Genomic DNA, 288,358 nt, shown 5'->3' with positions numbered 1-288,358 from the left:
TCAGCATTGGAAATTTGAGCAAATAATTCCTCACAGAGTTAAAGTAGATAAGCAATGTTATGCAGAGTATGAATTCTGATATTCAAATTCCATTTTGTTTGTAAAATGTCTTCATAGACATTATGACAGTATTATCTTTACTTTGCAATTTAATAATTTCCAATGCATAAGGTACAACTTGCAAGGATAAATACTCTATAGGTATTCATATTACCTGTATACTTATTCAGGTAAAAGGTCACTCTTTAATTCCAAAATTACACATTAGTTACTTGAATTTATTTTTGAAAGATTAACCCAGAACACAAAACATCACCTGTTGGGTTGGTTAGACTTGTAAACCAGCGATTTCCTAACTTTCGGCATCTGTTAGCTGTGCTGCATCCCTAACTACAGTACGCATGCAAACAAGAACAACAGGTGGATATTTGTTTCAAGGATCTCTTTGCAGGCATAATCAGTCTTCCTTTATGGTCCTCCAAAGAAATTCAGAATACAACAGAGTCAAAATCTAACATTGACTTATTGAGATTTTTGAAAGATGAGTTTCCATGGTTCTAATGTTGCTCTTTCTGGTAAAATTAACTAGTGTTTTAAGTATTTTTAAAATCCAGAACTGACAAAAATGAGCATAGGAACACTTTGGAGTAAACGCCATATTTTTATTATCATTTGTTTTTACTTTAGCAGAGAGTTAAATGGATTAATGGGTCATCTCGAGAAAAAAACGGCTTTACAGGTTGAACTCTGTAGTATCGGAAGGTGAATATTTTAATCACAGGAAAAGAATAATGGTGAAGTCATCAGAAAAATAGGCTGACTGATGTGGAAGATGAAATTAGTAAGCCAGCCACTTTCCTTCCTCGCTGGCTTCCATGCAAGATTTTAACCAGACAAATGGCTTCAAAGGAGCTGCTGTGACAGAAAAAAAATCTGTGTCACTTCGGCCTCATTAATTTGCTCTGATTTACAAGCAGAAAAGCTGAAGCCTGCAGTTTCTTTGATGTGTTTTGAGAAATTACCAGTGTGTGTGATTGTTTATGGGTCATTTTTAACTTTCAGGCCACCTTCTCAGTGTTGTCAGAGAACAAACATAAAGCCTGATGAAAGCACGGATTCATTATAACTGTTCATGGATTCGGAATATTTGATTTATGTTAAATAAGTAAGGAGACGTACTTTACATGACTTGAAAATGTCCCTAACTGTACGCTAATGAAATGCTAATTTTTAACAGAATATATTCAGTTTTGTTATCATGATCCAAAACCCCAAGATCTCCCTGAACATTTCTTACACTGTTGACAAAACCTGAAGAAAATGAATTTTGTGAAAATTGTTTAGATCAAAATAGAGTAAGCTGCCATGATGAAACAATCTCCTTTTTATACCGAGTGATGAAATGACTCTTTTGGGCTGAAGTTTTAGTAATATTTTTATAGGATCACTCAGTTCAAGGTGAGTGAATCTTTATCATTACAGACAAAGTGTCTGCATAATGGAGCAGTTAAAGAAAACATTCCAAACTTTAAACATATTTTCTTCTGATATTTTTATTCAACTTCTTACTAATTAACTTTGTACATGTAACTAAAATCACATGCTGATGTTGTCCAGAGAATGAAGACAGTTAATATTTGAACTGTGATGCTTGTGTGACTTCAGCTGAAATTCCTTGCATGTTAACTATACACCTTGGAAAAATCCTTTCATCTCCTGCATTGATGATGAATGCCTGAACGTCATCTGTTTTTGACTACATGGCTTAAAAAAGGCCCAGTGGGGTTTCTAAACTATTCTTTGGAAGTTTGGTCCCTTGTCCTTTTGCCTCTAAAAATAGTTGTTCATTACTTTGGCTGACGGTTTGGAATATTTGTCATTCTTCAGAAATGATTGGGGACCACTTAACCCAAACATGTGGTTTACATTTATCTGTCTATATGTTTCCAAGACCTCAAATTCTTTCAGTAATAGTATAAAATAAAAAAAAGAAGCAGATGGAGAAGTCTCTACATTCTTGTTCTATGAAACGCACAGACAGAGGAAAGTGAAACATATGTCTGTCTTTGCTGGGAAATAGTAGCTTAAAAACATGTAATATTTATGTGTGATGACATAAACTTTTAGGGAAGAAATTTCAGGATGAAATCACCATAACGTAAGAGTTTCAGACAGAAAACTAGATTCCCAAAGTGTAACAAATTAAAGGAAGGACTGTCGAGACTAGTTCCTTCAGCCTTTTGCTTTGATGACATGCTTCAGTTGGTGTCTAAAGGGATATCAAGCGCTGGCTGTCATGGTAAATTCCCTCTAATTGAAGTGCCAGTTAGATTTTGGGGTTTCTGCAGAGGCCACAGGCTGTTGTAATCCCTAAAAATAGCCCTCAGGGTCAAAGTGTATGCACGCATTGTGCCAGTGTTCTGTTTGAAGTGTCTGATAAAAGCCCTCTCTTTTTTGTAAGAGGTCAAAAACTTTCAAAAATGTTTTTTCCGTTTCCAACGGAAGCCTCCTCCTTGTCAAGAGTGATTTAGTAAGACTCCTTCAGGAAGATGTATAAACTTTGGGTGGTATAAAATTAAAAAAAAGAAAAAAACCTGAATCTGTCAGTGACTTGAATAATGCCTCCCCCGTTTTCCCATTCACAGCTGAATTCCTCACATTCCTCCATTCAGCAGAGGTCAAAAAGAGACAAGACAAAAAGAGCAGGAACTCCAAAGTGAGAGAGATATCCGGAACGTGGGTGGTTGGGGAAATGATGAAACAAGTGAGTCTGACAGTTAAAACCCTTTATTCAGGACCAGCCCCCGTCAGCACTCCGGACACACACACACACACACACACACACACACACACGCCCAGACGCACACTCTCCATTACCCCATATGGCATCATCTGATGACAATATACAGAAGGTCTGCTGCGTTATTACTTGTTTCCAGGCATACTTTTTCTGGGCTAAAGTGAATCTTCCCAGAACTGATAGAAAAACACAATCTAAAGTCCAAAAGGATTAATATATTATTAGCTCATTTTACTGTATCCTGGTGGGGGGGAACTGAACTATCGTCAGGAGCAGGAAACTCCATCTGAAAAAAGCTGGTGGCTTCTTGGAAACTTTGCAGAGGCACTTTGATCCACCCTGACAATTCAGTTTAAAATGAAGCCAAGCCATCTACTGAATAAAGTGAGATAATGATGCTCCAATTAGATGGAATTTACTGTTTTTTAGCTGACGCTTTGGTGTGGAGTGACTTAATCCAAGTGAGTAAGTTGTGACTTGAGCAGAAACTTCAGCAGCTTTAATAGTGTCATCTGCTGACATTCCTAGTAGGAATGTGCAGAGTTTGACAGTTTTTATGAACCAAGCTTAAAGCAGTCACATCTAATTGGTGCCCATAACATCGCAACAATTGCCAACTGAACATCTGGAGAACATGAAATGTGTGATTCTTCTACAACCTGAGTCACCATAGCTGTTGTTGAATTTGGAGTCAGAACTTAATGAGTAAAACAAGGAAAGCAGGCAAATTTAACTAATAGAAAACGTATAGATTTTTTGTTTGCACTTTCACTTGTTAGTCCTTGCATGTGTAACATCTATGGGCAGTTTTCTTTTTCTTTCTTTTTTTTTTTTTGCCAAAGGCTTTTTTAACCCCAAAGATTTTAGATCTAAGGAGATCCGTTGTAGACCTGGAAAGTTTCTGCAAGTGCATTGACATTTATAACCATTTCAGATAAGATGGCAGAAGTCAATAAGAGTCCTGACTCAAACTTTAAGAACCCACGGTGTTTTTAATCTTTTTCCATCGGTGATGCTGCTTACATCCTGCCAACGTCAATCTCTTAATACTCAAACACATTACTGATCAACTGGTTTATGAGACACCTCAACAAACTTAAATTAGTCCAAGTCAAAGATGGTGGTATTTGATATAAACATTTTCAGAATTATTGGCTTGGTGATTATAAACATGAATCAAGATTAAAAGCATGAGTCAAATTCAACCATCCAGTATGGTAGCTAAATGTGTTAGGCCTCCAAAAAACTTCTCCAGGCTCTAAATGTAGACTTTTAGCTTGTTAAGTGTAATAAAAGCACAAATGAACACTTGCCTCAAGGCAATAACCCCCTATATAGTTATTTTTGGTGTGTATGGAAAAAAATAAAGGAAAACAAAATCCTTTTTTAGAATTTTAGGAGCTTTTTTGGTTAGATTTCTGAGTCTTTTTTGGAAGATGATCTGCAGTTTACAACTGAAGAAAAAGAAGTCCTTTCTTTAATCTCACAGAAAACTATTTTAATTTATTTAGAAGATGCTGCGGAAAAAACTAAGAGGTTTCCTGACAGGAAAGTAACTCATCTTCACAATATGTACATAGCACTGAAAGTGGTTATTTCTTTTCAAGTACTGCAAAATGGTTCTTTCTAACTTGGAACCACAATAAAGTAGCGGGGAAAATATTATCTTTAACTGGTGGTGACCAGTTATTATGAAAAATAAACAAAAAACTGGACTTTAGACTGTCCACAAAGAATGTATTCACCTTACAGATGGTGAGCATGACATTTTAAAATATAAGGGTTATTTATTATACTGAGTAAACTAAAATGGTCAGAATGTAAGATCAAGCAAGTAAATAAAGTAGATTTTATATATATTTATATATATATAAAACACCTTTCTCATATACCAGTCACGTAGTGCCTGGGTTAGGTAAATAAATGAGCAAAATCAGACTTAGCACTGACCTGTGCAACTGAAAGGCAACAAAATTAACTCTGTTGTAAGAGTTTTCTTTGGAGTAACATAGCAAGCATCTTAGCAAAACAACAATCTTTGGTCATGAAACATCTTCATGATTCAGTGGACCCTCACCTCTTCATAGTTTACCTACAAGTGGATTTTTCTGTGGAACCTAACGCCAAAGTACAGTTCTTGGTTTTCTTTGTAGAGCATATCTAAAATATTCTAAACAAATTTCAGCTTGGGAAGGTGAAATACATAGCAGCAATGCTGCTTGACAATCTTTTTGCTGGTGTTTGCAAAGCAGCCAATCCAGGAGCTCCTGTCAGGTTTAGCAGTGGTGAGTGGTGGAGGCAGACGCTGAGACCCAGGTAGGATGAATGATGGTGAATTTAATAAAGAAACAATAATCCAGGAAATCCAAAACACAAAGTCCAGACAGCACACAGGAGCAGATGCAGGAGCTCACAAACAGTGACAATTGGTAGTGGACAAACACGACGAGGACCCGACGAGGAAAAAAGAACACAGGTGGGGTTAAATACACAGAGGGTAATCAAGGAGACAAGAAACACCTGGGAACAATCAAGGGGAGACAGTACAACACAGAGACTAAGAGACACAGAAACTCAAAATAAACACAGATAAGGAACAGATCCTGACAAAACAGTGATATGTTCAGATTCAAGCTCTGCATTATTAAGTTTAAAGAACACTCAATCAGATAGTAGGATGGACATTTTATTAGAAATATTACATACATTATTTAGGATACAAAATATGGGTTTAATAGTTATATTTGTGTGGGTTCCAGCACATATTGGGGTTGAAGGAAACGAGAGAGCAGATAAAATGGCAAAGAGGGCAATTCAGAATAATATTAGTTTTACAGTTAAAACAAGTAAATCTGAGGGAAAGAGTATAGTTAAAGGAAAACTGATGGAAAAATGGCAAAAAAGGTGGGATGAAGAAAAAACAGGAAGATGGTTTTATAAAATTCAGAAAATGGTAGGAGAGAGAAGAAATGGAAGAAGAAATAGAAAGGAGGAAAGGGTGATAACAAGATTAAGATTTGGGCATACAGGACTTCATTATACACTTTTTAAAATAAAAAAGCATGATAATGGCAAATGTGATTACTGTGGAAAATATGAAACAATAGAGCATATTATATTAGAATGTCATAAGTATGAAAGAGAAAGAAGATACATGAGAAGAGAGTTTGAATGTATTAAGGAAAAGATTAATTTATTCGATATTTTGAGGAAGAATTTGGGGAGTAAACACATACAAATAATTATTAAATATTTAAAGAAAACTAAATTGTTTCACAGAATTTGATTATAGTAGGTGTGTTTGTGAATATGTGCATGATCTAGAGGGGTATAGTATAAAGTTAAGTATAAAAATGGATGAATGTGTGTGTATATATATATATATATGTATGATTTATTTATTTAGTTTATTCATTATTGTTATTTGTAGGAGTATATATATATTTATATAAATAGATAGTCCATCTCGAACCACACTCCATACCAGTAAGTGGCGGTAATGCTACTTAAAGTTTGTTGCCAACCGCCAATAAAATCAAGAAGAAGAAGAAGAAGAAGAACAGATCCTGACAGCTCCATTCATTTTCTTGGAGATGATTGGCTGTACCTCCAAGAGTGGAAATTAGAAAAATGTTAGCTTCTGTGGTAGCGCTAGCATTGCTTCCACTGTGTTTCAATGTGTATTGAGGTATGTTGGTTTTATGGTTGTGGAGCTACTGCAGTCATGTAATGTTTAGTTCAAACTATTCATTGAGTCTTTTAGGATGAGAATCAAAGAATTTGTACATTTTTTAAAAATATTGTTAACTGTTTTCTGTTTGAAAATTTGAATGATTTGGTGACAGATAATGGTGAAGTTGCAAATCTTAGCGTGTCTCAACCTGCTTCTGGTTCCTAAAAACAAATTCAGAACAGTACAAAAGATATTTGTTATTATTGTTTTTTGTGGAGTTTGTTGTGTTTGTTTTTGATTAATGTCTTTATATTATGCGAAGAAGAGCATTTGACCCAAACTCACCCCAATTTTGATGAATAAGTTTCAAAATTTTAAGTGAGATCTATTATGTTTTCATTTTCTCTGGTAATGTCAAAGTAGCAAACAAATGGGTTAAAATGCAAAAAAAAAAAGACTTTATGATAAGATTTAGGGTTTGTTAACATGTTGACAGGCTGCACAGTGGCGCAGTTGGTAGCACTGTTGCCTTGCAGCAAGAAGGTCCTGGGTTTGATTCCTGGCCAGGGTCTTTCTGCATGGAGTTTGCATGTTCTCCCTGTCCATGCGTGGATTCTCTCCGGCTTCCTCCCACAGTCCAAAAACATGACTGTCAGGTTAATTGGTCTATCTAGGTGTGAGTGTGTGTGTGCATGGTTGTTTGTCCTGTATGTCTCTGTGTTGCCCTGCGACGGACTGGCGACCTGTCCAGGGTGACCCCGCCTCTCGCCTGGAACGTAGCTGGAGATAGGCACCAGCAACCCTCCCAACCCCATTAGGGACAAAGGGTGAACAGAAAATGGATGGATAACATGTTGACCTTTTCTCTTGTATGTTGCTACAGATTTCACTGTATGACTAATCTAAAAAAATTTACATGACTGGATCAGATTTTTTCCATCCAAAGTGTTGAATTTCAGAGATGCGAACTGACACGAGCCTGTCTTTTGAAAAGTAAACTGTTGAGTTTCACAATCTTAACCTTTCACTTCTTGGCAAAGCTGGATAAGTTGTAGAGCTATTTTTGTCTTCCTTCAACCAGGAAGTTACTATTAAATAATTCAGAAGTAAACAGTGTTGTTCCAGATTTTCCTCAAAAACTAATTTTGAAAAGATAAATAGCAGAAGTAAAATTTCTTGGTAGTTTCAGCTTCTTTTATTTTATTAAATTTTGTTGCTTCCCACCATGGGAGAAAGCCACTCTGCTTCTGTTTGCTCAGTTGGATCACATTTTTTAAGATTGTTGATCATTAATCTGCATTGTTGTCACTTTTTCTTGTGTCCATATACACAAGATACACTTGAAGATGGTTGGAGAAAAATAAAGACAAACTTCCATTATTTTATTAATAAACAATATTTTCTTCCTCCTGCTGTTTTTTGACACTATTTCCTTTCCTATATCTTTCAAAGTGTTTGCTGTGTGGTGAGATGGAGAGGAATTTTATGTTTTCTCGGACTTCAGCTTGTTCAATATAAGATTGATTTCATTCAGAATTACCTCAGCAAATAAAGAAATATGGAGCTTGCTCAGATAAAGAGGGGTGAGGAGGGGAGGCTGGACGGCGTGGGCGTCGAAGCTCAGGCGGCAGCTACGGCTGATGACTCAGGTGATGTGTCATACTCCAAGCTATAAAAGGGAACTTTTACATTTTGTCCACACAAACACAACCACACACACGTACAGTACTCACACTGGACTCAGAGGGACTTTTGTTTACTACAGCAGGAGCCTAAAGATGAAATGTAAGTTTGTTCATCATACTTTTAGAGGAAAACATCATGTGTGTGTTTGTTTGTGGGGGTGTGTAGGCGTGTGTGTGTGTAAGAGGGAGTGTGTTTGTGTAGAGGAGGTGGTGGTAGTGATGGGGGTGTGGGATGGGGGGCATTCACTGCACGTGGTCTTAACTTTTACTTTTTGCCTGTGAATGTTTTAGAGTGAGAGTCAATGAAAGAATGAATGAATGATATGTTGATTTAGTTCATGACTGAAGCATGAGAAATGTTTTTTTTATTTAATGTGGAATCTGAATGACCCACTGTTTGGCTTCAGCTTGGCTGTGATTGGATAATCCTTTGTGTACGAGATGCTGTGTGTGTGTGTGGAGGCGTGTGTGTGTGTGGGGGGGGGGGGGCGGGGGTGTGTGTGTATATGTGTGTGGGGTAGGGATTTCCCCAAATGCTTCCAACAAGAACTAAATTGCTGTATTTTTCTTTCCTCAAAACATCTGTGGTGAAATATTCTTCTTACTAAGCAATAAATTTTCACTGAAATCACTTTTTAAATTTATGGTATCTGTAAAATCCATTTTAATCTTCTAGCTGTTTGTTAGGGTACTCGTTTAAACAACTTTATGTAAACTGGACTAAGTCAGCTACTCCTAACAACAAACCAGAACCACATGAAAAGTTAGGCTTTTTACCAACAAACACCAATCAACTTTCACTGATGTGTTAAAAAGTTCAAAACTTGGTTTGTTTAGAGTGAAACTGAATAACTGACATGATTATTATCAGTTTGTAGTGATTCAATAAGTATCATTTAAATCAGGGAACTTGAAAGTATCATCCTGCCAGGTGGAGCGCGCTGTGTTTGGTCTTCTGTATAAGTTGTTGCGTCATTAAGCGGACACAGTGTTGGTGTTAACTGGGGGAAGGACTCCTCACACCACATGTTGGTCGCTGAAAGCAGCAGCACTGACTGGCTTTGTGTTTGTGCTGCACAGCTTTGGTAAGAAAGTGAGGCTGGTGATGTTATGATGCCTCCTCTGTTTTCTTTTCTAGCAAACTGAAGAAAAAAATGTGGTTTTGGGGGAATTTACAGGTCCAAACTTGTATGTGATGGTGAAGTTTTGCATTTTGTAATGGCATAAAAGCAGGATTCTTCTTGCTTTTATGCAAGAAGAGAGTTTGGTTGAATTAATCTTTATACAAGTGCTGTTTTGATGTATTTTCCTATAAGTTTTGATAGATTTTAAGTAGCTATGGTAAGTCTCTTGCTTATCCATCTGGCTATAATGCCTATTATAAAGTTAATGTTGTAAAAATCATGGTGACAGTTGAATAAATCAGAAGAAAAAGACTCATGAAGAAAGGCGAGTCACTTTTGCAGACATCGATGTCGTCATTGCACATCACCAGCACACTTACAGTAATATATCCTATAGCCACATCGATCCTGACTCCTGTGATGAGTCAGCACTTAGCAGATTGCCCCTAGTGATCAAATGTGGTACTACAATTGAAAATATACAGCAGTCAAGAAGCTTGTTTTTTGCTTTGTTTTTTCACCTCTTTGTTTCCATAACTGCTGACGCTGTGAATACACCATGACTCATGCAAAAGCTGGTGGCTCAGCTTCTTTTATATGTGGTATCATCCAGATGGGGGTCAGAGAAATGAAGACAAAGCAATGATTAGAAGGTTACATTTGGACTTGTGTCGGGTATAGAGTTATACTAAGTAGTAACGTTACACTGCATGTGTCAAACGTGGTTATAGATCAGGAAACAGAACGCTGCTACTTGAAACTGTGGCTGCTCACATCTATCCAGTTACTCAGACATGACTTAATATGATCAATATCCTCTTTTTACAGGCCAAGGCAGGTGGCTTTGGATTAGTTTCACCTTTTTTATGGAACCAGAGATCTCAGCTTCCTTGACTTGCATGAAAATCAACAGACTGCAGAGAGATGAAGGTCATTAGATTTACACACTTCAATGATGAGAGTCAATAATGTCAGACACAGCTGAATAAACTTTCACTTACTTAATCATCACATAAGCCTCTGAAACTAAGAAAAACGTCATCACAGGATAGTGAACCAACGAGGGACTGCATGACACAGCATGATGCATTTCTCTGTAATTGTAATGTGAAACCAGAGTCATACTGAAAACATGTAAACGCTGACAATGGAATAATAGAAGTCCTTATAATATATGGATTTAAACCTTTATTTATTCAAAATTGTAAATTTATTACCTGTCCAGTTGATGTAGACTGATAGCAAGCAACAAATTTACTGATTTGATATCCATTGTCTATTTGCATAACGTAACACTGAGCTCCATTTCTCTAAGCTACTTTTCAAAATGGGAAAGACAAGAGAGTATATCATTCAAGTGAGGTAAATGTGTGTTGAAGTATTCTGCTTCCATAAACTTGTCCATATATAGAGTCAGAGCAATAGTTATAACATTAAAAACAACTCATAATGTGACTAACTTGGCTCTTGCCACCACTCATGAGCTCACTCATAGTAAGAACGTAAGGGAGGTAATAAAAATCTGTTAGATAATTACACCAACGTGTGGTGTGTTGGGGTCACTTAAATCCAACCTTCTAGGTTCTAAGCTTGATTTTGCATCTGTATATTTGAGCAAATCACCAGTTTGCATGATATAAGCTGTGATGGTAAGCAAAAGATTGCTTGTTTCATAGAAAGAGTTGTGGTTTTGTCCACCTGAATAATCTGATGATAACTCTGTGATACTACAGGAAGTGTGTGTTTTAAAATCCACCAGCCAGTTTGTGTCTGTTTTCTGTTTGGTGCAGAGCAGAGAGGGGATTTTCACTGAGTTTATGTCTGGAAGCAGCTGCCTGTTGCTGATTAAACCCAGACCTTGAATTTACAAACTGTCACACAGAAGCAGCAAGTCAAGGAAGTTAAACTGCTGAAAAATGGGGAAAAAGCAGTCCCTAGTTACTAATTTACTACTAATACAGTTTCATGCCACATTAATGTTGCATATTTTACATTTAACAAGACCCAGTTCACAGCAGGAGCATGGAACTAAAAACTGTAAACATTAGAAAAGCATTAATTTATGAAAGTCAAAGCTGAGACTTCTTTGAAGCGAACAGAGCACCTGTTCATGAGTCGATTCGCTGTCCTTGAGAGCAAAAGCAAAGAGAGCAGAGGAAATAAGGCGTCCACTGAGCACACACAGGAAACTCCAGTGTTTGTTTGTCTGACCCAGCAAAAAAAAAAGGGGGCACGAACTCAAACGGAAACTGCGGAAGCGGGCGATTATGTGAGACACTGCACGCACTTGTTTGTGTTTCATGTTTGAGTGAATGTGTTCTGACGAAACGGCCTGCTCCACACATCAAAGACGGCCCATTCACTCTGCTTCTGAAGCAACTTTACTGTGAGCCGTAATGCTGTCACAGCTGTTTACTCAGCCAGATACATGACTGTACACTGCTCTGCCTCTGGATGTTTTTCTTCAGGTTTTTTTTCTCCCCGTCTCTTTAGGTTTTTGCTGATTTCTTCCTCAGTAATTTTCCAACTGTTGACTGAAGGTATTCCAGTTTTCCAGTGTGTGTCCTTTGGTAACTGAAAACTCCTTCATTACAGCTTGAAACCAAGATAGCAGATGATAACAGATAGATTTATTTTGAATCATTTTGAATGCCTGGCTGGATGTTAATCTGAAAGAGGACATCTGTTTGTGATTTAATCCTTTATTTAGTTTAGCTCTCTCAATTTGGATGCAGTGTTGAACGTTTGTGGTGCAATCCAACCACAAATTTATTCAGTGTAAATAGCAAGAATTTTAATTTCCAGATGTCTTCTCACCACAAGTGCATGCCTCTGAAATTTCTTTCAGACTGAATAGATTTTTTCAAAACTGGAGGTTAATGTGACTCATGTTGAAAAATATTTGCTGAAACATTTTACGATTCCCCTGATAAGGGACTTTATCTTGTGTTCTACATTTTGCAATCCCTCTCCCACATAATCTGAGTAGCTGGAGCAAACAGAGAAGGAAAACAAGATTCAGGTGGGGATATGAATAAAACAGAAAAATCTCAAAGTTTGTGATGTCATTCTAGTGGACAATCAGGTCAAAGACAAAACATACACAACACTGAATCATATTTGTAGCTAAGCTATTCTAGCATTAGATTACAAAATGAAGAGGTCAACCTTCCCAGCAAACAGAAGATTTATAGATGTAGCATCCTGTGCACCAGTTACACATGAATAAATCAGATGCATTCAATAGAATATATTTAAAATTCAATACCTTATCATTAGAAATCATCTCTAGACTTGAAAATTGAATATTGAAGATGTTCAAAATCTGTGGATTTGAGCTACAAATCCAGGTTTTTTTATTATCTAAATTTCATTGTAGTCTTTACACTAATGTTCATGACAACCGAGTAAAAAAGCATAGTTTGAAACTTAATTTAGTGCTGCAACATAATTCACCAAGTGAAGCAGAAGTTTAAAATTCTTCAAATTCAAAAAGTCTCAAACTTTAATAATAATAAAAAAGTTGCTTTTGTTGTTTCAGACCTTTGACCTTTTCTAGAACTTAGATTTGGACCATTGAGCATGAAGTTTGAGAAAAGGTTATCTACAAATACAACTTTGTGATGTTATTCACATCTAATTTACCATTAATATGAAAAATGGATGAAGCAGTCAACAATAAGCCTCATACTTTACATGAACTTCTTGTTTTTCATTTACTGCATTGATTTTCATGTAGAATCAGTGGCACGGTTCTTGAACCTCCTACTAACTCTTACAAATAAATGTAAGATTTTTAGCAGATGGAGAACAAATGAACATGTAGAAATTGAAAGAGTTATGTTGAAAATAAAAGGGTAACCACTGTGGCAACCTCCTGCCTTTAAGTGAACTCATAAATTAGACTCACTTTAGTGTCTGGGAAGCAGTAAAAGTGTCTGAACTGGCCCAACACCCTTGACAAAGGAGATGTTTTCTCTCCAAAGAGCACAGCCCAAGGCGTCAGTCTGCTGATGTCATCACATACAGACTAATCTGAGTCAGAACGGTGGGCTTGCTCGTCTCTCTTACAGTGTGAAAGCACGCTCTAAAAAAACCCTGCATAGCTCACATTCCATAAGCATGACCTAACACATCTAACGGACAAGACTTCTCTTTGTTGATTTGAGGTTTGGGGTTTTTAAGTTTGCATAAATCAGTGAATGGGTTTACAGACAAGGAGCTAATCTTGATGTGAAAGGTATTTCTTCGAAGACAAGTGATTAATGATTAAAAAAAGTTTAAAAGTACAGGATTCAAACCATTAATTTTCAGATTATTTTTTTCTCTATTTGGATTCATCAAACACAGAACACTTTTAAAAAACAACAAAAGTTGTTTTTTTAAAGTGTTTTTGGAATATTCAAATGTAAGCACAATAATGTCACTAAACAATTTACAAACTGACAAGAAACAGTGACAAATTCACATTTTATTAACCCCAAATCTACAGAAGAATTAAACATTTCTTTATGATCTACCATTTATATAAACCTCACAACATTTTTGAAAAGCCAAAGCATTGTTTATCCTTATCTTGATGGTCCATCTGCTGTAACCCACCCATTCCAGCATGATGCATGAAGTATTTGCAGATGACACTGCAGACTGTCTGCACAGCAAATGCTCTGACCCCCCCCCCTCAATACCCAACAGTTGTTGATTGAGTGGAAGCATGTCCAAGCCTGCAATAAAAGGAAGTCAAGTCACATTTCTGATGCTTTACATCATAAAAACATCATACAGTCACCAATTATAGTGCAAGTAATAAATATTACATGTTGTCAAATACCATTATCGAAATCATCAAGCAAATGAACATCAAATATGTTGGTCAGTGTTCCACAGATGCCAAAGTAGAAAGATGCTGCATATTTTGTATCAGTTTTAGATACAAAGATACTTCTTATAGTTAGGCAGCAGAAACAGAGGAAATAACTGTAACAAAAGAGTATTCATCGAAATGAAGGTGAGAACGGCCCTCAAGCACTAAAGACAGAGCAACAGTGCACCTCCTATTAAACTCTTGGGCTTATTTCGCCTGTGGCATTTTCTTCTTTTTTATATATATATATTGTTGGATGTAATTTAAACAGCACTCAAATATTTGAAAATTATGAAGTCACAATGCATCTTTTTGGGACCAATATGGTCCCAAAAAGACCTTCTTTTTTTTTGGTGTCCAGTGACCAGTGTGTAGACCTCTACCTATCAATGCTCTGTAATTTGCTTGAATAAAAGATTTACTTTTGGGGGAAAATATGGCACCATAACTGGCTCCAGGCCAGGGGATCTTGTTCTTCCAAATTCAGCCCTAATTACACCTGCTTTATACTTGCAGAGTCACCCAGCAGTCAATGGGCCAGAGAGAGGTTGCCGGTTTATTCACAGGGTCACATAGATGTACATGTGTAGTGAGACTTAATGGCAAATTTAGAGAAGCCAATTAACCAATTATATAGGTTTTTTTACACTGTGGGAGGAAGCCAGACTACAGAGAATGTCTAAACTCCATGAAAAAACGGCCCCCAGAGGGTTAGTGAACCTGTATTTCAACCACATTTCATTATACGTGAGTTGAGCTCTTTATATGGTGTTTAGTCTTCCCAGAAACACGAGCCACGATTGGGCAGAATCTGTTTGTGTTTGATGTTTCTGCTCTCTAAACATCCGTCCAAGTCACAGCGCCTTTCATCCTGTCACAGAGATCAAACTTCTCACAGCTTTTATCTGATTTTTCAAATGACTGTAAATGTCTAGACGACAGGGTACTTTAAAGTTATCTGATAAAACTGTTAATGCAATAAACAAGTGCATTGTAACTGCAAAACAAATGTGAATTGCAGCTGGAGTTTTTAAAGTGTTTGACCCAGTTCAAGTGTTGTACAGTGTTACTGCTGCTTTGGCAGCAACTAGCATTAATTATGTCAGCCAAACGGCCTCCTTACTGTCAAACTACAAACTGACTGCAGCTGCCTCAGAGCTAATCTTGTGCATCATGAGGTGTAGAAATGAAAACAAGCGTCGATCCAGTCTTGTGGTTTTTTACTTTGAATCACAACCACATCACTTCTGGGTAAAAGAGAAGAGAGGAAATCTAAGATGTGCTGCTGGCTGATGCAGCGTTGCACACACCTGTCTGTGCAGCTGTGTGTACGACCACAGCTGGATGACAGTCAGTCAGTTGGACTGGATTTGGTGGATTCTTTTGAAGGAGAACCATTTCTTTGTTGTCACAAACGAGGCTTCAATGAAACCAGAACAGTTTTCCGTGGCTCATTGTGTGCGCCTCTCTCCTGTCTCTGCAGTTCTTCCTGAGACTTCCTCGTTCCTGTTCCACCTGCTGCTTCTGACTGAGCTGTTAGTCCGATCTTCATCTCTTCCCCTCCGCAGCTCCTCCCACTGTGGATTTTTTGGATCGATGATCCATCAGGTGGAAAGTTTGATGAACTTATCGAGAAAAATCCATCAGCTGGTAAGGCTTGTTTTGAACTTCCTTGATCTCTAGCATGACAGTTATTCAGTTATTATCTTTTTTTTTTTTTTTACCTCTGAATCATAGCTTATATATCTTTGTTAACTTACTAGAATTTCACTGACGTAGTAACAGTTTGGCAAGAAAGGAAATACAATTTTCCTACCAGGAATCAGAAAATGTTCTGGGATTTGTCACCTTTACTGGTATATAGACCAAATGAATGATGGTTTTTTTTTTACTTTTATTTCTTATTGTGTTTTGAACAGAGAACAGAAGACCTTGAACACTTTGAAGATGCCAAATTCAGTCTGGATAGCCTTCCTGACTTGTATCACACTGCTGGCCATCTTAAGTCATTGAAGGTATAAAACTATAAAGATAAAAGATTAAAACAACTGATCTCTTCTCTTCATTCCTAAATAAAATATGTGTTTTATGTGCCTGCAGGTTAATGAATCCTTCACTCAGATGTATGGATACACTCAGTCCTTCAAACTGCATATCGACTGGTTGAAGGTTGCTAAAGAAAATGTCAGTTTGCCTTTCCAGACAGAAGAGGGCGCCAGCTCTCATCTTCTGCAGTTGTCCAATCTCATTGAAAAATGTTTTCATCCGGTAGGTCCTCCTGCATTTATACCATTACATTATGTGAAAGTTTTCTGCGAAAATAAAAGTACAGAAATTATAGATATTGCAGCACAGAAGTTGTCAAGGTATTGTTAATTAAATTATGCCAAAGGATGGTGAAAAAATAGAAATGTAAAATATGTGCAAAAAAAACCAAACACATTTATCTGAAGTTAAAAGAAAGGCAACAAGCCAACAATTAAAGATAAATAAAGTAAATGAGTGTAAAAACTAAAAATTTGTAAAAATATCAAAAATAACTGTTAATTTAGCACTTTTTATAAGTGGCTACAAGGCATGTCAGAAGTTTTTTGGTTTTTTTTAGATCTTAAGTTCCGATTATGATTATATAATCATATTATATTATATGATTATAAAAATATGATTATATTATTGTATTCATATTTACTTATGCCAGTAAAGACAGATAGCCCTTCATTTTTTCCTGTTACCATAGTTTCATAAATATGCATATTTATTTGAGTCAATCTGATTTCACCGTTCCTTTTTTCTTTTTGTTTTTAGCAAAACAATGAGGCTGTTCCGTCAACGGCACCCAACCTTCCTGTTGTCTCCAACGCCTTTGATGCCCTTGTGTACTCTGTAGAAATTTCTGACAGGTTAAAAGTTTTCTGTGTGTGGTCAAAAAGAGTCTTACGGTACTTCCAGAAGCATTCTTAAAAAAGGTCTTGCAGCCTTTTCGGAGGCAGTCCTGCTATTCTAGACAGTGTAAGCCTTAAAGGGCATTAAAACATCTTCCACAAAAAAACCACTGCTAACTCCAGAATGTTTTTAAGCAATATTATGTCATGTTAGTGGACTACCTCAAGATGGCAGCATTAGGTAATCTGCTGTGGTGGTGCTGACCCAAACATCTCAGCTACAACCCACTGGATTACTATGAAAGCTTAAATAAGGATAAAAATACTTTTTATTAACTTTATTATCCACTTTTTTCTAAGCCCAGCTGTAGTTTAGAAATGTGATTTTCCAAAAGATTCCCCATATTGACAAGACTGTTAAAAACTCATCAAAACAAGTTCTCAAGAAAACTTAATGTTTTATGCATTTTTTCTTCAAAAATGTCAGTTTGCTAGGTTTTATCAACAGAAGTGAAATGGTGAGAATAAGGAACCAGTCTGGCAGCTTCATTCACTCTAGACATGATTTTGGTTTGCATTTAATTAAAGTATTTAAATGATATTTTCTAAATAATTTAAGAATAATTTTACCATGCTTAATGAAAAGCTACTCTCACTGCATTATGACTATTTTAGTTCATACATAATTGGCATATTAGGCATCAATCATCACAGAGGACTGAAAAAAGGTTTTTTTTTTTTTTTTTTTTGCATTTTTGCCTTTTATCCATATGTGAAAATTATTTTTAGATAAAAAGTTTTAGAAATAGATAAACTGAGAAGATACAGAAATTATAGTCTATTTTTCTTAGACCATTTTGCATATATCTAAATATCACCCACTGGAAACAAACAAATATGCCATATTTCTTATTATTTTTCCTGCGCTTCTGCCATCATTATGCATCAGCTGTGCTGTGATTAATAATCAATAACAAAAGGTTTAAAAAGGTTACTTTCAGTTATTTTACCAGAATTTCCAGCATTGCTCAGACTGTTCTTTGCTTGAATGTATTTCTTTTGCTGGTATCAACATCACTAACCATGAGTGAGGCATGACTGTTTCACCATCTGATTGAATGTTTGCCAAATGGAAAGAAATGTCTGTTTAAGAAATGTATGATGAATAGTGTTGATGCATAAATCTATGCAAAGGGCTTCTTAATGCTAGTAGTATCAGAACCATCTCCATTTGATGTGACTGAGATCAGTGGTGCGTTGTTTACAAAGTATTTTTTTGAACAGGTTGTCATATGAATTTCTTTTAAAGGAAAGCAGAATGTAGGTTTATCTTGTAGGCTTGAGGAAATGTATATTTTTCTTTTACATGTAGCCATTTGAACTGTACTCATGCACTGTGCCGAGGTAGTGTCACCTTCGACCTTTACTCCCACTGAGACTGTTTACACTCACAGTGCCTGCCAGGTGTTGATCAGAATGATGAACCGAGTGATACGAAATATGGATTCTGTAAGAACTCTTCTGTTATATTTTTTTAACCTATTTAGAATGCTATTTATCAGTTTTTATATTTTGTATTTCAGCTTTGAGATGCAGGCATCTCATTTTTTTTAATAAATATTGTTTTATGTCATATATAATATTAATATTAATGTATTATTGTTATTGTAACTTATACTATTTATATGGTTATAATGTATTGCTTTTGTATGTTTAATGTAATTAATAAAATAAATGAAACATAAAGATTGTTTCAGTGTGGTGAGTAAATTGTGATACAATAAACAAATCAGCCAAAAGGCCACTGATGATTTGAAGTCAAATATATTAACATTTTTGCTCCAAAATGATCAAATATAGACATTTATTTTACATCAGTCTGTGTAAAACTTTAATTATCAGGGAGTCCCATATATAATTTTACAGTGCCACTCAAAATCCTATTCATTATGCGGATAAATATTGTGTGGAGGTTAACACATATTTATTAATTTTAAAATATGGTAAATATGCAACAAAATCAACCAAATTATGGTAGAATTCAAACACATTTAATATAATTGAAGATTTGTTTTTGGTAGAACGGTAGAAAGAGTAATCAATTCAGGAACACTTTATGTCAGGAAATAGCTCTGATTGTAGCTTTAGCTATTAATAAACTTTGTCAAAAGTCTAAAGTACATTATAAATGTGAAAGTAGTCAAAATTAGGAGGTTTAGGAATTTTTTTTATCAAAAGACGATGGAGATTATAACCTTAATCTGCTAGTAGAGCTGCCAAACCTAAATTCATTGGAGTTGAAGGTCCACTGTATAGAAATGTGATTCCTAGTGGTGAAAACTTGAGTTACAACTAATGTAGTATGTCCAATCTCTTGTATTGGGAAATGGGAAAATGTCTGTGCAACAGTTACAAAGTGACGGGCAATAACAGCAAATCAACTTACACAAAGATAGAATATAAAAATTTATAAAGCCAGAATAAAGACTAAAAATACTGTGCAATAAGGGCAACATTTCAACATAAGTGTTGCATAGTTATAAAAATACTCCAGAGGAATACGCAACTGAGCTGGTTAATTAAAAAACGTACAATATGTGCATGTTTTTTGAGCTTTAAAAGACAGGCCATTTAAAAGATGACTATAAGACTGTATGAGTGAGCAGGGGAACAGAGACTTACATAACACCAGCGTGTTGATGTAGGACCTCAGACAGATGATCTCACACACAGACAGACTTTCATTGTAACAGAGTAAGCTGCGTAGAGTACATGTAGGCTGAGGCCACAAGCGACAGCTGACACTGGGATTTACAAATCACATGGGGTCTGAGTGTTAGAGGAAAATCCTTCCCCTGAACACGGAGTGTGAGGGAACATGTTTCTGTGTGCAGAGAGTGGTGAGGATGTGGGAGAATTTACTGGCTGACAGAAGCTAAATACAGACGACTCAAGAGGAGTCTTCACATTTTACCGTATTTGCAATTTGGAGGGAACACTAAAACCCCAATGCACTAAATACAGTAATCCTTAAGGTTTAAAGATCGGCCTTCAACTAATAACTGATACTCAATACATGTTTGGCTGCTTTTAGATGTTCTCTGCAAGCTGTAATTCTACCGTATGCCACACTTCGCTTTGGTTTGCAACCAGCACAGATAGAGTGTGTTTCACTAACAGATATGGTGAAGCAGATAAAGGTGATGGAATTTTAAAGAGCTGCTAATCGACTGTCACGATCTGAAATTTCAGGGAGGCACAAATGAAGTTAAACATCTCTTAATCATTCTAAATATGAGTCAGCATATAATATTTTAAAAGATTTCAGACTATTTATTATCCAATAAGAGGCCAGGAGACCATGAAAGTCATTTTTATTCTATACTGTTTGCATGCAGAAACTTTTTCTTTCATCAAAATGTGAAACAATACGTTTCGCTTTTTGCATCCTTACCATGTTTTTAAAATTGATTTCACTGCATGCCATCTGAAAACACAGGTCTTTCTTTTTATCAAATAAATCAAACTCATCTGAACTTTCCAATGCTATTTTTTATTTTTGTCAGTATGAACATCTTAAAATAAGTTCTGAAATGGACAATGCAGAAACTTCGAACTCATTATGATTTCTGGTTCTCATTGAAGTTATGGTAGCTGTGTTAGCTGTTATAGAGCTACATCTCTTTTAGAAACTACAGAAAGCAGATTATAAGAACATGAACTAAAGTCTCTACTTTGGAGATAAATGTTCACACTGCCAAAGTTCTTATGATGATAGCATCCTTCCTGTTTACATTATTAATGATGTTTCTGAAACTTAGATTTGCAAATATGATATTAAGTTTTTGACCTGATTCGAAAGATGTATTTCCACTGTTTAAATTTGGGTTTAGTGTTTTTCTGTGCAATGTAATCTTTAATGTCCAGTTAAAAAGTGATTCAGCTAGTCTGGGTTCATTAGGAGACTTAGCATTAGCTATGTGTTACCAGGTAGTAAAATCAATGCTGTTCCACCCAACAGCAGCATATAGAGAATAAAACCTAAAATTGAGTCTTGTGTTACACCGTAGTTTTGCTTCTTCACTACCATTCTTAGAAATTGAAGGGAAACTGTTAATCTGAAAGATGAACGATCCAAATGAGATAAAACAAAGAAGAATCACGCATTAAATGGAAAAGTCCCACACACACGCACACACACCCTCTCTTGCACAGCCCCATGCAGAAACAGTCATGACACCCTTCATGGTCTGTCCAGCAGTGCAGCAGCAGCAGATTAAAGGCGGGAGAAGGAGAGGACATGAGGACAGAACAGCAGCTGCCGAAGACATGAAAACGTGTATTTAATCGAGTCCAAAATCTGGTGAATAAGTGAAAACATTGAGACCAGAACTGGATATTTAGAGCTCAATGTTTTTTAATTAGAATTATAGCACAGAAAACCAGGGAGAGAAATATTCTGACTGCTGCACCTGCTGCATGAAGTCCTCAGCAGTGATCTGTGTTGGTCAGATTTAAGGGACAACATCAAACCAGGACTCCAAGATGACAGTAAGTTGAAAGCAGATATCGTCAATGATGAATGTTGCAAATGAAGTATAATGTGTGCTTTCAGAAGATAACAAGATTGTCCACTTCTAGACAAAAGTGATTTTTAGTATCTCTAGTGCTTGGATTCTGTTTTTACAACCAATGTGAATAAAACTGAAACACTTTTAAAGAACATTTTCAGAAACAGTAAAAACAGACTGTTTTTACTGTCTGTTTTTACAGACTGTTTGCCTGTGTAAAACAGGCAAACAGTTTGCCTGTTTCACACAGTTAGCCTGCATTCTCTATAACATTTATAGAGAATGTTAATTCTCTATAAATTAAGAATTAACATTCACTGCAATAACCTTTCACAACTTAAAAATAGAAATAACTTGTATCTTCACATCGAGGGTTGAAAACTTCCAACATAGCTTTTCAAAATTTTACCAGTAAAGTTGCTAAGCAGAAAACAAATACTGGAAATTAAAATCAAAATGGTTCATGGCAGGTTAAAATGAAGCTTTAAAATTTTTTAAATTCTGACAGTTTTATTGCCGCAATAATAAACTATTAGCAGTTGCAGATAAAAAAATAAAAGAAAAAATTCTTGAGACTGCAAGGATTGTTTAATATTTTTGACTGTTTTTTGAATGCATCATGTACAAACTTTAGAAGATTATGGAGTAAAAGTATGGTAAGCATTACTATATATAAACAGTTTCTTTATATTAAATACATGCTTGCAACCAAGGTCATCTTGTATCAAACTTACATCAAAATATAATGCATAGTTGTGCCCAATATTGTTCATACCTCTGGCAGATTTTAGATTTAATTTAATTTTCCATTAACAAGGACACGTGTTTCTCATAGGAACCGAGACAAAAATATCTTAATAGGTAATTCAGATTTAAGTTTTTACTTAAATTTTAAAAAAAAATAACTTGGAGATAATCTACACCCTTCTCAATAATGAAAGGAAATCTGTGATGACTTTACAGTAATTACACTTTTATAATTGCTCACTATCCTCCTGCAAAGTTCTCTCATGTTATTCTTAAGATTTATGTTTTGTAATGAGATCCAAGTCTTTGAAGTTGGAAGGCCTCCTTGCCATCACCCTAATGTTTAACTCCCTCCAGTTTGGACTCCGGTTGGGCCTCACAGAAACAGAATATTACTCCAAAGCAGAATAAACATATTGGTAAAAACTGAACCTACATCTGCCAGGAGTATGTTTACTTTTGTGCCAAACTGTTCTACTGTGATTGTTTCTATTGTTACAAAAGGTTTTGTTTTTTCTGCTCTCCTAACATAAATTCAACAATGAATGAGGTTTGAAGAAGAAACATTCCTCCTTCCTCCTACTTTCAGAAGCTGTTTGTGTGACCTAAGCTGAGGAATTCAGTGTCAGCATGCAGAACATTTGCAGCTCGGATTTGGACTCTAATGAGAAGTAATGAGCTGCCCTCTGTTTGGATCTGGATGTTGACACCTAATCTTGGCCTGAGAGGTGCCAGTTGCAGTGGAAACATCAACAGACAAAACCAAGACCAGTGTGTGCCACAGGGTTTTATGTGGCTATTAACAGACATGTTTATGTCCACGGATGAAGGTTATCAACATCACCATGGCGACAATCAGTGCTGAAGCGGTCACGTTGCATTCCCAAACGCTGTCAGGAATTCAGTTCATAAGAGAAAACTAGTCAGCGAGAATGATATCTACATTTTCAAATTTAAAAACCCACTTTAAAAACTTCAAATACACTTTTCAGTTTTAATGTTAAACCATTTAGATGTTTGACCATCTGTTTTGCTGAGTCTCATTTTAACTCTTTATCTGTTTCTCAAGGCTGCCACAAAGCTTCTGGATGAGATGTGCCATCTGACGGCTCAATCTCTGACAGCGATGGACACATCAGAGCACTTCCAGGTCCTAAAGCTGCTGGGCGAAGGCTCATATGGAAAAGTAATGCTGGCTGTGCACAGAAAAAGAGGTGAGAAAGTTAACCAAAACCAAACAGTTCCAAGAAACCAAACTTGAAAGTAAAGAAATGATGTTCCTTCTGTTTCCCTCAGGAACTCCAATGGCTTTGAAGCTCTTCCCACGGGAATCCACCTCACTTTTCTCCTTCCTGAGGGAGTACAATCTCTCTTTGTCATTCTGCACCCATCCGTCTCTGACCAGAGCTCTGGGAATCGCGTACTCCACCCCGTCACATTACATCTTCGCTCAGCAAGCCAGCCTCTTTGGTGATCTCTTTGATGTAATCACACCAGAGGTATGCAACTAGGGTTTTAATTTGTCATATAAACTAAGAAAGAGTCTGATAAGAACAATGTTTCAAAGGAATAAGCAGTTTGAATGAATGACTGTAAGCTCACAGTAAGAAATAAGAGAATATGGACAGAAAGACTGATAAAATCTTGGTCCACCTGTTCCACAGGTGGGGATGGAGGACGACTGCTGTCAGCGGGTGGTGTCCCAGCTGTGTGGGGCTCTGTCCCACCTCCACTCCCTTGGTTTTGTCCACAGAGATGTCAAACCTGAGAATGTCTTTCTGTGTGACTCTGCATGTCGATGGGTCAAACTTGGAGACTTTGGCATGGTCAGTCCAGGACTATCAGCATAATATGTCATTATAAAAACAGTCTTGCCAATAAAAACACAGCAACCAACCGTAGATTTTTTTACCCCCAGGTGAAGGCCAGGGGAACCAGAATCCCAGAGGTCTGGTATAGTTCTCCTTACTGCACCCCGGAGGCTGAGATTGCTCGAGGAAACGAGGACAGCTGGAGCAGCACAAACGACGAAAACGGTAACTTTCAGGAGGATGAGGACAAGAAGAAAACAAAGAAGCAGAGAGTTTGGGCGTCTGTGGAGCCCAGCACAGACAGCTGGGCGCTGGGCATTCTCACATACGCCATGCTCACCGGCAGTCACCCCTGGGCTGAGACAGCCAGCGACTGCTGCTCATACGTAAAGTATCGAGATTGGTTTGAGAGTGCAGAAGGTCCTGATGATGAACTGGATGTGTGGGTAGAACCTGACACAGAGAGCACACAGGGAGCCACTGATCTGAATAGAAACAGACAGAAGGACGGTTCACCTGTCGCCCCTCAGTTTGCCTGTTTCACACAGTTAGCCTGCTCCTTCTTCCAATCGCTTCTCGACCCCAGGCCGCAACTTCGAGGAAGTCCTGAGGACGCTCTGAGTTACCTTGGAGACCACTGGATGATGGAGAAAGAGAGGATGAGACAGGAGAAGGAGAGGAAGAAGAGTAGTGGGAAGACTGCAATTAAATCGGTGAAAGAGATGGAGGGGAGAGGAGAGCGGTGAGCAAAGATGGCTAAAGAAGACTTAAGACTGTGTGATCAAGATGAAAATGCAGTCATGCTTGTTACTTAGCATTGCACTGTTTTAAAATGTATCAACCTGAAATCCTGTTTATATTCCTGAATATGAATATTGCAATCTCTATTTTTGTAATTTAAGCAATTTTTTTAATTTTATTTTATTTTTGGGGGGGATCTGGAATGTGTAAAAAAGTTAGTCACTGTAGATGCCATAGAAACCAAGCTATGCAGTCAGGAAAAGTATGTTACTTTAATTTTTCATAATAAACTCTCCAAAGTTATGATAGACTTTGTCAGTGTGTAATTTTGTTGTGGCCAGTTCCTCAAGAAATTTGTCACAAAAGACTAAACACATTCCAGTCCTAGAGCGCCAATGTCCTGCAACCTTTGAATGCATCCCTGCTCCAACACACCTACAGATATAGCAAAAGGTAAAGTGATAAAATAAGGGCTACAAAATGTACAAAGTTTATAGACCTAAATAAAGATTTTAGAGGATTTTAGAAAACCTCAATAAAATTGCCATGGTTCGTGGAAAAGTGTGGGAGCATCAAACAATTTCCCTCACTTTAGAGAATTTTAAACATCTGCTAATTTGCTAAACAATTTAATAGCAACAATTTTGAGAATTATTTGTCTTAATGGCAGGATTTTAGGTTCCAGTGGACCCAAACAAAGAAAATATTCTGGCAAAAACAAGGAACTTACAAAACTCACATGAGGAGGAAACTACATGGACCTAATGAGTGCAGCAAAGGAATTCTGCTCTGAATGATGGGAACCAAGAAGCCCAAACACTGATCAAAATGTGGAGAGTGAAATCAGGTGAGCTTAACCAGAGAAATCCAAAACAGCTGTGGAAGAGTGTGAATCAGAGAGACAGTGGAAATAAACACAGAAAACACACCAGGACCTAAACTAAAACACAGATCTACAAAACAAAAAGAGGTAAAGTCTTCAAACACCTGTGGATCATGACTGTTTAGTGGAGATGTAATACTACCATGTCCTTGTAAGACACTGTCTGTGGAGCTCTGTGATATATTTGGATCTAGACTTTGGAGAATACGTCATACTGGGTCATGAATGGTATGTAGACTGAAACTATAAACCCGTCTAGAGTTCAGTTTCCTTACAATCACAGTCAGATCTCTTAATCTTTTACAAAAACAAACTACCTTAAAGAACTTTATCAAGTCTTCAGTGAATCAAAGCCATTAAGATTTAACAGCATAATCATTTTATTATTCCTCTGTAATGTGTTTGTAAGATTATACACCAATGTGAATATACCACACACTAATGTAACGCCCATCAGGAAAGCCTCCCCAGGTGTTTTCATAAATAGACATTCAGTAATCAGTTTGACATTAAAACCTTTCAGCACCACAGACGTGCCAGAATCTTTAGCCTCATCGTCCGGCCAAGTCACACTCTCAATGATCATGCAAGCGCAATCCGCTGGATCATTTTTAGATCTCAGAACTGGCATGAAACACTGAGACTTGACAAGCATCATTAAAGGAATCACTTTTGTTTTTCATTTATATTTTGTAAAGGTCACAGCTGCACTGAGAAAATGACACAACCAGGAAATAAAGTAGATGGCGCAGTTTTAGCCTAGTCCTGGTTTCTCTGCCAATAAATATCAATCTAGTATCCTGACTGTGTTTCTCACAATGAGAATGTGGGAGAAAGGCTACCATGTAATGTGTTTGCCAGAAAATATCTGATCTTTAGCACATGTGTTGAAAAGAGAAGGACAGTAGAAGTGGGAGTAAGGTCAGAGAAAGGTCATCTGCAGCAGCTGAATATTAAACTGGTGCCAAGTTCCAATAAAAAGACTTTTCTTCTTCAAAAAACTATGTAAGCTAGGAATAAGCTTAGAAATAAAATATCTGCTTTAACACCTTCTTGAATGTTATTTTCAGAAGGTCCTTTAATCTGAAAGTATGTTCTAATTTAAATAACATGACTTTATGTCATAATTCCATGTCTGAATGAGACATGGAAGTTACAAAAAAGGATGAAATCTTGTAACTGTTATCTCTTCATTGCTCCAAGTTCTCTTCCTTCATCACTTCCACAGAGAAAAAACACCATTGCAAATAGACTGGGTAAGGTTGCACTGTAAAGTTTGACATGTTTGGTATTTTCATTGCTATCTCACCAAGGCAATAAATATAAAAAGACACAGACGAGGAATTAATGCATTTGCTAACAAACAGTCCCAGAAGTTGACCCAATAGACATCCAAATCAACTTGTAGAGTGTGTTTAAGCCACCTTCAGGATAAAGTGTAATAATTCTAGACTTTAAGATTTAACCTTTTAGCTCTGACCCCATGTCTGTTACAGCTTCACCCAGCAGCTCCTAAATCTTTTATACAACCAATCATGAAGTTCAGCAGCTCCTGGTTTGACCCAACAACGACTTTCTGACCTGACCCCACAAGCTGGGGGCCTTTGAAGTAGCCTGATCCAAACTCCACCACAGGAATTTCTCCTTACGAAGTTCCCTGCATAAGTATTCATACAACATCAGCTAAGTTTAATGGATTTTAGGGGAATTGACCAAAACAACGCAGAGTTTCATTGGATAAATAAGTTTGAAAATGTGGCATCCATTTTTATTCGTTCCCCAAGGTGACACTTTACAGAACCTCCTCTCACTGCAGTTACAGCTGCAGAACTTTTGGGGGGATTTCTCTTCCAGGTTTGTACCCTTACATGGATTTTATGCTAATTTTTCTTTACAAAGCTCAGTTAAAGCTCTGACTTGATGAAGCGCATACACAATGAATCGTTTTTAAGTCTTGATACAGATTTTCAGATCGATTAAAATCTAATCTTTAACCATAAAAAAAAACAAAAATTTGTTTTTGCTCTGAACTATTCAATTTCAGCTCTAGCTTTATGTTTAGCATTGTTTTCCCTCTACAGGTTGAACTTCCACTCCAGTTTCAAGTGTTCTGAGACGTTTTAAGATGTTTTGTCTACAAACGCCCTCCGTTCAGCTCATTTTTGGGTTGTAATCATCTCTGACCAGGTTTTCAATCCCTGCTAAAGGAAAGCACATCCACAGCCTGATGATGTCACCACCTTGCTTCATCATGGTGATCATATGTTAATGGTGATTAACAGCATTAGTTTTCACTCAAACCTCCTTGTAACTTTTCTGCAAAACCCAAATTCGGTCTCATTAAATAATAAATATGCACTGCTTCACTTGGTCTATCACATTAAAAATCTCAATAGTCATAACTAACCTTAAGACAAACCAGTTAATTAAGCTTCATTTCGGCAGATAACTTCATGGAAAATTAGGAGGCTGAGTAAAAGTCAAATGTTTGATAGAATGAGCAGAGTCGAAGCAGAAATGACAGAAAGGTAAACATTTGGATACACTTCTCTGGCATTGTTATAAATTACCTTTAGTTGGTATTAAAAACTAATAAATTTTGCATTGTATTTGCTAGTTTTAGTCACTTGATAAAGAAATGGCTAAGACTGCAATTAGAACAAAAACCCTGTGTTAAAATTACTTCATCTTCCTCTTGTAGTTTCACTTTTTGATAATAAAATGAGGGATTTTTGTTTCCACTAATCCACTATTCTGTTAATTTACAGCAACCAGGCAGAGTACAGGTGGGATCAGACATAGTGGTAATTATTCCTACCTGCTTTTTGATGAAAAAAAAACTTCCTCTTTATAAATTTACAAATCTATGCCAAAGAATAGTTTCTCAAACTATTTGCATGGCTGTAAACATAACAGAAGATCTACACCTATATGATAGTAACACTTGAGACCAAATGCTGAAACCTCATTTGGATCAGGAGGAGGGAAGCAGATCTCTTGAGCACATCTCATTTTCTGAACCAAACACTTTCTCTGGGCAGCTGCTCAGAATGTTGTCATCAGAACCCCAGCCAAACTGAATATTTACTGGTCTAATGAGAATTTATGTCATGCTAAAGTATCTATCTTTTAAAGGTAATGCTAATATTGGTGTAAGTGACCTAATCCACATGTTAGCTGTCATGTCTGTTCTGACCAGATCAGATTGGAGAGAAAGTTGAGAAGAAGAAACTATCCTGGAATCTGAAAAATGCCAGATTTTGAGGTAAAAACGGTAAAGACATTGGTACATGCAAAAAATGATATATGATTTGTGATTCTCAGAATATATAATGGATTTATCTTTTGATTTTATTTTTTATCAGATAAAGTGGATTCCTATGAAGTGGCTTAAAATATTTTCCCAACATTTGATTACCTTTGGTATATGATACAAAAAGTTACAATATTAAAATATTTACTGAAAACATCACATTCAAAACCATTAATCCTGATTTTTTCCATCTGATCCTGAACTTATCTTTACATTTTAGTGTACAAACCTTTTAAAATAAAAAAAGCACCTCGTGTAATAAATTTTTATACTTGAATAACAACCTGTGCCTTGAAATATAAGAAACTGCTGCTAATAAGAGCTCTCTGGAAGAGGAGCCAGAGAGCTGCAGTGGTGCTGCAAGTAAGAAAAGTCTGTCTGTAATTCAAACTAGACTTTTAATAATTAATCAAAATGACAAATGAGGCGGCTTGGAGCAATGTGTTGGATGTGTGACAGCGTGGACCGAGTCCGATCAGAGCAGCACTGAGATCCAGACATACAGTTCCTGTCAGACATCCACATCCACTCATCCAGTCATAACTGATATGGGAAATTTATTTGAATTAGTATTTTTCAATGCTGAAATAGACAAAATAAAAAACAGCTTTAATGATTTGCTGTACGTTTTAATTTATTCTGGATTTTCTCTGATTTATGCAAACTTAAATACAGTCATATTCAATGGTTTGGGTATTATTGAGAAGTTCTTTTTTTGGCTAAATTATCTAAATGAAAAATATGATGCACTCTTATATAGATGAAATACTTTACATAGTGATGTTTTCAAGGCTTCATTTCTGTTAATTATGATGATTTCCTGCTTACAGATAATCAAACATTTATTATTAGAGCATTACATCAGACCAATAAAGAATATTTTAATGCAAAATTATGTGCTTCATAAAAAGTATGTTTAATGTCTACTTTAAGGTTAAATTTATAAGGTACTTTTAATCTGACAAAATAACCTTGATATTCAACAATCTGATTTATTGAATATGGCTGTATATATGTAGCATATTTGTGAAGATAATTTACTATATTTTCAATAAATGTAAATGAATTGTGACCAATAAGATCAATGGGCTAGTTTTCACAGAAGGTAAGTGCAACTCATGAAGGAGCAGACAGACCAGAAGTTTGCAGTTGCGAGTGCCTTGTATTTATAGTGTGAAACAATTATATATATATTTACAACAGTGGAAACATCCAAATGGCCATATAAAAATGCGCAAAAAAAACAAAACAATAAACAAAAACCAAAATCAATCCCACAGTTCCAACATAAATGGACCCACACCCTTCAGTTCATCTACTGTACCTCCAAGCTGGGGTTGATTAGAGGTCCCAAGCAGATTACAGTTAAAGTGCTTGGTACAGTGCAGGTCATCAGCTGACTAAAGTCAGATCAGAGTGGGGACAAAATTGTTCATTAGCTGTAAGGAGCCTCCTACCAGCCTGGCAGGAGAAGCAGAAGTCTTCCAGCACCAAAAGTGCAATCTTTTCTTGGGCTCTAGCTCGCCATCGCACCTGGCCTGAATAATAAACAAGACCATTTTCTCAGTATGTACATATAAATAATCAAAACATTCTAGTGTGCACACAAATTCATTAAATGGCACTCTTTGCACTATAAATAATTCTAAAACAGTCAATTTCAGTTAATATGCGTTTTCAATCATTATAAAATTCAATATAAATTACATCCATGAAAAATCCAATAAATATGCACCATATAAATTAGTCAACATGAAATGTAAAAAAAACAAATCTAAACAAGTGCTCAATAAATATTTAAGGCACCTTATTGTCCATCAAATGGGTTAACAGTCATTTAGCAGCTACACCAACAAACAGTGACAATGGAACACACGGAAACACTCACCAATTCCGCAGTTTTATCTCACACAAATAGAGATTTAAGGTGAATGATGAATGACACAACGCTCAACTAACCTGCAGCTCGGCTCCTCCCAACGCGTCCTAATGTTTCATACCTCCCGGCTCCTGCTAATACACCTAGCACATAGGCTACGATGGTACACGTGACACTGATTCCCAACAGCGATTGGCTGTGTGGAAACCTCGCGAGAATCGCTGACATTATATTAAAGATATCGCGAGATTTGAAATAAAAGGGGTCAGGGAGTGGGGAAACCAGATAATGGGGGAATGGAAGTTAAAATTTATACCCGGGTTACATATACATACATTGCCAGTAATATTTGGTTAAATGTTCTTTGGCAACTTGGACCTCAAGCAAACTGTTTAATATCCATCAACAAGTTTCTTGTGACCAGATTTCTGAATATACTTCCTTTAAGAATTGGTCCAGTTGATTAATTTTCCTTTCACACATCAGATCTGAAGCAAATTCCTCAAATGTCCATGTTGATTGGAGGCAACTCTCCAGTAATAAGATGCCACTATCATAGCACATCCACCATGATACACTCTTAAATAATGCTAATGTGAAAACATTTTCACTGAACCTTTCTCACACTGACCTTTCCCATCATGTGAATACCAGGCTGATGCACCTTGACACAATGATATTGCATATTTTGTAAACTAATACCAGGTTAGATGCAAACTGATATTTGAGTGTGTGATCTGAGTTGATCACACACACTGAACCAGAGGAATCGAATTCCTGATGAATCTTTACGGAGCCACTCGCCGCCTGTCCAGCTGTCTGATGCTCTCTGTTTCTGTCTGTCAGCAGAGCTAAAAGCTGCAGCTCCTTGAAGTCATGTCCGAATGTCTCACAACATTTCTCACTTCTACTATGACTGTCTCTGTTTCCTCATTAACAAGCTTCTTAGAGTACATAGTGTTTATTGCCAGCTTGAGGCAGCCAGGACAGATAGGGATGAATAATCTGAAGAGTTTAAATATAGGTATATGAAACACTGGGATTTTTCATTCATAAAACCTTTCTGCTTTAGGTTCATGGCCATGGGCATCCTTACAGTAAAACATTCAATGTATTTAGAAGTTAGAGAAAATTAAAATGTCAAGTATTTTTCACTTTTAAGGCAGAAAACAAAAACGAAAACCCACAACAATCTAAAAAAACAGAAATGTTAAAAAAAAGTACAGACCTGATGCATAGATATAATAGTTAATACTTTACCTGTTACTAATTCATTAGTTAGGCCTTGTAAAGATCTAGGATCAGGAAAAGGGAAGCTATCATCTCTGCAGACCCTACACATCCTGGACACAAACTGTTAAGGTTTTAACCATCAACTCATCACAGAGACAGTTTCTTCTCCCACATCGCTTTGCTTATCAGTCAAAGTTAATTTAATACATACTGGCAGTAATTCAGCCTTGTCTTCCTCTTTTTATATTTTACATTTGAAAAGTCTTCATCGAGAGCAAAGCGGAATCAGAGTCAAACTCCTCATTTGGATGCACAAACAAAAACTCAATTTTGCTGTATTGCTGTGGTCTCCATAGTCACCAGATCTCCATCTAACAGCATAGATGGAGAGCCGATGGAGAGGAACGATGGCGCCCTGTGATGTCACTCTTGCCCTGTAGAATTATTGCTGCAGACAGGAAGGTATGAAGGCAAAAGGGGTTCAACCCAATAGCAGCAAGGTGTTCCTAAAGTGGCAGATCTGTGCATCCCTATCACATATCAAAGTAAAAGAGACAGTGTCACGAATTGCGGTGGTGTGAGGTGGTGAGGTAGACGCCAGGAGATCCACGTAAGTGAAATAAAGAATATTTAATGACAGAACTGATCCAGAAATGTAGTCCAACAACCAAGGCAGCACTGCAGAGCGGAAACCAGGGCTCTTCACAGGTAGCGACAAGGAGAAACGAATGGACCGACACAACATCAGACAAGACGCCAAACGAGACAAGGACCTGACAAAGACACAGACACACAGGTGACACTAAATACACAGGAGGTAATCTGGGAACGAGAAACACCTGGGAACTAATCAAGGGGAGACAGGACAACACGGAGACAGAAAACTCGAAATAAACACAGAAAAACACAGATCCTGACAGACAGGGTACAAAAAGGTTAAAGAAAAGTACAAACTTCATCCATCCTTTGAAAGGTTTTATTGCCTCTCTGTCATTAAACTAGTCATAAATCAAGAGCTAGTCCAGTGAATTTACATCCAGAATGGAAGAAGCAATAAATGAAGGACATGATATTTGATCTGGCAACATGAGTAACGTAAACATAACACATGACAACATAAACGAGTCAGTCCTATATCTCAATGCCAGTCAATTACAGAATATGTGATCTGATCACAGCACATCTTCAATATCTATGCAGATAATTTTAAATCACAGTCAATAATACAATTCAAATAAATTAATGTAAACTTTGTCTAAATTAATAAGACTTTTAGAGCAAAAAGATCAACATTTCATCTGCTGCCATTAACACATTCAGAATGAAGCAACACAATCATTTTGTTTTTCCTCCAGTGCTCAGGCTGCTCCTCTCACATCTCCTGCAGCAAACAGCTCAGTTCATTCTAGGACATGTTGACACATCTGGTGAGTTTTTAGAATCCTGCCTGGAAAATGTTTATTTTTCCAGGCCACACCAGCTCATTCCAGTTTTTATGCACGTCCAAGCTCATAGGAAACAACTTCACCTAAAATAAAATCGTCTTCTGCAACTAATTCACATATTTGCAGTCCAGCCTTCAAGGTATTTCACTTTTAAAATCTTTTTTATGATAACTTTCCACATATCAGAGGGCATTAAAACTGTTTACACGTCCAATTGTGGAGCAATTATTTGTTTTATTGTGCAGCACAACATCAGTCCGCCAAGACAAAAAGCCCCGTTTGTATCTGAACCAAACGTTTTACTTCCAGTCCACTTTTTCTTTAAACTTACATTAATCAAATCAGAAGGGATGTTTAAAAGGTGTAGCAGCACTGCTTCCTTTAAATTTCACGATTTAGTGACAGTGATGATGCCAAAAGCATTAAATGCCAAAAGCAGAGCAATTACTTGACAATAGCCACCACAGAAGAGCCTCTCTATGATATCCTGAAGGAGAAATATTTTTTCTCTGATCCAATATCTTCACCAGATTACATGAGATTATGTAATTTAGATATATATATACAGTATATATATCATGGAAAGAAGGATTTCCAACCACTTTTGTTTTTGCTGTAGACAGAACATGCTGTAAGACATTGGCATATAATCTTACACTATATAACCATAAAAATGTGGACCTAATAATCCCATATAAGCACAGATGTATCTGTATGTCTATGAGGAAACCTCCTCAATAATATCACCATCACCTTTAAGTGACATCTATAAATTCTGCATGCTAAACCATAATTTTAATTCCTCTGTAAAACTAAAACACCAGCAACTTTTTAAAGCCAGTGATTTAAAAATACATATTTTGATTTTCACACAGGTTTTCAAATACACATTTTTTAATGGTCATGTGATCGCATTTACATTTATATTAAAGTGGTTTAGAACCAGTGAAATAATTTCAGCTGAAAGGGCAAAGCTACACACAGTTATGTGTAGCTTTTCTTTTCTCAATTGCTTTTTGCTGTTATAAAATGAAAAAAAAGTCTTACATTTTGTTTTTCAAAAAATAAATAAGAGCTAGTCCTAACTGAATATATACATATTCATACAATTTATCTTAAATTAGTATTTTTCTGTAGCTCCATTTTGCTTTTTGCATATTTTCAGCACTTTTAAAAGGGCGATAAGAAACTGTATTTGTTGACATTTAGTACTCTTTGGTGCCAGCAGAGGGCGCTGTCACACAGACAAAATGTAAATCCATCTCGGTCCAAAAAAGAAAGCTCTGCTCAGAGGGACCCCTACAGGCGAACTGATGTAAACACATGAAGGAGTAACACCTGCCACATAGCCCTTATATACTGTTGCAGATGGCTCATATAATTTCATGGCTTTAAGTCATTAATGCTTCATTTGCTGTCAGCAGGATTTGAGAGGGAATACACGCTTTGACAGAACAATGGGGTGTGTAATCTCTGCTCTGAGGAGGGTGATGGTGTGGGAAATACTCTCAGTGAGGTTCACAGGAAGCCATGGACACGAATGCAGCAAGATGAAACATCACATCTGATGTGAGAAGCGACGGCTCAAAACTGGATCCAGTTTGTGGAGCTTTGAGTCGTTGATGGAGGAGAAACAGAACTGGAAGTCCAAAACACACAAACCGATTACAAACTGATTAGGTTTTTTGGGGGGTTTTTTTACACATCAATAAAAGCAAACAGTTTTCGTTTTGAAGATTAAAAATACATAATCATAATTTCTGAAATTGTGAAAAGAATAGAATATAAAATGAAATAACTAAATCATTAAATGTATTATTTGTATTGCTATTATTAACGTATTCACACCTAGACAAAAAAAACACTGAAAAATAATTAACAAAAAAAAACTTTTAGTCACATTTGTTCTGACAAAATGTGGCTAGATATATGACCACATCTGTACAGATGGCCAATAAATAAATACATAAATAAATAGATAATAAGAATAAATCTCCAACACCAGTGAAGTCATGGTCTACCTTGCTGGAGCTGAAAAGTCTCCCCAGAGTAGATCTGAGCTCTGATTGGACTGAACCACTGTGTTGGAATTACTGCTGTCCAACTCCAAGAGGCAGCCTGAAAGAGACAAAGAAATATGAAAATCCCTTCATGCAGCTCACAGATGGCACACTTTTTAAAATTCATTTCATGCAGCCAGAAGAGAGATATTCTCTAATTAACATTCTGACTGAGAAAATGGGTTACTCATGTAGGTTAAAGCTGCACAAGGTGGGATTTTTCCATCATTCCGAGGTCTGATGCACAGAGATTATTCATTTTTCCTCCAATTAGTTTTCATATGAGCTTATTTATACAATATAGTCGTGGTGCAGCTGTAGCACAGTGCTACTAACCTGTTGCGGTGCCAGCTGTCTGGGGAACGGTGTTGTGGTTAGATGAGCCAGACGAAGGAGGAGGCGCTATCTTCCCTCCAGGTGGTGGTGGCAGGAGTCCAACCCCCGCTGAGCCCTGTGGACGGGGCTTATCCCTCTTTTTACCCTGCTGTTTATGGAACAAAGAGAAAGCCAAGTTAAAGGCTGAAGAGAGAAAGAAAAATGAGCATGTTTATGGTCAGAAGTTAAATATTTATTACTTTGCAAACTTTGCAAAAAAATACAAACAAAACAAAGTTGTTTAAACTGAGTTTAATAATCAGCAATGATATTAAATATCATTGCTGATTTCACTGGTGTTTGTTTTCAAAACATTTGAACAATTAATAGTTTTGACAAGGATGATATTTATTGTGTATTTTAGATACATTTCTGTTAGTTTTATACCGAATTTATCAATTGAACTGTATTAGTTTGTATTTTTAGTAACTCCTATGTTAAGGAGTTGCATAGGGTTTCCAGAAATAAGGCCAATAGCTTAATTTTTTATAAAAATCAGGGAATTAAGGGAAATCCAGATATTTCCTTACTCCTATATTCAGTGTGATTGTCTGTCCCTCCTTAAAACCCAAATCCAGTTTTGGTCCTGAATCCCCGAGCAGGTTGCTTTTACTGATTTCACTCTCCTGTTTCACCCACCTACAAAGATCCAAAAACACAAAGCATTTTCACTTAGAATTTTCCAATAAAACAAGCTGTGAAAACTTACATTATCAGATCATAAGGAAGTTTAGACAAAAATTTTATTCTTTAACATTTTTTTGAAGCTGAACATACATTTGCACACTGAACCTTCTTGCTTACTTGAAATGATCCTGCAGAGCGACGTTGAAATCAAAAGCGTCTCCTCGGTCCACAAAGCCAACTCCTATGAAAGCACTGCGGCCTGCATGCAACACATGGTGTAAGAAAACGTGGATTTGTTTACAGGTTTCTAGTAGAAATGTGGGATAAAAATACCAACAATGCATTGCAAAAAGAATGTGTAATCCCTAAACCTTTTCACATATATGAAATTACAGCAAACTTCCCTGTATTTTATTTAACAAAGCAACTAAAGGCAGAACCTAATTGTTAAGACAAATTATATGCTTTTTATTTTACAAACAAAAAAATCAAGTGTATTTACTTAACTCCTCATTACTTCAAAATAAAATCCAATGCAATCAGGTCCCTTCAGAAGTCACCTAATTAATTAGACTCAAAATATCCAAAAGCTATAAAAATCTATTTATGAAACATATGGAAGTCCTGTGTTTGCATGAATCTTGTAAGGGAAACAACAAATGTACTTTGATTCGGTGAGACAAAAATGTGACTTTCTTTCCATTTTCAAATGCTGTTATTGGCAGAAATCCTGGAGTAAAAACCTTTTGAAGAACAAAAAAAAAACTTCAAATTGGAACAACAACCCTAAACATGCAGCCAGAGAGATGATAGAATGACTTAGTTCATTCAAGGTCTCACCCTAAATCCAGTAACATGGTGCAAAACTGTTAAACATTTATGATCACAGAGAATCTCCATTAAATCTAACTGAGGCTGAACTATTTCGAGACATAACTGTCGCTATCAGAGACAAGCAGCTGGAAGGGCAGCTTGTGGTGGTTCTAAAACTAATTCCTCAGAAATCAATACAAGTTCATTTCAAATATTTTAGCTTTCGAAAACCATCCATCCTTGTCCTTCCGTGTCACAAAGTTTCTCTACTTTGAATTGATAATACAAAAAAAAAAGAATTAAAATACCCAGAAGTTTGTGGTTGTAACATGACAAACTGGAAAAACCTTTAAGGAGTGTAAATACTTTTACAGCACAGTCAGCATCCTCACCGCTGTCATCCTGTATCCTCAGAACAAAATATCGGCTGGAATCACTGACGGTTTCCACAGCGACGCCGGGGTACTCCTTCACAGGTGCCTGTGCAAACAGTTCCCCTGCAGTACCACAGGACACATGTGTTAAAAACTGTAGAGGAATAATGACTCCAGTTCATCTGCACTGCTTATTTGTGTCAAACTGCATAAGTGTCAAAAGTACATGCTTTCAATGACAGCAATGTAATGTGCATGGAGTTTGTGTGACCTTAACACAGTTGTGTTTTCATTCTCAGTGGAAATGTCAGCAGGAGTTCCACTACCCGAGGAGTCTGACTCAGAGCAATGGAAAACATCAAGTCAACAAGTTTCATATCCAACCTGAGACTTTGTCTTCTAGTTTGATGTATGCTACTGTTCCTCTGGCCGTTATTCTCATTCGACCGGACCAGTCCGGAGCGTCTAGCTTCCAGTCAGCAGCCCTGCAGACAAACGGTTGTGATGAACAGTCACAGAGCTGCAGGTCTGCTGGGATTATACAATCTAACAGTATGATTATTCAGCTTTCCCTGGAAGTGCAGTGATGAAATGACTTAACTCAAGGCATCACTTTACTCTGATGTGATCGACGTGATGACATTTTTAATCTGAAAATAAATACTAAACAATAAGCTCCAAGTAGAACTGAGTTTCATGAACATTTTACTTTTCTGAAACTGCAAAAAACAAACAGAACCTAATTTAGCAAGGATTAGGTATCCTTGCTAAACTTTAAGGATCTGTCAAAAATTGACTGATTCTTCACATATATAATGAGATTATTTATCAAAAAAAATAATTAAGAAAAATCATCTTGATTGGCAATCTTGTTGGGCATTTGCGCAACAAAAATTAAATATTGAAATTAGCACAGGTTCTGATAACACAAAAATCAAAATCCATCCTTTTCAGATTAAAACTGTTCATTACTCCTCAGAACAGCCTGGGGCCCAACTTTCCATTCCTGCCCTCGGGATCCTCACATGGGTCTTCCGCCCATGCAGTGACCAGCCTGATGGACACGCAGCAATCCGTATGTGATGATGAAAGGAAAACAGACTTTCGATTTAGTTTTCAATGTGTTTCCCGGGTCAGCATTTCCAACAATCAGTTCCAACCTACGGAGAGTGTCGGGAACTGTCCTGGCAAACTGCCCGTACTGATCCAGGCAGCATGATGACAAATAACACGGACCCTTTACCGCACACCGCGTCACGCAAGTAGCCAAACACGGAGCTCTCCAACAACTGGGACGTGTTTTAAACAGAAAAAACAGAATTACTACAGTTTCACTTGCATTAGTGGAACTCTGTGGCTTGGTGTCCATGTGGATGTAGGATCCGATCGTCACCGACCACTAGTAAACCCCTTCAAGTGGTTCTGCTTTAACCTCGCAGGTGTTGGCTTACCTGTACGCGCGGTTCGAAGCACGAGGCGGGATGCGGTAAACGTTGACATCTGGTTTAACGCACAGGATCGACTCGTACTCTCCCTCAGCCGCCATCTTATCCCGAGTGCTGATGTGGGAGGATCGTGGTCGTGAGTCATTTATTGAGCTCATTTCTAACGGGTTCGTGAGTATGGCAAGACATGTTGTCATGTAATAATGAGACCGGATCTTAAATTGCCATAATTCAGTTCTTCATTGGCCAAGTAAGCAGTTCAGCAATCTATTTGTGTTTTAGTTCATATCATAAATGATTAAGAAGACTTAAGAAGACTAAATCTGTCAGTCATCTCAGCTTTATTGCCATTCCTAAATACATAAACCATGTAGAAGAACAAGATTTGTTTTGTGTTGACTTTAACATGTTCAAACTAACGTACCATAACACAGCACATTGGAAATCAAATGACATATTATCCATAACAGGGAACCTTGAAAATAAAAGTAAACAATAAGACAAACAAACAAGCAAGCAAACAAAAATCAGCGTGCAAATAGATGCAAGTGAAAACCAGTAGACACTGGGCATATATATGCATATACAGTATATATGTATTTATTTTTTTCCCCGGGTTTAATTATAAGTTACAATAGCCTGCCATAAAGAAGACCTCTTTACTTCACCTCGGCGTTAAACAAGCTGGTATCAATACTTTATTCTTACATTGTAGTCATGCAGTGAAAAAAGTAGGTTATCCAAAGAATGAATAAATAAATGAATAAATAAATAAATAAATAAATAAATAGTAGGTAGCAGTATTGGATGTGGGTGGGTGAGCAGGTTGGGGGCGTGGTCATCTGCGGAAGCGGAAACCGTAGCTTCGTGTCGTCTGCTCGAAGATATCTGAATATCTCTGGTCAGTTTTTTTCTCGAATACGTTTTATTTTATTTACAAAATATCCATACCATTTAGCACCACTTTAAACTATTAACAGTGCCTGTTTTGAGACATAAAATAAGTCATTTGATTAGCATTTTATTTTATATGTAACTAATTCCTGCAAACTTGACACCCAGGGTAGCCCGTTAGCCATGTTGACGGTAGCGCTCCGTCTTGAGTCGCTCTCCGAGGTGCTGAAATATGATTCTTCAATTTTATTCCTGTAAGCGCATCTGCGGGTAGCTGCTTTAGCTTACATTTAACATCCTGCTTTATTATAATATGCCAGGGTTTTCCTTGTTTTTTTCTTACACCCATGCTAACTAGCTTATAGCTTAGCAAAACAGTTGGCAAACCTACAGTAGGTGAGGATCTGTGTTTGTCGCAGAAGGGAGCAAGCTAAGATCTCCACCGGAGCCAGTTTACCGTCACTGTCATAATTATCTGGTCTATCCAAACGTTGGCGCAGCATCTTTTAATGTTGACTGGTTGCATCTCTGCAGCTGCTGGGATCTGGTTTCTGACTCCCTGATACAAAAACCAGTCCAGTCAGGAGGCAGAGAGAACAACAAGATGAAAGGTCATTGATCTACAACCTGCACGCAAGCAATTTAAGCTAACACTTCAGCAAAAGAGGCAGCATTTACTTAAGGTATCTGTCATTATCCATTTATATGTGCGATTAAATATGCCTGGTATTGGATCTGTCCAGCACTGCTTGATGTGTTTTCTCTTGAACAGACTGGTGGTCGCATTCCCCACCTCCGTTGGTCAACATGACGTCTTCAATGCTTCGAAGGCAGCTGAAGAACCTGGTCCAGAATTACTCTGAGGCTGAGGTCAAGGTAAAAGAAACACGTTTTTGGGTTGTTTTTATGTGAGTCTGCAGGAAGCATCAGCCAGTTTTTAAATGTTTAGTGATGATGTTGGTCCTGACATGAAGGCGTGTACTGCATGCCATAGAGCCAGCACACAACACAACTGTGCACAAATGTTATCCTTAAATGATTTTATGTGCTGGGGAGTTGACTGAAGTCAAATATGTAAAATTTTATATTTGATGTTTATTTTGTTCATTTTCTATGTGAATCAAATTATCCTGCAGTTTATAGTATTATGATGTGTAACATGTACGTTTTGTGTGTGTCTTTTCTTTCTTTGAAAAGCAACCTCTGCTTTTTTACTTGTCTTGATTTGTTATTGTCCATCAGTTTAACATATAATATTCTGTATTAATAGAAGCACTTAATAGTACATCTGCATGCAGAAATTTATCTATTCACAGTATTATAAATTTGTGTTCACTTCAGTTTCTTTATTATAATCTGTCACTTGGATTGATGTAAATCAAGATTCATATTCAAGCAATTTATAGACTTTTGATTGTTTAAATGGTTAACTAGCTAACATGCTATTAAAAAACTAATTGAAAAACAAAGCAGAGCACCAAACACCACTCTTCCAATTAGAGTGGAAATCTTGAAGATGAAGGAAATGGAAAAAAACACACTCAGTTCAGAATTTCTACAGTAAAGGTCAGACTTTATAATGCTACACCTAGAGGGGTTTTAAAGTTGCAATGTAAAATGATACACTGCAGTCAAATCTCTCACAGTGCTGAAGTCATTGTTTCTTTACTTCTTTTCAGCTGCTGCAACTGGATTCCTCGTTTTGCTTTGCAGCACCCTTACACTTTTCCTTTTGCTTTTTCTGCAGGTTAGAGAAGCGACGTCCAATGATCCATGGGGCCCTTCCAGCACTCAGATGGCTGACATCTCTGATCTCACCTACAATGCGGTGGCTTGCAGCGAGATCATGACAATGCTCTGGAAACGCCTGAAAGATGACAAGAATTGGAGACATATCCACAAGGTGAAGAAGATGAGAAACAGAAAATTAAAACAAAACACTATGTGTTTTTGACAGTCTAGAGCATTTTCTGTTCTTGGAGAAGTAATTGTTTAGCATTGAGATCTGTTTTTTTACAGGACAGCTTCAATCTTTTAATGCCTGAAATGTGGAATCCAACACATTATTGATTAATTTTTCTTTTACTTTTCAAAATTGGTAAAGCAGCTCTTCCTCCAGAAGCATTTTGTAAATTAATACCAATAAATGACGACGTAACATTTAAAATGTTTGCAAACACTACTCCTCAGTTGGATCACTTAGTATCAGACCTTGCTCTCACTGGAAAGAGTTGCTGTGACAACAGGTTTTTAATTGTTTTGTTCGAAACAACAACATTCTACTGGACTTTTTATTTTATTCATCTGAATAATTCCAGAAATCTTAGTAGTGTATTAAATGACTATTATGTGCTTTGAAGTCCTAATCAAGACCATAGATATTTAATTACGCTTTGCCTGTATTCATAATTGTGACACCTGTTTGGCTAAAATGTCATCACTGCTCCAGCTAATCTGCAACTTTACTTGGTAAAGTAATAAATTAATTGAGTTGTATTTTTCTTCCCAGTCTCTGACTCTGTTGGAGTACCTCCTGAAGACAGGTGATGATCGTGTGATGCTGAAAATGAAAGAAAACATCTACATTGTCAAAGCTCTCACAGAATATCGTTTTGTGGAAAAGGATGGGAAAGATCAGGTGAAGCTTGTTTTTATCTCAGGCATTTAGCATTCTGCCCGGCCAGTTGGGGGTTTATTGAACTGCATTAAGAGTATCCATTATTGGTACTAAAATATTCATTGCCTTTTACCTTCATAACCTTTTAGCCCGGTGTTAAGCAATATTGGATTGACTCAGTAAAAGCCTTTAGAAGAAACATTCACTGTTTTGTAATGCTTTGGCAAATTTTAAATAAAGATAGTTAAAGATAAACATTATTTTGGAAAATGTTTATATGTTTTCCTATACATTTTCTAACATATTTGCAGTACTAAACCTGGGCTGGTATGAGAGTATCATGGTATATTAACCTCTGGTGAAATTATTCATGGTGTCATGGTATGGACACAAGATAATCAAGGTTCAAAGTTATTGTAATTGGTGCTATCATAAGATAGCACATTATTATTCCATTTATAATGATATTATAATGTGTACATCCTGCTTGCCAACTATAAACCATGTCACCCTAAATTTATAGGTGGAACCCCTCTAGTTTCAACAACAATAATCATCTGTTTTTAGGCCAAAGTTTAGTGTTGTGTTACTTCATCACCCTGGAACTTTCACCTGCATGAACCACAGGAGAAGCAGGAAATGAAATACTTGCCGTTTTGACTGCTAACCTGTTTAAAACATTGCTATACCTTGATACCTCTAACTGGCCCATGCTTAGTCTGTAACTCGTCAAACCAACTAAGGAATAATATAATTAAATTTGTCATAGGGAGTGAATGTAAGAGAGAAGGCCAAGGTAGTTCTTGTTCTTATGGAGGATGATGAAAAACTGAAAGAAGAAAGAGAGTTTGCTGTGAAGACCAGAGAAAAGACATCCAAAGGTTCTGCTGGTAAGATATTTGGACTTGGAGTATGACTGCTGAACACTTTCTGGTTCCCTTGTTACCTTTACTTGTGTCTTATACATATTTTGATCATTTCTTTTCTATCTCTTCCTACTAGCATCATCCACAGACAATGTGAAGGATTCTAACTACAAGCCAGTTTATGTTCCTGGATCTTCGGGACTTCCATGCTTGGACAACATTCCATCTGTGGCCGACTTGACTGCTTCTTTTGCTGCCCGCAAAGAGGAGCGACTTCGACAAGAAGCAGAGAAGAAGGAGGCTGAGAGACGAGTGAGTGAGACAAAACAAGATTATGAACTGAGATGTAGCCAGGGAAATTTTGTACTTTTTAAATACGATTTAAAGCTCAAGAGGATTACTTAAGCTTAAGAAATTAAGCAAGTTGATTCCTCAACAAAACAAAATGGTAGAGAACTTTCTGATCAACAGCCTGACTTTGTTTTGATGGGTACTCCGTCTTTCTATTCTAGGCCAAGATGAGCGAAGATGAGCTTAAATGGGAGGATGCAGGAACAGCTGAAAATGCAGCAAGTGAGGCATGGGGTGGCGAGAAAGAGGAGGAGAAGAAGAAGGAAGTGAAATCAGACCCATGGGGAGCTCCCAAAGAACCTAGTACTGATCCTTGGGGTGCTACAGCCAAAACTGAAGATCCATTTGTGGCAGACAAATCTGATGAGGATCCATTCACAGCACCTAAAGACAAACCAGATCCCTTCAGTTCTTCCAATGGGGATCCATTCAATGCTCCAAAAGACGATCCATTCAATGCTCCAAAGGACGATCCATTTAATGCTCCAAAGGAAGATCCATTCAGTGCTCCAAAGGACGATCCATTTAATGCTCCAAAGGAAGATCCATTCAGTGCTCCAAAGGATGATCCATTCAGTGCTCCAAAGGAAGATCCATTCAATGCTCCAAAGGACGATCCATTTAATGCTCCAAAGGAAGATCCATTCAGTGCTCCAAAGGAAGATCCATTCAGTACTCCAAAGGACGATCCATTTAATGCTCCAAAAGATGATCAGTTTAAAGCCCCCAATGGTGACCCATTTGGTACTCCAGAAAATGATCCATTTAATGCTCCAAAAGATGATCAATTTAGCGCTTTGAAAGAAACCCCGAAAGATGATCCATTTAATGCTCCTAAAGATGATCCGTTTGAAGCTTCAAAAGACGACCCATTTACAACACCAAAAGATGATCCTTTTGGTGTCCCAGCAAATGATCCTTTCACTGCTCCAGTATCACCACCCCCTAAAGAGGAGCCGTTAGTAGAAGCAACAATATCTAAGGCTGATTCGTTCACTGGTCCCACAACGCCACCTAAAGCATCATTTTCATCACCAACCAAACCTGTTCAAAATGATCCTTTTGGTGAACCAACAACGCCGGGTAAGGAGGATCCGTTTTCTATAACATCAAGAGATGACCCCTTTACTGCGTCATCAGCACCATCAAAAGAGGACCCATTTACAGTGCCATGTAGTCCACCAGTGGAGGCTGCTTCGGATCCCTTCAGTGCCCCTGCAGCAGGTTCGCCCCAAGAAACTGCAGATACATGGGGAGCTCAAACCAGTTCTCCGCCTGCCAAAGGCTCTGATGCTTGGGGAGCACCGAGTGTTCCAAAGGAAACCAAGAGTGCCGATCCCTGGGGGGACGACCCAAGTGTCTCTTCGCCACTTGCTGACTCTGACCCATTTGGAGATGCAACCAAGCCAGACGATGACCCATGGGGAGCCCCTGGTAAGAAACATTTAAATCTGTTCTTGGAACCTGATTTGGATGTTTACATTTCCAGTTTGATCAGCAGCTGGATACGTCTTATTAAGGGCCTTGACATAGACTTCTTGAACATTCCAGCATTTAATTGTACTATTTCTAGCTTTGTTGGACGTGAGCGTTCCTTTTAGAGATATAAAAGGCTTATGGAAGAATAATGCTGTGGTGTGAACATTGTCTACAAAGAATATAACTTAAATTTTTATGTTGCTGTTGATGCAAACAATTGAAAGGCCCACAGATATCTGGGCCATAAGTAGATTCTTGGGCGGGGTTCCATCTCTTCTCCCACACTCCTGAATGAAATGAGCAGCTTGTTTTCCAGCACTGACCTGAACCACTAAATGCTGACGAGACAGTTGATGAGAGTATTTGATTGAAGTGTGTTTAAGAGTGGATACATCAAAAAGTTGCAGGACAGTAGATCTCGAGGACTGGAATTAGGAGCCCCTGTTCCAGTGGGATGATTCCCAACAGGTTTTGCTGTTGAGTGGATAGTAGTGCAAACTGGGAGAATTGAATTATGAATCTGTCATCAGGTGACAGAAAGGCAGTGCTTTCACACTTTCAGTCTTTGGGAACCACAGCGGACTTCACAATATTTCTGTTGATGCATTGGTTTTCTCTGGGTACCTCTGCCTCCTCCCACCTTCTGACACATTCATACCCCTCTCTGCTTTGTGTTCCCAACAAGAGAACAGGTGGTGTGTTCTTCACAGATACTGCAGGAAGTGGCGGATGCAAACTCATCAGACTGAACAAAACATGCAACTATTTGAATTAGAGAGGAATATGAAGCATTCATCAGCCTACACTGTTTTTTGAATTAGTCTGTTAGTCTCTTATTCCTGCTTCTTTTTTCAAGGTTTTACTCATCATAGTTTCAGTAGTTTATTATCAAGAAGATGTGTGTGTCTCAGGCTGTGTGTGTATTTTAGCTCAGTTTTTGCTTTCACAATCAATGGATATATTTATAAAACTACTGTCTGGGGTAATTGACCACTTGGGGTGCAACCCACATTTGTGCTTTGTGTTATGAAGTTCCTCTAGCTTTCAGATGAAGCCTTTCACACATGACTCCATTGTGAAAGGCTGCAGTCATCTGTACAGCCTACAGATAACAGACTGGAGTGTTATCTGTCACTACAGCTGGTTATCCTTAAGTGCAACTAATACACACACAGTTACAAGATACTGTAAGTTTATGGTATGCCATTGAGGGATTTTAGGCTTTTTCCTGTCAGAAGGTTCAGATAGCAGCCTGTCTGTGTTGGATCTTTGTCTGATTCATTGCCTTGAGACTCTAATGTTCACTTATTGTTGAGGGTTTTTCTTTACCTTTTGTTGAACAACCTTAGCATCAAACAGCAAATGTTTGTCTTACAAACTTTATTTATTCTCCATCATGTCATTTGGAGGTAATGTAGTCTTAATATAAATGGGTTTTTTTTCTCTGCTACTTTCAAATCAAACTCTTGTATAAATGTGTGTCACTGCAAAGTTCCTACAAGTGGTTTTTGTTCTCAGACTTATTTTCTTTCAGTTACATATTTACAGTAAAATAGCACAAATACTGTAACAAATTTGACAAATCACAATGAAAGGTTTCTTTGTAAGAGAATAGGTTTTTCAGTAGACAACCTTGACTCGATGAAGGTCAAAATCAGTATTATGTACTGATCTGTACAAAATACTGAACAATCTTTATAGAAAGGAGTAATTTTATCTTTACATCCGATATCTTGGGAAACTGGTGTACCATTATCACTTATTTTGTGTTAATATATCTTTAATGAATATTTTGTACTATAAGGTTGGACTCGGCTTGGATTTTGCTGTTGCTGTTTTTTAAACATGCACGTCTGTTTTGTTTTTCCATTCAGCTTCAGCTCCAGTCACATCTGATGTTGCATGGGGAACCCCAGCTCCTCCCGCAGACTTGTCCCCCTCCGTCGACCCATTTGGAGACGGAGCAACTAAAAGCAATGATCCCTGGGGGGCACCAAGTAATGCTAGTGGTGATGGTGCAGGTAAAACATGGCTGTTTTTTATGTATATTTCTGTCATCCATCCATCATTTAATGAAGCATACTGTGATTGTGTCTAATGTGCTTTGCTCTGATTATGTCACTGTACCTCTGAGTAATCTAATGAAATGCTTAACTTTTGTTCTGCTGCCTAGTGCAACGTGGCAAATTGTGATTCTATAATCTAAGATTTGTGGCTGTTTGTGTATAAAACCATTTTTTCTGCCACTGTGTGATTTTCATCTCTAAAGTAAAGCTTCTGCATGTGAAACCTTTTACCTTCAACACATTTTCCTCACATTATCTGTTCTTTAGCCATCATTCAGCTAACAATCTTAACCAATTAACCTTCTCTTCCGCTTTGCTCTCTCTTCCTCTTTGACCTGGCCCCTAAAGAAAACACCTTTTAGAGTAGCATTGGACCTTTATTTGATTTCAGGAAGACGAACATCAAAAGAAGAGGAGATCCGTAGAAAGACTGCTTCATTTTTGGGCTCTACGGGGGGGTCACTGGTTGACGTGGACGATCTGTTTGCCCCGAACCCCAAAACCAAACAACAGCCCCTCATCAACACGCTCGCTGCCCGGACACATGCCATCGGTAAGGTCAGAAAAAAAGCATCACTCTGGGTCACAAATACCCTTAAGGACACAACCTGTGTGGGGTATTACTTGCAGATCACTTGAATATTAAGGAGACATGATTCATTTTCCTGGGAACCAAAACATTGCTGTTTCCATGGTGATTTTCAGAAGCACCTCAGAAGGAAGTGTTAATAGAAAGAAGCTAAGATTGACCAACAGTTATTAATGGGTTTATATGGAAATGCTTATTGTGATCATTTTGCACCAACCCGTCCCTCCTTTGTGGTCTTGCTGTCACATATAGACGTGTGTAACACCTGTTAGCGTTAATGACCTGCTGTAAAGTTGCCCTCTGTAGATAGTGGTGTGTAGTAACCTGCCGACATCTTCTCATTCCTCTCTTTGCTCTACTTTGGTGTCTCTTTTCTGGAATGCTTCAAACTGCATACCCCACCCTCCCTCCTTCCCCTGCCTCCTCTTACCGCTCACACTCATTTCCCAGGTACATCCAAAGGCATGACATCTGGTCCTTTGGCCAGATCAGAGGCATTCACTGAAACTTTAGCCCCAAACTATAACCCCTTTGATCCCAGCCTAGCACCCACTCCTGGTGTAACTCATTCTGCTTTTGGAGCTGCCGGTCCCTCTGGTGAAACTCTCCAGTTTAGGGAACTGTTACACGCTGTGGGAATGCCTCATTCTTCTGTGCATGTTCTTCAAGCAGCTCAGGACGCTCCAAAATATGGAATGCCACCACCTGCAACACAAATGGGGTTGGGAATGTTGGAGTCAGAATATAATGTGGGGAATATTTTGGGAACAGGGGACGCTCCAATTAGCTTTTTTGGAGCAAACTCAGCAGGTGTAAATCCATTTCTATGTGTTTCTCCACAGACAGGAAGTGAGATTAACACAGGCAGTGAACCAAATGAGATGATCATAATCGATACCAATACATTTTTGCTTTAACAAATTATTTCATTGAGTCAAACGAAATTGTTATTAAATATCAATAAACAACAATAACCATTATGGAGCTTTTCATTTTTATGACCATGATGTTGTTATTTAAGGCATGTTTCCACTTCTATGTCTGTTGACACAATGAACAATGGTCAGGATCTGCTTATGAAATAGTAAATTATTCTTAAAACCTTCCCTTTTGTATTTCGTCCATTCCTTCAACTGTTCAAATAAAAAAAACATGTCAGCTGGATAAACCATTAAATTTATCTGGGAAAGGAAACATTCAAGTGTCTTTGGGGAAACACTAGAGTAACTGTGTATCTGTGTGGTTCTTTTGTTACATATGTTTGTTTTCTTCAAGTGTGCATGTGTTCAAAGGAGATTTGTGTGTGTGAAGTGTGTGCACACTGTGCAGGTGTGCAGTATATAGTTATATATATATTGTGCTGATGTAAATAGTGGAAGTAATTACTGCTAAACCTTGAATTATACTGTATATCAAAGTGTTACAGTCAAGATTAACTATTTATGGATATATTTATTAATTTATTTATTGCTTCATACATTATTGATGCAACCGCGGCCTCCAACAAAAGAAGATCAGGTGAACTTATATTAAAATTCAGCTCAGTAACTGTTGGTGTGTCCATTTTATCCTTTCTGATTAGGATTCATCGTGTAGTGGAACATGTCTGCGTTGTATGTCCCAACAAATTGCTTTCTGTTACATGCATGCACTCTGAGCACATCCTGTTATCGTATATATGTGGGTGTGTGTGTGCGTGTGTAAGAGTGAGTTCGACCTTTACAGTTTTGGTGTGTGAGTGAAACAAAATTCTGTATTTTAGAAAACACCTTCTGTAAGAGTAAATAAAGGGATTCAGTTGATGTCGTTCTGATTCCAGCAACATTGAGCTGAACAGTAGCAGCTGAAAGGACTGAGTTTCAACCTATACTGAGCCATGCAACTTCTCACATTTAAACTGTTTGCATTCTTTTAATCAACTCGGGGGCTACCTGTTCATGTTCTACTTTATGTGGATGAAATAAAAAATTTTGATTGAATGAAATCTGAATTTATGCTCACTTGGATTCTAAGTGTTTCAGGTTTTGCTCATCCTAAATGATTAAACAGAAGGTTGTCATTTAAAGCCTCACACAGCAGATGAAACGTCTGTGTAAACATAAAAAGAAGGTCAGCCTCTGTCCGTTCAGACTAAGAGGATTTTGGCAGGTAGACCGTGTGACTTTCAGATTTTATTTTGTATGAGATACATTTATTTTGCTGTGTATTTACCTTTAAAACTGTGTTGTAGACTGTGACAGTGTATAGTACATTTGAGGAATAAAATGGATTATGTTGCCTCTATAGTGTGTTATGTCAAAATTTGTGTTTCAAAACAATGTACCGGTAATGTCATTTTTCATCTCTGGTAATCAAATTGAGAAAGTTACAAACAACCAAATTTTGTTTTGTTTTACTGTTTAAACAAAATAGAGCCAAAATATCTAGTTAAGGAAAAGGTCGGGACACCCGGCCCTCTATTAGTAACCCTTTGGCTTAAATAGCTGCATGAAGATGCTTTCTGTGACCTTCTACCAGAGAGATGAAGCTTATTCTAAGAGACAAAATCAAATAAAAAAAAGTGGAAACATGTTAAAAAAATGCTCAGCATTAACAGGGACCATTTGATTTATGTCGACCCAATAAAGCACTTTAGCACTGATCAATATAAAGGCTTATTGTTTTACCCCTTGTTTTATAGCACATTATTTTATTTTAGGACTTAGACTTAGACTGACTTTATTGTCATTTTGCATGCACAGGGTGTATACAGAACGAAATTTCGTTGCATACGGCTCAGGACAGTGTTTTGAGCTTCCAATGTTGTGAGGTTACTCCAGAATAAAATAAAATACAGTATAAAATATGAATATAAATCTAAATATAAAATATAAAGTGCAGGACTGACAGTAAAATAGAGGTGAATTTTCATATCCTATCATAAAAATGTTGTTATTTAAGGCATGTTTCCACTTCTATGTCTGTTGACACAATGAACAATGGTCAGGATCTGCTTATGAAATAGTAAATTATTCTTAAAACCTTCCCTTTTGTATTTCGTCCATTCCTTCAACTGTTCAAATAAAAAAAACATGTCAGCTGGATAAACCATTAAATTTATCTGGGAAAGGAAACATTCAAGTGTCTTTGGGGAAACACTAGAGTAACTGTGTATCTGTGTGGTTCTTTTGTTACATATGTTTGTTTTCTTCAAGTGTGCATGTGTTCAAAGGAGATTTGTGTGTGTGAAGTGTGTGCACACTGTGCAGGTGTGCAGTATATAGTTATATATATATTGTGCTGATGTAAATAGTGGAAGTAATTACTGCTAAACCTTGAATTATACTGTATATCAAAGTGTTACAGTCAAGATTAACTATTTATGGATATATTTATTAATTTATTTATTGCTTCATACATTATTGATGCAACCGCGGCCTCCAACAAAAGAAGATCAGGTGAACTTATATTAAAATTCAGCTCAGTAACTGTTGGTGTGTCCATTTTATCCTTTCTGATTAGGATTCATCGTGTAGTGGAACATGTCTGCGTTGTATGTCCCAACAAATTGCTTTCTGTTACATGCATGCACTCTGAGCACATCCTGTTATCGTATATATGTGGGTGTGTGTGTGCGTGTGTAAGAGTGAGTTCGACCTTTACAGTTTTGGTGTGTGAGTGAAACAAAATTCTGTATTTTAGAAAACACCTTCTGTAAGAGTAAATAAAGGGATTCAGTTGATGTCGTTCTGATTCCAGCAACATTGAGCTGAACAGTAGCAGCTGAAAGGACTGAGTTTCAACCTATACTGAGCCATGCAACTTCTCACATTTAAACTGTTTGCATTCTTTTAATCAACTCGGGGGCTACCTGTTCATGTTCTACTTTATGTGGATGAAATAAAAAATTTTGATTGAATGAAATCTGAATTTATGCTCACTTGGATTCTAAGTGTTTCAGGTTTTGCTCATCCTAAATGATTAAACAGAAGGTTGTCATTTAAAGCCTCACACAGCAGATGAAACGTCTGTGTAAACATAAAAAGAAGGTCAGCCTCTGTCCGTTCAGACTAAGAGGATTTTGGCAGGTAGACCGTGTGACTTTCAGATTTTATTTTGTATGAGATACATTTATTTTGCTGTGTATTTACCTTTAAAACTGTGTTGTAGACTGTGACAGTGTATAGTACATTTGAGGAATAAAATGGATTATGTTGCCTCTATATAGTGTGTTATGTCAAAATTTGTGTTTCAAAACAATGTACCGGTAATGTCATTTTTCATCTCTGGTAATCAAATTGAGAAAGTTACAAACAACCAAATTTTGTTTTGTTTTACTGTTTAAACAAAATAGAGCCAAAATATCTAGTTAAGGAAAAGGTCGGGACACCCGGCCCTCTATTAGTAACCCTTTGGCTTAAATAGCTGCATGAAGATGCTTTCTGTGACCTTCTACCAGAGAGATGAAGCTTATTCTAAGAGACAAAATCAAATAAAAAAAAGTGGAAACATGTTAAAAAAATGCTCAGCATTAACAGGGACCATTTGATTTATGTCGACCCAATAAAGCACTTTAGCACTGATCAATATAAAGGCTTATTGTTTTACCCCTTGTTTTATAGCACATTATTTTATTTTAGGACTTAGACTTAGACTGACTTTATTGTCATTTTGCATGCACAGGGTGTATACAGAACGAAATTTCGTTGCATACGGCTCAGGACAGTGTTTTGAGCTTCCAATGTTGTGAGGTTACTCCAGAATAAAATAAAATACAGTATAAAATATGAATATAAATCTAAATATAAAATATAAAGTGCAGGACTGACAGTAAAATAGAGGTGAATTTTCATATCCTATCATAAAAAGAAAACATTTCCATTCAATGAAAATAATTATAGATCTAAATCTGCCACAGTATGAATAATTTTGAGCTCAATTTTATATTTACGTTGACTTCTGATATCGTCAGTATCAAAAGTCACCGCAAGAGGGCGATAATGAGTCACTACGACACCACCACGTTTTCATGTTTTCAGCACATGATTGGTCTGTATATTCACATTTTGAAGTAAGATCAATTTTGTGTATAATATCTAAAATTGTATTTTTAAATAAGTGATTTATTTATTTATTTTTATTGTGATTTAAGGTCCCTGTTCAAAACTGCCGTTGTGGTGTATGTTACCGTTTACCGTTTATGTTTTGATCTTTAAGGTCAATCAATAAAAACGATAAATTTCTTACTGTATCTAAATGCAAGATTTGAATAAAAATCATTGTTTATAGAGACTTTTCCATTCACATGCATGTCCTGAATTGTCCAGAGGTGTAAGACAATAAAGAGGCCATTACAGAATTGTTTTTTGAGTAATTCAGGATATCCAGCTGAGCCGGATCTCAGTTGTTACATTCATGGAGAAAGAAGCTTAGAGTCTAAAAGCAGAGAGATGTTTCACATCAGGACAAAATGGGTTGGTCAAGTCGATGTGTTACCTATTTTCGCTCAAGCAACTTAAATAACATAATCCACAGGAAAAGCTCCTTTTTTTCAGTAACCCAGATCCATAATAATTATAATTATGGAAACATAATGAGTATTTTCCATGATGATGACAAACCATTGAATTAATTAAGCCTCTGTAAAATTAAACTGAAAATCTGTTATAAGGTGTTAACAGTCATGTTTTGAAATCAAATCTGTGTGATAAACTTTCATTGCTGTCAATTTTGACGTTTAAAGTTTATCATCTAGGGATGGCCTATCACAACTTGAATCTATTGGCTTAGATGGACTCTTTGGGAAGTAATTAGTCAAAATTGATTGTCTTCCTGATGCGGGGAATATGCTTGTGTAACTTTAGGTATCAATTAAGGTAAACTGTTAATTTACTTTAAAGTGTTGCATTGTTGTATAAGATTAATAAATAATACACGTCTCTAATGTTGATATAAAGATAAAGCAATGTCATAGTGAAGGCCACAGCAGTGTCTAGTATAGATGAAATGTTACCAACCTGTGGAGTTTAAGCTGTGCTACATCAAAATGTTTCTTTTCACTAGATTTCATGGTTAAATTCTTGGTGTGACTGGTTTTCTGTAGTGGCTCTGTAATCTGTTTGTGGGTCAGAATTATTCCAATTTTCATGCATGTCCGCTATAACAAAAACACCATCTTTAGGTTTATGTGTATGAAATTTTGAATTTCTTGATTCTGTCATAAGAACTCAAAAACAGCTTCAATTTAATGTGCATTTTGAAAATGCTTTCATCTGTAAATTAAGAAAGGTCGTCACCGTCTGAGTTGGATAAATGACATAAAGTTGTGTAATGTTTCACACCTGAAACATGAGAATGTTTGGACAGTTTGTGGATTAGCAGTAGCATGGCTGCCCTGTACATTGAGGCTATTAGTCCTTGAGGTAGCTGTTCATGGATCCTCTACCTATTTCCTGTCTGAATACTGTAAATATCAAAAACTTTTTAACATAAGACAATACTGAATGTGTTTTATTTTCCCCCACTAGCCTGCCAAATGGAACATTGTGGAATTTTGGTTCTTCAACTTTCAAATTATTTTTTGATACCTTCTCAAATTTTGACTAAAAGCTTCATTTTGTTGACAGAGAAAACTTTGTCTTGTGGTTTTAACTTTTTTTTTGTTTGAATTCATAATCTTCCCTTATTCTGCTAATGAATTGCCCAAAGACTCGCGTCTTTCTTCATTGAAACAAATGCGCAAAGTGTATTATAACCTAACTACGTGAAAAAAAGTCCAATAATACCGTGACAATCAGATCCCTGACTAGTGTGTGTAAACATCTGGCCACAACTGTGCAGCTGCACTGGATTGTGTTGAAGGGTCAAAGCTTAAGAAGCAACACGGACCATCAGAGTTTATCACTAGTGCACTCATCCAGCTCCCAGCTGTTCGATACCACGCCGTTAAATGAGTCATATTGGGTCAGGTTGGATGAGAGAGACAAGAAATGAAGTCAACAAGAGAAAGGAAAAAGCTGCGATGATGGAAGGATACAAAGAGCGAAGGGGTGGGAAAGTAACAGATGGACTTGGGCGGATTAGAGCGAATCTGGGTGGGTTTCTACTGGAAACCAGGAGCGATGCCGGAATCAGGAGAAAAATTCAGGAAACCTGAATCTATTATTCAAGAAGGTTGAGACAAACACAAAGTGAACGTTATCCAGCCTACAGGTATTGGTAAGTGACACTTCATTCCTAATTCGTTGCTATGATTTCTTGCTGTGTGAGATTTTTTGTTGATCAAAAAGTTGAGCTCTTCCAGCTGCGGCTGGATTTTCTAATCCCACCCCTAAGGGAAAAGATTTCAGCTCATTCTGATGAGACGCTTACAGAAGAGATCAACTAACACATTACTGCATGTTATTTCATCTGAACATCGGTGTTATTGATTCAAAAATGCAATGCAAAGTCAGATCAAATGTGTGAAGAAGCCCGAAAGAAAACCTGAATGATGAGCAAGCAAACTGTTGGGGTTCTGGAGAAACATGTTTTAGAACCACTTGCTCATATCAACTTGGAACAATTGATCGTTTAATTTAAAACAAATGAAATTACCAGGTATCTTGTTGCACATGTAGATTTTCAGTAGCCAAGATTGTTAATTAAAAATAATTAGCAGAACCTCCTTAAGCAAAAGTATAAATTAGATTCGTTTGAACAAGAGAGTGTTTTCTGCTAGGCAGACATTAAATAAAATCATAGCATGTTCACTTCTGAAAAGTTATTGTAACTGAGTCTGAACTCCACTTATTTCCTAAATTAAACAATTTAATTGTTTAATTGATAACTGTTTGCATGTCGTCTACAAAGTTTATTGTTTTGTCACCCGCTTCGGATGTTATCATCCCATAGAATGGCGATTATCAGTGGTTATCAGCCCCATTGAATGGCCTCAGTTGGTCCCTGCTCTACCTGCTAGCAGGCTGTTATCAACCGTTATATATCTCAAAAACATACTTGTTCAAATTACAGTTTCTGTGCAACAGAAATGAATGCCTCTGCACTAACTTCTGAAAAGTTATGTTGGTTTAATTGGAAACAATCTTACGGTTGATAGAAGCTACACAATAATTAACATAAATAGGTTGAGGAATGAATCTTATTGGTTTACTATTCTAATTCATTGTAAAAACAGAAAAAATAAATTATGTTAGCATCCAAAATTTGTTATCTTTTTATTTTGGATTTAGACACCTTGGTTTAAAATTATTCCTCTTGATAATTGTTTGCATGTCCTCTACAAAGTTTAATGTTATTATTTTTGTTGACTGATTCCTGGGGATTTAGGCTCATTTAGGATTATTAACAGAGTTGTGCATAAATGTCTTTGTAATTTGTTTAAAGGAGCAATGTTGTCTTAAAGAAGTCTTGACTAATAAATCATGGTTTCTGATGTTTATATTAACTTTTTAAAAACTTTTTCTGCTCTTTCAATCAACTCCTGTCCATATGTATGCCTTACTTTAGCAACGTGAAATGTGTGGTCCACTTCAGATAAGCAGAGTTAGGAATTGGGGAATAAAAACCGAAGTGCGAGACCTAACAGAACCTTAGCACATACAAAAACCCCCACAGTGTCCTGAGGTCTCTCAGGACCTGAGAGATTCATCATCCAGTGATCAGAGTTGTCACAAGTTTTATTAATTATCTTTAACCGTTGACCAACAGATCACATTTTGTTTTCTTTTTACTGTTTCTCTTCTTTAAAAACAGTTCACTACTTTACTTCATGGTAACAACGCAAATCTTCTTTGAAATATTTTATTGTGAGGTAAGAGAACCAGATAAAGGTTAGGGAACTAGGATTTGATGCATGAAGAGGTAAAATCGTGGGATTTTCGGTTGGATTCAAAGTTCAAATAAAATCTGAAATGAAGAAAATCCAATCAGTGCATCTCTAAAGTTTAGACATTTTTATAGATAGAGCAAGAGAAATTATAACAATTTTTGGTAAGCTGCTTTGTTGAGATAAAACTGCTTCATCTTTTGAATTGAGGAGCTTTTATTGAATTTCACAAGTCATACGATTGTTCAAACTAATCTAAATCTGGTCTTCTCTTTTAGGTGGTCAGCTGAAAATAGGCTTAAAAGTGATCAAAGTCCAAAGAAAAACTTTTAAATGCCTTTGGAAATATTGAACAGCTATTGATTTAGAAAAGAAAATGATGAATTATCACTTTTCATTTGCAAGGACTGGAACAATGAGTTGTTTGCCGATGAGTCACCATGTGAAGGCTGAAGATGCTACAATAAGGAGCAAAGTTTTGTTTTATTTGACTAAAATCTGTTTTCACAAAACTACATTTTCAATCCAGTCGTTCCACCGTAGACAGATGGATAAATAGGTCAACAGCATAACAGCTCTTAAGGTACAGATGAGCCAACATGAACTTCGCTTCACTTAGAGCTTTGCAGATAAGAGGTGAAATGTCTTCAAGAACCAAAGATTAATCCAAGTTGACTTCGGGTCAATCTGCCATGGCTACAATGACGTTATAGACGTATAATCTTTCAGGATATGCTTCAAGTTTTCTTGATGATTTTGGCCAGATGTCAACCTTCTTCTTCTCTTGTTCTCATGATAGGTGCAGCATGAGAGTCACCGGCCATTAATCTCCTCCACCTTACCCAAGATTAAAACAGATTTACTGGGACCCAGAGGCAGGCCTGAGATCCTGGACTAATCACTCCTTCTTTAACCCAATCCATCTCGGAGAGGTGAGGGAACAGGTTGAGAAGAGGGATGTACCATGAGGCTGGACCTGATTAGGTGTAAAATCCGGATTCTGAGATTTAAATCTGCCTTGGAGCGGAAAGAAGAACTCATCAGGAAGACGGATATCGGAGGAGCCTCAAGTCAACATGAAACACAGCTAGACAGGCGGCTGATGCTGTAATACTCTCAAGAAACAAAGATCTTAAATTTAAATCTGATAACCTGCTTTGTTCGCCTGGTAAATCCCAAGTTTCTGTAACAGACACTACAGCTGGGATCCTCCAGCTTCGATAAGGACGCAACAGCTGGAGCTCCTCATGCAACTTCCAGTCAGCACATCTGCCGCAACTTGATTAAAACCCAGCACTTTCTTTCCCTCTCTGTCCTCTGACCTCTCATCAGATATCTTTCCTCAGACCCCGCCCTCCTTCCAACTCTTCACCACTGCTCATCTTCCTCACTGACCTTTGTTTCTCTTCTGAAACATCCTTAATCTCCTTATTTTCTCCTCTTCTGCTCCTCCATGAGTCACTCTCAAACTTCCAATCAGCCTTCCTGCTTCTTACTTTTCACAAAGTTGTCCTAATCTTGTTCTTGAGGATGTTTCAGCCTGCTGACCTTCATCCCAATAGGTCACCAAAGCCGGTTGCCATTTTAGGGACATCAAGGTAAAACCGTCCCACCGCCTGCCACATTTCTCCACTGGCTTCATTCCAGTTGAGCAGTAACAATGCTGGAGAAAATGTCCAGACGTAACCGGACCCTGCTGTCCCTGGGTCTCACCTCTCTGGCCCTGACGATGTCCGTGTCAGCCTTCTGCAGTTCCTACTGGTGTGTAGGGACACACAAAGTGGTGAAGCCAGTCTGCCTGTCACCGGTCAAGATGAAGAACTGTGGAAAGAACAACAGCCAGCCGTACACAACAGGTGAGGCTGTGAGGGCTGGGGATGATCAAAATACCAGCTACAAGTAAAAAGATTTTCTTTGACATTAAAAGATGTTTTATTTCTCATTTTGAGTTGAGGGTCAATTTTCAGAGGCAGCTTTCTAACTCTGACCTTTGAGTCTTTCCATCATAAAAAAAATCCTCATTTCAAACACCTATCCAAACTTTGGTTGGGTGTTTGAAATTAGACACAACAGCTTGTCTGAGGTGTCACTCTTTTACTGTCATGACACCAAAGTTCTCATGAACCCAATGACTGTCGGCATTTTGAGAATCATAGTCAAGGGGTTAAAACTGGTTCATTGAAACTTTGTTACAAGCAACCAAAATAGAAAAAACAATCAATGGAAAAACAGAAAATTACAGAAGCATTCAACTTTCATATCTGGGAAATAAAGATATGGACAGCCTCTCATTAAAACAGAGAAGGGTCAACATTTTAAGGTTAAGTATCATTAAAGAACTCCAAAACCTCTTAACACTGAATAGATTTGATCAAAGTTTTATTATTAGTGATATTTAATTAATCTATCTTGGATATTCTGTGCATAATTAAGAACCATCTCTTAACATGTCAGCGTATGTAATCATGTAGCATTCTGTGACAAATATCACAGAGACTCTGTGGCATCTTTTAGCTGTGCACAACACATTATATGCAGCAGCATAATGTGAAACTGCAGGGTGTTCTCTGTGGAAAAATAATCCCCCAGCCAGTCATTTAATAAACAGGTTAAATTGGTAACCTAAGAGCTCAGTGGCAAAGCTTTGAATGTAGACATTGTCATACATAATTCACATAATCCCATGTATGCTCTAATCTCAGTAAAGTAATAAAAAAACACCACAGCTGACTTTAAGAACAGTGTTTGAGAGCTTTACATGCTGTCATACAGATGAATTATCACTTCATACAATTTTCTCATACTCCTGTAGTTACTGCATAGGAATACTTAAAACAACCAAAAGCCACATTTCTAGATTGTTTTAGGTTATATAATCTCAGTTTATTGTACTTTATAAAATATGTTAAACTCTTTTATCAAATCGATCATCTGTATTTTTTCCTTCTCAAACAGAGGCTCCCACCCAGGACCCCAAGAACCCGGTGTCCAATGTGACGCTGTCTCCACAGCAGAAGGAGGAACTGGCCCAGATAAGGAAAAATCAGTTGGCCAATGCCGTGCAGTATCTCTGGGAAACGGGCGAGGACAAGTACATGCTGAGATATTTCCACACGGGTTTCTGGCTTTCCTGTGAAAAACACAACGAAGGTTGGTGAGGCAGAGAGCCAAGAGGCTGAAAACGGATTCAGATGTTTATTTAATGTCTAAACTCATTTGTATTTAAAGTGAAAAAGAAAATCAGTAGTAATCATCTCCCAGAGCATTTTCGTCGTAATTTAAATAAATTCCCAAAATCTTGAGGGAATTTGTTTTAAGAATCTGGATTCTGAAAACAGTTTCTAAGAACCAACTGAATAATTTCTTTTCACTGCAGCATTTTATTTTATTTATGGGAGATCAAAGCACATAACTGATCATAAGAAATCTGTTTTCGAAAGATGCATATTAAATGACAGCTTTAGATTTAAAAAAAGTAAAGTTTGTTTATCATAAACATGAAAATAAAGTGGATAACAAAATTGGAACCTTTGTACTTTTTTGTCTTTCTTTAAGGTTAATTTACATAAACCTAAATGTATGTAAATGAAGACAAAGGTGTCTGATGTGCAGAAACAACTGTGTGGTTAGTGCAACTAATACCTACACCATAAAGCATGTACAGATCTGCAGAATCCAAATAGCAATCACTCGACTTAGATCAGAATAAAAGATTATAGGTTTCCAGAATTTAGGTGTTAAGCTGACAGAAGGTGGAAGCCATTGCACTGCATGTGCTCTCTTTTAATACTGTTTACATTATCTGAATCTGTTCATAAATCATTCAGAAATTAAATTAATTCAGGGAACCAGGTGACTTAAGATTGTATGTGGAACATCTTGTTTTTAGGAGATGATCAGGAAGAAAAGTGCCGCAGCTTCATTGAACTCACCCCAGGAGAGACACAAGGTTGGTGCAAAAACACTTGTTGGCTACATCAAATAATATAGAAAATAAACAATAATAAAAACACATTATTTCTTTTTTACACTTGCAGGTGTGCTGTGGCTGTCTGTTATCAGTGAGTTCATGTACATCGGCCTTCTGGCGATGGGTTTCCTCCTGATGTGTGTCGAAGCGATGTGCCTCTGTGCCAAGAAGGAGATGAGCTCCCTGAAGATCAACGCCTTCGCTGCAATGTGCACCGTCCTTTCAGGTCAGTGGTGAAAAATGTTGTAAACATTTTTTTATTTTTCTGGTTCAGTATACGCACTGGAGTAAAAACCAAAAGATTTAAATAAGTTCAAAAGTTTATCTCTGTTTTTATACACTTTGTTAGGTCGTTTTTTTTTTCCTCACCTCTTTTTTTTAAAGCGATTCCTTTTCCATGTTTACCAGGTATGATGGGGATGGTAGCCCATATGATGTACACCACGGTGTTTCAGATGACAGTGAGCATCGGACCAAAAGACTGGAGGCCGCAGTCTTGGGACTATGGATGGTCTTTTGCGTGAGTTAGTTTTTGTGATCTCCTTGTTTTGAATATTGTCCAAGGCTTATAGAACTACTTTGATTCTCACTGGTTTATTAGATCCATTAAAAAACCTCCTGTGTCCCTATCTGTAAAATGAAGGCAGTAACCAATCTCATCAGAATTACATTATATATATTTGTTTTTTTCTGTGTCTTATCTCGTAAGAACATTTCAACCAACTTTGAATAAATTCCCAAGGAGACCCTTAAAGTCCAGGTCTATCTCCAGGCATTGTTGTTTTTATAACACCGTATCACGTTATATTGGGAAATTAAATAAAAACAATGCTCAGTGTTGTTTTCTTTACTCTTTTCATGTCTCAGGTTAGCATGGCTTTCCTTTAGCTGTTGTATGGCAGCTGCTGTGGCAACACTCAACTCGTACACTAAGACCATCATTGAGATGAAGCACAGAGCCAGGTTGAGGCTGGAGGAGGCCCGAGCTGCTACCATCGCCCCTTCCTATGAGGAGGTTGTTCAAGCCGGAGGCGGAGGGCTTTACTCAGTCAGTCAACTGATTCATCTCGGCCAGCAGGGGGCCCTCATGGATCCACTGTGGCCAAGAGGAGTGGGACCGGCAGTTGGACCTTTGGCATGCAGTGCTGGTGGGGCCCTGCTGGTTGGAGGTGGAGTCGGGGGCATCGGGATGGGAATGGGAGGAGTTGTAGCTGGAGGAAGCACAGCTATTGGAGGAGCAGGTGGGATCGGTGTTGGAGGAAATGGAGTTGGGATGGGAATGGGAAGCACTGGTGGGACAATGGGGGCAATGGGAGGAGGTGGAATGGGAACAGGAAGAATGGTGGACTCTCACGGAGTCGTAGTTGTGGAGGGATGCGCCACAGAAGGATGTGAGGAGTGTGAGCGAGAGCTGGATGAGATAGATTACACTCTGCAGGAGGAAAGAGAGGACTCCATCTGCTAAAACTTACAGGACTAAGGACTGGTAAACAACACAACACATGAACAACACAACACAAGACTTGAAGAATCACCTGTATTAGGTTTTTTTGTACATAAACTGTCTTCGAGTTTTTAGATGTTAGGTGTGTCAGTTTCACTATCTCTAGACTAAGATTTCCAAACTTGAATGGCATGACTAAACTTTTTTTTTTTTATCATGTTTGGTCATGCCTCAGAAGTTTGCAATTACAGTTTGGATTTATTCATATTGCAGTCACATAATAAATATCCCTCAAGTCTTCTTCCTGAAGAGCTGGTGAGTATTGTCACAGTAAACCGATAACATAGATATCTTCAAAGTGGTATAAAAAAAGACGCAAAGAAAATGTCACTTGGGGTAAACTATCGGTGACATCAACACAAGCCTTGACATGTAGCACAGCTCTGAAGGGAAACTCATCTATTACTTAGAGTCATGGTGAAATGGCTGTTGAAATTTATGGTTTCAGTGAATAAATGATCTGGCTTTATACCATAATTTATTTAACTGTTGTCTCAAGTATACAAAACCAAACACCAAAGACTTCATATATTTTAAGAGAACAATTCCCTATCTGTAATGCTTTAGATTTAGCCTAACCTTACTCATACTCATATAAGGACATTTGCTGGTAATTAATCTAAGACTGAAAAATTCAAGAGATTTTGTGAATACATGATACAAGATGGTCACATTCCACAGCAGCTTCTTTAAGTTTACTCATCGTTATCAGGACAAGTAATAGAAAACTGAACCAGTTTACTTGTGTAAAACTAGCCTTACACTGACTTTTTATGTGAATGAATGTGTTTTATCAGTGATTTAGATAATCACAATTCAAAATTACAACTTCTCAGGGCAATTGATTTTAGTTATGTACTTTTTAGCCACAACTTTTCAGAAATACTTATGGACATGACAAAAGTTGCACATATGCACATGTAGTGACAGAGTGACAAGAGACATTTTGAATTTAGTGCGGCATGGATGCCCTGCTTCCTCCTGTTGTACAACTGCAGATATGAAAAATAAAAAACAAAACTGATGAAAGGTAGAAACACCAATTTTTCTGATTAAATTTTTATTAGTGTTCTGCAAAAAAAATGTGGATAAAACAGTATTATTTCTTTTATTTGGAGGGGTGAGGGTTGGGTTGGGTTGTGTTGGGTGTTGGAGACTTGGAGTAGAGTGACTCAGTTGAGGCGCTTTGGACATCTGGTCAGGCTGACCCCTGCTTGCCTCCCTCTGAGGGTATTTTAGGGCAGACCCAGAGTCAGCTAGAGAGACTTTATAAAAGCTTGGGAAAAGCTTTATGTTCCACAGAATAAGACAAAATGTTTCATTGGGGGAATAATATCCTGTTTTTTCTCCTAGACCTGAGACCCTCATGATCCAATCTCAAATAAGCTGATAACACAGGATGCTTGTTTTGGTCAAATATTCTCAATCAACATAGATTTTTCTGCTCCCATAACAAAAGACACAAACTGCCAAGCAGTGTCAAAAACTTTCTGGGAATAGAGTGTGATTGCTACTATATGGTTCGGTTTCTGCTTCTGAGAACGTGAAAAAGTCTATCTAGGAATACTGAAAAAAGTGAGATGACTGTAGCAGAGAGGTCTGGATTTTGAGACAGATGTTTTTAGATGTTGGACAGAAGATTACGTCAGTAATCTCTACCAGTGATGGAAATAAGACAGAAACAGAGAGAGGGATTGACTTAATTCAGGCAGTGAGGCGGAGATAAATTCAACTCTAAGGTTATCGAATGGCACTGTATGAGGACAGTAATTAAAAATGTAATTTAAGAGGTTAGATAATGCAGCAGTTATGCAACCTCAACCATATGGGCAGTAACCGGCTCCTGTATCATTAATTAGCAGCAGAATAATGTTGACCACAGCATTTTGCTTTTGTAATAAATATTTATGATTTTTCATAAACTGAAACATAAGTGAATTCGTCTGAATGAATCACAATTTAAGTCAGGAGATTTTGGAAGAATATTCCAACAATGACAATAAACAGAAAACTTGTGAACCTTTTTTCAAATATGTCTTTGCATTTTATTTGACATTAAAGCAAACAAATTCTAAAACCTCATTTGATCAGAATTTTATTGTTTCCATTTATTGAATATATTACAAAGGAACATGCAGGACAAACGCTAATTTTCATAGTCATCACATAAACAACAAACATGTAAAATTGTGCCCCGGGGTTAAAATAAAAATGGTAAAATACTAATTAAGCTAAAGTAATGAAGCGATATTGTATGTCGGTCAGGGTTCATAAACAATAACAATAATTATTATAATTAACTACTGAATTGAATACATCTTCAAAGCAAAATAAACCTTCATTGTATCCCTTTTTATTTGCACTAAATACTGGCTGCATCAGAAATTCATGATATATAAATGCATGTGTTTAAGTGTCAAATGGGTCCAGAAAGGTTTCTGTCCATTAAGCAGCAAAATGGACAGCAGTTTATAAATACCTGTTTACAGATACTTGTAAAGCATGTTGCATACTGATTTTTACAGTCAAAGTAATCTGTTTGCACTACTTCACTTTTTCCCAGTTTTTATTGTATCCTTCATATTTCAAACTACAAACAACGTGGACAGCACATGTAGACAGGCAACAAAACCAAGTAGGAAGTTACGCTTCAATACTTTTCAAGGGGCATTATGTGCAGTTATGTGTTCACATTGTGTGAGGATACCATCAGGTGCCACTGCATTTACAGAAAGACCGGAACCAGAGGGAAATGGATCAGTCAGACAAAAACGTTATTTTGAAGGTTCATACTGAATCAAACGGAGGGCGTCTTCATTTTCCAACAGTCCTTTGATGAACTCTCCTTCTGCAACTCGGTCTAGAGAAAACAAAATAAATACCAAAACATACAGTTACCCCATGATTAATGCATACTTATCCATTTTTGTACACACATTTAATAATAGAGTATAAATGTATTTCCGAAGAAATAAAAGATTTAAAATGATAGTGAGTAAGATTGTTCTGGTCAAACTGGAACAGAGATTTACAAATATTGAAAACAATTAGAAATGTCTGCAGTTTTTTAAAATCCTTTTGCATTTATGAACTTAATTAAAAACAAAGAAATTTCTGGCTCCAGTTGTAGACAATTGAAGAAGAACCAGATTTTTTTTTTAAAGATTTAAAACAAAAACTCATCTACCACTTTTGCTCTTGAGACATTTCACTACATTGTTTATTTGCTACCATCAATACTACTTCATCATACCGTTGTCACCCTTATCGAAGACTTTCCAGAGTTTGTTTGCCCTCTTTTCAGGCGTGTTTTCATCCTCAGGTAGATCACCCACCTCATCTGTCGGTATCAGCTTGAAAATTGACTGTAAAACAGGAAGGAGAGTAAATAAATTGCTCAAGTCAAAATAATGAGTTCTTCTGTGGATTTTCATCCAGCACTTTCTTCAGTTTCATCTCATTTCTCTGTTTCGTATATCTACATTTATTTACAACAAAAGTAACATCCTTCCATAAAGCCATTTATTTGGAGAGCATCTCTGGTTTTATCTAATTATATTTTCTCTTATCTTTTTCATTTATATTTGGCAACGAAACATGCTTACATGGAAAGTGGACAACTTTATATAGTTACAGCGGTGCTGTGTAATTGCTTAATTACTACAACACAAATGCTGCAAGGACATATAAAGAGTGTCAATTGAATGCTTTTATAACTGTAGATTGAGTGACATTTGCTTGAACTTTACTATGTTTTTTTTTTTGGTTGAGAGGACTTTGTGTAAAGTATATTCATATGAAACTACTTTCATAGATTTCAAGAAAATATAGTAGTATTTGTTTTAATGCAATTGTTTTATCCTCACAAGGACATATTACATGCACTTTTATTACGATTCTTGCATATCTTGCTTTAGTCACCATTTTGGATAAATTAAATAGGACATAACTTCCCTTCTAAGGTGTTTGAATGTTCAGAAAGATTTGAGACACAAAATCTCAAGAGCTGCTTTATAACATCCAGTCATTCGCACATTGATAATGGTAAGCTACAACACTGCAGCCACAGCTACCATGGGGCAGTCTGACAGAAGTGAGGCTGCCATGCACAGGTGCTACCGGGCCCCCTGGCCACCACCAGGCCCCTGCACCACAAATAGCAGACAAGGTGAGTGAAGTACTTTGTCCAAGGACACAACGACTAAGACAGACAGAGCATGGGTTTGAATCAAAAACCCATTACAGGACGAACTCTTCCCACCATCGCCCTGTTTTTTACATTATCTAATTGCAGTATCACTTTATCAAATTTTTTAAAAAGAGAAAAATTTAGCCTTCTCAGCAATTACTTTCAATATTTTGGCTTTTTAGATATTAGCTGCTTTATTGCTGTTGTAAATTTACCCTGAAAAGTGCATCCATGCAGTCAGTGTTACTAAGCTGTCTTCTGACTCCAGCATAAGCTTAAACTGTTTATCAGCGTGAATGAAAGTCTAATCCTGAAAATATGTTACCTAACCAGTGGAAGGGCCTGACCTTTTGGCTAAAAATAAATTAGGGAACTGACTTCAGACCAGACATGGACAAGAAACAAGTTCATAATGTGGTCACAAAACAACCATTATTGTAACAAAAGCAGGTTGGGAAATTTAACAAAATATTAATTTTTGACAAGGAACATTGCAGATTAATGTCCAAAAATGTTGGTACATTCAATTATTACAATTTGCCATTAAGAATCAAATCACTGAACTTAGAAAGTCAAAATCATTGGAAACCTGTACTTGTTTGTGTGTATAAATCTACATCAACACAGTGGCTCTACATCTCTTCTAAGAAAAGAAAGATGGTGAGAAACCTGGGGAGAATTGTAGGCTTTGTGAACTAACTCCGTCAATACAGATGTGCTACTTCCTTCACAGATCACAGTCTGTGTACTCTTTGCCATGGAATACCAATAAAGATCTGCAACTTTCCAATCATGCTAAAAACTGACATGTAAAATGTAAGGCAGATGTTTCTGATAGTCATTATCCTGTTATCAATTGATCTACTCCAGTTGTTTATGCTATGCTATGCTCTGAAAATATTGGAAATAATAAATAATAGTAAAAATATTTACAGTTTCACAGCCTGAAAATTGAAAAAACTATTGTCAAGCTCTATGTCGATGACACAGTTTTCTCCAGCTATGTATCCAAAACTCACTGTGCAGATTTCTGTGACCTCTGACTTGGTGATGTATCCGTTCTTGTCCACATCAAACAGCGAAAACGCCCATTCAAGTTTGCTCGTGGTCTTCCCCGTTCCAGTCATGTGGAGGGCAACGATGTACTCCTTGAAGTCCAGCGTGCCGTCATCATTGGTGTCGAAGGAGCGGAAGACGTGCTGGGCGTAAGTGTTTGCATCGCTATCCGGGAAGAACTTGCGGTAGATATTCTGAAACTCGTCTTTCGAGATGCGGCCCGATGGACACTGCTTTTTGAAGTTCTCATACCACTGGACAATCTCAGTCTCTGAGAACTTGGTGTTGAGTTTAAGGTCCTCAAGGATCTCCTTGGACACAGCTCCACTCTTGCTGTTACCCATTACTGCTGGTGTTGGAAATCTGTTTAGAGGTTTAACTTGTCGGCCCTTGGTTTTTCAATGGCACTTGTAGCACAACTTCAGCCTCTGAAGTTTCCTACTCTATTTTGTGAATTAGTAAAAGAAAGACTATTTATGAGACACAGCTAAAATGTTCTTGATGCTGGTGTTGGCCTGGTGTACAACTCGTAGACACAAATGCTGTGAAAAGAGCAGAAGGCACTTGGTAAGCTCATTAGGCCTACGATTAGATCCGGTAAGAGGTGTCAAGGACATGTTTTATCTTAGGTCAAATCTCAAATGCTTGTTTTTCGTTCAGTATGAAGTGGGTTCTCTGACATGTTGTAGAATCAAATCAGGTTAAAAAGTATTGAAATGCTGTGAGGTGAGATAGGAGTGGGTGTGAATGCTGAACATGTTTCACGTTATCGCAATATCATCCCATGTGTACTGCTATTAAATGCATCTCATAGATTTTAATATCTATACAACATAAATATACAAGAAAAATGAACAGCTGAAATGCTTATTTAGTAATTTTCATCTTTTGTACACACATTTACTCACTTAGTCCTAATTAGCCCAAATGATTGTAAAATATAATTTCTTTCCTGGTGACATATTTCTGTAATTATAGAGTTGTGTTAAACTATATTTGCAAACTACTATTATTCTAAAGTGTGTGGGGGTTTTAGAAATCGCTCTTCTAAATTATCATTCAATGGGCTAAGGGAGAAATTTAATAAAACAAATCAAAAAAACAACCAGAAAGAGACTTGAAATCTCTAGACACTGGTAATCCTCTATTGCTGCCCTAATCCAGAGTGACAAACGACTTGGAGTGACCTCAAATACAACCTCTAAAGCTGTAAGAGACACAGCAAAGGTAAGGGAGGCTGAAACTATAAGCTCTGCAGGCAAAAATACCAGGGCGGTGATAATAAATGGGAGAAAACTGATTTCTATGGTATTTTGGTGTTAGAGGTGACCCAGCTAAACATATGCTAGTTTGAGAGCAAATCCCCAAACTTGATTCCAGCTTTGTTTTTTTAGTTCTTCAAAGAGTTGCATCATTATGTTTTGCAGTAGTCAAGAATGTAATATGTAGTAGTTATATTTGCATAGGATTCTCAGTCACAGTAAATTAAGTGGCCAGGTAACATCTGATGTGTCCAGGGTGTACCCTGCCTCTCACCCAATGACTGCTGGAGAAAGGCAAGGATGGAAACATCTGACATTTTAACATTTCCAAATGTTAAAATTTTTGTTTTTGTGATCTGGAAGGTCATGACATTTTTCTACTAGTCAATGGAGAGCTCCAAATTTCCACCAGGTTTAGAAAAATATTACAAATTTTATTTTGAACATTGTAAAGTTGTCAAATGGTTCCAGCTATTAGTGGTTTGATAAAAGAACTTCCACTAACACCTCATATTTTTAAAAATTTAACATTGCATTTAAGTGGCATTTTGGACTGACTGATTATAGATATAATATGCCTCCTCAACAATGTTTTTTGTTGGGGGTTTTCAGTTATGTATTGACTTGAATTAGTAGAACAAAATTAATTCACATTGACAAGACACATTTTTAAGCAAAACTTGAAACTGGTTGTTTCTGAATTGTGACACAGTCTATAATAACATTAATATAAATATTTGTTTGAACAAATAGGAGTATACTAAATCGTTTTTTTCAGAATTTGAGAATTCTTCAAAATCTCAAACATCTATAGTTCTATACCTGAAAACAATGTCATAGTGTCATAAAGTAGAGTTTACCTCCAACTCAAAAATCACACTGAACATTTTAGAAGTTCCTCAGTCAAACTGAAGTGATTAATGTCTCATTATTCTGTGTCATCAAAGGAAACAATACCATTCCAAGATCTTCTCTCAATCATTTTTTAAAATAAATTCTATATTAAGTAAATGTCAATATTTCTTCAAATTAATCTTCTCAATCAGAACATTTCAAACCCAGTTATCATCCTTGAATCTTACAGCACATGCTAAATGATTTACTTCTACACCAGCTCAGTTTCAGGTATCTCAGATAAACACACAGAACCTCCAGACCACAATGGATAAAGGACAAGTCACTTATTCAACAGCAGCATAAAGCAACAACAGTGTGAACAAACAGCTTCCAGTTCGGTTTGTGTCCTACCTGTGTGAGCAGTGGAGCGGTTTGGTGCTAACAGTGATGCTCTGACTGTGAACAGCAGAGGAAATCAGGTTCCACCTGCTGAGATAAGTCAATTGGACCGGCTTCCCCCTCAGAGGCGGAGCCACATTAACATCCAGAAGAACTCTGACAGCTTCAGGAAAATGAATTTCCCTTTCTTTTTTGTAAAAGTTGACAAAGTCTACCTCACAAGTAGCTGCTTTGGATTTCTAGACCACCAATTGGTTAATGTCTTTTTTCTTTTTAAAATGACACTTTTTCCCCAAAACGTATAAAAATACATTCATTTTTAGTTAGGAATATTTTTAATAAACCTGTGATAAAACACATAAAGTTGAAATGCTGTGTAGTCAAAACTAAAGACATGGATGCAAATCAAGTACAATAAGAAACTTACTTGATTTATTTTTATTTAACTTTTGGTGGGCTCAGGAGAAATGCCTCACTCAGGGTGTCGTTGGTGGCAGAACTGCAACTGCTGAAGTTAACAGCAGGATCTTTGCCATGTTGGTGGAAATTGTAGGGCAGAAAGCAATAATCAGCCACAAAAACTTGATTTTTGAATAAAAAACATTGTTTTACATGCTCAACTACAAACAAAACAAGGAATATTTTATTGAAGGAGAGAGCTGTATGAAGTCATCCCTAGCCACACCAACAGCCCCTGGGCTGCACTTTGGACACCCCTGTCACAAAGGGCTCAAACTTTGAACAACAACTAAAGTTTACCACTAATCATTAAATATGGAAAAAATTACTATGACCTAAATATAAGCTTTAAGAAATACAGTACTGAGACATAGCATATGTACAACCTCAGGATTTTTTTAGGTCAGCTTTTGACAATGTCAGCCATGTTGAATAAATAAAATAATGTACAGAATTCTGAGCCAAATAACCTTATTAGGGTTTGTAGCAGCAGTGTTATAGAAAATCACTGATTTGTGTATTTGTGTGTGAAATAGTGTCACTTTACTCAGCTATATTACTTTAAAGGTAACGTTGGTTCTAAATCTCCAGTCTACCTGGTAGATTTCCAAGACACCTTGCCAGCTAATGGTGCTAATGTGGTGCCAGAGTTCCAGAGTTGATGAGTTGTGTTGTTGTTTTCTATAGAAAAGAGATTATTATTGATTTTTTTTAAAAACCAAGAAAGATAACCATAGTGCTCAAACTAAACAAATAGGGTATCATCAGGTCTGATCAGTTGGATGTTGCATGACTTGCCTAAAATTTCTGAATAAACATGACAGAATTCATTTTATCTTCATAGAGTGTAGGAAATATTTTTCATAATGTATCAGTTAGGTGTCATAATAATATGCACCTATAAAACCTTATTTAAGCAAATATGTGTTTTTGACAATCAAATTGAAACTACACAAAAAATGTTCCGAAACGGATTGGAAATGAGTTGTGATCTCCGAGCCGCCTTCGCACCTGCTCAGAGCGAGGTGTGGGTTTCCTTATGTACAGATTTGCAGTTACAGCAAAGCAGATGGAGGATTCAGCAGTCAACACTTAGTTAATTAAGAGCATTTAAATCCCGTACCGACTGCAGCAGAGCCACCCTCCACCCACCGGATTTAAACCGTTAAGTCCTGACCTGATCAAAGGTTCACAGTAGTTTTGGAAACAACTATGCTTTATTTTTACCACTACTAAATCCTACAGAGTAATTGTGGTTCAGTCAACTGGCTTATTTTAAGCTGAAGTTCAATGCAAGTCAAAGTGCTGCAGGATATTTACTACCTGCTTGTCTGCACACATCTTCCCTCCGTAAAAGCCTCAAACACAATGTCTATCCGCCGGACAGACATTGTGTTATCAACGATGCTATTTTACAGCTATGGTTAAAAGTAGAAAAGATATTTCATCTAAGCTCAACTGGACCAGTGCTGGTCAAAAAATGTGTAAAAATAATTGGCCATTGTCAAAGGAAGATCAATTAAAGACAATCAGAAAGCCCAAAGAGAGATTGATCAAAACTAGTTGAAGATATTACACACATGTAAACCTTTAGAAAGGAAAACATGTAGAAAAAAAAATATGAATCAAGACTTTTGTGCTGTTTGTACATTCCATGTGTGTTAATTGTTTTATACAGATAATTATCAAAATTATTACCATTCTTCAGCTTTATTTGTAAAAAAAAAAAAAATCCTTTTGAGGGAGGGTGGAGTTAAGGAAGGCTCCAAGCAATTTCATTTTTCAAAAGTTGAAACCAAGTTTTTAAATACACTGGATAAAATACAATTCTTTCTCACGGTCTGATATTATGTTTAACAAAATGCCAAAATAAAGAGAAAATATTAAAATTTTAATTTGTAGGAAATTTTTTTAATATATATATATACAAATCTTTATACTCTCAAATACTTTGACCTGGTCAAATCTTTTTTCTTTGTCTTTCCCACTTCACTTGTAAGCCATATTTTTGTACAACTTTTTGTGATCTGGGTCATGTTTGAACTTTGCTTTAAGCTCTATGTTTAATCCATTCCACAATTTCACTGCACACACAGAAATGCAAAAGTGTTGCTATGACAAAATGTTTTACATTTTACATTCATCTCAACAAGAAAATCATATTTGAATCCAGCCAGGGAATAATTTGTTTATTATTTTGTATGTTATTTGTTCTGGCAAAAAGTGGAAGAGAGCAGATAAGTATTTAATGTTTTTGACATCAATGAGGTTGCATAACTATCTCCCCAGGGCTATGTCAAATAATTCAAGAGCCACTGCACAATTTAATATCTAAAGTAACTTTGTGGTCATTTAAAACAGTTGGATCTTGCAGAATGACTTTGTAAATGTTTTATAGGAGGTTTTCCATCTTATTTTGTTACTTTCTTTCACCCTGTCGGTGCTCAGTCCATTTACATGCAGTTAAACTTAAATAACAGCTTTATATTTAACAAAATAACAAGACTTTTTTTATTATGATGCTTTTCATGCCAATTTGTTGACATTGACATAAAGTTACTCTTAATTTTGCTCTTTTCTGAGGTAATTGTTTCAAGCAAGGCCTTTATTTTTTTTCATCAGTGCATATCAAAGATATTGTGCATCAAAAGAATAATTAATTTTTGCATTTTTTTAACCTTTTTTGTATTTCAAAAGGAAAATAAATTATCTGGGACTAATACAAGGTCTTGAAGAACACCATCATTATCTTTTAATTACCAATAGACAATTCATTAGGAAAGGAAAATATGAAATATATTTCTAAGGTAAACTGGCCTTAATGCAATCAAAATAATTTAATATTTTTGATGTAAAATGGTGGTAGGAGAGGAAATATGCTCAAATATTAGCAGGAATGTTTTTGTAGAAATTAGGAAAAACTACAAATAATGAGTTTGAGTTTGTTGAGGTTATAAAATCTAAGAGCTGCTTGGAGGGAGGATCTGTGACAACACTCCTTTGTGAACCTGTCACTGAATGAGTTCTCCAGTTCAGCAACAGCTTGATGCATGGTGAGAAAAACACTGTCTGGATATTATTTTAACCAGAGTTCTTCTGCCACCCACCACCTCCAACGGGGCATCCGACCTAGACGGAGCTGGCCTTCCCTTCCTAATGAGCTTATCCAAATGCTGCCTTTCAGCAGTAGATAAGCTGCTGCTCCGACACAAAACACCATAAAAGATGTCTGATGTCAATGCAGAGAAAAACAAAATGGTTCAGAAGCGCCTCATGCACTTCAACAGATCTCCTCAGGTAGAATCTGCTATGACTTTTCTTGTAATGAGCATCAGCGTAGTGACTCCAGTTCGGGTTATTGTTCAGGTGAAGACCAAAGCCCATTATTTCTATGTAAGTTTCCTGGATATTTTATGGTTAGAAGCTATGATGGAGACTAAGAAAAAATAAGAATTAAAGTATAAAATTACCAGAATAAAGTGGAAATAGTATGAGAATAAAGTCATAATGATGCGACAATAAAGTCACAATATTTTGAGAATGAAGTCACAGTATTACTATGAAGTCATTTCATTATGAGAATGAGTTTTACTAGAATAAAGTCAAAATAATAGGAGATAAAGTTGCGATAGTGTGAAAATAACGTAAGAATAAAGAATAAAGCTGTATTATGAACCTAAATGGCCAATACGTCTTGGTATTGTTTTACTTTTACTTATTAATACTCCATTTTCTCTGGTGTACCTCTGACTCGCTCCCTTTCTGTTGCTTCTCATTCGGTATCCATCATCCTTCCTCTTACAGTCAGGATCCCCCTACCGGCCTCACACTGTAAAGAATCTGTATTTATTGGATAAGCAGGATTTTTGTTGTGTGGCTTTGTGGACCAGCCTTAACCTCACACAATCCACAGTCTGACCTTTGACCCTTAACTTGGCTTGGATTAAGTTCCAAGAAAGGGAATCCTTTAACTCAGAGAAGCCACGAATTAAAGTTGAAGCAGAAAGAGTCAAACAGCAAAGGTGGTGACGCAGTGCACTGTAAGGAGGATTTGGCACCAAGCAGACAGTGAGCCTTAGAAACCTGGTGACTGTAATAAAGTTGAGCTGACAGTTTTCTAAAAGCTCTTTGGCCAGAAGTCAAGGTGTCTATTTTCAGAAAAAGAAAGTTTAATCTAGAAACACTTAGAGTCACATGACCCAAAGTGAGGTCAGCTCCAGGACACAGTGGAGAAAATAAGGGATGGCTGCAGGTCTGTTTTTATTTATAGCAAAGTCTGGTTCCTGTAGGAAGCCATTTAAATTCAAAGCTCCTGTCACAATTGCTGTAAAGGATCAAATTATCCAATATATCAAATTGCTGGTCTAGATATGGCCAATATTTTTTATGAACAATGTATAACTTAAGTTAGAGACGTTGTCACAATTGTCTCAAAGATGTTTGGGGTGTATGATTTACTTACTACGTTTTGGTAAGAGTCTATTTTTTGTTAAAAACTCCCATCTACGGTAATCAGCTTGCACTTGGAGTGCGCAAGAAGCTTAAGTGTTTAACCTGCACCACATTTTATGTAAAACAGGTCAAAGGTCTGTCAGTCTGTGGTGGAAGCAGAGGTGAAGGATTAAGGAGGAGTTAGGATCCAAGCAGGAAGAAGAAAAGAAGCATAAATCATAAATGTAACAGCTAAAATCTAGTTACTAATCATGTTTATTCAATGAGAACAAAATGTCAAGAAATAGAATAACCTTTCACAGGGTTAAAAGATAAAGAGACAGGGGTCTTCTTTGCACAATCTCTCTTTCATTCATCTCACATCCTATCAATATTACACCAGAGAAATAAGACTTTATATCTGGACTATGTTTCATGTCTGAGATGGCTAAGGAACAAAGAGGATGTTGTGTCTTATTTTTGTGTTGATGCAGGTCATTTGTTTTGGATCATAGTCCTGTTGAAGAACGCAACAATGAAACATTTTCAGTTTTCTGGATAAACAGAAAATTAGACTTTATTGTCCATCCACGTGAAAATTTATCTTTGATTTTTGCCCAACACCACCACACAAAGAAATGTCTTGTTCTTCCATTTGTCATGCTGTGTTTTCCAACATGTTTTAAGGACAGTTTGTAATTCTTTGAATATTTTTGATTGGAAAAAAAATTACAGAAAAGGGTAAAAATGTTTCCTCCAACGTTTTATACACAAATTCTGAAATACATTTGGTTACTGAAAAATAAATGAATCAAGCTTAAGACACTCATTAAAGATATAAGTTTGACTGCTATTGAAAATATGTTTTGTTTTAGTGACCATAATTTCTTAAGAACCAGAAGAACAACACAGAGCTGACGTTCCAGAGCCATGTCTTCATAGTTCCCTAAATTTTCACAACAGAAGTGAGTTATTGATCAGGGATCACAGAGTGACTCACCTCGCATCAAAGAGCTTCTGGCTTAAATCCTCCTCTGACCACTGATCAAATGCTGCTTTTTGTAGAGTATGTTTCCCTCTAGAGGACAAACCAGGAAGATGTAATGAAATTACCCCTGCCTAGGCTGCAATTTGTAAAAAATAAAAAATAACACTAAAATACCACTTTATTGAATGATAGCTAGAAAATGCAAACACTGGTTAATAGTAAACATTTGAGTAAATACTTTGCAGGTGAAGGTGTACATATGCTGAAATGATGAATGTACATATCTAACACTTGTTTTGATTCAGTAACATTTTCTGAAAATACTGTCAGACACGATTTGACTGTGAATAATATTTGTTTCTCCGATGGGAGAAGATCTTGCGGCTGACTCGGCGGGCGAGCCGGTCGACAGCGGAGTTGAGATGTCCGTGCTCCTTCTTGGGGGGCAAACCCTCGATGTTCCCACTGTACCACAGAACCCATCCAGCCAGAGACGCAACTAAGAAAAGGATTCCTGAACAAATGTTATACAGAACCATATGTTAGGTTTTTAAAATTCTTAACAGCACAAGTCAATTGGCAAAATGAGTTTTTGATCAGATTTTAGCACAACTTTCAAACTAAAAAAGGAACAAGAAAAAAAAGGAAGGAAAATACAGAGGAAAATACTTCCAAAGTTTTGTACCAAATATATTCGATCCTAAACATTCAGACTACACACATTTAGAGCACAGTTCTCATACAGTCTCTCTGCATGGGAACTGCACCAAATACGTTTTTTACAATTTGTACAAAAGAAATGAAAATGTCAATTCTTGGGTTTTGCAAATCCAGAAATAATCAAACTTAAAGCCTAAAAAAATACTGTTAAAAAGCATAAACACAGCAAGTACGTGGAAAATTTTGGTTCAACATTGATATGACCATAGGGGGCAGCAGCAGCCAAATACTGCTTAGCAATTGCATCTGATTAATTGATCTGACCTCCGATAAAAAAGCAAGAGTTTTCTCAGGCTGTTGCTCTGGATTATAAAACAATTGTATTAACCAGAGAAATAACCAGCACTGGCCTTAGAAAAGCCATTGTTCAGCCCATCGAACTAGGAAGGGTTATAAGGCTATTTTCAAGCTATTTCAAGTCTTTCATCCTGCAGAGTGAGAAGATTTATTACAACTGTCAAACAATTTAGACTGCTGCTCATCTCCCCAAATATAAATTTAGCTTAAGGCCAGACTGTACTTTAAGCTAAGGTTCAGTCTGACACAAAATTTTCCTCATCAGGCAAAATTGGTTTGTATATGAATCGTTTACAAGCAATGACAATGAAACTGCTCTCTGTATTTAATAAGGTTTTCTTTTCTCCAAGAATTTCTTGATAGTTTCTTGCTAATTTAATGACATTAAATTGCCATAAAATAGTATGGCAACATCAGCTACAGCAAAAACATGTGAGCATTAAAATAAAAAACAAATTTAGATAAATACCGCTATAAACCAAGACGTCTCCACATTCTTCTCCATTTAACTTCAAAGAGGCAAAGACTCCCACCAGCAGAGAGGCGCCTCCCAGTAGATCCATCAGCACAGCAATCACCAACGCCACCTTGCAGTGAGACAGGTCATCACACAGACCCATGGCGAGACTGCAAAAGCGGGAAAGGATGTAACATTTTTATTAGAAAGAAATATTAACATTAACAAAACTAATTAGAGCTTCAAAGACACATAAAATCCACCATACTTACATTTCTTTTTGACTGGAAATATCCCACTATAGTGGTAATCATGTGTATGATGGAGAGATGTATAGATGAAATTACTTTTTTCTGTTAAGACAATTTTATCTTGTAAATTCTGATGTAATTGTTATTTTCTCCCTTAATAAATCAGCTGTATTCACAGTGTTGATATCCTCTTTAACTGTTACATACATAATCTGAATCTCACAGGATCTTAAAGAAATAAAAAAATTAAAATTATTTATTTTAAAACAAGAAAAATATCTGCAAGTGAAATGCTAAATGAGAGTGAAACAGATATTGAGAACAATTTTAGTGTTTAGAGCAGGAAACTTTAAAGTAAGACTTGATGGGTTTTTGGTGTTTTAAACTTTTTTTTTTTTTAGATAATTTTTATTCTGCTCACTTTTATAAGCTCCTTAATATTATAGTTTTATCATTTGAGGTCATGCAAATATTTATCCAAGGCTCGCTGAGAACAAGCTGATGCATCTCGACTGGTAAATACATGTGCATATGTGTAATATAAAAACTTTGTTAAATGCAGTAATAGAAGATAATACCCACTGGATAGGTGATTAAATGGCTAACTGTAGCATGAGTAGATAATGTACCTTAGCAATATATTTGAAATAACATATTAGACTTTCAGTCTTTCAGACTGTACCTTGAGATAAGAATTTAACTTTTCTCACGCTGACATCCTAAAAATCACAGAAAGCAGAGATTTTAAAGTTCAAGTAAGTGAACTCGCTCTGGATGAATTTAAACACAAATCTTTAAACTGCCTTACTTGTTCTTTCGACTCGTGCCGATGAAAACGGCTCGCTGAGAGTTTAGTTTGAACTTTTCTCTTCAGTTTCTGTACTTCCGTGTTTACTGGCTTCAATTTTCTCTGCCACCTGGGCCCCTCCCTTTAGGTGAGACGGTTTGCCGCGTTCACTGATAAACTCGGAATTTTGGCCTTTCAAATTCGGAAAAGGCTACACAAACTTTACCACAAGCCAGAATACAAAGACTTGTCACCACAAACTCATTTTGCATAGTTAACTAAATTAAAGAAGAGGAACTTCGTTTTTTTTCAAGCTCATTTTTTAAACTTACGAACTCCTTTTGGGAGATTTTTCAAATTATTTATTTATTTAATAAAGAGAGGAGCACACTGTTTTCTTGATCCAAACAAATCAGAAAACCATCAAAACAAATGTTTTCTTGTAACTTTTGTATAATATTGCTATATGTGTACACAGATGGAAACCTAAGATTTTTTTTTTTATCTGTGATGCACATCCAATACATGCTCTTTTTTTTAGTTCATTCGGTGATTATAATCCTTTCAGTAATAAAGCAATGAATAAAAATGTGTTTTGGGTATTTTTTTGGTTAAAAATCGCAACAATTCGACGGAAGTTTATTTTTGGAAAAATGTTGCAAAAGGAACTTCATCTATTTTACACGCAGAATTTTTTAAATGTCTGTAATGTAACTGGAAAGTGCTCTGCGCATGTGTGAGCTGATCCAAACTGAGCGCGGTCCACCTGTGGAGGCTGAGTATAATCAGGTAATTGCTGCTGCAGGTCCGGTTTCTGCTCTGCGGCGAAGCGGCTGATGTGACACCGTTTCAGGCTGTATTACAGAAGTATAACCGCGAACAAGACGCCTGGAAGTAAATTATAACAACTTACGGCGGACATACTGCGGACAGCTGCCTTGTTATTGAGTCACTTCATCATTATCTGCCAAGCTCAGCTGTCATGAATCCCGCAACCAGCAGACACGATACAGACACGCCAGGTAACAGCAACTCTGGGACGCATTGACCCGAATGTTTAAATCTCCCAACTCCTTTGTTATGAACAGTTTTGACCTTTCTTTGTCAGTTAATATCCATTTTGTTGTAATACGGTTCCTTTATTGTGACAAATCATGTTTTCTATGTAATAACTGTTTCAATTGACTATTTTTCAGCTACTCTCGCGTGATTTCGTTTGTCTTGGTTTTTTCGTTTTTCTTGTGCAGAGAAACAGCAGCTAAGACAGTTTTCAAGCTGCGACACTTCTATAATAAACTGGGTATTTATATTCGAATAGAATCACCAAATATGATTTTATGATGTGAAGTACTGGTTCTGGAGACCTGCGTATTTTATACAATCTCACAGATTTTGATTTATTTGTGTCCTTTGAGTAGTAGAGCTACAGTTTTAATACTTTTGGGGAAATACCAGCAAAGAGTTTAAAACAGTCTTGAAGTCTGACATGCACTTTTCCAGTGTCTCATTGAAAGAAAAAAATAACAGAAAGAGTCAAATAGGAAAATTAAGTTTCTCATTGACCCAAACGCCAGAATCCAGGATGGCCACCATGCTAATAAAACAGTGATAACTGGATTTAAGTACAGCTGGACTATTTAATGAGATGATTTTAAAGGAAAGTCTAGCTGGTTTCAATAAAATTCTACAAAAATGAGGAAAATTTTATGACATTTTCACTGATTTGTTTTAGCAAAGACCTGTAGAACGTATTTCATCTTTTTCTACTGTGTCCTTTTTGTACATTTTGTACAACAAAATTTTCAACTTCTCCAACCAAAACTTTCACCTATTTTGCCAAATGTTACTTTCCCATATATCAGAGCGCCACACCCCCCAGGCTTCGTCTTCTTCATCAGAAATGGGAGGAAGTGGACAAACGGGAGGTTTGTATCTAAATGCCTATGAGGTCTCGTTTCCCCTCGAAGAGAGTGTGGAGCGCCCAGCTGCCTACCACCTGAACCAGGGTCAGCAGATGATTGAAGGCAAGTCACATTATGAGAACTACATTTATTATGTATCAGTAAATGGCAAAAAAAATTGTTCAACTCTGAAAACAAAATGTACAAGCCTTACAAAAGTATAGAATATTTATCAATTTGCCAGGTTACAACCACAAACGTCAATGGATTTTATGTGATGTGATACACAAATTAGTGTACAAGTTTGAAGTAAAACAAAATTGTGATTCCACTACATCAGTGGTCTTTAAAAAACAAAAAAACCTGAGCAGTTCTGTTGAAGCACAGGAACTATAGCTCCTTGTCTCTTATGATTAAAATGATAAATTGGTATTGTTATGTAACAATAGCTATTGTTACATAACAATTGTACCAAACCATACATTTTTCAGTCCCCTGCTGGTTGTGTTTATATATTTATTTCCTCTGCTTTGAAATCAGAGCCAGTGGTACAGGAGTCCCTTCACTCCCAGTACAGCCCTTTCATCCTGATTTCTAACCTGCGGGCTCACCTCTACGTCTCGCTGGAGAAGAACGCCTGGCTGCAGAAACGCATTGAGGAGCTGGAAGAGGAGCGAAACTTCCTGCGCTGTCAGCTGGACCGCTTCATCGTCAGCATGAGGAGTCCAGATGGTGAGGGGGGCTGATTTACAAAAAAAAGAAAAAAAAGTTATATGTTTCAGCTGATTTTTCAGTGTTACAATTGTTGTTGAATTCAGTGGCAGACTGGTCTGGAGAAGCCCAGCGTGCTGTGAAAGTCCAGCCTGCCAGCTCTCCATCTCCTCCTTCCCCGATGACCACCAGGTCGGGGATGACCCTCAAACGCCTCCAGGGCCCCGGAGCTCGGATCCGCCGCAACATCGCTGTCCCTGGTGAAGAGCATCACAAAAAGCAGTTAAAACGTTGTAAAGGAAAGGCGCTTTATTTTCTATTTTTATTATGTATTGCATTTTTTGTTTGCAGTCAAACAGGAGTTTCATCTTGAAGAAGACAAATATTACACAGAGGAAGAGTTTGTTGAGGAAGAGGGGGAAGAAGAGGTGGAGGATGATGCAGACTCGACTGTGGAGAGCGGGTCAAAGAAGAAGAGCCGAGGGCGTGGCACCGGAGAGCCGAAGATGAAGATGAGGAGGATCTTCAGGATCACGCATGGGAGGGAGAGGCAAAGAGGTAAAAACAGATAAAACTGAAATGATAGTAGAAAGAAACATAAAACTGATGTCAAGTTGTTAACGAGTAAAATGTCTATTCTTTAAAAAAGTTGGTGTAGTTTATACTTTTCAATGCTCTCCAAGCTTAGCCCTCATTTGCATAAAATCAATACCTGCCTTTTTAACTCAATTATTTGACCCATTCTAAAAATGCACATGTAATATCTAACACTGTTAGATATTTATCTCACATTCCACCTGCTGTTTACCTCTCTGCTGTCCAGTTAAAGACCCAGATGGTGTTCTGATTCGTTACAAGAAGATCCTGTCCACATACCAGCGGGTGAGGAGCATGTCCAGAGCCTTCCAGATCCACGGAGTCGACCGAAACACGATGGCCTCCACCTCCCCGATCGCAGAGCTCCTGCTTGTGGCCCCAGAAAAGGTGTTAATGTCACTTTTATGACTAGAGCAGCAGGCAGATCTAAATATTTTCTATTAATCAAAAATTCTCTGGGTTCCCTGAAGGCTTTTCCTTGGATTTTGGTTGCTTTACATTTTCAGTATTTGAATGGACTTTCTTTTCGGTTTTAAAACTTTTAACATTGTTTAAATAAGTGATGAAGAAAATAACCTATAACATCAACAAATTCACATGAAATATAATGTTTTTATGGGTTTGTATTTCAGCTCATCAGAAACTGTAAGAAGTTATTATGTTTATGCAAGATAAAAACATTCAAGCCAGATGGGCTCTCTGCCTTCAACAGGTCATTGATTTAGGACATAGATTGACCTTGTTTGATAATTTTCCTGCTGTATTTCTACAACTGGTCTAGATTTCCACCTTTGTAAAGACTGAAGTTTTTCTCCTGCAGGTGACTAATGTAGGAGAGTTTGAGGCCTCCAAGGAGAAGCTTCTGGATTACGCCAGGCGATGCTACAAGACTATGGATGAGGAGACGCACGCTAAGGTCCAGAGCATGAAGAAGACCAACAAGCTGCTCCCAATCTCCTACAGGTTCAGGAACTGAGGAAGGAAAGTCATGTTGGTCATATATATCGTCTTTGCCTTAAAAATAAAGTTATGCAAAGGTCAAGTGCTACCAGCCAATATAGAATATTTAGTCTACATATAAGAGATCCATGTGATGAGTGTTTTTTTTCAGATGTTGGGCAGATTTTCTTTGAGTGGATCCTTTTTTTTTCTTTTTTGCCTGCAGTAATTTAAATATAAGACACAGTGATCTTCACTGTCTGAGGTGTTTTGTTCTTGTGTTATTGTTTTTGTTTGTACATTAACTGAAGAGCTATATTAACTTAATAGAATGTAATAGACTGTCCCTGAATATATTTTGTTTTTTAAGGAGAAAAATAAATTTTCACTCAATGGTTACTGCATGACGTCTACATACCAAGCTCAGGAATTTTGATTTCTATTAGACAAGCTTTGCTTTTTTCGCTTTGTGATTTTGTCTTTTGCACACTGAAAAATAAATGTTCAATTGCATAATTTGTTTGTTTTCTTGTCTTAATTTAAAACAAGTTGACAGTTTTTATGCTCCAGATATTTTTTGACTTTTGTCAGGCTACAAAATAGGTAAATATTAGGTATTGTTTACATACAGCAGACATTTGTCTGAATCCCCTCCTGAATAGAGGTGAACATTGTAATAATCTGTAATCTGTTTTACTAGCAGTCAGTAAGCAGAAAAACAATGGTTGGCTTTTAGAATTAAAGCAACTGACAAACATCAGCGCCCTCTAGTGTATTACAGGCGTACTGCTCAATAGGAGAGCCAAAAAATGACTCCCTCTTGAAATTAATCACACCAGACATATTGTTTATAAAATTACAAATTTGAACTCAACTTGTAATGAATCATACTCTAAACTATTTGCGCTGAATTTTATAATCTGATTTTGCAGAACTTCCATGAAAGAAGGAATTCTGTAATGAATAGGACATGCAGTTTTGTAACAGGAAATTGGATTTACAACCAGAAAACTAAAATCAAAATGAACACAGAAAGAGGGGGGAAATGTTCCAGCAGACTGAAAAAAGCAGCTGTGAACTGTGGATGATTGAATGATATATTGATGAATCCTCCGTCTGTCCAGGGAAGTGATGCCAGAACGTTTCCTTGATGGCATCTCAAAAAAAGAACAGTGACAAATGTAATCAGTTTTCTCTTTCTTTTTTTCTACTTTGTTCTGTACTTTTGCCTTTTTTACATTTTGTTTTATTAAAATAATGCTCACGAGTCAAACAACTTTTTCCTTTGTTTCATTTTGTTTCCAAGATTATATTTTCAATGAAGACGTATTCAGATGGTTTTGGCTCGTGGAAATTAACTCTGCAGATTTTTATGACCAATCTATACTGCAATAACCACAATCCAAAGTGGGTGTCAGTGTCAATAATGAGATTTAAATTATTCTCTTTTTTTATCCAATTGTGTCTTCAATAAAACAAAATTGGGACAAACCTTGCATTTCCATGAATAATTCTTCCAGCTTATCAAATATTTCTGATTTGATAAGGTGGCAGATGCTTTTCAATTTTCACAGACGTTTTTATAATAGAGCATATCCCAAAGTTTCCAGGTATGGTTCAAACTTTAGCCGTAGCCTAAGACACCAACTTCATAATTTTATACCATAAAAATTGTCAAAGAATCTGAAAATGTATTGTTCTTTCACACAGCTGTCCTCCTTGTGTTGTGTGAACTTGCAGACTAGACATTTTAAAGCAGGACAAAGTAAATATGTAAAATTTCAAACCACATCTGCACGTTGTGGAAGTGCAGCATAACATAGTGCAGCATGGAGAGCGTCAGCTACCACAAACAAAGGACATCAGCAGCACAGTAGCCTGCAGCCTATTGAAGCTTTTAAAGTCTAATCAATAAATGGCTTTTTTCATTGATCATAATAAAATCTAACCATCAGAGGGAGAAAGTATGCCAACATTGACGTATGAATTATTAGGTATCAGGAGCTGATTTTAAGGGTAAGAGAATTTATGTCCAAATTTTTAAAACTAAATCTAAAACATTATTTTGCAAATTACCAGACTGTTTGTTTTTGAAGCAACAGCCAAGAGGAATTTGAGATTGATATTGATGAACATACTTTTTCCTCAGTATTCAAAGTTAAAGGTGACTTTACACTGAATAACACAACTTGCCCCAACCCATTTTGTACAGTGGAAATATGATTGATGTTCATAGATTAAATGGGGAAAGCTGAAAAAAATTATGTTATTTAAAAATTACTATTCTACTAATATAACATAACATATACAAATATCAGTGGTGCTTTTAAAATAAAAGAACATATAGAGAATGTTAATAGATGGCCTACTAAAGAAACTTAACTAAACGTTTTTATATATAGAAATTGTTACTTAATAGAAAATAACCAAACAAGGCAAGGCCTTTAAAAATAAAAAGTAAACAACAAACAAAGCATGAAATATACATAAAGCTTTTATTAGATCTTTATGCAGCCATAAATGTATCCCAACTTTATATGATTTGTCAGCAATTACCATAGTTAACAGTAGCTATTTAACTTGTAAAAAAAATGTAGGTCGCTGATTTCTTAGTTGAATGAAGATTACAGTAATGATTACCACGTCACCAGAGTCCACGGACAAGTTTTTATAATAAAATTGAATGTGCTCCAACTTAAATGTGGTATTTTCCAAGATTACTGACAGCTGACAATAACACAGTAACAAAACTCTATTTCCCATGTAAACCTACCGCCTGGTTACCCTTTAACCTCTCCAGGCGATCCAATCATAGCCCAAGTCAGCCTGGAAGTAGTTAAAGCACAATGTTCGAACAGACTGCTCTGTTGAACCAATAAAAGCAGGGAGTCAGTAGAAGCTGCCCAATCACAGGCGAAAGGGGCGGGACTCGTGGCCGCCAGGGCATCCGAGGAGGAGGAGGTGTTCCTGGTAGCCATCTTGGATGTGCGGGGTGATTGTTTAGCGAGAAGAATTGACAAATTTATTTTAAAAACTAAGCCTTAATATTGAAGTGCTGAGGATTTGTTGGAGCTTACCGACAGAGGAACTCAATCTCAACACGGAAAAAAGCAGGTAAATTAGAAGCAGAAGTTCAGGAATATGGTTTTAGGTGCCTTCTCTGCTCCTCTTTCCCGTTTCCAAACTGAGTCTCCCACATCAAACAGCGCAGCCGGTGGGAAGCTGCTGGTCTCACTGACTAACAGCAACTTAGACTCAGTGTTATTGCTTTTAAAGCAGAAAACTTAAACTTATTCCGGAAGTCCGCGGGTGAAATACGAACTTGAGTTTGTTTTGAAGCGTGTTCGCCTGGATGTTGTCGCTCCGAGGCTGCTGTTGGCGCTGGTGATGCCCGCATTGTTTATAAACATCCCGGGCTAGCAAACGCTTTTTCACCCCCTCCCCGCTTGTGAAATCAGGCGATGCACTTTTTGGTTGTGCAAGTCCGCAGAGACGTGCAGCTTTTTAATACCTGAATAGTTATTAAATATGGAGTCAGGTCGTGTTTAGACTCAGCAGGTGAGTGAATGTGTGTTTCCAGGACAGTGGTTTGCACCTGCTTGAAAAAAAGTTAACTCGGAAGTCAACACGATGTGCTTCAAGCTGATGTTGACGTTGTTTAAAAACTAAAGCGAGCTGCGAATTGGGCCGTTTATGAAAACAACTCCAATGTAGACAACAATCTATATATCAATTATATAGAGATACAAATGCATATTCCATAGGCGCTTTATTACACACTGCAACTTGTAAGCATCTGTATTGGGAAGCATGCTACTTCAGGTAGTACAAAAACTCTAGTTCAGAAATACATTTGTAAATCCCACTTTAATCCCTCTTTATGCAAAACATAATTTAGAAAGAAGTCATTTTTGCAGACTGGAACATTTCTTCTGATGACATTTACAAAAAGTGGTGTATTGGTTGCTTTTTCTCTCCGTCAGACTCATAAATCCAGCAGCTGTGTTTCTACTGAACAACATTCATGCAAAGCTCAGTATGATATTTTAGAATAAACATTTTTAATATTTCCAAAATGTTGAATTTATAAAAGAAATTTAGCAAAAGTTTTCTTTGTTTGGAAGCTTTGGCATACTTCGTTTGGAGATCATTTGATAATTACACAAGCATGTGTTTATTTTTTAGATTTATTTACACTTTTTTGTTGTTATGTAGGGAAACTGATTAATGCATTAAACTAGCTTCCAAATATTTCATTATATTAAGCAAATAAAAAGCTCTCTAAATCTCTATTTATACATCCTCTGTTTGTCTCCTTGACTCCCCATATCTCACTGTCTCCTATCAGACGTGAGAACAGAGTAGAAAAGGACAAACACTTCACATTCTGAGAAGTTTTTGTAAGCGGCTCCCGTTGTTGTCCACTGTATCTCCTCCAGCAATCAGTCGCTTCTCTCTCCAGATGCCAATTAGACGTTAAGGAATGTTTTTGTAATATTTAGCTGAGACTGATGATACATTTTTACAGAACATGAAGAAACGCTCAAGGTGTAATTGTAAAAATATCTGTAGCATTCCTCCAAACTCATGTTCACTTCAAAACTGTCTGTTGCAGCTCTGCTGTATGTTTAGATTAGTCATGCGTGTTTTGCTGCTGTCAAGCAGTTTATCTTCCAGGACTGATTTCCAACTTTCTATTACCTCTGACCAGTTTTCCCCACAGCATGATGCTTCCACAGGGATGATGTGTTCAGGGTTATATGATGTGTCAGTTTTCTTCCAAACAGTGTTTTGCATCTAAGGCAAAACATGTAATCATCATCTCATGTGAACAGAGCACCGTTTTTCACACATCAACTGGTTTCCTGCAAAAAGGACTGCTTATGGCTTTCCCTTAAAATAGTTTCTTCTGTCTTTCCTATCCTCCGATCCTCGGTTGCAGAAACTGGCTCTTGGGACGTGGAATGTCACCTCTCTGGTGGGGAAGGAGCCGGAGCTAGTGCGTGAGGTCGAGAGGTTCCGGCTAGAAATAGTCGGTCTCACCTCGACGCATGGCTCTGGTTCTGGAACCAGTCTCCTTGAGAGGGGCTGGACATACTTCCACTCTGGAGTTGCCCAGGGAGAGAGACGTCGGGCAGGAGTGGGCATACTTGTTGCTCCCCATCTCGGCGCCTGTACGTTGGGGTTTACCCCGGTGAATGAGAGGGTAGCATCCCTCCGCCTACGGGTGGGGGGACGGGTTCTGACTGTCGTTTGTGCTTACGGGCCGAACGACAGTTCAGATTACCCACCCTTTTTGGAGTCCTTAGAGGGGGTACTGGAGAGTGCTCCTCCTGGGGACTCCCTTGTTCTGCTGGGGGACTTCAACGCTCACGTGGGCAACGACAGTGAGACCTGGAGGGGCGTGGTTGGGAGGAACGGCCCACCCGACCTGAACTCGAGCGGTGTTCTGTTGCTGGACTTCTGTGCTCGCCATGGATTGTCCATAACGAACACCATGTTCAAGCATAAGGGTGTCCATATGTGCACTTGGCACCAGGACACCCTAGGCCGCAGTTCGATGATCGACTTTGTCATCGTTTCATCGGATCTGCGGCCGTATGTCTTGGACACTCAGGTGAAGAGAGGTGCGGAGCTGTCCACTGACCACTACCTGGTGGTGAGTTGGCTCCGGTGGTGGGGGCGAAAGCCGGTCAGACCTGGCAGGCCCAAACGTGTTGTGAGGGTCTGCTGGGAAGGTCTGGCGGAATCCCCTGTGAGACGGAGCTTTAACTCCCATCTCCGGCAAAACTTCGAACACGTCCCGGGGGAGGTGGGGGACATGGAGTCTGAGTGGACCGTGTTCCGTGCCTCCATTGTCGAGGCGGCCGATCGGAGCTGTGGCCGCAAGGTTGTCGGTGCCTGTCGCGGCGGCAACCCTCGAACCCGTTGGTGGACACCTTCGGTGAGGGATGCCGTCAGGCTGAAGAAGGAGTCCTATCGAGCCTTTTTGGCCTGTGGGACTCCGGAAGCAGCTGATGGGTACCGGCGGGCGAAGCGGCATGCGGCTCGGGCGGTTTGCGAGGCAAAAACTCGGGCGTGGGAGGAGTTTGGAGAGGCCATGGAGAAAGACTTCCGCACGGCTTCGAGGCGATTCTGGTCCGCCATCCGGCGTCTCAGGGGGGGGAAGCGGTGCAGCACCAACACTGTTTATAGTGGGGATGGTGTGCTGCTGACCTCTACTCGGGACGTTGTGGGCCGGTGGGCAGAGTACTTCGAAGACCTCCTCAATCCCACCAACATGCCTTCCACTGAGGAAGCAGAGTCTGGGGACTCTGGGTTGGGCTCTCCAATCTCTGGGGGCGAGGTCGCCGAGGTGGTTAAAAAGCTCCTCGGTGGCAAGGCCCCGGGGGTGGATGAGATCCGCCCGGAGTTCCTTAAGGCTCTGGATGTTGTAGGGTTGTGTTGGTTGACGCGACTCTGCAATATCGCATGGACATCGGGGGCAGTTCCCCTGGACTGGCAGACTGGGGTGGTGGTCCCCCTGTTCAAAAAGGGGGACCGGAGGGTGTGCTCCAATTATAGAGGGGTCACACTCTTAAGCCTCCCTGGCAAGGTCTATTCAGGGGTCCTGGAGAGGAGGGTCCGTCGGATAGTCGAACCTCGGATTCAGGAAGAGCAGTGTGGTTTTCGTCCTGGTCGTGGAACACTGGACCAGCTCTACACCCTCAGCAGGGTCCTGGAGGGTGCATGGGAGTTCGCCCAACCAGTCTACATGTGTTTTGTGGACTTGGAGAAGGCGTTCGACCGTGTCCCTCGGGGAGCCCTGTGGGGGGTTCTCCGGGAGTATGGGGTACCGGGCCCTTTGATACGGGCTGTCAGGTCCCTGTATGACCAGTGTCAGAGTCTGGTCCGCATTGCCGGCAGTAAGTCGGACTCGTTTCCGGTGAGAGTTGGACTCCGCCAGGGCTGCCCTTTGTCACCGATTCTGTTCATCACTTTCATGGACAGAATTTCTAGGCGCAGCCAAGGTGTTGAGAGGATCCGATTTGGTGGCCTTAGGATCTCATCTCTACTTTTTGCGGACGATGTGGTCCTTTTGGCTTCATCAGATCGTGATCTGCAGCTCTCGCTGGATCGGTTCGCAGCCGAGTGTGAAGCGGCCGGGATGGGGATCAGTGCCTCCAAATCCGAGGCCATGGTCTTGAGCCGGAAAAGGGTAGAGTGCCTTCTCCGGGTCAGGGGGGGTGTCCTGCCCCAAGTGGAGGAGTTTAAGTATCTCGGGATCTTGTTCACGAATGGGGGAAGAAGGGAGCGGGAGATCGACAGGCGGATTGGCGCAGCGTCTGCTGTCAAGCGGGCGCTGTACCGGTCCGTCGTGGTGAAGAGAGAGCTGAGCCAAAAAGCGAAGCTCTCGATTTACCGGTCGATCTACGTTCCCACCCTCATCTATGGTCATGAGCTTTGGGTCATGACCGAAAGAACGAGATCGCGGATACAAGCGGCCGAAATGGGTTTTCTCCGTAGGGTGGCTGGGCTCTCCCTTAGAGATAGGGTGAGAAGCTCAGTCATCCGGGAGGGACTCAGAGTAGAGCCGCTGCTCCTTCACATCGAGAGGAGCCAGTTGAGGTGGCTTGGGCATCTGGTCAGGATGCCTCCTGGACGCCTCCCTGGTGAGGTGTTCCGGGCACGTCCCACCGGGAGGAGGCCCCGGGGAAGACCCAGGACACGCTGGAGGGACTATGTCTCTCGGCTGGCCTGGGAACGCCTCGGGATTCCCCCGGAGGAGCTAGAAGAAGTGGCTGGGGAGAGGGAAGTCTGGGCCTCCCTTCTGAAGCTGCTACCCCCGCGACCCGACCTCGGATAAGCGGAAGAAGATGGATGGATGGATGGATGGATGTCTTTCCTATTTTTTGAAGTTATTTATTCTGAATTGTACTTAGGAGTATCGGATTAAAGGGTGCTAAAAACATGCTTGCAATACTTTTAAGATTTTGAATTCCAAATAAATTGAAAACTGCATTATTTTTAGAACCTTTTATAATTAAGGTGTTTATGCTATTTGTACTTCATGATGGGTGATCAAAATAAGCTGTGGGAAAACAAGAGTGTCGGCTTGTATTATTCTGATGCTAATTTGACATTTTATTATTGTTGGAGCAGAATGTTTTTACTTTTCATTTGTTTTAAATTGGGTAGATCAGACATTTTGATTTTCTGCTTCTCCCAATGACGAAAGTGGATTAGAACTGGTGTGAGGTTACTTTGGTAGAAACATGGGGAATGCACTCTTTGACTCTTGAAAGGCCTCCTAAGCTCCATTAAGTGATGGTTAGGCCTAAAAGAAAAGCTGATCCTTCAGCATCCACACTGTGTGTCTCTCTTTAGTGTCTTGCCTTCTTATCTGATTACTTTCTTTAGGAAATCATCATGATGTTAATTTATTATTGCTTGTCCAACATCCAGTCTATTTCAAATGGAGCAGCTAAATAAAATAAAAAAAGCCTGGTTGAAACGACTAATTTACTGGTCAACACAGTAAATCTATTGAGACAGAAATTAGACTAAGACTTAAGAGGTGTCGAGTCAAGCTGCTTAATATTAATATTTTTACTATAAATTTTGTCAGCATCAACATAGACCAGGTTGAAAAAGCCTTTGAAGGTTTTCATAAATGTTATGTGCAAATCTCAACCACATCTAATGTGAAATGTGCAATAACGATTCACATAATAAAATATGTGAAGGACTAGACTTCAAAATATTGAAATATTAATATGTGCCTTCAGTTCTACAGATTTAAAAGCCACATGGGTATGAGAAACAGAAAAATTTTAACACCCATCCAAAAGATAAACCAGGAGAGCTGATGATTTCACCAGAAACGAACCATCAGCTATCAGATCTAACTGGTTTCCTGAGGCCTTTATGGTTCCTGAAAGTCCTCTGGTACCGCAGTCTGAATGCGTCTCATCTGAGCCCAAAAGGCAGCTGAAACGTGTCATAGTGAACCATCAGAATCCATGCATGTCGTGTGCTGACTTGTTCTAGTCATTGCTTTTAATTTCTGTTCAGCTTATATATTATCTTTTTCATTTTTGCTTTCATCATGACAATAATCCAGTTATTGATGATAAAACAATTTATTTCTCAAAAATGTTTCTCCTAGTAATTTGTGTTTCTTTTTTCCTGCAGTGAAAGAAGGCATGAAGACATCATCTTAGTCATCAGTCATGGCCGATAAAAGGAAACTTCAAGGTGAGGCCTTCAGACTGAGCTCTGGTGTGTGTTTGTGCTTCCTTCGAAATACCCGAGTTCACTCGGATAAGCGTTAGGATTCGTTGTGGTGCCATCAAGTGTCCGCTGGGTGAGGTATACCACAAATTATACCACCATAATCATTATGGTCTCCCTACAGCACTATACAGGCGGCGTGGTTGTAATTTATTATGATTTGATGGCATCTTTAGGTGTATCGCTGTGAGAATGTTGAAGCCAATGTTCAACATCATGTGTGGATGTTTTTCCTGTGTGATCACACCTACTGCTGCTCAGTCCGGCCGTTTTCTGTAACTGTTTATTTTTAAAAGAGTCGCAGGCCTTGTGAACAAAAATCACATGTGCTCACAAGTAAGTTGTTTGCTGGGTTGATTGCTGGTAAGATTGCTTCATTGCTAGGTTGGAGATGCTTGACTGATGCGGAGCTCAATGTGGTACATCAGGAATCATGGGCTTTTTTTCTGACAAAACAAAACAGAGATTCACTGATCAGGGCTTTCCTAGCCGGTACCGATTTTGATTTTCTTTGCCTTCCGACTCGACACTTTTACATTTCTATAGCATAGAAAAGTTATAAATTCAACAGAAAATGACAAACTTGAAACATATCTGTATTTGTGAATAAAAACACGTCTCTAAGCTTTTAGTTTTCATTAAACTAAAACAAAGATGCATCAAGCTACAGGCTGGTGGTCGATCAATTTATAGACAGAGAATGATCCAATATTTGACTTGGGGATTATTGATAAGAACAGATCAGTAGACATTTTTATTTCTGTTTTACTGATTGATGCACCTCTAATATCAATACAGAACAAATCTTTTTCACGTGGAAAAAAAAATCAAAACAAAAAACATTTCTACTTAAAAAAATGCATAATTGGAAGGAACTCAACAAAAGTGTTAACTATTTCAGTATTTTAAACAGATTACAGTAATAAATGCCTTTGGCTTTTTTTGGTTTATGTTCCTTAAGTTTCCATTTTACAGTGAAAAATCTAGGTTAGCAATTGTTTGTATACAGTTAATTTTTTTTGTCTGAAAAGTCGCTAAATATACTGACAAAGTCACTAAGTTGGCAACGTTAGGTGACTATTGTTGGGCTCACACGTGCAGATGAGACGAGTCTCTCACGGCAGAGAAAAAGGAGACGGTGGATGATTTTCAGACATTGCAGATCTGTGGATTAAATTGGTTTCTCATGTAAATATCGGCCTTTTGCAGATCTCCCAAAATGAAGGAAATTATGGCTGATTTATTGGTGTACCGCTAAATTACTATATTAACTGATATTAACTAATATCAGTAAATATTGGATATTGACCCAAATTTACAAATCTGTGCATCCTTAGTCACTTCTGAGTAAAATATCAGTCAATAAGTATAAAGTACTTATCATAAATTCTACATTTTTGGACATAAAGTCCAGTTCAAACATATTTATGTCTGCTTAGATAGAAATGATCATGTTTTTAGAATAAAGCCATTCCAAAATCCACTAACAACCTCATATTAAAAAAATATCCCACAAAAAAAAGTTAAATAAAAAAAGTTAAATACTTTAACTTTTGTGTTAAAGTATTTTATATAGCATCTCATTCATTTTATGTAGATATCCAATCGAAATTCTGGGATACTACTGTTATTATTGCCATCTACTGGCATGTTTGTTTAGCCTTCAAACTGCCGCCCTCGTGAGTTTGATGTGTTAGCTTGTGATCCTCGGCAGGCGCAGCTGTTAGGTGTGTTATCCTCAGTCTTTCAGTCGTGAAACAAAAATCTGATGAAACCAGTCTGTCAGTGTGAACTCCTAGTCTTTTCAAAATCTGTGAAGACTGAATGTTGGATAATGTTTTCCTCAAGTGCAGTTTTCTTTATTGTACTAAGTTACTATGATGTAACAGATAATTTGAAGCGGCTAAAGTTTGGTATGAACAGCTGTTGCCTTCAAAGGGAAACGCATGCTGCTTTTAATGTGAATATGAACTTCACTGTGTGAAAGACAAAGGTTGTTGGGTGTTTTTTTTTTTTTTTTTTTTTTCTCACGGGACTTTTTTGTCAAGCAAAACTTTGAGTCGCTCTCAGACATCTTCATTGTGTTCTGTGACCTGAGACAGGAGATAACTCACTGCTAACATACTAGCTAGCTAGCAAGATAGCTTTTTTGCGTCTATCACGGTCAAGTGTTAATTTCTCACCAGATGGATGGATGAAGTTCTTACATTTCTGTGGAGATATAAGCCTTAAATTCCATTCGTAATGGTCTTCTCACTGCTTCTCCTCTTATTCTCAGTACTTACATTTTAAAAAAGAATGAAACACTGCAACAGCACAGATGAAGTTGATGTCAGCTGATGTTTGAAGGGGTTTGCAGCGCACAGATGACTATGCATCTCAAGCAACAGGTGTTGTAACTCTTCGCAAACCTTTTCTAAGGAAGACAGTAGAACTAGAGGCTTCACTCTGGCCTATAGAAACATACTTTGATGTAATTTTGAATCGATATTTGTCACTGCAGGCTAAAAGTTCATTTTTGACAGGGATCAACGTCCCGCTCTGTTACACGTTTGTCACAGTGGCTTCCCCCAAAGAGCAGCTGTCAGATTAAAAACAAAACAGAAATGTGGACATTTGCTAAAATGTCCTCCTGAAGGAGAGATGATCTAGCAGCAGTGTTGCTCCGGCCTTCTCAGATTGTAATGTATTATTACAGAGGAGGCTGCCTTTCATCTAAAAATAACCCCCCCTCTGAAGTATCTGAACATCAAGACACTTTAAACCCAGACCTCAGCTGGAGTTTATTCAGACAAATTGTTTCAAGCTGTCTTTACTTCATTTGCCTGTTTTTAGTTGTAAGAAACACTAAATGCATATAATGAAATGACATAAAAGCTATAAATTAATGTTAGAGACACTGTTTAAAAAGGTGGAGTGAATTTTCTTTGTGTTGCATCTGCAATAATCTCCAATCTTCCTAGAACTTGTTATTTCCATATCTCCTTAATGTTTTTATTTTATTTATTTTTGATATTGGAGATTTGTGTGTTTAGATCTGTTTGTAAGTTACAGACTATTCTCTATTTATATCAGTGGAATTACCAAATGCAATTTATATTTATATTTTATATTTATAATTTTACATCATTTTTGTTTCTTTCTGGACTCACATGAATATTTTTGTGTTTTAATAATGAGTCTTTAATGTTCTGAACTTTTCACCTTTTCACTAACAGTTGCTGACAAAAGCAACGTGACTGATGTGAGAAATCTGTTGGTACAGTGGGAAGAATAAATGTCATGCTTAGGCCTGACATGATTTTAGACAAACAATTAAAAACAACGAAGGAATAAAAAATGTAAAATAATTAAACAAATGATTTGCACTTTATGTATGAACTAAATGTACAAATTACTACTTTACAAAAATCTATAAAATTATCCCTTATTTGTATTTACAAATGAAAAAGCCTGAGGATTCAGAATGTCAAATATAATGAGATTAAGCTAGAAATGAACATAAATAGGCCTCAGTTCAGTCATGAGGAAAACTCCAGAGGAAAATAATCATCATGCCATTTACTCATTTTTAAAAATAATGAATAACATAGAAATAACTAGCATTCACTGTGTGAATTATGAGTTTGTTGTATTGATTTAAATTTGATTTGTTTACATTTACTGTTAATCACATCAATGGTACCCAAAGATTTTTACGTCTGATCCCCCCAAAAAATATGGAAAGATTTGTGACACGTTCTTCTAAACATGTGAATATTACAAGTTATTATGCCACAATTACAGCAGTACAGTTGTTCCATTTGGAAAGTGACAAAAAAAAGTTAGCATCTTATGCTTGATTTACTTCTTTTTTGTCATGTTTTTTTTTTTTTTTTACTGGTTTGTAGTTTTTCATATTGATTGTCATTTCAATAAAAAATTAACTAAATAAGTTTATGGAGAACAGAGTGGTATTTCCACTGCTTGTATAAAATAAAAATAATCCTTTCCATGTAAAAATGTTCTACTGTCACAAATGATGCATAGTTAAGCTAATCTGAGCTCCTTCCTGTTTGTTTTAGTGAATTATCAGATCCACATGACAAAAGTTGACATAAGTCATCTGAGACATGTTATTGTCACAAAAGAATCCTAATGTTGACTTATCTGTCTCAAAATGTCAGTTTTTAATCCATTTTACTGTCTGTCATAAACGCTCATATTTAACATAGCAATATATACTTGTGTGTGACTGGGGGATGTGTGTCACCTTTAATTCTCAAGCACTGTGGACCCGTTTATGACATGCATATTTCATGAGATGTCAGCTATAATTTGGAAGTGTATTGCTTTTATGTACTGCAGTTGTTTTTTGCAATGTCCTCATTTAAAAAGGAGAAACTGTGTTGGGGAAAACCTGCCCGACAGGGAGCGTCTAATTTATTCAATGCAGAAAAATTGTTTTATTCACTTTTTATGCAATTTGACTGTAGGATAAATAAACACTATCAGTTCTGAAGAACCAAATAATTTACCAGATAAAAGCAATTTCACTTTGCACACACATTAGCTTCAGTTTTTATGCAGATAAGAAGGAATTCACATTCTTTAAACTCAAACTTGTTGTGTTTTTATTTATGGTTTGTTTATTATTTTCTCTTTCAGGGGAAATAGATCGATGTCTGAAAAAAGTAGCGGAAGGAGTGGAGCAGTTTGAAGACATTTGGCAAAAGGTAAGACATTTTTAGCACAGCAAAAAATTTGTCAATTATTTGGTTAAGAAATACAGAGAATGGCCGGAAATTCACAAATCTGACTGTTTTTAGTCTAATAAAGCTTTTAAATAGTCAAAACAATTCTCAACATATTGCTACTTATGCTGATAATGAACATTTTTATGATTCATATACTAATAAAACTGTCAAACATCTTCACCTGAGAATTGTTCAAAGAAAATAGCTAAAATAATCAATTAAAATACTTTCCTTTTATTCTCTGCCAACAAAGTGATACATTCACCAACTGTTTTTTAACCTTCCTAGTTTGAGCTTTGACTTGACAGTAAATATGATGAGAAGAAAATATTGACTTTTAAACTTTCATCAGGAGCTGCTGCCTTTGTAGTTTAACAAAGGCTATCATTCCCTGAAAAAGATTCACATACTGCCTAGAGGAGCAATAAAAATGTGCAGACTTGAATAGCAAAATTAATAAAATGGTAGAAAGTCATTAATTGGGTTTGTTTGGCAAAAGAGATCCCAGTTTATTTTTCTGACTTAATTATGTCCTGGAGTTATTTTTGCTGTAGTTGGTCGTTGGCGGTTTTACTACTGAAAAACTATTTTTTCCTTTTTAATAACATTTAAGTAATTCATTATTTTTGTCTTTCTAGCAGAACCATACTATTATAGAAGCTAAAAATAAGATTTCCTCCGAAAGCAGTATTTCAAATCAAACTCCCATAACTTTGGAGTAATTAGTAACTAAAGTGGTTATTTAGTTCTGTGCAGCGTTTTACTGACTTGCTGATATAAGTGTATTGCTATTACTAATTGCATTTTTGAATTGTGTTAGCCAGTACTTGCTTGAAACTTCATCTTTTGCTTCTTTGTAGCTTCACAATGCAGCCAATACAAACCAGAAGGAGAAATATGAAGCGGACCTCAAGAAAGAGATTAAAAAGCTGCAGGTACGATAAAGCCATCATTAGAAACACTTAAACTAAGTTATTGGAAAAGGTAATTAAATACTTGAGTGAGTCAACAAAAACACTTTTAAGAAGTTAAGGTTGCAGAAATTACATTTCGTCTTGGTGTAATTAAAACATTGAGCCATTTTCTCTCCAGCCGAGTTCTTTAATCCTCTTGAATGAGTAAAGTTCACAAGAATGGAAACTTTAAGAACATGTAGCCGGGTCATTAATCTTCCCAACGTTCTTCTAATAAACTAGTTTGGTAATTTAAGGATACCAGGAAAGCAGAAACATAAAACATGGTGTCGGAGAACAGCCAATCTCAATAAACCTGTGCTCCAACGCTTTTGTTGGAGCGCAGGTTGTGTGAGCTGCACAGGCCGGCGTTCGGAAACTGCAGCACCTCTCTACTTTCACAGATGCCCACATGTTGTCATAAGCTTTGTCATCACTGATCCAAAAGGTCCAGGGCGGTCATATGTACAAACAAACAATGTTAGTCAGTGATAAGATCACCTCACAAGCTCCTGGATTAAATAATTAAGGCTCTTCAAAAAAAACCCCACACATATACTGTATATATATATATATATATATATATATATATATATATATATATATATATATATATATACTTTTTTTATTAGTCTCACAGTCTTGTTTCTTTTTGTATTTTTCCTCATCATGTCTGTGAAAAAGTGAGAGGAGAGAGCGCTAATGTGAGGCTGTCATGTTAACAATGAGAGACGGAAATTGTTCTGGACACCTGTGTCAATACATGGGCCGCTGCTTCTCTTTTTATGTTTTTCTTATTTTGTGTTAATTTTTCCACTATCAGCAAGGAATACAAACAGTATGTCTGGCAATAGTCTGCAGCTTCTGATAGATGTTGCTACATGACACATAGCTCATCTGGAAAGTATTCACAGTGTTGCACCTTTTCCACAGTTTATGTTACGACCTTATTCCAACTTGTATAAAATGAAAGTCTTTCTTCAAAACTCTGCACTTTAATACCTCATTATAACAGTGTGGGAAAAATATTGAGTTTTTGGAAACATTTTTAAAAATAGAAAACCGGGAGCTGCAAAGAACGGCCCAAACTGCCTGATGATATGTGAGCTAAGCTTGTAGCATCACGTTCAAAGAGACTTCGGGCTGCAATTTTCACCAAAGGTGGATCAACAATGTGTTGTAAATACTTGAGTAAATGTGATTTCGTGGTTTCCTCTTTCTAAGAAATGTGCAGAAATCTACAAAAAACAAAGTGTTTTTACTTTCTCATTGTGGGGTATTTCTGCGTAGAACTTTGAGTTAACTTTGTAAAAAGGGTGTAACATATTAAAAGGTAGAAAATAATGAAGGGCTGTGAAAGGAGTAGTTGTGGTCGGGTGAGTCAATGTACTGCACTTTAATTAAATAGAGAACCTTTGGTGAAAAAATTCAGAGTGCCTTTTACCAGATACACTCTGTTGAATTTCACTGAACTGGAGTTATTTTACAAACCAGATTGCTCAAAAAAATTATTGCAAACTTTTATATTTTTGTAAAATTTGTTTTAAAAATTGTGTATCTTTTTGTTCCTCAGTGAAAATGTCAATAGAATACAAAGGTATTCAATTGATTTGAAGCTGCAAAATATTTACTCTAAAATAAAAATTTGTACCTTTCTTGATTAAAATCCTATCTTAATTATCAGCCTTTTTTAATCTTTTCTGTGTGAAATTGTATAAATGTGTCTTAGTTTGACTTCAAGCAGCAAGTAGAGAGAAAAACTGATTAACATGACTCTGTGAACACCAGATTGAGAGAGTTTACTGACGCTCACAGTGTGTTGAATTTCATCTCCTTCAGCTTAAAACATAGATTTATATGTGTGTCCACTGCTTTGTTTCTGTTGTCATGAGGACCAAACTCCAAGCGAAGCCTGCATCAGCTTCACCATCTGACTGTTTAAGACAAGTCTATGCATGTATTAATAAGTTCTTTAATGTTTTTGTATCCTACTCTTCCTCCCTCCGCTGTTCCTCTGTATCGTCTTCTTCCTATATGATCCCGCAGCGCCTTCGAGACCAGATTAAGACGTGGGTGGCATCCAACGAGATCAAAGACAAAAGGCAGCTAATAGAGAACCGGAAACTCATAGAAACGGTGAGTAGGAACCCCCAAGAGAGAGGATGAAAACTCTCTGTTGTTGCAGTGAAAATACAATAAAATTGTAGTTGATTGACAGTTTTTTACTATGTAAACATAGGAGATGGAAATTATGTTATCAGCTAATTAAATTAGTATTTTTCATAGATAAGTAAGATAAGTAAAATAGATAAGTCTTTTTTTATGTGATAGTTTAATGAAATATTATGCTTATATAAAATTTCTTGATTTTTAAGTCAAATACAAAGAGAAAGAAATTAAATACATTTTTAGTAATGTATTTACTACAAACAAAATGCTTTTCTAGACCTGAAATCCCATTAATAAACAAATGGAAACATTATTTAACAAACTGTATTTAATACTGTACTTTATTTAACCAGGCAATAAACTGATTAAGAACAGATTTCTTATTTACAGTGGCAGCCTTTCAAAAGGCAAGGTCTTTTACCACATTTTATCTTTATGTGAAGAATGCTTAGAGTTTGTATTGGTTTTTTACAGCTGAAAGCTTCACATGCTACGTGCTTAAATCCCTCCATGATTTAAAAATTCTCCATTATTTCATGTTTTAGAAGTTGCTTTGTTTATGACTGACGGCCACATCCTCAGCTTCTGTTTTCTGCTTCAGCTCAAACCAAAGTCTTATAAAGCTCATCTACAGGACAACATGTGACTGCTGTGTATTATACCCCAAAACCTGGACTGTTTATGAAGCTAAAATTGATTGGACTATTGTGATATTGTAGTACTTCAGTTAGTTTGACCTGTAATTCTATGAAATGAGCCATACATCTCATTCAATTGAAAGCTTTATGAACTAATGGTAAACTAACTTTGCTTAGAGGAAAAGACCAGTGTGTTTCTTTATAATCAGGTGGCAGTAAAAGTAGAGCTAATATTGACTTAAATTATCAGCTAGGCTTTATTTTGAAATCTGTAAATCTCCAACTTTGTAAACTTGTCATTTGTGGTCTCATGGACTGTTTCCGCTGCCCTCAAGTGGCATAAAAATTAATTACTTCTGGTTTGAGATGTTAGATTTGCATGAGAAGACAAATGAAGCATTTGCACTTGGATTAAAAGATCTGTTCCCAAAATATGTTCATTATAGTACAAGATAGTTTGTTAGCTAGCTAACTCTGTGTCTTCAGTGTTGCTGCTTTGCCTGTCGGGCCTCAGAGCCTCATTTACCTTTCAATGATAACTATTCAGATGGATTACATGCGAGACACATGCTTCACACTGAGAGAAGACAACTCACCAGAGCTCCATCTGTCACACTTGAGTTTTGGTTTTTATTCTAACCCCACGCTGATCATTTATTTTTCATATGGTTTTCTCGGCTGGTATAAAAATACAGTGTAGTGGACAGAATTTGTTATTATCGTCACAAAAATATGAGGCACTGATAAAGTTATAGCTGAGAGGGTTTACAGGCTAAATCAACAGGTTTATAACTAATAACTCTTTGGATTTGTACAAAAATATTGTTAGTACGCCTGTCAAGGTTTGTTTAAATACAACTGCAAAGAGGCAGCAAAATATAATTTTTGTGACTGTCTTTTAATAAGGTGCCACAAAAAATCCAAATGTGAATAGTTTCTTTGATAAGTTATGTAGTGACATGTTAGTTCTCCTGTGGTTTAAGAAAGACATTCCCCATATTTGAGTTGAACAATTAGACCCTAGAAATTTTGAAAAATGCATTAAAACCATTTAGTGTTGATATAAAAGCAGTATTAGCTCAAGAAATTCAAGAATGCAACGTCATTGAAAGCAAGCTTTACTAAATTTCCAGAGGTCTAAAATTGTATCTCTTTTTCTTCAGGAATTAAATCTTCATCCATTTTCTGTGTTTTATCTTCTTGCAGCAAATGGAGCGCTTTAAAATAGTTGAAAGAGAAACGAAGACAAAAGCGTACTCAAAAGAAGGACTCGGCCTTATCCAGAAGGTGGACCCGGCGCAGAAGGAGAAGGAAGAGGTCGGCACCTGGCTAACGGTGAGCCTCTGGATCAACCGGACCGCTGGGCTTTACCCTTCAGAGAAAAACAGTTTCCCTCATTCGAACTGCTGAATCCTAATTTTTCCTAATTTTCCCCAATATGTGATAAGTGAGGAACAAGACATAAAGATGCATAAATGTAACTGGATAGGTGGAGTCAAATTTTGCTCACAAGGGAACGTTTTTCCCCTAAAAGATTCTTAAAAGTGATTAAAACATGGAAGTGAAAATGATAGAGGAACCAAAACTAAATGAAATAAAAACAAAGTGTTTTTAGTTTGCTGGGCAGAACTAATAATTACAGAGCAGCTTATTTATGAAATAGACATTGACTGAATTACCTGATAATTTACTCTTTACATTTTGATTGTTATTAATGAAAAGCCCTAATTGGATTTTTCATTAAATAAGCTGATTCTCAGGCATTATGCTTCCCAGCTCCATAAAATGCCTTTAGATACTATTTTTTGCGAATGCCCTTAATGAATAAATTGAATTGAATTTATAAGAGAAGTAAATGCTCATTCTGTACTTACTCCGTTTTTTCATAAGTTTATGATTATAATTTATAATTTTCCCAGATTTTTCCTTCATTGTCATCAACACCTAACAGTATAGTTAGATTTTTTAAAATAATTGTATAGAAAATTATAAAACGGTTTTGTCAGATCAAAGATAAGCAATCATTTCAATTGAACAATGGAATTATGTCAAGAGAATCCCAGAATTACAAAATAAATATTTTATTTTTTAAATATTTGATGCTGTTGTTTGACCTTTTCCTTTTCTTTTGTCTCAGAACACGATAGACACGTTGAACATGCAGGTGGACCAGTTCGAGAGTGAAGTGGAGTCTCTTTCAGTCCAGACGAGAAAAAAGAAAGGAGACAAGGAGGTCAGTCTGCTCCCCTTTCTGAATCATTCATTTTTTTCCCCCTTTCATTGCTCTCCCACTGCTGCTTCCAGATCGGTTGGCTTGTCATCCCCACAGCTCTCCTCCTTTTATCTCGCTGTCTCTTTTTTGGCGGAGAGGTCAGATATCGAACCCTGCTTTCATCTTCTGTCTCTGGCCAACGACGATAACCTCACTGACCGAGTCTCTCTGACTCCAACTTTCCCTTTAAAGTCCTCCCCAGGGACTTCATTTATCGGAAACTTACTGATGTGGCAGTGCAGTCTTTTCAGAGAACCTACAAGTTCTGAATTAAGAATGAATACTTCATATCCATATGTCACAGCAGCTTATTTATAATGACAGTGAAATGAAAGTGTGCAGCAGACATTACTGTCCCTGAAAGACCCTCCTGTTTGTTTCTGTGCAGAAAGTTTCAGATTGAGAAGCAGGAAGATTCATTTTGTCTGTTTCTTGTGCAGTTAACCATCCATCCATCCATTTTCCGTTCACCCTTGTCCCTAATGGGGTCGGGAGGGTTGCTGGTGCCTATCTCCAGCTACATTCCGGGCGAGAGGCGGGGTACACCCCGGACAGGTCGCCAGTCTGTCGCAGGGCAACACAGAGACATACAGGACAAACAACCATTCACACACACACTCACACCTAGGGAGAATTTAGAGAAACCAATTGACCTGACAGACATGTTTTTGGACTGTGGGAGGAAGCCGGAGTACCCGGAGAGAACCCACGCATGCACAGGGAGAACATGCAAACTCCATGCAGAAAGACCCCGGCCGGGAATCGAACCCAGGACCTTCTTGCTGCAAGGCAACAGTGCTACCAACTGCGCCACTGTGCAGCCCTGCAGTTAACCAAGCTGTCCAAAATAAGGATCAAATCAGCGAGTTCTTGAATGCTGTTACAAGTTTGTCTTTTAGTGACCAAAATATCAAGAACAAAAATATGAATAATATTTATAGCAAATGTTTGACTCCTGATGATTTTGGTTGAAGACACAGGTTGGAAATAAACATTGACGCTGATCAAATTTATTACTTCAGACTTAAAATTCCTTTGCTTTTGTTAAAATATTTACAGAGTAAAACAGAGAATAGTGTTAAAGAAGTGTAAAAAGAAATACTTAAACATACATTAAAATACCCTTCAGCCAAAAAATATCCTTTTAATATGTGAATAAAAATGTGCTTATGAAATAGGTTTTAAACTTTCTGACTTTAAATCTGTACGTTGCATCTCAGTGTTTCAGTAATCAAATAAATGAATTTGCTTCTAAAAAAGCTTTTCACCACGGATGTGTCAGTGGCCCAAACCACCTGAATCAAATTACTGTACAAATTTACTTTCACAGAATTTAGAAAAGTTCTTCGGGGTTCTGCTGTGTATGAATTATTTGGTTCAGGTCTGTTGAAACAGAGAAACATCTATATGTTGTAGGACATCAGCCATTGAGGACTGGCATTTGAAGCCTCTGTGAGGAAGATTTTGAGGACTTTTTAACGTTGCGTCTCATTTCTTTAGGATTATGAGCTTATTTTTAGAGGCTAGAAGGTGCATCTCTCTCACTGTGTGTGAATTATTAGCCTTTGGCTGTCTTCAGGTTTTTCAGAAAGGTTATTTTGTTTGTTAGAAGTGACCTTTAAGTGTTCACATATACCTTACTGAAACATATGTAGGTTGAGTCTAAATTTGACTTCCACGGTTCCTGTTCATTTCATTTGTTTTAGCTTGTTATATAGATTTTGACCTAGATTTAGAATAATAAATCAAATTAGTAATGAAATTTTGAATTCATTCTCAAATATTGGTCTAAATAATAAACTATTCCTGTACCATTTTCATGCTAAGATGAAATGTGTTAGGAAGTTTGGTTTTGCTTACCTCCTCCATGCAGCCTAATAACAAACACCCCTTAGTGTCTTTTAAGAGTTTTTGTGTTTTAATAATATCCATTTAGCTGGTTTGTTATTTGCACACCAAGCCCACGCATTGCGTTCTGTCCAAATAGACACTGGGGGCAAATTAGGACAATTAAACATTGGAGTGTTCTCCAACCTTCAGAGAATGTGTGAATTAACAGTGAAGCACTTGGAGAATGAAATATTGAAATCAGAAAGTGGCACTCTGCCTGCGTGCTTTGTGATGCATTAGGCTGGAAAATGCACATGGCGGTCACTAATGCTCTTGCAGCTTTAAATCATTCATGATCTCCTTTCTGCACATTTCACTCGTTAAACTTTAAACGCGCCTTTATTTTTTGTTTTAGAAGCTGTTGATATTCTCAAATGCTTTCTTGTTCCCCCTGTTGGAGTTAAATTATTAATGAAGCTTTGCATTGTGTGGAAGAATAAAATGATTCATTTTATTTATTTTAAAATAAATCACCTTGCAGCCAAGAGTATAAACGTATGAAGCCTTTTAAAGGGGGAAATTTTTATTTTGTTACCTTGCAATAAATTTGAAAAACAAACCTTATATTGTAGCAAAAAGACTTTCAGTATTCAAGATGCCGCATGAACAGACTAATAAATACATTATTGTGAGGAAACGCATAAGTATCGCATGGGAATGCAAAACTTTTGTGAGAGAACGCAAAACTTATTGCACAGGAATGTAAAACCTTCATAAGGTAATGCTAAAAAACCTGTGTGCCTGGATAAAAACAGATGATTAAGTTGACCTGCTGTTGTCCTACAGAAGCAGGACCGGATCGAGGAGCTGAAAAAGTTTATCGAGAAGCATCGGTATCACATCCGAATGCTGGAGACCATACTGAGGATGCTGGACAATGACTCACTGCAGGTCGAATCCATCAGGAAGATCAAGGTTTGTCAAAAAAAAATCACAGAGATGACAAAAACTACAGACACACACAACTTTATTATTTAATATTTAACTAAGACTGAAGTATTTGTGCTTTCTCTCCAAAGGATGATGTTGAGTACTACAGAGAGTCATCGCAGGATCCAGATTTTGAGGAGAACGATTATATATATGACGATCTCGACCTGGATGAATTCCGTACGTGTAAAAAATATTAGTGAAATATTGAATAAATAATTGCAGGAGTCTTTTGGTGCAAACATTGTGACTTCCCTAAGGGGAAAACATCTTGATTACACATGAAAACAAGTACAGATGTCATCCTGTGCAAACCTGGTTGTATTGTACTCCAGTGGAGGTCTTGCAAAAAAGTCACTTTAAACAAGTAGCTGTAAGCAGTCCCATAAATATTTTTTTGGCCATTTAAGCTAAAGAATGTGTATAAATCTTTTAATTACATGGACTCTACAATAAATAATAAATATTTAACCATGAGCTCAATAAGTTGAGTTGGTCTAGATCAAACCTTGACCTATAATAACAAAAGAGTACAAAAGACTAAAAATTCACAATAGAGGCTAAAACCGTTTGTCTTTTCTGTTTCCAGCTCAACCATTACTTGCCACCTCCCCACCAGGACCCTCGCACTTGGAGGACGAGATCTTCCAGAACTCCAGCAGCACACCGACCTCCACCACCTCATCCTCACCAATCCCTCCTTCGCCTGCCACTTGCACTGCGGTGAGAAAAATGATCCTTTTCATTTTACGCACATCATCAATTATTTGTCCTTTCTGTTTGTTTTTACTTCTGTTCTTCCTGGTTTTTGATCCTCTAGCAATATGAGTTTAAAAAAACGAATCCATTCATTTGTATAAAGAAAGAATGGCTTAGATTGTTTCATCATTGACCTGAAAGATGTCTTAATGTAACAATGGTAATCATGAACAATTAAGTCAGTTATTACATTTAGCTCAAATCAAGGCACATCAGTATCTAAAATATGTGCAGAAGATAATTGCACCATTATAGAGCCTTGCCATCTGCTCTTTATATTCTCTTCTATTGGCTTCCTTATCATCTCTTCTGCTTCTACACTCTCATTCAGTGGATAAAAGTAGTTATTATAAGACTGATATGTAAGTGGGAGTTATGGTATTATCCACTGCTGATCAGGAGAGTTTTTTCTGGGATTAAATGTGAAAGATATTTGTGCAGGATGCTACAATTACTCATTGAAAATGTAAACTTAATCTCAAAAGTTTCACTTTCACATACTAACACTGACATAAGAGAAGCAGAGTATTTGCTTCATTCCAAATTACTCTAATCAAAAGTGGTTTTTACTTTTTTTGGTCATGCAAACACTAAAGCATTGCACTTTAGTGTTTGCATAGTATTTAGCAAATTTAAAAAGACGTTTGGAAAAAAAACTGAACTGGTTTCGACTGGTATAGTACTGGCCTCAAAACTGGGAAGTGTGTAGAAATCCTGCAACAAAAAAATCCCCTATCTCTCCCAGAGAGGCCCCAAGGCTTAATGCTCGGACCACTTCATTATGTACTTACTCCAGAGGTTCAGTTCTGTAGACTCCAGTATCACTGCTTCACAATCGATTCTCACAATATAGCATCTTCATTTATTTATTCATACTTTTGTGCTCTGTAGATAAATAAAAATATTGATTCTTATAGTTTTTCTTCAATGAAGGTAAGAAAAAAGTATTAATTCTCCTCTGAATCTGAAAGTGTAAATGTTTGTCTTCTAAGTAAATTTATATATTTGGTCTTTTTGTCAAATTAATGCATCTTTGAAAATATTCCCTCTTTTAAAAGATTATTATCACATTTTAACAAGTCATTTTTCAAATCTTAGGAAGCTTGTTCAATATTTATTAGAACTGAGACTGTATGTTCAAGTCAAGCAAATGAATTAGTTTTTTTTTTCAGTTTTATCAGAAATAATTTTGATTCTCAATCATACGGACTCTTTAAAAAACATGCTGGATCACCATATTAAGTTGCTATAAAATAATTCAATTCAACTTTGAAAGATGTTGACTCTTTTGATAAATATCATTTTGAAAATGACCAGGTTTACTTTTTTTTAAATGTAATTTATGATTCTGTTTCTGATGTCAGTTTTTTTCTGAAACCTGATTGTGATTCAATTTTCAGGAGAACTCAGAAGATGACAAGAAGAGGGGACGTTCGACGGACAGTGAAGTCAGTCAGGTTGGTATAAATGCTAATGTGGACTACTGTAATGATTAAATTTTGTTTTTGAGGTTTTAAATGTAAATAACTAGAATAAATGGACAACTCAGATTTCAACTCATTAATATAATTTTACATGTTTTTATGATAACTTATGTTCTTGAGCTTTGAATACAATGCACAGTTTTTATTAAAGCATTAATTAATTAATTGCCAGTCTTTTTAAATTCTAATTAATCTTGAATTTACTGTGCAGCAGAATTTAACAAACAAAATTCTCTTTGTTCCTTTTCCAGTCACCGGTGAAGAATGGAAATCCCTCCTCGTCATTATCTTCATCCTCCTCTTCCTCCTCTTCGTCTTCTTCCGCCTCGGGGCTCACCTCATCCTCTCTGGTTTCTGTTGCGGGCAGAGGCATCGGCGGCTCTGGAAGCAGTCATCTTAGTGCAGTGGGGGGTCCTTTCTCCAACACCTTAGCCAGCAGCTACAGCAACGCCACGCAGCAGCCGCCTCACCCGTCGGTGCAGCAGCAGCAGGCCAAAAACTCGCCGAGCTCTTCGGCTCCCATCAACTCCAGCACCTCCACCAACAGCCACAACGCCTCGTCGGCGTCCTCGCCACCCAGCACACAGGGGCTCCTGACTTCGAACTCCCTGCCCCAGGCGCCTTCAGGTCCTACGGCGACTTCCAACAGCCTTGGCCTCAGTCTGGGGCCCTCTCTGGGGAAAAGCTCCATCTCCACCAGCCCCGGCCTGTCAGGGATGCCGGCGTCCCTAAGCAATATGGTGGGTCTTCTCTCAAGCTCCACCCCAACTCCCTACGCTCAGGCGGCCGCCTCGGGCACAGCCAGCTCAGGGTTACCGGGGTCTCTCGGCGGCGTCAGCAGCACAACGACCAACAGCGGGGTGGGCGCCATTGGTAGCAGCAGCATCGCGGTCGGCGGGCCGACGTTCTCGCAGGGAGGCATGCTCGGCACGCTCGGCACGGCTTCTATAGTGGGGAGTGTCGGCTCGGGGATTCTGGGTTTGGGTTTGGGTTCAGGTCAATCGGGAGTGCAGGGATCTTCCCTGGGGCCGCAGAGCCCCATCGGGAGCTTAGCTCCTGGAAGCGGAATAGGAGTTATCGGAAGCAACAGCGGCAGCTCAGGATCCGCAGGGAGCGGAGTCGGAGGAGGAAGCTCATCCCTGTCCGGTCGACCGCCGAGCAGACCGAAGCAGAATGGTAGCACCAGTGAGTATCTGATTTCCACCCAAGTCCGTTCATCTAAATATAATAACAGACATTTCATTTATTGAGCTACGGAGTTAATTTTGATGGTTTGCTCTCTCTCTACAGGTCACAGTGCTGTGGTAGCAGATAGCACAACAGACTCTGCCCTCAACAGTGCCACCCAATCACAAAGCAGCCAATCCTCATCTCTGACCTCCACAGCCAATCAGCTGTAAGTTGTACAAGGAGAATTTTGGAAATAAATTTATTTTCTTCAGCCTAACCGATCTTCAATATTTGTTTTTTTATTTATAATTTTTTATATTTGCTTTATATTTTTATTGTTATATTGCTGATTGGCTGAGCAACATGTCATATGTGAAATATATTAATTGGACCACTTGCGTCACTGTTTCTCCTTCCCAGTAAGGACACTGGTCCCAGTTTACTTGGCTCCATGGGTTTGTCGTCCACCTCTCCATTGCCGGTGTCCTACAGTGAGGCTAAAACAACAAGCGGTGGAAGCCTTCAGAACGGGCCGCTGTCCTACTCACAACCACCCGAAAGCATCAAGGTGAGGAGAATGCAGCTTGTCTGCTGTGTTTCCTGATCTTCATCATACCTTTTATTCACTGATGTTCTCTAAATGTCTCTCTAATTAGCTGAGTTTTGGTGGTTATTGTTTGCACAAGTTTTATTCAGGGATAAAAGAGTAAAGAGGGTGTGGAAACAAATGCAAACTAAACTTCCCACATTTATTGTAAAAATAAGAAATTAAAACAGAGTATAATTTTCCTTCCATTTAACAATTATGCAGCAAATTATGGTGGTCTCTGAAATGTTTGAGGCTGTAATGTGATAAAATGTGAAAAAGGCGAGGGGTATGATTAATCCAGCAGAGTTGTCTTAATTGATAATATCCTGGTTTTCTAAAGGTCTTGATGTTCTTCTTTGCCTTTCGGCTGCCTTTCCAATCATTTCCAAAGTGTCTTAATTCAAGAAATGACCAGTGTTTTCATTTAACTATAACAGACAACAAACATGCCTTAATAACTGATTTGAAATGGGACCTATGGGCACTTTTTGCTAGCAGGTTGTGACAAACTATAAACCCACCAGACACCATTTTAATCCAAATTTATCTCTCTTTAGGGAGCACTTCTTGGATGCAAATGTAGAATTTTGTTCCCATCAAGCTGTTATCTTTAGTTGTGTTTGTGGATAGAATTTGAAAAGCTGGAATAGCCTTTTGGTAGCCAAATGCACAACAAAAATTGTCCCTTAAATGCATTATGTCTTTGTGTAGCACAGATTCACATAAATTTTCACAGTTGTGTGTTCATCTGCAAAATCTAGTAAAAATCTGGGAAATATAAATTTACCAACTTTTAAATGGATGTAAATGTAACACCAATTGCACAAAAACATCTACAATTTTCACTGTTATTGTTTTTTTTAAATAACTTCAAGCCAAAATGGTAATATTATGTTTGAAAAAGTATGGGGAAGAAAGAGAGAAAGTAGCAGGCGGGGACCAATAATGCAGATTGTTAATTGATCACCCTCATCTTTTCCACCTCTAACCACACAAGTTTTCAGTTTACTGGTTTAGCACAATGTCAACCAAGAAAAATATCAGCAATAACCCATCAATAAGCGAAGGGTGGTTAAAAAATGTTTTCAAATTTTCTGCACTGAGAAAAACAACCAGTTGCCAATCTTCTCAGGAGTTAAAATTTTTTTAAAAAATTCAGTGAGATCAGAATGCACAATGCTCCGAGAAATTGTGAAAGACCCCAAATTTCAATTTCAGATTCCACACGCCTCAGTTAGCATGTAAAGTCAATAAAATTGATAAAGACAGAAAGATACAAATGTTGCAAGGAGAGAGCTTTGTGATGAAGAAATAATGACAGGACAATTTCAGGTTTGCAAGGTTTTATGCAAATGAACTTTTGGACATTTTGGAACAAACTGTGAAGTATGGAGGAGGGGAGCTGATAATAAGTGCATGTTTGTGGTCATAGCCTGTTGCTACTGTGGTGCAATTTTTCATTTCTAATTTGGTGAAAAAAAAAAAAAAAGCAATACTTTGGAATATTACAGATTTCAAGGACAAATGAAAACGTCCTCAAAATCTGGGTCACACATTTTTACAGTGTTGAAATAATCCCCTGAACCCAGGGGAGTGAAAGAAAGAGTTAAAAAAACACAAAAACAGTCCAAGAAGTAAAATCTAACATATTTCCTTGACAACCTGACCAGTGAAGCGGGAACTGGCATTCCTCCGCCCAGAACGATACAACAACTCTGCACACACATCCAGGAGAATCTGTTTTCCCATGAGTGTCCTTGTCTGTCCTCATCAGCCCCAGGAGCCTCTGAGCAGGTCCATGGCCGAGCGAGCAGCGCCCAGCTCAGGGATTGAGGGAGATGTGTCCTCCCTGCACCTTACTTCAGGTAGGATTCACACCAACATGTGCTGCAGCGAGAGGACCGAGGGGTTACCACCGAGCAGAAATAGAAACGCAGCAGATTTAATGGAACTAAACGTCATCTCCCTTCCCACTCTCAGCCGCTTCTGAACAAAGGCTGCAGCTGATATAATCATCCCTGACTCAATTTTATTTCTTGTTGTCTCTCCTTCTGCATCTCTTCCCTCTCCCCCTTTACTCCCATTCCCTCATTTTTCCTGTGTTTTCTCAGACATCTTCCCAAGCAGCACTACGACCCCTTCGGGGCCCCCGTCAGCACCTCAGTCCTCCCTGTCAGAGGTCAGCATCCTCCCGTCACTGGGCGTCTGTCCACTGGGGCCAGTTCCCCTTTCCAAAGACCAGCTCTACCAACAGGCCATGCAGGAAGCGGCGTGGACGCACATGCCCCACCCGTCCGACTCAGAGAGAATAAGGTGCAGTAAACTTCTCACAGTTCTTACCCTTTTATTAAAATAATTACAGATAAGAGGGATCAAATGTTTGGGTACAGGATGGAGACTCTTAACTATGGGACTTGTTGCCCTCAGCACTCAGTGCACCTCCATTTTGGGCCCACTTTGAGAGTTGATGATTTAAAGTAATTTCCTCTGATCTGTTCATACTGTAAAATTTGACTAAATGTTATCTACAGTCACTCATTGCCATTTTCATAGTTCAACTCACGGCTTTTTGAGCTTCTGAAAGCATCCTTTTAAGTGTTTTTTAAAAAATGTATTTATTTCGTTTTCTATGAAAACAATTGACGTTAATTATATCTAGATGTTCAAAATAATAATTAATACATCATATTATGTAAGATATAACTGGTCAGAATGAGAATCAAGATAATAATAAATAGAAATGGGATGTAAACACTGCAAGCACATACTGACTAAGTATTTTTGGTTTAGTGCAAATATCTTAGTACACTTGAGATAAGATAAAATCCAGTTCTGGAGTAACAACACAATTTCTTTTTTGTCTATTCTAAAGGTGTGTGAAAGTTTCTGAAAATCTGTTAGAAAAGCTGTCATGATCTTAAATATTTTAAAGATACAGATACTTTTTAAAATTATTTATACAATGAAAGCACAAGTCAAGACCAAGTAAACAAATAAATCTGGCTTTGCTTACTTTCCTTAACAATAAACCAAAGCTAAAGGTAAGCAAACATCACTCAATAATTTATTAGGCTTGAATGAAAAACACAAATCAATACACCAATACACTTGTACCCTTTTAAATACAACAAAAATAAAAATGTATTAACATTTTTATATGTCTATATTTTGCATTTGGTTTCTGGGTTTTTTGTATTTTCAGAAAGAGCATTTTAAGAATTGTTCAAATTAATTAACTGGCATTATACATGCGCACATATTGGTCTTTAATCTCCCAATGAAAAATCTTTTTTTTTTAAAGTATTTCTCTTTACACTTATGATGCCAAAAAGATTCAGCCGATTTCTATTCAAATGAAGCAGCTTAGAGACTCTTCGTCAGCAGTGCGTTTCATATTTTCTGAAGCTCAGATGTTCTCTGTAACGATGCACACCTGTACACGGATTCACAGTCAGAACCCGGTTTGCTGCTGCTGCATCTGCAGCCCACACATCAACAATTGACATTTAAATCCAAACACTCGACAGCTCTCTTCCAACACTACCTGTTTGTGTTTTACAGTCGCAGCAGAAAAACGCTCCTGTCTGTTTCTGTTTCTTGAGTCTGGTCCACTTCTAATCTCAGGCAGTTATTTTTCTGCTCACAGCCATAATTTCTGCTGCTTGAGTTGAAGAGCTCACATTAGTCAGATATTCCGAGCTACCACTCTATAAAGATTATGATGTGGTGATTGTTATTTTTCACGCCACACAAGATCTAAAAATACAGAACTTGGCTTAAAATGCACTGTTTGCTTAGCGGCTTAAAATGAATCAGCGAGGGCAAACTTTGGGGTTGTGGAATCCTTGTTCAGATTTGATTTGAACTCAGTTGTGTTTATCTTAAAAATGTACATATATTATCCTAAAAAAAAACACCCACAGTATGCCACTACTGTTCTATAACCAAAAAAATTGGATTAGTTATATTCTTATTAATTATATTCCTTCAAATTAATTTCTCTTGGAATTGGTCCATTAGTTTCATTTAATTAGAGTTAATTAACCAGCAAGAAACAAAGCCAAACTACAAAATTAATCTGAAGATTAAGAAAAAGGGTTAAAGGAATAAAATGAATAGACGTTCTAAAACAGTTCAACAATGGTTAAAATCTGTGAGCAAAGCCGTGCTGCAGTTCACTGCCTGTTAGAACGCCTTTAAAAATGCATGAATGCTTTATGTGGGCCAGGAGTGCTACACTTAGAAAAATTAATAGGTTTGTTTTTAAATATTGTATATGTGGTCATTTTAAATAATAATAAAAATCAAGTATTGATTATGCTAGTATTATATTAAAGTACATGTTAAGCAGCTCTTTTGTGGTGTGAGAAAGTATTTTTGAATTGAATAAATAAATTCACCTATTTTGATATTTATTATTATTTTTTGATAATAATTATTTCATGAACATGTGTTGCAGATCATCAAACTTAGTTGGACTGGTCAACACTGTTACAGACAAGGTGATTGTTACTGAGTCTCTGTGTCATTGTTGCAGGCAGTACCTTATGAGGAACCCCTGCCCCACCCCACCTTTCCACCACCAGATGCCACCACCTCATTCCGACACTGTAGAGTTTTACCAGAGGCTTTCCACGGAAACGTTGTTCTTCATCTTTTACTACCTGGAGGTAATTCTGTGTTCATGTAACACAGTTCTACTGAAGAGTTTTTAATTCTAATTACACCAGATTATCTGATGATGAATGCTATGAACACAGCAGCCTTTCCTGATTTACTTCATGTCCCTTCGGCTCCCCGCTGTGTGCAGGGCACGAAGGCCCAGTATCTGGCAGCCAAGGCCCTGAAGAAGCAGTCATGGAGGTTCCACACAAAGTACATGATGTGGTTTCAGAGGCACGAAGAGCCCAAGACCATCACTGATGAGTATGAGCAGGTCAGTTTGGATTTATGATCACCTGATAATCAAATCCAATTGCTGCAGTTATTGTCCTTGGCGCTGATTGTCTGAAACCTCAAGAGCAGAAGTAAGGAAGACTGACTGTAGAAATGATCTTCTGGTTGTCCTAAAATGCTCTCCACTCTGTGCATTAATGCATATTAAGGTATATTTCATGTTGAAACTATGAAAATAGGCAGTTACAAGGATTTTTAGAGAGAGTCTGTAGTATTTTAATTAATTGTGTGTGATTGTGACTCCTAACCCCCACAGACACTGGGGGCAACTTTCCAGGTCTGAATAAATATGTAAAAGTGAACAGAGTATTCAGAAATATGTATTTCCAGAATTTAATGAATAAATAGATTTGTAAAATCCCTAGTTTTATGTCCAGCTGTGTGTCTTGGATTTGACTTCAGGTCAGAGAAAAGATGTAAATAAAGATTGGAAGTGGGCTGAGGACCACTCCCTGGGGTACACCAGATGTTAATATTTTTCCCAATGTTTACTTTTTTTTAGGGAACATACATTTATTTCGACTATGAGAAGTGGGGCCAGCGGAAAAAAGAGGGGTTCACCTTTGAGTACCGGTACCTAGAAGACCGAGACCTCCAGTGACACGCACAGACACCGACGAACGGACAGCTGAGAAAGTAAGAGGAGGACAGACAGACAAACGAATGAAGACGGGTGATCCGCCTGCTGACATTCCTGGATTTGACCTCAGCTCTCTGGGGGGAAAGGAGACTGAAGGGTCAGCGTAGGGGTGGGGAAGGGGGCGTGGCCAGGTTTGCAAATGCACATTTGAAGCCCCCTTCCTCCCGCCTGACCCTCCAAACCCGCCTTACTATCCTCACACTGACAGAGACAATTCCTCCCACCCTGTCATCTCCTTACTCCTTCTCTTCTCCTCCATCCCTCCATCATATTATTTTTATTTGCGTCCTTTATTAGCAGCCAGATATAAAATCAGTCTTGGTTATCAGAGAATTATGTGCTTTTCGTGCTCTTGCGCTGACTTTACGTTCTCTCAGTCCCATGAGGACCAAAGAGATTTTATACACGCAATTATTTAAGAAATCGGAGAAGTAACCATCAAATGCCGCAGCAAGAAACAATTTCTACCTGTTTTTCCACAAACAATTTAAGCAAACATGATTTTAAGCCCTGAAAACTTCTTCAGATGATTGTAGAGGTTCATAATTGTTCAATTTAGACCGAAAATGTTAGATCCTGTCATTCCACCCTGCTGTTCCCTCGAGTGTTTGTTCTCGCCTCAACAACCTGACTTCACCTTTCCGTTAACACCACCGCCGCTCCGACGCCAGTGGCTGTTTGTCGTAGGTGGCACCACGGGCCTCGCTCTACTCTGTTGTGTTCCTTTATAAAAGCCCAAAGAGCATTTTTGCGAGGTCCAAAATTATCCTGCACTGTTTTTACTTCCGTCAGGCCTGTGGTGGAGGAGGGTGACACACAGCCAGAGAGGTGCTGGTAGTAACCGACTCTTACCTGGTGGGCAGCGTTATGTCACGCTCTGCAAACAGATGCACAGAAATAGAATCCAACTTCAGGTCTCTTTCCTCTGGCGGTATCTGTTTACATGGATTGTTTTTCGCACCAACAAGGAGAAGGTGAACCAAAACAACGAGACAAAAATGTCCTGGATACACTTTTTTCATTGACTGCGACCTTTAAAGCAAACAAATTCCTAAAAAAATATGGTGTGTCGAGGAACAGAGGTTGAGAGCAACTAACGCATGTGCAAAAACAGAAAATTCAAGTAAATAAAGAAAAGATATTTCATCAAATCTACAACAGTGCTTCAAATAAAACACAACTGAATAGTTTTCCTTCTTGAAAATCTCACAGTTAAATCAAATCGAAGTCATCTAAGAACATAAACTAATAGACCAGAACTGTAAAGGCAAGTTTTTATCTTTTGAAACAAAAGCTAAGATGTAATAGTGTTTTTTACACAATTTTATGAACTTGCATTTATTGTGAGATTATATAACGCAGATCTTATTCAATTCTGTTGTATTTGCAGAGCACTTCTTTTCCTGTTTTGGCTGTGAATTTGAAGCTCTTTTGATGTTTTATAAAGATTGGATTTGCACTTATAGCACATTATTTAAGTTACTGCAGATAATTCAGGGCATATTCTACTAAAGCAGCAATTTGAGTAATAGACAGCATCATATCTGGATTTTCTGATGAATTGGGAGAAATTGAAGCGATTTGTAATTAATCCTAATTGGAAAATTTGTGAGTGAAGAACCCAACGACACCTACCATCGCCGCGGAAACACTTACAAGCTTGTTTTCTGCTTTCTGATGATTTCAATCAGTGAAAACAAAAACTGCCAGCATGACTAGATTTAGCCAGATTACAAGAGAGGATCCTTGAACATGAAAAGCTGCAGGTGTGATGAGTGCTGCAGGTGTTGGATGCTTCCAGCAGCCAGGTTTGTTTTGCTCATTCAGGCCCAGCTTCCTCCTTTCCTTCCTCCTCCTCCTCCTCTATGTGCCAAAGAGCACAAACACCAGCACTGCTGCCCACTTCTCCTCTGTCCTGCAGGTCTCTGCTTCATGTTTACACTCTCATGGATCCAATTAAATTCACAATGAACTCACACATACATAACAGCCTGTGTACCATCCTGAACACCTGGACCACTTCCTCGTTTTGTCCCTCTTTCTTTGTTTCTCTCTCAGCCAGACTCCCCCCTTCCCCTTTTTCTTCTTCTTCATGCCAGGTAGATATTTCCTTTATTTCTCAGGAAGTATTCAATTGACCATTTTATGAGGAAATGTATCAGCCAGCACAACAACAAGCGAGCAACCTTTCAGCAGCAATTCGTACTTTTAATTTTGGCCTCATTTGGAAAGTGTTTGCCTGTATTCGTACTCAACAGTGGCCCTTTTCATTTCACAAAAAAACAAACAAAAAGCATTTTTCTTTTTTAATAAAATAAACAAATATTCTCCAATGTTTGGAGCAGCTGCTGAAAGAGAAACCATCTTTATATTTTGTATTTGTTGTGGTAGATTGTATATTACTTTTTTGTTTTCAGAAGTGAGGAAAATCATTTTAAAGAAAACACAAGGATGGGGCTCTGTGTCCTTTTAACAGATCAGTTACTTCTTGACAGGAGTTTTTTGTTGTTGTTTTTTTTAAAGCCAAACACAAAGACGAGACACAAACCTGACACGTATTCACTTGACTGACAGTCCTGCTTTTAACCTTTTTTGTTTACTGATTTTTGACAAGTGGGCGGGACGAGAGGTCGAGCCCAAATGTGAATCTCTTTGTGCTCCTTGTCAAAAGTGTTGAATAGACTCTCATTCTTTAAACCTCTCCTTTTTGTTTTGTTCATTTTTTTTCCGTTTGTTGTTGTCGTCAGACAGCATGGAATAATGACACTTGCAAAGTGGCGCTGAAAAAGTAAATGATGACATAACCATGATAAAAGGATTGTAAAATATTAATAAAAGAATTACTTTTCAGAAATCTGTGCTTGTTCTTTTTTTTCCCCCTGAAATATGTTTGAGCTGAAAGTGGAAAAAAATACATCTGCAGGTTCCCATGGTGACCAGGAGAAATTGGTTGGCAGGAAGAAAATTTAAATAATTACATACAGACATTTTTTTTTATTGATTTTTAATACAGATGTGTAGGCCTACTGAAAAAATATAGATGACTACTTTTGCATGAATTACTGTGCTACAAATTAAAAAAACTTTACATGACAGAATTAAAAAAGGTTTGAGGAAAAAGTTCTAATTTTTGTTGCTGGGAATAAATCAAAACAGAAAAAATTCACAATAAAGTTTTTTTTGCATTTTACATAGAAAAAAAAGGGAAAACATTGCATGTGTGCTTTAATTTTGGCAATTTAGATTTTTGCTGGTTAATGTTTCCCCTACTCCAACATCTCTCTAACCTTACAGTCAGACAAATTTTAAAACAAACCAAAGAAAAACAAAGGAGCCGGATTAGCATTGCTTGTCAACAACTGGTGGTGTAATCCAGGACATATTAATGTGGAATATCATCTGCTGGCATGTCATAGCAGTCATAACTGCCAAACAGGAACAGTCTTTAGTCAGAGGCCTCTTCACAATTGTTGCGAGACTTACTGCTACTGGATTTCCTGACTGGCCACTGCGATACTTTGATCATGTGAGTTACAACAACATTCAGTTTCCTTTTGGGTAAACAGTGTTTTATAATTGAGCTGAAATAAAACTTAAATGTAATTATTTTTTTTTATGCCTCGAAATGTTTTTTGGTCTGTATTATTGGTGGATTTTCATAAGTACGGGGCTTTAACAGGACAGCTTGGATATTGCGGGTTTAACAGCAGATGTTCTCTGTTCATCTGCCAGACGTTTGTAGTTGAGTCGATAAAAAACCTTAAAGATGACGGGGAGTTAAATATTTCTCTCGTTCCATGTTCACCAAACACACCTGGAGGTTTTTCACGTGGTTACATACATTAACACCAGCAGCTGCCTCTGCTGTCCACTGAGCGGCTCCCTCACAGGCAAATCAGCTGCACTCTGCCGCTATAACGTACCTCTGCAGTGTGGGTGTGTGTGTGTGTGTGTGTGTGTGTGTGTGTATACCCCACTACCCCCACATCCTGTCCTTCACCTCTGGGCTACCGCCGCCCCACTTATTTACACTCGGCCTGCTTTTATGTGCGTGTTCTGCAGTGATGTTTGTTTACTCTTCTCTCGGTTTTCACGCAGTTGTTTGCCACAGTCAGACATATGGAGACGTGCGGCCATATGGCCGTGTTTTGCAGTTCTCCAGAGTCAGGCTGCAGCAAACCGCTCTGTCATGCTGCGTTTTGGATGACTGACTGCATGCACCAACCATCACAGCTCCTTAACCAGGGCTGCCGCCTGCAGATGTGATGTTTATTCAGTTTAAATTCTCTCTTGTCCACAGAAATTGTTCTCTGAAGCTTTCATGAATACAGAGTTTGAAGGTGCATTGTGTGGAAATTAGTGTGGTGTTGGTGTGTAAGTAACTGCGCCAGTTTCAGGAAAAAAGGACGTCTAGCCTTCCCGGCATGAAACGCATTGAGATGTTAAATGTAAATAAAACCTTTTCAGTTTTCAGTTGTAAGGAAAGTAACCTGATCCTCATGGAATGAAGTTGCAAAGATTATACGGACACAATTCCTGGTTCTCAATATCCAAAGCCAGACAGTCCAATTACGATATTTGGCATTGAAGAAATCTGTTTTTAGTTTGACTTTAAAGGGGTTTTTTGGTAACTATTTCTGTCAAAAAAAGGCACATTTTGTTAAGCATGGTGGATTTGTAAACATAGAAAAAAGGTAAAACGTCCAACTGGAGTGAATGCATTTTTTAGGCACTGTAAATCCATCCATCCTTCATCTAACGCCATGCCGCCTGTTGTTTTTTTTTGTTTGTTTGTTTTGGGTTTTTTTGCAAATTTCCTAGAAATTACTAATCCAACTAGTAGATCTCGGGAGTTCTTGCTTGATTAAATCAAACTTAAAATGGTAAACCTTTGTATTATTTACATTTTTCATTGATTGTACTCACTAAAAATGGTAACCAAAAAACCTCAAAGATTAAAGTTGAGACCAGGATTCGCTAAAACGTTGTCTGTCAATGCACCACTGTTCCATACTTACCAATCTGCTGGATTTCCTTTGGAACTTTTTAGTCAACTTTGAATAATTAATTGATCATACTGTACTGTTTGATAACTATGATCAATTAGAATGTATGTGTGATTGAATTGAAAAGATTTTTTGTAAGTACCTTGACACAACATTTATTGTAAATAAACTGAATTGAATTGAGTTTAGGAGCCTTTTCATTCCTGAATGATTGTCAGATTGCAGTTACATGATTTAGAAAAAAAAATCTGAAGAACGACTGAAAATGAATAAAAAAGTCCAAAGAAAATTTTTATTTCAAACCTTTGGGGATTTTCAGCTCAGGTCTCATGGAGAAGCTCCTCATTTCAAACCCTTACAAGTTTCCATTTCAGCAAGCATCCATACTTAGCATGACATATGCATTTTGGTGTGTGTTTGTGTGTGTCGTTTGTTCATGTATGTGGTATGAGTGACGCACTTCCTGCCAGCCAGAGGACATTTTGAGTCATCCCTGTGTGTTGACTGTACTGAAGTCTGGCAGGGCGACCACTGAGAGCGACGCTGCAGCGTCAAACCCTCGCCCCCCCTCGCTGCCCTCCTGCCCCGGAGATAATGATGTAAAGGCAGCACATGATCAAAATGAAAGCAAAACCAGAGATTTTCGCTCACTCTGTGTGAATTTTTGTAAATATGAACTAGTTTATTTTCATACTACTGAGTATGATGTATTTCCGAGTTTTTCCCCCCACATCTGAATAATGTAAATATTTATCACATGTTTAAAAAGCCAAGCGTTCCCCTTGTGTTCCTGCATGAATACCTTGCAGCAAACCAGAACTCGAGAAGACGCCATTTTTGCTTTGACCTACATTCTACTGTCTTATCCTTTCAAATGTGCTACTACAAAGATGCACGATGGAGGTGGTGATGCAGACACTAAGGGAAAAGGGGAAAAAAAATAAACAGGCCCTGAGAAAGTTTCTCAGCAGCACTATCAAAGTCTGCAGAGCCGCAGGCTGTGGAACAGCTGCTCGCCACAGCAGCTTCAGAAACTCCTCAGCATCATCACAGAAACACTCCACAGAGATTCCCAGCCTGCGGAGTCGGGTCGGTAGATGGTCGACAGTCAGTCTGCTCCACATTATCCCGTTGTCTGGCCTCTGACCACAGAGTGACATGTAAACAGCCTGCAGGGTCAACTAAGCTATGACTTAAAGAACAACAAGCTGTCCCTTCGTCAAGTCTAACAAGATTCTAACAGAATCCAAGTGAAATCAGTAACTCAGGAAAATGCACATTGTTCATAATGACTGGATCATAACTGAAATTAACTTCTGGGGGGGAAAAGCGTATTTATTTTAATATACAGACACCTGCTGTGAGCTGATGAGATGGAAAAGGAAAGAAAACATCTGTGTCATTTTTTCAATGTGGCTGAAAAGTCTGTTTCGGTGTTTTGACATTATGTCTAAAAAAGCCTTAATTTATTCCAGTATTCAAAACACTTCCTAAAGGACACGGAACCGATGCCTGCAGCAAGTCAGGAAAAGCATCTAAACCTGTGGCCTTCATCGTCACAGAGCTGAAAAAATAGATACAAATATAGATATGGAACTGAAAGAGTCAATCCCAAAGAAATTAAAGTCGGATGGTAAACAATATTCCTGATCCCTTCATGTTCACATCATAATTTTATCAATCTGAAGTTGAGCAGAAAACATTTGTTAGGCTTCTCTGCAGTGACTAGATTTATTAATATTTCACTTAATGAAGCATTTTTGATGGAACATGAAGCTGAGAATTGTTTTTCATATGTTAGGTAAAAGTGGATAACCCCATTGCAGATTTTTTATTTTAATTTTTTTTTGTTGTTGCCACATTTCAATGTTTCAGATCATCAAACATTTTTCAAATGTCAAAGATTAAATTAATCAGAATCATAGAATTGTTCTTAATCAGCTACATCAAAAAGCTTTAAAATATAGAGAATTATAAGCTGGTGCAGTTTAAGAACCAATTTTCTTGGCTCCAGTCAATCAACAAAGTGACTGGACAGTCAGTTCCAGTCACTCACTGGAATGATAAAGCATAAAGCAGCACTTTGTGCTTGCTGGAGTCCCAAATCTTCAGAAATGTTTCAGACAGGACAAGATTGTTTAAGACATTCTAAAGTCCACAAACTGCATTATATATTAACTCCGGTCATCTTTGCTTTACATAAATATTTGTTTGATCGTCTGAAATGTACAAAAAAGAAAAAAAAGTGAAGGAAATCTGTACGGGGCCTTATAAATTTTACATATGTGTATATCTTTATGTTGGTAGCCATGGCAACTGATAATGTAAAATCCAAAATGTTTTGGTTGTTGTGTATTTAGACACAGAAATCAGAAAGATCTGTTGCCACTTCTGTTTTCACATACAGGGATTTGTTTTGGCATCTGGTGCAAACATAAAAAAAAAACTAGAAAAAAATGTAAAAACCTTACAGACGAGTAAGTATAACCAGTTCAACCCCAACAGGAGGCAGCCTGAAGGCATCCTAATCACAAACAGCTGGAACTAACTCCCGTTGTTGCATAAATCAATTCAAAACATCGTTCTATTTCAGCCCAAATGTTTTTCATTCGGTCTAGTCCAATCCAAGCGTAAAGCTGAAGCTCATGGCTCTGCATGCACAGAAACAAGCATGGACCAGATGCACCAAAACTTTTCACTCTTTGGCGACAGTTTTACAGTTTTCAACTAAAATGCATCGATTTAGCAACTGTTTGTTGAGAAGAAAACATGTTTCAGTCATTTTGCGCCAGAAATACAAGATATTTTTTCTACTTTTTTATTCCTTTGTAAAATTTCTGTAAGTTTCTGTTTTATGTTTTCATCAAAGGGATTCCATCCATCCATCCATCCATCCATTTTCTGGTCACCCTTGTCCCTAATGGGGTCGGGAGGGTTGCTGGTGCCCATCTCCAGCTACGTTCCGGGCGAGAGGCGGGGTACACCCTGGACAGGTCGCCAGTCTGTCGCAGGGCAGGGATTCCATAAAGAATCAAAAAAATTGTTTTGATGTTCGCCTGCAAGCCAATCCCAATCGCTTTTCTATTGCTATATATTACAATGAAATATATGTTTGTTTTCATCAGTAAACCTTTTAATGTCCAAAATCCTGACAAATGAATCGATCTGATTTCCCTGTGAATGCCTGTAGACTCATGAATTGTTTAATTAAAGCATATGAATCAATAGTTTGCCCTGTTCTCTGAAAGGCAGTGACTTATAAACCAGATCAAATCCTTGGATCTTAAGTCTTGTAGATGATTTTTCACCCACACTGCCAGCTATGTAGCTGTATTGACTGCAGAGGGCCTCTGGGGAATGTTACTGATTTTCTGTCTAGAGGAGACAGTTAGGGGCTGAGAGGGGGGATGTGGGGCGGATCAGGAAAGCTAGAGAAAAACAGTCGAGGCGTCTCCTGATACTACATTGTTGGCTGGATGAATCCTGCGAGTTTGAACTTTCTTGTTGAAGCAGAACAACAGAATGGTTCCTCGTTTCCCTCGTCAGCAGGACTGGATCCCCGGGGGGATCATTAAAGGTTCATTTCTCCTCTATGTGCCTCCCATCACGCTGCCCCCTCTGAATCATATCTGCTCTGCAACGTTGTCCTCCTCCACATGCTCTAATTTTGCTCTTGGAAAAAAAAAAAAAAAAGAATCTCTCTCTTGACCTTTTTGCTTTCTCTTTTCAGCTTCCTCTTGTTACAGTTTCAACCAGAGCTCACTGAAATGCAGCAAGTGTGACAAGTTACAGACACTGTTCTATTCTGCTTCAATCTTGGAAACATTCGTAGTTCTGAGCTGTTTGTTAGCGATGAGAGAGAAGTTTCAGATGTGAATTTGACCTTCCTTTGATCAAATTTACAATAAAAAACCTGAGGTCGTTTGACAAAAGACTATTTTTCTCCTAAATGTGACATTAATCTATATTCTTGTTAGTTATAATACATTTTATATTCATTTTGTTCAAAGTCTTTTTGGAATAAGAAAGATAAACTAAAAAAAAAGTAAAGGAAATCACCATATACACTAAAGACCCAGATCTGTTATTATTGTATTGTTGGACAAGGAAATCAGCATTTAATAATATTTCTGTAAATGTAAATTTAAAATTAAGATTGTTTTTCTTGCTATGTATCCAAGTAGCTCATTCATAAATGTATCTCATGTAAATTTAAATCCTGAAATTCGTCTAGACCAGCTGGGTTGTAAAGTCGTAAAGTTTGTGTATAATTTTACATTTTAGAACTACACCAATCCTTTCAGAGTTATATAGTAATTACCACTGCATTACCAGAGAGTGAAATAAACATAGTCCACATTCGGCAGTCATAACATAGGAGTTCATTCGTCTTCAGGTCTTTTCACATGAAGTTTCGGACATTTAAAAGCTGTAAATCTGTCTTCTGAAAAATAAAACTGGATGGAGTGACGAGAAATGATCATTTATTGAGGCAAAGAAAGTTATTAATGAGTTTTTTTTAAGCATTTAGCATGGAGATGCATATAAAATGTGTATAAAATGAGACAGTGTTTAAAATTAACCAACATGCAAACTGGTTTTAGGTTTCACATCATGGTTGAGTGTAAATTTGTATTTACAACAAGCAGTGGATTTTCTAATGTGATTAGGAAATATTTTACATTTATTATTTATGAATGCTGTAAATGATTAATTATGACACATGACAGCAAATGAGTGTTGAGTCAAAACCTTGTTATCAGTGCTGGGTTCTGGCGGATGCAGATGAACTCTCAAATGTCATCTTTAATTCAGTTTGTTGAACAGAAATGATTCCTTACCGAGAAAATCCTGAGTTTAATACGACTCTTCATCCATTGACGATGTAGAATGGCTTTAAAATTCACAGCATGCATGGTAAACATGAGCGACTGCCACTTCTGATCTCCACTGAGCTGCCACTTCAGTAATATCTTCATCTGCTCGTGTGTAGTTTTCATTTGCGAGCTGTGATATGCGCTGCTAACGGTCTAAATTAGAAGATCATCAGAGCTGCCTTTGGTGAGGGAACAGCTGGCAAACCGTCGGGTCGATACGCGCCAACTCCTCTGGCTGTTTCCTGCAGAGACCATCATGCAGCCCGTCCATCTGCGGTTCCTCCGCTGCCTCCTCTCTGCTGACCCGAGTTCAGCGGCGCGCTTTCCTCTCAAAACCTACAGCCGCACAGATAAAATATTCATCTGCATGAAAATGGAAGACGCACTTGAAAGCAGCTGGCAGGAGTGTGTCTGAGGACAAAACAGCAGATTGGAGGAACATGATTTCATCTAGTGAGGATGCTGAGATTTAAACAGTGTAAATGAGGTCGCTCGCTTCTCAGCTCCTGGTTTTCTGAAGTTAATGGTATGTTATAAATATTGAAGAGCCACATTACTAGTGGTAATATATTATATATTATGTTATCATTAAAATTTAAATGCCAAAAAAAATCACAAGTTGTTGAAGAAAAAACTCTCCAGAGATACATCAGGTTATAGCATCCAGGGTGATGATGATATGTTCTGAAAATCATCTTGACTGCATGTATTTTGAGGGATGTACAATAAAGTCCCAAAGCAAAATGATGAAAACATAAATATTTCTTTTTGTGCTAACGAGCAGAGATTTAAAGTCTCAGAGGAAAACATTCCTGAAAACATGTTTGGTAAACTGTTGCATGTTATGTAACATTTGTATAAAATTATACATATTTTGTGGATACATCATTTTTTAAAATTAATTACTTGCACACAGTTAGCTGTCCATGTAAGGTCGTTATCCATTTACACAAAAAACAGTAACTGGTAAGTGGAAGACAACAAAATCTCAAAAGTGTGGCATGCATTTGTATGCCATTTGAGTCCATTTTACTGTGTTACTCATGAATAAAATCATCTGCCACCAGAAGTGAGCCAACTTGTCAACATAGTCAATTTAAATTTAATTTAATTAAATTAATTTTGACTGTTTCTAACTGTCTTTTGCACAGTTTCAATGAATATATAGCAACCTATAACAAGATAGATAATAGATTTTTGAAAACAGTAATAACCATTCAGTTTTATAATAAAATCAATCTTAAATAGTTTATTTCAAAATATTTACAAGATATGAATGGTAAAAATGAGACATTTAAAATGTATTGTATAACCTGAGGTAAAATATGTTCATGTTAAGTTGCCAGCCTTATAAAATCAAAAGTATAAAAGGATGAAGTTTCTTTATGAAGAAGTGACTCATATAAATATTAAATTATGAACAGAATTACAGCTGTCTAAAACTTTCACAACGCAAATGTATTCAAGTATTCATTACTAAAATATTCATTACGTTCCGACTTCTTCCTTGGCTGCACTCACACAACCTGAGGAGAAGCTCTGAGGGACACATTATGGTTTGCCTTTAAATAATTATTCATTTGCATAAACATGAATAAATAATTATATATATAAAAAAACTCCTCTGTGGGTCTAATTTAATGCAGTTTAAAGATTTAAAAGGAACAGCACAGCAAGTTGGTATGACCATCAAAATGCAATTAAATTAGATAAAATCATTGCTATGTGTGATGATGTATGTTATATCTAAAGGAAATGTCATTCTAATAAATGCCACAACTCGATCTTACAAAATAGATTTTTCTATTTGCATGTAAAGCAGGACACTGGCCTGATGTATGTGTTTATATGATATAATGAGGGAAATTTGTTTGCAAAGGGCAACTCATTCACTCCAAACCTTGAAAGCGCAGAAACCCACTTAACACTGACATCTGAGCGCTGAAAAGGTTGACACGTTAACAGCCACCAACATAAAACACTCTGCTGCTTTGTTCACTGCCTGCTGACCTCCGGGTCACTTATTCAATCAGTAATTTTCCATCATCACGCCTGTGAGCTGGTTGCAAAACTGACCTACCTGCTGCTGTGAAGATTTCAAAAGCTCTGCGGCTTCTTTCATTCATGCAAAATCGGCTCAAACCAATTAACTAGAAATATGCAAATGAGAAAAAGATTTATTTGCTTTTGTCTTTCGAAAAGATTTTCTTTTTTCATGCTGTTTTTCAGCGTTTGCATCCGGATTACTTCTCTTAGCCGAGGAATATAAGCCAGTGCTTGAGGCAGAGTGCTGTAGAGATTTGCATATTGTATCTCCTCTCTTGTTGTTGAAGTCAGCAGCGAGCAAATAAATAAATAAAGTCCTGAGCTAGAAAGGCCGGGCAGAGAACAGGGAACAAGACTTTTGCTAATTTCCTCAACCAAAAATTCATAATTAACATCTTCGACGCAGAGGCTGCAGTTGTCAAGGTAACTGATGACACCGCATTATCACTTGGCACTGCTGCTCTCTCCATCCTCCCTGTTTCCTCCCATTCATCAAGCTGCCATTGAACAGATCGTAGCAGGGAGGAAAAGGGGGAGGGAGACCCTTCCCTAAAGAGCTCCTACTTACTCAGAAAGAGAAGTTTGCACCATTTTAATCTGGTATTAACCTTATAAAGTTGTTTACTGGAACATATTATTATAGACAACAGGGAGCCCAGAATTATAACAAGGAATTATAACAATATCTTCATGCTTTTGAAAGGTATATATCAGCAAAAACATTATGCAGTCTCACCCTGAGCATACCAACACATTAGCATGTTATTCTAAAGGAGCAATATGAAGTATAATAGACTTTTTGGAGCTTTATATCATGTTATAATATTATTCCCTCATCAAAAACATATTTCTTTCATTCATTGTTGAAAAATCCTTTAATCTCTCATGGCAACCGTTCGGCTGTGCAAAGCGCATGGGTGGCCGTAGCCCCGCCTTCAAAACACAGCACCTCCTCTGTTACTCATGATATCTGGGAATGTCCACTTCACTGTTCTTCAAACTGCAGAAATGTAATCCTTTCAATTGATTGTGAAATTGTCAGTCGCAACACAGAACCGGTTTAATGCTTACCTTGCTTTGTTTTCCTGATAATAGTAACATAATGCACATTTTATAGAAGTGGTGTCATTAGGAACAGCTAAAACTATCAGTTTGTAACACAAGCTTGATACAAAATATCAAAAATAAGGACAAAACAAAGTGAACAATCACACAAAAGCAACTAGTATTTTAATTTTTGGGAAACTGACTTATTTTTGAAACCATGAGCCACCTGCTGGTGATTAATTTAGATGTGAGGGCTGATGATGTATTTTCATTTTGTTTTTCAAGATGCAAAGTGAAATTTAGCACTTTTCATATAATTAGAGAAAATCAAAGGCCTGTATTTTAAGTCCTGGCTCCTCCTGCCAGAATGGTCTGGTCTACTGTGATTTGACAAAAATGTCATAGTGTGAGACAAACGCTCACATGAGAGTGTGCAACTACAAAGTCCCAAACAGAACAATGTGTTTCATGGCGATGCTGCCAAGTCCAGGAGGAAAAGCCTGGACTACAAATGAGACACTGCAGGCAGTACAGAGGCAGACTGCTCTGTGGGAGATAACTCCTCTGTTTAGCCGGGCTTTGATTCATTCTGAAATATCCACACAAATGAAAGTCTGCTGTACTGTGGAAAAGTCCTGTCCAATTTCTTTATATTGTTGTTCAAAGGAGCCAGCCACCTGGCGTTCCTTCAGTACCCAAGTACCTCTTTTAGCTTTCTAAATTTTTAAAAGTTTGCAAAAGGAAAATTGCAGACTTCTGAAATGTTAGATTTGATGTCATTGATGTACGCAGTTGCATTGAAGGTACACCTACTGACTTGTTTTGAGTCAAGCCGAGCAATAAAGGTTTGACGAGGATGTTTAATTACTCCCCTGGAATGAATCATCACTCTTTCAAAAGCTGCACCCAAATCACAAGGAACTTCCTGCTCCGCTCTCATGTTGGCATTCAGCAGGGACTGTCATCAATGCAGCTGCGAGTGAAACCCCAAACCTCAATGAGCGGTGTTATGTTTGAGAGATTGCCTTCAGTGGGTCTAATTTCAGAGATTTAGTGCAAAGTCATGGATGGTTCTAGATTTAAAGCAAAAATAAAAAGAAAGACAAAGAGGAAATGTGTTGTAAATTAGAACGATTGTTCTGAATATAAATTCTTGTGCCTCAAGTGAGAAACTTTAGCAGCCATTGCTAAAAATTACAGATTAAATTTAGTGGTTATTGCTAAAAACTACATGCAGATCCACAAAATTCAAGCTGAAAGCAAAAATAAATACTATCAAAGAGGTCAGTACATTTTCTCAGGTTAAAATACATTAGACAACACAAATATGTTGACAGGAAGGAAAGTCATTGCTCACATTGAAAACTTTGATTAGAAATATTATTGAAATGAATGGTGCATAATGTCAAAAACCTCATACTCTCTTTCTTTGTACTACAAGGCCACAATTTTTGCAAAGTCAAAGGAAACTGTTGATACTGTTGATGAAACAGGCTGGCCATGAGCAATATGAAAAGAAATTCTGATAGGTTTGTTGCATTCCAGGAAATAAAACTCCACTTTCCTGAATAAGAAACAGCTTCAGTGTTAATGAGAGGCAGCACTAGAAGATGATAACAGAGTCTTTGAAGACCTTTTTACAAGCCGTCCTCTTCCCAGGAGCTTAAAAAAACCCTGATTTTAACTTGACTGTATCTGAAATACAAATAGAAGTGAGAGTTGAGTGGATGATGGAAATGAAACAGTCTGGCCATGAGCAATATAAAATAGAATTGGGTACATTCCTGGAAGTGAAACGCCAGTCAGCTCATGGATGTATTGCTTCATTAACAGTAAGTAAATCATGTTATGTTCCATTTGCCTGAGAATTACCAGTTACACCCAACTAGCAAGACAGAAAACATGGTATTTGCTAACTGTTGTGCAATCTACAACAACAGTGTATTCACAACTAGATGTGCACAGATATGTAACCAGTATATTACAGTTTCAAAGAAACTGTTAATATTTTATACATGTAATGACCATGTTTTATTTTGAGAATGGGAAAAGTGAAGAATGTGTAGCTGCTACATTGTGTTCCAACTTAAGGGAATGTTCCACTTGATTCCTCCACCTTGGAAAAAACTCCTACTTCCACAATGAAACAGTCCAAATGTTTACCAAAAGTAATCCAATATCTGTGTGCAGCTGCTGTTTGGACATCTAGGCCTATTAATGAAAACTATGCATTCAAGAACCATTTCTTTGCAGTTCTTGGGTCTTTCTGCATCTTCTCCCTGTTCATGCTTGGGTTCTCTCTGGGTACTCTGGCTTCTTGCCACAGTTCAAAAACTTGACAATTAGGTTAATTGGTCTCTCTAAATTGGTGTGAGTGTGTGTGTGTGTGTGTGTGTGCACATGTTCAGAGTATCTTTGTGTTTCCCCGTCCTGGACTGAACATCTGTTCACTTTGTACTCTGCCTCTCACCCAATGACCGCTGGATATGCATCAACTTCCCCGAAGTGGATGGCTGACAGGTAGGACATAAAGTAGACATTAACTGTAAGTAGAGGCTCTGCATACAGTTTGTACCGGGATTTGCAATGACTTCCCAAAATTCAACCACTGAGAACTTATTTATCTAGGACTGGCTGTTTAGTCATACCAGTAAAGTCGATTAATGACTGATGAATGTTTTGCTTAGTCCATTTCCGATCAGCACATTACTATTTACATGACCTGTCACAAGCGCCAGTTGACCGGGAACTTGCGCTTTCGAATATGACAGCCAATCAGATCTGATCATCGGAACTGCCCGCTTTAGGATTGGTCATTCATTCCCAGCAGTTTGGGAATGCGAACGTAGGCAAACGCCACATTAACCAATCAATGAGTTGGCCACTGAGCACAGCGGCGCTCAGAGAGAGTAACAAGTTTCAGTGAGGCAGGCGGAGAAGCGACAGCATCCACGTACGCGGAGCCTCGGTGCGGGTCAGACGTTCACCGCAGAGCCCGCACTCAACTAACGTGACAGGATTACTGCGCGGACACGTCCTCCCCGCTGATGTTATGAGCTTCTAACTCTGCTTTGTTTTTGTTTTCCTTGATCTCTGTTGATGCTGGAGGAGAAACGTCACTGCGGCTAACCAATTCCCCCTGCTCCAGAACTGGGAATTTACAATGAAACATGTAAGGTGACACGTTTTATTTCACCACGCTGGGATCACAGAGGGAACCGAGCGAAGAAAACAAAGGTAAAAACAAACCAATCCAATGTTTGTCTTGTTAGTTTAAGGAATTGTACAATTAGAGAAGACATCGGAGTGGAAAGTCTTAAATGTTGACTGCTTTTCAGGTGGCAAATGTCATTAAAACACTGCAGGGATAACATAGTTTATTCACGGGTAAATGAATCGTAGAGGTTTTAAGTGATGGCACGTTTAAACCTGTTAAGGCGCATGTGTGGCACTGCAATGTCTGTGCGCTTCACTGCTGAGCTTCTGTTTATTAACTGAGACGATTAAAAAAAATCCCCTCCGCATTGTGGATCAGTTCTTGCGAGCTATTGTCTCCCACTCCGCCTCTTTAAAGGGGGAAAATGGTGACTGGTGCCGCATCTCTGGGATCAGCATCCTCTCTGCGTAAAACGGCGGGGAGGAGGGAGAGGGGGGAAGCAATTCATTGCTTTCATTGTGTCGATGTTGTTTGTGCTGCAGTGTGGTAAACTGTGTTTATCACGGGGGTGTTCGCTCTCAACTGCTGCTATGCATGCATACAATACAACACTGTAACGCCTCAACATAATGCAACACAAACCCTCCTATTTTATGTCTTCTGTGATGCTCTGAATGCAGCAGCAGCTTCCATACATTAACTCATCTGGCTGCTTAAAATTAGGAGGTTGTATTTTCCTTCCCCTAAAAGTGTGTTTTCTGCAACGTAGTGGAGTTTTAAGGAAATAAAGATTGATGGAATATTTGCAGAAACACTGGCACACACACTCATGCCTCGCTCTAAGGGGAGCATAATTGCCTCATGAATGTTAATGCATCGTCCTGATGCAGAAACACTGCAAACTAACCGCCTCCCGCCCCCTACTTTACTCTCTCATGGGCCTGACAGGAGCTGGCTAGCCTTACCTGACTTACTCTGTGCCTGTGTGAATTTGTAGGTGTGTGAATGTGTGTTTGGGTATTCATCCGTGTAGGCGTGTGTGTGTAGGTGCATGTTTGTGGATGATATCACCCTGCATATTGTTGCGGGGCCATGTGTGGTTGCGGATGTGTTTTAACTAGGATCATTAGAGCAGCACACCTACACCTGTCTCATCCAGTCACTGAAGTGAGGGTGCATTAGGGAAGTGCTTCCCATCCTCTGTAATTTAGGCTCTTAGGAGTTCACTTGTTAGGCTGCATAAAATAGTTGGTGTGAAAACTGCAGAACAGTAACAAATGGAAAATTTGTTGAAATTCACCTGTGATCTCCTTTTAAAAACTGTACAGACACACTTTCATATTTCTTTTTTATAATGAAGCTAGCATTAATAAAAACATCCACCAGTATTTGTTGAATTCTGTTTAGTGTTCCTGTCCAGAAATACACATTAACAGGCCAAATGTCTATTAAAGGGCCGGCACACAGACGCATGAAACAAACAACCATAACCAACAGTTCATGGTCAGTAGTTAGTCTAACATGCTTTGGATGATGGGAGAAAGATAGAGCACATAAAAATAGAAAGAATATCCAAACTCCACAATTTGATTTGAATCCAGGACCTCATTGTAATGCGGGAAGCAGACAGACTTCTACATTATTGTGCCATCTCCAATCACAGCATTATGGAAAAAAAAAAAATAGAAGTCCCAAAAGCCAAATTGATAGTTACAAATTGTTAATTTTGTCCTGACAGCTGCCTTGGCATAACTTCATTTTTTAAATTGCAGCAGAACCAAACAGGAAGCTAAATGAGTATTTTGGGTGACATGTGAAAGTATTGATCACATCAGTAATTAAACACAGCTGGCAGCGCGTATAAACAGGCTGCGGGTCGATTTGCACCTTTACTAATTTGCAGCCCCATTTACCCATCCTGACCCCGTTTCATTTCGTACATGCAAACTAATCATTTTGTGCCCCGAATATTGTTTTATTTATCTTGGTAATTAAGCACTTAATTAAAATATATGGTTTAAGAATTATGTTTGTAAAGTTCTGATTTGTCAATACTAATTTTAACCGATTCTGATTCCTCTTAAAGAACTATTAGGATGGAACAGTATTCAAAATACTTTATGTTGTATCTGACATCTCCATTTTAAAAAAAAATCTTCATAATAATCTGAAATGAAAAATGAAATTTTGTACCATAGTTAGGTTAGTCAGAGTTTTCACAAAATCATTGAGCTGACGGAGCGCCTTTGGTAAATTCTGTTAAGCCTTCCTATTATCTGCTGGAAGTGTCGCTCTCTCGCACCCTGAATGAACCACAGACATGGCTCAATATGTTGCAGACAATACATTTCACTTTTAGATCATTTCTTATTTCTCTGTGCTTCCGCTGACTTCAGTTCTCAACACCTCACTGATGAGGAAAATGACTAAATCTGAGTCATCTTCACTCAGTAACCGGTGCCACTCCAAAGAGTGTTGGTGTTGCTGTCAGTCACACTAGTAATGGTTTGTATGCTGCCACATCATAGTAAAAGCTCCCAGGCTGTTGCAATAAGGTCACTTTTCACGGCTTTTATCAACACATTCATTGAGTAGAAGCTGATATTTGATGGCAGATTTTGAGTCAAGAGTATGTCAGTAAGGAAAGTATTATTGATGGTTTTTTCTTAACAACAGATGTTTTTTTTTCTTCAAAGTCAAATGAATAAAACTCGACGTAAGAAATCAAACAAAAATGGCCATGAAAAAGGTCCTCTTTGTCTATGACAGCAGTTGTAAAGGACAACTATTTACATTTTTACTGCCCTATTAAGAAATGTTAATGTTGTGAAACCTTAATTGAAACCTTCCATTAAGAAATTTTAATCCGGCATCTCATTCATAACAACACAATAGTCTTTGCTGCCAGTTGGTGTGATGAAACAAATTAATAACTCACTTTGTGAACTGTTGTTTTGTTTCTTGATTGATCCTTAAGAGAAATAATAAAAACAGCCATCAAGTGCTCTTTCTGAGAGCTGCTGAGTCACACCAACGTCCTGAATGAGGCCAGAGCGAAAAGCCCTACTGGACCCAGGTGCCGCCCGAGGACATGTTCTGTTTGAGTGTGGGGTGTAGCTGCACGCGATTATGCGATTTGTGCAGCACTACAGCTGAATGATCACACTTTCAAGCTGTTTGTAAGCCTCTAGACGCCTACCTTTGGGTGAAATCAGCAAGTTCTCACCCACTCTGTGCAGGCTGCTTGGAAGGCATTCTTGGAAATGCAGGGAATCACTGACAGGTGAGCAGTGAGCAGGTCAGAGAGTTTGTGTAGCCTCCTGACAATACGTTCTGCAGCTTTTAAATTGGTGATGTAACTATCAGAAGTGAGATGTGCTTTAAAATGCAGTCTGTTCTGGGTTCTGTTTTTCAGTTGCATTCTTTAATTTCCTAAAATGCAAACTTGTCAGGGGTTTTAAATGGCTGTGCTTTCTTTTATGATGGGTGACTCCAGCTCTCCTATAGATTGTTTGGCCTGCGAGCTCATTCCCAGCGAGCTGGAGGAGGTGGATCGTCTGCAGCTTTCACCATTCATCATGGCTGTTTTGTGAGTCAGTGGTGATTAATCTGATTGGTGGTGTTCAGGCTCCGTGTGCCCCAGAGAGTACGTCGGGAACGGGCTTATGTGGCGAGCTAAATGGCCTCGACTGCGTTTATGCTTTCGACTTTCGGAGCGTCTCAGGTGTGCGCGTCACCGTCGGACATGTGGGAACATGGCTGGCGGTGTAGTCAGCGCAGGGCTTCCTTCAGGAACAAACATTACCATGTTGGTCAGTGACTATTCCACCTGATTCAACATCTGTGGGTGGAAGCTTCAGACTATGAATTTTAAAGCAGGCGGTCTTAACCCTTCACTGTTAAACAGAAGAAGAATTTCCGGTAAAAAAAAGGACAAATGTGACTGTGTAAAACTCCACTCTCGTTCTTTATATGGACAAATTATTATCTGTTTTCATAATTCTGTTTTAATCTGGTTTAAGAGTTAATTAATTAGGGTTTTTTTTTTCCTTAAGCTAAAGTAGGATAGTTTTTGCCCAGAAATGGTTAACATCAGAGTTTTTAATGGTTTCTAAGAAATTGGAATACATTCAAATAGAAATGTTGACTATTGGGTGTCAGCTTGTCACTGGGCTTTCATTATGAATATGATAGCTGTGAAAAAGGCTGCCTGGCAGTCTGCTATGTAGCACACTATATATAAATTATAAAATGTTATTTTCAAGCAATTAGAATGTTTTAGAAACCTAACAGGTAATGGTTTTATCTTGCTGGAATATTTTAGGTCTGACTCTAAAATACTGGCAGTTACTGGTACCAGCAGTCATTTTGGTGACAGCTTGCACTGCCTGGGTTTTCTAGGAATTTCTGGCAGGAGCTTTCAATATTTTAAAGTGCTTTGACTGATGTTTGAGTATTTGTGAAATCCGTTTGGGGTCCATTAGTGGCTCTATTGACCTCCTTTGGGTTAAAGTTATTAGTTTGCGTTTGCTCATGATGAATAACAACTAACTGAGAATAAATCTGTACTGAATGGGTTTTATGTTCTACAGTAGGACCGGGAGCAAACGTATGCTCAACGTGGACAGCATTTGTTTTACTTGCAGGTGATGTTGGATGATGCTATTTTCTCAGGATTCAGTATTCATAGTTGAGCTCCCTGATAATAACAAAAAAATCAAATCATGACAAACTTATCAGTAAATAGTCCAACTGACAATATTAATGCATTTAAACTTTAGTAACTAGGGAGCCAAAATAATTCATCAGGTGTGAAAATCTGCTGCAGAGAGACTTCAAACAGGCTAAATATCTTATCGGCATCCAAAGTGTGAATACAATGGACAAATAATGTTGCTCCTTTGAGATAAATAGTATTGGTTATTTTGGAAAAAAAAAGTATTTTTGAATTCAAATTTAGATTTGAAATAAAACTTCACAATGATATTGCTGTGATGATATTGACAGTATATGATGCAGTTTTAACCTAAAGACATGCATGTTACGGTTAACGCTCACTGTAAGCCATTCTTTATTGCACAATTTTCTTGGGCTTCCAACATATGAAATTGAAAAATGATTAATTTCCTAAAACAAGAATAATGTTTCATCAAACATAACATCCCGTAAGAAAAAATGAAATCATTTTAACCTGGTTTAAAAATGAAGACAGCCCAAATAAAAGGTAATAAAATGACTCGACTCAATAATGTTGAGCTGTTCCAATTTCTTTTCTTGTATTTATCTATAAAACATAAAGTCAGATTACTTTGTTGTATAATAGAGTGATGAAGTTCTTGTTTGCTTTTTGCTTAAATGTTTCAGAGCCTCAAACATGTTTAGCAACCACAGTTTGACTGTTGATTTGATGATCATTTTCTGAAATTATTTGTTATATACCAGATGTATTCATACCTTTTAAAGGACTCCACTTTATTCTCATAAGTTCACAGTGACTTTGTTTCTCATCTGTTCCTAAATGTCTGATGTTTGGGACAAAAACAATTTTTTTCTGCTTTTAGAGATTTTAGAGAGTTTGGCCTAGTCATGAATAGAATTTTTTTCCCTTAAATAAAATAATAAGTACAGACTATCTTTGTCTGTTAGGATAATTTTTCTGATCTGAAACACAAAGAAGCAAGAAGAGAAGAAATGTGATTTTTGTCTTTTATTAACAGAACAGAAGTTGCAACAGCCACTAATGAACAATTCTTTATGAATGTCTAGTTGCTTTTTCAAAGTTTTCCCAGCATCCCGCCTGACTGTTTCTGGTCGAGACAGTTCTCCAAGAAAATGGAGGTCAGCAGCTGATGCATAAGGGCAAATAAATCGTCCAAAATACCATCTAATTAAAAATAGCTTCAGCAGCTCGTGTCATGTAACCAGAAATTCACATCAGTCGTAAATAAGGACAGAAAGCGTATAAACACACTGGAAGTGATTTTCATGCCTTGATGCATTAGATGTAATTGGCAATAGTAAACCTTCCATGGCTGCACAAAAGTGACTCCAGTCACAAGGTATCCACCATTTAATGTGTATAGTCTTTCACTCTTGACTGGTCTTTAATTTTGCAAGTTGAACGTCCCTTTCTGTACACAATTAAACCCTTACATATTTCCAGAATATAAACATATGTAAATGTTGACAACAAAATTGGGGTTTACACTCACACTGAGGAAAAGGATTATTTTTATCTACCTAACACACTGAAACTGTAAAGCACTTGAAATAAAAACAAAAACCTGGTGAAGTAGGAAAGAGGTTGAGTAAAGCAAGAGCGGAGCAAATGGTGCGAGGTGAATCCGTGTCAAGAGTAACTATGCAATATGCAAATGTTTTAATTAATTACATCATTCCCGCTCAGCTTATTAATCCACATGCTCTCTTCATAACTGTGAAGCAGATCTTGACAGTCACTATGAATGAGGACAATTGTGAGACATCTCACACACTGATTTTTTTTTTCACTCTTTGCTGTAAAGTCCCAAAGCTGCTGCCCTGCAAAGCCACTATTTCTTTGAAAAGACCATCGACTGAAAAATTAGTCAAACTAATCCATGTGATAATTATTCCACTTTCCTAGGGAAAAAAAGAGGTGCCATTTTTTTTGGAGACAGCTTTGGAGGGTGAAAATGAAACATCCTGTTTTGCAGTCATGTATGTGCAGCAGTGGGATGTTTGCCACACAATCCAATCTGTTGAAGATGGTGGATGAGCTTGGCAGAAAGTCTGGCCTCACACATCTGCTCCTCCCTCACAGCCAACTGGGAGGCGCCGGTCCAGTGAGGAGCGTTTTCATTTTCTCATTCTGTTAGCGGTCCACAACTTCAGGCCTGAGTGCCATGACTAACCTCTTGGTAAATAATTAGAGTTGGAGCAGCGGCACTTGGTGGCCACTCAGCTTTGCTCGAGCTGCAGCACCAACAAGACAAGTCAATAAACGCTCTTAGCAAGAGCAGAGAAAGCTGCAAAGTCAGAATCTGCAGCTCAATAACAAAACATTAATATTGTGAAAACATTTAAGGTTTTTACTGTGTACAGGAAGGGCTGTTTATTTTGCAAAATTAAATCCAGTCAAAGAGGGAATCATGATGCTGCCACCTCCCTGCTTCATAGTTGAAATTATGTTCTCAGTTTTTTTAGCTTCCTGAAATGTTAATAAAGTTATTAAGAGCAAACGGTTCAGAAGCTTATAAAGCCATAACATCTTTATTTAGGGCTCCCATATGACTAGGGCAATAAATGCAATTTTCTATTACTTTATTTGTTTTTATTATCCTGGCATTTAGGGATTATAAATAATTTTGACACATCTAGATTACAATAAGCAGAAAATGCTTTTCATACAGCATGAAAACATCTGATTTCAACTGTATAATTTATAATTACAGAAATCTATTTTAATATTTAATTTATAAAATATCTTCATCATCTTCTCAAACATGTTTACTCCTCATGTTGCTTCTAAGGTTTGACATCCTGTTTTATGAACAGTTATGTTATAAAGCGACTGCTTATATTTGTATTTAGCTTTAAATCCTTTTATAAATGCAGAGATTCAGAGATTTGCTTGATTCAGATTTGTCTTCTAAAGCTTTGACCTGCTCATGACATTCAATATTTTCCTCCTTTGTAACTGGTCATTCATATCAGAATCTGTTTTTTAGATTCAAAACCACATTCAATTTGTATCCTTGCATATTTACGTCACCGATTTCTAATGTCACATATTTGACAGAGATCCCATTAAATTGCTGAACAAAAGTTTGAAGTGAATGAAATCATAAACTGTTTTCAGCTGCTGAGTGAGATTTCTGTAGTATCCATATCCAAGGATCATGCTCAAAATACCAACACTACATTCATATTTCTTTATATTTATTGCATTTGGGCATAAAATAAACTAGGCATTCTTTGTTTAGTTATCATTTATCTGGCATGTCCTTCAGTTTTATACATTTTGTCAGGTCTCAACTTCAAGCTATAAACTATTTTATTGGCATATTTTTTAAAGCAGATCAACACAAAGGCAAGCATTTTGAATGGAGAATTTTTTTTACAAATAAAAATCTAAAATGTTTTGTCTAGATATGTAGAAAGTTTAGTTGGTAGAAACATTTCTACCTGCAGTCACAGGTGGACGTCTTTTGGCAAATATCTGCACTTGCTTGCTCTTTCTCATGTAGAAATTAAAAACTGTGCCAATTTTTCTCCCATCCATTTTGTCTAAATAGCTCAGCCTCAGTCAGATTGGATGTAGAGCATCAGTGAACAGCATTTTTTAAAAAACAATTTCTTAAACCTCCCAACAAGATTAACATCTAGTTCTTCCACTTGAAAATCTTTTAATATCCTGCTGTGATTTATGGTTATCATATTATCACTGTCTACAATATAAATATGAGAATATCACTGTGCACATAGAATCCTTTTGTTTTGTCCTTTATATGAGTGGGTTTCCAAAGTAGGTTAACAGGCACCAAATAAATCTGATGCTACCATTATAGATTATTTTTCTGTACAGTGTGCTGTTACTGTATTTAAAATGTATATATTCATTCACTGTGATGCCACCAGTCTTGTTATGTTTTGTTTATTTCCATTTGAAGATTGGCCATGTGGAATTTGTTCTGATTTGAACATAAACTGACTTCAGCTCAGGGCTGCATGGTGGAGCAGTTTGTAGCGCTGAAGGTCCTGGGTTTACATCTGTCTGCATGAAGCTTGACTTTTCTCCCTGTGCATGTGTGAGTTCTCTCCGGGTACTCTGGTTTCCTCCGACAGTCCAGACACATGACTGTAATATCCAGGTTATTCGTAAGAACAAGCAGGTACCGACTGGATGGACGGATGAGTTCAGCTCCATCATGTCTCAGGCAGTGAAACGTCTTATGGTGGAAAGCAACAGGTTACATTTACTCATGTAATTGTAATTAAATAAAAATGTTGCATATTTGAACATTTTAAAGAAAGTTTAGTTTTTACTTGACTTTATTATGTGTTTGATATTGCAGCCAGTTAGGTTTGGAATCTCATCCATGACTAAAAATGTTTTTATTGAAGGGGGAAATGTCACTTCCATCCATCTGATATATTCAGTCTGTAGTTGGTTTTGGACAATTATGCTGGAAATAATGTCCCAATTGAATTATTGCCTGTTTAAAAGAATATGAAAATATGTAGTAGTAGCTGTACAGATGATAAAATAAGACATTTTCAATCGTGGCTCTATGAGGTGCATTTGTTGATCTAATTGTACAAATTCCAGTTTACAGGAAGAAAACTCGGTGCAGGAATAGAAACAGATACTTCTAAATGTGTGACTGAGAATCAATTAGGATTCCTAGAATGTGTTTGTTTCTGTCTTCAGCAGCACTTTAACCATACGCTTTTATTGTGCTTTAAAGTGCCTTTTCATTATTCTTTTAATTAAATGTAGATGGTGTTTAATTAAACTTTACTCCTTTAGCTACTGCTAACTCACTAGCTCCAGTATCTCACACAGATTAAAACAAAAACTACTGAATTGTGACGACAAGAAGGAACTGTAGTTAAACTGAGAGAAAAGCCAATTTAATGGTTTCCATATCCGGAGCCATATTTTGTCATGTTGGAGATTGGCAACAGACCCCCATCCCTGCAGGCAAACTGGATGAATCCATGTTTTGTTACTGGACAAATTTTAGGGTTTGGATTTCAATGAGGTGAGTGAAATCACGTCCACTGTAACTCTAGTTTTACACTCTTTTAATCCCTGTATCTTGATATATTGGACAATTATAATGCTTAGTGCACAATATGTACATTAATACAAATCCAAACAATTAGTCTGAACAGTGCACAGACGGTTCAGGTCTGCAACAAGCACATCGCCCTCCATGAAAAGCCGTTTTACATCACTGTGTGCAATAACAGACAGTTAATGGAGGCCTGGACCTCGTGGAATACTTCACTCTTTATGTAGTCATCTGAAAACCAGGGTACATTTATGGATTTTTATTTTGAAGCTCGTTTTGTTTCATCGCTGCATCAGTGGACAACACAAGGGCAGTGCATTGACCTTTATGGACAGAGTTCACCATGCTGAAGGCTCTGCAAGCTTCGCCCCACTCCATATTAGAATACAGAGCTACGCTGTTGCAAGTGCTGCTGCTGCTGCTGCTGCTGCATGCCCTTATGCACTGGCTCTCTTCCCAGCATGCTTCATAGAAGGGAGGTGTCAGGAGAAGGGGGTGAATAGAGATGAGAGGAGGCAGAGAAAGGTTGAGATTGTGGGGTGGATGAAAGGAAATGGTGTTAAAAGGAGGAATTGAGTGGATGAGGACGAGTAAACTGAGAGCAGATCCTTTAAAACATGCTAGTTCTGAGACGATGAGACGGGTTTTTTTTTTCTTCAAATTTGTGGCGCATTTACAAATATTCTAAACATGAAATGAGTAAATTCTTTCAGCGTTGCATTTTTTGTCCTCTGTTGTTGTTTTACATTATCTCTTTTCAGTGGTGCTAAGCTATTCCTAGTGAAACACTCCAACCCACGCACAGCCAGGGAGGGAGGGAAGGAGTGAATGGATGGATGGATGGAGTGAGGAAAGATAGTGTTTGTGCCATGACGGAGGGGGTCACCGCCTGTCAGGGAGCTTTTGTGTCTTTAAAACTCATGTGCAGTTGCCAATGAAAGTCAGTCATGCATGCAATATGGAAACAGACCTACAGTGTACTGTAAACATGACACAGATGAACAACATCTATGCATTAGTGCGTAAACTGTCCCCTAATGCACACACTCTGTTTTCTATTCTGGCTAATTAATGCTCCACTCATTACTGATTGGTTGAATTCCGGGTCTGCATTTTTATTTAATAAAAATTTCAGCGCAATAAAACTTATTTGTAAAGTAATTGTTACAATGCATTGCAAAATTATTGATATTTGTTGAACTTTTTTGAGTTTTGCCACATTGCACTTATAATGAGACTAAACACACTATTAGTATGGTGACACATGGTGGTGGCAGCATCATGGTGTGGGATTGTTTTTCTCTGAATGGTGTTTGGAGGATGAATGGAGTTAAATACAAAGCAATCCTGGAAGAAACCTTGTGAGAGGCTGCAGAGCTAGGGGCGTTTATTGCACCGTTTATCATTATCGTAAAAATGCCATCATAAGACTTTTGATTAACTATCAGTAGTTAATTCCAATTAACGATGTTTGAAAACTGTTGAAATGTAATTATACCATTTTTTCTCATTTGTTTCATTAGTAATACATTTCAGAAAACTCAGAAATATGATTAAATGCATTTACTACATGCAGTTTCATGATAAAAAAACACACTTCTTTATGTGACTGGTGTCCTGAAGAAGCCTTGTCAACATCAGTGTTTGTTTGTAGGGCTGTGGTTTTCTTTTAGCTTCATAGTTGTCCACTACCTTTTGTTGGTCTATCACTTAAATTAATAATAAATAAAATGCCCCACATTTTGTGGCTTTATGTAAAAAAGGAACAGGGTCCTGTTTTACAAAAACTGCCTGTTTTACTTTAGCAACCAAAAGCCTTAACAGAAATGTAAGTCACTGGCAGTAGCCATGTCCATATGCTTCGCGATCTACAAGTTGTCATCCCTGTAAGTGAGGCACAACATTACAGAGTCGCCAAACTCTAAAAGCTTGCATCGCTCAGGGAAGGATTACTCATACATTTAGGTTTTATAACACTCAGCGCTTAAAATAACTGCATTTTCAAGTAGACGATTACTGCAGTTTAGATAAATGAATAGAAAAATATTGACGTTTTGTTTGCTGATACATTACTGGCAAATCATACAATGAACAAATTAAGAAAAATACCAAGACATAGTGTTTTTCAGAGATTTATTCTCTTAAATAAGACAAGTAGAGTTGCAGCTTTGGCCATAAAAGAGAAATTAATTTATCTGAACAAAGTTGTTACTGTTCAAAGTAGTGTAACAAAAGCATATGTAAAATGATTTGTGATGTAAAGGTGTTAATTCTGTTTAGTGATTCCTAGTACACACTGCTAGGAGGGAGTCAGCAAGACAAATTCATGCATGTGTGTCACAAGCACAGCAAGGCGGATGACCGAGATCAGCAGGGAGACGGGAGAAGCAGGAAGACAGAGGGATAACAGCGGGGATTTACATGCAGCCACACTGGCCTGTTCACCAGAAAATAGTGCAGACAGACAGACAGACAGACTGCCAGATCAGCTGGGGGACAGAATACAGGGTACAAATTCATCCATGACATGGATGTGGTGCTTAATTTTTCCTTTCAATGCTCTTTCTGTGTTATGTTAATTTTATTACATCTAATACCATACACTTCTTTAAATATAAGCATCATGTACAGATTCAACAGTCGTAATAAACAGAAAGAAATGGTACTTCAGCTCCATGCAGAGCATAAAAGTGTTAACTTCAATGTGTTAAATCCACACTTGTATACATGCGCTCACATATTCCCAGTTTTTATTGAATCATTACACTTGCCGCCTAGAAAGCCAGTAGAAGTTCGGCTATTTGTCAGCGGGGGCTTCTTAATTACGACATCTGAGGAAGCGGGTCGGAAAAGCCCCTGGAGGGTCGAGACACACTGATGTGAAGCCAAGCTGTCAGGGCAGCAGAGCGCCCAGAACTTTCCAGCAGAGAGGAGGACCGGCCTATTTAGGTTATTGTGATTCAGGATATAGTTCAGCTCCGACCCTAACCCCAGAACATGCTGTTCTTCTATTTTTCCCCCTTCACTTATATTTTACAACCGATCGTTTATTTTCTAAGCTCTCCTTCTCTGCTGCCTTGTCGAAGTCTTTCTTTCTTTGGCGCTGCTGCTCTGACTGCTACAGTATCAGCTGGAGGTATTGTTGTTGCTCCAGGAGATGAGTCTTGTCCTGATGGTGATCTCATTTTTGTTTGCTCTGAAATGTAACAGAAGGATCCAAGATTCTTGGGCGAAAGTGAAGAAAAAAATACTGTAAATTCTATCTGTAATTAGCAAATGACTGATACCATAAATTAAAGCTGCTTTTTTGTAACTGTGACCTGAAAATGAATCACAAGTGAGTTAAAATTAACAGCACTAACTGCTAGGTTATGTTTTCATTTTGAGGCATGTGTTTGAGGCGGTGTATTATTCTGACTCTGGATCCAAGTATATGGGCTCTGAATTGTGTATTGGCTCTATCTGAGTTCACTAAGATTTACAAAGTGTCACTTTTGTTTAGAGGCAAAAATCCAGTTCAATGACGGACATAAGAGTGGCGTTAATGAGAAATGTCTTTGCAGTTACAGTCAGTCATTAGCAGAACCTGACACAAAAAATATGCTTTATATTTATTAGCGATGCACCAATACAAACATTTAGACCAATGTAAATATCCAATATTAATATAGTTATGTTCAAGAACAGATATTTGGAGATATATATTGTATCTACAGTATTTCTTCACACTTTCAAAATAGTGGAAAAATTGCAACACTGACATTGCTTCACTCTTTCACTAAAACACCCCACAATTCTGTGGCAGACCGTAACAAAGTGGATGGATGGATGGATGGATGGATGGATGGATGGATGGATGGATGGATGGATGGATGGATGGAACAAAAATTCAAAATCCAAGTACTTTTCCAAATCATCCAGATTCTGAAAATATTAAATCCTAAGCTACTGTAAACTATATAGGATCACCAAATCTACACATTTATTTGCAGTATGACTTTCAAAGTATAACTCTAAAGCAGCAGAATATTTAGCAGAGACATAGAAATATTTTCTAATATTCTTAATAACTATAAATCTAACACAGCAGCTGTAGCCAGATGCAAGTTTTTCAAGAGAGTTGTTGATGGAATCGAAAGTTTAATTTAAACCATAAACAGCATAAACAGTGAACTTATCTGTTTATTTATGTCACCGTAGCAACATTTGACTATGTTTTCACATCTCACATGCTTTTCTGATATCCTGCATCCCTACTTTACAGAACGAGATTATTTTCTTTCATGAACAGACTAATTTTAGTCAGTGTCACACTTGATCAATATTCTGACTCATTTCATACATTTTGTAGTCACATCAACAGTATTATAAAATAATGAGATCTTTAGAGCAGTGTGATGCTGGACCACTCCCAGCGACGAAGGCCTCATTCTGCAAACAGAACACATTCACACATCCATTTCTTCCTCTGTCCCTCTGTCAGATGGGCCCATATGGCATCTCTCACGTCCCCTGCTACCTCTATCAAAGTCACATCTCTGCTGTCAGCTCCTGTTTTATGTGTGATGGTATGCTACATTCTGAGAAGCAGGCTACATTTTGTATGAAGCATGCTCTTCAATTATACATCTGATGATACCATTATAGTGTTGTACTGGTATCATTGCTTACTGTTTAAAGGTGGACTGCCATGTTTACAGCCCAATGCTGACACTATTACATGAGTGTATTCTGTTAAACCTGTTTAAATAATTTGCTAAATTTAGGAAAGACAAGTTCTGATTGTTGCTTTAAATAAAATGGGTTTGACGGAGGTGATAGGTCACAGTATGGAAAAACAAGCAGAAGCAGAGCTGACTGTTTAGACAGAAGCATTTATGTGGAGATGATGAACAAAGCCTACGATCCATCTTTGGATCTGACTTTCAGCAGAAAAATATGTAATTATAATGGGAAAATTACATAAGCCCATCCCTTAGTCTGTTCTCAATGTGTTTTAAAGAATCTGTAATGATTGTAGAATAATTTAATTCATGTTTGACAATCTATAAATAGAAAAGCCTTGAAAATGCTTCCCCTTTTTGTTTTTGCAAAATCAAACATTTCCCTGTGTTTGAATCTTCATCTTTTAGTGTTGATTCATGAACACTGCTACACAGTAGAGCTTTCAGGGACCCTGTATTGTAGCTGCTTGAAATCAACTTCTTTAACTTGTTAGGACTTTTGTTTGACAGATGAAATGTCTTTTTTTTATTTTAGGATTTGAAAAAAATGAACCTGAACTGAAAATGACCTTAAATGAAAAAAATGACTTTGAGCCAACTCAACTGTCATTGTTATTTTTAAATATATCGTTGTTAGTCAATGGCTGAATATATTCCACATATATTTATTCTAACAGTAATTTAGTTTATGCAGTCCAACAAAAACATAGAAGTGATGTGAACAATGTTCAGATTTCTCTGCTGAATTTGCAGATGTCATTAAAACTTGATGTATAAAGAAAATGTTTGTGAATAGTGTGAAAATCCATCACCGACGGGATACTGACCTATTTTTCATCTTTCTCCACAAGTTACTACAGACAACATGTACAAATATAGATTTTTAAGTGTTTCCCTCCTAATGTGATGCATGTTTTCTTGTCTTGCAGTGTGAAAACTGTGGGACCTGTGATCAAACCAGAGTGAACGACCAGATCGGGAACATCTCATTATCAAGTGGGGGAATTTTCCCAGCTCACCTTCTTTCAACTTTCAAACTCCTGTTATACATTTCACTTTATTCTTTTCTATTTTCCCTCCTTTTTCATGGCCAGGATGAAGGATTCAGAGCTTTTTCTTTATCTTCTTCTTTTTCTTTTCCAACGAGACCAAAAGCAGATGCCAAACTGACTGTGTCAAAGAAAAGCAAATTATAATTTTCTATGAAACTACATTTCTCTACATAATCATACAGTATTTAGTCTTTCCAGCCTCAGAACCTGATTTATTTGCCAACGTGAACCTTTAATGTCATATTAACAACTTATTTACTCCTGACTGCTTAATCTTTCAGTGTTTGCTGCTCTTAATATGAAAACTACGTGATTTTCCTACCAAGACCATAATCAGTGCATTATTGGTTCAAAGTGCTTTATAAACAGTTTGCGGAGTGACAGAGGAAGCGTGTGGTGAGAAGTGATAATTCTCTGACGGCGTCTGAAGGTTTTATTTTAAATCGGAGCGCCGTTTTGACTGACGGGTAACACAAGCCACGTTTGACCAGATAAATCCAAGCCCGCCATCATCACCGCCGTCGCTGCTGCTGCTATCTCAAAGGCTTAGACGTATACTGTCCTCTCAGTCTGCGCTGTGAAACACTGTTGACACTTTGCCTATCTCCTTCTTCCAGTTGCTTACATTAGAAAGGCTTCTCAGTCATTGTCGTCTCGTTTCTTCCATATGTTGAGCTTGATTGCTGACGTGAAATCCCCCTTTATCAAGTCCCACTGAACTCTTCAGCATTCCTATTTTTATTCATGAAAAAACATGCAATTTAAAACCCTTCACTGTACTCATGTTTGTACGTGAAAGAGAAATAATTTTATAAGAAGGAAAAAGAAAAGATCATAACCTGAAGCCATACCGAACACCAGCCATACAGATTAACCTTTACATTTGCAAAGCTTCTCACAGTGTTTTAGATTTTTGTTTTCTAACAAAGTGATCTTCGTCATATTGGTGCACACACACATTCAGGGAATCCATGAGGCAACAGCTCATGAAGAAAGCCCAAATTCGTATGTTTGGAGGAAAGAGGATCTTGTAAGTTTGTAGTTTTTCTAACTGCTTTTTCAAGAATTGTGCAATCAGATCGTCTGCGGCGTCAAATCGTGGCAGCCACAGTGACCACGCCGAGTTCCCCGTCTGCGTCCCGTTTTCCTCTGCATTGACGGATGAATCCAGACAGTTTCATGTCTGTTCTGTGGGCAGAACCTCTCTGCCCTGCTAGAACCGGGCCCAAGCCCTCCTTTGTTCTCTTCTGTTGGGCCAAGCTAAACTCAGAGCAGAGACACTCGAGCAAGGGTATCGAACGCACATAAAGGTTTTTTTTTTTTTTTTTAAAGAACAGTCTTCAGTTTTAAGTTCTCACCAGCTTCCATTGACATTCCAGTTTAATGGACTGACCGTTTCCTTCCAGTAGCTGCTGGAAAAACTCTTCTTCTTGAAAGTCCTGATGCTGCTCGATGCTGTTCATCTGCAGTAAATTCATTCAACAACATCACAGTTTTTAAACCCCAGCATTTAGACCAAACTCCTAAGCATACAGACCTTTACTGATTCCTCTAAGTTACTTAATGGAGCTAATTATGGAAATTGATAGTGTCCTTAGAAGATGTACAAACTGAAGAAGCTTGTGCCAAATTCAAACTGATTTTCTTTCAGCTTGTTAGCCAAACAAAGCTGAGAACTCTGAAGCTGCCATCACTGTTGTTTACAGACACATAGCCTGGAATAAGATTATTTTCTTTCCATGTCAGATTATTATTATTATTTTTAATTTACAACGGACAACAGAAGTGCCAAACTCCCGAAAGAATAGATCCAACATCGGTTCGAGCGATCTGAAGTTTACATACAGCGCTAAATGTTTACAATCCACCGTTTCCATAGCAATTTGTTACGTGCCAAACCGAGCGTTCCCATTGGTCATTTTGTTAAGAGTTTACAGTTTTCCTCAAACTCTTCTCTTTTGTTTACAGTAAATGTGTAAATACTGCCATTTAGAAAAGTTTTGAGTTTTGGCCAAGGGGAATAAATGCCACTCTGTCAGCTGACAGACCTATACTAATTATTCAGAACCCAGTGCCATTCAACACAGTCATATTGTGAAGTTAAAGTTGGCTGATTTATTAAACTGTTTTACAGGCAGTTTGTTTAGGGCCTAAAATCTCTGAAAACCTCAATGTTTACACAAGCTGCTTTTGGGAGGGATTTCTATCCAGAGAAATGTTTACATTCAGATGAACGAGTGAAATGCCAAACACATTCATAAAACAGCTGCTGAACTGCATCTGAACTAACAACTGAAGTTGAAACATTTTCATCACAAAGGTTTTTATATTTCAGCCAGACGCCATCTTGGAGTTGAACTCTGATAATTGATTTCCTTTTCTAAATCACGGCTGAAGAACTTTATCCCAGAACAATGAAGTCCACGCTTTCAAAGAGGATGATTTCCCTTTTTGTCATCCTGTTGCTTTTCTCCTGCCTTCCTGTTTCCTCCCTGACTGTTACCGTGGAGCGGCGAGATGCCGACGGCGACGGCAGGACGCTTGGCAGCAGCAGTGGCGCCTCTGCTGGAAAAACGGGCAGCACCTTGTTCCTCCTGACCGGCTACAAGTCAAACCCCCGTGGCGGATCCAAAGTGCCACCGAAAACGGCTGAGATGAAGGACGATGACGAACCGGCGGCGATGGCTGAGCTCCCACCGAAGCCCCTCCCACAGAGGATGTTTCCACGGAACGCTACGGAAAACCCACTGAAGCCTCCGCTCAGTGGGGCCCAGGTGGCCCCGCCGCTGGTGGATAATGGAGAAGTTTGCAGGTATGAATGTTCTGTGATGCAGTTATTTTTGTTAAAGTCAAATTTTACTTGTGAAATTCCAAAAAAAAAAAAAGTTTAGTATTCTGCCAAGCAGATCCAAAAGGGAAAAAAAAGCACTACAAAGGTAGTAAAATAACTACAGAACAATAGTTCCACAATTTGAAAAGTCAATTGGTATCTAAAAAGGTAATATAATATTTTTTTTTCTAACAGAAAATAAACTATAATCCCTACTTCTATTAAAATAACATATTAGTTTACAGTTATGTCAATAATATCACATTTGATTCTTATTATTTCAATTCTGATACATAGAATTGGGCAGAATTGCAGAATAAATACTTTCTGAACTTAGCAGTAGTTTCCAGTTTGCCCCAGCTTCAGTTCGCTGCTTTACATTCATGCCTGTTGTTACAGTTAAAAATGAAATTGCAGTGGTACTTTAATAAAGGGGATGGGTGATGCTACATTTGGAATCTACATGACAAAAGATTTTCACAACTGGAAATACATTCAAACATCTTTTGTAAGCATGAAAAAATTGGTTTAGAAATCGTTTAGCCAGCTGGCCAACAGTGCACAGGTGTGGGTGAACAAGCACTAAGTTACTTAATACTCCACAAAGCCAAACTAAGCTCTGGTCATTGTGGCACTTTGCCTGGTATTTCTTTAAAATGACTTTAAAATTTAAGCTGTCTATTATACTATGCTTTTAAAAAAAACCTGGAATTGACTTGGTACCCTAGATCCACCTGTGAAGGCGTAGTCGACATGTAACATGCCGCTTTAGTGCTAAATATGTTAATCTCCAGATATTAGAAAAGGTTCCACATGAATGGAAATACAGCCAGAGAGACTAAAAGCCTGTTAGAAACAGACAACAGATAAAAAGCTGAGCTGTTTGCATGAAATTTCACCGGATGGAAGTGTTCATGTTGTCCAGCCAAATCTGCAGGTCGAGCTCATCCCTGTTTAACAAGGTCAAAAAGGGAAAATAAAATAAAATGAGAAAAATTGACGGGAGCAAGAAAAACAAACGAAGGCTGAAAATTAAAATCTGAAAAGTGCATTTGTTACTTTAGGTTAAGTTTAAGAAAAAGGATTATAATATATTCCCATTTGCAGAAGTGAGGCTGCTGTTTGAGTGACTGCAGCTTCCACCGGCTCGTTTAATGTGTTCATCTTACTGAATGCCATAAAAGCAAAGAACATCATGATTCTCCTGCAGCTCTCTTCTTGATCCCACCAAAGCTCATGTTCTGCACTGAGAGGCGTCTTGCTGTTGCTAAGCAACAGATAATCAGCTCTAAATCAGTTGTCTGTTGGCAAGCCACACACTGACACCACATTCAGGCAGCCAGAAGTAGAACAAGCAGGGAAATATAAGACAAGATCCAAAACATACATAAGCTTTCAACTTTTAATCTGTTTTAATTTGTTATTCATGACTTCTGTTATTTACTATCTTGCCTAGTGTTATTCTGTTATTTACTATCTTGCCTACTATCTTGTAACTTTTGTTGCTTTTTATTTTAATACACTCCAAATTTCAAAACTTAGTGGAATGTGTTTTTCTGTGATGAAATACATTGATCACAAAAGTTCAGATTTCTGTTTTATGCTTTGTTCCCCAGGGGTTACTATGACGTCATGGGGCACTTTGACAACACGTTCAACTGCTCCAAGGGCACGTATCGCTACTGCTGTGGTACCTGCCAATACCGGTTCTGCTGTGAGCACCGGAGGAACCGACTGGACCAGGAGTCCTGCAAAAACTACATTTCCCCTGTGTGGGCTGACCCGCAGGCCCCCGTCAGCGTGCCTGCTGCCAACAAGCCCGACCCCGACTTCGAGACGCTGCAGCAGCAGAGCAGCAGGTCAGGGTTGGAGTTGAAAAAAATCACATGATGCATATGAATAATTAGTTTAGATCAATGTACACATTTTTAAAACCAGCTCTAATTTCTTTGTACTTTTGTCATAACAAGGCCTTCAGAAATCTAAAGAGCTACTAGTCACCTAACACCACAATGTAAGATTACCAAAACAAAATTGTTGACGTCACACAACAGCACACGCTTCATGGGAGTAATAATGGATAGAACAGTTTATGGACTGGTTTTAAAGTTGTTCAGCAATGAGAAACGACAGTTTTGTCACAAGATCATCACAACATGAAGGATCTGTTTTGGATGTGCAGTCAGAGCCAGGACTGGTCTGACTGTGATATTATAATCGGATATGTATCTGAAAGTGGAGCAGATCGGATTGTTACTGCAATGTGAAAGCAAACTATGGCAATCAAGTTGAATTCAGTACTTTGATACCTGATCTAAGCTCATGTTGTTTCTGAATGCAGAGGTTCAAACCTACTGAAACACTTTAACTGAACCTTTTTTGGGTGGAACTGCTGTGTTAAAGCCACTAAGCGATTGAGAGCGGAACACTAGAAATCATACACTTTTCTCTTTTTCTGCCTGTGTCTCCGTACCTTTCCGCGTGACTTTATGTTTTTTTTTCTCCAGTACGGGTTACGTGATCGGAGGGGTGATATCCTTCACGCTGGTGGTAGCTGTGGGCGTCAGGGTCGCCTTCAGCAAGGTGGCGCGTCGACCCCGCAACAGAGATGTCAACATGCCCAGGTGAGACCGACTAAAGAGCTTTCTCATAGAGCCCGAAATAAAATGTGTTTCATTATTTTCCACTGGTGGAACTGAAAGTAAACAGTTGCTAAACTGAACCTTCAGTTTTTTTTCTTCAAATTAAAAAAACAAATAGATTTGAATTTCAGTCTCGTTCTGGGCTCATTTTGCTCTTCGTCACCCACCAGAGTTAAAACAGGCTGGGTGATTTGTGGTAGCAATTACTGAGGCGATGGATCAGGGAATTGTTGTTTACTATTATCGTGTTTCATTTAATTAAAGTCTGCCCTGAAGGAAAGTTAACAGTGAGGAAGAAATGGCTATAAATTGCTATGAAAAAAAAATGCACTCCTTTTATCAAGCTGCTGACCTCCAGCAGTCGGGGGGTTTCCTCTTAATGTTCTTATAGTTTTCATTCAGTTTTCTGGGGCTGGGTCATGTGTACTGCTCCCTTAATTTTACCATCAAATATTCACTTAGGGATCTTTAAGGTTTATTTTTGTGCAGATAATTTTGTGCTCCTTCATCAGCATCTCCAGACAGAAATACTGCTCCTTACATATAGAGTTGAATTATTATTTAAGTTTATGTTTAATATCTGAACTTTTGACTTAATTTTAATGTTAATGTACACAATGAAACAAAACTGACACTTTTACTCCATACTTTAATAGTTTCAAAGTGATACTTTATATTCTTGACATCATAAAAACCCCAATTAAAACAAGACATTAAAGATAAAAAATGCATTTTTTTAATGATACCCTCTTCTCACCTTTTTCTACTCTGATCCACTCATCTTTCCTGCACTGAATCAGATCCCTGGTGGACATTTTGCGTCACCAATCGAACCCCGTGCAGCAGGGAGACAGGAATAACGCCGCTGTGCTGACCGCCACCACATCCGATGGCCGCATATCCAAAAACCTGTACACCCCCGTCCTGCAGTTGAAAGACAACCGCAGTAAGTGACAGAGCGGCTCGAGTCGAAGCCAACGCATTCGCATGTTTGTGGAGGTGAAAACATAAAGCGACAGTGTCACATTCAGGTTACACGAGCCTTCGGATCCGGCTTGCTCACTGCGTCCCGAGTGATAGGGAGGGTAATTATCACTGCTGTTCTCCTGGTTTTCAAATCTCACTTCAAACTCAGTAGCAGTAACACAATTCTCACTTGAGGTGGAAAACATTTTGCTGGGACTGAGATGCTGTCAGACGCTGCAATTTTACAGAAAAGGAAATTAATAAATTAGCTTTTAAACCGAAATTACACAGATAAAGGAGTTACTAAAATATTTTTTAACTACAATTGGTTTTTAATTATCTTCGTCTTTTACTATTGTACAATATACTCAATTACGAGAACTTTGCAAAGAACCATATACATTTCTGAGCTACATATTTCTTACAGGAAAAATCGACAGATTATTTGAAATATAACCATGAACATCCGATCTAATTCACATTTTGACCATTCATTTTGACTCATTGTCATTTTCTGTGACGATTAATGAAATGTTGAGAAAAATGCACAGCTTATAGAATTTAGTAGAGTGGGACGTGAATTATTTTTGTTGTGATGGGGATCAGTGGAGGTAAGAGAAAGCTCAAAGTTGCAGAGAAAATAAATGAATTAACCAATATTCTCCCTTTGCTCTTCACTCTCTTTCTCTTCCTCTGATTTTCTTTCATTCTCTCCATGATTTGGATTGTTCTGCAGAAAATACTGATGAGATAATTGTCAAACCTTCTGTTAGAGAAGCTAAACAAAGCTCCTAAGTCATTTTGTATGTATATTTTGCTGACTTAGCAGTTGAATTAAGCTTGGTGCAAAATTCAGACCTTAAAACAAATGAAACAGACAGAAATATAATTCCTGGCGGGAATGCTGTTTTCTCCTTCCTGTCCATTTCTCCTCTCTCTGCTGTCTCTACCGCTGTCCCTCTCTGTCTCTTTACTGACACAAATGCTTACGCGACACACGCTCTCTGTCTCTCGAGTGGTCGTCCATCAGTTTGTTGGCTCTGCTCTCTCTGCAGCTGGGAACTTGCACCACCCTTTTAACCAGCAGGGGTCTGCCTCCAGCCCCAAACACTCTGCTACCATCGGTAAGCCTCGTGGTTAGCAGCGCGAGTCCAGCGCGGGCGGCGGCGAGCTGCCGGCCGGACCCACGGCCTCCCCACCACCCTGTTCGTCTGTCTCTGTTAGCCTGCCGGAGCGCGCTCTTAAAACAGCTGCACCAGTCTCAACACTGTCTGTGTGTGGCTTCTCTGTGTGGAAGCTGTGTTGAAATTGGCACGTTGTTCATAAGAGCGTGAGCTTAAAGTTGTCTGGCCTGCCCTGGCTTTACTGCAAGTCTGTCTGCCCACCTCTCGTCACCCACTACCACCACAAGCCTGCTTCCAAATGTGCTTGTTCTTCTCTCTTTTTTTTTGTTATCTCTCTGTGCCACAGTGACGTGTGAGTGCGCTTACAGCTGACACCGAACATGAGAGGAGGGTTTGCTGCGAATAGAGCGGCTCTCTGGTTCTCCCAGCTTTGCACCAAGAAAATAAAAAGCAATGCTAGTCGTTTATCTAAAAAAAACCCAACTGATGTCCACTGATGTCAACTTACGTCCATGAAAGGAAATGAGCTACTTCTGAATGTAAAGTAACGCTGATGAAGGATCTGTAGGATGTGGTTACCATGGCGATCGGATGGTAAAGAGATCACTGTGATTTCCACTGAACTTTTTAAGTTTTAGTGCGAGTTATTCTGAGCGTCTACACCTACATGCGTTTCCTCTGGAATGAATTACACAAGAAGGCATCTGCAGTGATTAGAGCCAGCTTTGCCTACAGATGTTACATTGATGGCGTTCATTAGTGAAAGAAAACTAAAAGTAATTGATGTTTTAGGTTACATTTAGAATCAAAACTTGGGAACGTCTATCATTTGTTGCACTGGCTTTAATTTGGGTTAATGGATATCAGGAAGAGACACTGAATTTAACAGAAAAATCTTTCAAACACCTTCCGGATTTTAGCTCATTAATGTCCTCTAATGATCAGACATTTGTGGTTTTAGAGCTTTTAAACCTTGATTGGATCGTTTGTCCTCTTTTAGTCATGTTCCATTACATGACCTCTTCTCTCTTTGGCTTGTTTCTTTCTTTTTTTTGATGGATTCTTCTTGTTTTTCCATTTTAACAGCCACTTTATTAGAGTCACATATTGAACTTTTCCCCAATTTCTATGTATACCGACCTGATACTTATAACCCCTGAAAAATGTGATACATTTTATCTACTCTGAAGGTAAAAGTCCTTATACAAGTTGCACATCATTGCAAAATGACTTGATTGTGTAAGAAAAGGACACAGTAGTTGTACAGTTCTGGCCAAATCATAGGTTTTTATTAAAAACATCCATTTTTCAAGGTGATAAGACCTTATAATTTTAAACCTAAGTGGTATTGAATTGGCCCTAACTCAGCTTATAACAACAATATATATTATAATAACAATCTACAAGTTTGGAATGATGTCAGATCTTGACGTGACTGAACTTTTTTGAGTATTGCCTTACTTTGTACAACGCCCCAATACCACTGTTAGCAGCCCTCTAGCATTCTACAGTACCTACGTGCTTCACTGCTGTTTCTTGGCCACAATACTTGTCTTTCTGTCTTTTTGGCTCAGATCTCAAAACTATTCCCCAGATTTTTCTAATTTCTGCCAAGCTTGAAGGTTTTCTGTCAGCATCATGTTTTATTTGTCAGGGCCTTTTCAGTCCACAAATTTAACCCTGCGCAATCAATTCTTGTTTATAAAACTCGGTAAAGTGTTATGTTTGATCATTATAATGTTTTAGAATTTTCCCCAGAACTAATGACATTTATTGCCATGATGATAAACGTAAACTTTTGATGGCAGTTCTAGATTTGCTTAGAAGAACATCAATAAAAAAAACAATAACTTGGCTAATAAATCATAAACTAGAAGGGATTTCTTTTTCAGACAACTGAAATCTAGAAAACCCATTTCGGATTACTTAAAGATGTGTAATAATTGTCAAAAAATAAATAAAAAAGCTCATTTCCCATGCACAGATGTTTTTTCTCTCACCCTAAAGTGGTTAATCTAATTCTGTTAGTATTTAGTGGATACCATCTGGAGTTGGAAAGGCGGCAGTGCAGAGGGGAGTTCAGTGAAGTGGTTCCCTGCATCACATAAAATGAACAAATCTGAGAAGATTTCCATAAAGATTCTTTGAACATATACAAACACACAAGAACACACATGGTCATCTTTGCGTTAAGTTGTATGCTGGTACATAAACACAGTATGTTATGTTCAGTACTTGATACTTTCTGCTTGTTTTCTCTATCAGCCTTCATCATGTTCACTTCCAGCTTTAAACTAAAACTATCGCAGAACTAGCATTGCTTTTTCACACAATATATGTGCGTGTGTATGTGTGTAACGAGTACAGAGGTCGATGTGGTGTGTGTTCCCTGGGTGGCACTTAACAGAGACATCATTGGCCATTAAAGCCCATTACTGTCAATGGTCAATGACCAGTATATGTCCTGCAGTTATCTTAACAAGATCGCAGCCCATAACCGTTCCCACCCTGAATGAACTCTGCTAGTGTCTGTATTGAAGACAGGAAACAGTAAATGGCCACGTTATGCAACCTTTAATTGTTGTTCTCCAGTTTTTCCCGCTCTCACTCCCAGAGGTGTAGTTTCTCTTTGTCTCTCCTGATAGATCCAACATTTCTGATCCCCGTTTGGATGATGGTGACTGATGGGCATGTTTCTGATTGAAGATCTGAGCCTTTGTCTCTGTTTGAATCCACATGTGAGGTCCCTGCTGAGTGCACCCACATGTTGGCTCATTTACAGCTCTGTCTCTCTGCTGTTTGCAGCATATATGAATGTGTTTGTATACTTTATGACATAACTGATATCAGTGTACATGCTGCAAAGCAGGCATCTATGCCCCCCTCTCCTCCTCCTCCTCCATGTTGCTAACCTCACATAAGACAAGTCATATCTGTGTTTACTGATCTATGTGCTGCTTTTGCACTTTGCATAAATGTGACTGTATGTGCACTAAGATTCCTCCTGAAGCCATCAGTGTGTTTCTGTGTATTTATATGTGGCTGATATGTTGGTGTTGCAGTCTTAGATGAGCAGTACAGAGTTGTATTTATAGATGGTCGCCATGGAGCTAAGAGACACTTCCTGTGTTCACTGATAGTTACCCAGCTTGTAGATTCTTCCTTTGTTCAATCTTCCCTTTCCTTTGTTCATTTACTTCTTTTTTGCTTCTTGTTAATATTATATTATATTTTTTTCCATTTTTTTATTTTCTCTACCTTTTAAACATATTTATTTCATTACCTCTTAGAGTTCCTTTTAAAAATCTTTACCCCTTGGTTATTTAAAAATTTAACTATGTTACAACCAAAACCTTGAATTAATTTTATTGGGATTTTTGCAACAGACACAAAGTAGTAACAGTGAATAAAAGAAAAAAAAATGTTAAAAGTGTGGTGTGTATCTCTGTTGAGTCATTACTTTGTAGTCTTTTGTGATGCGTCTGTACCATTTTTTCATGTCTTGCGATTGAAATTAAAACATTTTGGTCCGTTTTTCTTTATAGCTCAAACTCAGTCAGACTGGATAGAGAGCATTAGTTAGCGTTAATTTTCATATGTCATATTTAATTCTGGACTTTGACTGGGCCATCATAACACATGCTTTGACCTAAACCATTCTTTTGTAGCTATTGTACATTTAGAAGCTTTGACCTCCAGGTTTCAGGGTGTGTATTTCTACCCTTCTCCCACAGCATGATGCTGCCACCATGTTTCTGGTTGTGGATGGTGTTTTTGTTCCACAAAAGGTTTAGATGAGCACTTTCATTCACATATTTACTGACACCCATAAATGTTTCTTCATCCTTTCTTTCTTTCTCTAAGGATGGCCATATCTTTAGATAAGATTTCTTTGAGAGATTGATGTTTTAGGATTTTTAAAATAACTTATATGTTGAAAATTGTGTATAATTTTTCTTTTGCTTTATAGTTATGCACTACTTTGTGTTTCTGTCATGTAAAAACCCAAAAAATTACATTGATGTTTCTATTTGTAACATTATAAAAGCCTAAGGGGTTTTACTCTTCCTGAACTCTCACCTCATTGCTTTCCTTCTACTCTCCTTCCATTCATTATATTTTTCATATTAATATCCAATCTTTTTTAATCTCTATCTTGCTTCTTTTTTGTTTCTTCCTCCTGTCCATCTCTTCCTGTCTTTCCTCAGAGCGCGGACCTCGTTTGAACAACACCTCCCAGCTGTCGTCTGGGCCCAGCCTGATTTCAGGAAGTGGTAAAGGTACGGGAGGGGTCGGCATCCACACCGGGAGCATGAGACACAACAGCAGCCACCCGTCTTTCTCCCACTCCTTCCACAACCTGGCGCAGCTGCCCCCGTCCTACGAGGCGGTGATGAAACCAGAACTCAGCCGCTACAGCTCCCTGAAAAAATTGGGTGAGTTATTATTTGTTTCTCATATGAAATGCTAATTAAAACTACTACTTCTGTTTTGGACATTTCACACACTTACAGTAAGTATTTCAGATAATCATACAGACATTAATATCTGATAAGGAAAGAATAAATACAAAGTCTTCAAATTATTTGATTTTATAAGGAAGGAAATAAAAACATTATCTAAACCCAACTAGGCTTATGTGAAAATATAATTAGCCACTTAACAAATAAATTAAGTTTATTTTCACCAGAGTTTTGCATCAGCTTCACTAGAGAAACTCAGGCTTTTTTACTGTCTGACCACTAGAGTGAAGAAATCACTTTAACAAATCACTTTAACGTCTGGTAATGTGAAGTAGGGATAAAGATCTCAAAAGGCAACACAGTATCTCTAAATAAAGTCATTAATATCTGTCAGTCTAGAAAGGAGTACAAAGCCATTTCACCACAATGTGAGATTTTATCCATAAATGTAGAAAAAGGGAATAGTGGTTAACCTTTTCTAGGAGTCTCATTATTACTTTCTCATACAAGATCACTTTGGTTTGCTTTTTCTGCCCTCTATGAATAAGACAGTATTTTGTGTTTACTAATTCTGTCTCTTTCATTTCTGTTAGTAAAATTAATTCAGAAACATTTCAATATTTATATTTTCATGCAGAGCAACTTGCCAAAGTGCTATTCTAAAGCCAGTAAGTTAACTCTGTTTTCTTAAGATTCCTTGTTAATTCTGCTTGTTACGTTTAAATGCCGTTCCAGTTAATGCTGTGCGGACAGAATTTACATGAAACATTCTTTTCCTGGTTCATAAACTTGGCACTTTGCTGTGAACGCTGTAAAATTTAATGAGCAATGTTTCAGCTGCTTTCTGTGCACATCTCGAACTTCCCTTAAAAGTTTGTTTTTTGCTCGTGTTGCACCACCTGTTGGTCAGACAGTTTGAAATGTTTATTCAGACAAAGCTCACATTATATTATGTTTCCTCATATGCAAGTCTATTTCAGCAGAATGGTTAATTGGGAATAAAAATTTGGGAAAATGACTACGGTTCTGTGACAAAACATTTATTTGATGTAAACAAAAACTTATTAAAAAGCTATTGTATTTATTTTCAAGATTTCTATGAAGCAATGATGAAATTTATAAATTGATAATGCTTTCTGTGATTCATCAATTAGGAAACAGTCCTACTATACAGTGGTCTACTCTAGTGAAGATTTTTGCTTGGCTAAAATCATCAATATAAAATGTATGAAAAATCAAAATAAAACAAGTGGTTGTTATTTGTGGTCACCGAAGTATATAAGTGTGTGTTTTTGTTGATGGAAAAATGCCCTCCTCCCATAGGAGCTTTTCTTCCCCATCATCATTATTCACTATGCTGCAAGATTAGTGGCAAAAAGTGCAAAGTCGTAGAATCTCCTCCTAGAATTCAGACAGCAGCAAAAATGTACGCGAAGGTTGTTCTCTGAGATTTTTGAGACATGCAGAGGATTTGAATGTGGAAGCACAAATGTCAGAATCAGTCAGACCGACCGTAATGCTGAGTTTAACCTGTCAGAACAAGTGGAAAAGAGCAACGTGGGCGCTTTTGCTTCGTTTTACTCGTTCTTGCTTGCTGGTATAATGCGCTCCATTATTTGCCAGTGTTGGGAGTACATCTCGGCGTACTATAAATGTACTGATTTATGGATGCAAAACAGGTTATATAAAAGTCCCATTTACTGTAGGTCAGCAGCTTTGTTGATCATCCTGCTATGAAATCTGCTGCATTCTTTGTGGATCATTCCAGGAAGATATATGTCAAGAAATGACAGAAAGCTTGACTGAAAGTGGTAAAGAAAAGCTGCAGTATAAAGCTAACAACAGGGAGTGGCACAGATGAGAAGGATGGGAGTGAAAAGGGTGAACGAGTGAATTTAGAGAGAAGGGTTGATCAGAAGAGAGAGAGTAGAGGGGGATTTTAGAGGCGCTGTCAGGGTGAGTGACGATATGGTATGAAGGTAGAAGATAAAGGAAGATGCTGATGCAGAGGTCATTCGGGGGAAAAAAAAGGAAAGTGGAAGAAGGCACTTGTGGAAAGAGATGGGGGAGGGGACATCTGCAGAGGTCTGGCTGCTTTCGATGAGGAGGAAATGATTTTCGAGGCAGTTGCTTCCTTTACTTCACTCACTCTGTGATGGCCGAGGACTGCAGGGGGGAGGGGAGTCGCCCTGCAGGCCTGTGACGGATGGTTACTTCATGAGGGTCGACCCTTATGAGTCTGTGTTCAACGAGCACGGCGCTACATGGTTGGAATGATGTGAAGGCGTAATCGAGAGCAGGCTCTTTATTATTTCGATTTAGTCAAAAGGGGAAACGCTCCATAAATACAGAAGGGTAAAAAGGTCTCTTCATATTCAACAACCGATGATCTGACTCCTGGCAAAAATAAGACTCCAGTCAGTAATTCGCATCTTAGTTTTTTTCTTCTTGTTTTTTTTACTCTGCCTTTCCTTTCCCATTTTTAGTTTAATAGTTATACGGCTTATGCCGACTTATAGGCAGTTACAGTGTAGTTCAGATTTGCTTACAATTAAAAATAATGCTTAAAGTTTTTTATATATTACATATCATATTTATAACAGAGGTTTGTGTGGAGTAGTTATTAATAGTCAGCATCTTTCCTGCAATTAACCATCAGATAGACTCCATATTTTCCCTTTTAGAAACTTTTGCATAAGTTTTTCTTTCACTGTCATTATTTTTCTAATTGAACAACATTTCTGTTGGTGTGTTTATACTTCTATTGAAGCTGCTTTCATCTATTATTTTGGCTGGTAATGATTATACTCTTTACAATGAAGGATCTTAACAAAAGCCACAAATAACAACAGTAGCTAGTGGGGAAAAATGAATAGCATGTTAAATGTTGCCACAAAGCTTAATGGAGGGTGGATCAAATTGTGGACACATTTAAATATACACGTATGCTTTATATAAATATTATTAGTTTACCTGGTGGGTAAAGGATATAATTTCAGAGTTTAGTCATGGAACTGGTTTCACCTAAAACAAAACTGTACTTATCCAAAACAGCGTTGTTCTTAGAAGTGAATTTTTTATAAACAAACAACTAAAAATGCATTGCTTGCAGTGCTCAGGGACTGTAAATCACACAAAATTGCTAAATTATACCAAGCAGGGTTCTGAGAGGTATTTTTGTTGTTTGAATTCCATGTAATGAGTCTATAACAGCGCCGTTTCATAGCTAGAAACAGTCACACAGTGGTTAATATGTGTGTACATTTAGATTTTATGAGCATATAGAAACAAACAATGAAAATATTTATCTTGATATTTTTTTCTCACAAAAAATCTGATTATATTCCCTGACTGTGTGATTTTAAGTAATAAACTCTTTAAGAGATTAGCTAAGAATTTGTCCGATTTTGCACTGTGCATATTATCCACTTCTGTTTACATTATTTCTTTCAACAGGCAAATCTTGGAAGAAAAAAAAACAGGTTTTATTTTTCAATTTCTTTGTAAAGTGTCAGTGTGCTCTTGTGCCTGCTTAGTTCTGATGGACATGAGGTATAAAATTTCAGTAATTTTGAGTTTTACTCTCTGCATGATTATTTTCCATTTATTAGGGCCAAACATGGACATCAAAATATAGTTTTAGACATCTACAGATAAAAACAAACATTTATATTCACCCAAGTGTGAAAATGTAGCTGTCCTATCAGTCCCATAAAGCTGAATGTTTTGAAAATAATATATTATTAAATATTTTTTATCTTTAATTAGTGTTTGGAAAGTGTTTTTTTATGCTACTAGATGGATTCCTTTGATTATAATGCATAAGAATCATAACCCCTACTCCAACGTCTCTCTGCTCATCTTTCTAAGCTTACAAACAGACAGAGATTTAAAAAGGCGAGATCAAAACAAATGAGGTGCACTAGCAGTGCTAGCTAACAACTGATTGTGTCATCCAAGACTGTAAAATATTTGAAGGTACTTACTGTAGATGATGTGAATTCATGTTAATTTATTGTGAGTTAATTGCGAGTAAAGATCTCATGAACTGACTGATCTATAGCGTTAGCTGGCATAGCACCTCTTCAGACAGTGTGAATCATTGTCACAATGAATTAAAGCATTGCTTTTGGTTTTCTGCAAAACAGCCCCCCTATTTTCATCAAACAGTTTTTGTGGAACTATTTTTTCAGGATGGGAGTGAAATGTCAGAATGACACAGAGTGGATGAAAAACGGCCACTCAGCTGCTGCTGAATGAAACCTGCTGCTTTTGATGTGCTTCCCTGCAGAAACGACATCGATAAAGGCTTCTTTGTCCGCGGCCAGGCATAAAAAACCCTCGAGATAATTTGGCCTTAAACAGAGCGAGCAAAGAGAGAAGAGGGAGGCCAGAGTGAGGACATGAGATCATCAGGAAGAATAGAAAAAAGGGAAATGAGGCAAAAGAAAGGTAGACTGAAAACCTCCACATTTGGCGGAAATTAAGGGGAGATGGAGGCAGAGGAACAAATAGAAAGAAAGGAAGAGGCCTGAGAAGGTGAGAGAAAAAAAGACAAGAGGAGAGGAAGAGGTAGAGAGCTAGCTGGTTAAAGGTCAGGTTTTAAATTGGCTCTTGCGGAGCTGCTTCCATGGAAATACTTTGAAGATTAAAGCGGACTCGGGGTATGGAGCAGAAAGCACAGAAACACTGTTATTTCTCCATTAATGAAGACTTTCGTCTCTGTTGACTTTGTTTCTCTATGCTGTCCTTTCTCATTCAACCTCTGTTACTTTGTGCTTTTTTTACATGGACTTTTCTCATGTTTTATTCTCTTATGCCTCGTTGTAATTTTTTTATCTACGTTTCATCTCCTCGTTTGCTGCCCATACTCCTCTCTCAAAGAATTTCACCTCCCCGCTGTTGCCACACTCCATGCATTTCTTTCCCCATTGTTTTTACGTCATATTCTTTGTTCTAAAGGTTTGCCACTTTTGTCTTTAATTTCTTTTCGTCTTTACTTTTTTTCTGCAATTCCTTTTTCAACTTTCTATTTTTTCTGCCTTTCTTGTCAGTGTCACTGGAGACCAAAATAGTTGTAAAGGGAAGATCCCTTTAGTCGCTTTGCTTATACCAAGCAGTCAGTTATTTTCCATGGTGTTAAGTTTTTTTCACTTTTTCAGACCACCAAGACACATTAGAAGATTTGAGGATGAGGTCTAACTATATGCTTAAGGCAAACTTAAAGCATAATGTGTCCCTTTTTGAGAAGTTTTAGTTGGCTTCATGTTGCCAGTCGTTTCTACGGCTCTGGAACCAGTCAGGCGTAGATCTGGCTTGTGAAACTGAACTCTCTGGGAAGTGTGGTTAACCACATTTAATTCATGATTTAACGAGAGGATAATTACGTCATGTTGGTTATTTTGCTTTAGATTGCTTGTTTTCCCTTTACAAATTGTATTGTCTTAAGAAAACCACACTTTGAATTTACTCATGTTGATTTTTGTTATTAAAATTTGTTAAGTGATTTCAAACAAGTATAACAAAACAGTAAAACTTTACAAATATTTTTATCATTATTTTTGTCAGATCATCTTGCTTGTTAAACCTTTTCCAGGCTTTAAATTGGAAAAGCTGTATAAATGCCACGCCTAAACTTTTAAACTAGCAAAAAAAAAAAAAAGAACAAAATTACAATGCATTTAGATGCTGTTAATGTTTACTTAACATCCACTTCATGGATAAGATGAGTCACACTGAGATCACTGTGAAACAACTTATCTCAGTTTGAAGATAATAACTGATGTTATCAGCTTATCTATCATCGAAGAGAATGGTTTGTTTACATTTAACAAATTCTCTTTCTCTCCCTTTTTTATGCAACAGAGAAAGAACTTGATGAGTACTCGGGTTATTACAGCAACAAACGTCGCTCCAACAACGCTCCACCCTCCTTCCACTCCTCGCAGCACCACCTGCCCTGGGGGGGCGACTACACACTGGGATCCAGGGGCACCCTGCCCCTCCATGGATCCCGTCCACACCTCCACATCCCCACCTCCACCCCGAACCCGTACCCGCTTCCCTCCCAGACGCCCTACACCAGCTCCACCTTTGACAGGCCGCCTCGCCGCGTCCGCTCCCAGGACCAGCTGCTGGCCTTCGGGGAGGGAAACACCCTGTCCCGCCTGAACAAGAACCAGCAGCACCAGTACTATAAAGCCATGATGAATACCAATAGGAGCTCCACGTCACAGACGCTCCGCAGGTGAGCTTAGAGCCAGGAGATGATCAGTTCTGACAACTTGGAGAGTCAAATGAGATCAGAGAAGATGGAAGACAGATCATAATGAGATGTGATCCAGAAAGGATGGAGGAAGGAAAGCAAAGGGAAGCAGACTGTGAGAAATATCAGGCAGGAGTTAGACGATTTCATTAAAGTTTCAAAAGTCTGACAAGGTGAAGACGTACACCGGTGGACTTCCAAGACAGAAATTTTAGCCTGTCAGTTAAGATGATAAAATGAACAAATCTGTTTGAGGAAAAAAAAGAAATAAGATTAAATAATCTGGTTGCATAACTGTGTTTACTCCTAAATCAATGCTTTCATAAAGAACCTTTTAAAATGTAGTATTTTCTTTCTATTCGATTCTAGTCACAGAAGTAAAATCTTGAAATATGCAACATCGGTTATCCGTCTGATAACCGATATTAACCAATATTAAATATATAAAGGATAAGATTGGAACTTTATCGCATTAATGCTGATTAATTAATTACATGTATTTTAACATCTACATTATTATGCAATAAACTCAATAATCCCGTTTTTTGAGAACTTGGTGCGCCTATAAGTCTGATGCATTTCATTTAATAAAAACATCCATGTGATTAAGAAAAACTGATTCACTCATCAAATTTCTAATTTCTTTCCTCCATGGAAAGAAATTAGAAGGACGTGGCACTGTATATGTCCTGGCCATGTTTATAGTCAAATTAAATGGCGCTCTGCTTTCAGGTCTCATGAGCGTCTCCTCATCTCTCCGGACCGTCTGGAGGATCGCCTGATGACGATGGGTCTGCCGATGGGGACGATGGAGAGAGGGGGGGGGAGCGGGATGGTTCCCACCATGGGCCGACTGAGCCACCACCAAAAGGCCCAGTCGCAGCAGAACATCTGTGCCACGCCGTCCATGGACCGCCACCACATGATCAAGATGAACTCCCACCCGACATCAGGCCACGACCACGAGCGCGGCTCCACAGCTGTGCCCGTGATGGGGATGCACGGCGGCTGGGACTCCCACGGGGGCCATAGCGGAGGAGGAGCGGGGATAATTGGAGGCCAACCCAGCGCCCGGCGCATGGCTTTTGCCAACAAAAGGCAGAACACCATCGAACAGCTTCACTTCATCCCCGGAGGCGGAGGAGGGCAGGGATTGCGGACTGGAAGTAAGAACGAGGTGACGGTGTGAGAGAAGGAGAGGAGAAGGACAGATGAAGGATGAGGAGAGGAACCAATCAGCGGAAGAATAAAGAAGAGAGATGAAGAAGAAACAGAAATGAGTTTAACCCCAGCTGGCTGCTCAACCTTTAAAAAAATTCTCTCCAAAAACAATGGTTGATGACACCATTCATGTTAGTAAAGCCAACCGATATTCCTCTTGTCACTTTATGTTTTGAAAAAGAGAATATTCAGCCATTCTTTGCAAAAGGAAGAAAAAAAAATCCTCATAAAAAGAGCAAAAAAATGCAACTCAGAGGCTGCTGGGTATTCGCTGTGACTTTTATTGAAGGATATCCACCGAGTTGTTGAGTAGTCCTTGAGTTTTATTGCACTGTCCTCTGAGTCCTCGAGTGCTCTGGCAGAAATTCATCTGTCGTTGAATCCACTGTGGATGGTGAAGAGCACCGAGCCTGGAGAGGGACAGGTTTGCTTGTTGTTGTATTTATAACAATATTTAGAACCAAACAAGTTACTTTTGTATGAAAATAACTCGATATTGATTACATTAACATGACTGAGCCCTGTAGGATTTTGTGTATACTTAGTTAAACACGTATTTATCCTCAAAGCCAGCTGGTTTGTAACTTAAAGGCTGGATTAGACGATCATCGCTTTCTGTAGTTGTGATTGGACTATTAATGTAAAACTGGTGAATCACTCGAGCCAAGTGCAGTTAACTGTCATCTGACAACAACTGACAACAACTTTACAGCTTCAGTAATTCAAGACTAGAAATTTAGAAATAAAAACAACACCGTCGACTCATGCTGCTGCCACAAAGGCCCAGTCACACCAGCACTTCACAACAAAACAACAAAATCAAGCCAGTGTTCCAAATAAATACTTCACCTTTTTAATAAATCAAGTCTCACGTCAAAAAGTAAAATATCAGTTGTCTGAAAAATTTTAATAGGTTTTTCTGCCATGTTTATTTTATGTTCATTATGTTTCATTCTCTTCTTGTTTCCAATAAATCTCAGTCACATGATTAAGATGCACGGATCATGATTTGACCGGCTAGTGCCAATTCACAGTTTTTGTTTCATTCTGACAGTTTTCATGTTCAATTTCAGGACTTTAACACATGGAAGATAATTTTATGTAGACTTTTTTTAAATTTAACAATTACATGTAACAAATAGAAAACATGTTACACGTAGTAGTTTTTACTCCAAATGAGAAATACAAGATGATCTTCATTGATGCATTCATGAGCCCAAGAACTGAGTTTTTAATTTTGCTGTATTTAATTGAACAGGATAAAAACATGTTTAGAATATCATATGACAACCTTTTTGTCTTTTAGACTAAAAGTAAATTATAGAAAATTACTTTAAATCACCACTGGTCAAAGCAGGAATGCATCAACTCCTAAAAGACGTATGAAATCACGCAAAAAAATCATTTGTTGGACATGTTTTCTTTTAATCGCAAAACGTCAGGTGTAAAGTGAGCTGTAAAAGTTACATAAGTGTAAAATGATCAATATCCAGCTCACATTGTTCTTCCTTTCGTATTATGTTTTTTAAAATGTAAGCAATACTGGCACCTATTGGTCCAGTGTGGGATTTCTTTTCTTTCTTTTTTTTGATAAGGTAAATTTCTTATTTGGACTGAGAATTTTAAAAAAGCTCTTTAAAAAAAACTGTTTTTTCCGCAACATATCAAGTGAAATACTTGTAGCAGCATAGATGGAGTCTGAAATTATTACAGGTACTTAAACAAATTCAGTGATGCCTGTGTGACTGGGCCCTGAAATTACCATTCAGTATGTAACCATGTTTTAAGCTAACTTAAAGCCTTGTACAGTGGATTCTAGTGAGTGTACGACATTTATGAAACGTAATAGTGAGAATGTTTTGAATTAGACCTCTCATTAAAAGGAACCGATCTGTGAATAAACATCCCCCGGCCATGTTTCAAACTTTTCACAAGTAACTTGTAAAGTCGAGGGCTTCTTTTTGCAGCGCACTGGCATAGAACAGACCCTCCCGTTCGTCCGAGACGCCACACGCTTCCTGCAAGTTCAGCTGCTCACCTCGCACCAAGGGAAGGAAGGCAGACGGGTTCGAGGCGGGGGAACAATGGACACTTCACACTAAGGGCTAAACTGAATTTATCTTTGTGTGTCTGTGCTCTAAACAGTGTCTGCTTCTCATTTTCATCTCTTGTATCTGTCGGGAGGCATGCTCGTGCTTATTTTCACAGATTTCTTCACGTGTAAAGAGAAAAGAAACATGCAGGGGATTTCTGCAAAAAAAGCTTTGTGTAAAAATATAATTTTGTTGAATATTGCTATGGGGGAGGAAGCTTTCCATAAAGATGTCATATTTTTGGATTTTTGTTTGTTTCTCTGCCGATAAGATGGACCTTCTGGCCATACTGGCTGGGTTTCTTTTTCATAGTGAAGTTATACTTTGATAAAGACTGATACCACTGATTGAGTGATGCTTCCTGCCAGCCACTTGTAGTGTTCTATGTTATGTTCTCATGTGTTAACGGTTTGATTTTAAAAGGAAAAAAAAAAAGAAGAAAAACCTGACCTCCCCAAATGAGAAAGTGAGCACTCTTATCATGATCTCTTCTTTTAAACATGTATTTATTTTTTTAATCTCTGTGAATTTTAATGTATATGCCTGGAAGAAATTTCAATTTTACAACTTTTTAGTAGAGTTGAAAAAAAACCCTCATAAAAACAAAAGCAAAACCGTTGTAATCACGGGAACAAAAAAGAGCCGATGCAATCATGGAGAAAAGACGGACCGCATGATGATGTCAGCAGCCAGTGTTAGAGATGTCATACTGCTGACTTACGATGTCATGGTGTGTATGTACCTAATTGCACATGCATCTGTTTAAAATTTACGTACCCGTGTGTTAGAATCCCTGTCATTTTTGTTATAGGAATGCTGACACTCATTTTGACTGAAATCGATCACGAAGATGATACTTCGATCCAAAATACAATTGTTGTTCATATCAGCCTGCTTGTGCTTTTTTTGGTCTTCCGTTTTTGTCCCTTTTAATGTCACTGGTTTTTTAAGAGGGACATTGATCACTCCCACCCCTTCAATTTGAGCTGTGTTCACCAAAGCAAGGACTTTTTAAACATTTCAAAATGTACCTTTTTAAAGACTTATATGGTGATAAGTAATGGCAGTTATAGGGACCTGTAATAGCCGAGTGCATTGATTTATCGCATGGTTCATCAGTTTGTCGCTGATGTTTGACAGATTAGGTTTTTAATGCAGCTTCTTCCTACGTGCTCATTTTTACAGAATTTTAAGGGCATAGAAGTTTGAAAAAAAAGTTGCAGTTCTTGCAGGGGGATCAAACCTAATTTAAATGTTTTTAAGCAACAACTGCTGTCACTGAAAAGAATATGTTGTGTCTTGCCTTAGTTGCTTTTTAAAAAAACAGAGTAAAAATCAATGAAATATGAATTCAATCTTTTGATGTCTCACTCATTTCTCCTCATAATTTCAAAGGTTGTTTACTGTTGTATTCCATGTTGAGTTAACAGTTCCCCTGATGAAGCTGTGTGCCTGTATCTATGTGTGAGTGTGTTAACCACATGGGGGGAGGGGAGGCATGGGCATATTTGTATTCTCAAAGCTACTCTGCATACCTCAAACTGTATGATAAATTATTTAGAACATTCCCTTATATGTCTATTTCCAAGAATATCCCGACAACGGTCTCACAGATGTGCAACCCTTTTGTTATTGGTGAGAAATTCTTGCATTTGTAGAAATCATACTGTTTAAATAATAATAAAAAATTATCCAACTGAATCTAATTGGTCTGTAATGATTCAAAGTATGTTTTACATTAGGAAAAAAATGCTTTACAGTTTTACAGCTTGGGAATGTACAGCAGGAAAGAGGAAGAATATTGCACACTCAAAATAAAAAAAGGTAACGAAGGCAAAGGTGTTTAAATGAAAATAAATTAAAAATTCAGATTTTCATTTACTTTGGTTTAAGGCTCCATGTAAATTTGTTATTTTGAAAAATGGCTTGTTCAACTAAGATTAAAAAAAAAGATTGACTTGCATTTTTGTTTCAGAATTAAACAATATTTTTGCTCAACATAAAACATTTTAAATTATGTTGGAACAGTCTGCTTCTTTCTTACTGCTTTTTCCCGTCTTAACAGGGCTGAATTATATTGCATATTTGCAATGTAATTTTTTTGTCTTTCTTTATCCAGTATGCAACCTCCAACTTTCACAGAGTATCAGCATTTCTGTTGTATTCCTGAGCAGAAGAGTGAAAATCCCATAGAAAGAAATCCAAGCTCTGACTTCCAGCAGAAATCTAACGCAGCAATACGGATGACAGCCACTTTATTCTGGGTTGTTCAATTCAGCTTCAGTTCTGTTTATTAATTAGCATAAAACATTTTAAAAAAAACAATTTCAATGCACTTTATAACGAACAAGTTCATTTGTATACAGAAAATATGTGTTGCTACTTGGATTCTGACTTTGGAGGCTTTCTGTATTTCTAAATGGGAAAGAAAATTTTCAACAACAAAAAGATCAATGATCAATCACTTTGATTATTTTTGACCTCACATTTAGAAAATTCCCACTTCTGAGAAAAATAATCGAAGGCACATTATAATAAAAGCGGTGTAAATTGTTGAAAAAAAAAGTCCTTTTTCTTGCATTATTTTAATGTTCATTCAACAAGTTATTTCCATGAGTGCTCAATAAGAGAACACCTCATTGAAATGCAAAAAAGATACCAACCACACAAACCTGTTTGACACACCAAACAATGCTCCTTGGCATGCGCCGTGATGGCATCTTCAATAGCCTAATTAACATTTTTGCACTCTTGGTGTGAAAACACACACACACACACACACCCAGGAGCTTGATGACACAAAGTGTCAGAATGCACGCAATTATATTTTTATTGCATGATGCATGAACCAGCACAGCCTTTCTCACACACAGCTTCATTAATTCATGAGCATCATGCTGGATCGGATCTGATAGCTGTGACTCCAGTCGGACAGACTTACCTTTGCTTGGCTCTACCCGGAACCATTATGCAGACAGGAAACTACCATTTTACCGCTAGCAGCAGCAGCATCGGGGGAACCGTCGTCTACGGAGGGGGACACCTAAAGCAGCTGAGGCGGGGAGGGATGCTGGAAGCCAGGGAGAAAAGCAGGAAAACCACAACCGAGACAAAATAAGGAGGACGAGTTGGCGTTGAGCGGCAGTGAGTCAGTCGAGGTGTAGGACTTTGGACTCAAACAATGGTCAAAACGGGAGCAGGCCAGCGATTTTGTTAGCGAGAGAAAAGAAGCAGCAGCAGCAGTAGCCCTCCTGGGCAGATGGAGATCCCGGGCCTTTCACGGTGCTTTTCCACGGATGGAGAAAAAGGCCCCGGTGACGGGCATTAGGGACCCCGCTTTCAGAGCGCACGTCCTCCCCCATGCCCTCATACTTTTACCGCCGGGTTTCCCAGCGGCGTTTTCCAACCAGGATTCGTATTTTGGAAGGTAAAAACATAAACAAAAGCAGCTTCCAGCAGGACTGACATTAGCATAGAGAAGCTAACGGCTCTGCTAAGTTGGTAGCATGTAGCTTCTGACTAGAAAACGTTTTCTTGCTCTGAATTGTATTTGCTTATTTGCTTTACATAGCGCTTAAAATATAATTCAAAACAACATAGAGTTGAGTGTTGCACTTCATAGAAAGGCACTACATTTTGATTGTATGTCTTTTTTGCGGTAGAGTAGCGTTTGTTGCAGTCAACGTTAGCTGGCCGAGGTTATTGGCAGATGCTAGCAGGGTTTGCTGACTTATTTGTCCGACCTAACCCCTGATATGATTATTTTTTTAAGGTTGTCGAGCTGTGATATCCCGTTTGGACAGAGTGGGATGTGTTCTTTTTCTCCCACTCTCTTCTTAACACGCAGCTGGAGTTTCGGATCTGTGGATTAGCCGGTGAGATGCAAACACTCATGTAAACAGTCCCATTGCTGCAGATCTAGAGAGAAATCTTTCCATCTGTTGTTGTCAGTGTATCATTCACTGAAAATGTTGAGGTTTAATATGTGAATGGATAGCAAATTCAGCACGTAAATCAATGCATGTTGCAAGTATCTGAACAGTTGTTGCATGTTTGTTTTGAAAAGAGTGGCGCTTAATCTGCAGCTCAGACAAGATGAAAACACCACAGAGAAATGGAGACTGTGAAGGGAGGCTGGAGTCTCTGACAAGACCCTAATTTTCCCTCTTAACACCCATCAGGTTCAGTTGTGCTTGCCTTTTTTGTTTTATCTTGCAGTGGAAGAAGTATAATTTGTTTTGACAAGAAATTAAATTAGTCATCTTTTTTTAGGTGATTCATATCCACTAAAATCTGTAGACAAGGCGAAACAATGTCATCAGTCATTGCTGGCACAGTTTGGGTGATGCTATGAAACTGCGTTGACTCTGCAGGTGTGAATCAAAATGTTTACTTGGTAACATTTTGGGAGATTTTTGTTTTAGATTAATGCATGAGCTGTTGCTGTTACATGAAGATACTGAGTCACATTCAACATACTACCGTGTTAAACTGGAATTCAGTTTTTAAACTAACTACAAAATTAGCCACATTTTTAGTTGCATCAAATGTTTTTGTATCTCAGCAACAGTTTGATCTTTTCTTTCTTCTGTTCTGAACTTCTGTAGTGTGTCATACTTCAGGGAGACCACTTGATTACACAGATTACATTATTAATCTCAATTTCCCTCAAGCATTTTTCTTTCATCACAATTTTTAATTGTTTTTGGTGAGCACTGTTTACAGTCCAGAGTGGGCGCTTTCTGATTGGATTTCATAAACAGTGCTGTATATTGGAGATGCACATCCTGTCTTAATGTGGCTTCAGCTCCACAGCTCTGACATTTGCAATTCATTAGTATTGTATAAAAATATGTTTTTGTGTAAAAAGTCTAATGTGATAATTAATATGAATCCATTAGCTTCTGTTGGATCAACATACTCTGCCTCATCTAGACCATTATTATCAATCTATCATCTGAAAACAGACCAGAACCAGACTGATTGTTTTTGTGTGTTTATATGTGAATTATTTTCTGTCATTGTATGTCCAATGATCTTTTAGCTGTACCTCTTATATTAAGTTGACCACGCTAATTACGTATGTAGGTAAAACATTTTTATTGAATGTATAATAAACATTTGTTTGTGGTTTTAGAAAATTAAAATCAGACAAAAAAAATCCTAATTTCGGGATTACACTCTGTAAGCTCAGATTTCTCGTTAGTAGTAGCATTTGTTCCATATTTGTTCCCCATCGTTTCTCTACTCCTACAGTTATTACTGCTCCCTTTAATTTCAGATTTTATATGATTATTCTCTTATGTTCCTGGTGGATTCTGGCAGCAGTTTTTTATTTATTTAATTTTTTTTTTGCTGTTTCAGCACAAAGTTCATGCTGTATTGTCACAAAATTCTTCAAAGTAATGTAACTGTACTGTGTGAGCCTCTGCTGTCATTCCGCCAAGCTTCAAACCGAACACAGATGTGACAGCACGCACAAGACTGTTTGGCCTCTGTGCTTTTTGTCTCAAGGGAGACGTTTCCATTCCGAGTGCTTTGCAGAAAGCTAGAGAAAGGTCAGAAATAAGCGCTGATTTAACCCTCACATGATGGATGGTTTTTTGTGTGTCATTTGGAGGAAAAGTCACGACTAATAGGCACGAGCAGATGACTTAAAAGATTTACATCAAAGATACTGCTGTGGTAGAAGAAGAAGAAGAAGGGGTATGGTGTGACAGTTACAATGAAAATAATTACTTTTTCTAACTTTCAGCCAGTTATGATTTGCGGGTAATGTATTGCATTACAGTTATTACCGTATCAAAGACACACAAAGGATTCAGTCAACATTTGATTACTGGGTTACTGTATATTGCTAGTGGCTCTTAGAGATAATTGTCATTCACTCTGTAAGTCGTTTATTTGAGGCTCAAACTTTTGGACTGATGGTCAGATGATTTTGATAGTTTAGTTCATTTCTAGTTGGTTAGCAGAGATATGCCATGTCTCAAAAAACACTGGAGGTTTCATGTAATTTGTATCAAAAACATATCAAAGTATGCATGAAATATTGCTGTTGATGTTTATACACATCAACACTGTATATGAATTTTTAGGGAGTCATTTTAACAGCAAAGTGTCTGCTTAGAAACAGAATTAGTTTTTTTTCTTTGGTCTATGATTTTGTTATATATACAGTATATAGTTTGGAGTTGTCTTATTTGCAATTGAATTTATTTTTCTATAAATTGAAAGAAAGTGACTTATTAAAGTGGTTGATTGTTTATTGCATTGTGTTTAGGGGTTTCATAGGCAAATGTCACATCATTGCTATCAATCATGATATAAGTTTTGATTTATTATGACATTAGACAGCAATTAGTGATGTTTGAAAACCCCCCAAAACTGAAGGTGTTGTCAGAATAGTTTTCTCTATTGTTCCAGGACAGCATCAATAAAAATAAATAAATTTAAAAAGATATTAAATGCCGTTTTAGTGATAGTAATCTCTTTTCTTTAAGGTGTCCTGAAGAAACCTGTTTAAAAGTGGAAACCCTTTCTTTTATTCTCCCAAAATTTCCACAAAATATTGTAATAAAATAGAAAGTTCATATCACCCATCCATCATGTTAGGCTAAATTTCTTGCTTGTATATTTTTCATCAAAAACATATCGCAGTAGCAAAGAAAAAAAGTAGCATAGAAACTATGCCTTTAATTTAACTATGATTAGAAAACACCTAAAAATAAATGAATACAGAGGACATGTGAACATGCTTTTTAAAGAATATTTTATAAAATATCTTACCTGTATACTTGTGTAAAACCTAATCTATCTTCAAATATTTAAAGCTATTAGATTTACACTAAGACAAAAACATTCTGGTCTAAACTAGGTGTCAAAACTACACAGTAAGTTTCTTATTACTTTAATAAAATACCTGCAAAAATGCTTGTTTAATTTGAAACTGGTAGGATTCTGTCTGCATTGACTTTAACTGATTTATTATTGAGTCATTATGCTTCAAGCTTTAGTCACTAACTGCATTCTGTGTGTTGTTCATTTGATCAGAATCAAAGCACAGAATCACTAATGATTTCATGTTTTTCTTTTCTTCAGGCTACCCAGAGGTTTTCATATGATGACAGAAAACTGTTGAAGAGATGATTAATCCTCCTCTAGAAAAATGAACACACTCCACTCTGTGGGACCGCCTGGCCTGACTTCAACTTAAGAAAATGGAACACTTTAAAGACACACTACAGACTTTTATGTAATTTAGTAAATTTTCTATTTATGACCCTTTATATAACCTCCCACCTGAAGCAATTGAAGGCTTCACCCCATAATAAAAATAAACTTAGTGAAACATTTATGAGAACTAATGAAGCATTAACTGTTGTTGGACTAAAGTGGCTCCTTCAAAGCTTGGGGCTGAAACAAAAGTTTTACTATCCCAGAGGTTACTAAAGGCTCTGCTGGTTTTATAGAATTAGTGGAAGAGATAGTTCTGCCCTCTGGACATTTTGCCACAGCCATATTTAAAGATGTTTCAGTTCAGCAAGTACCCCATGGACATCTTAGAGATGCTAAGTGGACACCAAGCCCACCAGTTTAAAGGGCTTGGCTTGGAACGACAACTGAGCCACCAACAAGTCCAACTGCAGCATCAGCAGCAGCTCCAGCAGCAGCACCAACCCTCTGCTGATACTTCTGGAAGTCTGCTGTCCGGTCTTGGGCTAGGATCCCTCCAGAGCTCTCGAAGCAATGCCTTCGCTGACTCCTCATCATTATTCGCCAAAATGAGCGCCCCTCCTCCATCTATCTCCCACCAAAGCCAGTCGTCCTCATCGTCCCACAGCTCCAGGAAGTCCAGTAAGATTAGCAGCAGTAGCAGTAGTGGCAGTGGGAGTTCCTCATCCGGATATCCCCAGTTTCTGCGGCCTTTTCATCCAGCTGAGGCAGCTCTTGCTCAGGAGCAGCTCCACTCTGGGATGGGGCGTTTTGACTTCACTGGAAGCAGCAGTGGAGGGGCTGCTGGAGTTATTGGGGTCACGCCTGCACCACCCCCTCCTCCGCTGCATCCGGGTCTTTCTGTACCTCAACCCTCACCCGGTCCGTCTTCGTCTTCACCTTCTCCCTCCACCTCAGCTTCAGCTTCTAATAACCCCTCTGGCAGCACTGCTGTCCCCCTGGTTGGCCAGTCCGATCCCCGCAGCCTCCACCAACAGTTCAGCTGCATGCTTGCTGCCAACCAGTACTTTCTGTCTGGTGTTCCAACAAATAGTAGCCTTGAGCAGTTCCTCGTCCAGCAGGGAACTCACAACCACCTTAGTTTAGGTCTTGGCCAGGGGGCGACTGAATCCAACTCAGCCCTGGCCCCTCCTCCTGCCCTTCACTCCTCTCATAGCCACACCGCTCCCCAGACCCAACAGCAACAACAACAGCTGACCCCTCATGCCTTATCTCATCCACACAGCCACACTCACCACCCGCACCCCCTGCACCCAGCCCCTCAGCCTGCCCCACTGAGTGGCTTTGATTTCCAAAGCATTCCAGTACTTTCCTCAAACCAGATAGCATCATTAATGCAGCAGGAGGCGGGCCTTCCCCTCCCCCTGCCCTTGCATCTGTCTCTATCTAAAGAAGATATAGCAAAATCAGGAGACAACTCGTCTGCATCTGCTTCAAGTGGGGGTAGCAGGAGGAAGAAGGCAATGGCAGGTTATCTGCCCCAGAGAAAATCTGAAAGTAGCAGCCACAGTCAGAGCGGTCACAGCCACACCAGCAGCAGTGTAACGACTTGCCATAACAACAGCTCAAGTGGGCACACTCAGAGCTCCTCTTCAGGCCTTGTGGGAGGGGGATCCGGGGGTGTTGGGCTAAGTGGCATTGGAAGTGAGACACAGCACTCCTCTCTCCTCTCGTCTTCCTCTCAGCAGCAGTCATCTTCCACTGTCTCATCATCCTCATCAGCCTCCACATCCTCTAGCTCCACTTCTGTGCTTGTAGCCAATGGCAACCAACAATTGTCCAAACCACAAGAACGTCATAGCAGCTCGTCTGGGCAGCCTGAACCAGAACCCCTGTACCACTGTGGTGAATGTGGTAAAACCTTCACTCACCTTTCCAGCCTTCGAAGGCATCTCCGCAGCCATGGCTTGACACCAGAAAGCCAAAGTAGGAAGTCGGACTGTAACTCTCCAAGCCCAGAGCGGATATTCTGCTGTGGTGAGTGTGGGAAGAGGTTCAAAAAGAGAGGTCACCTTATCCAGCACAGTGTCACCCACTCAGAAAACCGGCCTTTTGTTTGCAGCATTTGCCAAAAGTCATTCAACCGCCGGGAGTCGCTTACAAGACATGAGAAGATTCATGATGAGAAGCCATTTCGTTGTCCGGCGTGCGGGCGTTGTTTCCGTGAGAGTACCTCTCTGCTCAACCATGCTGCTTCGGGTGCTTGTGGCAAACCTCCCCGCAGCTCCAAAAATCGGTCCAGCGGTGGGGGGAATACAACATCCAACCCAAGCAGCAGTAAAATGGGAAATAGTTCAGAGAGTGGGGTAGGAATTTCAACTGATGGGGCTGGCATGACAGATGACAAGTATGCAACAGATTATTCCAGAAATCGATACCAGAACCAGGCGCCTTACAATAGTGGGGTCGGCGATTACAGGCGTCCACAGTCTTCCACGCTCTATTCCTCAGAGAATACATTAGGCAACGAAATGACTGGCCAAACTCTACGGAAAGCCCCTTTAGCTCCAACTCTTCATCCCCATCCTCAGAGCCAGCAGCAGCATCACCACCACCAACAACAGCAGCAGCCCCACCTTCCCTTGTCTTCCTTGTTGGATGATTCAGAGGATGAGGTCACTAGCAGTGCAATGTCAGCCATTGCTGCTGCCGCTGCCGCCTCCTGTGACATTAACTCGGAAAGTCGAGAAGGCGAAAGGAGAGACATCATTGGAGGTCTGCTGGGAGGTTTGGGATTTGGAAACATGAGCGGGCCATCATCAACTAGCCTAAATGGTTCCACCATGCCTTTGACCCACCCCAACCTGCCCCACACAAAGCCTCGGAGGCCTCGAAAGCCCAGAGAAAAAAGGGATCCAAACACTATTGTGAGGAGGAGGAGGAGTCCAGCGCCTCCAGGGGACGGCTCAGAGAGACCGTATGGCTGTCAGATCTGTGGCAAACGCTTTAGAAGGGCGGAGACACTGAGGCGCCACAACCGGGTTCACACGGGAGAGAAACCTCACGCCTGTGAAGTGTGTGGAAAAATGTTCCGAGAACCTTTTCACCTCACTAAGCATCTGACCGTACACTCTGGTCAAAAGAACTACAAATGCAACCTTTGTGGGAAGTTGTTTGCCTATGCACAGAGCCTTGTTCGGCATGGAAAGCTTCACAGAAAAGGGGAAATTGACAACACGGGTCGGAGAATAAAAGGTGGAGCTGCTGCTGCTGCAATCAGTCAAGTTGCCAACTCTGGAAACTCGGATTACTTCTCATCATGCTCCCAAGAAGAGAAGTCTCCAACATCTGGCACTCCCTCTCAGCGGCTTTATACCTGCACAGTATGTTGGAAGTCTTTCCGACACTATTTCCACCTGACAGCACATCAACAGACTGTCCACGGCGGTGGGGTGGGCCTGGAGAAGTCCTTTCGATGTGAAGTTTGCGGCAAAGCCTTTGCCTACTCCAACAGCCTGGTGCGACACAAGTTGTCACAACATGGCATTGACCGCAACGGTCAACGTGTCAACCAGTCTCAACCCTCTGGATATTCTCCACTGTTTTATGATTCCGGTTCAGGTTCCAACTATGCTGGATCATCCCACATCCCACAGGGAGTTGCTGAGCAGCAGCAGCAGCAGCAACAACAGCAGCAGCAGCAGCAACAGCAGCAGCAACAACAACAGCAGCAGCAGCAACAACAGCAGCAGCAGCAGCAACAACCACAACAACAGTTGCAACACCCTTTTCACTACCGCTCAAAAAATTTCCAAAAGCGCCATGGACAGACAAGAAAGCATCGAAAGAAAAAACGGCGCATCGTAATCCACAGCATCATGAGAGACGGGAAGCTGGTGGGAGTTCCTTTGAGTAAAGACACTCGCAAGAAGTTGATGATTCTGAGGAGGAAAAAGGGAAGACTGCAGGCGTACATCAACAGGAAAAAGCTCTTGACCCAGCTGAGGATGAAAGGGGGGGTGATGAAAGTAAAGTCATGGTGCGGGGGTGCGGTCAGAGTCACAGGGCTCACCTCTATGGATGTCCCCCTCAAGCGCTTTCCTTGTCCCATTTGCCCTAGTGCCACATACGCAAAACAGGGCTCCCTGCTGGTGCACCACGCCGTCCGACACCCACCGAGAAACTCAGGGCGTCACGCCCGCTTGCGGTGCCAGGTGTGTGGGCGACGCACCACTTCATTACACAAAGCCTTGAAACACAGGAGTCGCCATCTCAAGCAGGCTGCATTCCAGTGCCACAAATGCCAACATCGCTTCTGGAACCCATGTCTCCTGGCCCGCCACAGGTTCTCCTGCCGGGGGGCGAGCACTGGCAGTGTTGCTGAAAACTGGGAGCTGACAAGGATGAGATCAGTGTCAGTTAGTGACCACGCTCCAGTCCCGCTGACAGTTCTGGGTCTGGCCCAGCCTGAGAGATCAACAGTTCTGACTGAGTACAGTCAGTAAACAAACTGTCTCTTTTTTTAGACTAGATTGTTTTTTGATGTTTATATTTTATTAAATAATCCAAGATCTTAGCACGTTTTTAACAAAATAGGGTGGGGACTGAAAGGGGAAGATTTAGTTCAACTACCAGACTATCCCTACTCCCTTATCTGGACAAGCCTTTAAACAATCCCAGTACAACAGCAGAGGTGGTTAATAAAATGACTTGGACTTCTAAAGGCCTAAAATCAAAACCGCCCAAACTATCTGCCTCCTGTTCCTCAAAGGTAAAGGAACTAAAGATCATATTTTTTTTTGTAGCATCTGTTTGAAAATTGTCAGTAATTTCCATCATGTTTGTCTTGTTCTAAATCCCTTTTGCCGTGTTTGTGCATCAACAAAATTCGGATGTTTATCATAGGGCTGATTGATGTACCAGTTTATTCTTTATCACATTATTCATAGTTATACTGTGTAGTCCTCATTTAATGCTCTGTTTATTACACTGAACAGATTCACATTTTATGCTGAGATATTTCCCCTTAATATAAATTAATCTCTTTAGGATCTAATACCAAGTAGCTCACAAAAGTGGCACAGCTTGATGCTATGTGATTTACGGAAAAGAAGCTGAAACACAAAAGCTTAGTCGACCGTTTTTATACTGTACACTACTTTTGTTACTTTTTTTAAAAAATGTGTGAATGAAACACAAACATGACTAAAGCTGTTAACTCTTTCAGGATATGAAAAGGACAACAGAAATAACGAGTGTACTGTACAATTAGTATTATATTTTATTATATATAAATATTATTTGCTGTTTTTTACTCCCAGTTTTCATTTATCTTATCGTTGCTATTCTAAGTGTGGGAGGGGACGAATTGAGACGTTGTTTGTAAAATCATAATTATATGTATCAATGTGATCATCCCTCCCTTACTTTTACCTGAAACTCCGTTTACCTGCTCAAACACAGTTTGGCTCCATTTTTGTAACAGAAACGTGTACACATAGTTCTTATTTAGGTCCTGTCCAGAAGTGCTTATCCATTTTTTTTCTGTAAAACTAAACCATGTAATATGACTAAATTACTATCCTTTGCCTAAAAGTGAGTTGTTGAAAAACCTTGAATAAACACCTGAAATGTCTTTTCTTAAGTTTTATTCTGGTAAATCTAATTGTTTTCACTTTTTATAGTATTTCTACATTTATAATTTATACAGTGTATTAATTAAGTTGTTGCTTTATTTAGCATTTGCTAGTGTCATTTCTGAATGCCTTTGAATTGGTGCCCATTTCCAGTGGTCATTGGACAGGTCACTAGTCTCACAGGAGAACAAGGTACAATTTAAAGAGAACAATTAATCTAAGGCTCATGTTTTCTGACTGTTTGGAGAATCCCAGAGCACCTGGAAAGAACGCATGCATGCATGGGGAGACACCATACATGCTCCATAAGGTTGGGATTCAAATCCAGGACCTCCATCCTGACGAGCTATAACTATGCAGACGTCTGCGCCATCATGCAGCCTAAAGCAAGTTTTTGTGTGTGCTGTATTACCAATAATGAGCCACTAGATGGTGCTGTTTACACCATCTACCGCTCGAAGAAATCCATAGAATTTCAATTTGAAACTTCTTGTGAAAGTTGGATCAAACAAAGCTGTTGATGTAAAACATTTCAACGTACATACACTGGTGTTTAAAGTGTGTGTAAAGCAGTCTTATTTCGGCCCTAGTGATCATTTTGTGTTTCCTTATGCATACAGTGTGTAGCAGCAATATAATTTGACACCGAGACCCATAAAACAGGTGCAACAGCTGCTGTATTAGTCTGGAAATTCTTAGAGCTTCAGGTTTTCCAGTCATACATTTTTTCAGGGACAATAAAGGATGGTGTCTAAAAACTTTGCCGTAAGCGCACTTTAGAATAGAATCGAAATATCCTTTATTGTTTCACACAGGGTAAATTCAGGTGTAACAGCAGCATCTGATATGTAGGTTCATACAAAAAGTTCCAAAATTAATATGTCAAAACAAAATTAACAATAATGGTAATATAGTGTACATCATCAAATTATGTGACTTAACAGCCAAAATGCAACAGGTAAAATATCAATTATAAATCATACACAAGACTTTTTTTTTTCTTTATGGTATCTAAGAAACATCACAATTGCAACTATTTTCTATTTTTCTGTAAAGTCTTATTTGAATGTTAAATCCTTTTAAACCGTTTAGTTTGAGGAAGTCGACAAGCGTGTAAATGTGATCTTTAATTGAGCCTCCAAAGAAAAAAAAAAAAACAACTAAACAAACCTCACGTGGCTAGAGCAAGGGGGGAACCTTTGGGCGGGGACTCTGACCTATTTTCAACCAATGGGAAGCTAAGATCGGCTGCGAGTGACCCAGATTCAGCCAATGGCCGTGCGACGCTGTAGCCGGTAGGCAATGCTGAGGCGCGTGCGAAGGACATGTGATTGTTCGGAGTTGAGAGCGCGAGGAGCACACAGACCGCCGCTCAAACGGTCTTTTTAAACGAGATTAAAGGGTATATCACAGATTTTTATTCAGATGCTGTAAAACACAACCTTAAAAAACACATCGGAGTTTGTGTAGGTATCCTCGGCGGCGTTAAATGTGCCAAATCATATTGTTCCACTTATGCGAAGTGGCTACATCTGTTTTCTTTGACTCGTTAATGTGGATACAGATATTCAATTGAAGGCACCGATCAAAAGCAAACGCGAAAGAGTCGTCGTCGTGCGTCTGGTTCATGATATATTCTCAGTCCGCGGTGTTTGCGTCGACTTTGTGTCCTGCTGTTTACTTGACAGCGTGAGAAAAGAGTAGAGGGGTGGAGTGAAAAATCAGCTCAGGGGCCGATGTTTGGAGCACAACCGACCCAGCAAACCCTCGCTATTGGCTGGAACTTCAAGGAGGCGCCATGCTTATGTTAATTATGTTGCATTCAAGAAAAACTGGAGAAAACAAATCTTGTTAAAAAGAAACGGCTGAAAAAACCCTGGAAAGATGACAGGGTTTTATAATATGTTGTATACTAAGTATTCCTAAAGTTAATAATGAAGTCAGACATGTTAAAATGTTTTTTTCTTTGTAAACTTTTTTCATCTCTTTTAGACTGCTGTATATTCAGCTCATAATATCTAAAAATATGGGCCAAATAAGTTACCTGGCAGAAAATTATTACCAAAAGTGCCATGCTTCACATGTATTTTTCAATATGTCTTGTATAAAGTACAGTGGACCCCAGATATTCACAAGCGATAGGGACCACAACTGTCCATGAATAGCTAAAATCCACAAATATTTGAGACTCTCTCAAAAAACATGTATGTCTGCCTATTTTAATAGTTCATGTTTAAAAAAAAATCTAAATCTATCCATGAATACTGAAACATAAATACATAGGAGTTTAGTGTTTGTAAATTTGTTTCAATTTTTCCCCTTAAACTAGTGGAGACTCTGGTTGTTGGTAATGCACAACTCCCTTTATTTTTCTTTCCAATAAAAAGTAATAATAATTTACTAAAAAATAGTTTATCTTTTCAATTTTATTGAATTGTTATTAAAATCATATGTGATTCAAATGAACTGGACATAGTTAATTTAAATTGCATGCATTTCAATCCAGTTTGCAAACAAGTCTGAAGCTATAGACATATAACTCTTGAAAATATTCTGTTTGACGCATGTTACTAAGATCTAAACAGATCAACTTAGCATTTTTGGAAAATTTAAAAAAATAAAATATTAACAGAAATGAATAAGAAAATAAAACAATTACTAAACATTTATAAAATTTTTTTGTTATTGTCTTAAAAGACATACAAACATATTTTGACTTGTTTAGTTGCTGTTTTGTTGTTTTCTCAACCCTCACCCCGAGAAAATACAATGGAAAAACGGCACACAGACGTTCCGCTGCATGCTAACTAAATAATAATTAAAAACTTTAAATTGCATTAAAAAAAATTCCAAAGTCAACTGAGTTGCATTGATAAATAAGTATGAATATGTAAGTTTCCACCTCACTTTCTGCTTTATAAACATTTTTAGAAAAAAGTCCAATATGTGAAAATGTGCAAAGCGATTTAAAAGATAGAATAAATAAATATTCGTTAAATGTAAATAAAAAAGAAATACAACAATAACAAGAAAAAAAATGTATTTTTACATTCTGGCAGGAAAAAACTCCTATTTACCACTTTATCCGTGTACGTGAATGCACAAGGGTCGATTTTAAGTACGTCGGAGGGTGTTGTTTTGGGGTTGTGGGCGTGGCCAACGTATGCAAACGATCCACGCCTCCGAGCGCCTTTCCCCCGTGAGCAGTGACGTGACGCGAGCGGCCCGTGTTGGTTCCAGCTGACAGGCGGAGGGAGAAAAGCGAAAACCGAGGAAAAAAATGCGCGAGTGTGTATGTGCGCGTGAAGGTGAGAGAGGGAGGGAGCGCGCGAGAGAGAGGAAAATAAGAGCAATCATCTAGCTGGCTCTCTCCACTACTGGATTTTATTATTTTTTCTTTCGGGGGGAATCTCTTTATTTCTCTTTATTTCTATCATCGGATCATTTCGATCATTTCACCTCAGATTTGATGGATTATTCCGCCCGGGAGACTTCCCACCGCCGATTCTTCATATTCTGCTGATTCTAATCATCTTTCTTCTCTCAGTGCACGGGACTACAGTCAGACGCCTTCTTTTCTGTTTTTATTATTACTGTCACTGTTTGTTGCTTCTATCTGGAGGGACATTTTTAGGGATTCTGTCAAGCTGACAGCCGAGCTGGACCGGTTTTGTTTCCACAAGCTCGAAGAGGACTTGGGTCAATCGTTCAGAAGTGCGGCGGTGTTTGTTGCGTTCGAGAGGAACGCGGTGACAGCAACTCCAGAGGGATGAATTAAACCTGCTCAGCATGCTGCCATTTTGAAGATAGACCCCCCCTCCACCCCCAACCCACCACCCTCAGTTTTTAAATTTTAATTTCTTTTTGCACATTTTACATGGGCCGAGGGAAAAGCGGGATTTCAAGAGGAGATCTCACGCACGCCTCACCTGTCTGCTCGCCTTTTTTACGGCACGCGCGTTAACTACAATCTCTGAGTGGATTATTTTGATCTTGAGCTCCAACTCTGCAGGTTGCTCCGCTCCACCTCCCTCCACCTACCCCCTCCACCTCCTCCTCCTCCTTCTTTTCCCTAGAAGTTATGTCAAGGCCTCTCACGCAGCTCCTGCCGCCGGATCTCCCTGCAGGGGCCACCAGTCCGCAGTTTGGGGCCAGCAACCCGGCTGGAAGTGGCCCCCAAGGCGGACACCTGACCTCCATGACCAACCTGAAGTCTCTACTCCAGCTGCCAATCAAGGCCGACCAGAGGGTCACCAAGGACTGCTGCGAGATGAAGGGTGAGTGGGTGCACGTGAGTGCAGAGGAGGGCTTCCTAAAAGCATGGAAAGTATTAAAGGGAAACACCTCAACCAGGGAGCCAGTGCTGGGATAGCACACAGAAATGAGCAGGAAACAAGAACAAAAAGTTCTCAAACACCTGTCAGTGATGCGATATGAGGTGTTTATTTGATGCATTAAATGGATCCAAAGCGATAAAATCTAACAAAAACAGTTGTAACAATTTGCATTTATTTTATTTACATGTGACTGTTTAAATGAATACTTATGAATTCTGAATATTTAACCACTAAAAAAACCCATCTTATTGAATTATACCCAAGTTTACTCTTTAAACTAAACTTGTCTTTAAGATAATTTGGCCTAGCTGGTCTAACCTCCCATATTTAAAAGAAATGATTAAAAAAACACAGTCGTAATACATTAATGAGACATTTGAATTGATTCTATGAAATATGTAAGCATTTTTTCCTGACAACTACTGATAATATGTATTGTTTATTTTAAATAGCAGGGATTGCTTGCAAGTGTGATTTCAGCAGTCATGCTGTCGCTAAATTAGCCAGATAACAGGAACTGGAGTCTCATGAATAGTCTCTCTGTTGTGATCAGGAGAAAATAAGCAGGTAACTTTAAATTGTTTAGATAAATGATATATTTTGTCCCCTCTGAGTCACTGTAGTATATGAGAGACATGTTATAGTAACATTATGCACAGCATATAACCGTTCTCCACATTGTTTCTTAATACATGCCAGTAAAAGGAGTAAACAGCAGTTTTCAAATTTGAATGTTTTTGTTCCTTTCATCAAGTAGAACTGAAGCCAAACACTGCAACGTTTGTGCATATTAAGGGGTCGTTTGATTTATTAGTCAGGGACATTCCCCAATTTGGCTATTACTGCTTCATAATAATCTGAGATTTGTTATTAATGACTTTGGGTTGTTTCAGAACAAAATAAACTCCAACCTCCAACACTCTCACTGTTAAGCTCACACCTCTACAATAACGGTTTTCTGCTCTCTCTTCAAAACAAGCACTTCCTGTTTCATTTTGCCAAAACTTCAATGTTTATGGTGTTAAACCTTTTCTTAAATTTTTCTTTGAACACCAGTTATTGTCTTTGAAGTTAAATTGCTATTGAAAATTGTACTTGCAAGCTAACATGTTATATAAAAATGGAAATAATTTAACTGGCGGTAAATACTTCAGCAAATTCAGTTTTATAATGTACATTTTGCTCTCCTGTGGAAAGCCTGAAGATTTGTGAAGAGCAGTACGAAATGTTTTTGCATTTTCTCATGTTTTATTTGCCTAATTTAAAATACACTCTCCGTTAATTTTCTACGTTTTAAATCGAGGCAAATATAATAAGTTTTGGATTTTGTTTTGGAAGTTTTGGATGGACTTTTGCCATTCTTCTTTGCAGATTTGGAAAATAATTACCTGGTTGAGTCCTGATCTAAAATGCAAACAAGCATTAATCATTACAGAGTCTCTCAAAGGAATATTCTGGGGGATTATTCATGGGTGTATGCATGTGTGTGTGCATGTGACTGTGTGGGTATGTGTGATTGTAAAATACAGAGGAGCTGCTTACTCAACACACTCACATGCACACTGGTTTCCCTTTAGCCCTCTGTCTGCAGGCCTGCTGGATTTTTTAGAGACTTTTGTTTTGCATTTGGCGGTGAAATGCACTGATCTGGATGAGAATGAAGGGAAAAAAAAGAGTGGTTGTTTCTGTTGAGTCTGATTCTCCTGACTGTTTAGAAAGGGGTTAGTGAAAGGAATTGAATTGTTTCCCATGCACCAGCTGCCACGACAAAATATTAACCAGGCTGCCTCTTCTTTCTCTCCGACTGTAGAGATGTCGTTGCTACTAAAACATGCCCATGCACACACACACACCTGATACGGTAGCATTTTTTAAGCTCTGGTTTACATTGATCCACCATCTGATTACTCTTCTTTTGCAAACATCTCAACTCTTTTCTTTTAAAACAGCAAAAATTGTGTCACAAAACTGGTCGTCTTTGGACTAGTGGCGTCCTGCAAATCAACCCCTTACCAAGAGTAATGAAAAGTGAACACACGCAGATGTAGGAAAACAAAAGAAAAGTTGGCCAGCGCAATTTGGCGACCCCTGGTGGTTTGTTGGTGCAGCTGCCGCTCTTTCCTCTTGATTTTTTCCCCCCTCTGTGCATGAGGAGGAGGATGATGATGGTGAGCACAGCTGACAGGCTCTCCGAGGAGCCAGAAAGCATCTGAAAGGCTCCCACTACCCTCGCTGTCAGCGCGTGCTGCATTCTCTGTTGATAGGTGATGCATTCAGGGGCAATCCAAGGAAGGCTTTTCTTTTTCCAGGTTGCCTCTGGATGTTGTTGCCCTTCCCCTTCCTCTGTTCATAGTGGACTCTTCTGCTGTGTTTTTACCCCTCTGCCCCCTGGCTAGCTTTGCTTGACGCCTTCGCAAACACCCACTCCATCTCACACATTTCTCTCCTTCTCTCTCACACATCTTTGAGTTTTTTCCTCTGTCTTGCTCTCTTCTTGCCTGATCCCTCTGTTTTTCACTCCCCAAGACTCCCTCTGCTCATTTACATGTTCACAGGGTTTGTTTTCCTCTTTTCAGTCTCCTCACTGTGGCTCCTTCTCCAAAGTCATTCATCTCTTTTGTGTTTCTTGCTTTCTCACTCTTTTTTTTTCTTGAATGTCTTCCTTAGATTTATTCAAATCATCCATCTTTCCAGTCTCTTTCCCATTCTCTCTGCTGTATTACATTCAGTGTAAGCCCTGGTGCACTTTAATGACTTGTCCACATTAGTTCAAAGTGTCACTATCGCTTAAATTAAAGGTGCCACTTTACACATAGTCGTACCATCTGCTTGCCCTCTGTAGCTGAAGTAGATGGTAGTAGATGGTAATGTAGCTGAAGTACTACATCTACCTTATAGAGATGACTTTCTGTACAGTTGGGTTTGGGTTATTTTCTTACTTTATTAGGTTTATGCTGTTGCTTGTTACAGGGGTACTGTATAAAAACAAGCACTGATTGCCTAATTTTGTTTTTACAACCATTAAATTATTAAAATGTCCCTGACCTCCTTTTGTTGTAGCACAGCTGCACTGCTGTGTCTTGAATATTTCAAATTACAAAGTGTTCCAGCTTCTTCTGCAAACAACAAGATACTTTATAAAGTGATGAAGCCTATTGTAAAAATAATAAAGTGAACACACTCTGAAGCTATTCAAGACAACAAAAAAATTAGGGCTTTCCTCTTCATGTTCTCATAATTTAACTGCTCAGAGTTCCACAAAACGAGGTGTGAATCGTTTCTGGGGACTTTAAATATTTCAAAGACACCATGCTAATTGTGCACTTTAATTGCAGCCTCTAATTTATTAATAGTAAAGAAAATATTTCTGCTCAACTTAATAGAGTGAAGAAGTGCAGCAGGCTCAGCAGGTGCCTCTGAGTAACTTTCAGATTATCATTCTGCACCTGAGTCCTGGAGTTAGAGAAAAAACACCCTGCAGAGTTCCTCTGAAAACATCTGCTTCTATAAATACCTTCTTCATATAAATAGTTAAACACATCTTTGATCGTGTTGACATACAGGCTTTTTTGCCTTCAATTACAGCACTGTGCAAAAGTATTAAACCAGTCTGCCATTTCTGTATGTCCTCAGTTCCAGCTGTCAGAGTTAATTTGATTGTTTTGATTATTCCTCAAGGCTCTCTGATGGCCTTTTAATGCGCCCCCTGAAACTACTCTCACTGGCCACTTTATTAGGTATACCTGCTTAGCAGACACTTATTCCAGATAGTGTACAACTTAACATTGAGCATTTCGGAAACTGCCAATCTACTCATATTTTTATGCAGTACCATATCTCAGGTTTACTAGTACTAGTTTAAGTGACAAATTATTTTGCTTATATCAGGACATTTTCCCCATTTTATAAGGAAAATAATCTGCCATTGGAACTAGTACTTTTTCATCAATTATAAGGAATTTCAGAACTGTCTTAATTCAAGTGAATGAAGATATTTGCACTGGAAACTAGAATAGAAATACTGGAAAAAGCCATTAAGTGGATATTAAATAACACTATAAGTACACTTTGAGTTTGCAATAAAGTCGCATTCCTTAGAAGCAAAGTATCAAGAAAGGAGGAATTTCTCAATCAGTTGGTAGAGATATGGAATCAAAACAAACAACAGACCAATCTCGAAAGTGATCGCTAAAACAAAAGCTAAAACAATCTATTCTTCCTTTTGTTGTGATAGTTTGTTATGCTGCCATTGGTGACATGTTTAATTTCCCCTCCTGGTGTTTCTCTTCACTCTGTGGAATAATTCAGAAAAATTCAGAGAAAGCTGCCAGGCAGGTGGTAAAGATGCTGCCGTGGAGAGATTAGAACGAACACAGTGGCCTCTGTCCTCTCCTCCCCGTCTCTCCGTCCCTCCGCAGCTGTTTTCCAGCTGTATTCACTCACATGTTAAAGCTCTTCAGTTCTTGGCTGCTGAGACTCTTCCACCGTCATTCTATCCTGCTCCATTTTCTACCCCCTTCATCCTTTCTAAATAAGCTCTTTCAGTATTTCATCACCTTTCTAATTTAGTGTGCCATTTATTTGCATACAGTGGTGACATTGTATGACATCATTGCTCCATGTATTTATTTACTGACTCATTTTCCTTGCCTTTCATGTGTAATGTGAAGGATTTCCTTTTTTATGGTAATGGTTTATTGATGCGGCAAGCCCGCATCTGTCTTGCTGCCTCTCAGTGGGGTCAAAGTTTGAGGCTGGTCAACTTTATTTTTAGATGCCTTTTAATGATTACAGCTAAGTGGTTCTGGGGAGCGAGGAAAAAAACGAGTAAAAAAAGGAGAGGAAAAAAACGAGTGGAAACAAATTTCTCAGCTGCTTGTCGAAGTGTTATATTTTCTTGTCTTAGTGTAGCACATTAGCTGTGGAAAGTCTCCACAAAAAATGAGACCATAATAAAAAATTTCATAACCTCATAATCTTTTCCACATATATTTTTACATTTATCCTGAACTATTGAGCTGAAGAAACAACACAATAACATAGTTGATTAAAAATGTGTGTTGAGTCACGTTTCAGTTCGGTTTAAACACTTAGCAGCAGAATTTCAGATTTCTTTCACAGGAATATTTTAGCATCTTGACTTGACAGTATTTGTCATTTAAATTCATATATTCCATATAATACGTAATGTTTCAGGACCATGGACAGTGCACAAGAATGAGAACAACACAGAGACACACATCCATGCCCTCATGGACACACACACACACACACTCGTATCTAAGGCACAATAAACATAACATTTATGTTTTTGGATTGTGGAAGGAAGCCGGAGTGCCTGGAGAAAACAAATGCATGCACATGAAGAACATGTGAACTACATGCAGAAAGATGCTAGGAACATTCTAGCTGCAAGGCAACACTGCTACCAACCTGTTTGAACAATTTGAACAATAAATTTCTTATTTCTTATTTGAATTTATTCAAATAATTTATTATTTATTTGACATAAAACCAGAAAATGCACTGAATAAAATCAGCTAGAAGAGCAAAATCTTGGTATGATGGTTTTTTTGTTGAGCGTAGAGTAGATTTAATCAGCAACTGAAAGGCTTGGCTGTGTGAGGTAATGTGTCATCGCTGTGTTCTGCCCACTAAAGATCAAACCTGTTGAGTGTTTTGTTTTCTCCTTTGAAAAATGCTGCCATTTTCATCTTTTATCTGGGATTTTAAAGCATTCTTATTGCAACTCTGCAACTGTTCTGTTGAGGGGAAGATGTAGCTGTGAAATGAAATGACATTTTACTGCACTGCTTTGACAGGCCTTTGTTTAGTGTTTAATAGAAACATCAATAAATCATTGCACATCGTGGTTAGAGGGCAGTTTAAGAAGAACAAACTAATTAGATCTCAGTGGAGGAGATAATCAGGCCTCTGCCTTTGTAATTAAAGTCCCTGTGAAATGTATTCAGTGTTTAATTGCTCCGTTTCCATTTTTCCAACATAATAGTTCCAACTTATCTCACCTTGTCAGAATAGAGCTGATTTTGAGATTTTATTTGACCAAATAAATTCCAGCAGTGCAACTCAGAGAATGGATAATTTTTCTGACATTTACTTGTCAAACACAATCAGTTTCATTGGGCTGTTTTCTGAAATATCCTTCCTTCTCTTCCTCCAGACAAAGACAAGCCGCAGGACTCTGATGAAGACTCGCTGGGCATCAACAACGGAGGCCCCGGCGGGACGGGAGGGACCCCAGGATCCGGTCCGCTGCGACCCAACTCCCAGTCGGCCTTCCTGGGGCCACTGCTGTGGGAAAGGACCCTTCCATGCGACGGAGGCCTCTTCCAGCTGCAGTACATGGATCTGGAGGAGTTCCTGACTGAGAATGGGATGGGCATGCATAGTAACGGGCCCAGCTCAACCAGCGCCCAAATACCCTCTCAGGTAGGATTATGACACATGGAAACCACTGAAGGTGTGTCCGAACTACTGACTCATTTCCACTGAGTAGTACGGTGGTTTGGTAGGCTGTTTTGTCTGTTCCTACTGTAAAAGCAGCCAGTATAACCAACACATACTGCACCGTACTGCTCAATCACTACATTGAGCAGTACGGTGTTGCTTTTGACATTAACATGCATAAAAGCAAAGGAAACTTAAAAGAAACGTTTATTTAGGCAAAACATTATTCTTTCACCGAAAAACATAGCTAAAGCAGACCTTTAGTTTGAGTGTTTATATTCAAAGGGAAAATATATTTTTTTGTGTCTATGAATTTCTTTTATAAAAAGAGTTACTGAAGCAGTTTATGTAATTCCTATCTTACTTTCTCAACATGAACAGAATAGAACATTCTATATGTAATCCATGACTTTTCTGCTTCTTTGTGGTATACATAGAGTAACAACAAAGAGGCTTGTTTCTCTTAGTTTGTTTCCTCATAATAGGAAAGACAAGAGAACATGCCATTCAAGTAAGATCTATGTGTGTTGATCTCTAAACCTCACTAAAACAATTGCAGAAAAGAGTTACCAGATCTACATAGCAACCACACTCTTCATGCCAATTGGTTGTGTGGGAGTCAGGTCTGGAAAAAGCAATTTCTTCACAAGTGGAAATGTGTAAAGTTTTCTGCTACTACTGGAACCATGCATGATAGTCAGATTAGATTGATGTGGAGCTTTTTGGTAACAAAATGGTAGGTAAACTGTGATGCTGTGGACCTGCTTCTTTACAACCGGCCTTAGTAAACTTGCTAGAGTGCCTTGTATTATGAACTCTTTGAATTACCAGGACATTTTAAATGAAAATCTGCCATCCTCTACCAGAAAACTGAAAATGGGATTTCATTGACTCTTTCAGCAGGATTATGATCCAAAACATGTTGCTAAATCATAACAAAAATGGTCCAGAAGACACTAAATTAACCCTCCATGGTGATGTTAGTTTAGCATTCTACAGAAAATCAAAAGTGCCTATAAAATTATTTACCCACTTGAATGTATTATCCTTTTCTTGCTTTTACAAATCAATCATGATCTACATAATTTGCCTTTTAGACAAAGAAAAAAAAACATATTTAAAGTCACAGTAGAAACTGATTTCTGCAAAATAATGGTGAGAGGGCAGACAACATGGATGATCTTGAAAAATTACTTATCATTTTTCAATTATTTTTTTTAAACAATTCAGTAATCGTGATGATAGTTTGGATACTTTACTGAATAATTGTTTGAAGTTTATCAAATAAAATTTAAACTATTTGCTGTTAGAATAAAACGTTAAAAGCAAAATATTTATTTTTAGTCAATCCATACATTCTCACTGGATGACCAGATCTGTGTGGGACAGATCAAACATGAAACTGATCTAAAGATTTCTGTGAAGCTTTTACTCTGATTTTCACAGTTTGAAGTGTTCTGCTGCTTCATCTGCATCCAGCGGAGCAGCTACCACTCTTCTCTCTCTTTATTCCAACAAACCAGTTTTAATGTTCGCTGCTCAGCGTTTGGTTTGATGTGTTGGGTTGGAAATGGTGCGTATTCCTGCAGCGTGACAGTGACACTTCTGTCAAATCTAACGCACTGCAGGTTCAAATCCCGAGCGGAATGAATAATGACGTTACAAAGGCTAATGTTCCCCTCACGCAGCTACAGCTTTCCTCATCACACGGAGGCAGAGCAGCTGTTTACTGCCGACATCCTCTGCAGAGTCAGATCTTCTCACTTATCTGTCAAATCTGCAAAGTGTTTCCCTAAGTCACAACGTGTCTTAACATGATCAGATGCAGGTACAGCTATTCTTATCCAGAGTGGAAGTCTTAAATCATTCCTGGTTTCTTCCTATATCATTTAAGGAAAGTTTTCCAGGCTTCTTATGGTTCTTTTATTATGTTTCTTTGAACATTGGTTGCTTTTATCTCAAAAATGTATTTATTTTTGCTTCACTGTTTGGTCTCATTGATTTTCTTGCATTTATCATAAATACTTAAGATAACTCAGTGCTTTTGACAGTAAGACAGTCGAAAACAAAATGATTCCCACCGAGCTATTGACTGATAACTTGACATACAAACTTTATTAGCGCTTTTCTGTTAGGTAGGTACATTTCAGTGTTACTGGATCCAGAATAAATCAACAATTGGATATTGTAAGTCAGGTCCCTCCAATGTTCTCACCTTTGGGAGTTTCTTCTAGTTTCCAGTGATCTAAAGTGCAATTTATAACTATTAGTTGTGTTTTTAGGAAAAAATGTTGTTTCTGAACTCTTCCTTTTTCAAATCTTCCCAGAGCTCCCAGTCTGCAGTGCCGAACCAAAGCTCCCAGTGTCCTCCCACATCTCCTCCACCTTGCTCCTCCTCCTCCTCCTCAATGTCTTCTTCATCTTCCTCCTCCTCGCTCCTCGGATTGGAGACCGTTCAGCCACAGGCCCCGCTGCCGCCACCTCAACAGCAGCAAGGCATGATGGGAGGTCCAGAGTTACTAAATGGTGAGTGATGGTGAATTTCCTAACTCCAAAAGCGTTTGGTGATTTGATGGGAATTTGGTCAGTGGATCAATAATCTGTGAATATTTGAACCACTTTTTGGTTGTTTAGGCCTGGACATTTGAATGCTTCATAGATAATTGTTGAATAATTGGGTTTTCCAGTTGTTTGAAGAAAAATTAAGGACAATTTAATCCAGTATATATAAGCATATGATTTAGGGGGTGACTTGCAGAGCTTATTGCTGCTCCCTGCAATTTGACCTGATTTGTGCCCAGTTTTAAGCCATTTTTTTCTCCACCATGGGCTGCCACCTTATCGTGGTGGAGGGGTTTGAGTGCCCCAATGATCCTAGGAGCTATGCTGTCTGGGGCTTCATGCCCCTGGTAGGGTCACCCAAGGCAGACAGGTCCTAGGTGAGGGACCAGACAAAGTGCAGCCCGAAGACCCCAATGATGAAGGAAAACCTTGGACTTGGTGTTCCCTCGCCCGGACGCGGGTCACCGGGGCCCCACTCTGGAGCCAGGCCTGGAGGGGGGGCACGATGGCGAGCGTCTGGTGGCCGGGCTTTTACCCATGGAGCCCGGCCGGGCTCAGCCCGAAGAGGAAACATGGGCCCCCCCTCCCATGGGCCCACCACCCGTGGGAGGGGCCAAAGGGGTCGGGTGCACTGTGTGATGGGTGGCGGCCAAGGGAGGGGACCCTGGCGGTCCGATCCTCGGTTGCAGAAACTGGCTCTTGGGACGTGGAATGTCACCTCTCTGGTGGGGAAGGAGCCGGAGCTAGTGCGTGAGGTCGAGAGGTTCCGGCTAGAAATAGTCGGTCTCACCTCGACGCATGGCTCTGGTTCTGGAACCAGTCTCCTTGAGAGGGGCTGGACATACTTCCACTCTGGAGTTGCCCAGGGAGAGAGACGTCGGGCAGGAGTGGGCATACTTGTTGCTCCCCATCTCGGCGCCTGTACGTTGGGGTTTACCCCGGTGAACGAGAGGGTAGGATCCCTCCGCCTACGGGTGGGGGGACGGGTTCTGACTGTCGTTTGTGCTTACGGGCCGAACGACAGTTCAGATTACCCACCCTTTTTGGAGTCCTTAGAGGGGGTACTGGAGAGTGCTCCTCCTGGGGACTCCCTTGTTCTGCTGGGGGACTTCAACGCTCACGTGGGCAACGACAGTGAGACCTGGAGGGGCGTGGTTGGGAGGAACGGCCCACCCGACCTGAACTCGAGCGGTGTTCTGTTGCTGGACTTCTGTGCTCGCCATGGATTGTCCATAACGAACACCATGTTCAAGCATAAGGGTGTCCATATGTGCACTTGGCACCAGGACACCCTAGGCCGCAGTTCGATGATCGACTTTGTCATCGTTTCATCGGATCTGCGGCCGTATGTCTTGGACACTCGGGTGAAGAGAGGTGCGGAGCTGTCCACTGACCACTACCTGGTGGTGAGTTGGCTCCGGTGGCGGGGGCGAAAGCCGGTCAGACCTGGCAGGCCCAAACGTGTTGTGAGGGTCTGCTGGGAACGTCTGGCGGAATCCCCTGTGAGACGGAGCTTTAACTCCCATCTCCGGCAAAACTTCGAACACGTCCCGGGGGAGGTGGGGGACATGGAGTCTGAGTGGACCGTGTTCCGTGCCTCCATTGTCGAGGCGGCCGATCGGAGCTGTGGCCGCAAGGTTGTCGGTGCCTGTCGCGGCGGCAACCCTCGAACCCGTTGGTGGACACCTTCGGTGAGGGATGCCGTCAGGCTGAAGAAGGAGTCCTATCGAGCCTTTTTGGCCTGTGGGACTCCGGAAGCAGCTGATGGGTACCGGCGGGCGAAGCGGCATGCGGCTCGGGCGGTTGCTGAGGCAAAAACTCGGGTGTGGGAGGAGTTTGGAGAGGCCATGGAGAAAGACTTCCGCACGGCTTCGAGGCGATTCTGGTCCACCATCCGGCGTCTCAGGGGGGGGAAGCGGTGCAGCACCAACACTGTTTATAGTGGGGATGGTGTGCTGCTGACCTCTACTCGGGACGTTGTGGGCCGGTGGGCAGAGTACTTCGAAGACCTCCTCAATCCCACCAACATGCCTTCCACTGAGGAAGCGGAGCCTGGGGACTCTGGGTTGGGCTCTCCAATCTCTGGGGGCGAGGTCGCCGAGGTGGTTAAAAAGCTCCTCGGTGGCAAGGCCCCGGGGGTGGATGAGATCCGCCCGGAGTTCCTTAAGGCTCTGGATGTTGTAGGGTTGTGTTGGTTGACGCGACTCTGCAATATCGCATGGACATCGGGGGCAGTTCCCCTGGATTGGCAGACTGGGGTGGTGGTCCCCCTGTTCAAAAAGGGGGACCGGAGGGTGTGCTCCAATTATAGAGGGGTCACACTCTTAAGCCTCCCTGGCAAGGTCTATTCAGGGGTCCTGGAGAGGAGGGTCCGTCGGATAGTCGAACCTCGGATTCAGGAAGAGCAGTGTGGTTTTCGTCCTGGTCATGGAACACTGGACCAGCTCTACACCCTCAGCAGGGTCCTGGAGGGTGCATGGGAGTTCGCCCAACCAGTCTACATGTGTTTTGTGGACTTGGAGAAGGCGTTCGACCGTGTCCCTCGGGGAGCCCTGTGGGGGTTCTCCGGGAGTATGGGGTACCGGGCCCTTTGATACGGGCTGTCAGGTCCCTGTATGACCGGTGTCAGAGTCTGGTCCGCATTGCCGGCAGTAAGTCGGGCTCGTTTCCGGTGAGAGTTGGACTCCGCCAGGGCTGCCCTTTGTCACCGATTCTGTTCATCACTTTCATGGACAGAATTTCTAGGCGCAGCCAAGGTGTTGAGGGGATCCGATTTGGTGGCCTCAGGATCTCATCTCTGCTTTTCGCAGACGATGTGGTCCTTTTGGCTTCATCAGATCGTGATCTGCAGCTCTCGCTGGATCGGTTCGCAGCCGAGTGTGAAGCGGCCGGGATGGGGATCAGTGCCTCCAAATCCGAGGCCATGGTCTTGAGCCGGAAAAGGGTAGAGTGCCTTCTCCGGGTCAGGGGGGGTGTCCTGCCCCAAGTGGAGGAGTTTAAGTATCTCGGGATCTTGTTCACGAATGGGGGAAGAAGGGAGCGGGAGATCGACAGGCGGATTGGTGCAGCGTCTGCTGTCAAGCGGGCGCTGTACCGGTCCGTCGTGGTGAAGAGAGAGCTGAGCCAAAAAGCGAAGCTCTCGATTTACCGGTCGATCTACGTTCCCACCCTCATCTATGGTCATGAGCTTTGGGTCATGACCGAAAGAACGAGATCGCGGATACAAGCGGCCGAAATGGGTTTTCTCCGTAGGGTGGCTGGGCTCTCCCTTAGAGATAGGGTGAGAAGCTCAGTCATCCGGGAGGGACTCAGAGTAGAGCCGCTGCTCCTTCACATCGAGAGGAGCCAGTTGAGGTGGCTTGGGCATCTGGTCAGGATGCCTCCTGGACGCCTCCCTGGTGAGGTGCTCCGGGCACGTCCCACCGGGAGGAGGCCCCGGGGAAGACCCAGGACACGCTGGAGGGACTATGTCTCTCGGCTGGCCTGGGAACGCCTCGGGATTCCCCCGGAGGAGCTGGAAGAAGTGGCTGGGGAGAGGGAAGTCTGGGCCTCCCTTCTGAAGCTGCTACCCCCGCGACCCGACCTCGGATAAGCGGAAGAAGATGGATGGATGGATGGATGGATTTAAGCCATTTTGACTGTTGGAAGCATGATTGTACATTGTCATTCCCGTCTATTTGTTCAATGGAGCATGTGATGTTATCTGGGACACTAATGAGGACTAATTTGTACAAACATCACATTAACTAATGTAAATTCAGCAGTCTGATGGCTTGAACAGTAACCAGAGAAGGATTTACTCTAATTATGGCTCTGTATGATAAATGGCTGTGGTCTCTGACCCTCCCTTCAAAAGACTGTTTTCATCTTTTATAATACTCTGATTTATTGGTTCATCTGTGCAGAGTTTGATGTGAGCCAGAGATACCAGAAACCAGCTCTTCCTCTCTCTTTTCTATTCATTTCTTTTGGCTAAGAGGAGTTCACAACAGTTTCCAATTTTACTAATTCAATCCACAAAGTTCTTCTTCACAAAGCCGATGATCCTGGCTTTTGTTCATTCCCGGGAGACCTAAAGATGATCGTTATCCCTTTTTCTGTGATGATTTGTAAATGACAGATAGCCACAGCTCTTTCTTAAATTTCCCCGGATGTATAGACATTTAGAAGAAGGAAGACGGAATAAGGAGACAATGTTTAAAAAACAGTTGAACAGAAACTGAGGGAAACCAAATCTCTTAGAGAGTTGTATGAAAATTGCTTTGACACATTCTAGGGATCTTACACTGCCTGGAAAATTATGAAAAGGTATAGAATTTCATTTCAAACTCAGGTTGAGTTCAAAGAACAGAGCATAGTATGGAGAAATGTTCATCTTTTCAGACTTAATTCATTTCCCATTTCTCTACATTTTTTTATATTTCCACATGTCCATCTTTCCATTGCTTATACAGAATTTCCTTTTAATCCTAAATTTCCATTTCTTTTCTTAATTTAAAATGTTTGAGTTTTATTGTATTTTATTGTATATTTATTTGCTGTTTTGTCTGATAACATGAGGCTCTAATTAAAATGAGAAATAACTGCACTTAGTTAGCTTCTCATATCTCTGCCTCAACCAGTAATTGAGAACAAAACTTTGCGATTTGTGGTGAGCTTGTTAAAAATGGGTTCCAAATCTGTAGGGTTGAGACTCTGATGTGGTCCACGAAACATTAGGTTAGGAGGCTTGAAATGATCTTCATGGATCAAGTTGGATTTGGAAAGGACCTAGACCAGCATACTTGCCATTAATTGTTCAAACAAGCACAAACCAGTGCTCATAAATGGTTGAAAATAGCATGATCGTTTTATGAAGCTGTTTTCAGATGGTTTGTTGGTTGTGTTTTTCCTGTCAACAGACAAGGCCAGAAGTTACTGTTGCTTTTAATGTTCCTTGTTAATCAGAAGCTGAAACGTTTATCAACTTCTGGTACGAACCCAAACCAAAGCTGTTTCCTCAGTGCTAAACTGAATCATCAGCAAGGAGATTTTAATGGTATTGAACAGAAATGTATTAATCAGGTTGGAAAAGTCCAGAAAGAAAATGCAGCTTGAGATGTAGGTGTAATGCTACTTGACACGCCATTGGCTGGTGTTTACAAAGCAGCCAATCCCGTAGCACCAATCATTTTCCTAGGCACTGATACACTGTACACCCAAGCACAAAAATAATGAAGTGTGTAGATGTTAGCTTCTCTAGTAGTTTTAAGAAAGTTTCCACTGTGCGTATTCTCACACATTAAGATATATTTGGTATTTTGCAGACAGCTGTGGTCCCTAAACTCCACAAATACCAGAGGATTCACTGGACGTGGTTTTACTCCTGCCAAGTCCTGCCTGTACTGCTATTATTGATATTATTCAACTTGAAGTCTATTTCTGAGATAATGTTAAACTGTTTGAATATATAAACATAACATTAGCTATGTTGCCTAAACCAAAGAAGCCAAGAACTAATTATTTAAATTTACACACCAACAATTCCAGAATTTCTTCAGTTTGTACAACGGTCTATCTTTACATTGAACCATCAGTAATAATCATTTCCCAATATATTGGAAGGAAATTAAAAAGCTAATATCCATCCATTTTCTGTACACCCTTCTCCCTAGTGGAGTCGGGAGGGGTGTTGGTGCCTATCTCCAGCTAACGATTCGGGTGAGAGGCGGGGAACACCCTGGACAGGTCGCCAGTCTGTCGCAAAAAAGCTAGTATAAGATTTGTAATTTTACGAAAGATTTACTTTTTTGGTTTACAAATTTCTTCTACTAACCAGATCCTCTCTAATATGAAGTATTAATATAAGAATGTGAAATTGATGGCTCTTGAAGACACAGATTCAGACACTGAGAAATAAAACAGTTAATAAAATAGTAAAGCTGTTCACTGGGGAACCAAATAAACACTGAAAGCAAAAAGAGGTAATAGAAATGAGTTAGTCATTAGATATTCATAAGTATGGATATAATTATTTTATAATTAAGGGAGATTCCGATAACTGAGGCAAATTCAGAACAGTTTTCCTACATTTCAGTGATTATTGGACAAAACAAAAGTTGGAGTGAAATGTTGTGTCCTTACATCACCTTAGAGGTTGATAAAATCCAAAGGTGTCCAACAAAACAAACAGTTCCTGCTGTGGTTTTAGGTAGGTCACTCAGGATCTTTGAACCTGTCAGTCTTCCTCTGTTTGCATGGATTTCCCAAAATGTCCAGCTTCAATGCGAAATACAGGATCTTCAAAAATGCAGTAAATCGTGCAAGTTTCGAATCTGCCCCTTTCATCTTCTGCTTGTCCTGTTGCTATGATGTGGAGAAAATATCTGCCTGACCTCGTCACTTAAAGGGGTGTTTGTTACAGTTTTCTTTGTACTATATTCAAATTTGTTAGAGAATAAACTGCTTTGAATTTGTAGAATGAAAGTCTTGGTGCAAAGAAAAACGGGGAAAAAAACAGATACGGAGCCCTGCAGAATCTGTTTCTGAGAATTCTTCCAGGGACTTTGTGCTCGGATTTTTATTCCAAGTCATAAACAATAGAAATAAGCTGCAGAGATCTGTGAAAAAATATTCTTTTGATGAAATGAGATACAGACAGAGAAGCAAGAGGGAAAGCAGCAGAGGTTCAGTCAGGCTAGCGAGGCTGCTACACAGAGAATACCACTGCTGCAATTCAAATGTGCCTCCAGTGATTGTGTGTCTTTGAACACAGTGCGTCAGTGTGTGTTTGTGTAAATGCATACATTTTAGAAATGGGTTCAGTTTTGTGTGCAGAACTTTGTGCATTCGAGAGCACCTTTGTTTGTCTTTGTTTTGGCATTTGCATGCTGCTATTTTAGCTTTAATGGAAACACACATTCATCCTGGTGTGTGGGCGTGTGTGTACGTGTGTGCTCTTTATTCTGAATTATAAACACGTGACTGGGTTGAGCTTGATGCATCCAGCCAGAAATCCCTCCGGTCGTTGTAGAGCTGAAGTGTTACTACAGAGCTGCAGAGAGAGCGAGAGAAAACCGGGAGAGAGAGTTAACCAGAGAGACTGATGGAAAATAGGCTGGAAATAATAATCTCATCCACATGCACATGTTTTACTTTGATTTTAATTTGTGCTCAGCAGAAACGGAGAGCAGCTCAGAGGGAGGCAAAGCATAAAAACATGGATGCAGCTGTGGTTTTGCAAAGCATCCTGGTGATAGTTTTCATCTGCTGCAAAACATGAATAATCACCCTGGGTCTCTTTGTTGAAAGAAAGTAAACCGAACAACAAATAGTCACATCATGTTGGGGTTAATTGATAGTGAAAGTTTTGACTAACATATAGACATAAAAAAAATCCAAGAGAGTCAGTGGAGCTTCAGGCAAAAAGTCTGAGTCCTGTTTCATTGGTGTAGATGAGTTTGAGAATGATGAAGGTGTCTGTCCCTTTAAATGGATTTTTCTAAAGGTATCAACTGTCCTTTCAGATACAATAAATACATTTTCCTAGGCTAAAATACATCAAAATAGTGCATTTAGTCAAAAAAGAAAGCGCTAAAAGCAATCACTAAACATGATTTTATCCAGAAATCTAGTACTTATTTTAATAAACTTATAAACTACACATAAAAATCTAAGCAGATCCTAAATTAGCTAAATGCTAAATGAAATAATCAAAGTTTCTTACAGTAGTAGACTAAAGTGGTCAGTAAAGGAATAAAATTTGGTTGGACTTTGGGTAAAAGTATTGGTTTTATGTCAAAACCTTTGGCTGTTGAGAAACAGTGTGAGGCGTTGAACGTCTCCTGCTATGCTGGACATTTTCATACATTTTTCCCTGGTGCTTCATTCAATAGCACAGAGAGAGGCTGGTAAAATACATGGGATGTCATACACTTTTAAGAAATGAATATGAATTAATCTGCTGCTAATTTTTGGTTTATGCAAAGCGAAGAAATGTTTTTATTATTGTCTGATGGGTTTCAGGCTTTAATGATTAATTTGAACCAGTTTTTCAGATGGTAAAGAAAAACAGCAAGATTTTCAAAACAAACAAGGGATGCACAAGGTTTTCTCTAAAGCACACAAGGTCAAAATTTACCTACACGTTCAAATATATATATATCCTAGTATTTGGTTTAATGTTCCTTAAGTTTCAACTCCATCACATGCTTTTTGTTACCATCTGCAAGCCTTTGCACCTTTTGCAGTCAGGTAGAAGTTTTTAACGCTTAAAAATCTGTGATAACTTTCAAACACGTTTGTTTCTGTGGTGCTGGTGTTGTACAAAATGGATTAAATGATAAATAACCACAAATTGTTTAAGCTTTCCTCAAATTAACAATTAGATAGTTCTGTCTAAAGCTCCAAAAGGAAAGTGAACTGAACTGCTTTTACAGTGGAATTAATGATTGCACTGTATGTAAACACCTAATTTGAGCATGCAAAAAAAACTAACATCTACATTAGTTTTTATCCATGTTTTGGGCAAGATTATTATTATTATTTTTTAAAAATCTGTGATAATGTATCAGAATGTATAAAACCTTTTAAAAGTATACAATTTTGCAATTGACACCCATATCTGTTTTTGGATTTGAAATAAGTAAAGATGATTTTCTGGCTCTTTTTGCATTTAAAATGTACTTATAATGAATGGCAAGCTCTATTTATCGGCAGATACTTAAACATGTCTGCATTATAGAGTAAAACAACATTTTCTGAGACAATAAGAATCCTTATTCTGATCTTGAAATTGACCTGTAGCAAGTTTCTATTCATTGCTTTTTTAGTTCAAGAAAAATATAGATCCCAAAAGTTTATCGAAATTCATTACTTCAGTGCATCCAGGTCATCTCATTCAGTCCAAAAAAAGAGAGAAAAAAATGTAAATTGCAAACAGATTGCTATCTTAATATTCCCTAGAGCCACTGCATGAACTCATTACTCGTGAAATGTGAAAACATGTGCCGCTCAGATTTTCCTTAGCTGTTACCAAGGCGTTCTTTAACAATGAGCAAATGTTATGCCACAGATCCCAAGGATCAGAGTACATGACATTTTTAGGAATAACCGTAAAACCTGAAATCTTGTCTTGCTGTCAGCTCGTCACTTCTGACTGTCTTTCAGGTGAAGTACAATATGAAAAAAGACAGGAAAAATATGGTAAAGTGAAAAAAAATCACACGTCTAATAAGTTGTTCTTTTGCTCGAGGCTGATTTGTCCTCCAAACTCCATGGGAATCCGGTGGAGAAACAGACGTGTGGAGACTGACAATAAAGACAGAGGTGGATGAACAGACAGAAAATTCATGCTGAAATGCCTCGTATGGTGCTAGAATCACAAACAGGCCAGTCAAGTTTGAGATGTTATAAACTAGGTCTTCCTGTTCAGCTGATATGCATGTCTGGTTTTGTTGTTTTTTTAAACAGACTCAATAATATAAATACTACAAAATATTTTTGAATCATCTCATTTTCAATATTTAAAAGTAAAGCTGAATATTTTTCTTATCATTGAGTGATTTAGCCATGAAGTTGTTTGTATTCAGATATGCAAAGTGTGAAAATAGTTTAGGTTTGTTTAAACTTGTTTTTATATGTCAAAGACAATTATGCAAATGAAGCCAACACATTATATTGTACTGAAAAATCAAATACAATGTTTACATGCTTTCTGCATCACAGCTTTAGTCTGAACTCTGCTGTTGCTTAGTGCAGCCTTGAACCAGTTAACACTAGAATGGCTGGAGTTAGGCCATTTGGACATATACCTATTCAGGCTAGAGATAGTCCAACTGGCCTGAAGCCCGTTGCACTGAAGCCCTTTTGTTCAGTAAATAGGGCCATTACCTAGGGCCATTACCTTAGAAGTACCCTGGTAATGGCCTCAACGCATCTCACAGTTGCACAATTGTTCCTTAGACTTCGACTTCGACTTAGACTGACTTTGTTGTCATTTTCAATGCACAGGGTGTATACAGAACGAAATTTCGTTGCATACGGCTCAGGATAATGTTTGAGGTTCCAATGTTGTGAGTAAAATAAAATACAGTATAAAATATGAATATAAATCTAAATATAAAATATAAAGTGCAGGACTGACAGTAAAATAGAAGTTATTTAGCTCTGTACATGTGCAAGGTATAAAGTGGAGACCAGTTTTTGAGTGCAGTCCAGTTAAAGGTAACATTTTAATGATCAAACTACATAATTAAATTTTGGTTTGCAGCTATTTTACAGGAAGGCATTTGGTTTTCTCGTCATATTTAAGCTAAATCACTTCCTGACTGCAAACATGCTGCAACATTATTTTTGAATAGTTGTGGCTTCTTCCTGGCAGGCATCCCAAGTACACCAGTGCTGATCCTTGTTCACGTGATGATAATTAATATTAACACTTCCTGGAGGGAAAGTTTCTGAAAATCTATAGACAATAGCCTTGCAGGACTTTAAACACTTTCTCTATTTGGGTTTACTGTTTTCTTTTCAAGAATCTGATGTTTTTCTTGATTGCAGAAACAGTTTAAGTTGTTTTAGTTTGATATACATCATTACTTTGTTGTTTGTTGAACATTAAGGGGACATGTTGTGAATAGTAGAATTTAATATGTTGATTCACAGGATCTGTAATAATCCAATGATGTCTTTGGGTTTGGTTAGACAAAGATTCCAGGATGTGACACATTTTGTACAAGAATGCAATCGGTTCAAAAACCGGTTCAAATGTACACATGTTTTATTCCTAAAGTAATTTTCCAGTCATAGTCTTTATTTTAGTTGATGAAACCATATCTTTGTGTGAAAATCAGGAAATAGGACTAATTAGAGAATAATAATTACATGCAGAGGAATCTTGCTTTTTCATATTTCCAAAATGTTTACTACAAAAAGTGCTATTGTACATTTATAAATAATTAATTTAAGAGATCAATTTATGCTTAGGGATGTCACAATAACAAATTTTGCTGAATGATAAATTATCCAAGAAGTTATTGCGATAAATGATAATATTGTGATTTTCAGACCATTTTCAAGTAATATATTATGATAATGCATGTATGTCTTCTCATAGCTCAATAAACTTTAATTTCTAACAAATATTTAACACTGGAACTGGAAGAATAGTAAAATATCCCTCCCAAAAAACAAAACTGAAGCCTCGTTGACATCCGGTCTTTGGTAAAGAGCGAGAGAGACACGAGAAGAACAATCAATCATGGAAATTGACATTATTGAGCTTGTTTTAATTTATCATGCAGTAAACTGTTTTATTGCAAATATATTGCAATATATTTTATCCATTGCATTTTATTTATTTTCTCAAGCCTGTGTTGGAAACGTTCCAAAAGAGGTGATTCTTATCACTTTCAAAAGACAGCCGACCTAAGCACTGATTAGACCATCCTTAACCTTTGGAGCAATACAACAATAACAGATAGGCCTGGTTTTAACGGAGCCGCTTCAGCTCAAACCCACAACTGAGACGAAACTGTAAAAGCAGGCAATTGCAATTTCTGCAAACATAGCAGTTCTAAATTCCTCTCATGAAAGGATGAAATCCTGAGCTGGTTGCACAGCTACCAGCTTGTCTCTTTAAAAGGATAATGCCAAGCTTAGGCAACCAGTGATTTAACATTCAAGGCTGTGATTAATCCAGGGAAGCGTAGGGTTAAACGAGACACTGACTATGCACTCTATAACAGAGGACAGCTAGAGAGAGAGAGAGAGAGAGAGGAGGGGTTTAGAGAGTTCGCTCTGCATGTTCAGAAATCTCTCTCACTCTCCCTGTCTCTCACACGCCCAGGCCATGTGCAGCCGCCACATCACGTGCCGCTGCAGAGATCATCCAAGCTGGAGAGGCAGCATGCGAGCGAGAGCAGGAGACGGACTGGAAGGGAAGGGAGGGGAGGAGGAGGAAATGGAGAGCAGAGCAGAGGGAGATTTAGAGAGGGAGGAAGCAGTAGAGATTACAGATTAAACAAACACTAGAGGAAACAGGAGACAAGTTCAGGCACTAATTCGTAACATTTTTCACATTTCACAATGTGCTTCCTCATGGCACAGATTACACGCCTAAATAAACTCCTACTGAAAGCATTCTGTGACATCATTCGGATTTTCAAATGAATTTTTACGGATTACATAAAAAAATCCACAATTTTAAACTAAAGATGCAAAGATTCTTGGAATTTATGTTGATGAAATATTTCCAAAGCAGCTCTATACCTTCAAATGTGAACACTAACAAAATAAGTGCACATTTTTTTGTTGTGTAAAATGTATACAGATATAAAAATGTTTTTTTGAAGAGGTTTTGTTTAAATTTGGTATTTTTTAAAACATTTTCAATGACACATTTCTACATGATCAAAACAAATTGATGGAAACAATCCCTCACTTGTGGCACATGGCACTACTGCTATTCATGCCTTTTTTAATGACCTTTAGTAAAAATCGTGATTTTCTCAGCTCACCAAAGGATTTTTATCACCTTTAGGTCTCTGGATGACCATAAAAAAAGTTTATTTTGTTTCTAGCGTTTCTGTTTATTATGTTTGTGATCATTATCCTGCAGAGTTAGGTTTTAAAAGCTCACATTTAGACGCCATTTCTTTGGCGTCTAAAGAAAAAACAGACCCACAGCATCACAGATCCTCCACCATAAAATCATCCTTGAGCCTTCAGTAGATGTCAGATACACCTGTAGTGTTTTTGTGTTGCTGAGAAGCTCAGCCTCGACCTCATTTGACCCTGGCTCAGATTTCCTGTTAGTCTAGCAAACTGCAAACATTTGCATAGAAATAAATGTTTTTTGGGGGGGTTTTTTCTGGCATGTCTGCGTGTAGATTGTGTTAAATGCTGTTATGAAGACTTGGGAACTTTTGAGACTTAGAGATGTTTTTTTGTTTTTTATTTACTTTCTGTATCATCCTGCTCACTGTGTGGTGAAAAGATAAACATGGGTTCATATTCTGCCTTCTTTGTCAGAGTAACAATTCTTTCAAATTCCTTCCAAATTCCTTTTTAAATTATTAAAATAATAAAATATTATTAAATTAATAATTATTATTTCGTAGGAATAGATAAGGGTGTTAACAGGTTTGGCAGCAGTTATTGTCTTGCTTGTAGTTTTCCCTCACTGATTAATGTACTCATAATTAAATCCTTAACCTGGGTGCCATTAAGGTTGGGTGTATATGAATATGGTAAACAATTTTGTTATTAAAGAGCAGTAAAGAATAACACTAATGGCACCATTACAAAACACTTTTAAGTCTTGGTTTAGCAGGCTTTAGAGTTACTTACACTAAAGCCAGTTGTTTATTTCTGGTGATCTAATTGATTAAAGGTCCAATAGTTTCTGTCTTTTTTAAAGCACATCATCTGTTTAATGTAATTGGTATGATGAACTGTTTGGAGTGTCAAGTGTGATTTTTTTAAGATATATCAACTTATCCTGAGTAACAAATAGACCATAAACATTATATGTTAAACTACTTGCTGTGCAGTTGTGTATTTTAAGCAGTCATATTCAGCTAAGTGAGATTATTTTCAATAGACTCCATAATAATATTGTCTTTTATGTTCATTTTCTCTTCTACCAGAATCAGAATCTGAGGTGGTAGAGAGAGCCGGTATGATGAAATCTGCAGCTGTGTTGGTGATCATACAGCTGAGACTGGGTTTGAGGAATGTCATGTGTGTCCAGAGTGAGCATCTGCTGCTGTGGGACTCTGTCCAACTGGCTGCACATCACATCCGGATGAAAAATGCAAGTTCATACACTCGGAATATATTGGGCAACAATTTTTGCACTCCAAGCAGTCTAACAGTATTATACACACACCAATATCAGAATGATTATATTTTCGCGATATATTTTTAGGAAATCTTGGACCATATTTGCAGGCAGATGCTATTTTGCAAGTCAAGAAAGAACCTACTTGTAGTGGTGGTCCCATAGCATTGACATCTGACATATTTTAACTCTAGAAATTAGTTTCCTTTAAAATATTTTTCAGCATCCCCTAAAAACATTTTTCTTAAGCCTTTTTAAACACTCCACTGAGGCTGAAAATAGTTAACTTTGAGCATTCAGCTGTTGTTTTTTTCAGAAGCTTGTACAAAGTAACATTGTCTACCCGAAATAATTCTATGTTCATAGTGATCCAGTGGGATCCTCTGGTCAGTTCACTGGTCGGAGTAAAAAAAGCTAAATATCAGCAGAATCCAGGAACTTGACAATTTCTTAGTGCATCTCTGATCTCAATGGATGTAATAATACATTATTATTTTCACCCTTAGAACAGTAGTCATTGTGTTCAAGCACCCTATGTTTTGTTTCAGCATTCTTTTATGTCACACTTTTAATATAATTTGACTTATTTTGGTAAATTTACAACAACAAACTGATAATTTACCAAAAAAGGAATAAGCGGAAGCCAAGCCTTTTCTACCCTACTTGAGTCTACAAAATGTTTTAAATTTATGTGACAAGTAAATAGCTGAGATTTAAGAAGATCTAAGCCTTTCAACAGACCGTCCTAAATGTTTTTGTGCTCTCTATTATGTTTGTCAGGACCTGTCAGTGTCTATTTGCTTAACAACAAAGCTGAAATCCTCTTTTTATCTCAAACGTGAACAGAGAGGGAAAAAAAACGAACGCTGGCTTCAGTAAATAGCAGCATTTCATGGTTACGGTAAACCTGCCATGTGGCATCTGCACGCCGTCATCTGATCCATTCAGAGGCCAGTCAGTGTGTCATAATCTGATCTGACCACTGGCAGAGCTTCAGCGGTGATTTGGAAAGACAACGGTGACAGGAGGGGGAGGTCACTACGATCTCTATAATGCTGTGACATAACACGCAGTCGGTGTGTTGACACTGGGTGCAACACTCCCGGGGTGTGTCACCTGGACTCAGCTGTTTCTGGTGTGCGTCGGTGTTCTGGTGTTTTTGTACACTCGTGAACATTCACGTGCCTGCGTGTGTTTGTTCAAGTGTGCGAGTCCAGGCTTGTCTCGGTTTTTATGCACCGTCTGTTTTTTTTTCAGAATCCCACTGTGAAGTTAGGAGACACAGGTCACATTTTTTCCCATTTTTTGAGCAATAGACATTAATTGAAACCTGGATAAGTCAGAGCTAAATAATCATTCAAAAAAAATTCTTAAATTATGTCATTTGTATGGATTCTAGTGAACACATATATTATGTGTTAGTAATTCAGTATTTAATATTTTAATAGAAATAGACTCTGATGCTCACCCTGTGATGTGCAAGACAAATAGAAAAATTTGATTGAGTCTCACAGCAATGAACTTCAACTATTTGCCTATAAACAAATCAACCCACACTGTGCACTTTGTATATTTGTGAGTGCAATAATAATCAGATAATGATCTGGGACATGTGCTTTGATGCATAAACGAGGATAAAATCATGGAATTAGATCATTTCCTGCTGAACCCAAACTGCTACTGCTATCGAACTTCAAACAGTTTTATGTGTGTCTGGAAAATCTGAGGCAAGTCAGACCTCAAAGAAAACTGGAAACCAGTATTGACCTGGAAGAGTCTGATCTCTAATAAGTCTGTAATAAAGACATCTTTCTGAATCTTGTGGTGTTGCCTAAGACGAAGAATTAGGGCCATACTAAGAAGAAAAAAAAAGAAATTATAAAATATTACACAAATAAAGTTGTAGTATTACTTGACTCCATCATATTATTAGTTAATTCTCATATTTTTTTTCTTAGTATGACCCTAACACTGTCGTATTGGCCAAAGACAGAAGAATTTAAATTGAAAGCATAAAGAGGTGGTGGAGAGGGGACCTGCCTCAATGTTTACGTTCCAGGGAGGGAAGCCCTATTCATGTGACACACTCCTTATATCACATCGCGTTTTCTTCCCAGCTTGTAAATGGAAAAAAAAAAAAGCAGGTGCCAGCAGAGTTCACAGCTTGTCTTCGTATCTACCATGACAGAAACAAACAAAGAGGAAATGAAATGCTGTTCAAAGTCCTCATCTGATTTAACTGCTGACAACGTCTGCTGCGACTATTATTGCTCATACTGTTGTAAATGTTTCTAAAAGTACTGCTAAGCCCAAAGCTGTGTCTGAAGGACTTTTGTCATAGCTGGTGCACAAGCCACAATTAGAATAGCAAAGATTCCTGCTACCACTGGACTTTGTTGCTGCCACTAAAGAAGAGCACTGAAATCTTTTCTAGTTGCTCCATTCTTTCAGATTTAATAATGTGTCTGAAACAGAAACTTTGGTAATTCCTTTGTCATAGATGTAGTGTGAAATGTCCAATTGATTGTTTCCATCATTTCTGTTTCAATCATCTCAGCTTGATTCAACGACTGCCAATATGTTGCTTTTAAATATCACAACAGAAATATTTGGTCCAAAATGACCTGCAGAATATGGCAAATCAACAAAATAATTACAATAAAATTTTAATCTTTTATTGTAAAGTATTAGTTAAATCAATTTCATTATCTGACAGGTTTAAAATGAACTGGGTTAAACAAACAATCTGATATGAAACTGTTCCAGCAACCATATTTAGAGGTGAAAAATAAAAAATGTCTTTTCCCTGATCATTTGTGTTAATAACAGAATGTATGTTTGATGTTGTATATGTTTTGGCACAACCAGCATAACAAAGGCACCTCCCGTCGGATTTACTCACCAAAACTAAAGTACAACTTTCTGCTGAGTTCAGAGTGGTCCTGTTTATACCTCCGGGTGTAACGGCTGTGGAACAGTCTGAGCTTAACAAAATAGTTAGGTAAATTTTTATAAGTATCTTTTATAAATATTTAATAACTTATTTGGAATTTGTAGCTCGTCTCGCATCTTCAATAAACAAAAATTCAGATTAGTATTTTCCTAAGGTTGAAGCTAATGGCTTGTTTGAGCTGGCAGAGTTCCAAAGTGGACCTTTAGCATCTCAAAACCACTCATATTTTTCCAAAATGTTCATTTAAATGTGACTCTTTTAACCATTGTCTTTGTTGCATTACATTCAAGTCTGCCATTATTTACATAGTAGAGAGGATAGCAATCTTCCATCTGAAATAATGTTGAATTGGACCTGTTTTGTTTCCACTCAGAATAGAGAAATTAACCTAGAAAATTCACCATCATACTCAGTCAGGATGGTGGTTTAAATGTTCTACAGACAACATCAGAATTAGCATCTTGTGAATGTTTTAGGATGGTAGAAAAAGAAGAACCTCAACTCAGATTAGTTGTTAGCTTCAGCATTTGGGAAACACTTATGGTGATACTAAACAAAGATATTAACACAGCTTCTACTGCAGGTAATGACTGCATTGTCATAGATTTTCAACAGGACCTCACTTGGCTCTCTCCCTTCTTCCCATTGCTGCAGATATTGCTTAATTTGTCCATTGGCCCAGATGTTGCTTGACTGATGGTTTGATTTGCTAACTATACTGACTGTATTTCTATATATTGTATTGGAGATCTAGTGACATAGTTACTTCCTGGTTTTAATACTTTGGATGGATCAGTGATAGTCAGCAGCACAGAACAGAGGAGTGAATTTTTTCATGTTCCAAACTGTCTTTTAGATTTATCATTTAAAGATGCAAAAATTAACTGATTGATGGTGATATATGAGCACATGGCTATAATTCTACTTCAGATGAGTGATATGGCTTTCTGCCCAGGGCAGAACAGTAAAGGGGGCACCACAGAGGGGAAAAATAATTCAAATTAATATAACATTTAAAGTTGCAGTCTGCTAATGCTTATTTGCATGTTCAATCTGTATTATTATATACTAAAAAGTGAAAAACAATTATTTTAAAACTCAGCTTTATATTTCTGAAAATTTATTCTAATTTCAAAAACACAATAAATAAATATTTGTCACAAATTTTTGACATGTTAGATTGAGATAAATGTGAAAAAAAGTTTGCTTTCCAGTTTCTCTTTTATATAAGGCAACTGGCATGAAATTATTTCTGCATTTCCGTACGTCTTCACATCGTTAATAATTATTTTTGCAGAATGGGCTTCATCGGGGAAGTGGGTGTGCATTTGGGTGGTTTTTGAATGTACTCCCAACCTGTACAGGGTGTACCCCACTTCTCGCCCAATGATTACTGGAGGTGGGCACAAGCTCTCCTGCAATCCTGCACAGATAAGTGGGTATGGATAATGATGGCTGACTCACCAAAAACCATTAACACATTTCTTTCCTGAGAGATTTCTCATACTGCGCATTGTTTCAATTTTGAGCCTCACTCCTCTGCATCATCTTATTTCATTGCATTACACTGCGTTGAGCCATGTTGTGTTAAATCAGAGTGGATCGTAGTTGACATTCACATCAAACTGGATGAAATTGGTGTTTGCTGCTCATGAATCTGGAATCGACCACAAAGCAGACTCCCGTAGAAATGTGGAAGAAATAAGTCGGAGAGGAAAAGGTTCAAGGTCCAAACTCTTCCTAGCTGATAATATTAGAACAGCTAAATTAAAATATGTTTTTCTGAAAACAATAAAAGCTAGCCCTGTTTTCTTTAATGTTAACCAATAAAAAAACATAACATTTTCACTTACTGCTCCCATTATGTGACTTGTAATTGCTATAAATTGTAGGGGGGACTCTTTTGAAGAACAAATTGAGTACAGTGCAGTAATTGTAAATACAATTTTAAGCAATAAGAATTTGCTGAGGGTGAAAAGTCAGTGAAAAAAATACACAAAATTAGCCAAATTACAGTAATATCTGCATGTTAATTGTTATCTTTATCCTTGTATAATTAGCATGATTACTATTCTTTTTGTTGTAGCTTTGCTTCCTTTTATTGCATAAGAGAGTTGATTCAGAAAATGACAACCTGATTTTTTTAGGACAACATAGAATTAGTCTGCAATTTTCTTTTCAGCTTTGATTGTGTGTTTTCTCTTAAACATATTTCTGCATCACCTTCCTGCCAAAAGGCCTTTTTTGCAGCTGTGAGTTTGTTGCATTCAGCTTTACATGTAGGTGGATCACGTGAGATTTTTAGTGGATCTAACAAGAGATTAGTCAAGAGGAAGAGCTGCTCACCTGACACTCAAACCGGAGGCTCTCTATTTTCTGCTGCTGTGGGCGTCTCTGCCCACGGCAGCTGATGTCTTCACATGTTGTTGGCAAACAGTCTAGTGAAATGACAGCTCAAAATAAAAAATTTTTAAAAATCCTGAAAATGAAGCAAAGGAAAATTTCTTAATGTCATCAATATTCAATTCAGTTTAATTTGAAAACACTTTGCTGATCCCAAAAATGAAAAATAAATGTTGCGACTCTCAAAGTTCTCCAGAGCTGTCATAGATGTTGATAGTTGTGGGCAGGAAGGATCTCCTGTAGCTGTCTGTAATGCAGCAGTTCTGAAGAAACCTGAGACTGAAGACACTGTTGGAAAGTGTTACATGGCTCCCATTGCACTATTTCTGTTTTAATAATGAAGGATTTTAACTTGGAATTCTTGACTTGATTAAAGCATGATTAGAAGTGAAACCTTTTTAGATTGTATCATTAAATGGGCAAAGACCTTGAAAAGGTTTGATGTTTTCTTGTTGACATCATAACGTGTTCTGATTTGCAAGATATTGGTGAATTTAAATCTTAGTTGCACATCATTTACTCACTGAAATATAAATGAATAAGAGCCTGGCGTGCAGAAATAGAGAAACACATAATCTCAGCTAAATTAATCCGAGCAGAGAGAATCAACGGCTGCTTCTCCAAATGCCTCCTGCTCTCAGACAGGAAATGAAGCCAGACGGGCCGCGTTAGGCGGCTGTTTACCCGGCAGCAGCAGAAGCCATGTTCTTGGATCAGTGTCAACTTTACACCCAAAATGGCTGTTATTAGGACAAGGCTTTGGGCAGACTTATCCAGGATCAGCCCCTTTCAGCTGCCAGAGAATCATCAGCAGTTCGGCTGATGGATTCACAGAAGGAACAAATAATGTATAGATTCAGATATTCCTCATATTTAGTGATTCATGATTAATAGGCAAGAGTGCAAAAAAAGAGCTTATACTTTGGTGCAAATGTATTTTTTAAAATATTTTTTTAATATCATCTGTATCAAAGGATACAGATGTTTTACTAACGTTCAAATATTTCTAGAGCTATAGTGCTCTAAGTTTTTTGTTAGGTTTTCACTTGACATTTGTATCTTTGTAATGAACTAAAAACATGTGTTGTTCAAAAATACCAAAGTAAGTCAACAGGCATGTTCAACCCAGAACTGAGACCCATTTTTACACCTAAGAGCCAATGCACAAAAAGCCAATGATGTTATGGGGACTGGAACTGATCTGTTACTGTAATGTCTCTGAGCTGCACGTAGAGGCCATCAGAGAGCTGAAGAATCAGTGTATTTCAGAGTATATTAGCATTGTAGATAGTTAAGATCAAACCTTTGTAACAAAATATAAATTACACATTATTCATGGAAAAGTGCTCTGAGATGAATTTTTTTTTATTGCATTTACACTGCATTAAAAACAGGAATAAATTTAGTTTAAGACATTTTTTGAGTTTGCCCTTGACTATTGAAGGTAACTTCTCAAAAGCTCAGAATAAAGACACCAACACTTTAGACTATATAGAGGACAGGGTTGAAAAGGTTATGTAGGCTTTTATCAACTACTTGCTAAGTGGTGGTCTAAAAATTGTTCGTTACTGCTTTGCTTGTTCTCTTTGCCATATACTCACTGGTAAAAATTACTTTTTTATGCTTCTGAATATCTTGACTTCTTAGTGCAGACTTGTGATCAATCAAGGACTTGTAAACAAAAGTCACATGGACCCAAAATGCACCCAAATGTTTAGTGTAGAGGGTTTTGGTAAGCTGTGATGATGTGGCAAAGAAGACCTATTGAATCTTTTTCCACAAAAAATGGCTCCGGTTTCAAAGTTTACACCAACACTTTTCTCTGCTAAATAAAGAACGCCCACACGTTCTTTAGAAAAATTTATTGAAAACCTTCCATGAGCAGCTAATTATTAATCAAACCTTTGTAAAGTGTATGTAAGTATGAGGGGTAAAAGGTAAGAAATCGAACAATAATCAGTTTTATAGTATGATTACTGCTGAGGATGAAGAATCATGATGGTTGCATGTCACTATGCAGTTAAATCAAACCTCTACTTTGGGTAAAACTGCATCACATTGATTAAAATTACGTAATGTGGCACAACATGCTAAGTAAAAGTGTAAACCAGGGCCAGTTTTCTGCGCTCATCAAGGAAGTCATCAGCAAAGTCAAGAAGGAGCCAAACTGAAAGTCAACAACACTAAGAAGATTTTATCTCCGAGTTCAGCCGCAGTTCAAATCTGAAAATCTCCGCCATTCACAAAGTTTACATGTCCACTCAATGAGTAAATGTTTTCAGCTGGATGTCTTAAAAGAAGGGGTTCTCAGAAAACTGCTTCACTTCATTCATCCCTCCCCCTTTTCTTCATGCATTGTCAGTCAGAGGTTGGTTGTGTTTTTTTAGCTGATCTGAATAATGACATGACTGACAGTGAGCAGCAGCAGGTGACAAGCAGCAAATCAATGTCAGTTCAGCTGCTTTGACTGACATTCATGTAAAAAAAAAAAAATGCTTTGCATGCAGAAAAAGCCACAGAAAATGGTTGGTACTAAAGACTTTCTGTCTTCAAGACAGTAAAGCAAGGTGAATTTGATGGAAAATCCATAAGTTCTATAGATAAGTATTTGAAATATGTTGATTAAAAGCAGCTTTCTATATTTTTTGTGGTTACACATAGGGAAAAGAACCATAAAACTGTGTGATGCTCCCACCACTGTTTTGGTTGATATTGTTCACCATCTACGCAGCTATTTATAAATGGTGGCACAGAGCCCGGAGCTCTGAAGTGTCTTACAAATGTTGCCACAATACATTTCTGACTAGTGCCGGATGATTTCTAAGCTAACATTTGAATTTCTCCCTATTGAGGAGATATGTCCTAGCACTAAAATAAGATTTCTCCAGTTAGCGAAATTGGAAAGAAATGTCATGATAACTAGCGAGTGCAATGATTTGGCTGAGAATGGACTTACTATTCCTGGTTCTGTGGTGTTCCGTTGAGAAAAGCAAAGATGGGCTAAAGCAGAATAGCTGCAGGCTAAAAAGATCCACGGAAGGATTTCACATCCACTGGCACACAATGTACCAGCAGGATCTCCTGGATGATTTAGCCTTAATTAGGCTTTGTATTCCTGATAATTTAGTACTCTCACTAAACTATTTTAGAACTATTGTGTTTTTTCAAATTTATATGCATTCTTGAATCAACATTTTATTACATAGAATGATCATTAATGTTTTATTGCTGATCTTTAAGACTGAAGTGAAATTAGATTTTTAATGTGTCAAAGAACAGAAAGAAAATTCCAACCTCGGCGAAAATTGAGTTTGTTGTGCTGCTCTGGCAAGTTTTTCTGACTCAACACTGACACCAGGTGGATAAACTTTGCCATTGCATTTTTGCTTTGTTTAAGAACAACAAGTTTTAAGTGCCAAACGGATTTTAAAAGCAAGTTTGATACATTGAACACAATCATAATTAAGTAGAAAACAGCAGAGAGAAAGGGGAGAGGAAACACCCAGCATTTCTTCTTTACTGCTGTTATGAGATGAGCTGGAACATAATGTTCATGACCTCTGGGGTAATCCCCTTTATGGACATTTCAGACTCAGGATGAAGCCGGGGGGACAGAATGTACAGCTATGGTTCATGTAGCTCCAAAACAGACCAAAACCCCAAGGTTTTCATTATACCAAGAACTTGTTACAGTTAAAAAATATCTATGAATTACCTATTTTTAACAATAAATCGACAACTGCAACTTCAAATGTATTTACACTGTATATATAAGCACATCTGGAGAATATGAAGAAATTAATAATAAAAATAAACAACTTAGAGTCATCTGATTAATTGGTTATCTTTTAATAAGTCTAAGTAATGATAACTAATAGGCAAAATTATTGTCAGCCTTCAATTTATAAAATAAATGTAAATGGAGCATTATCATAATTTCTAATTTAGATTTTTTTAAGTTGATCAGTGTGTCCTGGAATGATCTGTAAATACTTTTTTTTTTTTTTTACTGTAACATAAATATGGCCCATTTCTCCATTATCTTTCCTAATGGGAGAGACAAGAAAACCTACCATACAAATAAGGTGGATGTGTGTTGATTTGTTTTACAATATAAGAAAATAAATATTATGCCAAATCGCCGTAACAACCATTAGATGCTTCATGGTAACTGGTAAAGATGTTGACCTTCATCAGATGAGAATAAAGTGAAGCTTTTCAGGCAACAATCACTCTATGTTGACCAGTTATCAAAGAAAATAGTGAACATGCAGAGAAGGATTTTGCATTCACGGTTAAGTGGAAGATCTGTGATGCTGTGGGCTTGCTTTGCTTGTAGTTGTTAGGGTCTTGAACATGGTGATACACCAGAGCACTTCACTGTGAAGACTTCTGTCAGCTTAAAATGGGTCGTTGTTGGGTCTTTCACCAGGATTATGATAATGACTCCAAACATATGGACAAATAAGCACAGAACTGCAACGCAAAATCATAAAATCTCTTTCTTGGTTGTCTCATTCCATTTCCCTCTGTTGGGATCTTTTCCTCCATCATCTTCATCCTGTTTGTCTCCAGCTCTGCTGTTGCTCTCTGACATGTGGAAGTCTCTGACTCTGGCAGCAGATGGACTCTAATCTGCTGCTGGAAGTAAAACTCCATGATGATGATGATGATGAGTGGACAACCAAACGAATAATTAAGCTGCTGTTTCTGTGTTCATTGCATCCCAGTGGCGTGTAAAGCAGATCAGACATCAGTGAAAACATGAAAAAGATTGAAAGGACTTAGCACACAATTTAAATAATGTTTTGTTTGGTGGTATAGTTACACTGAATGTATATATTTAATTATTTACTATTTCATTGAAACATTTAATATTAATTTAATATGATTTAGAGTAAAAAAATTGGATGGAAAAGTACTTTTCTTAAAGAAATACTTACTTAATTTCTGTTTTTGTGAATTATCTTGGAATTATGTGAAGATTAAATTAAATATGTATACTGGGACACAGACACGTCTGTAAGGAGCCTAATAAAAATCCAAAAATACATATTTTGTTTTCTGTAGGTGGGCAGTCAGTGCCCCAGGACCCCTCACCCACTTCCACCTGCCCTCCAGGGCCGCCGGGGCCTCCGGCTGGTGCCAACGGCAGCAGCGACGTCATGGTGAACTTTGACCCTGACCCGGCAGACCTGGCACTGTCCAGCGTGCCAGGGCAGGAGGCGTTTGACCCACGGCGGCATCGCTTCTCAGAGGACGAGCTGAAGCCTCAGCCGATGATCAAAAAGGCTCGCAAGATGCTCGTCCCAGACGAACAGAAGGTACTACATCTCCCACAATCCACTTCTGTCTGGCATAAAAACCAATCCATTCACTGCAGCAATGCGTTTTTTTTGTTGAAACTGAATGACAGAAACCTTTGTCGGTACGTCAATCCAGCAAATACAAATTATGATCTAAACAAAATATAGACTGATTTATAATTTTATGTAATTTCATATTTACATTTTGGGGAGTTTAAATATTTTTAGTTGACTGGCTTCAAACTCTGTTGATCTGGATGCCACACTGTAATTATGTGCTAAGAGGCACAATCAATAATCATAAGCCTGAATAGAGCATTTGTTTTCATGATTTGATCATATTTTGCAGAAAAAGGTGACTTCCAGGTCAAATGATTTCAGGGACTTTCTTCTGATTCAAATGACATAAGACAAAAAATAATAATCTAAATCTAAATTCTTAACTTGATCATCACAAAGGTCACTGCTCTGTGCTGCTCTGGAAGATCTTAAAAAAAACAAAAAACCTTACGGAGCGTGACGTCCAACTGGTGTTAATGCCTCTTGACAAGAGCTCTAAAATATTTTGTTCTCAGCTCATTGCACAATAGGCAAAGCTGTGATCTATTGCTCATGGTTTCACAGTTCAGCAAGGAGCAGCTGCATCTCCTGAAGCGCTTATAATTTATGGAGAGATGAAGGCACTCACCTCGCCGTGTTCAGTCGCGGTTAGTTTCATCAATCACGTGTGCAGCTATGACAAAAAAACCAAAAGAAAAAATTATATTGGGTCAATCCTAAAGGTGAGTTTCATATCAGTGCAGCAGCTTTTCATGAGCGGGATCAGCACTGCAAAAATAAAATGCTGAGTATTTGTGAATTGCATCACAAATCAAATTATTTCACATGATTTTACGCCAACAGAAACAGCGGCAGGAAATGTTTTATGCTAAGTGAGGTTTAACCTTTTGAGAAAATCTCCAAAAACAAACAAACAAATAAAGAAAATATGAACACACCAAGCTGAGGTATTGTGTAACTCTTATTTTCACAATAATTGTTGCAAAAGTACCTTTTTTTTCTGCCTGTAGTCGTGGATTGATGATAACCAGATGTAGATCGATCTGTAAAGGAAGCAGTAACTCTTTTGGACCCACGCTGATCCGCTCGTCATAAATCGTTCAGATAGAAATTTCTGGTTTTGGTTTCTATTTGACCTCTTTTTTCAGCTCTGTTTTTCCCTTAAGTTATTTCTGTGCCCAATAATCTCCTTGTTTGATCTTCAGTAGAAGACAGAATTTTTTTATGTGACCTTCAAACTACAGTATTGCTGCAGGATTTCTGCAGAGGGTTTATTGGTTCAACACAGCAGCTCAGCGGGTCTGCTTTGTACAGCTGGATTGGGTTCATTCAAACGATGGGTTTTTATTTTGCATCTTTTCAAATGGCATGTTTTAGAGCCTCCAGTAAATGATTAATCAGTTACTAAATTAGTTGACAATTATTTAGATAATTGATTAATCGCCATTAATTCGATGACTTTTTCAGCCCTAGTAGTGATATTTATTCTTCCGCAATTGTTCACATTTTTCTAGTGTAGATCAAATCTTGCCTGATGTAAGCTTCATAGTCAAGTAGTTAAGCAGGCTTCAAAAAATGTAGATTTTCATCTATCCATCAATTTTCTTACACCCATTGGGGTCAGGAGAGGTGCTGGTGTCTATCTCCAGTGGTCAACGAGCGAGAGGCGGGGTACACCCTGGACCAGTGGTCATTGTTCCCCAAAGTTCTCCAACTGACAACAGTCTAGGATGGTGTTAACCAGAATTAGGAGGTTATTTGTGATATATTGTGCAGCTCCACAAAAAACTAGGCTTACTTTATAGAGTTTCTTCTGTTCTAGTGTGCTGTCGTAGCTTTAAATGTTCTCTAGTTGTAAGTATTGAGCTGTTGTTGCCTTTTTTCCTTTCCTGCCATCTTTCTACTCATCACATGACTGACCCTTGTCATCCCACTCTCCCCTCTTTTTCTTTTCTCTCCTCCCTTCACCTTTTCCCCCCCATACACCCTAACATACCACACCGGCGCCGCCAATAGGACGAGAAGTACTGGAGCCGGCGTTTGAAAAACAACGAGGCGGCCAAGCGCTCGCGAGACGCACGGCGACTGAAGGAGAACCAGATCTCGGTGCGCGCCGCCTTCCTGGAGCGGGAAAACGCCACCCTCCGGCAGGAAGTGGCCGACATGAGGAAGGAGCTAGGCCGCTGCAGAAACATCATCAACAAGTACGAGAGTCGGCATGGAGACTTGTGAAGACGGAGGAGGACGACAAAAGAGGGGAAGGATCTGGAGAGGAAGAGGAGTTGAGAGAAGGGTACGACCCAACAACAGCAGCACTTTAGTTGAAGTGACGAGGGGGCAAAGCCGGAGTAGATCTGCAGTAAGCGCTGTGTGACACCAGGCGCAAACATGGCCTGTTTGGTCCAGTTTTAGCAGGATGCCACGACAAAAAAAGCGCAGTGATGCCACTTTACCCCAGTTTGACTCTTCATATTTGCTGTTTCACTGAATCCACACTCTGTACTGTACGGTCACACCGCATCCGTCCCCTCCGACGCTGTGCTTGCGCCCGGTGTTGCACTGCGTTTTTTGCAGGTAGTGCATTCTGACCTGCTGCTCTGGCCAGTTCAAACAGGGTGTTGAGTTCACAGTATGCCAGTGAAATGTCACTTTTTAAGCTCAAGGCATGGACACAAGCCAGGAGAGATCAGAGGTGTAATTGTTTTATGGGTTTTTTCTATAACTAGTACAAAAATCTTATATTTTTGAACTGGGCAGGAAGGTAGAACTAGTCCAGCAAAATGGTGGGGGAGGAGGATGAGGAAGATGTGCAGGGTTTTCGTCCAGAACGCAAAGAGATTTTGACAAATGATTACTGTATATTTTTCTATTAGCAGAGATATTAAGGAGGAGGATTTTAGAGACAATCTTTTGTACATTTTATATATTGGGGAAGGGGCGGGGATTTCAGCTGGACAGTCACGGGGCCACATATAACTCTTTTCCTCTCAGCTGATTATTGCTAGTAAACAAAAAGATCTATTTTCAATGTTACGGAGCGGGTTAGTCAGAGGAAGATGTGTAACAGAGAATGTATCAAGGTTGAATCAGGTATTTCACACAGACAAGGCGAGGTAACTCAGTAATGATTTTTTTTCTTTACGAGAAAGGGCGATGGAAGCATGACCAGAGGAAGAAACAAAACCTGTATAGCTTAAAGAAACTTTAGTGTTTGTTTTTTTCCTTGTGAGCTCGGTTTGAGCACTTGAGTTGTTTTCTTCTACTTGATTCTGTGTCTGACTTTTAATAATCACAGGGCTTTTTTTTTTGTCAAGGTGAAGGAGAAAAGGAAAAAAAAAATAATAACACAGGAAGTAATTAGCCATCCAAACAGCTGGATGTGAGCAGATGTTTGAGAGCAAAGAAAAATAGAGCAGTGTTTTGCTGGCAGGTTTGCATTTAATTAGGAGAAGAGCTGCTCACGTGTATTTTCTATTTACTCCTCAGTCATGTCCAGGAAATGTGCTAACTGGTTTAGGGTTGTGACTGAAAATGTCAGCATGCAGACACAAACAAACACACCGACACGCCCAGTCCTCTCCCTTATTTGAATCTTTATTGTTGTTGGTGATGTTGTTATGGACTTCTATGGTGCTGACCTGATCCTCCACCTGACAAACACACACACAAACAGACAATAATCATATTTACACATATGCAAACACACATCTGAAACACATTACTGAACTGCCTATACATTTTCTTTGTCTTTTATTCTTATTTTTAGTTCACATTTTCTTTCTTTTATTGTGTATCGTAATGAAAACTCCTATATAGATTTACACACAAACACTTTATCTATACCTCTCCTTCAAACTTTACCCAATGAGAAAGAGAAACGCACCCTACTGCTACTGTACCATACAACTGTACTATTAAATATTAAAGTATTCACTAGATATATATATGTGTATACGATATATGCTTGAATTATGTGATTATAGTTGTAACATACATAATTGAATATATTGCAGAAAAAAAACAAGATTTCTCTCAGGTGTTTCTTTTTTTGTCTGAGGTATAAAATCTGTTTGACTATGATAATAAAAACAGGAGCAAAAAAAAATCTTTCATCAAAAACCAGATTTTTGGAGGGTTTATTGGAAGAAAAAGTTGTAGTCTAATGTTTAGTTGTTATTTTAGTCCAGTTTATAACCAACTCACTTCAATATTTCAGAGAAAGTTAAACAACAGGCCTCAGGACTTTTCACTAATCCCCACAGTTACTGTTGCTCTGCCTGTCAAGCTCTGGATTCAGGAATGAAATAAAGGCTTAATATGAAAGTTGACCATGAGGTGCTGCTACTTTTTGTTGGTAATCATGAAAAAGAAAAGAAGACTATAATTTTTTTATATTAGTACTAGAAGATGCACACTTTTTACCATTGATATTTCTAGTGATTATGTTTTAGATCCACCATCTTATCCAAATATTTGTTTCTGACTCCAATAAAGCCCCGCTTGGTCAAAGCTCAATGCTAACATGCTAAAATGCTAATATTGAATCTCTTCCCACTGACACTTGACACTGAATCAGCATTTTAGCTAAAAATAAAAAAGTTTTTCCTATTTGTTTTATATTTAACTGTTAGCTGGGAAATAAATTCAAGACCTGGATCTCATTTTAAAGAGAAATGTTTTGTTAAAATAAGAAGGTTTCTCATGTTTAAATATTGAATGACAATAATAGCTTTATTGTCTGATTAAAGATATTAAAATATATTAAACATGAATAAAATATTTCAGATTAAGAAAGAATCAAGATATTCTTTTACATTTTCATGTTAGTGATACTGCCATTATCACCACCTTCAGGCACTCAATCAGGTTTACAGCAATTTCATCTGTGCTGTTTTTTACAGTTTTTCTACATTTTATTCAGATATAGAAGAAATTAGAAAATTGTTTATATAGATAAAAGTACAGTTAATATGGTGGAACCAGATGGTAATAAAATTCTTCTAATATGATAATGAAAAAATAGTTTGAAGTAGAAGGACATTTTGGACATTTTGTTTTGCTTCAACACTGACATGCTATTTCAAACTTTCGGAATCAAAAAGTTACAGTCTTTCTAAATGCACCACAATGTGGTGCATTAAGTCCAAAGCTTGACAGGCATCTCGTTGTGGTCCATTACACGCTAACAGAGGTAGGGATGTTGTGAATCATTTTAGAACTGCCCAGTTCTTATTTACACATAGCAACTGTACCATTTTTTTACCTGCTATATAGTCACAGTTGTAATTATTGCTGCTCTTGTATTTCTTTTAAATAGCTTCCTGCCTGTTTTCTTTAGGAGATGTTGTGTTTTGATTTTTGGCACATCACCCTTTGATTCCCAACAGCAGCTTTTATTTAATCTGCAGTGAGTATGTGTAAACCTTTTTCTTGTCCTCTTTTTAAGGTAATATTTCTAGTCTGACACAAACTTTTGACTATAAATCCCCATACAAAGGAATCTCAAAGCTTCTTCCAAGTGCATATGAAAGTTTCTGTTCTTTCTTGAGATATCTGGGATTTCTGATTTCCTTTCACACACCTTTCAGAAACCTTTTGACAGTGCTATTTTTCTATGTAATTGTGTTGTTGAGCGTGTTGCAATTTTCTCTGGTGGGTGTTTGAGCCCCAGTTTTCACATGGAGGCAGCAACAATTTGCTGTTGTCGACAATGCGGGTAATACTGACAATAATGATGATAACAATAATGGACACAGCCTTGATATTTCTTCTCAACTTTGTGGATTCTCAGCCAACTTCTCCTTGTCGTGATTGACTGTTATTAACTACAAGCGCAACTCCAGCCGGACTCCTCACTAGTATTGTGCGCAGTCCACAGCGTTGATGGCATATGTTGGTATTTTTTTCTCCCTTCAGACACAAATAAAGGCTAATCCCTATTCACTGACAAAACTTCTCAGGTGTCTTAATGTGTGATCAAAAAATGAGCTCAAACCTTGCGACAAAACTTCCCTGACTATTATAAACAGTGTGTAAAGTGTGTGAACCAGGAAACTATTGAATTATCACTGACTTCACAGCAAAAAGAAAAAAAAGACAAAGGAAAATCATCTGACTGGTCAACCTATGAAACACATTTCAGGTTTATGGTTGTGATTAGTGTGTATCATAGTGCTAAAGTAGAAAGACAGCAGAAGGGGTTTTGCAGAACCAATTAATGCAAAATGGATTTGAAGGCCTTTTTCAAACAAGAAACAGTCCCTCAGTCTACGATAAGAAAGATTATTCACAAATGCTAAACAATTAAGACGTCTGCCAGTTTTCATGCCAGTTCTCCAGTTGGCTGCTAAAAGCTGTTAAATCATGAGGGTACTTGGTTTTTCACAAATGGCTTTTCTATTTTTTCTTTAGTTTTGATGGCAGGAATATGTTGTATACTTGAGGTCAGATCCTAATATATACAGAGAGAATACAGGGAAGATAATTTTTCCTTTTTATTGTGTACTAGAGAGTTTTTATTTCACTCAATGAGTTAATTGACTTATTTACACAAAAATGATCAGGGCATACTGCAAAGACTAACACTGTGCTAACTTATGAACAAAGTATTAATGATGTTTGTTAGAAATGATTGTTTTTGGCTTTTTTTTGCTGTTTCCAAATGTTTAAATTTATTTTAGAGATTTACGTCTTCAGTTCTACCACAAGACATGTTTTTATTTTTTTTTTGCATCTTTATCTGGAATGCAGGGCTATTTCTGAGAGACTTATTTGTGTTTGTGTTTTGTAACATCTCCTAAATTTATTGTTGAAAAGTAGGGTACTAGATTATAAAAAAAGTGCTTTTTTTGAAATAATCTAAGTTATAAAAAAAAGATTCAGCTAAATCTTCTTCACTCCCTCTTCTTTGACTTTTTTGGATCCACAACATGGAGGAAATGTTGCAGGTAGTATACATCGGCAGACCATTGGGAGGCACTCAGACCCTTCTGACAGAAGCTCAGACCTGCAGAGAATCTGCAGACTGTGTCTATTTGTTAGCTTTGTCTCCTCGTCTCAGTGCTGCCCAAAGTCTGCGCTTACATGGGTCCTTTTTCATTCGACGCGTGTGTCTCTGTGCGGATGCATGCCCTAATGTGTGTTGCCATGGCTACTGCCATGAATTGTGGGTGTTTCTCAGTGAAACCCCTCCACTTAAGTTCTGCAATGTACACCGTCCCAAATCATTTGCCGTTTGTGCGTGTGTGTGTGTGTGTGTATGTGTGTGTGGGAGAGAGGACAGCGTCACCACCTGTATGTGGTGGGTTGTGTCAGCTGTTGGGGGATGTTGCTTTCACCAGCTCCCCCACAGCATGTGGCCATCACCATCTGCCCAAACTGGTGTCGATATTCAGGTCCAAATTAAGCAGAACCGTCTTCCGTTTTCCCTGCATTGTTTAGCATTATCTCACCGGGATTAGCCTGGGCTTTTACCTCTGCCCACTCAACGGGAGACGGGGCTGAAAAGGCAGGTTTTATATGACAAACCAGCACAAGATGGCTTATAATTGTAAGGTGAACGAAAAATTATACCTTGTTTCTAAAATCTTTTACAAATGATAATCTTAAACGTGTGCTGTGTATTTCAGGAAATTGTCTAAAGATATTTTTTTAAATTAACAACTTATTTGAATATAAATAGACTCACAATTTCCTTTCTCTTAGAGGAATTAATATAATGATGGACATGAAAAGAAATATTTATTAAAGTGATTCCCAAGGATGATTAGCATGAATTAAATTATCAACTGAAAGAAAAGAGACAAAAGAAAAAATTCTTAAAGGCATGACTTTACAATTGACACATTTTCTTTTGTCATCCACTTGTTGACTTCTCCAGTTTTTAAGAAACACTGCAAAAATATGCAGGCATGGGCAGGTCTGAATGTAGGGAAAATAGCAGGCAGGGAGTTTGCAACAAATGCTGACTTAATAATATGTATTCTATGAAGGCATAAAGAGTGAAGAGAAACTGTAATATAAAACATAAACCAAGTTCGCTGTACTTTAACTACTTTTACTTTTACTTTGTTCAAATGTATGTATATATATGTCACAAATTTTCCATTACCTAGGATCAAATTCTCAAACGTAATGTTGTTGCGCAACACCCCCCCCCCCCCTCCTTTCTGTCTCTACTCTCTCACTCTCGTACTTCCTCTTCTGAGAGGGGAGATGTGCTACCAGCTCTCCGTCTAACGGGTCCGTTGAGTTTCCTAAATCTGCTGGGATTTACCCTGTCCAGAACTGAAGTAAACTCTGTTTAAGCTGGTTTCGAGAAACGATTCGCCTGGTTATCTGACGGCCTACATCCAGGTGTCCCACCCTTCTTCCCCCTGTGAATTAGCCAGACTGAGCAGCCTACAGCCAACTAGTTTCACAGAGCACACCTGTTAACGGTCGCTCGTTCTCTATTTTACAACTTGCATTTGTTATTGAACCAGGTAGGTTTTAGTAACTCGGGCGAGTCCCAAGGATGATGTTTTAAATATGGGCTACCAGCAACCTAAAAACATTTTCCACTTTTTCCTCTCCAGAATCAAACATCATAGCTATTTTACAACCATCAAAGAACTTTAAGGTGACTCATTAACTGAATGTCCACAACATCTTTTAGATTTTCTTTATGCTAAATATTTTATTAGTAAGGCATTTTTGCAAGGGTCAGTACAGCTTAATTCAGTAGCAGAAATAATCAAATAAGTAAAATCAATCATCTAGTCTATCTTTCCCTACTGCTGACACTGAGAACTAAAAAAGGGAACCTTTGAGAGAGACGGACGGAGCCTGGCGCCTCGAACCCCAGACCTGGCCCGACGACGAAGAAGGTGTCGCAGCAGGAGGAGGAAGTTGATCGACGAAGGCAGGGATCTCTGTAGGTCCGATGAACTTCTTCTCCGCATGGATGGTGAGGTCACACAGGACTTGGTGCTGGCAGGAAAAAAGGCACCAGTTCTTCTTCCTTGTCTTTGTCTTCATCTTTGTCTTTGGGGTCAGAACCCAGCCGATGAGAGAAGTGCGATTCGAAGCCACAGATTGTGGGCCAGACGGGTTGGTCTCCATGTGCAGGACAGTCTCCGGCTCCGTGGCCCCGGCTCTTCTTCAGCTGCAGAGTTCTTTGTCCATCTCGATCTTGGCTCGAAGCTGCCCGGAGGATCCAACAAAAGGTTCCTCTTTTGCACCCACCTTATATAGGGTTTATCCACCCTTTTGGTGCGTTTTCATTGGCTGTCTGCTTAGACAGATGATCTCATATCCGTCACTGTCTTAAGAGACATCATGTCATGATGTCTGTGCTAATGTCTCAGGGTTGCTCAACCTCCTATGTCCCTTGCCTGCACAACCCTTCACCTACTCTCTACCTCCAACATATCAGTGATGTTTAATTGCAGTTATACAACCTTTTACACCATTTCAAGTTTAATGTCAAAATCACATTTATATCACATTTATTTTCTTTAGCTTCTCTGATTTAGCATTCATTTATAATTTTATAACCATAACTTATTAATTATTCTTATTATAATCTTAATGTGAGTTATTACAGATGTTTTTCTGAAAAGAAACCAAGAATAATCCATGATTCTAATTATTTGATACCAAAGTTACAGTTACTTGTTTTTCTTGTAAGTGTTCTCACAAATATAAGTGTAAGTATTATTACAAGTAAATCAATATTAATATAAGTATTTTACTTTGAATCTTATCAAATTACTCAAAATGTTTAGATTTAATTTTTTAAAACTTTCATGCTTTAAAATAGTCTCAGCTATTTTTATAAATCTGCAGGCTGGAAACTTCCTCTTTTTCCAGGAAACCTGCTTTTCTTGTTTCATGAATCTCTCTGACTGACTATGATTTCTTATGATTAGATAGAAAAAAGTAGAATTAAAGCAAAGTTTGCATGAGACAAAAACAACACACACAACCAGATTTATTTTATTGACACTTAAGTCTACTGTTGGGCCTTGATGTCACTTGAGTGATTCATTTTAAAGATAACTTTATTTATTATTACTGTTAAACTAAAATCTCCAGCATGGGGAAATGGGATGAGCTCGGATTTTCTTGACAGTAAGTAAAAGTATGAACAGCGGGGGGCAGCAGATTACCAAGAAGCTGTGGCTGTCAAACCGCACACACTCCATCAAACTAAAAATAGACACAGTCATATATGTTTATGTATTTATGTTTGTTTTCACCGTTTGACTTTAAATCTTCTGTTTTAGCACAATTAGGACATTAGCTAATGCACATTTCTATGTGCTAATGCCAGAATAACGTGAGATATTTTTGGAGAGAATTTCTTTAATCATCTTGCTGTCCTTGTTTAAACTATGAGTTCTGGTCAAATATTTGAAACATTCTCCTACCAGCTGCTCACAATGGTTTGCTGGAATTTTGGTCCACTCCTCCTGGAAACTGATATAACTGAGTCAAGTTTGTAGGTCACCTGGCTTGCGCAGACCTTATTTAGTTTCTATGGTATTTAAGTCATAGATTAATTACCATAACTTATTTAAAATAGGGTGTTGTGGTGACCACTCTAAAACATTAACCTTTGCTTTCCAAGAAGCCACTTTGTTACTGATTTGGTGGAATGATGGGTGAATTTTGAAGAAACATTTTTCTTCACCTTGTGGATGATGTCTTGCAAAGTTTCCTCAGTTTATAAAACATAATGACTTGTCATCATAATGTCATCTACTTTAAGAGGTACACTCTTCCATTTACAGCAAAACACTATGATTAGCTTTAAAGGTCGTTTCTCTCCAAATGTAACAGTAGTAATTATGGCCAAACGTTCATTTTGAGTATCAACAGATCACACAATGTATCTTTTCACATTGTTTTGGCATTTAACAAACAGAAAACCAAATTGAAACTATCTGGGTATGTCTAACTGCACTAAAAAGGGAAATGGTTAGCATGGGCTAATGCAAAATGATTTTCTTCATGCAGTAAATGTGAATATCTGGACAATTCTGAATTTAATTTTGATTGAGCCGTTCTGATTTTTCTTTTCCCACCCCATGTTTTATTGTATTTCTGTAAAGCAGAGAAGAGTCGCCAGTGATTATTTGGACCTGCAATTGGGAAGGTAAAAGGAGTCTTTGTTACTAAATATTGAAAAACTGTCAGGACATTTTAAATACAGACAAAATAATAAGTGGTGATTTTAACTGTTTTCCAATTTTTAATAATTGCATTTGAATTTCCACAACATAATGGCCTTAAAAGTACCAGGACAAATTTTAGCTCTACTTTATTGTCATTAGATTGGAAATTATTACATTATTTTCCACAAATGTCATCACCACAGAGAATTTTATGTTTTTCTTTATATTTAACCCTAAAATAGGTTATTTCAAATCACAACAAATGTTTTATACAAAATATTTTTTTCAAAAAGTTAAAAGTTGTCTTTTTCAAAAGTTTTTTGGCTCCGATAAATGGGGGACAAAAATGTCTCTTTAGATTGAAAGGACTACTGACTCCAATCTAAAGACAGCTCAGTTTGAAACTCTCATTAAATTGACACCATTTAGCTGAGTTTTATGACCAAGAATTGGGTTCAAGTGCAAACATCTGATAAATTTGGCCATACAACTCTGAATCTCTGGAGGAATTAGACACAAAGTGATATAAAAACAGTCTGTTGGGAACAGATTTCAGAAAATACAAGAAGTTTGCAGAAGCTATTTCTGCTTGTTAGACTGTTACTAGCAGGGGCTGACGCAGCAGTTGGAGTTTGCTTTTAAAACTTTTACAGCACTATTGCAGGCTCCCAAACTCTCAAGTCAAAGCTGAAATGTCTGTTGTAGTGAGAACCAGTTTAATGAGTATCTACACCATTCCTAAGCTGATGGAATCTTTAATAAGTATTGAAAAAGAAAAGTGACGTGTTTTAACACTACTCCTCGAAGAACAACTTGTGCACATTGTGAATCTATTTGTAAATGTCTCAATTCACACATTAACCCCACAACATATTAGAGAAGGGCTGCAAGCACGACCCATTACTTCTGCAAAAAGGAGTGAAGTATCTACAGTAAACCAAAATAAACTGCATCTATTTCACATTTTCACGTAGATACAAGGAACAAAAAAGGCAGACTATTTCATCAGACAGACATTTTCAAAAACATCTTGGTCATTTTGTTTAACCTTGTGTGGACAGCAGGTCAGATTGCAGCTTAAATGTCACATCTGTTGCTGCTGCACTCTTCATCTCACTGTGAGGATGTTGCTCCGAATGTCCCTCTGAGGCTCCCTTTGCCTTCAAAAACAATCAGCTGCTTCTCCAGCTGATCCCAACCAGCAGTCAATCACAAACCGACTCCAGGTCTAAACCCAAGAGTTCCTTTGTCTACATTCAGGGATTTAGAAACTGAGCAGTCCAAATTACTTGTATTACTTCTACTTTTTTTGTTTTAAATATAATACGTGATGCTTTAATCAGGCTTTACAGTTATAGTTTGTGAGCCGTTTAATCTTTCATGATTATTGTCTTTGCAGTGTTTAGAAGGAGTTCCAGACAACATGCAGGTCATTTCCTTACTTTTTACAGTTTTAGTCGTTTCATTTTTTTATTCATGGTGGGATCCATCTGCTCCAGATCCGTTCCACACAGAGGGAGGGACAGTTTCTGAAGACATTTCCTACCTGCTGTGACAACAGATGAGGTAAAGTAAATAAATCTACATAATGTCTACCAGGAGAAAATGATTTTATGGAGCACTAAGTCAATCTTGAACCAAATGTCACTATTTGGTTAAAGAGCTATTTCTGTTTAATCAGAGGTGATAAACTTAAAACTGCAGAAGGCAACTTTTATAAAAATGTTTTTCACATATGGGTTAAAACTAAGTAAAAAAAAAAAAAAAATCATTCTCGTCCGGCTCCTCTCAGTGATCTTACTCACATCTGCACAAATGTGTGAATCTACCAATTAGAGCCAGGAGGAGGGACTTAATGCTGTTAGTCAGCTGGAGTATGTGCTTGTCGACCCCCAATCACAGGCTTTTTGGGTTGTTTCTCTCTGCAGAGAAATTATATTATCATGACATAATGATATTTTTAATAAATACGTATAAAAAACATATTTTTATTATGTCATAAGTTACTAAGCATATATATTTACAATAAAACCAACTGACCAACAGATGGTTATTGTTGCTGTAAGCTGTAAAATCTCTTCAGCAGACTCCTCTCATAAAACAAACTGGAAGCTGGACGCGGTGGGGCAGGAGGGGATGAGAGACTGGAATCCAGTCATAAATATTAAAGTTGAGTGACCCCAGAAAGACATCAAGAAATTGTGAATTTGCAGAAAATTTGGACTGGATTATGTTGCAAGTTACTGTCAACAACCACACAATAGTGAAATATGAAAAGCAAATCCATCCATCCCTCTATTGTTGATCCGTGCAAGTCACATCGGGGGGCTGGTGCCTATGATCAGCCTTCACTGGAGGAGCGGGAGGGCAGACCATGGACAGGTCACTGGTCCATCACTGGGCAGCACAAAGACACACAGGACAAATAATTATGCATGCACACACACATATCTTAAAGCAATTTCTATTGTCCAGTCAACCTAATAGTCCTGTTTGTGGACTGTGTGAAAAGCATAAAGAAAACTGTAAAGCTAAAAAATGAGACGGTCAGGAAGGCAGAATAAAGAAGAGAGACCTGGGACTAGGCAGCAGTTGTGAGGCCCACGCTTCCCCTCATTTCTCCCTGAACATCGCTTTAAATATCATCTTTAATCTTTTGCCTTCCTTGTCACCATAGTTTTGCCCCACCTGCAGCTGGTTTCATGTTCAGAGGAAGTCTTTTTAGTTTGTCCTCTAAAGTTTCCTGTTGTTGTTGACTCTTTATCATACCTCAAATGGAACTGGTGAAAGATAAACTGTGACAAATATTGGGTCTTGAATTGTTCAGATCTTTTTTTCCAACGTTACCCCAGAAAGCATTTTCAGTTGATATGAAATAAATATCACAAATGACGAGTGCGCTGACAGTCAAAATGGTACTAAATACATGCACGCACCCACGCCCACACCCACACAGCTCTTATAGTGCATCCCGGTTCTGGTGGTGTGTTTGTGTGACAATGAAGCAGACAGTGAAATGTCAGCTGCAGAATACTGATGAGAGAATCAGGAGCTCTGATATAATTGTCTCAGGCCTGCTGCATTGTTGGAACTCGATCCTGAGATCTCAGAATGGTGGATTTTTCATAGCAATTTCACTGATGAATGCAGCCTTGTGGGCCCAGATTGAGGCTGATTGTTGTAATGCGGATGTTCATCTTCACATAGGGGACGTGTATTATGTTCATGTGGATCTCCACTCAGCACTATCATGGAATATTTCCACTTTCTTTCTATGCTACGTCAGGTTGGAGAAAAAAACACATGAGTTTTTATGTTTCAATTGTTTCTTCCTTACATTTCTGAACTTGTTAGAGAATAACAATAATTTTATAAGAGTTAATAAATAAAACATGTCTCTGGGTTTACGTGTCGGTTTTATTTTTTTAAATCATTTATAAAACATGATGTTGCATTAAAATCACAGTCCTGGTTGGAGATTTTATCAGTGATACACAGTTTGCATTTTGCAGACTTTGCAGTTTGATCTCTTTGGCCACGTTGCCTGATTGCACCTAAAATGATTTATTCCTGCTAGGAATTTATCAAAGAACAACATCTTTAGTATTTATAAGGGAATTCTTCTGCTTTTATGACATCCTATGAGTGAAATTCACAGTGAGAATCTTAACGCCAGCAACGGCATCTACTCGATTCATATTCTCCAGTTTGTGCGCTCTAACCAACCGCAGAATTTTAATTGGGTTAAAATTACTTTTGAAAACAGCATTTTTAATTATCTAACACCTTGGTTTTTGTAATGCACTGTATTTCGGGGTCAGACAGACTGGCCTCTACGCCTACAGCTTTTTTTCAAATTACAGCTGCTCATCTTCTAACTGAATCACAGCTGTGAGGATCATTCCTGTGCTGGTTGCTCTTTATTGGCTCCTTTGAACAACACAATTGATTTTAATATTCTTTCCCTTGTTTCTAAATGTCCTAATGTCTTCACATCAACTGACCAGCTGAAGCTCAGAGGTGATTGGATGTTTGCGTCTTCCTTTGTGATGACTCATCTTTTTTCCTTCTTGTTCAACACAGCATAATATTTTTGTTCTTTTATCTGAGTTATTGTGTTGTGCAACATTTTTTGTATCTGTTTTTAGTTTCTTAATACACAGCACTTTAGTCAACCATTTATTTTTACATGGGTTTAATAAAAAAATTGGATTAGATGAGTCTTCAAAGACTTCTTAAACCTTGGTGGACTTTCAGATATGCTTGTGATCGTTGTCCTGTTTGAAGATTCATGAAGCCAAAGCTCCATCTTTCTCATACAGAACAGGATGTTTTCTTGGGATTTCTTGATACTTGACTGAATCTTTATTGAATCTGCAGGTTTCCAGTTCCAGAGGAAACAAAGAAGCTGCAGAGCCATACTTTCCAGGCTGCTGTTCTTTTCAGTCTATTTTTCTACATATGCTGCTGATCCATGCAGCAGAAAAGTTTCAGCTTTGATTCTCTTTTCCACAGAACTGAATTCCTAACCTTCCGGCTTATATACATTGTGAGCAAACAGGAGCAGACTTCTCTTGTGATTTTGGCAGAGTAGTGGTGTGAGTCTCGAAGCCTGCAGCATTTAATCTGTGCCTTACTGTGGAAATTGAAACCTCAGTAGTTGCTGCTGCTAAGTGTTGTTACATTTGTTTTAATTCAATGTTTAATTTTAATTTGACCACTGTAGACCTAATTTTAATTTCTAGCAGGTTTGCAACAATCTTAGCTGCATAGCAGGTCATTGAAAAGCACTTCATTTTCTTACACACTGGCTAACTTGGCTAACTTCACTTCCACATAGTAATATCATGAACAAAAGAGTATGTAGCTGAAAACTTGACAGCAGGTGGGTGTGAGTGTGTAGCAAAGAAGCCACTTTTCTCCAAAAATAACATCAGGACAGATACATTTTTGCAGGAAGTACAAGATGGACAGCAGAAGACTAAAGTACAGTTATTTATTCAGATGAATCTTCCTTTGGATTGTTTGGAACAGTTGGTAAAACATTTCTCCACAGAAGAAAAGGTGAGACTTACCATGAGTCCTGTATTTTGTCAACAGTGACTCATTCTTATACAAGCATGTGTGGAGTTGCTTCTCATCCAAGGGAGATTTCTTACTCACAGTTTTACCCAACAAGACTTCCATGACTAAAGAGTTGGAACAAGCCCTTCAGGAGAAACTTTGTCCAACAATCGAGACACAATTTTAGGATAAACTTTAAATTTAACAAGGCAAAATGAATTGGAAAAGGTTTCTGAATGATCAAAACGTAAAAATTACTGGACTTGTGGCAAGAAGATTTACCAGAAATCAATTAATTGGATAACATGTCACCAAAGCTCAAAAAGAAGTTGAATAAGCAACTAAAAGTGATCAAGTGAATACATGGAATATGGCAAGACCTAAAGGAAAATAAACAACAAGGAGATGTTAAAAACAGAAATAAAACAGAACTTTTAAAGATCATCACATATTCACTGTCTAAACCAACTGTAGAACTGTCCTGGTAAACTATTATTTAATTTGACCGATTTAATCTGCCTCCAGTATTCTCCATAAAGATAGCATGTTGCTCTCTCATTTCAGAAATTTACTCAAGATATTTAGAGAGTTTTCATTTTAAAAACGTAGCTTTGTTGATGAAGGTTATCACACCAAAAATGTCTGCAGCATTTTTTGGTCAGAGACAAAGTGTTAAATTTATGGAAAGGATGTTATTAAAAGTGGAATCATTCTTTCGAGAAAATAAAATCACAGTGATTTAATGTCATAGAAAGAGGGATGGATGGATGGATGGATGGATGGATGGATGGATGACTTGTATCAGAGGAAGGGAAACGTAAATCACAGAGCAGTGCTTAAGGCAGCTCTTGTGTTTAACTCTATATAAATGTGCTTAGTTTAGGTTCATTAATCTGTATGTTTTGGTATCAGTAAACAAAATCTCTTTGAATCAATCTTACAGTCTAACCCTCTGTTAGAGTATTTTTGGAGTGGGAAAGAAGAGGGGTAGAATTTATGAGACTTACAGGAAACCTGAGTAGAGCTATAAATCCTCTCAACACTATCAATATTCTGTTAATAGTTTACCTTCGCTCACTGTGGATGCTTTAGCAGAGAGTTTTCTGCTAAATCCTCAGTCAACTTCTCTTAATTGTTTACAATATAAAGTGTCTTGTTCATGTGTTTTCTTTTTACCGTTTAGATCAGTGGTGTTCAAACTGTCACAAGGGCCAAAATATTTTGTATTTTTTTACTTATTAACAATAAACTATGTATGCAATACTTTAACTAAACAAAGAAAGTTCATTGTTATTGGGAAATGCATGTGTAAGTGATAGCAGAGCCAACACTTTAAAGGGGTTCTGCATATTTGCTGTATTAAAAGAATAGTCCACAATTTCTTAGTTCTTCTGAGATCAAATCAAAGAATTTGTCTAATCTTGGCAATGAGAACAGAATTTGAGACATTCTTTGTTTCAAAATGCTTTCTTTATTATTTAAGTCTAATAAGTTGATTAAAAACAGATATGGGTGCACCCAACTTTTTGGAGTAAAAGTCACTGGATAAATATAGCCCTATTTACTAAAAAATGAAAGAGAATGCCTTAAATGTGATTCTTCTAAGACAAATCCTTTACCACCAGACACTGAACTATGATCCAAAATGTTCTTTTAAATCCTTTAATACTTATTAAATGAGCATTTTATTGAATGTGAACTCATCAACCTGTGTCAATAAAATTAAATATTTTTTTTAAAAAAGGAAGTAAACCTAAATATCCTGCGGTTCTGGCCCCAGTTGCCCTTGTCTTCACTGCGTTGATGTGATCTTGCGTTGAGGTCTGCTGACATTTCGAGGTCCCTCTGGGGGCTGTAAGAGGACGAGAGTTAACAGAAAGGTGAAGCATGATTAATGAGAAGATGGACAGAGGGAGACAGCGGGGGGGATGAGGGATGATGGGGAAGGATGGATCTGAAACGGCAGAATGTTGGAGTCAAAGGAGACTAATGTGTTCTCTGGAGCCGCTTTAAGCAGATGGGTGTTCATCACTACTAACTGTTGCTACTTGAGTAAAAGAAAACATTTTATGCTTGCATCAGAATTTGGCTGAAATGTTCTATTGTCAGCAGCAAACATGACTTTGATTGTAATGATGACAGGAGCAAAACAGATAAATAAGGATTTGAATGTGACCAGGAGCATGAAAAAAAGGTATTTGGTTTAAATCATACTGCATCAGGAGATTGACTGATGAATTGGTGAGAACATTTTTACTCAAAATCAGCAAGAACACGAAAAAATTTTTTTAATTCTTGTAAAAAAAGAAAAATCATCACAGATTCTTGTAATTTAATTTAAACATCAAGACTAATGTTGGGATTATTGTGGAAATTTTTTAATTGTGTTTGTAAAATGGTAGCTAACCAGCAAGTACTGCATGGAGTTCAGCACACATCCCTGAGGAGTACCACTGTTATGTACTAGAGATGAAAAGGCCTCTGGGTTCCTACAAACTTTTCTTCTGCATCTTAAGGAGCTCAGTTTCATAGAGAATCACTGACATCCAGATCTTGAAGTTTCATGGGAAGTTTGGATAGAATTATATAAAAAGTTTGGCCATATTTATAGCCTGCATGTGTTTCTCTCCAGGCAGCAGAGTAAAGTGTGCAGAGTAACGGACTGTCTATGGACCCGATTTAATTAGGACGTTCGGCAGTTAGAGAGGATGCTGTGAAGATTGTGATGATGTGCTCAAAGCATTTTACTGCAATCCAGGAATGCAGTAGTGCTTCTTAATTGACAGGTAGACATTTGATCTGGGAAGAAAAAGGTCTGAAGACTATTTGTAGATTAACTTTATAGACTTATTCATATACATTTTGACCTCAATACTGTTGAGCCACAAAATCTGACTGCCCCAGCGGTCATCAAAGTCGCTCAGTTAATCTGGAAGAGAAGCAATAGTGTCTCTCAGATTGCAGCTGGTCTACATATAATTTTTGCTATCTTTAAACCAACTTCACATGCTTCTGCTCCTTCAGGCTAAAATAATTGTAACTTCTCTAACATTCAAGAACTGGAGAATTATTTTATAGGATTTTTATCCATGGAAAAAAAACCAGGATGCCCCACATCTCTGTCAGGACAGAACAAAGTCCTTTTTTAAATTAATGATGAATTTTTGAATTTTTAGCTGCAGTCTAACTTTCTCACATTTACGCTGTGGATGATTGTCAGAGACTCACAATTATGATAGGTCATTTAGACGATCTGAAGCCTTGACAGTTTGAAAGTTTAGACCGCTCAACATTTCAGCTTTTCAACCGCGTCTCTTAGAAATGAGTTCAGCCTGTTCAGGTCATTTCTCATTACACTAAAAATGCAGCAATTTGTACTTGTTTTTTTACCTCAATGTGAACTTTGGATTTAAAAAGTTTGAATTTGCCTAAGGAAAACTAACACTTCACACTGTTTCTTTGAATGCTTCAGATTTTGAAGGCCTCAATGTTGTTGCTGGGTATAAAGAGGAAACAGGCCTGTCACTTCTGTATTAGCATGTTTGCATGAACATGCAGCTGTGTTTGCACATGGATATTTGAATACATACAAATTATGTTGAGCACTTTTGACCCAAAGTCAGCTGTTGTTTCCATTCTGAGTGGATGGTGATGTGGGGAGCTACTTGTGCTAAATTTTTGAAGGTTTTGGCTGCCTGTTTAAAATGAGTGCAATGCTCAATGTTCCAGTGAAAGGTCCAGTAGAACTGAATGATGAATATGAAAGTAATGGAACTGAACAGCATGTTTCCAGTTCTGTTGCTTTTGGAGGTAAAATTGGGCTGGAAAACTCCAGTCATCAAGACTTGTAAATATCATTACAATCTCATTTCCACTGCAGCATTTGAATTAGGAGAATATCTCATGGTGTCATTTTAGTGCAAATCATCAACCAGTCATCATTAAGTGTAGTTTTGGGCCTGCAAACTCAAAGAAAAACTTCCTAAGGAGGTTAAAATACAAAAAGGACAACATTATAGAGTTTTATAAACACAGTATGATAATACTTTCTGCTTTTCTGACAAATAATCTGGAATAAGCTGAAAAAATTTTCATTTTCAGCTCTTGCTGTTGCAGCAACTATGACGGGATCAATTTATGTGCAATTCATGCTCAGCAAAGGCTGTTCTGCATAACGAATTAGCAATTTGTACCTTCAAATTAAAAAGCCTTGTGCATAATTTATTTCCCCTGGTGCTGTATGCACTTTCTCTGCTGTTTCAGACACAAAACTGAACTGCCGACTGGAGAACGCAACCTTCGGATTTAAAAAGCCACAGTAAGCTAGAGGTATCGATCCAGACCCATATTGGCCTTTGCTTTGAGGATCAGAAGACACATTTTATTTTTCCGATGGTTACTGAGCAATGGCTGCTCAATGAAACCTCAGCCAGGTATGATAAATGCAGTCAATACTCCATCTAAACTCCTTAGTTTACTATAATATTCCCTCCTGTGACCACAGATGATCCTTTTTGCCCTCGAGCCTCATCACCACATTGAGCTGATTTGACTCAAAGGCTGCTAACGATGTTATGGAGTACTCACTCGTGTTTATTGCAACTGTGAGATGCAGCAGTGTTCATGATTTATCCTCATTCGATTCCAGTGTTGGTTGTCAACAAGAATTATCATGCAAAGGAAGTAAGGCTAAGTGCATGTGCACAAACTGGCAACAGAGGAGGGGTAAAGTAGGACTTTATTAGATTGCCTTGAATTATCCTTAATTGTATTACTGTTCTGTTCTGTGAATGCAAACTAGTCTGTAAGTCGCAAAGGTTAACAAGACTAAATTTAAAGAAATAAGTTTTTGTTCTTTAAAGGCCATCTTATGTAGCTGATGTAATTTTTGTGCTAGAGTTCATTTTCTAGGTTTTATGAAGTTTTTCCAAGATGGTCTTTGGAGATTTTCCAGTTTTTTTTTTAAACTTATGTTCAACCTGGTGTGTGTTTAAAAAACATAAACTTCTACAGCAAGTTTATGTTCCTGTAGAACATAAAAGGAGGAAAGTCTATTCAATCTTAGTAATCTTAGTATTTTAGAGGAATATTTTAGAGGTATAAGAGAAAATCGAGCACAGACATGACACAGGATGTGAGATAATGATCATGCTGTTTCCTGGCTGTAGGCCAAAGTCTCTTAAGGTTTAACATTATTAAGGATAAAGTCTTGTTCTCTTATCAACCTTCTGCATTTTTAAGATAAAATAAGCTTAAGAAATATCTAAGATAAGTTAGAAAATTTGTTTTTAATTCAATTATTACCCAAATATTTTTTTTCTGTTGTGTTGAGAAACAACGGTGGTCCATCCGTTTTGTTGTGAAGATTTTTTTAATGTAGAAAGAAGCAGACAAGTCCAAAGATATCTAAAATCCTTAAAATAACTTGAACAAGTTAAAAGTTGTTTGGTGCCAAATGCAAAGAAAGATGAGACGACTCAAGACTTTAGCCCCTTTAGCCACTTTTTAACCAATTTGAATAATAAATTGTACTTGACTGCATTGTTTGATCAATTTGGAATGTAACTGACTTGGAAACTGTCTGAATTATTGGATTGAATTGATTCTGTTTGTAAAATATCTTGAGACAACATTGGTTGTGAATTTATGCAATATAAATAAGCTGCAATCAAATGACAGTAAATTGAATTTATTTTTAACAAAGTGTTATTTGCTCTCAGGCTGCCTTAATATACTGAAATAAATGACTCCAGAACAAAGATTTCTAGATGGACATAGAAAGTGGTGTATAGAAGTATTTGGCCACTTATACATTTCATCTGCCTTTGCTTGGCTTCACGTCATCAAACTAACAACAATAACCAGAGTAAATGAAGAAGACATTTGTAAATGGAAATGAATATGTGCTTATATTTTCTTTTTTCTTCATAAGTTCATGTTATGTATGTTTCCATCATATAGGTCCTGAAATATTTCCCATTTTTGGAGTATTTTCCTCTTTCCACCTGCCCACCTGCATGTGGTGAAGACCACCTGCCCTCATCTATGATTCCCTTTACAAAGCTTTACATTTTGCTGGTCAGATGTTTCACTGTGAGGAAATATCCCTGCAACGTTTCCCACTGGGCCACAATGCACATGTTTGCTGAATAACAGTCAGCTTGTTTAACCACACTCCGTGATGACTTACCTTCCCAAATGAGTTTTATAATTTTCTGCTCCTTTAATCAAAACCATTGTTGTTGGGACCACATTTCCTGTCACTCAGTGAGGTGCAACAGTTCAACAAAGTCTGCAAGCTCTCCTAATTGCTTTCTCCGATGCTTGTTTTAGAAATCCAATTTGCAAGGTCACTTTGTAATCACTTCATTTCAGGAGTGATTTCTCCTTTCTTCCATTCCATGTAAAACAATGACTTTAATTACAAAGTTCTGAGTCATATTTTACAAAATAAAAATGATAGATTATATAGATTTGTATCATGCTTCATAAATGTCTTCCAAAAATACTGATTCCAGAGGTTATATTCTGAAATAGACACAGGTTATTTGTGCTTTATCTACAACAGACTTAAAACTAAGTCTTAAATATATGAAAATGTTTAAACATCAAGTCTTTGGTGATTAATGAATACCTCCTGCACCACATTAGAGTACAAACTGTCTGAACACAGTTTTGTTTGCCAGGTTTATGCATTAAACTTAAACCTGCAGGTATATAATTTCAGATTTCAGCTGTCCTGGAAGCAAGTCAGCTGTGGGGATGTACTGCAGTCCAGGAAAGCGAAAGTATGCTGCCAGGTCAGTCTAATTAGTCATTAGGGAGCAGCAAAGGGCACGCTACACGCAGGACAGACCTTTAAATAAATGAAAAAAAACAATTTAACACTCTTGTCTGAATTATTTAAATATGCTCTGGATTTAGTTTTGAACATTAGCACATGCATTGACCTTCTGCATGTGGTTGAGCTGTTTATTCAACCAGAACATTAATCCTAAAAATGTACCGTTATGCATTTCAAAGTGTTTTTTTAAAAATAAGATAAAAGTTCATTGTGTTCAAATTTCAAAATTTACTTCAAAATTTTAGTACTTTACAAAAGTTTTCCTACTCTGTGAACTTGTCACATTACAACCACAAATTTCAATGTATTTTATTATGATTTTTGTCCCAACAAACACAAAGAAACTGGGACATCCTTTGTGCACATGTATCCAAGCCCATTTGTCAATACTTTATGAAAACCTGCTGTGTTTGCTGCAGTTAGAGCAGCAAGTCGCTTGGGATATACTGAACGTCAACACATCTAGAGAGCTATTCTTCTTTGCCAAATTGTGAAGTCCAGTCAAATGGTGAGCATAATGTTAAAGTATTTCCAGAGATTCTCGTTTTTAGGCCAGGATTATGTGAAACATGCATAATCTTTGCTCTGGATGTGTGGTTGGCATGTTGTCCTACTCGAAGGTGAATCTTCCCTCTCTCAAGTCTTTTGCACCTTCCAACTGATTTTCCTCCCTGACTGCACTCCATTCATCTTCCTGTCAACTCTGACCAGGTTCCCTGAACTTCACAGCTTGGTGCTGCTGTGCTTAGGCTGATGGGCAGTGAGGCAGTTTTCTGCCTCACACAGCGTTCTGCATGTAGGCCAGAAAGTTTAACCTTGGTTCCATGTTGCCAGAGCACATCCCTCCACTTGGCTGATTTTGCTGCCCTGGCTTTACTTCAATGTTATCAACTACCTCAACAAAACAGTTGGTCTGAATGCATTTATTTGTTGGATGATTACTGAATTGAATTCACTTTGTTCTGAATTCTAATTACTTTTGACTTGATCTGCTTTGCACTGCTTAAAGTTTCCATGGCGCATCTTCAGACATTACGAGTGTTGCTTTTAGTTAGAGCATCAATCAATTACTTTTGCAAACTTGATCACAATTTTCAATAAACAGCAAACAACAGTAAAATCAAGGATTTAATCAAACCCTATTCAAGTTGTTGCATGGTAAAATTAAATCTGAGGTCAAATTTTGCTGCATGGCTCTTTTAAACGACTGTTGTTGGCTTTTAATTAGACTCTAATTATACCAAGAAGTTAAACACAGCAATGCAACAAAATTAAAGTTTCCTCCTTGTTAAATGAAGTCAGTAAACGTTTATGAATGTGCCAATAAAACATCTACATCCAGGCAGGCATGTGCCTCAACGAGTCACACGCCTGCAAACTCAGGCTGCACCACAGAGAGCAAAGTATTTATTTCACACAGAGCTTGATAGATTTTCAAATTAAACCGGTGACTTAGGAATAAGGCGGTGATGTGGAGTGTGAAGAAGCTCAGTGATCCGGCGTTACTGTAAATGTTCCTTCTCTAATGGCTGTTTATGGAAGGCTGCCTGAGTGAATGAATGTTAATAACTTTGAGGGAAAAGCTTTTTGAAGGAGGTTCTCCACTCGTACAAATGCAGGGGCTCAATCTTCCTCAGCTCAGTTCCTACCTCAGAGTATAGGTCTTTAGCTGTAGATACATTAACATTTTAAAATGTAGATAGAGCTAAAGAAAATTTAGAAAAATACAAATGTTTCTGATTTTAATCAATCAGGAGCAGGCATGGGAAAGATGTATTTAGATTTAGACACACACTGGAATTTTCCCTCAAGCATAAACACACACATATGCACCCGGAATGCTCCCAATCTTCTTCGTTACGCCCCATTTCCCATCTCATATCTCAGCTGAACCATATCACTTTTTGTATTGCAACAGATTTGTTTGTCATAGACTGTAATTAACAATGTGTTGCCCCTGAGAGTAGTTCGCCTCTCCATCAGCGCTGTGCATGCTCTTTGGCTAATTACAACGCCGTCATGGCACACTGACATGAATGAGGAGAAACGCAGGGAAACACATTGTTGTTAGGAAGAGCTCCAAATCTAATTTGCACATTGCTGCAGTTGCAGGGTGAGAACATTCGATGTCACCTTACAGATCTGAACATCAAGGCAAAGTTTCACTGATGTCAAAACTGAGTTTCATCACAAAAGACATGGTTTCATAAAAAGACACTGAACTTTTGACTGAATAAATTCTGAATAAACGCGATTGAATGGATTTCCTTACAGTCAGAACTGGTAAATTAGCATTTGCCTGATTGTGAAAAAAGAGGCAACTTTCTGATCTTTTCTCCCTCTTTTGGGGTTCATTTGCCACGGCCACCTCTCTCTGTTGCTGTGTGCTGTTTGTATGTTGTCATGGAAACTAATGCCCTGTTGTTGGGGATTCTGGTGATAGTGGTGCAGCTCTTACCCTGCGGGGTGGATGAGGTGATTCTAAGTTTTGAATAAAAAACTGTTTCTATTCATGTTAATCTGTATCTCTGTGTGTAGCACTGGAACCTTTTCAGAATTCAAACAGCTTGTAAAGCTTTTCTGTAGTTGAAAAGTGGATGGTTGTGTAATTATAAGGGTTTTAAACAGGTTCTGTTGTGGAAAAGAAGTTTGTTTTAGGAACAATGCTGAAGAATGGAGAAAAAGTTATTTGCAGAATCACCTGGCTTGACTTTTTGGGGGCCTTTGCTGCTCAGGGGGAGGGAGTGCTTGTTTGCGTGTGATGGGCCACATCTGACAGCCATATCCTTTTACATTAGTATTCTGTTCCAATGGTAGTCTGAGTATGCATGCTGCAGAGCTGTTTTAGGACACAACTGTGTGTTTGTGGTCCAGGTATTACTCAGGCTGTGGGGACCTAAATCTCTTGATACGGACATGTTATGAAGATAAAAACTCAGGTTCTTAGCATAAATTCTTTAAATTTAGGAGCTTGGGTTGAGCGTTTGAATTTGACACATGATAGGTTCAAATTGGGTTCCAGGAGATGAATGTGAATTAATTAAATGTTTTTTTCTGAATCCATGAGTACACAGCTCTGTGTCTGCACGCACATCAGTGTTGGTGCAGATCACTGACAGTGAAGAATAATTTTAAAATTTCCACAAAATTATAGTGACTTCATGCTAAAAATGCATGCCTGTATATCTCTGGGTGGGACTACCTAAAGAAAGATGAGCTTACACACACACATGCACACACACTGATTTAAGCTGCTTCTCTACATCAGCGAGCAGCTCAGCTGGAGCTCAGTGTAAGCTTTATGGTGTGTGTGTTTGTTTTCTAAAGCATGCCCCAAGCTGCCAAAGAATGACCAGATTATGAATGAGGTGGTGATCTGAGAAAATAAAACAAGCATGGAGAGACACGAGAGGCAAATCTGGCGAAGAACGGGCTGTAAAGAATTAAAGAGAGCGAGAAAAAGCTGCTCTCTGCTCTACTGAAACCAAGGATTTGTTGAGTTGAGGGGAAAAAAGGAAAAAATGTCTAATTCAAACTATTTATACAAAACAAATACAAGAAAACCTTTAAAAGGTCGATAGGAAGATTTTTTTAATGCATATCAAAATTCTCGACACATTAAAAATAATGAACATCTTAGCAGGAACAGCTGTTCTACAAAAATAGACTAAAGAGGCCTGGGGGAAAGAAGAAAACCAAATCCTCCAAACATTGTGGAATATTAAGATTAGTGTTATTGTCCCCCTGAGTCAACATGTGGTTGATCTGTGCAGCCATGAGGAGAAATAAAGGAGCAAACAAGAAGTAGGTATAATTTCCATGTTTCTTGCATGGAACTTTTCAAATAACTTGAAGCATCCTATTTTAAAAAAGTTAATAGTTCATTGCTCAGTTTAAGTTATTTAGGGGTAAGTTTATATTTTTTAGACCTGTGGTTCTGAGGACCTTTAGGGCAAAATGTTTAGGAGCAGCAGATGTAATTTTCTGTGCTTTTTTGTTTTACCATTGTGTGTTTGTTTGAGTTGTCTTTGGGTTTTGTTATTATATGTGTTCCTTAGTTCTTATTAGATCTGCTTGGTTTCTATCTTTACTGCAGTTCTTCAGTGATTCCAGTTACATTTATTTCTTGTATCTAGTCCTTTTCTTAGTTACTCTAGTTGTTATTTTTCTTATGTCTAGTCGTTTCTTTAGATTCATTTCCTTTTCCCCAGTGTGCTCTCCCTCGACCCTGTATCACTTCCTCTCTCTCTCTCTTCAGCCTGCCTTCTGCTCTCTTCCCACACCTACAACCCATTAGCTCCTTAGCCTGGGTCTTTTGTTCAGCATTCACCTTCCCAGTACATTAGCACCTCATTCTCTGTTCCTCCTTTTTGGTTCCTCTCCTCAAATCCTGTCTATTCTATTCCCTTCCTGTTGATTCTGCCATTTTTGTTATATTCTGACTCCCTGCATTCTTCATGTTGCTTTTGGTGTAAGTTTTTGTCATTCTTTATTAAATCTCCAAAATAAACTCAAAGTCTCAGCCTAGCCAGGCTGAACCTGCTGCATTTGGGTCCAACACCAACACCCATCACACTAATAGGGTAAAAACATGTCAGATGAATCCAAATTAACCAAAAAGAATGCTTTCAGTAGTCAACAGAAACATCAATAATAAACCATATTGGTAATTGGTCTTATCTTATCTTATCTTATCTTATCTTATCTTATCTAATTAAGATCCAAGAACTAAGGTTTTATGGCTGGTCATCTCCTTTCTCTGATTTGCTTTTTGCTTTGTAGGCTGAGGCCATTTTGGAAACCTTAGTAATGTCCAATGTAATCAGATTTTGTCTGCATGTAACTGTCACCATCCACATAGGTCTAGAGAAGATTTCTAACACAGATTTACAGCTACTCTCTACTCCCCACAAGGCTGTTATTGTGAGTGCAGGAGCTCAGCTTGTAATAGTAGATTTGCATGAGTGCCCACTTCTCAAAATAACTCACATGACCTTAAATCTTCTATTTGGCGAAAATGTAATTGTTTGACAACCATGATTTCTGAGTATTAAATTAGAAGATGAAATCAATTTCCTTGTCTGTGTTTTGACCAAGGAGCTGAAGGAGCTAATTCAAACAGTGTTCAAAGCGGACCGAGTTTTTGTTTTCAAATAGAAAAATGCTTTTGACTCTAATAGTTTGATCAGATGTGTTATATGGCAACTGATCCAGTCTTTTCAGCTGTCTGACACCATATGTTATGTTTTAGGTTTATACAGTGTTGTCCAAGCAAAACATCTTTAAAGCAAAAATACAAAATGTAAACAAATACAAAAACTCACAAATGTAACTGACCAAAAATGATGGTTTCCTCAATTTATATTCATCCTTTTTGTTTTCATTTGATAATAAAAATCATGAAATAAAGGTTAAGAGAGATCTTACCCAGTATTCACTCTTAAAGAAACAGCAGATAAGTTTAATCAAAACATTTTTAGATGGTAAAATCTAGATAAAGATGTTAAATAATGGTTTGAATTTAGCCGTTTTAAAAATGTTGTTGATTTGTAGTTTGTGAAAGTGAGATTTCTGCCTTTGAAATACTGTTCACACCCAACTGAACTAATCAACCATAATGAAAATGGTGTATTACCACAATATATGATGGATTTTAGTTAATTACATTTGCAGTATTTGGAGGTATAATTCCTATTAGAAAGTATATTTCCATAGAATGTTTTTTATGGTATGGATAAGAATAAAAGTTTGATGTTTTAAGTGAAATATTTATGTTTCAAGGAATTCAGTTATCAAACCTAAAGTTGAGGAAATGCCTAATGTGCTCTGAACTTTGTGTTTGGTATTTTGGAAGTCATAAACATGCCTGTCCCCAAGCAATAAGACATTCAAGGTTTCCAAATCTGAAATTCATATACACACATCCCCGGTCCCTGGTGGTTTTTCCTCCCTTCACTAGCTGTTTGCAAACAGTTAGCTGTAGATTTGGCTTGTTTTACCAACATTTGAAAATAATTACCAGTGCATTTAATGGCAGATTATACAAAATTGAAGAAGCTAAATTTTGATCAAGGCTTTCAGCTATTCTCTCCCTTCTTCCCCATGCACACCTTTTTTTTCCTCTCTGCCCTTTTAGGCTCTGTGTGAAACCAAAGAATGATTACAGGGAGGCAAAGCTTCATATGTTTTCTACTTTCTGGGATGCAGCCTGAATCATCACCACCATCATCGTCATTATGAGCAGCGGTGGTGTTGCACAAGGCTGTTGGGGTTTAATTGGCTACTCTGCTGCACGAGGTTAGTCTCATTTGCAGACCTTGTTATCTAGCTGAGTCTGTGTGAACATGTTGGCGTGTATGTGTGTGTGTTATGGGATTGAGGTGTTGCTTTAATAAGGTTAGCCATTAGAGAAATTGCCTGGAATCTGTTAAACTGGCTGGTTGGCTTGGCATCATGTGGGATCAATTAATCTACAGAATAATTTGAGACCTTTAAAAATGAATATTCCAAGACATCTGTGTAAAATGTAATATAACCACAGTTAAATATATCACAGTTTGTATCATGGCTGCAGGAGTTTGTCTGACTCTTCTCACTACAAGCCTTCAGCTTCAAACTTGATGTTGGTCTGTAGTTATGAAAATTGAGAAAGTTTGTTAATTAATCACTTCAGAGTTTGTGTAAGAACACCAACATGATGTGTAATTATTACATAATATTACAGTTCAAAACAGATTGGAAGTATCACAATGTTTCCATAAAACATTTTCTTAATGAGGCATTTATTAAATTAATGAGGGCAAGTTAGCTTGTGTGTAAGCTGAGAAAAAACATTTAAAAGGATTTTATTAAAGCAAAAATGACTGTAGCAACGATTAGTTTTAGATGGTAGAATGTTGATCTTTACCACACCGACTGTTGGTTGAAGATTAGTTACAGTCATATTCAATAAATTACAATATATGTGTAGAGATGAGGCTCATTTGTCAGATTAAAAGCAGCATTTGAAAATAACAACTATAAAGTCATTAAACATGCTTTTCATTCAGCCTACATTTCTTTATTCAAATGTGTTTTTATTGATCTGATGTCCCATTATATTCTCAAATGTTGTGTTTTCATTAACTTTAAGAAGAAAATAAACATAACTAACAAAAATAAAAGCTTGAGCACCTCAGTCTGCGTGTAAATAATCTACATCTGAAATAAATGGACTTTTTTATGATATTCTAATTTATTGAGAGGATGTGTAATGTTGCAGTCATGCTATGTGATTGTATGATTTCATTATATGCATTTTAGGTCACAAACACAACATCAATTAATGTTTCACTTTTTTCAGAGCGTGCTGAGACGTTTAACAAAACGGTGTAAGCTCTTTTGAAATGGGGCAAGCATAAACATCCATGATGGAAGATAAATTCCATGTCAGAGGACTGCTGTTGGTTGGCTGTTTGACAGAGTGACTGGCTCTCTGCGCCTTCTTGTTTTGTTTCTGTTCGGAGCCGATTATGGTAATAATACCATCATGGGGATTTGGGATATGGAGAAGGGACATGGTGGCTGTGAGCTGCGCTGCATTTCTGCCTCAGAGGGGATTTATCAGTCTGTGCACTCTGAGAGCAAAGATTTGGATTTGTGCGTATTTTGGAGGAGGTGGGGCTCCTGCAGCCTTCACTCCATCTTACTACCCTTTCTCTTCTATGTGATCTTCATAGGGCCACAGATCTTTGATTGTCTCTGCTTCCATGCATTTCCCGTCATGATTGTGTTACGTTACTCAGTCTCCATCATCTTGATGAGTCTTCACTCTTTGCTTCTCCTCTGTATGGCCTCATTAGTCTTCATCTTCAGCCTCCCAACTGACAAAAACTCTCACACTCATTCCCTTTTCTCCCCCTTTGGCGACACATCTCTGGTCTGCCTGCATCTGTTTGCCGCAGAGATTCAGATGTGAGTTTCAGAAAACAGGATGGGGAATGATGAAGAGAAAAAACAACTACACTGACTGCTAGAAGAGGATGAGGAGTGGAAAGCAATCGATTCAGTGCTGAGGCTCGGTGCCAGATGTGAGGGATAAGAGGGAGGTTTCCAGATGTCACATTACTTCAGAAAATGTCACCCACAAATGAAGAGTTTCTCCACTCAGACCCACATGTGTTCATGCTCAGACATCCTAAATTATTGCTGCACTGGTAATGACTTGTTAAGTATTCATACGCCCTTAAGTTTTTCCCATTTTGTCATAACCGTAGACTTCAGTGTATCATTCTTCAATCAACTTGTAAGAAGCTGGTTCTTAAAAACCTTTCTGCATCTGTATATTTTTTACTTGTGATTTTTTTTTTTTGAAGTTCAAACGATTAACCTTGAAATGGTCCATTCGTAAAAGACTTTTTAACCTTGTGCTTCAGGTAAAATTGATGCTCACTCTTTTGCTTGAGTAAAAGTTCTGTGTACTTTTGCAAACTCCTGATGGCGCCAAAATTTTTCAGGCAAAAAAAAAAAAAAAAGAAAAAAGAAATTACTTGAAATGTTGTTCTTTGTAGATATCAAAGTCTTTTCTCTCAAACAACACTTGGAATCAGTTATGTCTTTTCAATGCCCCTATGGCTCCATTCATTCTAGTAAAAATGTATAAAAGTCCCTTTTATGTTGCCCTTAGTTTGTGAAAGGCCTCTAAATAAATGAAAATTAGCTAAAGGTCACAAACTAATGGCCAGACAATGTCCTTCAGGATTGCCTGGTGGAGATGGATCAGAAAGCAGAATGGTTCCTTCATTTGCAGCAAATCATCCAGGTGCTAAATCTGTAAACCTTGTTGGTCAGACCTTGTACTTCTGAAATGCTGTGTTAACTAAGAAGTAGCAGGACACACACACACTCCACTTTTTTCATGTCAGCCTTGTCAGCATGTTTTCCCAACGATCTTAGGTGTCAGCAAATGGTTTTGTGTCAAATGTGAAATTAACCCTTTTTTTAGCCATCAGAGGTTTTTGCATTTTCAGTACTCTTCAGTAGATGCCATTTTTGCTTGCCATACTCTCTTATTTGATTGCTGAGGCATGAGCACTGAGCTAAGAGGAATTTCCTCTCCACCATCACTACATACATGATCAGTATGAAGAAATGCTTCAGAACAACCATTGTTGCTGTTGTGAAAAGCAAATGAAATAGTCACAGCAGTATTAAACAGCACTAATAAAAGTGTAGATGAAAGATTTGAGTTTATCAGTACACACACCATTCTAGTTTGATCAAAGGCTCGTTAAAAATAATGAGAGCGATGAAATACAAAAGGACAGCAGTTCCAGGTCAATCAGAGCAGCTCTGACATGAGGTGTTTTAGAGAGAAAGCACAATAAAAACATGCTTGAATTACTCCTGTTTTCTAATGAAATAGCTTGAAGGGAGTGTAATTCTTTAGTTAATGTCATTTTATTTTATAGTACCTCGTAAAAATTATTTTATGATGCTGGATGTAAAATGTATCAATAAATCATAAAGTGGATTCTTGTTTGCTTTAGTATCATGACTACTGAACATCTTTTTAGGCTGTTTCAGCTCATCATGCGCTTTTAAATGATCTTTAATGAGCATAATTAAAAAACAGATTAAACTGTCCACATGCCACAGAATTGGTGTCACTTATTGTTAAGAAGCCTGATCATTAGTTGATTGTGATAAGACACTGCAGGGTCCTCCTCCTTACAAAGATCTTCTCTAAATTTCTTTTTTCCTTCTCCATTTGCTTTAATTCCAACTTGCAGTTTGCCCATAATTTCGGAAATTTATCTTTTCTACACAGTAAGCTTTCTTTTACCCTTCCATCACTTGAGTGCCTTTGCCTGCAGGGGATTCGTATTTCAGTGTGCTGTAAGAATCTTCAACTCGACAAATGAGGAACGTTTTAGCATGTAAATTATACCCTCCTCCTCTGTCTTGCAGGCTCCTGTGCACCTCCTCATTTGCATAAATAAGTATGGCCGAATAAACGTGTGATGAGAGGGTTGGTAAGGTTGTCATTTGAAGCCATTAACTAGTCAATAACTGTGTTTGAAATAGAAATGTGTTGGTATGCCCCCTGTCTTCTTCGGCTTTTCAAATTCAAATTGTTGTCACCTCTGCTAAAACTGCTTTAGGTTAGATCAGAAAGTGGTTTCTCTTTTAACAGAATCCCTGCAAGGACAAACAGGGCTGTCTTCTTATTGGCAGTTTTCAGGGTTGACGCATCGTGTAGGTATTTCAGCTTAGAAAGAATGGGAAACTCAGGTTAGAAATGAACAAAAGACTTGCCAAAAAAGTAACAATTATGTTGGCCCAACTGTCAATTATGCTGACAGTTGGGCCAAAATTTGTAGTTAATGGCTTGAAAGTATTGATCCATCCTACCAACAGAGCAACAACAGGTGGTGTAAACGTGTGCAGGATATTTTCTTTACATTCTTTGGTTTCCATTGAAACAGCCAAACACAGTTCAAATACAACACGCTCTCTGAGTTTTATGTTCTCTCTTTTATGACCATAGTTAGGATTTTCAGATTTATTTCTCCAGAAAGAAATCCATTAAATAATTTCAAACTGGGTTCTTAAATATGACAATGTTCTTTGATGGTCTTCATATTTCCCACCTCTGAATCTAATGAAGCTCCTTTAGGATGTGGTGGAAAAGGAGATACTCATCCTGAATGCATAGTTGGTAAATCTGTAGCAATATTGATGTTATGTCAAGATGGACCAACAAAATCTTTGGAAGGTTTACAAATGTTGAATATTTAAAAAAAAAAAAAAAAGATTTTATTACAGATTTTAAAAAAATATATATCTCATCCTCAAATTTGAGGTTTTCAAAAAGGCTGAAAAATCCCATAAATTCTCTGTGGATATTAGCTTGGTAGTACGGTATATTATTTAGACACAATCATTCAGCTCAGACTGAAGTTGGACCAATAGTATCAAACTTCTCTTTATCAAGTTTTATAATACAAGATAACCACATTTTTGATAATAACAATAAAAGTGTTAACAACTATAACTCACTCTGGAAATTTGCTGACTCATTAAACATTTCAGCGGGTTTTAATTGACTTGTAAAAGAAAAGCCTATCTGAATGCAGCTTGATCTAAATAAACAATCCAAGAAGGTATTCGTTAGGTTAAATGGAGATTTAAAGTCAAACTGTCTTGACTACAAATCAAGACAGTACCCTCCTCCTCCATCTCACAGGAGGAGGGAATATGATGTGGTTTGCTAATGATGTAGTATTAGCAAACTACATCATATTCCTAAAGTCAAGCTGTTGAACAGTTTGACTTTAGGAATATTGTCAAGAAAACTGGTATGAGGTTTGAGATCTATCTAGGTACACACAGAAAAAGGTGCATGAAGGCCTGAAGGAAATAAAGCAATCTTGTGTTTTGATTTATAATGATTGAGTGTTTTGATAAGGATTAAGTTGAACATGGATGAATACAATAGGTAAAATGACTGTATGTAAGTAATCACTGAATGATTCTGAAGTGTACGAATCATGATCTGTAATAACATGACAACAATGAAATGATTAAGGTTTGATGATTTATAATAAGTGAAAGAGGTGATTAATACTTATGATTAATGCTTAATGGAAATCAGCACATAGTTTTTAATATTTGACTGTGTTTAAAAGTTTATCAGAGGAAAGCACATAGGTTTTAATGTTAAAAAGAAAAAGGGAAAAAGCAGAAGGGGAACTTGTGAGTTCCTGCTGTCGCAAGCAGTTCTGAACAGATGGCCAGATGCACAGGATGGGTGGGGCGGTATGGTTGGCTAAGAACAACGCTGAGGAAAGGACGGTACTTTCCATCCCAGCCAGCAGACAGGAGGGGCCGAAACCACGTAAACTAACACTCCCCATACACATATATGGCAGAGAACTGTATATAAGCAGACGGAAAAGGAGAAGTTCTTGTTCTTTGTCTGCGGCACCGAAGTAGAGCTAACAGAAGAAGCAGATCAAGGAAACAACAGTAGACCACACCCTGGAGCCACGGGAGAAAGCTGAAGCTTCTTGCCGCCAAAGGGAGACAAGTTCCAATCGTCCAACCCGGGTTCCTGATTCGATCGTCGGTCTTACCTCAACCCAAACATTGCAACAGACTTGGAGAAAGGACAAAGGTCCCGGAGGGATAAAAGAGTTGGGTTTTCAAAAGCAATTGAACCCTCCCTACTTTGCTTCCATTCTAAAGAGGATCTCCTCACACAAAGGATAAAGACTCGGACCAAGGTTTTCGGACGTTCCTGTTGCCAAAGATTCACCACCAACTGGGTATGAGTTGAATTCGCTTCCTAAAAAGCTATCTCAGAATCTGCGACATAGGTTAGGGAAAGAGACAGGAGGGTATGATTGTACATGTTGATCTTACTACACTGCTCTTGACTTATATATAATTGATTATTGATTTGTATGTCACATATCCCTGCTTAAGCTTGCTTAATAAATTCTTACTCTAAAATTCTAATGAGGTTGGTGGACATTGGAATTAATTGAGTCATTTAATCATTTTTCAGTTCTTTTAATAAAGGTAAAACTAAGGTACATGGTTCTAGTGATAAGGAGGCTTCATAATTTCCTTTGGTGAGAGTAAAATAATGACCCAGGGACTTACATCCAAGTCACTAAATTTAACCTAGCCGGTTCCAAGAGCAAGTTATATTTTAGAAAGCGAGCTACCGTTAACAGGAGTGGTTATTGGAATTACGCAGCTGTGAGGGCTACTCAGCTGACTGTTTCTTAACTGAAAAGGGTCGTAACTTCTGGATTGGAGGTAGTTAGAGCTAGACGAATCGCTTTCGACACCAGTTTAAATAGATTATCTCTTATAGATCTCTTTTAGGGTAATACCCAGGTCTTAGAGATTTTCCGGACCTGTTAGACAGAGAACTGGTCAGTAGTCAGTCCCGGAGGGTTATGATGAAGTGGGCGGGGCTAGCTATTGCAGGATAACGGACATGGCGCCCAACGTGGGGCGGAGCCAAGTAGGCGGGCCCTAATAAACCAAGTCAGTAAAAACAGAAGTGTGATTCTGAATAGCTCACTTGGATGGTTAACTCTGAGGGAATAGAGTTAACGGTGACTGATAAGGCCGTCAGTCACAACCCTTGCAGTAACTGTATAGCATGCAGGTGAGGGAAAGCTTCTACTGAGGATAAGTGATAGTATCCAGACAGTGAAGCCAGTAGCCAACACAGCCTGGACCCATCCCTACTCAAGAGCGCAAAGAGAGGCTTTGGGGGATAGGCAACTCGAAGACAAAGACAACTATGGATGACGAAGAAAGGGGGGAACTGGATCCCCTGCAAAAGCCAGCAAAGGGACAAGAGGCAAGCAACATCAGCCGGGATGGAGAGAGTCATCAATCCCATCTTTCCCAATCCACATTAACACAATTGCCTGTATCATTGATATTACTCGGTGATGGATTGGATTCCTGGATTGAGGTAATTAGGAGGGTTTTCTTTGAATCTCACTACACCATCAAAGAGGACATGGCACGGAACTTAATGAAATACCTGGTACGGACTCGGATATACTTTTGCACACAGCTTAAACATGGTCACCGACTGGGAGTCGTTAAATGCCCGGTAAAGGTAACCAAGAAATCGGAGATCAGAGAATGGCTGGAATGGTTCGCTGAACTCCTTGAAGGATGGACGATTGGTGAGCTGCGGATGGTCTACAGCCCCTCCGAGAAATATGACAGCCTAGTGAAGACAGCTACATTGGAAGCGGGCATCGATGGGATCCTGGTGAACCCTCTCGCCAGTGGGGTGCGCAAATACAAAGAATATGCCGAGGTTCTGCAGAGACTTTCGGCCTTCAAAGAGACCCGAGGAAAAGAGCAGGCCCCAGACAAAGCGGAATCGGAGGTGGCTGAGGCCCCCTCTCGACTGCCCAGCAGAGCCACAACACCGACAAACCAGCCGAAGCAAGCTCCGCAGGACCTGATAGACCTGACGGACAACGACGACAACATCCCAGCTCTACCGGGATCATCGCGAAACGACGAAATCCCCTCTGAACAGTCAGGAGAGGAAAATCATGAGGGATCGCTCATCGACGGCTTCACCAAGGAGCAGTTGGAGCAAGCGGCCAGGGACTGGTCCCCTCAACGGGATCGGGGGGTCGGGTTTCATCCCCGAGTCCACAGCACGGAGAGAAGGCAGCCACCGCCACCTACGGAGACTCCAGCGGGCAGCAGTTCTGACGAGGACGAGGAGGAATCGGAGGAGGAGCTGTGGGACCCCGGCCGCCCCAAGAAAAAGACCCAAAAGTCGGATGTTTGGAGGAGCACCCGAGAGTTGACCAAAATACCATCAGAGACCATCAGCTTAAGGCTGCAATCCGGGCTCATGATTTACCAGTTTATTGGAGGAATATGGGACCTTGAAGGTGACGGGCTGATTGTGTTCACCAATGATAAATACAAGATCCACAATCGAAAGTTTCGACGCAGCCTTAAAAACCAAGCTGGGAAATACTATCAAAAAGACTCAAAGGTGTTGGAGGCTTCCTGTAGTGAAGAGACTAGAGGAGACGTAGTGATGATGAAGGGCTACAGTCTCCCTTATGGTGCCGTAATCCTGGTCCCAATTGATGTTTACAAGAAAGGAGAGAGTCTGGAGGAGTATCGGAAGAAGATGTGGCATGGACTCGAAAGGGGCCTGGTGACCGCCAGCAACGAAAACATGAGAAGGGTGATGGTGAGCGTGCAGGGACTAAGATCGGCAGATTTGCCAGGGGATACCGCCAGGGCGGTCACAGAGAACGGAGTGGTGAACATAGCCAAGACCAACAGTCATTTCTTTGTGTTCAAAGAGGTGGTGGTGGTGGTTGACCCCCGAATGCATCGACTCCGTACGGAGCAAGGTGTACGAATGGCAACTGAAATGGAGGAACAATGCCGCATCAGCCACCCAGCAAAGGAGATCAAGAAATATCCCTTAAAAATACCCCAGAGTGGAGTTTCAAACACCACCCAGACCGGCACGGCCAAGGTTATGGAGCCACTCAGGATAAAGTTAAGGGAAGCACCAGTCGGGCCAGAGTCCCAGGCCGCAAGATATGTCAAAGAATTCTCATTCGAGGGAAGCAGCAGTGAACTGAGGCAACCCAACACGGACAGAGTCAAGAATGAGCAGCTGACGGTCCAGAGAGAAGTAGGACCGATAAAACCAGCCAAGATTCAACCGCTAAACTCCCCCAGGAGGGAACCTCTTAGACAACAACAGTATGAGGACATCAGCGACTCGGAGGAAGGAGAAGAGCAACAGGAGATCGAACATTCTGAAGAAGAAGAAGAAGAGAGTGAACACGACAGCATCTTCTCCGACCCAAAGCAACCACCGACAGGGCATAAGACACTCCGAACAGGACAGCACCGAGGAAAGAAGAAAGAAATAGAAACCTTTGACATCGAGGGTTCTTCTGAGAGACTGGCGAGAGACGTGACCTGGGGCCCTGTACAGGCTAAAGACGGACGGCGTACGTATGTACCAGAGGTCGGTCAGACAGAGTACCAGATTCCAGCAGGATGGGCCAGCAGGCTGGGAGACAAGGTGCTGCTCGAGGTAGAAGCGACAGTCGGGGAGTGGGCTAACATCCTGATGACACCATCCTGCTCTACCCTGACAGCACACTATTCCCTGACCACCAACTTCAGGAACGCATACATGGGAATTATGTATGATGTGATGCTGCGACGACTGAAGAAAGCGGCCTACAAGTACTCCAGGGAGACTCGACAGAAGCTGGACGAGGTGTCGGCTGATGAGGAGGAACCTCAGGCGACGTCTTCAGAGCCAGGACCACAGATCCCGCAGAGACCACAAGGGGTGTCAGCCCAGCCACCGGCCACTACTACTGGACAAGATGCATACGCAGAACTAAAGAATCTAAGGCTGGTGATTCGTAGTAAAAACGCAGACGAAAATAATGAGGAGTATTTGAAAGATGTCTGGCCAACTGTGCTATCTACCACCAACCACGAAGGGGCCAAAAAGTTGTGGCTGACCAGCGTAACTGCAGACCCGATGGTTGGAACAGAGTCAGCACAGAGCAACTATGAGAGATTGGTGTTGGAGGACATGGACGACGAAGAGTCCCAGGTGAAGAGAGCTAGAGGACGGCTGGACAAAGGAAGCCGGTTGGAGCCGCTCTGGCATACACTAAAGCAAACCGTTTCTCCCGCGAGGTACGTGAAGGTACTGCGTGAGGTGACAAAGGGACGAAGAGGAGAGATTGTGTTTGTGAAACTACCAGTGAGAAGCACAACCGTGGCCCAGATGGATGTGGCAGTGCAGGGATTCGACCTGGAGCAGCAGTACTACGAGGACAAAAGGAAGAAGGAGGCTAGCCAACCAGCCAAGCCACCTGGAAGGGTCAACATCAGACAGCCATCCAACTTCCAGAACAGGCCGTTCCCGCAGGGCACACAGCCATCCAACTTCCAGGGCCGGCCGTTTCAACAGGGAGCACCACCATCCAATTTCCAAAACCGGCCGTTCCAGCAGAAACCACCAGGACCAAAAGGAAGACCGACCAACCCGCCGGCTTCGCAAAATCAGCCAGGGAAAGGTCAGTTCCTGACGGATGAGGAGTATAGGAAATTAAGCCCAGAACAAAGGACGGCCCTCCGTGAGTCCCGTAAAGCCGGGGCCGGAGGGTCACCAAAGTAATGGCGTCCAGGTCGCGGGTCATTTTAGAAAATGCCTACTGGGAAGGGGACGAAATCTACGCCAAAGTGGAGGGAGTACCCTACCTGGTGGACACCGGAGCGGAGGTGTCTATGACCCGCAAAGACCTAGAAACAGCAGGACACCTGAAGGTTCAGTTTGCTAATGGGAAAATAGAAGAAATGCCATACGGGACGTGGAAAGGAGTAGTGTGGGTGAAAGGTCCTTACAATCTACTCACAGTAAAAGACTTAGATGAACTCAGTAAAAAGAAAGGCACACATCGCCGACTAGAGCGAAGGCTGACGAGCTTGAAAGCAAGGTTGGTGAAAGTCGGCCCGACCCAAACCGGATCCGGGCAGCAGGACTGGTACAAACCGATTGACATACCAACGGTGACAGAACAGAAGCTCGCAGAGAGTGACTTCTCCCCGGCTGGGAAAGAGAAGCTGCGTAAGATCATCGTTACAGCGCAAGTGGCACGGTTCAAGAACGATTGTGGGGATTTGGGTCCAAAGTTTGTTCATCACATCGAAGGTGGGGTTCATCCACCTGTTCGGCAGTACCCGCTGAATCCGGGAGCAGTCGAGGAGATGGACAAGATAGTGAAGGAGCTGAGCGCCATGGAAATCATCAGAGAGGAGCTCAACCCGATCACCAACAGCCCCATCCAGGCGGTGAAGAAACCTGAATCGGCTGGAGGGGGTTGGAGACCAGTTATCAACTTCAAGGCCCTGAATCGGAGAACAATAGCAAACCGAGCCAGTCTAATCAATCCCCAAGGAGCGCTGAAAACTCTTCGAGTCAAGAAGTTCAAGTCATGCATCGACCTAGCCAATGGATTTTTCTCTCTACGCCTCGCCAGACAATCGCAAGGTAAAACTGCATTCACCCACAAAGGCAAGAGCTATGTGTGGCAAAGGTTACCCCAGGGATACAAGAACTCCCCAAACGTGTTCCAGTCGGCAGTGATGGAAGTACTGGGGGACGTAGGTGCAACTGTGTACATTGATGATGTCTTTATTGCTGATGACACAGAAGAAGAACACCTACAAAGACTACAAAAAGTGGTAGAAAACCTCACCAAGGCAGGCCTGAAGCTAAACCTCAAGAAATGTCAATTTGGACAGTTCCAAGTGAATTATCTGGGTTTCCAAGTCACGTCGGACTTGGGACTCTCAGATGGGTACAGAGAAAAGCTGATGAACATTCAACCACCTCAGTCAGAGAATGACTTACAGAAAATATTAGGACTATGCAACTACGTCCGGGACCACGTACCCAACTATCAGAAGTATGCCAAGCCTTTGTACAAATGCCTGAGAAAGAGTGAGGAGGACGAAAAGGACGAAAAAAGACCCTGGGTTTGGACAGCAGCGAATCAACAGAACCTAGAAGAATTGAGAAAAGCCATTCAAGCAGCTGTGAGACTGGAGCCAAGAAGTTTGTCGGAAAGACTGGTGGCAGAAATCAGCTGTGAGAATGACGATGCCATGATCAAAGTGAGTAATGAAAATGGAGGCTTGGTTACCCTGTGGAGTTACACCCTGACCTCTGTTGAGAAGAAATATCCGCAGGAGGAGAAAGAGCTAGCGGTGTTAGCTCGTTACTGGGGTGTGCTGAAGGATCTAGCACAAGGACAACCAGTTAAAGTCATCACACAGAGCCAAGTTCATAAGTATCTAAGAAAAGGTACCGTGGAAAGTACTAAAGCAACTAACACACGGTGGGGAAGATGGGAAGACATCCTGCTGGACCCGGAGCTTGAGATTGGGCCAGCACAACCCACCAGTAAGAAGAAACCGCCAGAGACATCTGAGAAGCCAAAACAACCGGAATGGACAATCTACACCGATGGATCCAGAAAGGGGTCCGACCAGTCGGCATACTGGGGATTTATTCTGAAGCAAGACGGCAAGGAAAAATGCCGTCAGAAAGGAAAAGCTCCCGGTAGTGCTCAAGCCGGAGAAGTAACGGCCGTACTGGAAGGATTGCTGGAGCTGGTGAAAAGGAAAATCAAGAATGCCAGGTTAGTAACCGACAGTTACTACTGCGCTCAAGCCCTTAGAGAAGACTTGGCCATTTGGGAAGAAAATGGTTTCGAGACAGCGAAGGGCAAGCCAGTGGCACACAGAGACTTGTGGAAAAAGATTGCTGAGCTAAAACTACAACTGGAAATAGATGTTGAGCATCAAAAAGCACACACGCATGAGGGAGCTCATTGGCGTGGGAATGATGAAGTGGACTGTTATGTCCAGCAAAGAAAGATTGTCTTTGTCGGTACCGAGAAGTGGGACAGCACTCCCAGAGGACGGGAGGTCCCAGAAGAGTACGTGGTTGAGGTCGTGCGGAGCGTGCATGAGGCCCTTGGACATGCAGGCGTACGACCTACCCGTAAGGAGCTGGAGGAGCAGGATCTTTGGATCCCAGTGAAACAAGTCCAACGCGTGCTAAGGGACTGTGAAGTATGTGGACAATACAACGCAGGTCGCCGAGGGCAGCGGATGGAGGGGTTATCCATCAAAAGCACGGTCCCCTGGGGTTCAGTCTGCATGGATGTTGCAGGCCCCATGGGGATAACAGGAAGAAGAGGTGAGAAGTACCTCTTAGTGCTGGTGGATTCTATGTCGGGGTTTGTAACTACAAAAGCAGCCAGGAAAGCAAACGGCAACAGTGTTGTCGGCATGCTGGAACAAGTATGCAGTGCCCTAGGAATCCCAAAAGAGCTGCGCACGGATAATGGGACTCATTTCCGTAATTCACAGGTTGACCAATGGTGCCAAAAGTTTGGAGTAATGCGAGTTTACTCTCCACCCTATACCCCACAAGCTAACGGAGTGGTAGAACGAGCCATAGGGTTAGTGAAAAGCTGGATAGCTAAAAATGCTAACACCAACAGTTGGAGCACACAGGCGGTGGAAATAGGGCAGGCCCTGAACGACAGAAGCAGAGCCGAGAGGCCCGCCCCTGCAATGGAGCTCAACCAACGGCCGTTCACCACGAAGAAAGTGGGGCGGAGCTCCAGCGACAAAAAGGAGAAGCCGACGCCCAGAGTGCCATTCCGAGAGGGACAGCGCGTGTGGGTCAAAGCAAGAGAGCAACCTGTAAATGCAGCAGTAAAACCCAAGTTTGAGACCACTGACATCGTCAAGCAAGTACTGGATAGGAACACAGTATTGCTGAAAAGAAAAGGGATTCAAGGAGTTGAGCAGCTCAAGCCAGTTCCTGACTAAAGTGAAACAGAAGCCGGTGAAATGGCCAGTGAATCATGTACCATTCCACCCTATATCGGACTGGCCACCGTGAAAGGGGTGGTTATAATTAGAAGAACACCTTCAGGGATTTGGGCAGGACGAGCCCTGAAGAAATTGGATTGGGCTAAAAAGGGAGTCCTGTCGGAGGAGCGAGAGATGCTGATATGGGCAAGAGCTAAAAGTCGCTGTCCGGTTTGTTTAGTAAACAACCCACTCCCCATCACCTGGGAGGGACCGGGCCGTGAGAAACCCAGGCAACAAGGAGCCACCGCAGAGATACTACAACATCTCCGCGTCTCTCCGGTTACGGTTTTGAACAACACCATCTGTGGGAACTGCCGGGTAGGTTACCTGCCCCGACTTCAGTTGGAGACCCAATGGAGCTGGCAGAATGAAGAACCAAGAAGCTGTTATTGCGTCTGGGATGGGGACGATCTCCACCACTGTTCTACTTGCGAAGACCAGCTGGGGAGAGGAGAACTGACTTTGACAGGTCAGGCTGAGGGATGGCAGGTGACGAGGTTTTACAGCTCGCTGCGATATTACAGAACATATGGACAAGTACAACCAAATCACGGGAGCCCCATACCAATAATATTACCAGGACCTTCAGCTCCCCCAAACACCCCAGAAGAAGCGGATCCATGGGTGTGGAGGAGGGAAGAAGGGCCCCATGATGCCCTGTGGGATTCTGTTCATGCTGCCTGGCCGTATGAAGCTGCCGGAACATCCCTGTCATTTCCACCATTGAACACCAGCCACTCCCCTGTGATCTTCCGGGTACATCGTCCTCACGCGTACCAACCATCAGCTGAGGGGCTAAGTGCACTCCCAGATGATGCCAGAGACCAAGCCATTAATGGGGGTTGGACAGGCCCCTGGGAGCTGACCACATGGTCACATCTGATTTTGGAAGTCATCAATGACTGCACAATTCCTGTGGTGGATTTACCGGACGTGCCAAGGGAAGATGGAGTACGCTGCTCAGATATGTATTACTACACCACTGAGGTGGACGGGTGGGGCAGCAATGCGGTAAGACCTAAGGAAAAGTCTTGCCTGTACTGGATAACAGCGGAGTCCCAGTTTCGGGATGGAGTATTGCAACACCCGGGAGGAGTGGCCCACAGAGCGGGTACGCCCTCCGATCCTAGCACCTCCTGCCAGATTCAGCTGTCAGTGCGCATGATCACCGTCCCCTTTAAAGGAATCTACTCCGTCGGAGCAGCCATCAAAGTGGTGCCAGACGAGCAGAATTACGCCACCGTGTCCTACACCGAACCGGAGCCTCCTAAGAAGAAACCCAAGACCCACGCCTGGCAGAAGCTCGCTTCAGCATTTCCATGGAGGAAGAAGAACCAAGACTAACGGATAAACCGGAAGGGGGAAAACGAGTCGTCAAGTCCCAACGTCAGTCAAAACCCACAAGACGGACAGGTACAAAGGTTTTTGTAACTAAAATGTTCAAAGTAGGAGCTGGAGTCTCGTCGGGACTATCAGATAAAGGTCCGTTCCTGAGACTCCCTACTACCTCTATTCTCCTGGATATGCCAAGAGAAGATTTCACTCCTTCCAATCCGCTCACCGAAGCATATTTTCTCAAGTACCTCATATATCTTCGACCCACTGATTTTCAGAACACAAAACAGGTGGGGGAAAGTGAAGAGTACACGTCACCCCCTCCAACGAAGCCACATTTATTCATCCCCACCGCACCGCCTGCTTGGCAAGGACGAGGGTCCAATAACACGGTCCATTATGCATCAATTTCACCTATGTGCCCAAGATCTCTGCCGTGGACTTTTAATACAGTGTATCACAGGGTGCAGGGGATCGAACTACGGATAAGGTGGGGTCCCCATTACCTTGAACCACTGCAAGGACTGTATTGTGAGATTTCACTTAATGACATGATTATTTGGACCACATCACCAAGTATGGCAAAAACCATAGTAAAAAGGGAAATGAATCCAGAATGTTATATATTTAATAACACTAGGCTTCCCTTGAAATTGGAAATAGACAGGGTCTACCCCAATCCACCACACCAGAGGATTTTTACCCCGTCAACCTGGGGGTACCGCACCAGATTAACTTTGCATGGGCAACCTTTGTACACCTACATCTCAGTACCCTCCCCAATAGGGTACAATCACGAATCTTGGTATGACCAGGCGTTGAAAAACGGCACCGCCCAAGGCCCGTTTCCTCGGCCGCACTATTGGAGGGTGTTCCACTGGAAGTGGGTGTGGAGGGGGTTGGAGCCCGACTTACCCTACCCCTCTCCTATATTTACAGCCTTACAACAGAGAAGAGCCACCAGACGGGTTGCGAAGAACCCTGCTCACCAAGGCTGTATCAAGGCTTTAAGAAAAATTTGTACAACGCCTGATGCACTGGATCCCAGAGAATCACTAATCTGGCCAGGATGGATGCCATCGGCATGAGGCGCAAGCCTACAGACCAGGGTTGGCTGGACTCAACATCGGATTTGGACAGCTCTACCGACGCTGACGACGACTCGGACACCTCTAACGAACCTCTGCTACGGAAAACGACTACGATAACAGGAAAATCCCTTTGCCTGAAAGGGCTGCTGACGCTTCTTGCTTTGCTATTTGCTGCTGCTGTTCTCGCTACGACCTTCTACTTCATCGGAGTTGGACCGTGGTACCTTACGCATACAAAGGTCACTTATGGACATTCCAAGTATGCCACCTTCAACTGCTGGAATACAAGCACCACGGCTATTTTTGTGCCATGGGACAACGAAACTTCTGCCCAGAATCGAACCGGATTATTCGCCAAAGACAACGGCAAAAAGTATGTGGAACGCCGAGCCTACAAATTGAACGACTCCTCCCTAGACGACCTCTTGAATCGGACCTGGGAGATCTACGCCTATGACTTCCTCGACACAGGAGCACTCTGCTGGATACGGGTTCTACAACGCAAGGAACGACGGACCGTCAGGTGTAACTGGATTCATCCGGATCGAGGATTTCCAGAATGGCATTGCAACATGGCTTGTCGATCACTACTAATGTTGCCGAACCAGGGGTACTGGGATACCGAAGTAGTATACCCGGCCCCGCACAGGTCCTCAGGCTGTCAAACCTGGCTCCCACGAGGGGAGTTTTGGGGTGACTATCACCTAAATTGCAGAGAGGATGCCAACATTACAGAACGACCGCAGGTAAACAGCACCTCCCGAAACGACTTTCTCGATTGGGCAACGAGGCCGCCCCCCAACGACAGTTTGACTAACATCACGGCCTTCCTGATTCGACAAGGTCCAACACGGTTTATGTACCAATCTGACCAGCAATATTGTTATAGGAACCACTTTAGGTGGTTAAGTGCCTGCCTCTGGAACAAGTTCGTCAAATGCAAGGGCCAAAACTACATTGTTACAGCTGTAGAAGAATACCGGTCGGATTTCTGGCACTCTGTACGATCAATACGGACAGAAATTGAAACCTGGCTAAATAACACATTCCCATGGACGTACATAGCCAAAGACCAAACGTTCTTCGAGGGAGACTTCCCCGAAGGAGCGGTTCGCTCTCTTGCTGGGTTAGAGGACTTTCACATTGCCAATTTACGTACACAACCCCTTCCAACTCCTGATGACCTTCTGAGCGCTCCTAAAGGCGACTTTGCAAAGATTGACAAATGTGTTGCGCGCAGTATCTTTGACAGCCTTAATAACACTTGCTGGGTGAAAACCCACTCGTCACCACGATGTGACCTCGTACAAACTAGCAAGACCTTCTATTCCACCTGGAGGTATCACTGCCCTGATCCTGACGTCCTTCCGACCGCTAAATGGGCTTTACGGGCCTGGTATGAGGATTATTCTCGGAATTGGGACTGGGAATGGTGGGGACTTCAGCAAAAAGAACTTCAAGCCTGGGTTATACCCTGTCTCCGTCAGTCTACCAATTATTGGATCCAGTACCAGTACCTCGCCACAGTTTATTCTAAGGACCGCATGATTTGGCCTGGGGTTTTTTGGAGACCTGAAAACTACGTCAACCCCAGACCCTGGCGCATGACTTGTAAAAATAACACGCGACAAGTCCTTGAGTGTGTCATAAGTTTAGCCAGAAGACCCTGCCATGAGGTTCGAGGTTGGGAGAGCTACTGCAACCAACATTATGCCGATGAGTATGACACTCACTCTTCAGAAGTTACTTGGCGCAAAATAAATGGTACATGGCGGAGGGCTATTGTAAGCGGAAAGACCTGTACCGACGCAATCCTAGGTTACCACCTCCAGAAGCGCAAGAGTATTCTGGGTCTGCCAGTTCCCTTCATCCCAAACCCCCTTATAGCCATCGCCGAAGGACATGCTTTCCGAAAGAGTATATGTGATGGGAAAGTAGACCCCGGGTTTGACTGGATTGGACCTAATCTTTTGTATTCCAACCTCACCTGCACAATCTCTAAGGAGATTTGGCAGAAATGTGGCGAAGGAGTGGACCAACACGACTGTTTCTGGTATGAAACTATGGGAGCAACCATCGTGACCGCAATCACCGAGGTTGTCGAAGAGGCTGCTAGTGTGGTGGAAGGGGGCCTCCACATTGTTGAGCAATGGCTGCTGAGTGCGCTGAGTATGCTGTGGCCATACATCCTGGGCCTACTGGGAGTGGCCGTGGCTTTAATCGTCGGCAAAGTTGTCCTGGAGGTGTGGCTGAAAGCACTTTGTCGTTGCAAAAAGAGGGAGTACCAGCCCCTCCCCCCGAAGGAGGAGCCTGCTTCTGCATAAAAGAGAGCTGCCGTGTGCCTGCGAGCCATTCAATCCTCGCTGCAGCTGCCGACAGCACCGGAACCAAAAGAACCACCATCGGACATCATGGAATCTAACTCTTCGACCAACACATCGAACCCCAACTCACTTTTTGCTCCAATTCAAGTGAGTACCCTTGAGCACTTAGGGGTTACCCTGGCCTGGGTACTCTACTGCCACACTGGTTCCTGGCCCAGGGGACATCCTATGAGGATCTTCGTTGCGCTACAAGGATATGTGAAGCTTATCCTACGACCCATCATCCTCCAGAAATGGGGGTTAGCTTCATCCCTCTTCGCTTGTTACCTGATGGGCCGTACCCGCATCAACTGGCGCAGGGGCGTTGTGGTCTGCCTATGGCTCGTCACCGACACCACAGCCCTGATACTGGAGTTGGTCTTTGGGGGTCGTCAAGCCACTCGAACCGCCCCACTTAAGATCCTCACAGCTATTCTAGAAGGGCTCTTCGCAGTATCTATCCTCGTCTACTTAGCGCGCCAAGCCTTGTCCATCAAAGGTCGGGGCAGGCGCATATGGCTGCAAAAGTGGATAGTTCTGGCTCTCTGGGCAACGGTTTGGGGGATCTTGGTGGTCCTCTACTGGCTTCAGGAAACCTCAGACCTAGCCATCGTTGTATGGATGATGACCTATGCTGCAATATTCCATGATTCCGCTCATGTCTATGATAGGGGCGAACCAGCTCCAGATCACGACATTCCGGTTCCTGTGATTAATTCTCCCTGGCTGGCAGCCCAAGCAGGCACACGAGCTTAAACCAGCTACACTCTCTGCTCCCGCTTTTGCATATTCGTTGTGTTATTGTTAATCCGAAACCCCTAATCGTGAAGTTACCTAGGTTGCTGTTTCTTCTCAGGCACCAACCTGCTGTGTGGGATGTGGAATCGCCGCAGAGTCCTATGGATTCATATGGGTTGCATCGTCCTCCCGCTGGTGTCACCGTTGCGTGAGCAGCCGTATCACCGATGTAACGGCAATTCTCTGCGCCACAGGGCAAGGAGATTTGCCTTACATAGCGGCCTCCACATCTCGATCCCTGGAACGGGTGCACAAAATAGTGTGGACCTCTGCCTTTGGCTAAGAAGACGACGACCTTACAACATCTCCAATGCACACGGGACTCCTGCTGCCCGTGATCCAGAAATTATGGGAGCACCAGCTTACTCGACAATGCCTGCCAACTCTACACCTTCTCGATGGACGAGTTGTGGCAGTGGGCGAGTACCTTCCACCAGCGTGTCCCGTGTCGCCGGATATGTTTATCGATGTCGGATGCCAAACCAGCAGTGCGACTCACAGAAAAGGTATCCAAACTGAGATTCTCAGTTCATCTCACCAAGCGTGCCAGACAGAAGACACCCTCTTCGTGTCATCCCCTTCACGAGATCCGCCTTCAACCGATATGGATTTTCAGGATCTACTGACTGAGTTGGAGGGATACTGTAACAACCCACCGACACTGCCAGACTCTGAGATGGATCTGTCTTCGCTTCTGCAATCTTCCCTGGAGGACATTCGCCCTCCCGGATCAGCAGGATCTCCACTTCCTCCACAGTTGGACGCCGAGTGCTGGATTTCTCCGCCGTCCAATCTGACAGAGTATGAGGTTGTGGATACCTGGACACCATCATCATCTCCGGTTGCCTGCTACGAACAGGACATCTTGACTGCTGATTGCGGTGATGGACTTGACCTCTTTTGACTTCGGACTTTGTGTTTTCTGCGATGCACCGTCCGATCTCAAGGAGGGGGTGTCAAGAAAACTGGTATGAGGTTTGAGATCTATCTAGGTACACACAGAAAAAGGTGCATGAAGGCCTGAAGGAAATAAAGCAATCTTGTGTTTTGATTTATAATGATTGAGTGTTTTGATAAGGATTAAGTTGAACATGGATGAATACAATAGGTAAAATGACTGTATGTAAGTAATCACTGAATGATTCTGAAGTGTACGAATCATGATCTGTAATAACATGACAACAATGAAATGATTAAGGTTTGATGATTTATAATAAGTGAAAGAGGTGATTAATACTTATGATTAATGCTTAATGGAAATCAGCACATAGTTTTTAATATTTGACTGTGTTTAAAAGTTTATCAGAGGAAAGCACATAGGTTTTAATGTTAAAAAGAAAAAGGGAAAAAGCAGAAGGGGAACTTGTGAGTTCCTGCTGTCGCAAGCAGTTCTGAACAGATGGCCAGATGCACAGGATGGGTGGGGCGGTATGGTTGGCTAAGAACAACGCTGAGGAAAGGACGGTACTTTCCATCCCAGCCAGCAGACAGGAGGGGCCGAAACCACGTAAACTAACACTCCCCATACACATATATGGCAGAGAACTGTATATAAGCAGACGGAAAAGGAGAAGTTCTTGTTCTTTGTCTGCGGCACCGAAGTAGAGCTAACAGAAGAAGCAGATCAAGGAAACAACAGTAGACCACACCCTGGAGCCACGGGAGAAAGCTGAAGCTTCTTGCCGCCAAAGGGAGACAAGTTCCAATCGTCCAACCCGGGTTCCTGATTCGATCGTCGGTCTTACCTCAACCCAAACATTGCAACAGACTTGGAGAAAGGACAAAGGTCCCGGAGGGATAAAAGAGTTGGGTTTTCAAAAGCAATTGAACCCTCCCTACTTTGCTTCCATTCTAAAGAGGATCTCCTCACACAAAGGATAAAGACTCGGACCAAGGTTTTCGGACGTTCCTGTTGCCAAAGATTCACCACCAACTGGGTATGAGTTGAATTCGCTTCCTAAAAAGCTATCTCAGAATCTGCGACATAGGTTAGGGAAAGAGACAGGAGGGTATGATTGTACATGTTGATCTTACTACACTGCTCTTGACTTATATATAATTGATTATTGATTTGTATGTCACATATCCCTGCTTAAGCTTGCTTAATAAATTCTTACTCTAAAATTCTAATGAGGTTGGTGGACATTGGAATTAATTGAGTCATTTAATCATTTTTCAGTTCTTTTAATAAAGGTAAAACTAAGGTACATGGTTCTAGTGATAAGGAGGCTTCATAATTTCCTTTGGTGAGAGTAAAATAATGACCCAGGAACTTACATCCAAGTCACTAAATTTAACCTAGCCGGTTCCAAGAGCAAGTTATATTTTAGAAAGCGAGCTACCGTTAACAGGAGTGGTTATTGGAATTACGCAGCTGTGAGGGCTACTCAGCTGACTGTTTCTTAACTGAAAAGGGTCGTAACTTCTGGATTGGAGGTAGTTAGAGCTAGACGAATCGCTTTCGACACCAGTTTAAATAGATTATCTCTTATAGATCTCTTTTAGGGTAATACCCAGGTCTTAGAGATTTTCCGGACCTGTTAGACAGAGAACTGGTCAGTAGTCAGTCCCGGAGGGTTATGATGAAGTGGGCGGGGCTAGCTATTGCAGGATAACGGACAATATGTAAGGATATTCCTTAGGAATATGATGTTTGCTAATACAGGTTGGTTTGCCTGGTGTTCTTTCAGTCAAGGACATTTTTATGAATAAGAAAAAGGTTTCCTGAAATGCATACATTTAATAGCTAATTATATATAGGCTATATGTATATAAAAAAACTGATTACCTCTTTAATACAGAATAAAAGGTAAGCCGTACAATTGTATTCACGTCTTTAATATACATAATAGTACAAATCAAACGATAGCTATGCTGTTAATCAAACTGGTGAAAAGCCCACCGGAGACTTCAGGACCCCATATGGAGTAACAAGGATATATCGTCCTCCGGTCCTTCTGCTCCTTCTGCTCCTTCAAAACTTCCTTTTCCTCTCTGACTTTTAGTCTTCTTCTCTCACCAGTTTCTCTCTTTGTTATTATCATCTTCACTATCCATCCAGGGCCTCCAAGACCCTCAGCTCTGGCAGAATACATCAAATAGTATCCTACAGTATGTCTTAGTTCTTCTCACTCCTTCACCTGCTTCTACCCCCCTCTGATTTAACAACTGCAGCCATTCTAATGAAAATCCACATATTGTTGTCTCAACCTTAAAAATGTCCCTTGGTCACTAACACTGTCCATTGTGAATTTAGTTAAAAGCAAAAAAGATCATAACAACTGAAAGAGAAACTTTAAGAATTTATGTTTTGTCATTAACTGCACATATTTTAGTGATAAAGTGCTGAAAGGAAATGCATTTTTAAATTTGATAGTCTTTCTTGCTTATTTATAAATCAGCTAAGAACAAGCTTGCCAGATCAAATCATAGGTTTTTCAGTTTATAATGTGTTAACTTATAGAAACCAGGGTTGAACAGTGACATTCAAACACTTCCTTAACATTTCTAAGCTCTTTGTCTTTTTGATTTTGTGCTTTTTTGTTTGGGATTGTCTCTTCATTGAATAAATCATGCGGATTTGTTTTCTACTTTAAAAAAATTACAACCACAATTAGTTAATCCAAGTAAAGTTTAGCCATTCAGGTCAGCTAGTGGATATATTTTCGCTAAAAAACAGTTAAACTGATGTTTGGTGTGTGGGTAGAGTGAAGAGGATGTGGTTTAGGAAGAAAAAAAAAAAAAATCAAAAGCAATTTAAATTTCAGATGAAGTCCTTTACCTGGGGATCCATACATGTGGGAGATCTTAAACTGTTCCAAACTCATTACACTTCATATTCTTTGAAACTTCACAATCAGCTCCTAACGACAACCTGCATCAAGGAGGGTTATGACAAATCCATCTAATATTATCAACACAGTAGAAGGAGCCACTGAGAGCATTTTTCTGAACTGCCATTTCAGGAAGATTTTGTGATTTTCTCTCTTTAATATACATAATAGTATGTATTATACTATTTATAGTTTAGTAAAAAATATAGTATAGTAAAAAAAAAAGGAAAAAAACAAAAACAAAAAACATGACGACTAAACAACCTGCTGATTTTTTTTATCATTATTCTTGGAGATAACCCAACACTCGTGGCACAATGAAGGCGACTCCCCACAAAGCAGGAGACTTGATCTTTATAGCTTATAAATACAGCATGACTGAGTTCTTCCAGTTTCTTTGAACCGTCTAACTTGCTGAACCAAAAGAGGAGCAGACTTAACAGTTTCGCTGGAGGCTCCTGCAGAAGCTGATATGAATAAAACGTACCTCATGTTAGGCACTTTTTTATACATTTTCTTAGTCCTATTCAATAACATCTTTTCAGATAGTTTGGATTGAGCCTTTTGACAGCTGTTGTTTTTCCACTGACTTCTTATCTTATATTTCTAGATTTCAGAAACAGTCTTGGCTGCTGCATGTGAAAATGGCCTCATCAGATCTTTCTGCCTGAGATAGGAATGTGTCTTACACAGGAAGAGAAATGCATGGCTTTAATAAATCAACCCTGCAGGACTTCTCATTAATTTATGTTTTATACAAGTAAAATCTACACCGTTTGGATTGTAAGACTGGATCAAACTGCACTGATAATAACAGTGTAGTGGAATATTGATGAGAAACTGTGAGAACATTTTTTTCCTTTTTCATGATTCAGCTGTATGATTTTTTGAATTATTCCTAATAGATATGGTGTATATGCAGCAGTCTTTTTACAAACACAAACACCCCATCCTCAAGTAATTACATCTCAGGAGAGGACTGCCGTGCATCCTGATTTTGTGTCTTGGCAGCACAGTGCTGCCACCATCTGGCACCTTCTTCCCTCTGCAGAAACACTGTACAATAATCTGAATAAAGCAAAAATAAATAAATAAAATCACATCTTCAAAACCGTCAGATGAATATCTGAGGCTGTTGGATAACCAGACATTGAAATACAAAATTACATTAAAAATAAGAATTTTACATAAACAGTTTAGAATATTGGCTTTAAATAAGTGAAACGAATTCAACGATGGAGGTGAAATGATTTTGTTTCATATTAAGCATTTGTTTTGCTGAAGTGAACATCATTGATATCCTAAAATGTGTCTTCTGCTGCACAAAATATAAAACAAATGATTAACTCTGTAGTAATATAAGTATTGTGTTTTGAGTCTTTGTCAATGGAAAATGTTAAAACCTTAGGATATATTAACTGCAGAAAGTAACATGGAGAATATTACCAACATTGCAGAATGACTGGAAAATCTTTATTCCTTTCTTACAAATGTTATCAAAGCTGGCAACAGCCAACCTTTTCTCGCAATTGTTTTTTTTTTTCTCTTTGAGTAATGTAAAATTTATATGTGCTGCTAATCTTCTGCATCTCAAAAGATGAAAGTGAACAGAAACTGCAGCTGCTCTGTTTATCACCAAACCTTTATTTAGCAGCCTTGGGCTGAGAGAAAGAGATTTTTATTTTATTCTGCAAAACAAAAATACATAAAAATTGCTGAGTCACCATGGAGTTGATGCAGGTAGTTTCTTTTGCTCAGAGATGCATTGATTAAACTTGAAAATGATAGAAAAGGAAAGTTTAATTTTTGGAGTTGAAGGTAACAACACAAGTTTACAAAGCTAAAAAAAGAAAAAAAAGATAAAAGAAAACGCTTTCAAGGAACTTTTATTTTGTTATTTGTTAGTGATTCTTAATCCCACTTTGTAATTCTGGAATAAAGAAAAAATGTTTCTTGGAAATATGAAGTAAGTCTCTATGGAAATTTTAAAACCATGTAGTTTTATTATAAGCCTTATTTTTGAATCATAATCTCAGCTGGAGGGCTGCAGTCCTTTGGTGTGACGTGGCTTCTTCTGAAACATTCTGTATGAGTTGTCAATGTGCTCTTTGAGTAATTTTGGTGTAGTTTCTTTATATAACACAGATTCGCAACAAATATTATCTCAAGGTATTTTATAAAAGCAGTAAATACAATTCAGTTGTACAAACAGACTCAAACTCAATCCAAAAATCTCAGTTTGATACAACTAAACAATGTAATGAAGTTCAGTTTATTATTCAAATTGGTGAAAATCTGGATATCTAAGGAAATCCGGCAAATTGCATTGAATCACTGGCTTGCAGCAATCCCTCCTCTAGGCTGGGCACTGACCATGGGAAGTCAATGGTCTTCCATTTTAGTATCAAGCAGTACTAATACTGACTATGAATGTAGCAGCAACCAAAAGGACACGTTCCCTTCAGCAAGAGCAAATGTCCAGTAGAACCAGAATCAGTCTGCAGTCGTCTGTCACAACCAACTGGTGGTTTGAGAAGCTAGAGCAAATAAAAAAAAAAATCAACAAAAGAAGAAAAAAAACTATCTCCAATTTTCTCAAATGTTCTTGAACTTCTATTTAGATTTAGGATGATGATCTACTATTTAAGATTTTTTAGCCTATAACATATTTCATTTATAAGAACTTCTATGTAACCTATATGAATTAATCTATAGAAATTTGTGCAGCAGACAATACGCTATTTTAAAATGTAAACACCACTTATCTACCAATATGAGAGCATTATGTACAGAGCAGATCTTTACATTCCATGATGACATATTTTTGAGACTATTGGTCAAGGAAAATACTGTATTATGATGTTGAATCAGATAATATCCTGAATAAACAATCTATAAAAACTTCAAAAAGTTATTTTCCGTCTCTCACATAATTACCAACTGATTAATATTAGTCATGAGCGGGTAAACAGGATGCTAATGGAAGATGATAACTTTGTTTACCTGGAGACTACACTGAGGGAGAGGGTGTGTGTGTGTGTGTGTGTGAGAGAGAGAGAGAGAGAGAGAGAAGGTCTGTGTTTTTTTTTAAATAAGATTACTGCTCATGTATGTGGAGATGCAAGCAATTTTCAATCTAAGTGATTGAGATAAATGTTCCTGCTGCTGCATGCCGACTACATGCAATCATACACAAGATTTGATTATACTGCAACTCTGGATTTGATTCTCAGTTTAGTATTACATTTTAGTACACTTCACCACAAAATGCCTTTCAGGTAAATACTTTGTTTCTATGAAAGTCCACTTAAACAAAGTGCACTGTTATCACAAACATACCAGCCTAGTAGGGCTTCTATTTTAGGCATAATTATCCTAAAGAATTGCTACCCTGTCAGCTCAGCCCACATCTTTGCCAAACTTAGACTGAGATTGAGGAGCTAGGTAAACAAATGAATAAATAAATAAATTCAGCCCAGGCATAGAGATTCTGTCAGATGCCACTGTTCTCTGCCAAATTGGTCCAAACATGTCATCATTTCATCTCATGTCCAGTCAAGTATCTAGAAATGTGGTCAACAAAAATATTCCTAGAATCCAGATGGTGTTTTGAGAAAGTAATCAGTTGTAAAAAGCTACTCTTTGTGTGGTTATGCTGTGGCTATATCAGTTCTATCCACACAGTAATAACAAGTAAAACAAGTCAACTTAAAATAATTTTCTTGACAGAAAGACATTTTCTCCAGTCAGAGTTTCCATTGTGGTGAAGTCTGCTATGGAAAATCAATCTTCTGCTTCGATTAAATTGAAAAGTGGCTGCCAGAGAAGTAGACTGGGACCATTAGCTGAGTTGCAGAAATTAATTTCACAATCATTTCAAATGTGACACCCGTAGAGTGCTCAGTGAAAGTTTTTCAATCTCACAGGCATGACCATGCATACGCATACCTCGATCAAATAAATTACAGTTATACTTCGGCTGCTGAAGGTTGAAACCTGCATTCTAGGAGTGTCTCTGTGTTTGCTTCACCTGCTTGCCTTCAAAGGACACCTTGATAAATTGTCCCTGAAATAATCTCTTGAAAGCCGTCATGACATGCTGTCGGCAAACAATCACCAGAGCTCATTAGCGATGTGTATTGCCATCAATGTAAATTGCAAGTGAGAACATTAGCATTCTGTGGAGTATTGATGTCCCTGCAGACAGCAGTGGTAGTAAATACAGCAGGTAGGACAAGGTCCAATCGTGACTCACCTCCACAGGTGTTCAGGGAAATAGGGCTGAAAGAAACAGAGCTTTTCTCTTGTTTTCTGGAAATTTCCCCATGCAAGGTGACTGATTTAGTTTAATTCAGTGTGTTGGAGGCTGTCCACTTGGATCTGCTGGTGGAACATTGTGCGAGGTGTTACATTGTTAGACATGGTGAGGGCTGCGCAGCGGTGATTAGTTTTTAGGGTCTTAGCCATATGTGACCAAATGCTTGCCTGTCAATAGGTTACAAACAAACAGACTAGATTCCCACACTGTCAGTAGACAGGGAATATGCTTGGCAAAAAGAAAAAGATGCTCTTCTTTTTTTCACTGTATGATTTGCATGTAAAGAAGCAGATGGTCCTGTGCTTAGTAAGAATCACAAAGATAAGGTAAGATTTTGAATTACCTTTTTCATTTAACAAACCTTTATTTTATATTACTAAATAGCTCAAATTTAGAAATGATGCTGTCTCAAATATTGGGATAGTGCATCAATTCATTGACTTTGTAAGAATTGTTCAAACAGAGCAAGCATGTGGCAACCGTGGAAAGAAATGTTTCCCTTTTAAAGATTTACTTGTAGAGGGCAAGCCAGATCTGCAGCTAGTGGCAGGATGTAAAGACCACAGAAATTGGGGATTAGACTTTTTGAGAACCACTGATAGTTCAAACTGGTTTCAACTATTGGCATGCCAAGTGTGTCAGACACCAACACCAGCCCTAGAAATGCCAGGAAAAGCGATAAAATAGTTTATATTTGATGAGTTTGGCTGGAAGGAGATCAAACAATCATTGGACTTTAGTCATGATAAGTTTCTGATGAGCCTCTTGGAAATCAAACGACCAGAATATAATGGTATTCAAGCTGAAGTTTTTGATATCCACTCAAAGCCACCAAGGTGTTTGCACAATTGTAGATGTAGACACAAATGTTCTTAGTGTCATTCCCTCGCAGCAAGAAAGTACTTGGTTTGATCTTCTGAACAAGTTTGCAGGGTTTTCCCATATAGGTTATTTTTGGTATGATTCTTCCCACAGTTCAATGCAAGCTCGGAAAATTAATTACTTTTAGAGCCACCAGGGGTGAGTGTGTGCATAAATGGCCATTTCTCCTGAATGCTCCTTAGTTTCCATGTGATTGACTGGCAAACCTGTCCAGAGTTTAAGTCAGATCATGCCCAACTACCACTGGAGGTAACCAACAACCAACCCTCCACCCCTTATAACCTCCAGGACCTTGTGAGTTTAAGCAGGTAGAGACGTTGAATGGCTGGGTGGATAGATGAGCTCCTCCCTCCACCCATCCTGAATTGTTGCAATGCAGGTTTCTTTTTAGGAAAGCCCACTTCCATACAAGAGGTGGTCAGCTCTATTGGTCATCTGTGAAGGGCCAAAGGCAGTTTAGAGAGGGCCTTATCTTTGCAACCAAATAAAGGAGCTGTTTAGTAAGAGATAACAAAGAGCAGGAATAGCTAACTGCAGTAAAAGCTCAGTCAATAATCCATTCAAGGAAAGAGAGAGGTAAGCATGGAAGCAGGGAACCAAGATAACTTTCTATGAAAACAAAGTTACTGGCAGCAATAATTCACCTAACGGCTTCATCCAATGAAACACAACTAAATAGAGAAAAACTGAGCCTGGAGAGCTCCCTTGGTTATGTTTTCTTTTATTATTATTATTATTATTATTATGGCACTTATCACAATTTTTTTAGATTCAAATGGCTGTTTTTTTCCTTTAAAACTTGCCTTATTTTATATCTGGAAATACATCAGTTTGACTGTTTTCTAAAATTGTGTCTAACTTTTTAATACTTTTTTGCCATATGAGTCTGGTGGTAACATATTTCACATCACAAGGTTGTTGCTCAAAATTAAATTACCAATTTCAGCAAATTGGATTTTCCAGTATCACCCTCTGCTCACATCACACGCCATAAGTTAGTGCCCTGTGAAATGTTTAGTTTTTTGGGATCTTTTCTTTTTTTCTTAGTATCATAAAGTTCATTTTCATTTTTTACTTTTAAGTTTAGTTCCAGTTTTATTGCTCTTATGATTAGGCTTGAACTTGCATGTGGAATGTAAATAAAGTGTACATAGCTTGAGAGCTGTATTCAATAATTATTGAAGACATGTTTTAATTATATAAGAGAATTTGTGAATTGGTGATGCAGTTTAAGTTTAAATCTCAGAAAGCACTAAAAACTGTATTAAAAAAACAATATGTTTTCATAGACAAACATAAACTTTCATAGCTATTATTTTTTCCCTAAAGATTAAGATTATGTTTCTGTAAATTGAACTAAGCTGGTAGCCAAGGAGTATTCGAAATAAAAAAATCTGCATGCCTTGGAAAATGGCCAGAAATCATGTTCAGTTAATTATATGTCTTCGGTAACTAATGTAGGGCAAATTTCAGCCATTTTTTAATATTCATGAAATATTGAGCTAAATTCTAATCATGGTGGGGTGAAAGGATCATCTAACATTAGTCCTTTCAACTCAACCCCAGAGGTGATGTTCCTTCATCCAAACCGGTTTCTACTACTGTGCAAACTGAAAAATTTGAATAAAACCAAATTTAGTGTAATAACGTTTGCTGCCTTTAGGGTTTTTTAAGTTTTATAGGAAAACTGTCCTGACATGTGGATAAAGCATTCCATGCTGTATTTGTGTGCATGTTTAACACACTTATAAATGTGTACAGAATGAGCAAAATGCTTCCTCTAATTCAAATGGCAAATGCCTTCATTTGCTGTGAAACTATTGATTAGGTTGCCCTATGAAATAATGTTAATTGCATGTTGCCAGATCTGGGCTCATAGCCCGGGGCAGCTGCAGTCACCACAACAAACACACACTCTCACACACACATGTCCACCTATCTGACACCTTGCTGTCAGATAAAGCACAGTCTTGATATCTTCTCATTTGGAGGGGTGGATCCCTATAAGGTTTGGTCTCCTCATTTAAATTATGCTGAGGTTAGAAGTCACTTTGCTCTTTCAACAAACCATAACCACAGTATATAAAAGAAATGAAAGAAAATCTTAATTCATTATGTTTTGTTTCTTCATTAATGCAACAGCTGGTTGCATAAGTTGAAACTCAATATTATAAGAATCCTTTAGAAAAATCCTTGATGGAAAGACAGTTTTGCTACAATAAACTGCTTCTTCTCAATGGCGATGTTTGATTTATTTTTTTAATCTCTGACATGATTTCAAAAGTTCAAATGACTTAATGAAATGAAATGAAACTGCATTTAATATCTTATAATACATTTATATAAAATGCTAAATTAAATAGAAATTAATTCAATATCGTAGCAAATCTGGTCAAAACAAGCAAAGATATTGAATCCGTCCTGCAGCATAAACTTTACTTGTGGTTCTGATTGTATTGATGGTACCATCATTAGTCTGTAAGCTAACATCTTTTAGGAATTACATTTAGAAGACCATTCAAGTTTCTTAGCAATTTTTAGAGATTTGCTTAATTATGGAAGGCTACTATGAAACAACTTTATACCTATTCTTATTTTTTGTAAATTTGTAAATTTACAATTTACAAATTGTAAATCATAATTAAAAACTTGAAAGAGACAAGTGTCACATTTCCAGACAGTCTCATATTGCTGTGGTTGCTGTGGCTTGTTTTAAAGAATGTAACAAAGTTGGTCATTATCTCATCAGCTCACCTCTGGAGAGACACTCAATCTTCATTGAATAATCAATAACAGTGGAACTCTTTGTCCCAGCATGCCACAGTGTTTAGCGTTAACGCTCTGCGTTCTCCCAGGAACCTGTTTGAATCCCACCTCTTGCCCTCTCTGCAGACTTCACCTCAGATACCAACCCTCCAAGGTCAGACCAAGAACCCCAGAATTTACCCAGACCTGGTGAAAGTTTAAAAAGAATCAAAGCTTTACATCCAGTTGCTTCATTCCTGGACCAAAGCTTCTTGTTGTTTCATTTACTCTGCTGCGCCACCTAGTGAATGGTTTGGTGTGTGAAGTCTGGCTTAGAATCATAATTCAGATGGTTTCTATCCTAGTTCATCTTCTCTCCTTAAATTAACAATAATTTGCTTTTTTTGAAAAGAGGTTCCCATCAATAACAGGCATTTAAATTTGTAACCTGCAGATAATTTGATCCTCAAAGTAATAAATGTAGGACAGCTCACCAAGGTACACATATGGGTCAGGGAGCTTTACTCCCAACAGCTCTTTATCGTCAAAAGTTCAATATATTCCTGACAGAATTGGTGGCTCCTCTGAGACCACAGAGCTGTTATGCATAGGATTAATTTAGCTTTGCATTTCAGCACTTTTTCATTTCTGTTCTCCAGCTCAAATAGAGCTATGCACGGGAGTGTCTCATTTGGTTTACGTTTGCCAGAAGAAGAAAGAATGGCCTCAAAGGTGTGCAATAAATTAGAAATGTTATCTCTTCAAGGAATTTTAGGAGTGCAGATTAATCTTATGCTTAGATTTTTTCTTTCATTCTAAAGAATGAAAGAAAAATATCAAGGGATTTTTTTTTTTTGTTTATCTGGGTACTGAAAACTTCACAATCTGTGATGTTCTTTTGGGGACGATGTTGCCATGGTCTTTCTTTATGGTGGATAATACATTAGGTAGGAGCTGCAGGGGAAAGTCTGCTTACCTCGATACAATTGCGAGGTAAGCAAACAAAAAGCATTAGCAATGTATTAAAGATGGATGGATGCAACCATAGGCATATACATAATATAAGAAAAATGATCTCTCATGATTTATCTGCCTTAATCCCATCACTTTGCTAGAGCTCCAAAATTGATGTTTTACTCAAATAAAACCAGGTCACATTAAACTTTTTCAAACTTCTACAAAATCTGACCTGAGCATCAAAATTAAGCTAATAACTGTTATCTTTTTGCCGATGTTGACAGGAACACAGTTGCAATCAATCACTCTGTGAGGAAGTGTCAAATTATGTTTCTCCTCATCGAGCGGAAAAGGTAAAACCTACCCTGCTGCTGATTAGACTGACCCAGATTTTTGATTTGTAGCATGAATGCAAATTCTAAGAGGAAAAAAAGGAAAGAAAATTTGCATTTTAAAATGTTTGTATACGAACAAGTAAAAGATGAAAGGGTCTGCTTTAACACTGAAACTAAATATAGAATTGGGACTCGAGTATGTGGGATTCACAAATTTGTCATGAGATTAATAATGTCATGACATTATTGCAAAATTATATTTGGATATTTATTTAGCAAGATTTACATCCTCCTTTTGTCATGCATAATTTATAATAAATGGCATTATTTATGCCCCTTTTAAATAATTTATTCAACATAACAATTTATGTTGAATAATTTTTCACACTCTTGTGTTGTCTTCAGGCTTGCAGCTCATCACGGTTACATTCACTTTCATATCTGAGGTAAACTGCTTGAAACAAAAAAGAAAAAAAAGAACACCAGAGAAATAAAATTCTTGCAGATTTTGGACTAGGAGTTGCAGTCTTTGCTACTATTCTGACCAGTATTGTTACTCTGATAAACAAGTTACAGTGTGGAGTGACTGTGTAAAACAGGCTGCTATGAAAGAAAAAAGCAGAGTTTCCCTTTTAATCACAGGATTGAGCTAAACTGTGATAACTGTCTGAAAAACACCATAAAGCACCATAGGTCTATCTCCAACTATTTCTCACAATAATATTTAAACTGGCTATAACGACTGCCTTCAACAAAATGCTAACCATAGGGTGGTAAGAAGGCAGGTCAAAATACTGACATACAGTCTATGTCATTCATTTGGGACAGACAGTGAAAAAATAAAGATTCGCTGCTGCATCTAATTACTGTCGGTAAACATGCAGGTGGAGCGCTTGGAGAGTTATTGATTTAATTAATGAACTGGACATTAACAGATGCTTTGTGCTGACTGAAGGCACCCAAAGATGATTAAAAAAATAATGAACCACAATAAAATGATAACCTTTTGTTCTCAAGTAACATCTTCAATAACCTTAATGATCTTGTTGTTGACTTCCCTCTAGAGAGCCATTTGTCAGCGTGAGCTTGTTGATTTCTTCAGTCAGCTTCATGTTTTTCCTTCATTCCTACATTTCAGACCAGGACTAATTGTTTTGAACAGATATGCTATTTATGTATTTAGTCACTCCATCTTTTCTGTGTTGCCAGTAAGCAGTCACAGATGATTTTTTATTTTTATTTTCTGGCTTTAAAATATTTGCCCTTTAATGCATAAATAGTTTGTTGAAATCCTGAATCAAAAATGCTTAAACTCAGTACCTGAATCCCAAAGCTCCAATGATTCCCTTTAGCTACTCTTGCAGCAAAACTTTGAGGTAAATATTTCACTTGGTATGCTGGGTGTGTGTAACGGCACTGCTAACCTTGCCATCATAAGAAGTTGTTATAGCCTTCTGAAAATTTTAATATAGGGCATGTTTTATGGAAATTCACTTTTTAGCTTTCCACAAACTGCTTGTCATGCTATTTAAATTTCTAACAACCTGAACTGGTTTATTGGGAGAATAATTTCTCATGCTTTGGTACAAAGTGGAATGAGCTGGCTTTAGCCAGTCAATTTTCAAAACTGCCATTTTATCAAATTCTCTGCCATCTCAGAGATATTACCAGGTCTCTGTGGTGTTTGGTGCCTGAAACACCTGCCATGGCAATATTAAATGACTGGAAGCACCTGCGGTCCTTTCAGTCTTGCTAAAAGTGTTCGCTAAAAGTGTAAAAAAAGACTTTTCCAACTAAACTGCTAGTGCTCACCTTTGGTTGTTTGATTGGCGCCATGGTTGTGTGTGCTCACCAAAAGCAGATAAGCTGATTTCTAAAGCAGTGTGAGCCAACTCTCCCCTAAGGATAGATCATTGACTGGCCTGTTCAACCCTCACAGCTCAGGACAAGGTTTGAAACCAGAGCTCACGAAAAACCAATGAAAGTGATTATATGTTATAGGTTTATGATTTATTAATGCCTTTACTCTTTTCAGTATGGTTTCAGTAAAGAAGTCTGTCAGCTTTTTGTAAATAAAACAGAAATTAAATTTCCTAAAATTATTTTAAGCTTTCAGAATAAAATGAAATAAATTCCTAATATGTTTTCTTTCCGCCACTGTTTCAAACATCAACATTTGTTAAAACAAGGATTTGAAAGTGCTGCTCTGTTCTTTTGGATTCTCATAAACTAAAAGTCTCACATTACTGAAAGTCTCACATTTTTCTTGTCAGACGCACTGCAGCTCTTTTGTAACCAAAAGCTGTTCACAGTAGGCCACCAAAAAAATAGCTAACCGGTTTAGTTTTCCAAACAGTCGGTGTATTTGCCACTGCTGACTGCCAAGTCACTGAATGAACCTTCAGCAATCAATCCAATCCCCTGGATGCTGCAGGTCTGTCTGTTTGCCAGTGTTTTGGTTTGTACTGTTGCCAGTAACTCAACCTGTTTACCAGTCTGTCTGGCTGAATATCAATCTCTCTGGGTTGAGTGGATGCGTCCTTGGACTAAAGCTATCTGAGGACTGTGTTTATTCTGATCAGCAGCAAAGAGTTTTGACTCTAAAATTATCAGCCAAAATATGATGAGATGATAACCTAAAAGCTTGAAATTACAGGCCATCACCAATAGCTTTTATTCACCATCACTGTGTTTTACTTCAAGACAGCTTCTCCGTGGAGTGTTTTTGTAGTTTTATTTTTTCATGACATATGTCACTGATTGTGGTAGTTATGGGAAGAAAAAATAAACCCTGCACCTGTGTACCTCTTCCTAAAACAATAAAATTTAAATATATAAATACTAACCCATATGGCGCAAAAAAAAAAAAAAAAATTGTATTTTGTGCATAGAAAAAAACTTAGAAAAAAATAGCTTCTAATCTGCTCCTCATTTTTATCCTGTCTGATGGCCAGGAGGAATTGATTGAGTTGTGTCGAGGGTCTGTGACCACAGGTGTTAGGAGGTGGCTAGTAATGAATGGCTTCCAGCAGTATGTTAATCATGATTAACGAGCAAGAGTGGCCAGGAGGAAGGGAAGCCAGACAATGGAGAGAGTCGGCAGGGTGCAGCAAACAACAGAGCAGCTCAGCAGGGGACTTTTGGCCAGACAAGATCGGCCATTGGAAGCCTTCAGCATTTCTCAGAATCACATGTTTCTCATTTTCTTTCTTAAAGGTCTCAGAGTGGTAGCCTTTGTCATTTGCTCCCATCAGATGGAATGAACATTAAGATGGTGAAATAAACATGTGACTTTGATTTACCTACAAAACTGTAAAAGTAAGATAATATCTGCATAGAAAGTCCAGTTTTTTTCCATTGTCTTTTTTTTTTTTTTCTTGTGAGAAATGCATGTTGCATCACAAAGCCACTGTACAAAAAGCTCCTATCTGGTAGAAAAAGACTACTCTGAACAGAAAGACCCACATCTGCTCTCTTCAAAGTTGTTTACATGACAATACAACCTCTTCAGAGGAACAAAGATCAAAAACAAAACATACTTTGTAAGGGGAGTGTGTATGAGAAGTGGAGGAGCTGCCACTGAAGATGAAGGCTCATGTGATATGGAACAGGATTTTTGATGAGTGCTGAGTGGGAGCAACATCAGCAGATCCTGATAGAAACACACAGTGGAAGATGAACTACACTAATATAACTCTTCCAGGAGGACATATTGGATTAGAGTTAAAGAATTATAGCAGTGATATGGCTGGCTCAGAGAAGAGGTGGTAGAGACTTACTGTATAAGTTGTATTTAAAGAATGGCACTCTCTTATATATATGATTTAGTAGGAATAAATGAATTCCTCTGGGTTTTTTTCAGTTGTGGTAATATCAATTTAAAGAAATAATTGTCTATTCATGAGCTTAAAATTTAAAAGAAAAATTTAGGGAATGGTAAATTAGATTCAATGTTTACATATTTCCACTCTAGTGGACTGGATTTTTCACTGACAAGGCACTTTCTTAAAATCACAAGACACAAAGTTGAGTCCATAGAAGCACATGCTTTATGGTGCTTCAGTTTAAATTAGCTATTTAATATCAATTACTCTATACTGTTTAGGCACCAGAGTTACTATCTGAATTTATCTAGGGATTAGTGCACGTTGTTTTATACATTACATTACACTGTTTTGTTCATGTAGAGTCTTCAACTGTATTTTCTTTAGTTTGCACATGTCTCTTTCATCTGTGGGTGTGGCTCAAAATTTATTTTTCCATACAAAATATGTGTATTTAAAAAGATGCCACTCAGTAGCGGGTAATACAAATGAAAAAAATGAAAATAGCTTTGGTGTGTTATGCAGATAACACATCCAGTGGCATCTGTGCATTGTTTATTTTTCCCTTCATAGGAGGCCTGAGGGAGGAGGAAATTACCTTGTCGCTCGTCAGCGAGCTGGTGTAATAGCTCCTTGTATTGCGCATATAACAGCAGTAAACATGAATGTGCAGATGCAGGTAGGCAGGACAGGTGCTTCTGTGAATCAACTTAGAGCATGTGTGTGTGTGTGTGTGTGTATTTCCAGGAATGTCAATGCTTAGGTGTTGTTAAACCATCTGGCAGTGAATAAAATAGATCTTGTTATCATATATAGATGGACATTTATACTTATTGAATATAAATAGAAAATTAGTATGAAGTGCATCATGTCCATTGATAGACTTAAAAGATGGAATATTTTGTAAGTGAAGAGTGAATGTTTATTTTTCTTTCAAGGGCTGATGCAGACTAACAAGACCCAGTCAGTTTATTAGATGGATGTGTTAGGCTTAGCTATCCGTTGTCTCCATCTGTTGTTGCTACTCTACTCCATTTAGATGATTGCTGATGGTAACAATAAGACTTCAAACCATGACAGAATGCAGTTTTCTTCCTCTTGTTAATGCTGTCATGATCCATAAGACATTACTTATGAAATTTGGTATTTGGTTCTGTAATGTTGGTCTTTGCACTGTTTGGTGTTCTCTCTTCTCCTGCTGCCTGTGTTTCATTTAATTCCTGTTTTCCTGTTGACATTTGTTTCAGAAAATTGTCATCACTTTTGGCATTTTTTTCTCATGTTTATTCATGCTTTGTATTGGCAGCCAACAGTTTTCTTTTAGTTCTCTCCTGTTTCTTCAATCTGCAACTTTCTTCTTTTCTCACCCATCCCCCAATTCTTCATATTTTTGCTGAGAAGGACCCAGACTTTCTTTCATAATCTATTGAAGCTGTCTTGGGCATCAGCTTTGCAGGCTTCTTGGGTCTTGTAACAAACGCCTTTTCTACTTCAAATCACTTCAGTTTTTAAGACTACAGAATGGACTTTAACTAAATCTAGGAGCACTGATAAACTCAGTTTAATTGCATACAAATATACAGACACACATTGCCACTGGCACATACACACACATTTTCACATGTACAACACCATGAGTGGTAGAGCAAGAAAATAATCATCTCCATTAAAAGCCAAAAAACCCTTAATGATTTCCCGGGGTATTTTGCCAGCAGCTTTAGCTGTGCTACTGCCCGTGGCAGTTTTTGGCATTACCTCCTGGAGATCAGGGGTTTTGTGAGGTTTTTCATTTTTTATTTCATTCATTTTGAATGGCCTCAAGCAAGAATACTGTTTGCCAAAAAGTTTGCTCCCTCAACCTGTAAATACATTGGTTACTTATCTAAAGGGTACTGTAAATTGAGTCCAAAGTCCAAAACTGCATCCTTTATCAAGAAACCTGCAGCACATTCACATGGTCAGTCTTCCACTTCAAGACATCCTTATCCCCAGTGGAAATCTCCAGCTGATTCTGGGAGATCCCAATGCCTTCCCAGGCCAGGGAGGAATTCCAATCCTTCAAGCAAATTCAGTTTCTGCCCCAGGTTCTTCTCCCAGTGAGACAAGACTGGGAAGCTTTCAAGGGAAGACACCCAGGGGGCATCCTGAGCCTTTATTGGCTTCTTCTGATGTGAAGGAGCATCAGCTCTTCCCTGAGCCTGCCCAGGATGACAGTCAGCATTTTTTACAAAGATGTATTTAAGCACCCAAAAATTATACTGGCTTGTATGTAGTGTAGTGCTAACAACTGTATCAATTTATTCTATTACAATCCCATTCTAACATGGTTCCCAGGACATCAAGGATCCTGAACATATTTGATAGTAGACATACAGTTATTTTCCTAATATTTTATTTTTTTAATATTTTTTTTTAATTTTTTTTTTAGCAAAATCCACTTCCAGTCTTCAGCAAAAAGGCTTTGGTTTAGTCCCATTTGCATAATTTGTTGTATTTGGTAAGTGTAGAGGGGTGGAAAACAAGTTATAAGTAAATATAAATACCATTTATACTTGTCATAAATAACACACCAACATTATTTTTCTTTTTAAATCCTTAATTTCTCTTTATGATGAGTTCTTTAGTGTTGTTTTAGTTACTCAAAACGATTCCACAAACAACCGCTGGGGGCGCCAGTGGCATTGGTGGCATACAGAAGAAGGTTGGGCACACAGAAGAAGAAGAAGCCTTCCTGTTACTTGATAATGGCAGCTATACGTGTTTGTCTCATCTTTTCTGTATCCCAGGTCAGTAAAAATGTATTTTGATGCATATATTGTTTACCATTTAGAGGTTATTGAATAGAGAGTTAACTAGTGAGTCATGTTATGTAGTTTGTGATTAGTATTGTGTAGAAAACGACAGATTTCTGGAGACTAATTAATGCTAATGGTAGCAAACTGTGCAAATGTCTTGAGCTAGCTGAGAAACAGCTGAAAGACTACTGGATTAACTTTGAACTTATTGTATTTTACACATTTCGAAACAGTTCTCACACAAATGACATTGTTTTGGTCTCTTTATTTGTGAAATAGACATTTCTTTATGGGTTATTGCAGAAAACAGACAATCCACATTGCTATGATTTTTGCTGAGTAAGTAATGAATGCCTATGTGTGAAATTTATTAAAGAAACACAGCAATAAAGGAGCATTACACCTTTTTCAGTTTTGAAGTTAGAGTAGAGCTTTTTGTGTAAGAGATAAGATACCATTATTTTACTAAAACAATGATGCAGTTCAAAAGCTAAAATGCAGTCCTTTATTTTTAAATACTTTAATATATTTAAATACTTTAAATATTAAAGTATATAGAATCAAAAGTCATCTGTGTATAGATTGATTTTGTCATTTGATAAAACTCATAATGTTAAATGGAGCATGTTAAAAATAATTCTTGTTCAGTTTAAAGAGATTTTAAAGCCATTTGTGAAGTACTCGCACTAAAGGGTTATCTATTGCAATTGCTCAATGATACTTGAAGTATTGCATGTAAAGTATTGAATATGGAATATATTCACTACACAGAAGAATAATAAGC

At 38.6% G+C, this 288,358-nt stretch overlaps 12 protein-coding genes and 2 long non-coding RNA genes across 27 annotated transcripts; 9 read left to right on the top strand and 5 right to left on the bottom strand.

Annotated features, from left to right (window-relative positions):
- Positions 1–8,126: 8,126 nt before the first annotated feature.
- LOC114155356 (uncharacterized) lies at positions 8,127–17,846 on the top strand. 2 transcript variants are annotated; one of them, XM_028035201.1, is made up of 5 exons: positions 8,127–8,258; positions 15,630–15,796; positions 16,066–16,161; positions 16,247–16,414; positions 16,952–17,846. In XM_028035201.1, the coding sequence occupies exons 1-5, from the start codon at positions 8,252–8,254 to the stop codon at positions 17,105–17,107; spliced, it is 594 nt and encodes a 197-aa protein (XP_027891002.1). In that variant the 5' UTR covers positions 8,127–8,251; the 3' UTR covers positions 17,108–17,846. The 2 variants fall into 2 exon arrangements, with proteins under 2 accessions (XP_027891002.1, XP_027891003.1); XM_028035202.1 differs by lacking the exon at positions 8,127–8,258 and having other exon boundaries at positions 13,726–15,796.
- Positions 17,847–21,267: 3,421 nt separating this feature from the next.
- LOC114155330 (serine/threonine-protein kinase SBK2) lies at positions 21,268–25,206 on the top strand. Its single transcript, XM_028035170.1, has 5 exons — positions 21,268–21,579; positions 23,416–23,560; positions 23,643–23,845; positions 24,011–24,172; positions 24,265–25,206. Exons 1-5 carry the CDS (start codon positions 21,574–21,576, stop codon positions 24,901–24,903), a joined length of 1,155 nt encoding a protein of 384 aa, XP_027890971.1. The 5' UTR covers positions 21,268–21,573; the 3' UTR covers positions 24,904–25,206.
- Positions 25,207–30,236: 5,030 nt separating this feature from the next.
- LOC114156028 (uncharacterized) lies at positions 30,237–31,219 on the bottom strand. The gene is made up of 2 exons (XR_003597886.1): positions 30,983–31,219; positions 30,237–30,632 (listed from the first exon to the last, which is right to left on the bottom strand). It is a non-coding gene; the product is annotated as an uncharacterized LOC114156028 (long non-coding RNA).
- A 1,598-nt stretch (positions 31,220–32,817) lies between these two features.
- Positions 32,818–39,505, bottom strand: necap1 (NECAP endocytosis associated 1). The gene is made up of 8 exons (XM_028036200.1): positions 39,352–39,505; positions 38,285–38,385; positions 37,919–38,023; positions 36,891–36,972; positions 36,617–36,725; positions 36,048–36,195; positions 35,673–35,769; positions 32,818–35,290 (listed from the first exon to the last, which is right to left on the bottom strand). Exons 1-8 carry the CDS (start codon positions 39,501–39,503, stop codon positions 35,236–35,238), a joined length of 849 nt encoding a protein of 282 aa, XP_027892001.1. The 5' UTR covers positions 39,504–39,505; the 3' UTR covers positions 32,818–35,235.
- A 674-nt stretch (positions 39,506–40,179) lies between these two features.
- On the top strand, positions 40,180–50,490 carry epn1b (epsin 1b). 6 transcript variants are annotated; one of them, XM_028036198.1, is made up of 12 exons: positions 40,180–40,246; positions 40,774–40,922; positions 41,012–41,115; positions 41,987–42,142; positions 42,749–42,877; positions 43,626–43,746; positions 43,859–44,034; positions 44,235–44,496; positions 44,617–45,507; positions 47,421–47,573; positions 48,010–48,171; positions 48,658–50,490. In XM_028036198.1, exons 3-12 carry the CDS (start codon positions 41,047–41,049, stop codon positions 49,122–49,124), a joined length of 2,586 nt encoding a protein of 861 aa, XP_027891999.1. In that variant the 5' UTR covers positions 40,180–40,246; positions 40,774–40,922; positions 41,012–41,046; the 3' UTR covers positions 49,125–50,490. The 6 variants fall into 6 exon arrangements, with proteins under 6 accessions (XP_027891999.1, XP_027891998.1, XP_027891997.1 ...); XM_028036197.1 differs by having other exon boundaries at positions 44,235–44,829; positions 44,890–45,507; XM_028036196.1 differs by having other exon boundaries at positions 44,235–45,507; positions 47,427–47,573.
- A 4,618-nt stretch (positions 50,491–55,108) lies between these two features.
- On the top strand, positions 55,109–63,511 carry LOC114155445 (germ cell-specific gene 1-like protein). Of its 2 annotated transcripts, XM_028035315.1 has the most exons (7): positions 55,109–55,404; positions 57,813–58,869; positions 59,969–60,163; positions 60,903–60,962; positions 61,051–61,209; positions 61,392–61,503; positions 61,851–63,511. In XM_028035315.1, the coding sequence occupies exons 2-7, from the start codon at positions 58,674–58,676 to the stop codon at positions 62,446–62,448; spliced, it is 1,320 nt and encodes a 439-aa protein (XP_027891116.1). In that variant the 5' UTR covers positions 55,109–55,404; positions 57,813–58,673; the 3' UTR covers positions 62,449–63,511. The 2 variants fall into 2 exon arrangements, with proteins under 2 accessions (XP_027891116.1, XP_027891117.1); XM_028035316.1 differs by lacking the exon at positions 55,109–55,404 and having other exon boundaries at positions 57,633–58,869.
- A 997-nt stretch (positions 63,512–64,508) lies between these two features.
- Positions 64,509–70,349, bottom strand: LOC114155403 (recoverin-like). The gene is made up of 4 exons (XM_028035271.1): positions 70,243–70,349; positions 67,696–68,274; positions 65,741–65,852; positions 64,509–65,347 (listed from the first exon to the last, which is right to left on the bottom strand). Exons 2-4 carry the CDS (start codon positions 68,074–68,076, stop codon positions 65,262–65,264), a joined length of 579 nt encoding a protein of 192 aa, XP_027891072.1. The 5' UTR covers positions 68,077–68,274; positions 70,243–70,349; the 3' UTR covers positions 64,509–65,261.
- A 5,314-nt stretch (positions 70,350–75,663) lies between these two features.
- On the bottom strand, positions 75,664–81,245 carry tmem238a (transmembrane protein 238a). 3 transcript variants are annotated; one of them, XM_028036029.1, is made up of 3 exons: positions 81,133–81,245; positions 77,595–77,752; positions 75,664–76,622 (listed from the first exon to the last, which is right to left on the bottom strand). In XM_028036029.1, the coding sequence occupies exons 2-3, from the start codon at positions 77,743–77,745 to the stop codon at positions 76,435–76,437; spliced, it is 339 nt and encodes a 112-aa protein (XP_027891830.1). In that variant the 5' UTR covers positions 77,746–77,752; positions 81,133–81,245; the 3' UTR covers positions 75,664–76,434. The 3 variants fall into 3 exon arrangements, with proteins under 3 accessions (XP_027891830.1, XP_027891828.1, XP_027891829.1); XM_028036027.1 differs by lacking the exon at positions 81,133–81,245 and adding an exon at positions 78,642–78,762; XM_028036028.1 differs by lacking the exon at positions 81,133–81,245 and adding an exon at positions 77,855–77,876.
- Positions 79,384–82,609, top strand: LOC114155890 (coiled-coil domain-containing protein 106-like). Its single transcript, XM_028036030.1, has 6 exons — positions 79,384–79,642; positions 80,483–80,644; positions 81,062–81,253; positions 81,340–81,492; positions 81,584–81,790; positions 82,056–82,609. Exons 1-6 carry the CDS (start codon positions 79,603–79,605, stop codon positions 82,235–82,237), a joined length of 936 nt encoding a protein of 311 aa, XP_027891831.1. The 5' UTR covers positions 79,384–79,602; the 3' UTR covers positions 82,238–82,609.
- LOC114155891 (uncharacterized) lies at positions 81,379–86,338 on the bottom strand. 3 transcript variants are annotated; one of them, XR_003597859.1, is made up of 6 exons: positions 85,846–86,338; positions 85,542–85,746; positions 82,619–82,801; positions 82,109–82,198; positions 81,622–81,755; positions 81,379–81,489 (listed from the first exon to the last, which is right to left on the bottom strand). It is a non-coding gene; the product is annotated as an uncharacterized LOC114155891 (long non-coding RNA). The 3 variants fall into 3 exon arrangements; XR_003597860.1 differs by having other exon boundaries at positions 82,109–82,195; XR_003597861.1 differs by having other exon boundaries at positions 82,109–82,195; positions 82,740–82,801; positions 85,846–86,337.
- Positions 85,736–118,081, top strand: LOC114155888 (CCR4-NOT transcription complex subunit 3-like). The gene is made up of 19 exons (XM_028036026.1): positions 85,736–85,882; positions 91,943–92,005; positions 96,689–96,756; positions 97,638–97,712; positions 99,777–99,866; positions 101,744–101,872; positions 102,675–102,770; positions 105,486–105,614; positions 105,719–105,809; positions 106,219–106,352; positions 107,789–107,845; positions 108,124–109,057; positions 109,163–109,268; positions 109,463–109,610; positions 111,406–111,496; positions 111,743–111,944; positions 114,169–114,301; positions 114,442–114,567; positions 115,090–118,081. Exons 2-19 carry the CDS (start codon positions 91,981–91,983, stop codon positions 115,186–115,188), a joined length of 2,733 nt encoding a protein of 910 aa, XP_027891827.1. The 5' UTR covers positions 85,736–85,882; positions 91,943–91,980; the 3' UTR covers positions 115,189–118,081.
- A 13,001-nt stretch (positions 118,082–131,082) lies between these two features.
- shisa7b (shisa family member 7) lies at positions 131,083–170,220 on the top strand. Of its 2 annotated transcripts, XM_028036413.1 has the most exons (9): positions 131,083–131,440; positions 146,793–149,727; positions 151,362–151,604; positions 152,253–152,369; positions 153,188–153,333; positions 154,409–154,477; positions 158,686–158,913; positions 164,806–165,187; positions 165,938–170,220. In XM_028036413.1, exons 2-9 carry the CDS (start codon positions 149,330–149,332, stop codon positions 166,392–166,394), a joined length of 2,040 nt encoding a protein of 679 aa, XP_027892214.1. In that variant the 5' UTR covers positions 131,083–131,440; positions 146,793–149,329; the 3' UTR covers positions 166,395–170,220. The 2 variants fall into 2 exon arrangements, with proteins under 2 accessions (XP_027892214.1, XP_027892215.1); XM_028036414.1 differs by lacking the exon at positions 154,409–154,477 and having other exon boundaries at positions 131,084–131,440.
- Positions 170,221–171,314: 1,094 nt separating this feature from the next.
- On the top strand, positions 171,315–181,330 carry LOC114155885 (uncharacterized). 2 transcript variants are annotated; one of them, XM_028036021.1, is made up of 3 exons: positions 171,315–171,946; positions 172,292–172,394; positions 175,621–181,330. In XM_028036021.1, the coding sequence occupies exon 3, from the start codon at positions 176,049–176,051 to the stop codon at positions 180,198–180,200; it is 4,152 nt and encodes a 1,383-aa protein (XP_027891822.1). In that variant the 5' UTR covers positions 171,315–171,946; positions 172,292–172,394; positions 175,621–176,048; the 3' UTR covers positions 180,201–181,330. The 2 variants fall into 2 exon arrangements, with proteins under 2 accessions (XP_027891822.1, XP_027891823.1); XM_028036022.1 differs by lacking the exon at positions 172,292–172,394.
- Positions 181,331–184,414: 3,084 nt separating this feature from the next.
- On the top strand, positions 184,415–225,191 carry dbpa (D site albumin promoter binding protein a). Its single transcript, XM_028036161.1, has 5 exons — positions 184,415–185,608; positions 191,850–192,118; positions 194,464–194,662; positions 218,944–219,197; positions 221,256–225,191. Exons 1-5 carry the CDS (start codon positions 185,413–185,415, stop codon positions 221,469–221,471), a joined length of 1,134 nt encoding a protein of 377 aa, XP_027891962.1. The 5' UTR covers positions 184,415–185,412; the 3' UTR covers positions 221,472–225,191.
- The last annotated feature ends 63,167 nt before the right edge of the window (positions 225,192–288,358 follow it).

This window comes from Xiphophorus couchianus, chromosome 13 (genome assembly GCF_001444195.1).
Source record: "Xiphophorus couchianus chromosome 13, X_couchianus-1.0, whole genome shotgun sequence".
NCBI lineage: Eukaryota > Metazoa > Chordata > Actinopteri > Cyprinodontiformes > Poeciliidae > Xiphophorus > Xiphophorus couchianus.
The sequence above is the reverse complement of the archived record's forward strand: the minus strand, read 5'-3'. Positions and strand labels throughout refer to the sequence as shown.

What these genes read in the sequence shown, in the direction of transcription:
- epn1b (XM_028036194.1), top strand. Translation starts at nt 41,047, where the DNA reads ATGACGTCTTCAATGCTTCGAAGGCAGCTGAAGAACCTGGTCCAGAAT. An exon ending in AGAAGGAGGCTGAGAGACGA is followed by an intron (nt 44,035 to 44,234) that starts GTGAGTGAGACA and finishes TTTCTATTCTAG; the next exon opens with GCCAAGATGAGCGAAGATGA. An exon ending in TGCTAGTGGTGATGGTGCAG is followed by an intron (nt 47,574 to 48,009) that starts GTAAAACATGGC and finishes ATTTGATTTCAG; the next exon opens with GAAGACGAACATCAAAAGAA.
- tmem238a (XM_028036029.1), bottom strand. Translation starts at nt 77,745, where the DNA reads ATGGGTCTGTGTGATGACCTGTCTCACTGCAAGGTGGCGTTGGTGATT. An exon ending in AGACGTCTTGGTTTATAGCG is followed by an intron (nt 76,623 to 77,594) that starts GTATTTATCTAA and finishes ACATTTGTTCAG; the next exon opens with GAATCCTTTTCTTAGTTGCG.
- LOC114155403 (XM_028035271.1), bottom strand. Translation starts at nt 68,076, where the DNA reads ATGGGTAACAGCAAGAGTGGAGCTGTGTCCAAGGAGATCCTTGAGGAC. An exon ending in AGGTCACAGAAATCTGCACA is followed by an intron (nt 65,853 to 67,695) that starts GTGAGTTTTGGA and finishes CCTGTTTTACAG; the next exon opens with TCAATTTTCAAGCTGATACC. An exon ending in CTTCGATAAGGGTGACAACG is followed by an intron (nt 65,348 to 65,740) that starts GTATGATGAAGT and finishes TGTTTTCTCTAG; the next exon opens with ACCGAGTTGCAGAAGGAGAG.
- LOC114155445 (XM_028035315.1), top strand. Translation starts at nt 58,674, where the DNA reads ATGCTGGAGAAAATGTCCAGACGTAACCGGACCCTGCTGTCCCTGGGT. An exon ending in CAGCCAGCCGTACACAACAG is followed by an intron (nt 58,870 to 59,968) that starts GTGAGGCTGTGA and finishes CTTCTCAAACAG; the next exon opens with AGGCTCCCACCCAGGACCCC. An exon ending in CACCCCAGGAGAGACACAAG is followed by an intron (nt 60,963 to 61,050) that starts GTTGGTGCAAAA and finishes TTACACTTGCAG; the next exon opens with GTGTGCTGTGGCTGTCTGTT.
- LOC114155330 (XM_028035170.1), top strand. An exon ending in TTGATGTAATCACACCAGAG is followed by an intron (nt 23,846 to 24,010) that starts GTATGCAACTAG and finishes CCTGTTCCACAG; the next exon opens with GTGGGGATGGAGGACGACTG. An exon ending in AACTTGGAGACTTTGGCATG is followed by an intron (nt 24,173 to 24,264) that starts GTCAGTCCAGGA and finishes TTTTACCCCCAG; the next exon opens with GTGAAGGCCAGGGGAACCAG.
- LOC114155885 (XM_028036022.1), top strand. Translation starts at nt 176,049, where the DNA reads ATGTTTCAGTTCAGCAAGTACCCCATGGACATCTTAGAGATGCTAAGT.
- LOC114155890 (XM_028036030.1), top strand. Translation starts at nt 79,603, where the DNA reads ATGAATCCCGCAACCAGCAGACACGATACAGACACGCCAG. An exon ending in CAGCATGAGGAGTCCAGATG is followed by an intron (nt 81,254 to 81,339) that starts GTGAGGGGGGCT and finishes TGTTGAATTCAG; the next exon opens with TGGCAGACTGGTCTGGAGAA. An exon ending in CCGCAACATCGCTGTCCCTG is followed by an intron (nt 81,493 to 81,583) that starts GTGAAGAGCATC and finishes TTTTGTTTGCAG; the next exon opens with TCAAACAGGAGTTTCATCTT.
- dbpa (XM_028036161.1), top strand. Translation starts at nt 185,413, where the DNA reads ATGTCAAGGCCTCTCACGCAGCTCCTGCCGCCGGATCTCCCTGCAGGG. An exon ending in GGACTGCTGCGAGATGAAGG is followed by an intron (nt 185,609 to 191,849) that starts GTGAGTGGGTGC and finishes CTCTTCCTCCAG; the next exon opens with ACAAAGACAAGCCGCAGGAC. An exon ending in TCGTCCCAGACGAACAGAAG is followed by an intron (nt 219,198 to 221,255) that starts GTACTACATCTC and finishes CGCCGCCAATAG; the next exon opens with GACGAGAAGTACTGGAGCCG.
- LOC114155888 (XM_028036026.1), top strand. Translation starts at nt 91,981, where the DNA reads ATGGCCGATAAAAGGAAACTTCAAG. An exon ending in TTGAAGACATTTGGCAAAAG is followed by an intron (nt 96,757 to 97,637) that starts GTAAGACATTTT and finishes GCTTCTTTGTAG; the next exon opens with CTTCACAATGCAGCCAATAC. An exon ending in TCATCTTTTACTACCTGGAG is followed by an intron (nt 114,302 to 114,441) that starts GTAATTCTGTGT and finishes CGCTGTGTGCAG; the next exon opens with GGCACGAAGGCCCAGTATCT.
- shisa7b (XM_028036413.1), top strand. Translation starts at nt 149,330, where the DNA reads ATGAAGTCCACGCTTTCAAAGAGGATGATTTCCCTTTTTGTCATCCTG. An exon ending in CTGCAGCAGCAGAGCAGCAG is followed by an intron (nt 151,605 to 152,252) that starts GTCAGGGTTGGA and finishes TTTTTTCTCCAG; the next exon opens with TACGGGTTACGTGATCGGAG. An exon ending in GCAGTTGAAAGACAACCGCA is followed by an intron (nt 153,334 to 154,408) that starts GTAAGTGACAGA and finishes CTCTCTCTGCAG; the next exon opens with CTGGGAACTTGCACCACCCT.
- necap1 (XM_028036200.1), bottom strand. Translation starts at nt 39,503, where the DNA reads ATGAGCTCAATAAATGACTCACGACCACGATCCTCCCACATCAGCACT. An exon ending in GCTCTGCAGGATCATTTCAA is followed by an intron (nt 36,726 to 36,890) that starts GTAAGCAAGAAG and finishes GGATCTTTGTAG; the next exon opens with GTGGGTGAAACAGGAGAGTG. An exon ending in CAATCACACTGAATATAGGA is followed by an intron (nt 36,196 to 36,616) that starts GTAAGGAAATAT and finishes TTCCATAAACAG; the next exon opens with CAGGGTAAAAAGAGGGATAA.
- LOC114155356 (XM_028035202.1), top strand. Translation starts at nt 15,491, where the DNA reads ATGACAGTCAGTCAGTTGGACTGGATTTGGTGGATTCTTTTGAAGGAG. An exon ending in CGAGAAAAATCCATCAGCTG is followed by an intron (nt 15,797 to 16,065) that starts GTAAGGCTTGTT and finishes TGTTTTGAACAG; the next exon opens with AGAACAGAAGACCTTGAACA. An exon ending in TTGAAAAATGTTTTCATCCG is followed by an intron (nt 16,415 to 16,951) that starts GTAGGTCCTCCT and finishes TTTTGTTTTTAG; the next exon opens with CAAAACAATGAGGCTGTTCC.